At 41.9% G+C, this 288,358-nt stretch overlaps 8 protein-coding genes, 1 long non-coding RNA gene and 1 pseudogene across 28 annotated transcripts in view; 4 read left to right on the top strand and 6 right to left on the bottom strand.

The window, feature by feature from the left end:
- Positions 1-67,203, bottom strand: part of LOC106590335 (piezo-type mechanosensitive ion channel component 2) — a 156,157-nt gene extending 88,954 nt beyond the window's left edge. For both annotated transcript variants that reach the window (XM_082970741.1, XM_082970742.1), the window contains exons 1-4: positions 66,383-67,203; positions 36,357-36,452; positions 19,178-19,303; positions 5,809-5,851 (exon numbers count right to left, since the gene is read on the bottom strand). In XM_082970741.1, the coding sequence (XP_082826867.1) occupies positions 5,809-5,851; positions 19,178-19,303; positions 36,357-36,452; positions 66,383-66,446 (329 nt within the window). In that variant the 5' untranslated portion in view covers positions 66,447-67,203. The remainder of the gene's footprint in view (positions 1-5,808; positions 5,852-19,177; positions 19,304-36,356; positions 36,453-66,382) is intronic.
- An 8,997-nt stretch (positions 67,204-76,200) lies between these two features.
- On the bottom strand, positions 76,201-82,285 carry impa2 (inositol monophosphatase 2). The gene is made up of 8 exons (XM_014181229.3): positions 81,580-82,285; positions 80,559-80,692; positions 79,673-79,777; positions 79,443-79,488; positions 79,248-79,356; positions 78,675-78,783; positions 78,046-78,197; positions 76,201-77,124 (listed from the first exon to the last, which is right to left on the bottom strand). The coding sequence occupies exons 1-8, from the start codon at positions 81,655-81,657 to the stop codon at positions 76,994-76,996; spliced, it is 864 nt and encodes a 287-aa protein (XP_014036704.1). The 5' UTR covers positions 81,658-82,285; the 3' UTR covers positions 76,201-76,993.
- A 5,616-nt stretch (positions 82,286-87,901) lies between these two features.
- Positions 87,902-93,621, top strand: LOC106590321 (metallophosphoesterase 1-like; annotated as a pseudogene). The gene is made up of 5 exons (XR_014383058.1): positions 87,902-87,953; positions 87,996-88,008; positions 92,653-92,736; positions 92,828-92,908; positions 93,048-93,621. The product of XR_014383058.1 is annotated as a metallophosphoesterase 1-like (transcript).
- A 3,745-nt stretch (positions 93,622-97,366) lies between these two features.
- gnal (guanine nucleotide binding protein (G protein), alpha activating activity polypeptide, olfactory type) lies at positions 97,367-165,029 on the bottom strand. 3 transcript variants are annotated; one of them, XM_014181226.3, is made up of 12 exons: positions 164,190-165,029; positions 145,346-145,418; positions 144,120-144,174; positions 143,850-143,969; positions 131,698-131,795; positions 113,751-113,805; positions 113,459-113,532; positions 102,759-102,817; positions 101,010-101,130; positions 100,363-100,493; positions 99,760-99,827; positions 97,367-99,633 (listed from the first exon to the last, which is right to left on the bottom strand). In XM_014181226.3, the coding sequence occupies exons 1-12, from the start codon at positions 164,629-164,631 to the stop codon at positions 99,487-99,489; spliced, it is 1,443 nt and encodes a 480-aa protein (XP_014036701.3). In that variant the 5' UTR covers positions 164,632-165,029; the 3' UTR covers positions 97,367-99,486. The 3 variants fall into 3 exon arrangements, with proteins under 3 accessions (XP_014036701.3, XP_045566976.1, XP_014036702.1); XM_045711020.2 differs by having other exon boundaries at positions 164,714-165,024; XM_014181227.3 differs by lacking the exon at positions 164,190-165,029 and adding an exon at positions 145,649-146,266.
- Positions 165,030-179,018: 13,989 nt separating this feature from the next.
- sycp2l (synaptonemal complex protein 2-like) lies at positions 179,019-206,807 on the bottom strand. Its single transcript, XM_082970630.1, has 31 exons — positions 206,661-206,807; positions 206,341-206,458; positions 206,117-206,229; positions 205,507-205,528; positions 205,321-205,406; positions 205,003-205,091; positions 204,778-204,812; positions 204,535-204,677; positions 204,262-204,407; positions 204,160-204,205; positions 203,864-203,956; positions 203,651-203,711; positions 203,374-203,522; positions 203,152-203,251; positions 200,975-201,068; positions 200,852-200,885; positions 200,636-200,679; positions 200,475-200,535; positions 194,784-194,836; positions 194,551-194,596; positions 192,483-192,597; positions 192,316-192,365; positions 190,220-190,420; positions 187,724-187,778; positions 187,303-187,413; positions 182,921-183,030; positions 181,351-181,445; positions 181,026-181,125; positions 180,529-180,587; positions 180,327-180,402; positions 179,019-179,650 (listed from the first exon to the last, which is right to left on the bottom strand). Exons 1-31 carry the CDS (start codon positions 206,805-206,807, stop codon positions 179,636-179,638), a joined length of 2,667 nt encoding a protein of 888 aa, XP_082826756.1. The 3' UTR covers positions 179,019-179,635.
- Positions 206,808-208,884: 2,077 nt separating this feature from the next.
- On the top strand, positions 208,885-214,090 carry gcm2 (GCM transcription factor 2). Its single transcript, XM_014181225.3, has 5 exons — positions 208,885-209,430; positions 209,856-210,108; positions 210,812-210,924; positions 211,419-211,544; positions 212,671-214,090. Exons 1-5 carry the CDS (start codon positions 209,335-209,337, stop codon positions 213,589-213,591), a joined length of 1,509 nt encoding a protein of 502 aa, XP_014036700.1. The 5' UTR covers positions 208,885-209,334; the 3' UTR covers positions 213,592-214,090.
- Positions 214,091-238,239: 24,149 nt separating this feature from the next.
- On the bottom strand, positions 238,240-253,268 carry LOC145865770 (uncharacterized). Its single transcript, XR_014383079.1, has 4 exons — positions 253,091-253,268; positions 250,714-250,776; positions 244,542-244,645; positions 238,240-239,750 (listed from the first exon to the last, which is right to left on the bottom strand). It is a non-coding gene; the product is annotated as an uncharacterized LOC145865770 (long non-coding RNA).
- Positions 253,269-254,298: 1,030 nt separating this feature from the next.
- On the top strand, positions 254,299-268,819 carry mak (male germ cell-associated kinase). Of its 9 annotated transcripts, none has more exons than XM_014181208.3 (16): positions 254,299-254,834; positions 256,711-257,027; positions 259,767-259,821; positions 260,081-260,202; positions 261,089-261,171; positions 261,646-261,778; positions 261,879-262,050; positions 262,397-262,564; positions 263,001-263,276; positions 263,892-264,097; positions 264,418-264,557; positions 264,712-264,849; positions 265,408-265,482; positions 266,019-266,138; positions 266,347-266,439; positions 267,751-268,819. In XM_014181208.3, the coding sequence occupies exons 2-16, from the start codon at positions 256,927-256,929 to the stop codon at positions 267,909-267,911; spliced, it is 2,043 nt and encodes a 680-aa protein (XP_014036683.1). In that variant the 5' UTR covers positions 254,299-254,834; positions 256,711-256,926; the 3' UTR covers positions 267,912-268,819. The 9 variants fall into 9 exon arrangements, with proteins under 9 accessions (XP_014036683.1, XP_014036686.1, XP_014036684.1 ...); XM_014181209.3 differs by lacking the exon at positions 261,089-261,171 and adding an exon at positions 260,485-260,564 and having other exon boundaries at positions 254,330-254,834; XM_014181211.3 differs by lacking the exon at positions 266,347-266,439 and having other exon boundaries at positions 254,324-254,834.
- Positions 268,820-268,880: 61 nt separating this feature from the next.
- On the bottom strand, positions 268,881-270,724 carry tmem14ca (transmembrane protein 14Ca). Its single transcript, NM_001141158.2, has 5 exons — positions 270,664-270,724; positions 269,974-270,046; positions 269,703-269,804; positions 269,212-269,299; positions 268,881-269,094 (listed from the first exon to the last, which is right to left on the bottom strand). Exons 2-5 carry the CDS (start codon positions 270,044-270,046, stop codon positions 269,034-269,036), a joined length of 324 nt encoding a protein of 107 aa, NP_001134630.1. The 5' UTR covers positions 270,664-270,724; the 3' UTR covers positions 268,881-269,033.
- A 4,184-nt stretch (positions 270,725-274,908) lies between these two features.
- Positions 274,909-287,660, top strand: tfap2a (transcription factor AP-2 alpha). Of its 8 annotated transcripts, none has more exons than XM_014181202.3 (7): positions 274,909-275,065; positions 279,282-279,716; positions 280,875-280,926; positions 282,261-282,486; positions 283,087-283,205; positions 285,265-285,406; positions 286,239-287,660. In XM_014181202.3, exons 1-7 carry the CDS (start codon positions 275,030-275,032, stop codon positions 286,519-286,521), a joined length of 1,293 nt encoding a protein of 430 aa, XP_014036677.1. In that variant the 5' UTR covers positions 274,909-275,029; the 3' UTR covers positions 286,522-287,660. The 8 variants fall into 8 exon arrangements, with proteins under 8 accessions (XP_014036677.1, XP_014036681.1, XP_014036676.1 ...); XM_014181206.3 differs by having other exon boundaries at positions 274,910-275,065; positions 279,282-279,698; XM_014181201.3 differs by lacking the exon at positions 274,909-275,065 and adding an exon at positions 276,663-276,962.
- Positions 287,661-288,358: the final 698 nt, after the last annotated feature.

The following is a 288,358-nucleotide window of genomic DNA, read 5'->3' as shown; positions in this document are numbered from 1 at the left end:
GTCTAACTTAAATCTAGTTAAGGTTTTCATTTGACAGAAAGGGTTGTCCTTTTTTTATAAACCTAGAAATGTGGATGCCAGACACTGATGTTGACCCTGACAGAAAGGTCTTTGTTACACAGAAATGTACATGATAGACAGTGACGTTTCCACTCCTCTTCACAGTCGGAATCAGCTACTGTCTGACTATTGGTTAAGGGCTTGTAAGTAAGTATTTCACGGTGATACTTGTTGTATTTGGTGCATGTGACAAATAACATGTCATTTGATTTTGATTAACACTAACGTATGGTGCTGATAACAGAGCAGACAGACAGACAAACAGTCATATTACGTAAACTACTAATACTACTGGTTGGCTATAGGCTCCAGACAGGTACATGGCTCATACCGAAGTCCCAGCCTCTTGCCAAACACTCACACTCACGACCTCTTAAATGACATAATCAAAAGGGGGCAAAGCTGGAATGCCGTAACTACCGAAAAGTACTGTAGTTCAGACACACTCCTTCGATAGTGAAATAATATGACAGACTAGTAGTCAATGAAGGCTAGGCCAATAACCAGTGTCAAGAAAATAAAGATTTACAAATTTACACCTTGCCACATATACTTGAGATTGTGACTAACAACCTTTCCACACAATAACATAGACATTCTGATTAATTTTGTATGTATAACACAAAAAAGTAGATTTCCCAAAGATTCTTTGATAAGTCCCCAGGAAAGGACACTAGTGTCACATTTATTTGAAGCTTCCTTTGTCTGTAATGGTCCTCCCTCATTACAGTCGCTCCCAGTCTTGCTTTCCAGTGCTGTATGTCATGTGAAACTGGAGCTCCATTAGGGGGCCAGGCCACTCCAGAGCCAGGTATAAGTAGGACCCATCACTCAGTGGGCTCCACAGGCTCCTGTCTGGTACACATTCATCACCGTCACTCACCTGTCTCCCAGACTCCCACAATGCAACAGGAGGAGAGGCGCCGTAGCAGCAGCATCAGGGCTGAGACAGACCAGAGCGGGAGAGACTACAAGTACACAGCTGACGCTTAAACCGACTTTAAACCTAAAACTGACACTTACCTTAACCCTAACCTTAACCATACCCTTAACCGTAAACCTAAACCTAGCCCTAAACTTAATGGGATACTTCGGGATTTTAGCAATGATGCCCTTTATCTACTTCCCCAGAGTCAGATGAACTAGGGGATACCATTTGTATGTCTCTGTGTCCAGTACGAAGGAAATTAGAGGTAGTTTCAAAAGCCATTGCTAACTAGCTCTAGCCCAATGACTGGAAGTCTATGGGTATTTGCTAGCATGCTAGTAGAGGCCTATAGACTTCTAGTCTTGAACCTGTGAGAACTGTGTTTACAGTGTGACATCATAAGTTGAGCAAATATCAGTTATAAATCTGTTATTAGTGTGCAAAAGGTCAGGCATATTTGCCAAATGATATCAACTAGACCATTAGACTAAGCCCCATATGTCACCAGAAGTAGTCAAAACACTGACGAGCCATCAGACAGAGGACCATGGAAAGGGCTGTTATAGTTACCACCCAACGAGCCCTGCTGGGAACTCCCTCTCTCCCAGACAAAATTACAATATCACTGTATCCAACACCTGAGGAATGCCAGCAGCTTCCCTCATGGTGGCATTACCGTGACTCTAAACATTCGGGTTGGCCTTTCCCCCATTGGCTGTTGCTTTAACCCAGTAAGCAGTAACACTTTCCAATGCTTGGAAGGTGACATCACCGCACCTGTAGCTATGGATCACCTCGGGAACCCCGTAATGGCTCTGCTAATTAGCCTAGCACACAGACGCAGCACCGCGCAGAAGACTGGGCTAATTTACTATGTTTACGCCACACATGCTGTAAGGATATGTGCGAAAGTTATACAACCATAATTTCTGTGAACCCGGCGGCTGCACCAACCATAACAGCCGATGCTGGGAAAATAAACGCCCACTACTTCAATCCGTCATGACACAATGTAGTAAAGGTGCAGACTTGAAAAAACACAAAATCTCTGGTTTGTTGAGTCTATTATTTTACGGCTAGCCTTTCTTTCAAACCACAGCTGGGGACGAGGCATGTATCCAATGACTGCATATATGAATGGACAAAGCCATTGGTCAAGCGACACCATTCATTTCTATGTGAAGACTCAATAGAGCATTTGAAGCCAACGAAATCGGTTAAGATGGCGTCTCATGTCGGAGATTTATGCAACCATAACATGCGCAGTATTATCTATCGCTGTCGGCCTTGAACTTCGTAGCTTCACTGAGAGGGGCAGTCATTCTCCCCTGCACGTATCTCCCTTTGAGGCATTCGATCACGTCAACAAAGCCTTGAACAGCATGTAATGATGACATAAGTAAGCTATATACAGGATCAGTTCCAGAGACAGTAAGCTATATACAGGGTCAGTTTCAGGGTCAGTAAGCTATATACAGGGTCAGTTCCAGGGTCAGTAAGCTATATACAAAGTAAATTCCAGGGTCAGTAAGCTGTACTGTATACAGGGTCAGTTCCAGGGTCAGTAAGCTATATACAGGGTCAGTTCCAGGGTCAGTAAACTATATACAGGGTCAGTTCCAGAGTCAGTAAACTATATACAGGGTCAGTTCCAGAGTCAGTAAACTATATACAGGGTCAGTTCCAGGGTCAGTAAGATATATACAGGGTCAGTTCCAGAGTCAGTAAACTATATACAGGGTCAGTTCCAGGGTCAGTAAACTATATACAGGGTCAGTTCCAGGGTCAGTAAGCTATATACAGGGTCAGTTCCAGGGTCAGTGCCAATACCATATTTACAATACGGGATACTGGAGTGATAGAAATATGTATAGGGGTAAGGGGACTAGGCATCAGGATATATGATAAACAGAGTAGCAACGTGTGTGTAGAGTCAGTCTGAATGTGTGTGTGAACAAATTAACTGTGTGTGTTTGTGTGTGTTGGAGTGTCATTGTGAGTGTGTGTGAATGAGTGTGTAGAGTGTGCATGGAGTGAGTATGAGTGTGTAGAGTGTGCATGGAGTGAGTATGAGTGTGTAGAGTGTGCATAGAATGAGTATGAGTGTGTAGAGTGTGCATAGAGTGAGTGTGTAGAGTGTGCATAGAGTCAGTGCAAAATTACTCTGCAGTCAATGCAGAGAGTCTGTGTAGTCATTTTGTTAGCAACAGTTGAAGTCGGAAGTTTACATACACTTAGGTCGGAGTCATTAAAACTCATTTTTCAACCACTCCACAAATTTCTTGTTAACAAACTATAGTTTTGGCAAGTCGGTTAGGACATCTACTTTGTGCATGACACAAGTAATTTTTCTAACAATTGTTTAGACAGATTATTTCACTTATAATTCACTGTATCACAATTCTAGTGGGTCAGAAGTTTATATACACTAAGTTGACTGTGCCTTTAAACAGCTTGGAAAATTCCAGAAAATGATGTCATGGCTTTAGAAGCTTCTGACAGGCTAATTGACATCATTTAAGTCAATTGGAGGTGTACCTGTGGATGTATTTCAAGGCCTATATCGACATAACCTGAAAGGCCGCTCAGCAAGGAAGAAGCCACTGCTCCAAAACCGCCATAAAAAAGCCAGACTAGGGTTTGCAACTGCACATGGGGACGAAGATCGTACTTTTTGGAGAAATGTCCTCTGGTCTGATGAAACAAAAATAGAACTGTTTGGCCATAATGGCCATCATTATATTTGGAGGAAAATTGGGGGATGCATGCAAGCCAAAGAACACAATCCCAACCGTGAAGCACGGGGGTGGCAGCATCATGTTGTGGGGGTGCTTTGCTGCAGGAGGGACTGGTGCACTTCACAAAATAGATGGCATCATGAGGGAGGAAAATTATGTGGATATATTGAAGCAACATCTCAAGCCATCCGTCAGGAAGTTAAAGCTTGGTGGCAAAAGGGTCTTCTAAATGGACAATGACCCCAAGCATACTTCCAAAATTGTGGCAAAATGGCTTAAGGACAACAAAGTCAAGGTATTGGAGTGGCCATCACAATGCTCTGACCTCAATCCCATAGAAAATGTGTGGGCAGAACTGAAAAAGAGTGTGCGAGCAAGGAGGCCTACAAACCTGACTCAGTTACACCAGCTCTGTCAGGAGGAATGGGCCAAAATTCACCCAACTTATTGTGGGAAGCTTGTGGAAGGCTACCTGAAACGTTTGACCCAAGTGAAACAATTTAAAGGCAATGCTACCAAATACTAATTGAGTGTATGTAAACTTCTGACCCACTGGGAATGTGGAAAGAAATAAAAGCTGAAATAAATCATTCTCTCTACTATTATTCTGACATGTCACATTCGTAAAATAAAGTGGTGATCCTAACTGACCTAAAACAGGGAATTTTTACTAGGATTAAATGTCAGGAATTGTGAAAAACTGAGTTTAAATGTATTTGGCTAAGGTGTATGTAAACTTCCAACTTCAACTGTATATAGCAGTCTTATTGTTTGATAGAATCTGTTCAGGAGCCTGTTGGTGTCAGACTTGTTTCTTCGGTACTCAGTGGTGCAGCTGTTGAACTATTTCAGGATTTGAGGGCCCATACCAAATCTTTTCAACCTCCTGAGGGGGAAGAGGCGCTGTTGCACCTTCTTCACCACTGTTTGCGTGTGTGTGGATCATTTTAAGTCCTTATTGATTTCGACACCGAGGAACTTGAAGCCCAGGATCCAGTTGCAGAGGGAGGTGTTCAGGCCCAGCATCCCAAGCTTGGTGACTATTGTGTTAGGCGCTGAGCTGTAGTTAATGAACAATATTATCACATAGGTAGTCTTATCTAGGTGTTTGAGGACAGTTCCAGTGCAATGAAGATCGCATCGTCTACAGTATGGATCTGTCGGGGCGGTATGCATATTGGAGTGGGTCGAGGGCACGTGTCAAACTCATTCCACGGAGGGCCGAGTGTCTGATGGATTTTGCTCCTCCCTTGTACTTGATTGATTAATTAAGGTCTCTAATTAGAAAGGAACTACCCTCATCTGGTCGTCTAGGTCTTAACTGAAAGGAAAAAAATAAAAGCAGCAGACACTAGGCCCCCCATGGAATGAGTTTGACACCACTGCTGTCGGGATGATGGAGTTGATGTGTGCCATAACCAGCCTTTCAAAGCACTTCATGATTACATATGTGCTACAGGGCAGTAGTCATTATGACAGGTAGTCTTAAGAGTTCATGGGAACAGAAATGATGGTGGTCAGCTGGAAACATGTGGGGATTACAAACTGGAGAGGTTGAGAATGACTGTGAATATGCCTGACAGCTGTTCTGAGCATGCTCTGAGAACGCGTCCTGGAACACCATCCGGCCCTGCGGCCTTATGAGCGTTGACCTGATTAAAAACCTTATGGATGACCCACTTGGGAAAACAGTCATTTGTATGCTGCGATGAGGGCTCTACCTGAGTGGTTCATATGGCAATGAAAGCAGATGAGAATGAAACATGGGTTGTTTTGTTTGGCTGCTGCGTTTTAACTTGCTCTAGTGTATTAGAGTGTCTGCCAAATGACTGGGTGTATTGGGTGAAATGTAATCATTCAGTTGAGCTCTATTGAATGAGTACTATTTCACTATGCCATAGAATGGATTTTAGCTATGTACAATAGAACAAATAAACCTACTTGTTGTCCTCTGTGGGGTGTGTGAGGATACTCCCCACTTTACCACACAAACACCATGAAAATATAGATGGGAATCAAACTGAGCTATATACAGTAGATCATGCCAGGTTTTATTTTAATGTGAAAGCATTGGTCTCTTACCTTTCCAAGCCCAGCTGTCGAACCGACTTCTCCCATGTTGAACCTGAAAAGAACACAAAATATAGACGTCAAAATCCTCGCTCAACAGAGTGGACCATTATTCCAAACTCCTGAGGTGGACTTAAGATGGCAGCTGCTCAAATGGCAGGCTTTCATGAAGCACTTTCTGTTATCCCACAGAGCCTTCCCATCATTCAACCTGGAGTGTTGACAACCTGAGCCCCATTAGAATACACTGAAAAGTTGAAGTTGTACCAACCCATCTTTGACTCGATAAACTTTCTATGCCTGCACAGGGATGCAATCCCACTTCAGACACCAATGTGGCAGATCTTTCAAATGATATACAGACTACATGAACAACTTAACCTTGAATCCAATCGTTTCACATGCACACTGACCCTCCTTAGGACGGTAACACAGATCTAAACCATATGTTAGCAAAGGTAAACCACACACACACACACACACACACACACACACACACACACACACACAGAGGCAGCCGTGCACCATCGACAGCCACTTGGAACGCCCTCCGTCTCACAGTTAGTTGTCATCCCGTGACTCACATGACTCATGCATTTGGCAGACAACTCCTCTCTCTCGTCTCTTCCGCCTCTTTGTGTGTTTATGACACGAAACTCCGCTGTCCGCCCGCACGTTGATTTAACGACTCAGGGAAAAACAAAAATGTTCTTGAAAGGCTTTGGACTCCTGGGCTTTTTGTTTACAGAGACAGTTCCAGGTGTGTGGAGGCCCCCCTCTGGACGGGAGTTGTCTTACTGCCAAGTGCCAACTCCCAACACACCGCCCCCCTGCAGCTGATCTGAGGATAGTTACCCTAACGACAGATCAATGAGTCAGTGCTCAGGCGGCTAATTAGCTCTGTCATTAGCTCGTTAACTGCCTGGTTAATAGGCCCTACTCGGATGAGAAGACATGTTCACCACTGGGATGACTGATGGCCAATTCCTGTTTAAAAAAGGAATTTAACTGCAGCATCTACTATGCTGAGAAAGTACTTTCTGTACTTAACTTGAAATTATTCAACTTTATCAATAATACATTTCTTGGTAACACTTTACCTTAAGTTGCCCTAATATTTATGTAACTAAACAGTAACAACTGAAGTAACAACATTGTATTAACACGTAATTACATATTAGTAACTCATTTGTAATAACATGCTAATAGAGCTTAGCCATTTCTCTAAAACACACTGTCATCATGGTGTTTTTTAATGGTAAGTTTGCAAACATTGGTTGTGGTAAGTATAATTGAAACTTGGGTATCATTATGGTAAGTGGGGAAATAAGTATAGCCAGTTATAATTGTAATGGCTTAGCAGATCATAAAAAAAGAAGACACATTTTTACAGAAACTCAAAAGGGGTGATTTATACTAATTAACACAAATTTGGATCAGATTGTGCAAGCGGTGCAAACAGATCTGCAAGGAAGATGGATTATTTTAAATATGCTATTGGACCAACAGATCTGGCTAATTAATCTATATGGGCCACATAATGATGATCCACACTTCTTCTAAAATATATATAATAATCTATTGAGCTCACAAGCAACGAAATAATCTATTATTATGATTGGAGATTATAATACGGTTTTAAGTACCTCAACGTATCATAAAGGAAATCACTCACTGACCCTGTATATAGCTCAAACTATACAAACTATCACCCTCAAGCACTTAAGGAGATTACGAAGATCATGGATACATTAGAACTAGTGGATATATGAAGGTTGAAAAACCCTGACCTAGGGAGATATACGTACATGAAGGAGGCTTAATCAAGCTAGCCGTCTTGATTACTTCCTAGTCTCGTTCTTGCTGGCAATTTGTTCTTAACTAAGACAAAATAATTCATAATTAACTTTATTTTGCACAGCATATCCCCTTATTGTATTGGACACTTTCAAATGTACTTTTAGAGGCCATTCAATACAATACTCATCATTAAAACAACAGCAGTTTAGATCAAAAGAGATTTGACTAATAAAGGAAATAGAGGAAGTAACAGAGCAGGTAGATGGTAATGGGAACTGTACTATAGAGGCACAAAATAGGTTAGAGGAAAAACACAAAGAAATGGAGGTACTTATTCAAGAACGATCAAGTGTAATGTATTACAAAAATAAAGCGAATTGGATGGAAAATTGTGAAAAATGCACAACCTTTTTCTTGAATCTCCACCATAGAAATTCTACCAAAAGGAATTTACAGAAACTCGTTATAAATTATGGAGTTATCCGTGATTCACAAATGATATTTTGAAAGAGGAAGCAAAATATTGTCACGTCCTGACCATGGTAAGCTTTTATTTTCTATAGTAGAGTAAGTCAGGGTGTGACAGGGGGGTTTATTCTATGTGTTCTATTTCTATGTTCTTAGGTTCTAGTTTTTGTATTTTTATGTTGGTTTGTTTGGGATGATCTCCAATTAGAGGCAGCTGGTCGTCGTTGTCTCTAATTGGAGATCATACTTAAGTAGGGGTTTTTCTTCCTGGGTTTTGTGGGTGATTATTTTTGAGTAGTGTTTGTTTCTCCTCTGCGTCACGGTTTGTTGTTTTGTCTATTCAGTTATTTGATGTATTGCAAAGTTTCACAGAGAAAATAAAATGTGGAACTACACACACGCTGCACCTTGGTCCTCTCCTTTTGACAGCCGTGACAAATATTTTAAGCATATGTTTTCTTTTCAGTCTCCTCCATTTCCACTGAATGATCTTTTCATAATGTAAAATTAACACATTTACAGAAAGACCTGTGTGAAGGCCAACTTACAGAATAGGAACTTTTTGAGGCAATAAAATATTTTCAGCCTGGAAAAACACCAGGACTTGACGGTATACCAGTAGAGGTATATCAGACCTTTTTTGATGTACTCAAAGATCCATTATTGCATGTTTTAATTACTCTTATACAAATGGTAGACTTTCAGGTACTCAACAAGATCTGATTTCATTACTACTAAAACAGGACCTAGGTGGCAAGTATAAAGATCCAATCCATTTAAAAAACTGGAGGTCTGTAACACTTCAATGTTGTGATGCGAAATGCGAATCCTGGCGAAATGCATAGCACATACACTACCGTTCAAAAGTTTGGTGTCACTTAGAGATTTCCTTGTTTTTGAAAAATAGTAAATAATTGTCCATTAATATAACATCAAATTGATCAGAAATACAGTGTAGACATTGTTAATGTTGTAAATGACTATTGTAGCTGGAAACAGCAGATTTTTTATGGAATATCTACATAGGCGTACAGAGGCCCATTATCAGCAACCATCACTCCTGTGTTTCAATGGCACGTTGTGCTAGCTAATCCAAGTTTATCATTTTAAAAGGCTAATTGATCATTAGAAAACCCTTTTGCAATAATGTTAGCACAGCTGAAAACTGATGTCCTGATTAAAGAAGCAATAAAACTGGCCTTCTTTAGACTAGTTGAGTATCTGGAGCATCAGCATTTGTGGGTTCGATTACAGGCTCAAAATGGCCAGAAACAAAGACCTTTCTTCTGAAAATCTATTCTTGTTCTGAGAAATGAAGGCGAGAAATTGCCAAGAAACTGAAGATCTGGTACAATGCTGTGTACTACTCTCTTCACAGAACAGTGCAAACTGGCTCTAACCAGAATAGAAAGAGGAGTGGGAGGCCCTGGTGCACAACTGAGCAAGAGGACAAGTACATTAGAGTGTCTAGTTTGAGAAACAGACGCCTCACAAGTCCTCAACTGGTAGCTTCATTAAATAGTGCCCGCAAAACACCAGTCTCAACGTCAACAGCAAAGAGGCGACTCTGGGATGCTGGCCTTCTAGGCAGAGATGCAAAGAAAAGCCATATCTCAGACTGGCCAATAAAAATAAAATATTAAGATGGGCAAAAGAACACAGACACTGGACAGAGGAACTATGCCTGGAAGGCCAGCATCCCGGAGTCGCCTCGTCACTGTTGACTTTTAGACTGGTGTTTTGAGGGGTTAATGATAAAAAATAATTTATAAAAAAAAACACTATGAGGGACTAGCTAACATTATAGTCATTATCCTCAAAATGAACCTCCCTGGCTCAGCTGTTTTGATGCCAGCTACCAGCAAGTACTTGTTTCTCCCTGTGATGGATACAGCACCTGTGCTATGGCGAGGTACACTATAAGCAATGTATGTGTTGCTGTATGTGTTGCTGTATGTGCTGCTATCGGCAGCTAGACAGCGGACCATGAACATTTCCTTTAAGGATTCCACAATGTATATTGTTCCCTTGCAGAGGCCATGGTTAAGCTAATAAAGAGGAAGGGACACACGCGCTTGTTTCATAGACAGTTTACTTTACGACAGTTTCTCGCTTACAACATGTGCACCTTTTCTTCTCCACTTCCTCCCTCACTCCCTTCTCCCTGTTATTTTATGGTTATAATACAGCCTGGACATTGTCTATGAGAGAAGGCTACAACCACAACGTACTGCAATGATGAAATGCAGCCAAACCAAGATCATATATCCAGACGAATTTATTCTCGCATTAATACAATATTACAGACACAGATTTATGCCGGGCCATGGGAAAATGTCATGCGTGTTTAACAAGTTGTTTTTCTAACTACGATGCATGGAGGTTGTCTGACTCAATCTGACGTAGCGACTCCAGGTTTTCAACGTCTGAAACGCCAGGCATCACAGGAGTCATGAGGACTGGTGCCTTGTGCTGCTTTAGATTTGTGTGTTTATATTTCTGGACGCTTATAGTAGGAGTAGCAAAAAACTGGGCTGACAGGATAGGCCAACTTTAGATTTACAGTATAAAATTATAAAAAAAGTTACTTACAAAGCTCTGGTAAAAAAATAACCTCTAAATTTGGCTCGTAATGTTTGTCTCACAGGCTCACGTCCGAATTAGAGGCTCATCCATGTTTCTCAAACGTCAAATTTCAAAGCGTTTGGTTACTTCTCTGTATTGTTCCAAGATTAAATTGAGGCATTAACTCAGAATTCTTAAGGTAGGGGTTAAGGTTTGGGATAGGCTTTAAACAAAAATATCAAAAACAACTTTCTATCGCTGGATTCAAACATGCAACCTTTGGAAGCATAGGCAGATGCTTATGCCAATCCATCATCCCCCTCCACAACGCCATAGCAACACCAAAGCATATTTGAAGGTAACAGCACTTACTGTTGCCCCTAGTGGCCGGTTTCAACAACATCTCCCGATGTCCTCAGACATGGATGGACGTCAAATACTGACTTGTATCACGGGTGACCTGCCTACTAATATCCCAGACAGGCAAACTAACAGGTGTTACTTTTCTTAGCATTCTCCATTAGTAAGCTGCAGCTAAAGTTACAGTATAGGCCTACACATTACACGAAAGAGAGAGAGAGAGAGAGAGAGTGTCAGAGAGAGGGGAGAAAGTGAGAAAGAGAAAGAGAGGAGAAAGTGTGAGAGAGAGATGTATACAGAGAGAGAGAAAGGAAGGAGAGAGAGTGAGTGGGGGCTTTGTGGAGCAACGTTATGGTTACAGGAGCTGTTTGGCAGCTCCCTGCAGATGGGTGCAGTGGCTCGGAAAATGAGGGAGCGCAATAATGTGGTGCCGCGGGAATAACGTAGCGTTATAATAACGTCCAGGGCTGCAGGCAATAAGCCTATACAGCCCCCAGCGCAAATAGACACACACACACACACACACATTACACACACCAGCCACAATTCAGCTCATTAGTGAAGAAACACCTCATTGAACGCAGCTATAATATTTAGTCATGGCATCAGTGCTCAAATACATAATTGTGGATTTTAAAACTGCAAATCCCCTGTGTATTTTCACCCGGTTGAAATTAAAACAATCTGTTACTTTTGTTATGAACAGTAGCCAATGAAACACTAGCCATGTCTAAACCATGCCTCGTACTATAGTTGTGTTAACTGCACATTGTTTGTAATAATGATTTGTCTACCACTTAAATCACGAAATTGAATTACCATTCATGACCACTATTTTCTTTCATAGTCTTTTCTCTTTGATAGCTGATGTGTACACATTCAATGCAGTAGTTTATACTGTATGGTGGCGACTAGAATAGCAGACGCAGCAACCTGTCTAGAAGAAGCCATATCTAGACTATAGTGCGGTGTGGTAATCCTATCTGGATATCACTGGGAGAAAAGCACTTCAATTAGACACAAGCGGCCCATCAAACAGCCTGGTGGATCAGCGAAGCCTCAGAAGTAGTAATTATAACATTTGTCTGTCAACAGCGATACAACGCCCCTGCTTAGATCACACTACATACCTGGATTAGCCTAACACTGATTACTGTACATAGTGAGTATAGCACAGATTCACTACTACTTCCCCTTAGCCTTTCTGTCTCTATCTCTCTATGATGTCATGGTCACAGAAATGGTGGAAGTCACCTGGGTATTCGGTCATATGGTTAACTCAAAGGAGGTAGCCAATAGAAGAGTGAAAATGAGGGATCCAGCGTTTCCATATACAGCAACGGGAGATAGGAAGGAAACAAGGAAGGTAGGAAGGACAAGGAAGCACGAAAGGACTCTAAAATAAAAACGCCAAAACCCAGGAAAATCCTCAATTTGTGATGTGTCAAGGGAGATGAAAAGAGTTTTATTTGTGATGTGTTAATTCGAGACAGCTTGTAACAGTTCATTTCAAAATAACAATGAGCAATTCAGAAACACCTGTGGCAAAGACAGTCTAAAAACAATCCCTCAACTCCCCTGGCAGCGGTTTCCTTCTGCTGAGAGGGAGGTGAATGTTTTCATATGGCTGAACATGGGTTATTTTACAGATGATGGCTGTTTGGATAAAACTATGCCTAAAAGTCTTACAGAACATCATAGAAATCTATTAAACCAGACTTCTACATGCCTCGATAATGCTTCGACAATGTAAACAAACTGCGGACGAGACACCTTGTAAAAACCTGCTAACTACCAACTACCAAGGAAATGCTTTCAATTTATGTGCATTGTGGGATTCAATTGCAATTAGGTTATTTTGGGGGGGAATATCATAGAAAGAGGTCCTCCGTGGATATATTAGCTACTGAATAAAGAGCTAATAGTGTTTTGGTCGAGGAACAGACATTGAGTTTTAGTGTATTTATGTCGGTGGAGGAGGACGTAAAACATAAAGGCCTCTTCCTTCCTGGAAGTCTCTTATTAATGACCTCATCCTAACCTCTACTTCTCAGTATTTGACTGAAATATGTACCGGTATTCCTTTTGAGTGCCAGTACTGTTTATATTTAGGGGCAGGAGCTCCACAATACTTCGGAGATAATATTCTATAAGAGGAACAGGAGATCAAGCTGTAGAACATTTGAGGTGCCGTTCCTCAGTTCCGGTGAGCTCCTGCCCAAATCAAGCATGGGACAGACTGACAAACGGACGGACGTACACCTGGCAAACATGGCTGCCGCTTGCTCGCTGACTGACCAAGCACATATCCTAGTTAGGCTAAGGCAGTAGAGGGCAAAACCGAGGGGCCCACTCAAGGCAAGGCTGGGGCCACTTAGTCGATCATTTGAAACAAGATGTTTTGAAGATTTCACCACTCTTCTCTGGTCATTAGTCGTGACAAGGGGTGAAATGCAGATAAAGAAGATCCGACTGAACCTCTGACAGAGATGCCTTTCACTTCCCACCTTCACACGCCTACTGTGGGACATGTCTACAATGTTGTTATTGCGTTTGACACATTGTTTACATTAGTAGCTACTGGAAATTGAAAGTTGTATCCTCTCCTTTGTAAGCCATCTGTACTGCTACCTACGTACCTATGAAATGTGGGCCATGGTGTTATATGTATTTTTAGAGTGAATTGGGCTGCGCATCCTGGGGAAGATGATTCTTATCGCAGGAGACGCAGCGCTATTGACGACAAACACAAAACAAGAAAATAGGAGTCATGTTTTGGACGTTTGTTATTTTCGCTGGCAGCTCTTCAATGTGATGATAGATGAAAAAGTCTTGTTGCTGGCGTCTGAACAGCTCAACTGAGTCGCACACAAAACAAAGGACTATTAATGCAGACAAGGCACACAGAGAGAGAACAGAGACGCCTACACCGTACACATACAGTTCCAAAAGCACTCTTTATTCTGTACCCGCTGCCTGCTACACTTCTACCATTTCTAAAACTATTTTCTACTAGTACCGTTGAATAAAACAAAGAGAATGGTTGGCACGCAATAAAATAGACTTGTTTAGCATTTCAAAATACACTTATTGAAATCAACTTAACTTACCCCACATTATGGATATGGCTTTCTCGAAGGAGGATTTAGTATATGCCTACTAGAAATGTACTTCCAGTATAAGTGTTGACTGGATGCTTCACAGTACTTTCATCTTACTTCACATTACAAGGGCAGTTCTGTAGACTAAACTATCTCGGTTGTACAGTATATGTAGTGTATACTTCCAGTAATTGGGCCAGTGTCTGTCTTCACATAGCCGCCCTCTCTCTCTCGCCACAACACTCTCTTTTAGCAGCCAGGGTCATTTTTCATCCCTCTTTCATCTCTGACCTCACCTCAGGTTGCCTCCACAGAAGGGCCGCTTGTTTTCGCTCCCTACGTCGCTCCTGAACTTCCCTCTGCGCTCTAAGTGCCACACCGGCAGCGGCAGCATTTGCAGCTGCACATTTTTACGGTGGAGATTGAGATTTATCCCCTGCCAACAGCCATCGCTGAGAGGAAGATGTCATTTTTGCCACAGCCCAAAACAATGCACCAACCTCACGTGGGTATGCAGTGAGGATATGTCACCCAACAGGCTGTGGACCAAGTGGAGAGGGTGATCAGTGAAATGTTCCTAAAGTTTTATTAGTGTCTTGTGTTAATCTGAGGTCATGTTGACTGGCCACCCCTCCCCCTCAAGTCCCCTTACAGTGCCGTACACTCACCGCCACGACACACTCAAAGGCCCCTTGGACCTGGGGTGAATGTAGAAACAAAGGAACTGTTGGGCCATCAGATAACGTTCCCTGTGTGAAGGAGCTTCTTCTTTTGGCTTCCCCCTAGCTAGCGCTGTGATGTCATAGGTGGTTACTAACAGGGGTACTAAACATAATACAGAGCATCAAACGCTGTCAGAAGTGAAAGTTAATGTGGGCATATCTCACATCTCACATAGCTCAATTGAAAGGCTGGTATTCAACCAAATCCACGCTTTGGAAAACTTGCATTGCAACAATACATGTTACAGAGCCAAGAAAATACCAAAAAATGATGTAATCATGACAAGATCATATCAAACTCCCTTTTCCGCAGTGCAAGATTAGCAAGGTGTGAATTTGATGGACGCTGCCTCCCTTGCAACTCCATACAGCACAGTACATCCCCAACCAACCAGGATCATTGTAAGGTTCTCCTGTCAGCAGTAAACATCCCGTGACACAATATGAAATAGTAGACTCCACAGCTATGAATAGCAATAAAAGTAGGAATGCCGAACCTCGTGATAAACCATGGTGCGAAATACTTAAAATGAGCACTAAAATGTTTGTTTTAAAGCCCCATATGATGGTACTGGTTCCCCTCACTACTCAGATACAGCAGAACATGCACCGAGTGTACAAAACATTAAGAACAGCTGATTTTTCCATTACACAGACTGACCAGGTGAATCCAAGTGAAAGCTATGGTCCCTTATTGATGTTACTTGTTAAATCCACTTCAATCAGTGTAGATGAAGGGGAGGAGACAGGTTAAAGAAGGATTTTTAAGCCATTAGACAATTGAGACATGGATTGTATGTGTACAATTCAGAGGGTGAATGGGCAAGAATGTATGTGTGTGTGGAAGGGTCACAGTTGCTTTCCCTGATGTTTCAGTCAGGCCAAACAACAATACCAAGTATAATTCAATGTGTAACTTTAGGCGCATTGGATGTGGGGAAGGGTTTGTGTTTGGTTCACATAGTGGTAATAGAGACCATGTTCCTCATAATGAGTCTGGTTAACAAATTGAGTCCAATCAGCTACTGTTGAGGATTGTAATGAGTGTTTCAGAAGAAAAGCACATAAGGATTGGAAGGGCCAGTACATAAGGATTGGAAGGGCCAGTACATAAGGATTGGAAGGGCCAGTACATAAGGATTGGAAGGGCCAGTACATACAGATTGGAAGGGCCAGTACATAAGGTTTGGAAGGGCCAGTACATAAGGATTGGAAGGGCCAGTACATAAAGAATGAAAGGGAAGGGCCAGTACATAAGCATTGGAAGGGAAGGGCCAGTACTGTCACGCCTGCTCCCGCTTCACCTCTCTGGCGCTCGGGGGCGGCAGGCTGTCCTTCTTTACACACACCTGTCACCATCATTACGCACATCTGCGCTCATTGGACTCACCTGGACTCCTTCACATTTTGATTGCCTTCCCTATATCTGTCTGTTTCATCCAGTGTCAGCATTATTGTCGTAATGTCATTTTGTTCTCCCCTCCAGACGATTATTGTTTTTTTATATGTCCGTTTTCCATTAAATGTTCACTCCCTGTACTTGCTTCTCGTCTCCAGCGTCGATCCTCACAAGTACATAAGGATTGGAAGGGCCAGTACATAGGGAATGGAAGGGAAAGACCAGTACATAAGGATTGGAAGGGCCAGTACATAAGGATTGGAAGGGCCAGTACATAAGGATTGGAAGGGAGGGCCAGTACATAAGGATTGGAAGGGCCAGTACATAAGGATTGGAAGGGAAGGGCCAGTACATAAGGATTGGAAGAGCTAGTACATAAAGATTGGAAGGGCCAGTCCATAAAGATTGGAAGGGAAGGGCCAGTACATAAGGAAAGGAATGGAAGGGAAGGGCCAGTACATAAGGAATGGAAGGTAAGGGCCAGTACATAAGGATTGGAAGGGCCAGTACATAAGGATTGGAAGGGAAGGGCCAGTACATAAGGAATTGAAGGGAAGGGCCAGTACATAAGGAATGGAAGGGAAGGGCCAGTACATAAGGATTGGAAGGGCCAGTACATAAAGATTGGAAGGGAAGGGCCAGTACATAAGGAATTGAAGGGAAGGGTCAGTACATAAGGATTGGAAGGGCCAGTACATAAAGATTGGAAGGGAAGGGCCAGTACATAAGGAATTGCAGGGAACGGTCAGTACATAAGGATTGGAAGGGCCAGTACTGTAATTTTGCCCCTAGTACAAATACTTCTATTTCCTCAGAGCTCGGATTGATTTCCGCTTTAGAATTACTGAAATTAATTAATTGTTCGGGCAAGTGTAGTCAATACTTCACAATGAATTGCACTGAGCGGATTTTGCGTAATTGTTCTGTTTGATTTTTCTTATCACACCCAAGAGTACAGTCTATAGTGTCCACTATTATTTACCCAAGAGTACAGTCTATAGTGTCCACTATTATTTACCCAAAAGCACTGTCTATAGTGTCCACTATTATTTACCCAAAAGCACTGTCTATAGTGTCCACTATTATTTACCCAAAAGCACTGTCTATAGTGTCCACTATTATTTACCCAAAAGCACTGTCTATAGTGTCCACTATTATTTACCCAAAAGCACTGTCTATAGTGTCCACTATTATTTACCCAAAAGCACTGTCTATAGTGTCCACTATTATTTACCCAAGAGCACTGTCTATAGTGTCCACTATTATTTACCCAAAAGCACTGTCTATAGTGTCCACTATTATTTACCCAAAAGCACTGTCTATAGTGTCCACTATTATTTACCCAAAAGCACTGTCTATAGTGTCCACTATTATTTACCCAAAAGCACTGTCTATAGTGTCCACTATTATTTACCCAAAAGCACTGTCTATAGTGTCCACTATTATTTACCCAAGAGTACAGTCTATAGTGTCCACTATTATTTACCCAAAAGCACTGTCTATAGTGTCCACTATTATTTACCCAAAAGCACTGTCTATAGTGTCCACTATTATTTACCCAAAAGCACTGTCTATAGTGTCCACTATTATTTACCCAAAAGCACTGTCTATAGTGTCCACTATTATTTACCCAAGAGTACAGTCTATAGTGTCCACTATTATTTACCCAAAAGCACTGTCTATAGTGTCCACTATTATTTACCCAAAAGCACTGTCTATAGTGTCCACTATTATTTACCCAAAAGCACTGTCTATAGTGTCCACTATTATTTACCCAAAGCACTGTCTATAGTGTCCACTATTATTTCTGCTCATATCTGTTAATTGCATTCTGACTACAACTGACTCCAGCATTGCCACAACTTTCCACAGTACTGTGTTTGCCAGTGAATTTTCATCAGTATTTTGGAATTGTCCCGGGGTATTTGACAGAAAAAAGGCTGTTAACGCAGCTGTTTACAACAGCACAGCATTGTCCTGTCTAGACAGGGTTTAGAGTTGATACATATTTCCAACCGTTCATCAAAGAACTAGACTATTTACACATCGCACACAAAGTTACACTCTAGTTTTTCAAAACTTGGTGAATCGCTGAAGTTCCCTGATTGATTGTTTTCGTTCTGTCTTTTGACATAACACCGTGCACACTGACACTGGGGACGAGTCCAGACTGGCGTTTCAAGGGGTATTTATGCAACTTGAAGACACCGCCCTTCAATTTTTATGATTGTACTCGACACATGTGAAACAGACAGCCTTCACTCTGAATTTTCGGTGGGGGGTTTGAATGCACTTCTGTCAGGACAGCATGGGAGTGAGGGAGTTTTTTGTTTTCATTATGTTTATCCCCATCTTGAGTGCAGATGTTGTGGCTTTATATTGCTACTCAGGGAGAGTTGTGCCAGTAGTTTGCAGCAGCAGCAATAGCGGGGCCTGTGTTGGGCCGCGGCCCAGGCCGGGTTTCGGGTTCTGGTCTGAACACCCTGGTGTCGGGGCCAGTGGGTAACCTGACCCAGGCGTGGGCTGGGCTGTGACCTCTGCTCACCCCCACCCTGCAGCCCCAACCAGCCCAGGTGCCACTTACTGGGGTAGCTGCTCACAGACTTCAGCCTAGGTACTGCTGTATTCCAAGTAATGTATATCAATGTGGGATATACGGCATATCGACATGTAAATCCAATCAATCCATTTAGAACCAGCAAATAGCCACCAGTGGCATTAATACTGCATTCCTGGTCAAGAACATTTTTCAACCCCTAGCAATCCTTTAGGAAAGCATGTAATGTTATGGCCGATGTTAAGGGTCAGGTGTGAGACAGCTGTGTGTGTGTGTGTGTGTGTGTGTGTGTGTGTGTGTGTGTGCGCATGTGAGTGTTTGTACATTCCTACACATGTGCGTGTGTGTAAACGAGGTAGACCTGACATCACACTGTGCTGGGAGTGTAGTAGAGAAGGTTGATGCTCACAGTTGAAGTTGGGTTCTAGGTTGTCTCCTGCTAGCAGACTGTTGACGGTGACCTGGTAGATGATGTGCAGAAGCAGGAAGGCTATACTGGTGAAGCACAGGGACTTGAGCAGGCGCCCTGTGTGGCCTGAAAGAGAGAGAAACATGATCATCTAAGGTTTTTCAGATACCGAGGTCATTCAAGTGTATATTTCAGACTCACTGAATGTCTAACAAAACTTAAATAGTAGTAGTGATGATTAGGCTACTTCCAGTGGTGGAAAAAGTACTCAACTGTCATACTTGAGTAAAGATATGTTAATAGAAAATGACTCAAGTAAAAATGAAAGTCACCCAGAAAAATACTACCTGAGTAAAAGTCTAAACGTATTTGGTTTTAAATATACTTAAGTATCAAAAATAAATGTTATTGCTAAAATATACTTAAGTGTCAAAAGTAAAAGTAGAAGCATGAATCATTTCACATTCCTTATATTAAGCAAACCAAACGACACAATTTTCTTCCTTTTTTTATTTACGAATAGCCAGAGGCACACTCCAACACTCAGACATAATCTATAAACATAGCATTTGTGTTTAGTGAGTCTGCCATATCAGAGGCAGTAGGCAGATGATCTCTTGGTAAGTGCGTGAATTGGACCATTTTCCTGTCCTGCTAAGCATTCGAAATGTAACGAATACTTTTGGGTGTCAGGGAAAATGTAAGTAAAAAGTACATTATTTTCTTTTGGAATTTAGTAGAATAAAAAGTTAAAGTTGTCAAAAATATAAATAGTAAAGTAAAGTACAAAAATGGACTTAAGTAGTACTTTTTACTTAAGTAGTATTTAAGTAGTATTTTTACTTAAGTTTTTTTACACCATTGGCTACTTCTTGGTTGTATTCTGGTTTTACTGGAGTTTAAAGGTTACTAGAGCATGAGACAAATTTCAACTTCACAAGGATGTCAACTAACAATGTTATTGCAACATAAACTTCATAACTAATCTCATATCATTAGTTAGGCTGTACTTTAAACTCAAATTGATTCAACCAAATCCTATTCCATTCATCACAGACCTGTAAACAACCAACTATTAGCAGCCCAATGATCCACCAACTGTAGGGTAATGTTAGAATCCAGTCATTAACCCAGTGGAGACCCCACAGCCCAGTTATAGGGTTGATGGTTTAATCATCTTATCCTGTCTGGTCCCATCCTAACAGGCCAGGCCTGCAGTAATCCACCTCCATTACTCCTACAGGCTTCTCCGCTGCCAAGGGCCAGTAATATCCCAGTGATATTTTTGGCAGCCCGGTGGCCGTCCGTCATGTGTAGACCAACCTAAACACACGGTGAGCTCAATGCCAGTAAAGTAAAAGTAAAATGGGATGCATAAAACAGAGCTCAACACCTAGAAATGATTGGTCAGCTGTCTGGTTTGCCAGCTGAATTGTTTTATTTAACCCAGTAAGTTGACTGAGAACATTCTCATTTACAGCAACAACCTGGGGAATAGTTACAGGGGAGAGGAGGATTAGGTAGCCAAGGACAAGTAGGTTGCCATGGTGGTATGACAGCAAGATTGGGAATTTAGCCAGGACACTAGGGTTAACACCCCTACAATAAGTGCCATGGGATCTTTAGTGACCACAGAGAGTCAGGACACCCATTTAACATCATATCTGAAAGACAGCACCCTATACAGGGCAATGTCCCCAATCACTCCCCTGGGATATATATATATATATATTTTTAGATCACAGGAAAGAGTGCCTCCTACTGGCCCTCAAACATTACTTCCAGCAGCATCTAGTCTCCCATCCAGGGATTGACCAGGACCAACCCTGCTTGGCAAACCAGCAGTTGGATACAGCGTGGTATGCTGCTGATTTAACAGGCTGCTTAGAGATGTTGATAGGAGTGATTATGGGAGGATGCAGAGGTCTAGATGTGTTGTAGGCAAAAGCATCATGAAGCAGGGGGAAAGTGAGCAAAGAAGAAGCTTCTGAATAGAAATGATTCAGCCTGTTCAGTCGATTAGTACAACACAGCATCTAACCAGGAAGCAGAAGAGCCCACTCAGTTCATGGCAGATCCAAACAAGATGTTGGCAGGGTTTCATCAAAACAAACAAGTACATGTAATATTCCTTACTATGGAAACATAACTCTAAGGAAGATATCAAATTAAGCTGCCAAATTGGCCCCTTCCATTTAGCTCAAACCTTATCAAAGACAGGCAGTGACACTAGCTCAAAGTGTGAGAGAGAGCTGAGAGTGGCTTAGCTGAGTGTCAGCCACTAACTGTGGAGCTGTCAGGCCCTTGACACAGAGCACGAACGCACTCCTGTAAACTCCCAAATTGCCACTTCCATCTTTCTATTACACTAATAGGAAAAAGGGTTCCAAAAGGGTTCTTTGGCTATCCCCCCTGGAGAACCCTTTTTGGTTCCAAGTAGAACCCTTTTTGGTTACAGGTAGAGAACCCTTTTGGGTTCCATGTAGAACCCTCTGTGGAAAGGGTTCGACATGGAACCCAAAAGGGTTCTACCTGGAACCAAAAAGGGTTCTACCTGGAACCAAAAAGGGTTCTTCAAAGGGTTCTCCTATGGGGAAAGCCAAAGAAAATTCTAGATAGCACCTTTTTTTCTAAGAGTATAGCATTCGTGATCTCACTTCTGACACCAACGCCTTGTGACTCAGATGCAACTTCCAAAGATGTGTGATGCTGATATGGACACTCAGGTAAACTGTATCTGTCATGTAGAGAGTGTGACTTCCACATTTAATGATGTTACAGTGAGGGAAAAAAGTATTTGATCCCCTGCTGATTTTGTACATTTGCCCACTGACAAAGAAATGATCAGTCTATAATGTTAATGGTAGGTTTATTTGAACAGTGAGAGACAGAATAACAACAAATAAATCCAGAAAAACGCATGTCAAAAATGTTATAAATTGATTTGCATTTTAATGAGGGAAATAAGTATTTGACCCCCTCTCAATCAGAAAGATTTCTGGCTCCCAGGTGTCTTTTATACAGGTAACGAGCTGAGATTAGGAGCACACTCTTAAAGGGAGTGCTCCTAATCGCAGCTTGTTACCTGTATAAAAGACACCTGTCCACAGAAGCAATCAATCAATCAGATTCCAAACTCTCCACCATGGCCAAGACCAAAGAGCTCTCCAAGGATATCAGGGATATCAGATATCTCCTCCGCTCTCTCCACTGGCTTCCAGTTGAAGCTCGCATCCGCTACAAGACCATGGTGATTGCCTACGGAGCTGTGAAGGGAACGGCACCTCCATACCTTCAGGCTCTGATCAGGCCCTACACCCAAACAAGGGCACTGCGTTCATCCACCACTGGCCTGCTGGCCCCCCTACCTCTGAGGAAGCACAGTTCCCGCTCAGCCCAGTCAAAACTGTTCGCTGCTCTGGCACCCCAATGGTGGAACAAGCTCCCTCACGACGCCAGGACAGCGGAGTCAATCACCACCTTCCGGAGACACCTGAAACCCCACCTCTTTAAGGAATACCTAGGATAGGATAAAGTAATCCTTCTAACCCCCCCCCCCCCCTTAAAATATTTAGATGCACTATTGTAAAGTGGTTGTTCCACTGGATATCATAAGGTGAATGCACCACTTTGTAAGTCGCTCTGGATAAGAGCGTCTGCTAAATGACTTAAATGTAAATGTAAATGTATGCAAAATGGGTCAACTTGGAGCACATTTATCTCCTGCATGTTTTGGAATTCAGGTCTTAAAAATTACTTTCTGACCACTTCTTCCATGGGCAAAAATGATGGAAAGTTTTGTTTAATCAAAAGGGATGATGTCCAAAAGTGATGGAATTCAAATGAATTTACCCTGCTCACATACGGCGGGGACATTTTACAATTTTACAATCAAACTAAGAGCCAAACTTCAGTTGTACGTCTATTGTCGTCTAACAATGGATTAAACTTCCTTTAAAACGCTGGGGCTATGATTAAAGTAAAATGTAAAATCTGTGGTGTATTAACATTACATTTGCCACAATGGCACGTCAACAAAGGGGTTTTCAGTGAATGGTCTCGAGCATCCAATTGTAGTTGGTTTCTCGATCTGTTTTAGATTAGACGTTTGAAATGTATTATTCCAACCCAACATGGCTGCATGGTAACTTTCACACTGCACTGTTTTCACTGTTGCCAAAGGCTATCCCCATCCATTGTGGTTCTCTACCATTACACACATTTCATAAGGCTCCACACATCAAACAGCGGACATGCTACATCATAAACACCTACTGGTTGTAATCTTTCAAACCGTCTGTCGAGAGGGATGAACATTTTTCTAAGAGCATTGTGTGTACATTACAATGAGATACTGTTTTGGAAATATGTCAACGAGCCTGTTCATGTATCATACGTATATATAATTGCATTGTTTTTCTTTTCAGCCAATTATGTTTTAGAATTCATTTGTATCCCTTATACCTATGAGAACTAATAACTTTTTTATACCATTAACCCAATGAGTCCCACCGTAATGCTGATGCATGTTGAACTTCTAACCACTTTTAAACATAGTGTGTTTGAGCTACAGACTTTTGGGTTGTACCATTGGATTCGTACATTGAGTATACAAAACATTAAGAACACCTGTTCTTTCCATGACATAGACTGACCAGGTGAATCCAGGTGAAGCTATGATCCCTTAATGATATCACTTGTTAAATCCACTTCAATCAGTTTAGATGAAGGGTAGGAGACAAGTTAAAGAAGGATTTTTAAGAATTGAGACAAATGAGACATGGATTGTGTATGTATTCAGGCTCTTAAATATTTAGCCTTAAATATTAACATTACATTTGCCAGATATTTAGCCAGATATTTAGATATTTAGCCTTAAATATTTAAGAGCCTGAATGGGGCATGGTAGTAGGTGCCAGGCGCACCGGTTTGTGTCAAGAACTGCAAAGCTGCGGGGTTTTTCATGCTCAAAAGTTTTCCATGTGTATCAAGAATGGTCCACCACCCAAAGGACATCCAGCCAACTTGACACAACTGTGGGAAGAATTGGAGTCAACATGGTCTAGCATCCCTGTAGGATCCATGCCCTGACGAATTGAGACTGTTCTGATTGCAAAGGGGTGGTGCAACTCAATATTAGGAGAGTGTTCCTAATGTTTGGTATACTAAGTGTACATTTCTTCTGCATCCGTAGATACCGACCATTAGTCTATGTGATTAACGGGAGCTAGAGTGGTATTTGTGAGACAATGGCGGATCCTGAAGGGGCCCGGGGCCGGGTCATTTTACAAAAACATCTGTAGAGTCTGAATGGTTTGAGCTACAAACTATTACACGCTATCTATGAAAAGCTGAGACTCCCACGAACATGCACATGTTGCTCTATGTTCACAAGCTACACACGAGTCGTCAGAAGGTCAGTGGTTATTCTGTATAGAAGATCCCAGGAAATCCCAGGATGTAGTGTCTATAATACTGTAATAAACGCACATAGTTGCTGTCACAAACTCAAAACTCCACACGATAACACCACTGAGAATATCCCAATTGACTGTAGAAAGGCGATACTTACACAGGAAGCTGGACCAAATGTGTTCATTTAGAACCAGCAAATAGCCACCAGTGGCATTAATACTGTATTCCTGGTCAAGAACATTTTTCAATACATAGCAATCCTTTAGGAAAGCATGTAATATTATGGCTGATATTAAGGGTCAGGTGTGGGACAGTTGTGTGTGTATGTGTGTGTGTGTGTGTGTGTGTGTGTGTGTGTGTGTGTGTGTGTGTGTGTGTGTAAGATTTAGGGCAGGGGTGGGCAACTCCAGTCCTCGAGGGCCTGATTGCTGTCACTCTTTCTCCATCCCTAGCAAATACAGCTGATTAATCAAATTGCATTCTAAACTGAAGATCATGACTAGGTGATTATTGGAGTCAACTGGGGCAAAACTGTGACACCAATCAGGCCCTCGAGGATTGGAATTGCCCACGCCTGATTTAGGGCATAAGGAGAAAAGAGGTTGTGTAGGCATACTCCAACATCAGCAAAACAAATTGTGTGATTTAGCCCCCCCCCCCCCCTTTCACTTCTCTTCCATTCACCACCGTGTTTGAATTAAGGTTGAGATGAATGGAATGCAAAAGTGTGAAGGTATGTATCTGAATCTCTGGATGCCAGTGCAAGAGGACTGGCAAGCGTACGGTTGCTAAATGTATTATTGCTAAATACTGCACAATTTAAACACTTGCCTTCCTATCCCCCCTTCTCCAAAACATGTGTAAATATTGGACTATAAATTGTGCCTTCTAGTATTATACTTACAGATGTAGGACCTTAATTTGAGCCAGTTTGCTGCAGCAGGAAAATAATCCTGTAGCAGCATTTTTGTAGGGGTTGATACATTTTTCATTAGGGCAAATCAAGTCTGAAATTTCAAAGTAGAAATACAAACTTTAGAAGTTTGCATTTCTTGCCGTGCAGCAACAAAAGAGGGATCAAATAAAAATCCTACATCTACATAAAAATGTATTCTATTCTACTGAGCCATTTACTTTATGTTCGTATTCTTATCTTTCATTATTCTTATTGTTGTTGCATTGTCGAGAAGGAACCTGCAAGTAAGCATTTCATTGGACGGTGTATACCATACGACTAATAAAACTTTAAACTTGGTGTGTGTTCGGCGTGAGCCCCACATTTCTCAGCGAGGCACAGGCTGCCAAGCCGTGGGAGTGAGCTGCTTTGCTCGTTTAAAGGGCCCCTAGGTAGGGTCCCGGCTTGCCTGGGGCCAAAGATGCTCGAGTTGCAACTTGGTTTCCGTCGTGCCTGTCATAACTTCTAATTGTTTTGCCTGACTCCGCTGCTCCTTGCCAATCCTGTTGCCTGAAAGTAGAGCACTTTATTGGCCATCACAAATCACTGATAGGGAGTAAATCACATTATTCCAAATGGACTCTGATTCCTATGCTTGTGAATCTATGATCCTTTACTGCTTTTCTTATTAGGGAGAGAAATCTGATTTGTGAACCCATACTGTCAGCGCAACAGAAGGATGAAGGGAAACCAAGTAGGTACATGTTGTAGTCCATTGAAACAGCTCTCCTTCAGTTTACAAAGTTGGCATTGATTTGCTTTGTCATGGAAGCCAACTAGTGGACGACTCGTTTAGGTGAGCTCAAATGACAGAGAAAACTGAAATTTGACTAGCTCTATGGCCTAAGCCTAAGCATAACTGATGTAAGAGCCCTATTCAACCAAACCAAGCTCCTGGCTCTGATTAAATATGGCCCAATGTTTTAAGGATAATTTGTTGACAAAAAATGACTCAATGTAATGTGACTCAAAATGACACAAAATGTAAGTTGTTGACATTTAGTTGTTGAAAACATATTCCTGCCATTAAAACATTGTAATTCTACTAGCTGAATCAGGACACTGTTACTGAATACTGTCCAATATACCCCAGCAAACTGACCACATGTTTATCCCTTTAGTTTGCCAAGGCTAAATTGAGCTATGTGTTAATACAATGTTACCTAGCTACCCGCTCAATGTAGTCTGTTTGATCTGGTGTAATCTAGTGGAAAGCACTTACCCTTTAAATACGGCCTAGCAAAAAATCTAAATTGTGCTATCGTGCCACAGTTACCTTCACATGCCACATCCCCTTTTAAAGCTGCCCTAGGAATGAATACAGGTCTAAACCAGCCTGGAGAGAATTCCTTGAGTGCAAGCCCCAAGACATATTAGACTGTGGCGTGTAGAAAATGCATATTAGGGTTAGTTGTGTGTTTAGGTGATAGTGTAGTTGTTATACTGATATAGACTGCTGGGGAAAGAAGTGCATGAGAACAAGTGCTGTGTATGGTAACTAGATTCCCTCTCAAATTCCCTCTGAAATAAAACTGATCTTGTAAAGAGCAAAGTTTTTTTTTTTTTTTTTGTAAACAATTTTTTTTTTAACTTTAGTTTATTTGGTAAATATTTTGTTAAACTCTTTTTGAACTGCACTGTTTGTTAAGGGCTTTTAAGTAAGCATTTCACGGTAAGGTCTACACTCGTTGTATTCGGCGCAATATATTACACACAAAATAAATAGCAAAACAAAACAGTACATTTGGCTGTTTTTGATTAGTTTGGCAGCAAATGTATGCTAAGAGTTGAAATGACTCAGGATCTGCTACAGTAAATGCTACAGCTAACAACATAGCTACAGATGTTTAATGAGTGATAATCCCACTAAGAGTTGAAATGACTCAGGATCTGCTACAGTAAATGCTACAGCTAACAACATAGCTACAGATGTTTAATGAGTGATAATCCCACTAAGAGTTGAAATGACTCAGGATCTGCTACAGTAAATGCTACAGCTAACAACATAGCTACAGATGTTTAATGAGTGATAATCCCACTAAGAGTTGAAATGACTCAGGATCTGCTACAGTAAATGCTACAGCTAACAACATAGCTACAGATGTTTAATGAGTGATAATCCCACTAAGAGTTGAAATGACTCAGGATCTGCTACAGTAAATGCTACAGCTAACAACATAGCTACAGATGTTTAATGAGTGATAATCCCACTAAGAGTTGAAATGACTCAGGATCTGCTACAGTAAATGCTACAGCTAACAACATAGCTACAGATGTTTAATGAGTGATAATCCCACTAAGAGTTGAAATGACTCAGGATCTGCTACAGTAAATGCTACAGCTAAAAGCATAGCTACAGATGTTTAATGAGGGATAATCCCACTAAGAGTTGAAATGACTCAGGATCTGCTACAGTAAATGCTACAGCTAACAACATAGCTACGGATGTTTAATGCATCAAGGAAACAAACTGTCAACCAGTCTCTAATTAGGCCTTATGATGTTTCTCAGAGCCTATGATATGCCCCAGAACACACCACTGGGACTCTCCAATGCACATTGTGGAAGCTCTGTGTGTGTGCGTGTGTGTATCTGCGCCTGTGTGTGCGAGTGTGTGGAGAGAGGCAGAGACATCACCTCAGGGGCTCCCAAAGAATAAGCCCAAACCAGAATACAGTATTGGTCTTGGAATGCAACCTCAACAGAAAGAGCTAGTTGACTGACCAGCAGACAATGATGCAGACACTTGCATTCTTCAACCTCCCTAAACATTTTGCACTATTATTATTAAATTCAGTGCTGAACAAGCATCCGACCCAATTTCTATTCCAAACAATCGCTTCAGAGTTTTAAATTTGACGAAAAATCAACATAAGTTCAAATTCAAACCACGTTACAAAATACCCAATACCACAATGAATAAAAGCCTCACTGTTGGTTTGCCTTAACAGAGGACCCCAGAGGGCCACGGGTTGACGTCTTGCATTGAGGCAGGATTCAAAGAGACATGGAGGGCGGAAGTGGGATGGCAGGCAGGGAGGCAGGCAGCTCGTTGTGTGGACGGTGCAGGTGACTCATCGGCTTCCTGAGGAAAAGAGACGAAGGGGTTTGGATGAAGGAGTTTAGGGAGGGGTGGACCTGGGGTCCCCTGTTGACGACCTCTCCATTGAGCTCGGTTTCCTCAGGAAGCCCTCGTCTCCTGCGTCCCCCTCTCCAAGGACAGATTACGTCTGTTTGTATTACCTTCCTGCTGGATGGTTCGAGGTAGTGGAGATCGCTGCTATTGTGGTGTTGTATTGTATTACAGAGATTTCTCCAAATGAGGGGAGAAACTAGAATTTGTGGTAGTAGAACCCGAGTCATTGGGGCAAAAGGATTTTGTGTCAATTGGCGGTGTCTGGGTTGTCTACATCAATGGTTTGCTTAGTTGATCAAATGCATCAGGCCATGACACACCAACTGACTTTGCAGGATTCTCAAAACAGTTATACCACCTATTTGATGACTGAAAAACGCACAAGAGTGTGTTAGCACAGAACATGCCACATCGCAGTCAGACAAAGCGAGGGCTGGCTATGAAATGACACCTATCTTCGAGGAGCAATTTACCATCTTTATAATTAACGGATGACATCTGGTTCAGGTTGACGCGAATGCCAACCCTGTTACACCGCCTGAACCGGGTATGAATCAGCCCAATTGAACTAAGAGACCAGGCCGAAGCAAAGCAAACAGCATCTGATGAACTGTCAAAGTGAGCAAACCATGAGGAGACCTGGAGTTGTATTGGCTGTAGTAAATCACGCCTTCTGCACCTCTAAGCCCTGGTGGTGTGGTGATGGGGTATATACATGCCCTGGAGCCACTTGTTAACAGCTCACACAGGACTGAATCAAAACTTGAGCAATGTGCGTGTTTTAGTACAAATCTCCAATTGACATAAATGAATGACTGGCACAAAAGTTGGACCTACTGTTTGTGCATGCACGCATGTCAAGATGGGATTTGTCCGCTCGACAATTGAACCTGCTATAGTGATGTTTACTGCTTTTCTCACAGTTTTGATTTAACTGTGGGAATAAGATCTACTGCGTGAATGCTGGAATGCGGGTATGATTGGATCGAGCCCTCTTGAAACTTACTCAACATTACCTAACTAGTTAGCTGCTTGGCCCTTAAGCTTTGCCTCAACAGGTGTCGCGGAGGATGACGTACAGATGGTCACTTGAGCTTTATTAGAAAAGCTGTGCAAAATCAGAGAACATTTCGGGTTGATAAAGGACTTGAGGGAAAGAGCTAATTGATAGAGATGCATGTCCATGTTTTCCAGAGAGTGGTGATGGGACTGAAGCCTAAAGCTGGAGCCGCGATGGAGGGAAACAGCTGGAGGAGAAGAAAATTGAGGGGGAAAAGATTCTCAATCTCTCCACTGCTCTGCAGCCAGCTGCTAAAGGACAAGAGAAGTCTGTACTTTTGAACCCTGACCTCTATCACCTCCGGGGGTCCCTCTCTATTGTCCATCACCGCCAGATTATCTTTTTCTAGCACAGTTTATTGTCTCGGTCCAATTGGCTGCCTCAGCTGCTTCATCCAGTAAAAACCAGGGAACCACACAACCGTACCGTCATTCAAATGGTCATTCAATTTCCTTGGAGATTAAGTGGAATGAGCGCCATGTCTTCACTTCACTAGGTGTCATAAAATGGTCTCCATGTTTTGTGGTGAGTAAATATAGAGTAAGGATCTGTCTTTGTGACGTACCGGCGTCATATTATTGAGTCAAGATTTTGAGGCTGCGATTTCCCCCCCACTGCCACCAATTATTTGGGGGGACTACTTTAGACTCAAGAGAACCTCCTTAAACAAGAGAGACATGACTGACAAGCACGTGTTGCGTGTTCTTACATGTAGGGAATTATGTATTTACAGTACGTGTGTCATGGACAAGGAAAGAAGGAGTCCAACAGCAGTCTATCACAGTGACATCCGTTTTGTCACCAAAGCCCCATATACCCACCTCCACTGCGACCTGTACGCTCTCGTTGGCTGGCCCTCGCTTCATACTCGCCGCCAAACCCACTGGCTCCAGGTCAACTATAAGTCTCTGCTAGGTAAAGCCCCACCTTATCTCAGCTCACTGGTCACCATAGCAGCACCCACCCGTAGCACGCGCTCCAGCAGATATTTCTCACTGGTCACCCCCAAAGCCAATTCTTCCTTTGGCCGCCATTCCTTCCAGTTCTCTGCTGCCACAGTTCTGGAACGAACTGCAAAAATCACTGAAGCTGGAGACTCATATCTCCCTCACTAGCTTTAAGCATCAGCTGTCAGAGCAGCTCACAGATCACTGTACCTGTACATAGCCCATCTGTAAATAGCACATCCAACTACCACATCCCCATACTGTATTTATTTATGTATCTTGCTCCTTTGCACCCCAGTATCTCTACTTGCACATTCATCTTCTGCACATCTACCATTCCAGTGTTTAATTGCTATATTGTAATTACTTCACCACCATGGCCTATTTATTGCCTTACATCCCTTACCCTACCTCATTTGCACACACTGTATATAGACTTTTTCTACTGTATTATTGACTGTATGTTTGTTTATTCCACGTGTAACTCTGTGTTGTTGTATGTGTCGAACTGCTTTGCTTTATCCTGGCCAGGTCGCAGTTGTAAATGAGAACTTGTTCTCAACTGGCCAACCTGGTTAAATAAAGGTAAAATCAAAATAAATAAATAAAAACATGGAGCCTGTCACCTTGGGTGTGAGGTGTAGGCCTAACTCATCCCAAAACCGGACACATCGACTGTCATTCTACCCTGAGAATAAGTGCAGAATCCAAGATGGAGATATAAGCAAAGGCCTATCTTGTATTTTTGTGTACAAGGAAATCCTTTAAATTACTACTACTGGCACTAAAGTAGGATTTAGATAGCCTTGGTTACAAGCACATACAATATCAAGTATGGATTTGGTCCATTAAAATATAGGTGTCATGTACATCAACCTTATGGGTTCAGCACTCAATCAAATACACTTTTTGTTAGCTTAGTTAAGTTGTTATCATTCCTTTTTTTTGTGTGTGTTTAATGGCAAGTACTATATAGCTTACATACAGTAAGGGGTCAAATATGACTGTGCTTCCAGTCTGCTTTTGTCAAGTTAAAGCAAACAGGCTGACAAATATATGAGGTCAGCCAAGTCTTCCACATTGGCGTTAACATTTGAGTCATTTAGCAGATGCTCTTATGCAGAGCGCCTGACAGGCTGCCTCCCCATTCTAACATTGTGATGCCTCAACATGCAAGGCGTAGAGTCAAGAAGCATGACATTACCTCCTCCAGCTCATTCACTTTAACTGGGATGAATCCTAATCATATACTGCATCAAGGCTCTGTATTCAGCCGACCTGAAACACCAACCTGATCAACTCATTGACTTCATACCAGCAGACTTTTGTTGCGTTTGATTTTGCTTGGCCTGTCTGGCATGCCGTGGGACTATTCCATTGGTCGTGCTGTGCCAGGCAAGCTACATCAAGGGCATCTGAATTTTATTGATGATGACCTATGAAGCTTTCAGTTGTTGTTGGTTTAAAGTGTGAGTCGTGTGACCACAAATACTACAGTATAGCAACAGATATAACACACACGCGGTTGAGTTCTGTCCAGACCTACAGTGGGGGAAAAAAGTATTTGATCCCCTGCTGATTTTGTACATTTTCCCACTTACAAAGAAATGATCAGTCTATAATTTTAATGGTAGGTTTATTTGAACAGTGAGAGACTGAATAACAACAAAAAAATCCAGAAAAACGCATGTCAAAAATGTTATAAAATGATTTGCATTTTAATGAGGGAAATAAGTATTTGACCCCTCTGCAAAACATGACTTAGTACTTGGTGGCAAAACCCTTGTTGGCAATCACAGAGGTCAGACGTTTCTTGTAGTTGGCCACCAGGTTTGCACACGTCTCAGGAGGGATTTTGTCCCACTCCTCTTTGCAGATCTTCTCCAAGTCATTAAGGTTTCGAGGCTGACGTTTGGCAACTCGAACCTTCAGCTCCCTCCACAGATTTTCTATGGGATTAAGATCTGGAGACTGGCTCGGCCACTCCAGGACCTTAATGTGCTTCTTCTTGAGCCACTCCTTTGTTGCCTTGGCCGTGTGTTTTGGGTCATTGTCATGCTGGAATACCCATCCACGACCCATTTTCAATGCCCTGGCTGAGGGAAGGAGGTTCTCACCCAAGATTTGACAGTACATGGCCCCGTCAAATGATGCGGTGAAGTTGTCCTGTCCCCTTAGCAGAAAAAAACCCTCAAAGCATAATGTTTCCACCTCCATGTTTGACGGTGGAGATGGTGTTCTTGGGGTCATAGGCAGCATTCCTCCTCCTCCAAACACGGTGAGTTGAGTTGATGTCAAAGAGCTCCATTTTGGTCTCATCTGACCACAACACTTTCACCAGTTGTCCTCTAAATCATGCAGATGTTCATTGGCAAACTTTAGACGGGCATGTATATGTATTCTTGAGCAGGGGGACCTTGCGGGCGCTGCAGGATTTCAGTCCTTCACGGCGTAGTGTGTTACCAATTGTTTTCTTGGTGACCATGGTCTCAGCTGCCTTGAAATCATTGACAAGATCCTCCCGTGTAGTTCTGGGCTGATTCCTCACCGTTCTCATGATCATTGCAACCCCACGAGGCGAGATCTTGCATGGAGCCCCAGGCCGAGGGATATTGACAGTTCTTTTGCGTTTCTTCCATTTGCGAATAATCGCACCAAATGTTGTCACCTTCTCACCAAGCTGCTTGGTGATGGTCTTGTAGCCCATTCCAGCCTTGTGTAGGTCTACAATCTTGTCCCTGACATCCTTGGAGAGCTCTTTGGTCTTGGCCATGGTGGAGAGTTTGGAATCTGATTTATTTATTGCTTCTGTGGACAGGTGTCTTTTTTTACAGGTAACAAGCTGCGATTAGGAGCACTCCCTTTAAGAGTGTGCTCCTAATCTCAGCTCGTTACCTGTATAAAAGACACCTGGGAGCCAGAAATCTTTCTGATTGAGAGGGGGTCAAATACTTATTTCCCTCATTAAAATGCAAATCAATTTATAACATTTTTGACATGCGTTTTTCTGGATATTTTTGTTGTTATTCTGTCTCTCACTGTTCAAATAAACCTACCATTAAAATTATAGACTGATCCTTTCTTTATCAGTGGGCAAACATACAAAATCAGCAGGGGATCAAATACTTTTTTCCCCCACTGTACAGAATACCAGGTGGAGTGACTAAAATAAAGAGTATTTCTCGCCAGATAACAGCTGGGTTATTCAACACTGAAATAAGTCTGGCCAATGGGAGGGGGGGGGGGGGGGGGGGGGGGGGACAGGATAGGGTGTTTATACAATTCACATTTTTAGTCATTAAGCAGACACTCTTATCCAGATCGACTGACAGTAGTGAGTGTATACATTTCAACTTCTTTTTTTTGTGTACTTTATTTAGTCTTCTCCGTACTGGTCCCCCATGGGAATCTAATCCACAAGCCTGGCGCTGCCAGTGCCATGCTCTACCAACTGAGCTACACAGAGGGAATATAAGCTGGCACAACACCGCCAATACCTCACTATACGCCTCCTGGGAGCAACCTTAGATTTAGGGTGTAGTGATGCAATGCCTTCTTCAGCACTGATAGCGATCAAAGGCACTGATAGTAGACAGAGGATTGGGCTTGTGTATGGGATTTTAGGATGAGCTTTCGCAGGCTAATGAGAGAGTGAGAGTGAGTGATGACGTTTACATGTGCACAGTATTCCGAATAGTAGCTCATATCCTGCTTAAGGTCTTATTCAGGAACAAGCTGTTTACATGCACCTTTGATATCCCGCTCATGACGAGGATCCCTGTATCCATGAATAAACAGAATATTCCTCATTTAAGTTCATATTGGTTAAATGGAATAGTAACTGAAATATGGACACTGACTGTAGGCCTATAAACTCTCATATAAGCTACTATAATGTTAACTCCTGCAGAATGATGCATTTCATGCAGTAAAATGATACAACAAATGTTAATTGTCTCAGGAACAGGAGTGGAAATATGATTTCTTTCTTTCAGCATCTCTTGAGAAAATGTGAGTGTGAGTGTAATGTGTTATCTTTGACACTGTTATGCAAGCAGACAGTATTTCAACCACCTAAAATATGCACCAAAGACAAACTGAAGTCTTATCAGAAACCTGTTTCATCATTTTTCTCAGCTTTTCATTTCCTTCAAACTGGTCAAACTGATGACATTTGGACATTTTGCACAGACGTTTTCCACTGTTTTGGAGTTTGCGTTTTCTCCCAGGTCCCTAAACGAAACAGACAACTTTACCAGTGTTAACTATTACTAATGCATTCATTCTATTAATGTAAGACATTATTCTCGTGAGCACTACTTTATTTAGTCTTCTGGGGCAACAAGTTATGACAGAAGAGAAGCTGCATGTATCTAACTATAGTTGACAAACAAATGGCCTACCAAATGCCAGAAATTATAATATGTCCTACCAAATGTCAGAAATTATAATATGTCCTACCAAATGTCAGAAATTATCAGCAGAAAGCTGTCTAAATTAGGGGTGAAAGTAGCCAGTAGGCTATACGGTCCAGGATGGAGTAACAGCAAAATAAATTAGTATGGAATTATTATGATGGATCAACCTGCGCAGTTAGCCTACTTCTTGAAGTCATTTAATTGACAATCAGATGAAAACATCATCACACAACACCCATGATATGCGAAACTGAGCCTGCGCAGACCGCGAAAAACAACACTAAACAGGATATTTACATGCCACAGTATCCCGTCTAAGATCAGCATATCCCAGGCATCTTAACCGGGTTTCTCAAAACCGGGATACAAGCTTTTTCAGGTTATTGTAAACAGGATATGATGTTTATATGCGTCAACTCAAAAACAGAATACTTGAGTATCCCTAATAACAACGGGATATTGGTATGCATGTAAACGTGGTCAGTGTTAAACTTGTGGCCTGCCTACACTCAAGGGGGAGAGTGTCTGAGCAGACAGGCAGAGGCTGCATTGTTTCATCTCACTCTATTTTTCTTGTCTTCCTTCCCTTCCTCCTCCCTCTCTTCTCCTGACTGGTGCTATCACCGCCTATCACATGTTCATTCAATATGCCATTGTTCCTACAACAGTTCATTTTTTTCTTTCTTTCTTGTTTTTTTTTACTAACGTTTTTGGGGGTCGATGGATAAGAGCTGTCTTATATTGGACTGCAGGCTTACAGTGTACAATAAAAGTCCATGTTCAAACTGAGACGGTAAAGATGGAACCTTCCATAAAGGAACACGGCACTGCGGGTTCACCCCCAAAAAATGTATTTTAAGGACATATGTGTTTTTGTTTCAATGTCCAATGAAAGTGTTCGAAAGACTAACAGTGTGTGTGTGTGTGTGTGTGTGTTTGTGTGTGTGTGTGTGTGTGTGTACACGCATGTCATAGCTCTGTGTAACAATGACAAACCACTGCCCTATCATTTCCCATCCCAGTCTCCTCCTCTGACACAAAGATGGTCAAACAGTCAGAAATCATTCTGTCACCGAGTGCTGTAAATCCTAGGTGTAGGCCGAGGCCATCCATAAACCCTGATAATTTAAGCATTTAACCTTTCGCTCTTTAAAGTGGCTTGTTTGCTTTAGGGATTACCGGGTAGCCCTTCCCTGCTGTCAAATGACCTATTGGAACAGTTTCTTAGTCATTTAGTCAATTTCTTACCTTGCATTGTTGTTTTGGTGGGTTCTGGGAACAGTGGGATGAGCAGGAGGTAGATGAGGTAGATGAAGGACAGGGCATTGTACCGGAACAGACACGCTGCAACACAATAAGGCAGCAAGTACCAAGTCAGATCATAAACCATCTGTGACATAACACCATGGATAAATCCCCCTTAAGAAGTTAGCACCCTTAATTAGAAGGAACCAAAATAAAACAGAGTAGCAGCACTGACGTTTCAAATTAAAGGGCGAAGAAGTTCTGTGGCTCACTAACAGTTATGATGGCAGCTTTGGAGAGTGGTGTGAACGATGTCAATGGGAATGGAGGAGAGGGAAGGGATAGCTCTATAAACCTCAACGTTTTTTTGGATAGACAACCGCGCTGCACTCGACATTCCAACAGTGTTTGACAACAGGCGTTTTGCCCTGGAGCAAACATGGCAGATCTCTGTCGGAGTGCCGAATTGGAGCCCGAACGACATTACTACCGCTGCCCATGCCAAAAACATCCAGATTGCATTAAGATAAACCGTGGCTGATGCCATTTCAGTCAAGCATTCAGCATGTCAGCCTGAGTACCAGTCCATCCATTACCTAGGAAAACATACATGAAGCTCAATCTGCAGCCGGAGCAATGTTTATGAAAAATGGCACTTATGGTACTTGTGTTAAACAGGCCGGTGAGTCAGCACACTCGCATGATATTATTCAGCCGAAATGAAATACGTTAGCAGAACATTTCTTCAGGCTTTCGAACAAAGTGGTCCACTCCCATGAATAATCAGTCGTTTTCTAAGGAGTTCTATGAATTGTAAGTAAGCATTTCACTGTAAGGTGTTGTATTCGGCGCATGTGACAAATACAATTTGATTTGATTTGATTTTGAGTTATTGCATGCAACAGAGGTTGTTGGCCTGGCCTGCTTAAAGGTAAAATAAAGACTCCATCGCTCACTCACCAACCCAGAAGTAAACCATAGATTTAAAAAAATATATATTTCTATACACACAACAATAGACACACTGTATTTGTGTTCTTTTCTCTCTGTATTTCCCCTGATACAGCACAGTGACAGTGGTGTTTTTTCCCTTTTTTTAAGTGGTCAGATTTGTCTGTTTTAAAGTATGATATTCATTTCTACACATCTCTGTTCTGCTTCATCTTGTTCTCGTCATTAACAAAGAACTTTGTCTCTCCTGAGTCCGTAGTGGAGGTGCAGCGATGGGACAAGACTGTAACTACCAATTGGATATAACAAAATTGGTGAGAAAAAGGGGTAAAAAAATGTTTTAACCACCATTTCCTGGTTGCTAAAATGGTAATAGTTTGCCAAATTTCAGTTTGTGACAAAGCAAACAAGTATAGTGTAGAGAATCATTGTACCATCTAAAATGTTGTATTTTCAGCTTTTTGAAGTTGGTGTACAAAACCAAAAGTAAAAGATAAAAACTAAACTTAAGAACGGGACGAATAAAAATAGCGCATATAGAACAGATCTACCACATCTTAGACTTGCTTTCAATGAGAATGACAGCTCTATAATTCACATTTCAATGTGGATTTTGTCAAGCCCCCCAAAAAGTTACATATTGTCGCTTTAAAGGTGCAATCTGTGATATTTAGCCTACCATCAAGTGGCAAGGCTGCCTTTTGTAATTCAGGATCGGACCTTTAAAGACGGCCTGCATTTACATCAGAATTGAGTCATGTAGGCCTAGTATTTACAGTATTGTTCAGATTACCATCATATAACTAATACCACCATAAACAAGCAGTGGGATATTAAAAGGCCAAATACCAAACCAGTATGCTTGCTCTTTTTTCTATTTGAAAATGGTTACACTGCAGGTTGAAAAGTTCAGATGCTACAAAAGACTGACACACAGGGAGGCGCAGACCTCAGACATGATTCAATAACTCATGACCACTTCACACATAATAAGATGATATCAATAGACCTAAACATCTACGACAAAAAAACAGTATGTGATGATATGCCTGTTACAGGTGTAGGATCATAATTTGACAATTTTCTCACAGCAGGAACATAATCCTGCAACAACAGGTAATTGTAATTATTGTGTGGATTATAATTATTGCCACGTTGGGACATTTCCCTCCATTTCTCCCCATGCAAACAGACTGATTGCTTGGTAGCCCACAAACATTTCTTGCTAACCTGAATATGGTCCGCATCCAGTCTTCTCATCACTTGCACTGTTAAATAGGCCTACATTCCACACATTTTTGCACCTGAACCTCTGACCTCTGAACTGCTGCTGCTCCACACCAACTGATGATGTGGCAAGTGACACTTCGCTTTTTGAAAATACCTAATCCTATACACTTCACTGACATGCACAACATTTTGGGACTATATCAACAGAGGGACTATATCAAAGATCATTTTTGAGTTCTACACAGCAATTCAACCCTTACCCTAACCCTAGCCCTAACCCTTAATCCTTACCCTAACACTAGCCCTTAACCCTTACCCTAACTGTCACGCTCTGACCATAGAGAGCCCTTGTTTCTCAATGGTGTAGTAGGTCAGGGCGTGACTAGGGGGTAGTCTAGTTTAATAGTTGGTAATCGTTGTCTCTAATTGGGGATCATATTTAAGTAGCTATTTTTCCCACCTGTGTTTGTGAGATATTATTTTGTGTTTGTGCCTGTGCACCACGTAGTTGTTTGTTTATTTGATTTATTTGTTTTCACTTTGGAATAAAGAAGTGGAACTCTACACACGCTGCGCCTTGGTCCCGTTCTTATGACAACCGTGACACTAACCCTTAACCCTTACCCAAACCCTTATTCTAAACCTAACCTTAACAGTAATCTTAGCAAGCAGCTGCTTATCAACAGATAGTATGGCCATCTGTCAATCGTTTATATCGAACTATACAAATAAAGTGTGACACAAATACTGTATATACTGATTGCAGGATATATAGAGGGAAATACATATTACAGAATCAATGGAGGTAAATACACATTACAGAATATATGGAGGGAAATTCAGTGAGAGTAGAGGGATATCCCAGTTTATACTACGTGGCATTCCGAAGTGAGTCATGGATTAAATATCATACTGTAACACATACTATACACTGAGTGTACAAAACTTTAAAAACACCTTCCTAATATTGAGTTGCACCCCCCCCCTTTTTGCCCTCATAACAGCCTCAATTTGTCGGGCATGGACTCTTCAAGGTGTTGAAATCGCTCCACAGGGATGCTGGCCCATGTTGACTCCAATGCTTCCCGCAGTTGTGTCAAGTTGGCTGGATGTCCTTTGGGTGGTGGACCATTCTTGACACACATGGGAAACTGTTAAGCATGAAAAACCCAGCAGTTTTGCAGGTCTTGACACAAACTGGTGTGCCTGGCACCTACTACCATACCCCATTCAAAGGCATTTAAATCTTTAGTCTTGCCGATTCACCCTCTGATTGGCAAACATATACAATCTCCCAATGTCTCAATTGTGTCAAGGCTTAAAAATCCTTCTTTAACCTGTCTCCTCCCCTTCATCTACACTGATTGAAGTGGATTTAACAAGTGACATCAATAAAGGATCATATCTTTCACCAGGATTCACCTGGTCAGTCTATGTCATGGAAAGAGCAGGTGTCCTTAATGTTTTATACACTCAGTGTACATTTATACTGGTACACTAAATACAGGAAACAAGTCCCACATCTGCATCCTTTTCCCATGCAGCATGGGGACAATCAAAAGTGTTATGACACTTCTTCAAAACCCACTGGGCACAGACGTCAATTCAACGTCTATTCCATGTTGATTCAACGCGTTTTCATTGAAATGACGTGGAAACAATGTTGATTCGACCAGTGTGTGCCGAGTGGGACATGATCCTCATCGGCAGAAGACATGTGACTGAAAACGTCTGCATTATTGTTCAAAAGAATAGGAAATGGAAATGGAGGGAGAGTAGGTGGGGGACTGTTTACATCGGAACGGAGAAGATGATCCCTCCTGTCAAATCCAAACAATGGCCCTAATTCACAGCTGTGTGCCTCCCTCCCTCCCTCCCCCCTTCCTTTCCCTCCCCCCTTCCTTTCCCTCCCTCCCTCCCTCCCTCCCTCCCTCCCTCCCTCCCTCCCTCCCTCCCTCCCTCCCTCCTAATGAACTGTAAGGCACAGACCAGTCACCCGTGATACAAGTCAATATTTCGACGTCCATCCATGTCGGGGGACCTCGGGAGATGACGTGGAAACCGGCCACAAGGGGCAACAGTGAGCGCTGTTCCCTTCAGGTAACGTAGGTTTTGGTTTTGCTAGGGTGCTGTGGACGGAGATGGCGGATTTGCAGATCTGAATCCAGCGATAGAAAGTTGTTTTTGATATTTTTGTTTGAAGCCTATCCCAAACCTTAACCCTTACCTTAAGAATTCTGAGTTAATGCCTAAACTTAACCCTAACCATAACAATTTGGAGTTAACGCCTGAACTTAAACTTAAACACTTCAAAAAAATTTGAAGCTCAGAACAACTTTGAAATTTGACATTTGAGAAACATGGATGAATGTCTAATTCTGACGTGAGACAGCCAAGTACAAGTCAGCCGTAAAAAACACACCAAATTACACAAAATGGGGCTTATCTGTTTGATCCGTGTCAATAGGGGCCATTCATGGGCCGTCTGACCCACGGTCAATGCTTCCTGTTTCCCCGGCCACTGGGGTATTGGCAGGAATGGTGTCAGGACTGGCCCCATTCATTTCTCGAGCTTTTGCCAACCCTTACTAAAGAATAGTTCTAAGTCATGTAAAACAAATGCACACAAGAATAAAATAAATACAAGCTATATACAAGGCCAGCATCAGTACCAACCAATGGAAGGGATACTAGTGGCAGTTGTGTAATCAGGGTTAAAGTGATAGAGCAGCAATATAAATATAATAAATAGTAACAGCAGCAAATATAGTGATTGTGTGTGTGCATTTGGGGTTGTGTGTGTGTGTGTGTGTGTGTGTGTGTGTGTGTGTGTGTGTGTGTGTGTGTGTGTGTGGTGTGTAGAAGCTTCAGTGTGTGAGTGAGTGTATGTGGGAGGGTGCGGGAGTATCAGTGGATGGATGTGTAAGTAGAGTCTGTGAATGTGTATATAGTCCGTGCAGATGGTCAGTGGAGATGGATGTGTGGGTAGTCTGTGAATGTGTATATAGTCAGTGCAGATGGTCAGTGGAAATGGATGTGTGGGTAGTTTGTGAATGTGTATATAGTCAGTGCAGATGGTCAGTGGAGATGGATGTGTGGGTAGTCTGTGAATGTGTATATAGTCAGTGCAGATGGTCAGTGGAGATGGATGTGTGGGTAGTCTGTGAATGTGTATATAGTCAGTGCAGATGGTCAGTGGAGATGGATGTGTGGGTAGTCTGTGAATGTGTATATAGTCCGTGCAGATGGTCAGTGGAGATGGTTTATTTGTGTGGTGGTGTCATGTCATTGATATCCCCTTGAAACACATTCCCGTGTTTTCCTGAGACAAATTTGACATAGCTAATTGGCCAATAGAAGTGTGGAGGTTTAGTATCTATCGGTTCGGTCTCGTTCTCAGCCAAATCCTGGCTTTTCCAAGGGTTTGGAAATGAAACACTAAATTGAAACGGGCACCTCACCCAGCTGTCCTTCTGTGACCTGCACCCCCGACCACATAAAACCCTTTACTGTAGATCCTCGGCGTCAGAAGACACCCACTCCTGAGGTCCCAGCCTGCTTTGAGAGGGGTGTGTGTGTGTGCGTGCAATGCAGGCATACGTGCATGTCTGTTTAGATCCCCAATTGATTACAAAACCATGACCACCACTTAAAGGGTTGGCCCTGTGCGTGGGCTGCAGGCGCACTTGTTTAAAGCAATTACAATAACAAAGTTCATTCGTTAATATCAATTGATGCAAGGTTGTGTGTTTGCACAGAGCAGAACATCTCGAAGTGAGTTTTCAACAGTGATTTAACACTGGATGCTTTATGAACAGGATACTGATGGTTTTCGTTACTCTGATAGATTCATGTATTGTTATTAGGGCGGTTTGGTAGTATATAGTGTGTGTGTGTGTGTGTGTGTGTGTGTGTGTGTGTGTGTGTGTGTGTGTGTGTGTGTGTGTGTGTGTGTGTGTGTGTGTGTGTGTGTGTGTGTGTGTGTTTTGGTTCCTGATCTATGTGGGTGGTGAGCCTAGTCTCTGGCAATGTTATTGGGATTAGGCATCCATTAACACTTCCCCCCAGCGGGTGACCTCCTATTGGCAGCCAGCACATGGCTTGACTGGGGCAGCAGCTTCAAACAGCTGGGTTTTCAGGACCAGCCTGACTGTTTGGAGTAGGAGACGGGACCAGAGCCACTGCAAACACACAAAAACCCACGCTACCCCAAAATGTCCGCACCCATTTATTTTCCTTACTGAGCTGCAAACACGGTCTTCCAAACACTGCAAATGATTACCCTCAGAATATCTGCTGTGGGTTTAAGTGACCGTAATGATAAAAACATCAGGACTCGGGAGAGCGAGAGGGAGGCCATGTCTGTCTATGCGGATGCAGAGCAGCACACTTCCATGCCCCATTGCTTCCTCGTCAAGCTCCATGTCATGTAGAGTTTGCACTTCATCACCTATGCTGTACACACCCCATTCATTATTATGCAAAGATCGCTCCACCAAGCTGGTGGCTTTTAGGATCAGAAATCTAGACCAGGCTTACTAGTTTCATCCCCTTGGGGATTTATAGACAAGACAGGGATTGAGTTATATCAAGCAGTTTAAACTATCAAGAAATGAACAGCACTGAATGTTCTTTGGGGCTAAACTTCGTTTTCATTTTAATAGAACGACTTGCAATTAGGGTTAAGTGCCTTGCTCAAGGGCACTTCGACAGATTTTTCTCCTAGTTAGGTCAGGGATTTGAATGAGCGACCTTTCAGTTATTGGCTAAAGCTCTTAACCACTAGGCTACCTTCCGCCCTTCTTTGGTCAAATCAAAACATCTCTATTCGGCAGTGAGAGAATGCTGGATGCCCGCTTGAATATCGTGGCAGAGACCTAATCGGTCCAAAGTAAATAGCATGTGGTGGAATGTGACTACAGGCATGCCTTATTGTGACCAAACATGTCAATCAGACTCTATGTGTGCTTATTTATCACAAGCCGTTGGCTGTTGAGAACACATTATTTTCAAGTAATGAAAGGCCTTAACTGACAGTCATGGAAAAGGAGTTTGGCTTTGCTTTGGAACGATAATTCTATCCTATGTTATAGAATACCAGATTCAGTGTGGGGTCTTCCTTCGAGCGTTTAGCCCTTAACATGAAAGCAAAAGGACAGAGACAGTAAAGAGCTGCAAATTCTGCATTTCAGCATCATAAAAAACATGGCGTTGTCGACAATAATGAAGTTGAATGAGAGAGACAACAGTGTGGGTTAAAAGAAGACATTCATAAAAATGAGTTGTGTCACAAAACAGTGTGTGGTTTGTACCTAAATCAGACGAACTCAGCAATTTTACTTGCTAGCAGCCACAGGACACAGATATTGAATTTTAGCAAACATAACATGCTAATTAAGACAGTTTAATAATACAACCCATAATTCCAGTGCATATTTCCGGTAAAAGCACATCAAAATATCAATTACTGCTCCACAAAGAATTTGCAAACAATAAATATTTTCACCCTTCCCTATCCCAACCTTATGGCCAACTAAACGACTAGTGTTGCCAGACTTATGCACCAAACATACTGGCAGTTTAGATTTTTTGTAATTCAATGCTTGTTCCAACATCTGTGTTAGGGTTCAAAAAAACTATATCTATTTACAGAATCTTCTGCAAATCTTAAAAAGTTTGCAAATCATGAAGGATCATAGTAAACTTTCCTTTGAAATCACACAGGACGGCCAATAAATGATGAGGTATAGCATCCTATAGGACTATGAAGTTGGTGTGGTCATCGTATTATCCCACAGACAAAGCTGTCTTCTGTATGTGATCCTGTAACACTCACTGTAACACCTGCGAGCAAAGCAAATAGCAAGGGGCATAATCCCCCATCCAACCTCAATTCGCCTCTTTTCATTTCACCTCAGGCAGAAAATATGTGTATCGACCAATCACTCATCTAGTGGTCATCAAACATATAAAAACTGTACATACACTACCTGACCAAAAGTATGTGGACACCTGTTTGTCGAACATCTCATTCCAAAATCATGGGCATTAATATGGATTTGGTCCCCCTTTGCTGCTATAACAGCCTCCACTCTTCTGGGAAGGCTTTCCACTAGATGTTGGAACATTGCTGTGGGGCCACAAGAGCATTAGTGAGGTCGGGCACTGATGTTGGGCGATTAGGCCTGGCTTGTAGTTGGAGTTCCAATTCATCCCAAAGGTGTTTGATGGGTTGAGGTCAGGGCTCTGTGCAGGCCAGTCAAGTTCTTCCACATTTCTGTATGTACCTTGCTTTGTGCACAGGGGCACTGTCATGCTGAAACAGGAAAGGGCCTTCCCACAACTGCTGCCACAAAGTTGTTAGCACAGAATCATCTGGAATGTCATTGTATGCTGTATCATTAAGATTTCCCTTCATTGGAACTGAGGGGCCTAGCCCGAACCATGAAAAACAGCCCTAGACCAGTATTCCTCCTCCACCAAACTTTACAGTTGGGGCAGGTAGCGTTTAGCCCTTAACAAGAAAGCAAAAGGACAGAGACAGTAAAGAGCTGCGAATTCTGCATTTCAGCATCGTAAAAAACATGGCGTTGTCGACAATAATAAAGTTGAATGAGAGAGACAACAGTGTGGGTTAACCCAGATCCGTCCGTCGGACTGCCAGATGGTGAAGCGTGATTCTTCACTAAAGAGAACGCATTTCCACTGCTACAGAGTTCAATGTCGCAAGCTTTACACCACACTAGCCGACGCTTGGCATCGTGCATGGTGCTCGACCATGGAAACCCATTTCACGAAGCTCCCGACAAACAGTTCTTGTGCTGACGTTGCTTCCAGAGGCAGTTTGGAACTCGGTACTGAGTGTTGCAACTGAGGACAGATGCGCTTCACCACTCCGCGGTCTCGTTCTGTGAGCTTGTGTGGCCTACCACTTCACGGCTGAGACATTGTTGCTCCTAGACATTTCCACTTCACAATAACAGCATTTACAGTTAACCGGGGTAGCTCTAGCAGGGCAGAAATTTGACGAACTGACTTGTTGGAAAATTGCCATCCTATGACGGTGCCACGTTGAAGGTCACTGAGCTCTTCAGTAAGGCCATCCTACTGCCAATGTTTGTCTATGGAGATTGCATGGCTGTGTGCTCACTTTTATACACCCGTCAGCAACGGGTGTCGTTGAAATAGTCGAATCCACTAATTTGAAGGGGTTTTCCACATGTTTTGTATATATAGTGTATGTTACTGACAAATAAGTCTCTCTCAATGACATTATTGTAAGACTTTACTGTCACATCTTTCATTTGGTATGACCTTGAACACTGGAAACATATTTATGCTCAAAGGAAGATTAAAAAACATTTGATAGATCTCTCCTGTCATTCAATCAATTACAAGAGAGATTGGGATTATCAAAGGCCGATTTTTTTAAGTTCTTACAACTCAGAAATCTTACTCAATCGCTGCAACCGAATCTGGATGAACCTAAGGCATCTAGCATGGAAAACATACTGAAAGAAGCTGCTACGCTAAAGAAGTTGATATCAAGGGTTGATTGAAACTCTACCTGATGGCTCAGAACCTAAAAGGAACAAATGAGAAACTGGTCTAAAGGAAGAAATTGAGGAGATCCATTGGTCACAGATAAGTGAAAATGTTCATTCCGGCTCCTACAACCTAAGACATAAACTACTGCGATTTACGATAATTCATAGGACTTACTACACTCCTGCAGAATGCATGTTATGCTGAAGATGCAAAAAGCACAAAGGAACCCTATTACATATGCTGTGGTCCTGTGATAAACTGACACCATTTTGAGATAATGAATGCGCTGTCATTTCATTGTGTCTCCATGATTATGTCTTCTGGAAAATGTAAATATTGGTGATCAATATCAGAGAAAGTTTTGTAATATAGGTCTAACGGCTGCAAACAAATATATAGCCATCAATTGGAAAACCTCATATCCACCCACAATAACAAGCTGGAGAACTGAACTATCTAGCTACATCCCATTAGACTCTATATATTAGAAATCAGACATTAGCCAGACATATTTGACAGAATTTGGAAACCGTACGTTGACCATCTTGCTGTGTAGTGGGCGTTTTTGTTGTTGTTGTTTCTGTTTGTGAATGTCAGTTTGGCACGTACTCGCACACTGGAGAATAGAGCCACTGGAACTTCCCTACCCTTTGCCCGATGAGTCACTAGAATTGAGGGGGATTGTGCACAAATTCAAATAATAATTTGTCCTATTTAAACAAGGGCATTGCCATCTAAAAGGACCCATGAGCACCAACATGTGAAGTTCAAAGGAGCATATCAAATTGGGTGTCACATTTTATTTTATTTCAACTTGATTTAACTAGGCAAGTCAGTTAAGAACAAATTCTTATTTACAGTGGATTAACTGCCTTGTTCAGGGGCAGAATGACCGATGTTTACCTTGTCAGCTCGGGGACTCGATCCAGCAACCTTTCGGTTACTGGCTCAACACCAAATTAAGCTAAGAGTATATGTTTTTGAGAAATGAAGGCATTGATACTGTATATTTTTCAACCATTTAACATCTTACAAATTAGGCTGATTTCTGGATAAACAGATGGAAAAGGGGTCTTAGGAAACATCTTCCAGAAAAAGTCTTAAAGGTATCAGAAATACATCAAAACAAAATCATGTGGACGTAAAGAACCCTGCCAACTAATATCAACACTTATATTTAGTTTTGTGGAAATGATTTACCTTCTCTAAGTTTAATAAATATGTCCTTCTCTACCTCATGAGGAGGGAGGATAATGAAAGTTCACACAAGTAACAAGTAATGGTAGACCTACCAATAAATTACAGTGATTTCACTTATATCAATTTTATTTATGAATTATTAAGTGATTCAAACTGGTAATTGGATGGTACTACTATTGTACATTATGGTAGTCAGTTTAGATAACACATTAGTATTTATTTTTCATTATTTTTTATTTTTTTTAAGTAAAAGGAATACCATTGTTTGCCAACTGAATGACCCAAAAAAATCTGTAACGGAATTACTACAGCTGAATTGGCTATAATGGGAAATCATAATCCACAGCTGGGTCACCTGCTACTGTCCTCCCTTCCACTGACATACTGTTATGTTCAGCTGATTTCTTTCTCTTTCTGTCATCAGGTGGTCTGGACAACCCCTCCCAGTTAATGTCATCTCTCCTAGATCTTACTGACACCTACCCATGAGCCCCCTCTCTTTCCATTTACTTTAATCAGCATCCTCACCTACAAAGCACCGACCGACACCGGATGTCTATGGACGTTGAAAAGTAGTTGAAATTTGGTCAGTGGCCTTGACTTTAACATCCACAGACGGACTGTACTAAATCTGAACCTGTCATTGACGCATGTTTCACAAGTTTGGATGGGATAGTAGAATACAATACATTAAAGGTCTTCACGGGTCTGACAGACATGAAATTCTGACTTTTGTCTCAGATCTGGGTTGGGTCTGATATCATTGCCACGAGTCTCGGGTATTTGCAATTTCAATTGATTTACCGACTGGACCTGATTGGACCCATCCTCTGATAATTTTATGTGTGTGAGTCGATGAGAACTGTGCGAGCTTGTTATCTGTGTCAGCCAATTGCAACTCAATAAAACATATAGCCTATGTCCAGCTGAAACTGGTTCCGGCTGCTCACATCACGTGCGCCTGCTGCTGAGGAGAAAGAGAGCAAGTAAAGGAGCATTGGCCTAGGCTACTGTTGATTGCTAAGATAGAGGCCTTTTTCATTGGTGTAAAACAACAGAGGAGAAAGAATATAGTGAAAAGAAGACTACAAGGAGAATGGACATCTAGTGGACAAAGATGAGAAGAAAGTTGGCGCGGCCATATGGACTGTGCAACTTCAGGTTTGAACTTTTATTTATTTATTTTCGTATTTATTATCATTTGTTTTATCATCATTATTATTATTATTGTAGGCCTATTTAAGAATTTAAAACAGTTCTTTATATATGCAAAAAGTGTTTTATTTCATTTTGCTGATACATTTTCATTGGCTAAATTAAGTTCGAACTGTCTTTTTAATTTTGTGCTATTTCGCCTATTGCTGTCATTTGTTAGGTAGGCCTACGGTAGGCTCTACTCACCTTTGTTGGTAATTTTTTAAGGTTTAAACCAGTTCTTTAAATAGGCTATGCAACAAGTGTTTTGTTTTATTCTGTTGAGCCATTTCCTTTGGCTAAATTAAGTTAATGTTGTGTTTAACCCAATATAATATAATTACCAGTAGGTCTAGGGCCACTTGCACTCAAACCATGAAAAGGAAAAACCAAAGTGGGCGAGATGCAAAACATAATTTAATGACTCAGTATATTAACCTGTTCGTATTTCCCCTATAAACAATGACTTGATTTACAGTAGGACTACTTTTGATATTACCCTTATAAAGTTAAGAAACTTCTGTGAAGGTTTGGTGTGGTATGGCTATCATTAGTCTTAGCTATGCAGGCCTATGAAGGCAGTGCGCACCAGCGATCCAACTGACAGTTGTAATCGAGGTGGGGAAGAAGGTTTTAGGCCGACCAGGTGTTACTCTTTTAATCTAACAATATAATGCTTATCTTTATAAAAAATATTCTGATTGAAAATGTACCAATAAGCCTCCTTCTGTATAGCAGTAGTAGCCTATCTGACAAGTAGTATATAAAGAAATGCATGTCGGTGTCGGGAACATGCTGCCGGAATATTGCCATCTTTCTCTCAGTTGCTCTAGGGCTAGACCTAAGCTTCTCTTCCTTTATATTTATATTTTAAATATGAATATCATACAGTGGACGCCTAGGCCTATAAGCCTACAGTGCATTCGGGAAGTTTTCAGATCCCTTGAACTTTTCCGCATTTTCATAGGTTACAGCCTTATTCTAAAATTGATACAAATGTTGTTGTTTTTTGCTCATCAATCTACACACAATACCCCATAATGACAAAGCAAAAACAGTTTTTGCAACAAAACAAAAAAAATATATTTAAAAATATACATTTACATAAGTATTCAGACCTTTTCCTCAGTGTTGAAGCATTGGCAGCGATTACAGCCTCGAGTCTTCTTGGGTATGACACAAGCTTGGCACACCTGTATTCGGGGAGTTTATCCCCATCTTCTCTACAGATCCTCTCAAGCTCTGTCAGGTTGGATGGGGAGCATTGCTACACAGCTATCTTCAGGTCTCTTCAGAGATGTTCGATCAGGTTCAAGTCTCTGAGCGGCCCAGCTCTGGCTGGGCCACTCAAGGACATTAAGAGAGTTGTCCTGAAGCCAGTCCTGCGTTGTCTTGGCTGTGTGCTTAGGGTTATTGTCCTGTTGGAAGGTGAACTTTCCAGTCTGAGGTCCTGAGTGCTCTGGAGCAGGTTTTCATCAAGGATCTCTCTGTATTTTGCTCTGTTCATCTTTGCCTCGATCCTGACGAGTCTCCCAGTCCCTGCCACTGAAAAACATCCCCACAGCATGATGCTGCCACCACCATGCTTCACTGTAGGGATTGTGCCAGGTTTCCTCCAGACGTGACACTTGGCATTCAGGTCAAAGAGTTAAATCTTGGTTTCATCAGACCAGAGAATCTTGTTTCTCATGGTCTGAGATTCTTTAGGTGCCTTTTGACAAACTCCAAGCGGGTTGTCATGTGCCTTTCACTGAGTGGCTTCGTCATTATGGGGTATTGTGTGTAGATTGCTGAGGATTTGTATTTATTTAATACATTTTAGAATAAGGCTGTATGTAACGTAACAAAATGTGGAAAAAGTCAAGGGGTCTGAATACTTTCCGAAGGCACTGGTATGTCCATACAATTTCCTGATGCATTTAGCGCTCAAATCTCCAACAGCTGAACCATGAGGTGGACAATCATTGTTTTAGGAAGTAAAAATCAATAAAACAATTTACTATAAAGTTTTCAATATGCTACACATGGAAACACAACAAATATTTGTTTTGTAATTTGTTAAAGGCAATTTTTAAGGACACGTAAGTAACTGTGGAACATTTGGCCATTATCACTCGTTTATTGATGGTGCTGGCAGCGGCCCGGTCGAAGGTTTCTTTCTCTCTCTCTTTCTACTCTTGGACTGAACCGGTCTCTCGGATCCAAAATGGCACAGGTCTGTTTGGGTCTGTTTATTCCACTGGCCTTTTCGGAACGGGTCTGACTGTCCTCTGGGCCATTTGGAACAGGTCTTGTTTAAAAAATATATATATTTATTCATATCGGGTTGGGTGGGAAAGCCACGGATCCATTTCAGAACGGGTCCAACTTTTTGGATCCGTGAAGACCTCTACAGTACAGTGAGTATAGCTGAGTAGAGTACAGTACAATACAGTACACTACAGTAAAGATAAGTATAGAGTATAGTACTGTAGAGTACAATATATTGTACTGTACTCTACTGCTGTACTTTACTGAACTCTAGTGTACTCTACTGCACTCTACCCTACTCTGCTCTGCTGTGCTTTGCTGTGCTGTGGTGTATTGTAATGCACTGTACTCTACTGTGCTCTGCTGTGCTGTGCTGCTCTGTGATGTCCAAACTTGTGAAACATGAAGAGAATGACATTCATATCCATAACTTTGCATTTCTGTGTAGTACAGATCAGAGACCCATGATGTAATTCTGTTACCGTATACCATTACCGGGTGTAAATCCACTTCACTTACTGTACTGTAGTTCAATAACCAAAATATATGTTTTTAAACTCAAGGTGACATGTCAAAGCTGACAACCCATTCTTTCTGCAGACATCTTTGAATCTTAATTTGGAGGCAATATTTTTGGAAAAATGGGTCGCGTAAAAACCTGAGGGAGATTTTAACATTTTTCTGTTGCATCAGCACAGTTCTTCCACTTATATTGGTTTTTTTGTGCATAGAGTTGTATGGTTTGTTCAACTTTGAAATCAATGCTTTTTTTGTTTGGCCTACATTTTAAAGTGAAAAAACAACGCCTAATTCCGTTTCCGTGGAATTGCCCACAACACACCCACCATTACACACCTCTGCTTGGCAAAATAAATAACCATACACATACCCATATTCTTTTTTGGGGATATTATTTTGGTTTTGTTTGGTCAGTAAAGCCCAAGTCCTTGAAATCATGCAATACTTTGAGCTTTTAACAGCACCATAGGCACGATGCTCTCAAGTGAACACAGAAAGCAAATAAGTAATGTTGAAAGTCAAATGTATGTTTCATAACACATGTTTGGCTATACAGAGAATATCTCTTTGTATACTGAAATTATATTTTGCTCCAGGAAATGTGTCATTCAGATTTTAAACTGCACGGTTATGAGGGACATCAAGGTTGTGAGGGATGGAGAGTCAAGGATACCATATAAAGTACATGTGAAATACAAGACATGTTACACTATCACATATCTTTAATTATAAAGTTATGATCTTGAGTGATGATCATTAATATAAAACTACTGATCTTATTTATCTTACTAATTAATGACTTAAGAGATGAGCAATTTAGACTTTCACAGTAAATCATACATTGGTGTCAATCAACTTTCTGTGTTTTTCAGTATTAATAATCAGAACTGGGCTGAAGATTTATGAATAGTTGTCGTTTCAATATTGACGGTTCATTTCTGGCAGTTTTGTTTATTCAGAGTGAGTGTTTTCTGTTCGGTGAGTTTTTGGCTGAGAGAAAATTCTCCAAGTCCCTGGCATAGTCAGTGTCTACACTGAATAACATTGATGTTGACATTAAAATAATACCAAGTGCCGATGAATATATATCCAAAACATATTAAAAAGACCCCAAAATGTTCCCAAATGTTTATATCAGAGCTAAATATTAATGTTAGACATAAATATGTCATTCATTGATGCTGGTGAAATTAATGGGAGGCGGAGAGGACAGAAACGTCAGGCGGGAACAGTGTGCGCAGACACCCAAGTTCCCCTCTCTCACCGGCCCCCTCCCAAATGGTTCCGTTTTCACAGGTAACTCAATCTGTTATTTAACTGGGCTCTGTTTACACTAGAACTGCCAAACTTAAAAATGTCTGAAGTTCAGGAATAAGACAGAACTAATTCTAGTGAGACTTGTTGCTCGAAAAAAAACGACTAAAACTAGCTGCACTCTGCCTGCAATTCCCACTCCCCCACCCCACATCACTTTTACCATCACCCTGCCATGTCCACCTTTCCACCCTTAGGAGATTTAACTCTTTATGAAACAACTGACTGGTAATCAGATGATACTACTATTGTACATTATGGTAGTCAGTTTAGATAAATACTAATGTGTTATTTTTCATTCTTTTTCTAAACAAAAATGTAACAGGAATACCATTGTGTGCCAAACTGTGCCTGTAAATTGAGAATCCTTGCATTCTTGCAGTGCAAAAATAATACTATTTCTGACTTATCAGAAGCCCAGTATCCAGGATTGAGGGAACAGGGTCCTGAGTTTTAGTAGCTAACTGCAGTTTGATTCACGATACTCTTAGTCTTAACTCGATAACAACGCACCCATGGTGATTGTGGAAGAGTCTGGGGGATAGTTCATGACCCCAAGACAAGTCAGGTCGCAAACTACCAGTAGGATCGGAATTTTCCCTTTTCCACCAGGTCACAGACCAAATCAACCCCTGCATCAGCAAGCTCATCTCTAAGAACTATATAAGAGGGACAGATTTGTATTTATTTATTTAACTAGGCAAGTCAGCTAAGAACAAATTCTTATTTACAATGACATCCTACCCCGGCCAAATCCTAACCCGGATGACACTGGGCCAATTGTGCGCCACCCTATGGGACTCCCAATCACGGTCGGTTGTGATACAGCCTGGAGTCAAACGAGGGTCTGTAGTGACGCTTCTAAGACTGAGATGCAGTGCCTTACCTCTGCGCCACTCAGGAGCCCAGATGCCTTGCAAGAATGACCATCTGTCTCCTAGTTGAGTGACTTCTATGACTAACACTTTCTGGAAGCTATTTCAATGGCCAGTTAAACAGATATGAGTCATCATTGTGATGATGCGAGACCAGAATCAGAGAGACGGGAAGTTCATTACAGGGTTATTAATGGAAAAATCCATAGTCATTGTTGCATAAGGTTATTCTTGATGAGCACATCAACCACCACGACAGCCACCACTAACTCAGTAGAAAAATAATGAAACACTAATAGTGAAATCACTTTACCACAAAGACATCAGATACTTCGACAACAACAGGTTGTGTTACCAGAATATTAAATTGTGTTAATTTCTGTAACAGGCAGAACTGTGGTAAAAGACAGAAAGCCTAAATACAAATGTTTGTTTTGTCTGCAAGTGGGAGCTTTGGGACCAAAGGCTTGGCACATCTTTCAGTGTGACCGTTGCTTCCACAGGTCTGTATTGTTAAGCGTTGGCGTCTGCTAGCTCGTCAATTTGCACATTGGTCCAACAAACAAACGAGCAATGCAGCTGCCAGTGTGAGCAGCGTTAGCCGCCTCACAGCCTGGCTTAATAGAGTGACTACCTCATGTGGCAAAGGTAAACCCTGAAACAACAATAACCTGTTGACTCTTTATTTAGACAAGGTATATGGGCCTTAGCCTAAACTAAGTACCCTCCAGCCAAAGTTACATTTCTGAGCTGTATAAATGATGTCCGAAATAAATGATGTATAAATGATGTCCGGCCCTGCATCCAGGAGTCTTGCCTGTGTTAAATACAGTATACTAAAGAACGTAATCGATGGGTTTATTCAGAAGGCTTTCTAATTAAACTATCACTGTAAGATTAACAAACCTACTAAACTGGAAAGAATCTTATTCTTACCCCATTATTTCACACACAATGTCATCCTATAATTAACTTGAGATAGAATTGAAAGGTAAAACAAAAACACATCTTTAGCTCTTGAAACCAGACGCTGTGAGGTGTGATATAGAACTGGCTTGTTTCTAGTAGTCTGTCTGTGATTGCTTAAGTGGGTGGGAGGGGCTCTGGGTTCTGTGTGGTTGGGGGAGTTCGCACAAAAGGTCCATTCAGGTGGCTGAGTGTATTTCAGTGGCACTGCTGTCAGATTATAGACAGGAAACAGTTCAGATAAAACTGTATGAATAGTCTGACTATAAAGCCAAGTGGGGGGGGGGGGGGGGAGAGAGAGAGAGAGAGAGAGAGAGAGAGAGAGAGAGAGAGAGAGAGAGAGAGAGAGAGAGAGAGAGAGAGAGAGAGAGAGAGAGAGAGCTCCAGGAAACTACAGAGTGATAAATCCCCATCTTATTTTAACAATGGGCTAAAAGCTGTTTTCCTGATAATGGCGTTAACTTAAATAAAACTTTATCCAACTGACCAGGAATGGAATAATAATCACAAATGTATACCCAATTTTTGGGGGATATATTTCTCACTAGGTATTTGACACCATGTCCAGACAAATGTTTGCTTCTGCTGGGGCCATCATGTACAATGCCTTCAGAAATTACTCATACCACTTGACTTATTCCAAAGTTTGTTGTGTTAGAGCCTGAATTCAAAATGAATGAAATCGATTTTTTTTCTCACCCATCTACACACAATGCCCCATAATGACAAAGTGAAAATATGTTTTTAGAAATGTTTGCCAATTTATTGAAAATTAAATACAGATAGATCTAATTCACATAAGTATTCACACCCCTGAGTCAATACATGTTAGAACCACCTTTGAGAGTGATTACAGTTGTGACCCTTTCTGGGTAGGTCTATAAGAGTTCTCCAACACCTGGACAACATTTTTTTACCTTTAACTAGGCAAGTCAGTTAACAACAAATTCTTATTTACAATGAGAATCTACCAGGGAAGAGTGGGTTAACTGCCTTGTTCAGGGGCAGAACAACAGATTTTTACCTTATCAGCTCGAGGATTCGATCCAGCAACCTTCCGGCTACCTGCTGCCCCTATATTGTCATATTATTATTTTCAAAATTCTTCATGCTCTGTCAAATTGGTTGTTAATCATTATCATAGATTATCAAGCAGATTTAAGTCACAACTGTAACTTGGCCACTCAGGAACCTTCACAGTCTTCTTGGTAAGCAACTCCAGTGTAGATTTGGCCTTGTGTTTTAACTCCCCAGTCTGTAACAATTAAAAGCATAACTATAACATGATGCAGCTACCTCTATAATAAAAAATATGCAGAGTGGTACTCAGTAATGTGTTGTATTGATTTGCCCCAAACAATACAATATGTATTCAGGACAGAAAGTCAGTATTACTTTAGTGCCTTGTTGCAAACAGGATGCATGTTTTGGAATATTTTTATTCTGTCAATAATGTTAGTATTGTGGAGTAAACTACAATGTTGTTGATCCATCCTCCATTTTGTCATATCACAGCCATTAAACTATGTAATTGTTTTAAAGTCACCATTGGCCTCATGGTGAAATCCCTGAGCGGTTTCCTTCCTCTCCGGCAACTGAGTTAGGAAGGATGCCTGTATCTTTGTAGTTACTGGGAGTATTGATACACCATCCAAAGTGTAATTAATAACTTCACCATGCTCAAATGGATATTCAATGCATCTACCAATAGGTGCCCTTCTTTGCGAGGCATTGGAAAACCTCCCTGGTCTTTGTGGTTGAATCTGTATTTGAAATTCACTGCTGAACTGAGGGACCTTACAGATAATTATTGTATAAGTGGGGTACAGAGATGAGGTAGTCATTCAACAATCATGATAAACACTCCTGAACTTATTTAGACTTGCCATAACAAAATGGTTGAATACTTATTGACTAAAGACTGTTAATGTTTACTGTTCATTTGTATTGTTTATTTTACTTTTGTTTACTATCTACTTCACTTGCTTTGGCAATGTTAACATATGTTTCCCATGCCAATAAAGCCCTTAAATTGAATTGAGAGAGAGAGAGAGAGATGTTTTACTGATAAGAAAGAGGAGGGAAAGCGATATGTGTTTTTGGGGCAGCGCACACTAAAATCCCAGCCTCATTTAAATGCTCATCTTCTCAGACTAATCAAGGGGAGATGCTGGGTAACTCAGCACAAATGGCAGCCACCACGATCATTTAGCAGAGCCAATGAGGCTTCCAAAAGTTCCAGTACCAGTTGTTTTCCAGGGCAGAGAAGAGGCGTGCGTGGCAAGACTCAGGGCTAAGGGACAGCTTAAAGTTATCTGGAAAGCCTTGCGGCACACCATGTACAAACACTGGTCCCCTCCTCTCCAGCCATGCACGGCTTCATTTACCCATTTAGCTCATTCACCGGCGCAGCTCTCTATAAACTTTATAGTCTCTGTATACATCCTGGGGACCCGTGCAAAAAAAAAGTGTTTTTCCAAAGAGAAAACTGCATAAAAAGCTTTAATAAAAGCTAAACAAAAATGGTTGATGGTCACCAGTGCGCTGTGAGGGGAACTTGAGGGGGCAGTAGGCTATGTCTGGAACATGAAATAGCACTCAGGTATAATGTCTTCTTTTGTTTACACATTACTCTCACTGGTTGAGATGTATAGTTAGAAACAGCTATCACTCTACTTGGTCTAAAAGCTCATGGATTCTTATGTCCTATCATTTGTTAAGAAGGCAAATACCGTCACTCTTATTTCAAGTGAGACAGATAAGATACAAACTATCCTTCAAGAAGCTGTTTCATCAGGTGACTGGAAGACCACCGTCTCAAATAAAACATCTATTCGTCACATGCTTTGCAAACAGCAGGTGTGGACTAACAGGGAAATGCTTACGGGCCCTTCCCAACAATGCAGAGAGAAAGAAAATAGAGAAATAATAGAAAAGTAAAACACATAACAGCAGTAATAATAATAGATACATAATGAGTAATGATAACTTGGCAATATACAAGAGGTACCAGTACCGAGTCTATGTGCAGGGGTACAAGGTAATTGAGGTAGATATGTACAGTACATACCATGCATTCGGAAAGTATTCAGACCCCTTGACTTTTCCACATTTTGTTACGTTACAGCTTTATTTTAAAATTAATTAAATAGTTTCCCCCCCTCATTAATCTACACACAATACCTCATAATGACAAAGCAGAAACAGTTTTTTTGACATAAAAAACTGAAATATCACACTTACATAAGTATTCAGACTCTTTACTCAGTACTTTGTTGAACCACCTTTGGCAGAGATTACAGTCTTCATGGGTATGACGCTACAAGCTCGGCACACCTGTATTTGGGGAGTTTCTCCCATTCTTCTCTGCAGATCCTCTCGAGCTCTATCAGGTTGGATGGGGAGCATTGCTTCACAGCTATTTTCAGGTCTCTTCAGAGATGTTTGATCAGGTTCAAATCCGGGCTCTGGCTGGGCCACTCAAGATCATTCAGAGACTTGTCCCGAAGCCACTTTAGCACACATCTTTAGCTCTTGAAACCAGACAGGTGTGATATACAACTGGCTTGTTTCTAGTAGTCTGTCTGTGATTGCTTAAGTGTGTGTGGGGGCTCTGGGTTCTGTGTGGTTGGGGGAGTCCGCACAAAAGGTCCATTCAGGTGGCTGAGTGTATTTCAGTGGCACTGCTGTCAGATTATAGACAGGAAACAGTTCAGATAAAACTGTATGAATAGTCTGACTATAAAGCCAAAGGAAAGGGAGAGAGAGAGAGACAGAGACAGAGACAGAGACAGAGACAGAGAGAGAGAGAGAGAGACACACAGAGAGAGAGAGAGAGACACAGAGAGACACAGAGAGAGAGAGAGAGACACAGAGAGACACAGAGAGAGAGAGAGAGAGAGAGACACAGAGAGAGAGAGAGAGCACAGAGAGACAGAGAGAGACACAGAGAGACAGAGAGAGACACAGAGAGACAGAGAGAGACAGAGAGAGAGAGAGCTCCAGGAAACTACAGAGTGATAAAACCCCATCTTATTTTAACAATGGGCCATAAACTGTTTTACTGATAATGGCATCAATTGCTTTAGAGGCACGTTAACTTAGATTAAACTTCAACCAACTGACCAGAAATGGAATAATAATCACACATGTATACCCCCCCCCCCCCCAGAAATTGAAGTATTTCTCCCTAGGTATTTGACACCAAGTCCAGACAAATGTTTGCTTCTGCTTGGACCATCATGTACAATGCCTTCAAATATTATTAATACCCCTTGACTTATTGCACATTTTGTTGTGTTAGAGCCTGAATTCAAAATGGATTAAATACATGTTTTTGTCACCCATCTACACACAATGCCCCATAATGACAAAGCAAAAAAGGGTTTTATACATTTTTGCACATTTATCAAAAAACAACAACATTCAAATATCACATTTACATAAGTATTCAGACTTTTACTCAGTACTTTGTTGAACGACTTTTGGCAGCGATTACAGCCTCGAGTCTTCTTCTGTAAGACGCTACAAGCTTGGCACGCCTATATTAGGGGAGTTTCTCCCATTCTTCTCTCAAGCTCTGTCAGGTTGGATGGGGAATATCGCTGCACAGCTATTTTCAGGTCTCCAGAGATGTTCGATCAGGTTCAAGTCTGGGCTCTGGCTGGGCCACTCAAGAACATTCAGAGACTTGTCCCGAAGCCACTCCTGCATTGTCTTGGTTGTGTGCTTAGGGCCATTGTCCTGTTGGAAGGTGAACCTTCGCCCAAGTCTGAGGTCCTGAGCACTCTGGAGCATGTTTTCATCAAGGATCTCTCTGTACTTTACTCCGTTCATCTTTCCCTCAATCCTGACTCGTCTCCCAGTCCCTGCCGCTGAAAAACATCCCCACAGCATGATGCTGCTACCACCATACTTCCCCGTAGGGATGTTTCTAGGTTTCCTCCAGATGTGAAGCTTGGCCTTCAGGCCAAAGAGTTCAATCTTGGCTTCATCAGACCAGATAATCTTGTTTCTCATGGTCTGAGAGTCCTTTAGGTGCCTTTTGGCAAACTCCAAGCAGGCTGTCATGAGCCTTTTACTGAGGAGTGGCTTCCGTCTGGCCGTTCTACCATAAAGGCCTAATTGGTGTAGTGCTGCAGAGATGGTTGTCCTTCTGGAAAGTTCTCCCATCTCCACAGAGGAACTCTGAAGCTCTGTCAGAGTGACCATCGGGTTCTTAGTCACCTCCCTGACCAAGGCCCTTCTCCCCCGATTTCTCAGTTTGTCTGGGCTACCAGCTCTAGGAAGAGTCTTGGTGGTTCGAAACGTATTCCATTTAAGAATGATGGAGGCCACTGTTTTCTTGGGGACCTTCAAGCCTGCAGACATTTTTTGGTAACCTTCCCCTGATCTGTGCCTTGACACAATCCTGTCTCAGAGCTCTACGGACAATTCCTTTGATTGGTTTTTGCTCTGACATGCACTGTCAACTGTGTGACCTTATATAGACAGGTGTGTGCCTTTCCAAATCATGTCCAATGAATTTAATTTACCACAGGTGGACTCCAATGAAGTTGTAGAAACATCTTAAGGATGATCAATGGAAACAGGATGCACCTGAGCTCAATTTCGAGTCTCATAACAACGGGTCTGAATACTTATGTAAGTAAGGTATTTTATATATATATATACATATACACACAATCATTTTAGAATAAGACTGTAACGTAACAAAATGTGGAAAAAGTCAAGGGTCTGAATATTTCCCGAATGCACTGTATATTTAGGAATAAAGTGTCAGGTAGTTAACAGTAGCAGCAGCGTATGTGATGAGTCAAAAAAGTTAGTGCAAAAAGGGTCAATGCAGATAGTTAAATAGTTAACCAAATAGCTACCCAGACTAACTATTTAGCAGTGTTATGGCTGGGGTAGAAGCTGTTCAGGGTCCTGTTGGTTCCAGACATGGCTCATCTGTACTGCTTGCTGTGCGGTAGCAGAGAGAACAATCTATGACTTGGTTGGCTGGAGTCTTTGACAGTTTTTAGGGCCTTCCTCTGACACTGCCTGGTATAGAGGTCCTGGATTGCAGGGAGCTTGGCTCAGTGATGTACTGGGCCATCCGCACTAGAGGTCGACTGATTAATCGGAATGGCCGATTAATTAGGGCCAATTTCAAGTTTTCATAACAATCGGTAATCTGTATTTTTGGCCACCTATTAGCCGATTTAAAAAAAAACAACCTTTATTTAACTAGGCAAGTCAGATTAAGAACACATTCTTATTTTCAATGACGGCCTAGGAACGGGGATTAACTGCCTTGTTCAGGGGCAGAACAACAGATTTTTACCTTGTCACCTCGGGGATTCCTTATTGCAACCTTCCGTTTACTAGTCCAACGCTCTAACCTCCTGCCTTACATTGCACTCCACGAGGAGCCTGCGTGGCAGGCTGACTACCTGTTACACGAGGGCAGCAAGAAGCCAAGGTAAGTTGCTAGCTAGCATTAAACTTATCTTATAAAAAACTATCAATCTTAACATAATCACTAGTTAACTACACATGGTTGATGATATTACTAGTTTATCTAACGTGTCCTGCATTGCATATAATCGATGCGTTGCCTGTTAATTTCTCATTGAATCACAGCCTACTTATGACAAACGGTGATGATTTAACAAGCGCATTTGCGAAAAAAGCACTGTCATTGCACCAGTGTACCTAACCATAAACATCAATGCCTTTCTTTAAAATCAATACACAAGTATATATTTTTAAACCTGCATATTTAGTTAATATTGCCTGCTAACATGAATTTCTTATAACTAGGGAAGTTGTGTCACTTCTCTTGCGTTCCGTGCAAGCAGTCAGGGTATATACAGCAGTTTGGGCCGCCTGGCTCATTGCGAACTGTGTGAAGTCCATTTATTCCTAACAAAGGTCGTAATTAATTTTCCAGAATTGTACATAATTATGACATAACATTGAAGGTTGTGCAATGTAACAGGAATATTTAGATTTAGGGATGCCACCCGTTAGATAAAATACGGAACGGTTCCGTATTTCACTGAAATAATAAACATTTCGTTTTCGAAATGATAGTTTCCGGATTCAACCATATTAATGACCAAAGGCTCATATTTCTGTGTGTTATTATGTTATAATTAAGTCTATGATTTGATATTTGATCGAGCAGTCTGACTGAGCGATGGTAGGCAGCAGCAGGCTCGTAAGCATTCATTCAAACAGCACCTTTGTGCGTTTGCCAGCAGCTTTTCGCAATTCTTCAAGCATTGCGCTGTTTATGACTTCAAGCCTATCAACCCCCGAGATAAGGCTGGTGTAACCCAGGTGAAATGGCTAGCTAGTTAGCAGAGTGTGCGCTAATAGCGTTTCAAACGTCACTCGCTCTGAGACTTGGGAGTGGTTGTTCCCCTTGCTCTACATGGGTAACGCTGCTTCGAGGGTGGCTGTTCTCGATGTGTTCCTGGTTCGAGCCCAGGTAGGAGTGAGGAGAGGGACGGAAGCTATACTGTTACACTGGCAATACTAAAGTGCCTATAAGAACATCCAATAGTCAAAGGTATATGAAATACAAATGGTATAAAGAGAAATAGTCCTATAATTCCTATAATAACTACAACCTAAAACTTCTTACCTGGGAATATTGAAGACTAATGTCAAAAGGAACCACCAGCTTTAATATGTTCTCATGTTCTGAGCAAGCAACTTAAACGTTAGCTTTTTTACATGGCACATATTGCACTTTTACTTTGTCCAACACTTTGTTTTTGCAGAATTTAAACGAAATTGAAAATGTTTCATTATTTATTTGAGGCTAAATTGATACTATTTATGTATTATATTAAGTTAAAATAAGTGTTCATTCAGTATTGTTGTAATTGCCATTATTACAAATAAATAAATAATAATTCGGCCGATGAATCGGTATCGTCTTTTTTTGGTCCTCCAATAATCGGTATCGGCGTTGAAAAATCATAATCGGTTGACCTCTAATCTGCACTACACTCTGTATCGTTTTGCTGTCTGGTGCCAAGCAGTTGCCATACCAAGCGGTGATGCAGCCAGTCAAGATGCTCTCAATGGTGCAGTTGTAGAACTTTTTGAGAGGGAAGAAGTGTTGTCGTGCCCTCTCCACAACTTTGTTGGTGTGTTTGGACCATGATAGATCCTTGGTGATGTGGACACAGAGGAACTTGAATCTCTCGACCCGCTCCACTACAGCCCTGTTAATGTGGATGGGGAGGCCCTCCGTTTCCTGTAGTCCACGATCAGCTCATTTGTCTTGCTGACGTTGAGGGAGAGGTTGTTGTCCTGACACCACACTGCCAGGTCTCTGACCTCCTCCCTATAGGCTGTATCATCATCGTCCGTGATCAGGCCTACCACCGTTGTGTCGTCTGCAAACTTAATGATGGTGTTAGAGTCGTGCGCGGCCATGCAGGTGTGGTTTAACAGGAAGTACAGGAGGGGACTAGGTACGTACCCCTGAGGGGCCCCCGTGTATTGTTGCCTACCCTCACTCCCTGGGGACATCCCTTTAAGAAGTCCAGGATCCAATTGCAGAGGAAGGTGTTCAGTCCCAGGGTCCTTAGCTTAGTGATGAGCTTGGAGAGCACTATGGTGTTGAATGCTGAGCTGTAGTCAATTAACAGCATTCTCACATATGTGTTCCTTTTGTCAAAGTGGGAAAGGGCAGTGTGGAGTGCAATAGCGATTGCGTCATCTGTGGATCTGTCTTGCCCTCCCTCTCTCTCTGTCTGTCTCCCTCTTCCTCAAATTGCACTTTGAAAAACACCCTTCAAAATGAGTCATCCAATGTTATCATACTCTACAGGAACAGAATTAACCAAATCTGGCTTAGGGCTCCCAAAATGCTAGAAATGTCCCTGATAATGACACTTTAAAAGAAATCTACATTTTCACCATCTGATAGGGTTAAGTGCCTTGCCCAAGGGAACATCTACAGATTTTTCACCAAGCCATCACTTGAATTCGAACCAGAAACCTTCCGATTACTGGCCAAAGGCTCTCAACTGCTAGGATACCCGCCTCCCTGTTTCCACTAGGAAAGACCCAACCACAGCTGCCAAGAGAACACTCCAAGTTTCAAAGAGTCATAGAAGATTTTGAAAAACATTAAGGAGCAATTTTGAAAAAACTAAAAACGAAGTAATCATACCATATTTTGAAAACGTTATAGAGAATCCCACTGTCAGACACAATCCATCAAAGTCACATCTAATATCATCTCTAAAACAGCAAATATTTCATTATCTGAGCATAAAACCTGTTTTACATAAGTCACATAAGCAGCTGCTTAGGGCCCTGTGGACAATCGGGGGTCCCCAACCAAGAAGTCAGTTGGGGTCTTAACTTACTGTTAGTAGAATACACAACGTGCTATCTTAACTATTTCAAAATGTGGTAATGCATCAGCAGTTGTCCTATTGATATGTCAGTAAATTTTCCCATGTCAGCTAACATTTTATAGATTGCTAAGTAAGTCTAGCCAGCAATCTAAACCTTATAGTTATCATGGCTGAATTACTGACCGGGTACGCAGGGCATGTGCCCAGGGGTTCTGACCTCCAGGGAGCCCCCAATGATTTTGTCAGTCACTCTAACTCAGATATCATATGAACATGGCATAAGTCATGGCAAAATGTGTAGAATTGCAGGAAATTACTGCCAAATTTTTATCTCCGTCGTGTTTAAAATGTTTTGTCCCTGATGGTGACACTTGCAAAAATGTAGAGATCTACATTTTCACCATCTGGCCAATGGTGAGTCATGGGGATGGGGAGTTGATAATTGACTGAACTCCTCCAAAACAAGAGATATCAATCAGCACTGGTATTGGTCGCCCAGCTTCGATAGGTCTGTATAAACAAGTCTTCCAGATAAACCATGAGTCATAGAACAGACATGTCGCTGGACAATCACATTACCAGGGGACTCTGAAACTCTATCTGACTGCTCGTCCTCCCATTGAGTGTGGGCGTGTCATTAAAGAGACTGCACAGAGTCAGATAAACGGACTAAAAAGGGAGGAAAAATAAGAAGGAAGACAGAGGACTAGTAATATAACATCTTTCAAAGTTGGAAGTTCATCTGGTTTGAGAGGTGCTGATAGTCTCCCACACAAATCTTTATCACTGCCAAACTAACTAACGATGAAAGAATGTGTTGGTGGCATACACAATGAAGACTCTCTTATGAGGTGATGCCATTGAGAACAAAAAGTGTAATGGTTTATGCTTTATTTGGTGGACATTTTGTGCCGTATTTGATAGACTCAGTCCATCCATGTCCAGCTAACCACACTTCCATTGTTTCATGTATAACAGATATTGGGGGTTTCAATGGTCAAAAGTGACATGACCTCAGCAAGTTGCTCATTTCACATTAGTTTGCACTGCTTTGAAAAGGAATACCTGGTCATATAATAATAATGTCCTTAGCTGTCGTAGTTTGCCAACCCTACAGTCTTTAGTATATAAATACACAATGTTGATGCTGATAAAATATCTTAAATGATATCACATATTTTCTTCAAATCTGAGACTGATTCCCTAGGCAGTGTACCCCTGGTAAGGTTCATCCAAACATTGTGACCAATAATTTACAGTAGCAGGCATCTGGTCCAATATCTCACCAATCTGGTCCTTAGAAATGTCATTTGTTTATATTCATTTTTACCACATCTTTAACATCACATCAATTGTGTTATAAAACCTACACAACCTTTGACTAGTGATTTGAGGCATCAAAACATACATTTGCTCGCTCCCTTTGGTTTCGTTTGTAAGGCAAGATTAGTCCCCATACTGCAAGATCTTGAACAATTCTTGTGTAGTGAGAATATATAAATCTGAATATTCTGACGGTAGGAAGTGAAACACAGACAAGGACAACCTGACCAGTGTCCTGCTAAACAATATAATGATGTTCTATGGTCCTGCAGGACACCCCATCCACATAGTTTAATTTAGCAATGCAAATAGGGTTAAGGGCCTTATCAAAGGGAACGTCAACAGATTCTTCAACTAGGCGTCTCTGGGATTCAAACCAACAACCTTTCGATTACTGGCCAAACGCTCTTAACCGCTAGGATACCTGCCGCTTCGTTTACACTAGGAACGGACCCAACCACAGCAGACAACAGACAACACCGAGTTCCAAAGTCAAAGATTTTGAAAAACATTAAGGTGCAATTTTGAAACAAAAAACAAAGAAATCATACCATACTTTAAAAACGTTGAAGATAGTCACAGTGTCAGACACAATCCAACAAAGTCACATCTAACATAATCTCTAAAACAGAAATATTTCATTATCTGAGCATAACTCCTTTACAAAACTTCGAAAAAGTGTTTAGTGCTTAGATGCTACCTCTGAAGTTATTAGAAAATAACGTATTTTCAAATAGGCTTCTTAACAGCCTATTTGGCCTCCAACACAGTATTCCCGAAATGCAAAACAGTCAATTTCTTTTCTTTGAATTAATCTGAACAAAAACACTGTTTTAGTCGCATATTTGTATCACTTAAAATTAGTTCATATTGGCACTTTTTATCGAGTGATCAATAATTAAGAAATGTTTATTACTTGCATCAAGTTAAGTTGAGTTATTGTTTTGTTAGATGTTGCAACGTTGCATAACTGGGTCTGATGGAGGATACATTGTTAGCTCAGTAATAATATTAATAATAGTAATGAATAATTATTATTATTGTTATTATATGGATGTGTATTTATTATTTTTATTGCTTGTTTTATTTTCTAAGTGTTTATGCTATTATCAACTGTAGCCAGTGGACTGGTTTAGAAAGTTTCCAATTCAATATGGTAAGTTCCAAAAAAAACAATAACTTTTCAAAATACTTCAGTAATATGTCTAGATTATTGCACATATTTCTTGGATTGTCAATGATCAATGCAGCTGCAACTTTAGCAACACGCTTAATAAAATCCGCTTACCTGCAGCGAGACAAACTGGCAGCAGCAGCCTGAAGATCAGTCCGCACACCACCTGGGAAGCCATTCCTTAGGATTTATAAAATATAAACAGACAGCTGTCTTATTGTGATACGCTGCTATCTGGCATTAGGGAATCTTAATGCACCCGTCCAGCTCTCTCCAAAGTCCAGGTGAGAGGGCATTGTCCCGTTGGTGTCTCCAACATCCTTTTTAGAAGTCCAAGTCCAAAACAGCGCTTTTGATAAGCCATAACCAACAGCAGAGAAAAGTTTAGGCACAGCTGCTTCCTCTGCCCTTAGTTTCGACACCCCATATCCAAGACCCTAAACATCTGGGCCAGTAGAATAACAATCGTTATGCGGTGTAGTACACCATTTCTAACAGGGGAAAAATGTGGTTGTAACAACAATGTTGCAGTTTATCCACACTAGGCTGGCTACCTGTTGATAACGGTTGGACCACGCTTACAGTAAATAAATACTTCTCTAAATTCCAGCACCGTGCTTAAAACAGAAAACAATTATGAAATACGGTCAGCAAGTTGCATATTCATAATCTCCGTCTTGGATAGTTAACGGAGTTTGTCAAGCGTCCTGTTTCTTAATTCTCCTTTAGTTTGGTAAGAGAAGACACTTGGAAATGCGTAAAAGCGTGACTATAATTTCCTTCGGAGTAGCCTTAACGGACATCGCGCACGCCCCAGCCCCGCACAGCTCTATGCTTTACCTCATATGATTACAATTTTGTCCTCCTCAATGAAAACTTCACAAGACCACCCTGTAACTGACAAATGACTCCACCATTCAGAAGTCAGGCAAGAATTAGGGAATGATGCCTAGTCCCCAATGAGGAGGAGCGGGAGGTAGACGCAGGGCAGGGCTGTGAGCGTGTAGCCTAGCCTAACATGTTGCTCGCCCCTCCTCTCAGAGAGCCGCAGGCGTGGCGACCGCATTCCAAGCCCTCCTCTGGGTCAGGTAACTCCAACCCTCACAGATTCCAAGCTGGGCCGATTTTACACGACTAACGGGAAAAGGGCAATAAGGGTTGAGCCTTGCACAGGGACAGGTCATGGACTTGTAGTTCACTATTATATTATTTGGATATGATCTACACAATCTATATTATGTTGTTATAACCATAGAGATAGAGCATGTTCACACACGCACACACACACACACACACACACAGAATAATAGTGAAGACATCAAAGCTATGAAATAACATATGGAATCATGTAGTAACTAAAAAAGTGTAAAACAAATCAAAATATATTTTATATTTGAGATTCTTCAAAGTAGCCACCCTTTCACTTGATGACAGCTTTGCACACTCTTGGCATTCTCTCAACCAGCTTCATGAGGTACAGTAGTCACCTGGAATGCATTTCAATTAACTGGTGTGCCTTGTTAAAAGTTAATCTGTGGAATTTCTTTCCTTCTTAATGCGTTTGAGCCAATCAGTTGTGTTGTGACACAGTAGGGTGGTATACAGAAGCTAGCCCTATTTGGTAAAATATCAAGTCCATATTATGGCAAGAACAGACATGATGGTCAGTCAATGTGGAAATTTCAAGAACTTTGAAAGTTTCTTTAGTGCAGTGGCAAAAACCATCAAGCGCCATGATGAAACTGGCTCTCATGAAGACCACCACAGGAATTGAAGACCCAGAGGATAAGTTCATTAGATTTACTAGCCTCAGATTGCAACCCAAAACAATGCTTCACGGAGTTCAAGTTACAGACATATCTCAACATCAACTGTTCAGAGGAGACTGCGTGAATCAGGCCTTCATGGTCGAATTGCTGCAAAGAAACCACTACTAAAGGACACCAATAAGAATAAGAGACTTGCTTGGGCCAAGAAACACGCACGATGGACATTAGACCGGTGGAAATCTGTCCTTGGGTCTGAGTCCAAATTTGAGATTTTTGGTTCCAACCGCATTGTCTTTGCGAGACGCAAAGTAGGTGAATGGATGATCTCCGCATGTGTGGTTCCCACCGTGAAGCATGGAGGAGGAGGTGTGATTGTGAGGGGGTGATTCGCTGGTGACACTGTCTGTGACTTATTTAGATTTCAAGGCACACTTAACCAGCATGGCTACCACAGCATTCTGCGATATGCCATCCCACCTGGTTCAAGACAAAGGAGATGATTGTGGACTACAGGAAAAGGAGGACCGAGCACGCCCCCATTCTCATCGACGGGGCTGCAGTGGAGCAGGTTGAGCGCTTCAAGTTCCTTGGTGTCCACATCACCAACAAACTAACATGGTCCAAGCGCACCAAGACAGTCATGAAGAGGGCACGACAAAATATTTTCCCCCTCTGGATACTGAAAAGATTTGGCATGGGTCCTCAGATCCTCAAAAGGTTCTACAGCTGCACCATCGAGAGCATCCTGACTGGTTGCATCACTGCCTGGTATGGCAAATGCTCGGCCTCCGACCGTAAGGCACTACAGAGGGTAGTGCGAACGGCCCAGTACATCACTGGGGCCAAGCTTCCTGCCATCCAGGACCTCTATACCAGGCGGTGTCAGAGGAAGGCCAGCCACCCTAGTCATAGAATGTCCTCTCTGCTACCGCACGGCAAGAGGTCCAAGAGGCTTCTAAACAGCTTCTACCCCCAAGCCATAAGACTCCTGAACATTTAGTCAAATGGCTACCCAGACTATTTGCATTGCCCCCCCCCCCCCCTTTTACAGTGCTGCTACTCTCTGTTGTTATCATCTATGTATAGTCACTTTGGGGCGTGTCTGGCCCCAAAGTGAACATAATTGTACACTCACAAACTCCATTACAATTGAGGGCTGAGGGGCTTACGTTGCAAACTTCCCTTGCTTGGCTAATCTTTTGGACCGACGACAAATATGGCCGCGTGGATTCCCCCAAGGACATTGGGCTGAGGGTTTAGGGCCGAGGGCTGTCTACATTGAGTTTGAAACGCAGCCCTGGTGTCACGTTTACTCCCGGCCACCTCTCTGGTGCTTGACGACGCCCGTTGTCTCATCATTACTCACACCTACCACCATCGTTACGCGCACCTGCGCCTCATGACACTCACCTGGACTCTATCACCTTCCTGATTACCTCCCCTATATCTGTCACTTCCCTTGGTTCTTTCCTGAGGCGTTATTGACTCTGTTTCTCTTTCATGTCTCCTCGTTTCTTGTTCTGTACTATGTTCTATTTATTATAAAATTTGCACTCCCTGTACTTGCTTCCCGACTCCCAGCGTACACGTTACACATGGCCTCCACAATCACCATACATCAACTCAATTGAGATGGTTTCGGATGAGTTGGACCGCAGAGGGAAGGAAAAGCAGCCAACAAGTGGTAAGCATATGTGGGAAGTCCTTCAAGACTGTTGGAAAAGCCATCCTCATGAAGCTGGTTGAGAGAATGCGAAGAGTCTGCAAAGCTGTCATCAAGGCAAAGGGTGGCTACTCTGAAGAATCTCAAATATAAAATGTATTTTTCCATTTGTTTAACACATTTTTGGTTACTACATGATTCCATATGTGTTATTTCATAGTTTTGATGTCTTCAGTATTATTCTACAGTGTATTAAATAGTAAAAACAAAGAAAAACCCTTGAATGAGTAGGTGTGTCCAAACTTTTGACTGGTATTGTATATATATATTGTCACGGATCCCCGGTACTGCTGCTCACAGATCCCCCCGGTACTACTTCGCTGGCCTCTAGGCATTACTGAACTGTCTAAATACGCACCACTTCTGGTTCCCATTTCCTCTGATTAGTAATTGTATATATGTGCCCTCTGTTCACCATTGTCCTGATCGGTTGTTGTTCCCATGTCAGTTAGTCTTGTGAGTACCTGTGCTTTTGTTGTTTCGCCTTTCGTGGTGCGTGTATTGTGCAATTGTTATTACGGGTCTCGTCCCGTGTATTGTTATTACGGGTCTCGTCCCGTGTATTGTTATTACGGGTCTCGTCCCGTGTATTGTTATTACGGGTCTCGTCCCGTGTATTGTTATTACGGGTCTCGTCCCATGTATTGTTATTACGGGTCTCGTAACGTGTATTGTTATTACGGGTCTTGTCCCGTGTATTTATTAGAGGTTTAACCTCACTCTTTTGTTTGGGTTACATCCCTGTGTTTTTGTATATGTGTTTGTTTTGGGCTTCGTCCCTGTGCCTTTCATGGCATGTTGTATTTTTGGGTGGAGTATTAAAACCCCTATTATTCCTGTGCCTGTCTCCAATCATTTATATAGCGTGACAGATTAACCGACCCTAAATGGAGACCGCGGGAATGGTCCGTCCAACACCGCTGCAACTTCGGCAGCTGCAACTGGCAAATCTGACGCCGCCGCAACTTCGGCAGCTGCAACTGGCAAATCTGACGCCACCACAACTTTGGCAGCTGCATCTGACCCGCACAGCGTCCCTGTGGTCGTCCCCGAGGCCTGTATCATTCCGCTGCTAGTGCAGTGCATGGGGGGGGGGGGGTACTGTCACGGATCCCCCCGGTACTGCTGCTCATTCCGTTCAATAGCTCTGGAGGTCTACGTCACCAGCCTCTAGGCTTCACCGAACTGTCTAATTATGCACTCCTGGTTCCCATTTCCTCTGATTAGTAATTGTATATATGTGCCCTCTGTATCCCATTGTCCTGGTCGTTATTGTTCCCATGTCCGTTGGTCTTGTGAGTACCTGTGCGTTGTTGTTTTGGCTTTCGTGGTGCATGTATTGTGTTCTCGTTATTACCGTCCCGTGTATTGTTGTGTACTTGTTATTACGGGTCTCGTCCCGTGTATTGTTATTACGGGTCTCGTCCCGTGTATTGTTATTACGGGTCTCGTCCCGTGTATTGTTATTACGGGTCTCGTAACGTGTATTGTTATTACGGGTCTCGTCCCGTGTATTGTTATTACGGGTCTCGTCCCGTGTATTGTTATTACAGGTCTCGTCCCGTGCATTGTTATTACGGGTCTCGTCCCGTGTATTGTTATTACGGGTCTCGTAACGTGTATTGTTATTACGGGTCTTGTCCCGTGTATTGTTATTACGGGTCTCGTAACGTGTATTGTTATTACGGGTCTTGTCCCGTGTATTTATTAGAGGTTTAACCTCACTCTTTTGTTTGGGTTACATCCCTGTGTTTTGGTATACGTGTTTATTTTGGGCTTCGTCCCTGTGCCTTTTCATGGCTGGTTGTATTTTTGGATAGAGTATTAAAACCCCCTATTATTCCTGTGCCTATCTCAAATAATTTATACAACTTGACATAGATAGATATTTATTAATACTCCAACGTTGCTCATCCTAAATGTTCTATATTTTTCTTAATTCCATTCTTTTACTTTTTAGATTCGTGTGTGAGATATTACTGCACGGTTATTGCTATGAACACAAGCATTTCGCTACACCCGCAATAACATCTGCTAAATATGTGTATGCGACCAATAAAATGTGATTCATATTATCTATGGTTATTGCGTATACAGACTTTTCTCATTCATTAATTGCTAGGCCTATACTAATTGTGTAAAAATAGGCACGTTGAGGATTATATTAGGAATAGGCCTTCATGCATATGGTTATGATTTTGTACTTCACTTATTGTATGAAAAGAACAACATGAAGATCCATGTAGGCTAAGCCTACACACAGTAAATCACAGCCTAACCTATGGCTCAGCAACAGTGATCTAGGTGAGGTATTCATAGGCTACAAAACAGTTTGTGTAACAATTTGTTTGAAGTAGAGTACAGATATAGGTTAAAACGCATTTGCTTTGTGTTGTTACACAACTTAAAACAAATAGCGCAGTAGCAGGCCTGTTTGGTTTTAGAAGAATAGTCATGTATAATGAAAGTCATGTATAGGCTACAACAGCGACATCTATCGGGATTTGAGTGGTGCAACATGAGCGCTTCAGAGCCTTGCTACAGTATCGGTGTTCCTTGGGACATCCCTACCCCGTTGAATTTGCATTTTAAAATGGTTAAAAGTAATGAACTGTCATGAAATGTGATATTTGGATGAAACCAGACCAAAGTATGAAAAATGACAGTTGCTTCTACATTGAAAAAGTGTGATCATAAAGTTGCTGGTCCCCTCCCCCATGTCAAAGACTTGGATTCAGGAGGCAGAATTATTAAGGGGATAGTGACATCACCCTAACTGATATTCTCTTACCTAATTTAAATAAGTACCGCCTTGTAACCAACATCTGAGAAGGTGTGTTTGCAGAGGGGCGTGGTTTATATGTAAATACCTACTCTACTGGTGCCAAAATTTGACTGTAGGGTTTGAACAAATATAATTAAAAGTTTAGACTATTCATCTATCACAAATATACTTATATGTTTCCCTTTCCATCTGTGTCTGGTGTTAGCTAGTTACTGACCAGCATGGAACAAAAGGGGGGAAAGGATTGTTCAAAACTCTGACGCAGTTGTCATGTCAACACATCTGTCGGAGCTGCTGTGAATTGCATCACAAGAGACATGCCAAACGGGAGATGTATATTAGAAGAAAGTACATAATTGATGCAGTTTCAATGTCTGGGTTGCTTTAAGTCATTTCATTTTGGGGCATTTCTATCTCCCCAAAATATGATGGGTGTTCCAGGGACAGGGTTGGAGAGCCCTGGGGGCAAGGGTTAAGGTTAGGGTTTAGGGTAGGGACGTCACAAGGATTCAAGACAGCAGTAACCTTTCTACCTGTCACTGTCATCTGAGATTCTCTTTCCACAAGGCCTATAGGCCTATCCAGTTGTTTTTATTTATTTAACCTTTATTTAACTAGGCAAGTCAGTTAAGAACAAATTCTTATTTACAATGACGGCCTACCCCGGCCAAACCCTAACCCGGACGACGCTGGGCCAATTGTGCGCTGCCCTATGGGTCGTACCTAGTGTTATGAAATCTATATCAGTTGTATTTTCTTGGAATGTAATTTGAATAGAGAACAGGGATTGTTAGTAGCATATTCTAATGTTGCTAAGCAATGTGGCTAAGCAATGCTACTGTACCACTTCTTAACCATCTAAAAGTGGAACGCCCGAGTGTCGCAGCGGTCTAAGGCACTGCATCTCAGTGCTTGAGAAGTCACAACAGACACCCTGTGTCACGTTTTAGGGAAGCAGACCGTGTCAAAGTAACATACGTTTCTTACTAGAACAGGGGATAGGCAGTCTCAGGGTCAGGGCAGGCAGAGGTCAGTCATCCGTGGTGGGACAAGGTACAGGATGTCAGGCAGGCAGAATGGTCAAACCCAGGAAAACTAGAAACAGACAGGAGCAAGGGGAAAACCGCTGGTACGCTTGACAAACAAAACAAACTGGCAACAGACAGAGAACACAGGTATAAATACACAGGGGATAATAAGGGGAGATGGGAGACACCTGGTGGGGGGTGGAGAAAGCACAAAGACAGGTGAAACAGATCAGGGTGTGACACCCTGGTTCGAATCCAGCTTACAGCTAGGTTTTTGGTGCCCCCCCCCCCCCCCCCCCATCTTGATGGCGGAGAGAAACAAATCAAGTTTCAAAGCACAAGTTCCTGCAATTCTACAAATTATGCCAAGTGTAGAGAGAAAATGTTGCAGTTTTTAAAACAAATTTCATGCAAATTTTTCCGTGGGGCAGAGAGAAACATTTACAGTTTTAAAGCTATTTTCCTACAATTCTACACATTATGGTCATACACTTAGGTTAGAGTCATTAAAACTCGTTTTTGAACCACTCCACAAATATCTTGTTAATAAACTATAGTTTTGGCAAGTCGGTTAGGACATCTACTTTGTGCATGACACAAGTCATTTTTCCAACAATTGTTTACAGACAGATTATTTCACTTATAATTCACTGTATCACAGTTCCAGTGGGTCAGATACACTAAGTTGACTGTGCCTTTAAACAGCTTGGAAAATTCCAGAAAATTATGTCATGGCTTTAGAAGCTTCTGATAGGCTAATTGACATCATCTGAGTCAATTGGAGGTGTACCTGTGGATGTATTTCAAGGCCTACCTTCAAACTCAGTGCCTCTTTGCTTGACATCATGGGAAAATCAAAAGAAATCAGCCAAGACCTCAGAAAAATAATTGTAGACCTCCACAAGTCTGGTTCATCCTTGGGAGCAATTTCCAAACGCCTGAAGGTACCACATTCATCTGCACAAACAATAGTACTCAAGTATAAACACCATGGGACCACGCAGCCGTCATACCGCTCAGGAAGGAGACGCGTTCTGTCTCCTAGAGATGAATGTACTTTGGTGTGAAAAGTGAAAATCAATCCCAGAACGACAGCAAAGGACCTTGTGAAGATGCTGGAGGAAACAGGTACAAAATTATCTATATCCACAGTAAAACAAGTCCTATATCGACATAACTTGAAAGGTCGCTCAGCAAGGAAGAAGCCACTGCTCCAAAACCGCCATAAAAAAGCCAGACTACGGTTTGCATCTGCACATGGGGACAAAGATTGTACTTTTTGGAGAAATGTCCTCTGGTCTGATGAAACAAAAACAGAACTGTTTTGCCATAATGACCATCGTTTTGTTTGGAGGAAAAAGGGGGTGGCTTGCAAGCCGAAGAACACCATCCCAACCGTGAAGCACGGGGGTGGCAGCATCATGTTGTGGGGGTGCTTTGCTGCAGGAGGGACTGGTGCAATTCACAAAATAGATGGCATCATGAGGTAGGACAATTATGTGGACATATTGAAGCAACATCTCAAGACATCAGTCAGGAAGTTAAAGCTTGGTCGCAAATGGGTCTTCCAAATGGACAATGACCCCAAGCATACTTCCAAAGATGTGGCAAAATGGCTTAAGGATAACAAAGTCAAGGTACTGGAGTTGCCATCACAAAGACCTGACCTCAACCCTATAGAAAATTTGTGGGCAGAACTGAAAAAGGGTGTGCGAGCAAGGAGGCCTACAAACCTGACTCTGTTACACCAGCTCTGTCAGGAGGAATGCGCCAAAATTCACCCAACTTACTGTGGGAAGCTTGTGGAAGGCTACCTGAAACGTTTGACCCAAGTTAAACAATTTAAAGGCAATGCTACCAAATACTAATTGAGTGTATGTAAACTTCTGACCCACTGGGAATGTGGAAAGAAATAAAAGCTGAAAGAAATCATTCTCTCTACTATTATTCTGACATTTCACATTCTTAAAATAAAGTGGTGATCCTAACTGACCTAAGACAGGGAATTTTTACTAGGATTCAATGTCAGGAATTGTAAGAAACTGAGTTTAAATGTATTTGGCTAATGTGTATGTAAACTTCCGACTTCAACTGTATGTTAGCTGACATGGGCTAATTGATTGACTGTCAGTGACTGACATAAGAGAAATACTATCAAAATTCTAACTTGCACCTTATATTCTCCTATTCCTATTCTCAACGGTAAGATGAGACCCCGACTGATTTCTTATGTTCGGTTATGCCTAGGGCTGGCCCTGTGCGAGGGGCCATGTGAGTGTGAAGTGAATTAGATACGGCCATCATCACAAGGATACGGCATCACACACCAGGCCAGTAAAAACAGAAACAAAGAGCTAGCTACTGTAGAACCAAAGGACACATATGTGGATCCATATTTGTACAGGCATACAGCTGTAACTACTGTACATCACATTGCTATTCTATCAAAGAAAAACAGATATGTCAATCATATGAAAGCAACCACAAAATTCATTAGACAATGTGTAAAATGAATATCCAAGTTTCTTGTGAAAATGCTCGTGGAAAAAACACTATGAAAAAGGTGCTGTCTAACAGCACAGACAATGAGACACAGGTGAATACAGCTTGCAAAAAAACTAAACATACATACTGTAATTGTTTATTTATTCATTTAATATTACATAGTGAATAAGTAACGGTGCTGAAAATAACCTTGGCAGTGATTTAGGTCTTAATAACATGAACAACCATCACTACAAGCCAAATCTCTAGCTACCATACAAACCTGCTCCATCTACAGTATTGTCATTACGTCATTGAAAACACTTCTACATTTTCCACCATCTTCCTATTTTCCTTTGTCTGTATGAGGATCCATATTTAAAAAAAGTTGTTTAAAAAAAAGAAGGTTAAATATGGTTAAAAACTTCAGTGAGTGTATAAACCGTAAGAAATAAGCGATAACTCATACAACACTGTTTCATTGAGTTTCAGTAGCTTTAACGCAATGTAAGTGTGTGGATCATAATTAAAGGGACATTTGACTCACAAATAAATGAATACCTAGAACGTTACTGTAGATATATGCATTGGATGAGGTCCAATTTGGAATATGACTGATCTATTCCTTTAATTTCCTATAATACATTTCTATCATGGTCTGGTACCACGTATGGCAAAGACTGTCAAACAATCTAGGTAATAACTACTGTAAATGTAGTCAAAAATGTATAACTGTCCCTGTGTGTATATTATTACATATACACACGTTAAACTGTAACAAGATTTTGCATATTGAAGGAGGAAAATTGTGTTTCTAGCTAAATCTCGTGAAAGAAAGAGTAGGCTTGCGGAGTACACAACAGGACAGTGTGCTGCAGGATTTCATAATTTGAGGTAAAAGGCGGAGGAGAATCCACTAGAGATGGAGGTTGACTTTCACTTTTGCACACCTGGGTCACTGTCGTCCCGCTCGTAGCTGATTGGCTGCAGTTGCTGGACGATGTAATTGGCCATCTCGTGGGTTCCCGCAGCGACCACTCTTCGGGACATGAGGTCAAGAGGACCCCCTGGAAAAGAAAAACACATACATATGTTATGTAACAAACACACTCATATAACCACATATTAAAATAAACTATAAATAAACTATTAAAAAAATAAAACTATAGATAAATACATTAATCAGTCCTAACCCTCAGCACCAAAAGCCTCCCCACTAATAAATAAAAAAAATAAATTAACTATTTCAATCACATTTCTATTCAGGCACCATGGCGACCCACTACAAGACTGTTGGAACTGGTTGAAAGGTTGAATGGAGTCTCTTCCAACATTACAGGGAAGGAACTGATAGCTTGGCTTCGCCTGGCCTCAGAGGGCCCTTGTTCTCTCTGGGCTGCCAGAGACTGAACTGCAGCACACCCAGCAGCTGACCACATGATCCTGACCTCACGCCCAGACCAGTCCCTCACACTCTCAACAGTGGTCCTTTTGTGCAACACCCCGGGCCTGGAGAAGAAGAGATGAACGAGGCGGGCAGCCAGTCACTTCTTCAGCCGGATATCAAGCTCAGCCTCACAAAGGCTTAAGAAGTCCATTCACTCATACAGTATCACTCAAGGGATAGCAGCCATCGTGTGAAATACAATACATTTTGGATTCTCTTTTTTAAAGTCAGTGTGTCCATCACAATAATGACAGTCTATAAGAACTGCTTTAATCATACTCTAGGGACTTTCCCATAATAACAGCATGCATTCTTTGCATTCTGTGGGGCCTCAATAGTTATTTTCTCAAGTGAAAGCTCTAGTTAATTTATCCATCTCCTCCAGGAGAACCGTACAGCTGAGAGCTCAGTTTGAGACCAGATAACAGAGGACAGACAGGACAAATGATTTAAACAAACATTGACTGCTTGTGAAACCGGTCCCTATCACCCATCGACCATCATTGACGAGCAGTAACATATTCTATTCTAGAACCCCCACCTGAGGTGTCTATGACGACCCCCCCGGCCTCTCGGATGATGACAGCTGCGGCGGCGATGTCCCAGCAGTGCAGGCCGTACTGATAGTAGGCCTCAGCCGCCCCCGTGGCTATCAGACACAGAGCCAGGGTGGAGCTGCCGATGATCCTCACCCTGGAACACAAGGAGTAGCCTAGGGCCGTGTGTATCAAGCGTCTCAGAATAAGAGTGCTGATCTAGGGTCAGGTCCCCCCTGTCCATGTAATCTTATTCATTGTTATCCAAAAGGCAAAACTGATCCTAAACCAGCACTCCTACTCTGAGACATTTTAAATGTACGGCCCCTGGTCCCAGATCTGTTTGTGACAATGGCCATAGGGGTTGGCGAGAAAGATCAAACAGATCTGGTACCAGGCTATTCAAGGAAAGTCTAGGGCCAAAATACATCACTGTATTGACATTTGTAGCACGCCACATAGACCCTGATGTGAGGCCCATTAGACCAGGCTCATGTTCATTAGGGAACACAACGGAAAATGAGTGTCCAGGTAATCCCTCCCTGTTTCAGTCTGTTTTCTTCCGTTTGGTGCCTAATGAAGATGACCCAGAATGACCACTGAAAGTATTGGAGAACAAACGGTCAGTTCGTACCCATGAGTTGGAGCACTCAGTAACTTCATGATGTTCCCTGAGAAAATGTTCAGTGTTGCTGGGTCCCGCTTGGCTCCGATCTCGGTCAAAATGAGCGCCTTGGAGACATCTAACAGTCGTTGGGAATAGAAAAACAGCTTTAGATTAGGATAATGGATACAGTACAGGTGTGGGAACTTAATTTGATCACTCTTTTGTTGTTGAGAATTTTCCTGCACCGCAGGAGACAGATCTTTGTGATTTACATAAATTCACTGAAAACCAACAGTTATATTAACAGTATTGCACATTTCATGTAGTCTAATTTTGGCTAAGTAAATAGCCTAACCACATATGTTTGAATCCTATTGCTGCAGGATTCTTTTGCTGTGACAATATAGGTCAAATGAAGATTCTATATCTGTACATTTTGGTAAACCAATATTTTTTTTTTAACATAAATTAATCAATCAAGCTTTTGATAATTCTATATGGTACAATGTTTGAGTTGCTTCCCTTGGTAGTTTAACACATTACAATCCCCTCCGAAAATGTGGGTGTGTCACACAAGAAAACAAGGAGAAGTTGACTTACCTTTTTCCTTTGATACTTGGATCCTTACACCATTGCAAAATGCCCCATGGCCTTTTCTAGCTGTGTATAATGTCCCATCGAAGCAATGGTAGATCACTCCAAACTCAAGCTACATTTGAAAACAAATGAATAATTATAATAATGAGAACATTTTCAACTTGATCAATTCTGTTTACCCACATTCCTCATGCTTACCTCTTTCTTTACAGCGAAACCAATGCTAACTGCAACCATGGGGAAACTGGGAAAATCAAGTACATCATCAGTAAATCATCTTTGGTGATAGTATTCTATCGACGACAGAGCATTCATCTTTTATTTTTATTAACAGCTATGTTCTCTTGATTTCAACATGTACAGTTCCAAATCACTAATCTGAGGAAATGGCTGTCGTGTATATTTTTGTGTAGGAATCTGTATTGTACCTGTGAACAAAGTTGCAGGTCCCATCGATAGGGTCTATGATCCAGGAAGGGCTGTCTGTGAGGAAGCATTTCTCCCCAGCTGCAGACGACTCCTCTCCAATGAACCTGTCAGGTCACAATTTACAGTGAGTGAGTACCTTGATTCGCGTAACAATAACGTCTTTGCTTACCCCATGGCTGTAAGGAAGCACCATTCACTACCACTCAGCAGTGTCAGAATGAGATGCATAAATTCACTGGTGTGTTAAAATGCTTCAATTCACAAAGCAAAGTTAGCTATTAGCTCACTAACCCTTACAAGGAGATTATTTTTTGATGATTCAGTTTACCATCACTCGCTTGTGAAGAGAGAAGCCAACGCTTACTATTTTTGACCCATTCCAATGTAATTTCCTAGACAATTCCCCTGGACCCTATTTCTTCAGAATCCACAGATCTGAATGGACTGGAAAGGATGTTGTCAATACAAGGATGGCTACATGGCTGTGGCTCCACCTAGCCCTCCAATACTGCTAACACTTATTCAGTAAACACAGAGATCTTTCAGATCAGGAAACGCAGAGGGACTAGGTTAAGGGGCTAGCTAGGGGCCAGAATGGAACCACCCCTGTGTTGGGAAGATACCATTGGCATACATGTTTGAATACACAATTGGAAGATGGGGGGTGGGGGGGCAAGAGGCGTCACTATAGACACCCTGGGTCGAATCCAGGCTGTATCACAACCGGCCGTGATTGAGTGTCCCATACGGCGGTGCACAATTGGCCCAGCGTCGTCTGGGTTTGGCCGGTGTAGCCCGTCATTGTAAATAAGAATTTGTTCTTAACGGACTTGCCTAGTTAAATAAAGGTTAAATATTTTTGGGGGGGAAGATACCATTGCGTACCTGTGTGAGGGGAACTTGTCCCTAAGAGTGGAGATGATGAGCTCTTCCACCTGCTGGTCTGCCTCTGTCACCAGGTCAGTTGGAGTGCTCTTCGTGCTCACACTCTTCTCATGTTTCACTGCTTCCTGCACTACCTGGAGGGAGCGGGAACAAGTAACATAGAACACACACCACCAACATTCAAGACTGGGAATCAGGACTGTCTGTGACATACAGTACATGGGCTTTCCAAGTCATTTTTGAGGGTATTCCCAGTTTATACAGTATCAATATATTAATGAATAGGCCTATTTTGAAGATTGTAATCTATGCAACAAGCTTTACTGGTCCCACTTTTTTTAAACAGGTATCAAATAGGTAACAATGTGTACCTACACTGTAATTACATTGTATCTGTACCTATAACTGCAGTACCACAAAAACGTGGTCTTAGAGTCACTTCACATAAAGTGAGCCCGGTTATCTTGTCCACTGTTACAATGTCTGCTTTGGTCTGCCTGGTTAAACAGGATAGGAAGATCGGAGTGTCAACACGGTGAGGCATAGCAGGTCATGAACATGCGCTGTCTAAAGTATAGCCCAAACGGACGTAAATGGAATAATACTGCCATCTGCCGGCCAATTGGGCAATCTAAAGTAAAGTGCAATGGGTAAACTTACTGCACTGTATTGAAATGATTAAACACTTGTTGAAATACAGTGTTAACATGTAGGTCAACAAAAATAAATATATATATAGTAGGTCTGTGGGGCAAAATAACCCCTGCAGGTCCTCAATACAAAATAAAAACAAGAATTTGTTCTTATCTGACTTGCCTAGTTAAATAAAGGTAAAATAAAAAAATGTAAATTACATTGTAGCCTTCGAAATGTAGCCAGGTTAAAAACATTTTAGCCAGGTTCAAAACCTTGTGGCCAGGTTTGCAAAAATATAAGATGTCGTTACCTACATTAAAAAAACGTTACAAAGAGCAACATAGAGACATCATGGAACTGATGGATTACGGCGCCCTTGATTTACCTTGCCAGCTCTACATGCAACTTCTACAGCAACATCCATGCACTCCCCCCAGCACTTGTCGCTTTCCGAAGTTGCCATTTTATAATGAGGAGCCGATGCTATTGTTTTGCCGTTTACATCACCTTATTCTAGACATCCAACAGCCAGCAAATTATAACCTATTATGTGGCTTGCGTGCGGTGTAGGCTACGGTCTCTGGTATGGTCCCGAAATGGCCGTTGTCCTCTGTCGACTTACTCGGTGCTGCAGACGGGTGCTCTCGCCTCCACCGTCCTGCTATTGGGTGGATTTGTGCGGCCTATATGTCCGACCTTCGATACAACAACATTTGTAAATAATGTACGATTCTACGTCGGATGCGAAGGACCTTGATAGGCGCAAAACAAATCTCTAAAATAGTCCCGTCAACGCCGATGAGACGTTACCAGTCTGTGTGGAACTAAATAAAAGCAACTCCATGTTATTGACAGCCATTGTCAACCTGTAGCCTATAAATAAATCCAAGAAATAACATTTGGCGAGGAAAACGCTTGATTAAACAATATTGTATTTTACATATTTAACTCAAGTTAGCTCAGCACGTAGAATGAAATATATTGCAGGTAACAACGATTTATCCAGAAGAGGATGCAAGACGCATTCTTTTCCAGTAATAACGAAAGATGCCGCAGTGAGAAAGGTAAGCGGAACTACCACTGCACCACGTGATCATGTCTGGCATGCTGTCGCCGCGGTCACCAATGGCTGTCACTTGAAACACCCTTTTGCTAGAGGGATAGCCTACAATTGTATCCACGACCAAGAATGTACCGTAGCCTAGTAGGCTGCATTACATTTGTGCTTGAAGATCAAAGTGAGGTCTCTCAATGCATCGAAAATATTTAGTCTATCTACAGTGCATTCGGAAAGTATTCAGACCCCTTGACTTTTATTACATTACAGCCTTATTTTAAAATGGATCAATCTACACACAATACCCCATAATGACAAAGCAAAAACAGCTTTTTACGGAAATATACTATTTACATAAGTATTCAGACCCTTTACTCAGTACTTTGTTGAAGCACCTTACGCAGTACAGCCTCGAGTCTTCTTGGGTATGATGTTACAAGCGTGGCACGCCTGTATTTGTGGAGTTTTTCCCATTATTCTCTGCCGATCCTCTCAAGCTCTGTCAGGTTGGATGGGGAGTGTCACTGCACAGCTATTTTCAGGTCTCTCCAGAAATGTTAGATCGGGTTCAAGTCCAGGCTCTGGCTGGGCCACTCAAGGACATTCAGAGACTTGTCCTGAACCCCTCCTGCATTGTCTTGGCAGTGTGCTTAAAGTCGTTGTCCTGTTGGAAGGTGAACCTTCACCCCAGTCTGAGGTCCTGAGCGCTCTGGAGCAGGTTTTCATCAAGGATCTTGCTGTATTTTGCTCCGTTCATCTTTCCCTCGATCTTGATTAGTCTCCCAGTCCCTGCCACTGAAAAACATCCCCAAAGCATGATTCTGCCACCAACATGCCCCATATAGACAAAGCAAATACAGGATATTTTTTAAAATGTATGCAAATTTATTACAAATAAAACCCCAAAATATCTTATTTAATAAGTATTCAGACCCTTTGCTATGAGACTTGAAATTATGCTCAGATGCATCCTGTTTCCATTGATCATCCTTGAGATGTTTCCACAACTTGATTGGAGTCCACCGGTGGTAAATTCAATTGAATGGACAAGATTTGGAAAGGCACACACCTGTCTATATAAGGTCCTACAGTTGACAGTGCATGTCAGAGCAAAAACGAAGCCATGAGGTCAAAGGAATTGTCCGTAGAGCTCCGTGACAGGATTGTGTCGAGGCAACGATCTGGGGAAGGGTACCAAAACGTTTATGCAGCACATTACATTTCAGTCATTTAGCAGACACTCTTATCCAGAGCGACTTACAGTAGTGAATGCAGACTTTCATAATTTTTTTTATCCGTACTGGTCCCCCGTGGGAATCGAACCCACAACCCTGGCGTTGCAAACACCATGCTCTACCAACTGAGCCACACGGGACCACATGACAGCCTTTTACTGAGGAGTGGCTTCCATCTGGCCATTCTACCATAATTGGTGGAGTGCTGCAGAGATGGTTGTCCTTCTGGAAGTTTATCCCATCTCCACAGAGGAACTCTGCAGCTCTATCAAGAGTGACCATCAGGTTCTTCGTCACCTCCCTGATCAAGGCCCATCTCCCCCGATTGCTTAGTTTGGCGGGCGGCCAGCTCTAGGAAGAGTCTTGGTGGTTCCAAACTTCTTCCATTTAAGAATGATGGAGGCCACTGTGTTTTGGGGACCTTCAAAGCTGAAGAAATGTTTTGGTACCCTTCCCCAGATCGACACCACAACACTACATAAAGAGAGACCTAAGACAACATAGCATGGCAGCAACACATAACAACACAGCATGGAAGCAACACCACATGACAACGATATGGTAACAACAAAACATGGCAGCAGCACATGGTAGCAATACAAAACATGGTACAAACATTATTGGGCACAGACAGCAGCACAAAGGCAAGAAGGTAGAGACAACAACACATCATGGAAGCAGTCACAACTGTCAGTAAGAGTGTCCATGATTGAGTTTTTGAATGAAGAGATGGAAATAAAACTGTAACTATTCCCCAGGTCCTTGCTGTAAATGAATGTGTTCTCAGTCAACTTACCTGGTAAAATATGGGTTAAATATTAAAAATTAAGTATAAAACAGTCTTTTTCATTTCCAAAATGAAATGACATGAAATCACATAAAAATAATATTAGGCCTATTAATATCTCACATCTTGGATTTCCAAAACCTTAAAGAGAATTCTTGCTAATCATGTCACTATGTGTGTCCGAAGTGTATAAGGTAGTTTGTGTCTTTCAAGGATTAGTGTGCATTAGTATGCATTGAAATACAATGTAATTTGCACATCAGTGAAATAAAAGATAGAAAGACTTCAGTGGTGGCTAAAACAAGACAGGTCACTTTGGGTCTTTAGGTCACTTTAGGTCTCTTTCAGTAAGCTATATATCATCAGGAGGATAGATGATAGAATTTAGATGTGTGGATGGTTGAGAAATACAAACCTAATAATGTGGAAATCAAAACGATGTAGCTAGTCACAAATCATGGGAAATGCACGTGACAAAGCAGGGGCGGAAATCCCGGGGGGGACGGGGGGGACACGACCCCCCCATCCTGGGAAAAATATGATTTGTCCCCCCCAATATATCACTGAAACATAACTATGTAATTTAAATAATATTAATAATACGCAATGAAAGCAATTGTGCTGATTATAGACACTTAATAGCGCGTTTTTAAGTTTCAAAAGATTGCAACCCCCCCCCCACCCTTTGCCTCACAATGTTTGATCCACTGCCAGTTCCTTAGTTGGCAAGGTAACAGAGGGGTCGTATATACTGTCTGAAAGGCACTCAATGAACGTAACTGACGTGAGGTTAATCCAGTCAATCGCGCCATAGCAATGTTTTGTTTTATGTTGGCAGGGTTCATACAGACACTAGCTGAATGCAGAGCTAGCGCAGAGCTAGCGTGCAAATATTAACTATTAAGCTAGCTAGTACCTATTCCATTTATGTGGCCTCGTCAAAGATGGAATCTTTGCTATCGTCAATTTATTCCAAGATCAGCATGCAGATGATGTAAATTGGTGCTTCAAAGTCCCTGTGATAAGGTTAGCGATAAACTGAAGTCCAAACTGAACAGAACTACACTCTCTTCTACCATTGTCTTAAATATATTTAATGGTCTCGTTACAAAAGCTAAATTGTCGCAAGGGAACTTTTATTTATTTATTTTATTTCACCTTTATTTAACCCGGGAAGCAAAGATTATAGCAAACACCACTGAAATGGAATTGGTGCTCGCCAGCTTTGCAAATTCAGCTATTGTTGGAAGCCAGCCAATATGAAACAAACTATTAAAATTACAAAAGGTTGCAGCATATGTTGTGTAAATGGTGAACTCATACAGCTGTCAACTCTTGTCATTTTAATCCGTTTCACATTTGCTAGCTACCTTTTAGATCGAAGCCCAAATAGAATGATAAAAGATAAGATGATAGAAGCCCATCTCCTACTGTAAATAACCTACACACTGTGTAGGCCAGCCAGCCAGCCAGCCAGGTAGAAAAATGGCCGAAAAATAAAAGACGGATATCAGAGTATTTTTCAGTACACCAAAACGCAAAGTAAGAACCCTAGTAGCCTAATATCCCAAAGACTAGTTGATAAAATGTTCATAAGAAAGAAATGAAATTCTAATGGAAATGTTTCACAACGATGTCATTAGGCAGAGCAGGCAACAGATGGCACACAGACAGCAGAGTTGGGGACAGATATGCAGGGACAGACTGGCAGAGACAGGGAGTCTCAGGTAAGTTTGTTGAGTCTTTGTTTGGCAACATTATGAAAGGTTCTAAAAATGTTTGACTTGTAAAATAGGAACATAATTGGAAAATGCCATGGATACCCCCACTCTCAACTTAAACTGGTGACTGAACTAAGATTTGTTAAAGGCAATGGTATTGCTGTTGTGATTAGTTGTGTAGTTTTGGGTACCGGTAGTTAGGAGTACGGCAAACACCTTATTTCTTTGGTTCCTCAATATACATTTACCATATTACAATGTAGGCTATGTGTTACAGCACTACTTTTGGTGCCCCCCTCAGGAATTGCTCTTGAGAAAATTTCATGTAATTGTCCCCTCCAAAGTTGATATCAGATTTTCGCCCCTGTGACAAAGTAACGTACCAGTCAGGCTTGCACAATTAGGAATCAGATCGATCTCTGAGGAATGTTGCTCGTCCTGCCTTTTTTAGAAGTCAAAACAACTCTCTCTCCCTCTTTCTCTCTCTCACACACACAGGCTACAGTCTATTTTTTTGTTGTTGACCAGGCTAAACAGTCTATCTCACTCATGCTTTGAATACTTTGTAGCCACATTAAGCCCGCAATTACAGTCAAATGTACTTTATTTCCTAACGCAACAACTATTCAGCGGCCGCATTCTCTCGACTAGGGTGCGCACATCGCACGCGAGTCAAATTTGGGAGATTGCTGTCGCATGGCAATCCTAAACGGACCAAAAAAACTAACACCGACGAATATGCGTATTTCTTTGCCAGGGATACGGTTATCTAGGGCACGTATTTTTCATGATTTAGCAGGATTTAGTTCGCCTCGTCCCTGTGTGGAACAGATTCACATTTCGTTCTCAGACATGCACGGACATTTCACTCTGTTCTTATCTGTCATTTGCGTGTTTATCTTATGTGAATATTTGATATATCACCCTGCAATTTTGCATTGTTCGTGGTCGGAGTTAACTGGGAACAGCGGCAAAGGACTCCCCAACCGCCCCAGCTTCGCGCTTTGTTTCTTTCGCATACCCACCTGCTAAGGTAGGCTGTGCACTCCTGTTCCAATTTCATGGTTTGTGCGTTTATTACTTAGTTATCATACTGATAAGTGATAAAGAATAAAGTTTACATAACCCTCATATTATTTGTGTGTTTTACATTAATCTAGGACTGTCATTTGTTGAATGTTTTAACGAAAGTGCATTACAAACGTCTCATTGGTCAAAGCTCTAACGTTCATCTCAGATCACGTGACAAGAAAAGAAACTCTGAAATAATAAACAGACACAGACTGCACAAGTCAAGTCCTTGAAAACAAAAAGCATAAATCATACATTTTGTGCATAGCTGATTGAGTCAGGACTATTGGAATTTGCATATCGTGGGAAAACATATTTTTGATCCTGTGTGCACTGAACACTTTGGGTTGGATAGTGGGCAGTGTTTTTAGGACAGGAATATAATTAATCGTCTTAATATCAGATTGTATGAATTCACTATGACATGCAACTTCACCAGCTAGGGCAACCAGATGCCCCGCTGTGACTCCAATGTCTCATGTTCACATGGTCCACAAAATAACTTATAGTGGTCAGCCTCAATAGTTTTCTTCATTGAGACAGGATACTACCAGGACATTGTTTCATGCATTATACAGCATGATGGACAAGAATACTTTAAGTCGGTGCTTGTCTCTTGGTAGTACTGGGCAGTCATTGCCTAAAGATCATTATTAGGACCAGGGGATATTCCTTATGTGGCCTGACCAAGGACAACTCTGGGTTGTTATTGTAGGCTATGACTATAATCGGGTCCCAGAGTTTCTCCTACTTGTCCTTCTTAGTGGTCTTTCCACATGGTCAATAAAACTCCCTGCCCTAATCATAATGTACTGTACATTGCTTCCTGATAGAGCATGGCAGAAGGAGAGGGCTTTCCGGACAGCCCTGGGGCTCCTACAGCCAGAGGTGGTCTTCATTTTGGGAGACATCGTTGACTGAGGGGAAAAGGAGCTCCTCAAAGGTTTGTTGATAGCCACTGCCGGTTATTAGACCACACACAGCACCAACAGCTGGACTACTCAGGATAGTATGTGATCATGTCTTTTAGCACATAAGGGGATCTGTGTGTATGTGTGTGGTCTAATTACCAACAGTGTCCATCATTTATTCTAATTCCTAATTATATTGTATTATCTCCCACTTATGACATAATGGTATGATTTAACCACAATCCAACTGATTGAGGAAGTAAATAACAGTAGTGGCCCAAATGGTTTGTGTTGGGAGGAGATGGAGACATCCTACTGTGTATAGTGCTGAGAGGGGTTCAGGCAGATGTTGATACCCCAGCTCAAACTTCTCTGTAACACTTTACTTGACACTGAGTGTCATAACACGTTATGACAGTCAGAACCATGTCATCATATGTCATAACAGCTAACATAACTTTTCATAACCTGTCATAGTTGGGGGCGGCAGGTAGCCCAGTGGTTAGAGTGTTGGACTAGTAACCGCAAGGCTCCAAGATCAAATCCCCGAGCTGACGAGGTAAAAATCTGTCGTTCTGCCTCTGAACAAGGCAGTTAACCCACTGTTCCTAGGCCGTAATTGAAAATAGGAATTTGTTCTTAACTGACTTGCCTAGTTAAATAAAGGTAAAAATATATAATAATAATAATAATAACATGATCATAACACAGTCATGACCCATATATTTCCACCTGTTGTGACATATATTGCGTTATTTTATGGCTGGTTAAGTGGTTAAGTGTCTACATATTTCAAATAACATGTAGAAAATACACTTTATGTCATGAAGCATTATGACCATTCTGTGTCATTTTACTTGGACTAAGACAATACACTTTATGACACTGTTAAGAAGCATTATGACCATCATAATTATATAAGCCGCATTGGCCTGACACATACAGTTGAAGTCAGAAGTTTACATACACTTAGGTTGGAGTCATTAAAACTTGTTTTTCAACAACTCCACAAATTTCTTGTTAACAAACTATAGTTTTGGCAAGTCGGTTAGGCCATCTACTTTGTGCATGACACAAGTCATTTTTCCAACAATTGTTTACAGACAAATTATTTCACTTATAATTCCCTGTATCACAATTCCAGTGGGTCAGAAGTTTACATACACTAAGTTGACTGTGCCATTAAACGGCTTGGGAAATTCCAGAAAATGATGTCATGGCTTTAGAAGCTTCTGATAGGCTAATTGACATCATTTCAGTCAATTGGAGGTGTACCTGTGGATGTATTTCATGGCCTACCTTCAAACTTAGTGCCTGTTTGCTTGACATCATGGGAAAATACAAAGAAATCAGCCAAGACCTCAGAAAAAAAATTGTAGACCTCCACAAGTCTGGTTCATCCTTGGGAGCAATTTCCAAATGCCTGAAGGTACCACGTTCATCTGTACAAACAATAGTACGCAAGTATAAACACCATGGGACCACGCAGCCATCATACCGCGCAGGAAGGAGACGCATTCTGTCTCCTAGAGATGAACGTACTTTGGTGTGAAAAGAGCAAATCAATTCCAGAACAACAGCAAAGGACTTTGTGAAGATAGTGGAGGAAACAGGTACAAAAGTATCTATAGCCACAGTAAAATGAGTCCTATATTGACATAACCTGAAAGGCCGCTCAGCAAGGAAGAAGCCACTGCTCCAAAACCGCCATATAAAAGCAAGACTGCGGTTTGCAAATGCACATGGGGACAAAGATTGTACTTTTTGGAGAAATATCCTATGGTCTGATGAAACAAAAATAGAACTGTTTGGACATAATGACCATCGTTATGTTTGGAGGAAAAAGGGGGAGGCTTGCAAGCCGAAGAACACCATCCCAACCGTGAAGCACGGGGGTGGTAGCATCATGTTGTGGGGGTGTTTTGATGCAGAAGGGACATGTGCACTTCACAAAATAGATGGCATCAGGAGGTGGGAAAATTATGTGGATATATTGAAGCAGCATCTCAAGACATCAGTCAGGAAGTTAAAGCTTGGTCGCAAATGGGTCTTCCAAATGGACAATGACCCCAAGCATACTTCCAAAGATGTGGTAAAATGGCTTAAGGACAACAAAGTCAAGGTTTTGGAGTGGCCATCACAACACCCTGACCTCAATCCCATAGAACATTTGTGAGCAGAACTGAAAAAGCGTGTACGAGCAAGGAGGCCTACAAACCTGTATCAGTTACACCAGCTCTGTCAGCAGGAATGGGCCAAAACTCACCCAACTTATTGTGGGAAGCTTGTGGAAGGCTACCTGACACGTTTGACCCAAATTAAACAGTTTTAAAAGGCAATGCTACCAAATACTAATTGAGTGTATGTCAACTTCTGACTCACTGGGAATGTGATGAAAGAAATAAAAGCTGAAATAAATCATTCTCTGTACTATTATTCTGACATTTCACATTCTTAAAATAAAGTGGTGATCCTGACTGACCTAAGACAGGGAAGTTTTACTAGGACTAAATGTCAGGAATTGTGAAAAACTGAGTTTAAATGTATTTGGCTAATGTGTATGTAAACTTCCGACTTCAACTGTACATGCCCTTATGTCAGTCATCAGTCAAAAAGAGGGTGTCTTGTCCTGCTCCTGAAATCTGCTCCTGCATTCATCAGCAACAGATCATTGGGTGGGTCTGATATTGAGGTGTACGCAATTACAATGATCATTTTTTGTGGTCAGTTAAAAACATATACAGTACCAGTAAAAGGTTTGGACACACCTACTACTTCCAGGGTTTTTCTTTATTTTTTACTATTTTCTACATTGTAGAATAATAGTGAAGACATCAAAACTATCAAATAACACCTATGTAATCATGTTGTAACCAAAAAAGTGTTAAACAAATCAAAATATATTTTATATTTGAGATTCTTCAAAGTAGCCACCCTTTGCCTTGATGACAGCTTTGCACACTCTTGGCATTCTCTCAACCTGCTTCATGAGGTAGTCACCTGGAATGCATTTCAATTAACTGGTGTGCAATGATAAATGTACGTTTGTGGAATTTTTTTCCAGAATGCTTTTCAGCCAACCAATTGTGTTGTGACAAGGTAGGCGAGGTATACAGAAGACAGCCCTATTTGGTAAAAGACCAAGTCCATATCATGGCAAGAACAGCTCAAATAAGCAAAGAGAAACGACAGTACATCATTACTCTAAGACAAGAACTTTGAAAGTTTCTTCAAGTGCAGTTGCAAAAACAATCAAGCGCTATGATGAAACTGGCTCTCATGAGGACCGTCACATGAATGGAAGACCCAGAGTTACCTCTGCTGCAGAGAATAAGTTCATTTGAGTTACCATTCTCAGAAATTGCAGCCCAAATAAATGTTTCACAGAGTTCAAGTAACAGACACATCTCAACATCAACTGTTCAGAGGAGACTGCGTGAATCACGCCTTCATGGTCAAATTGCTGCAAAGAAACCACTACTAAAGGACACCAATAATAATAAGAGACTTGCTTGGGCCAAGAAACACGAGCAATTGACATTAGACCAGTGGAAATCTGTCCTTTGTTGGGATTTTTTGGTTCCAACTGCCGTGTCTTTGTGAGACGCAGAGTAGGTGAATGGATGATCTCCGCATGTGTGGTTCCCACCATGAAGCATGGAGGAGGAGGTGTGATGGTGTGGGGGTGCTTTGCTGGTGACACTGTCTGTGATCTATTTAGAATTCAAGGCACCCTTAACCAGCATGGCTACCACAGCATTCTGCAGCAATACACCATCCCATCTGGTTTGCACTTAGTGGGACTATCATTTGTTTTTCAACAGGACAATGACCCAACACACCTCCAGGCTGTGTAAGGGCTCTTTGACCAAGAAGGATAGTGATGGAGTGCTGCATCAGATGACCTGGCCTCCACAATTACCCATCCTCAACCCAATTGAGATGGTTTGAGATAAGTTGGACCGCTGAGTGAAGGAAAAGCAGCCAACAAGTGCTATGCATATGTGGGAACTCCTTCAAGACTGTTGGAAAAGCATTCCAGGTGAAGCTAATTGAGAGAATGAAAAGTGTGCAAAGCTGTCATCAAGGCAAATGGTGGCTACTTTGAAGAATCTAAAATCTGAAAAATATTTTGATTTGTTTAACACTTTTTTGGTTACTACATGATTCCATATGTTTTATTTCAGAGTGTTGATGTCTTCACTATTATTCTATAATGTAGAAAATAGTAAAAAAAAAAAAAAAATTGAATTAGTAGGCGTGTCCAAACATTTGACTAGTACTGTATATATATAACATAAACATACTGTTGACAAGTGGTGTATTGGAATGGTGTAATGGAATGTTTTGCCTTGTGTGGTAGGTTTTGTAGGTTGACACTCTCATGTAGGTGTCATAACCAGCCATAAATCAAATCCAATTATATTGGTCGCAAACACATATTTATCAGATGTTATTGCAGGTGTAGCGGGTGTAGTCAAATAACGCAATATGCATTGTCACAACAGGTATAAATATATGTGTCATGACAGTGTAATGACCATATTATAATGGGTTATGACAAGTTATGCCAGCTGTTATGACATATTATTAACGTGTTATGACGCTGGGTGTCAAGTAAAGTATTACCAACTTCTCCTCTGTGACAATCTGAATATGAACCTTGTGCTCTTCAGGACTGGGAGGCTGATCTTCCAACACCCCAGTGATATGGAGCTAATAGCCATCATTGAGAACCACAACATCGACTTCCATCATGGGTATGTTAAGTTCAGAAGTCTCACTGTTAAATAGAAGCTACCAAGTGATGCTCACTTGGTAGCCCTGGTAACATTCTTTCTCTTTGAACAGGATGAACTGGCACAAACTTGAACGCTTCGAGAGGGTGTTCAACGTCACCTCTGCCCGGATTGTAACCACAAAAGGAGTCAAGTAGGTCTAGTGTAAATAGCAACATCTAACAGTTTAACAATGTGTGGTTTGTGGTTAGTCACGTTAATGTGTTCCTTAGCTTCCATCATTGCACCGTCATTAATGTACATTTTGTATGCGTGTGTGTTTCCCAATTTAGCTTTGTGCTGGTGAACAGTACGTATGGCTATGCATGGAGACCGTTGCCCCATCTGCGAGCATGTGGAGAACGAGCTGTACAGCCTCTCTCAGGCTCTCAACTGCTCTGTGCAGGTGATCTTCATCACAATCATCATCCTCGTCAATGCCACACAGCACACAACAAACACTCACACACACAGAGCATTTGAGAGAAGCAGAGATTTGAGCATTGACTAAATAAAGCTGTTTCTCCCCCAGATGCAATCAAGTCCCAGAGCCTCCATATGGCTTTTACGTGTTACTCAGTGCCAAACAGATTTGTGGGTAAAAATATTTTGGGTTAATCCCAGACATTAGCCATAAATATCCCAAAAAATGTTGGCCCCAAATGTCTTATGAAACTTGGTCATTATTATATTGTCACAAAAGATAAAAGCTTTTCCCTACACATTGTCAACATACTGTTACTCCCATTGTCAATGTCAAAGTAGATTGTAATGATATTGTGGATATCACAGAGCCATCGGTCAAGCCGCATGAGAAGGTACTGTCAGGAGGATATGCGGAAGTTTCCCCGCCCATTGCCTATCATTTTACAGGTACGACTTGGTGTGCGCGTGCGTATCAAATCAATAAAATAGAATGTTATTCGTCACATGCTTCATGAAGAACAGGTGTGGACTAACAGGGAAATGCTTACGGGCCCTTCCCAACAATGCAGAGAGAGAGAAAATAGAGAAATAATAGAAAAGTAAAACATAACAATAATAAAAGTAATAATAGATACATAATGAGTAACGATAACTTGGCTATATACACGGGGTACCAGTACCGAATCTATGTGCAGGGGTACGAGGTAATTGAGGTAGATATGTACATACAACTAGGACTAAATGACAGATAATAAAAGGTAGCAGCAGCGTATGTGATGAGACAAAGAAGTTTGATGTCCTGGATGGCAGAGAGCTTGGCCCCACTGATATACTGGGCCGTACGCTCAGCCTTCTGTAGCGCCTTGTGGTCGGATGTCAAGTAGTTGCCACCAAACGGTGATGCTCTCAGCGGTGCAGCTGTTTAACTTTTTGAGGATCTGAGGGCCCATCCATGCCAAATCTTTTCAGCCTCCTGAGGGGGAAAAGGCGTTGTCGTGCTCTCTTCACAACTGTGTTGGTGTGTGTGGACCATGATATATCCTTAGTGATGTGGACACAGAGGAACTTGAAGTTCTCGACCCGCTCCACTACAGCCCCATCGATGTGGATGGGGGCATACTCAGCTGTCTGTTTCCTGTAGTCCACAATCAGCTCCTTTGTCTTGCTGACGTTGTTGTCCTGTCACAGAGTACAGAAGGAAACCCAGTGTGTGCTTGAGAGTATTTTAGCTTACATTTACAGTAAGTCATTTAGTAGACGCGCTTATACCTTATTTACATAAGTATTCAGACCCTTTACTTTGATAATCGAAATTGAGTTTAGGTGCACCCTGTTTCCATTGATCATCCTGGAGATGTTTCTACAACTTGATTGGAGTCCACCTTGGGTAAATTCAATTGATTGGACATGATTTGGAAAGGCACACACCTGTCTATATAAGGTCCCACAGTTGACAATGCATGGAGCATAATGGTGTGGGGAATGTTTTCCTGGCACACGTTAGGTCCCTTGATATCAACTGAGCAACGATTGAACGCCACAAGGTATCTGAACATTGTTGCTGACCAAACCCAATAGAGTATATTTGGGAGGAGATGGAATGGGCTGTTTGCAGCATGAATGTACCGCCGTCCAATCTGCAGCAACTGTGTGATGCCATTGAGTCAATATGAACCAACATCCCTGTGGAATGTTTCCGACACCTTGTAGAATCGATGCCCCGAATAATTCAGGCTGTTCTGGAGGCAAAGGGGGTCCAGGCCGGTATTAAATGGGTGTACCTAATACAGTGGCCACAGAGTGTATTTGACCACATCTGTATCATTAGCATTCATTAGCATAGTTCACTCACATAATGTACTAAGTGTGGCAGGTTGCCTAGCGGTTAGAGCGTTGGGCCAATAACTAAAAGGTCGCTGGTTCGAATACATGAGCCGACTAGGTGAAAATCTGTCGATGTGCCCTTGAGCAAGGCATTTAACGCTAATTTTCTCCAAAGGTGCATACTTGGTCCAAACACACCAAGACAGTCGTGAAGAGGGCACAACAAAACCTTTTCCCCCTCAGAACACTGAAAATATTTGGCATGGGTCCCCAGATCCTCAAAAAGTTCTACAGCTGCACAATCGAGAGCATCCTGACCAGTTGCATCACCGCCTGGTATGGCAACTGCTCTGCATCTGACCGTAAGCCGCTACAGAGGGTAGTGCGTACAGCCCAGTACATCACTGGGGCCAAGCTTCCTGCCATCCAGGACCTATATACTAGGCGGTGTCAGAGGAAAGCCCATAAAATTGTCAGAGACGCCAGTCACCCAAGTCATAGACTGTTTTCTCTGCTACCGCACGGCAAGCGGTACCGGAGCACCAAGTCTAGGACCAAAAGTCTCCTTAACAGCTTCTACACCCAAGCCATAAGACTGCTGAACAATTAATCAAATGGCCACCGGACTATTACATTGCCCCCCATGTGTTTTGTACACTGCTGCTATGCATAGTCACTTCACCCCTACCTACATGTACAAATTACCTTTAACCTGTGCCCTCGCACACTGACTCTGTACCGGTACCCCCTGTATATAGCCTCATTATTGTGTTACTTTTTATAATTTTTTTCTTTGGTTTATTTGGTAAATATTTTCTTAACTCTTCTTGAACTGCACTGTTGGTTAAGGGCTTGTAAGTAAGCATTTCACAGTAAGGTCTACACTTGTTGTATTCGGCGCATGTGACAAATAAAGTTTGATTTGACTACTATGGCCGACTCTTTAAACAACACGTTTCACTGCATCTATCTGGTGTATGTGACAATAAAACATCTATTTACTGTTTGTTGACCTTTTCTGTGGGCAGCACTACCCTATGTACTACCTGAACGATGTAGAGTGCACTGGGCAGGATGTCGCCTCTCCTGAAGAGCGCCACCAGGTGTTCCATGAGCATTATGACATGCTATACCAGGAAGCTTCTCAAAGGGTGAGTTTAAATACACAGAACTATCACTCACACATGGGATTCATCTCTATTGTCTGAAGTGGTCTCTGCTTGCTTTCATAACTCGTTTTTTTCCAGATCAGTGCAGATGAAGGAAAGGTCCCAACAGAGGAAGCCACTTCAGACTGAGATAAATCCCTAAGAATCATTCTGAAGGGTATCTTTTTGACTGAAAACAATAATAGGTCGTCACTTACAAGCTTGTGATTGGAGAAATATGATGGATTCTTTTGGTTCCACTCTGCAGTTACTTTGTTATTTTCCGCCCCGCCTTATCCTGAGTGGCCACACCCACAGTGCCTGTAAGGTGGTTCATGACAACAAGCACCCAGAGATCAGCGTTTCTTCCTTCAGCTGGAGAAACCGCAACAACCCCAGCTTCATCCTGGTAACTTACTGTCAGGGTTGGGGTCAATTCCATTTCAATTTAAGTTTACTTCATGAATTTAAATATAGTGTTAGAAGGGTAGAGAATCGGGACACAACATCCCTCTCCCTGCAGGGCACCTTCTCTCCCACGGACTTCCAGTTGGCTAAGTGCTTCCTGCTAGAGGAGAGCAGCATGGTGGCCATCTACCGCGCCACAGCCATGGTCGTCTCCCTCATGCTCATGGCCCACCTCCACTTCTCAAAGAGCTTCATGCTCCTAGCCACCAGCCTCATGGGCAAGCACAAGGGCCTGTGACTGTTATAGTGAGTGTTTCCCCTAGATCAAATATTTATTATTTCCTTGGCAGGCCACATAAAAATAGGCCCCTGAAGCAGCATTCAGGGTAGCAAATAAACCAAGTGTGATTGAAATCAAAGTAACGGTAGGGGACGTCTCATCTGTGTGACCGACCACCTTTGACCCCCTCACCCTGACCATGTTCATCCCTGAGACCAAAGAGACTGCAGTAGGGTTGACACTCCTGACATCCAAACCAACAGCACATTTTAAAGGGCCTTGGTCGCTCTTTGTTGGTGCATTTTAATAGCGTGCACTGATGTTATCCGTTCATTCTCTTTATAAATTATTGGCAACTGAATGCGGTTTTTTGACCTTTAAATGTGACCCGGACAAAAACAGTCGAGGGAAGACGGTGGAACTGGGTTTCTTGCAACTGTAATTTATGCATATACAAAGTGTACATAAGTGTCATTTTCCCACATATTCAGTTTAGACAAACCAACAAAAACAAAAAAAACAAAGGTCTTCTGATGTGCCTCTTTATTAAAATAAAAATACTTTTTGTATTCCTTAAAGGCCTGAAAACACAAACGTTATCACATCTACCTCCTCGCTCTGAGAATAGACTTGCACATTGAAAGCTTCTGTTCAGTGTAAAGAATATCCTGTCTAACTGTGCCCACGCTCACAATGCCTGTGCCATTGTGAAGGGATCTCTATGACCGAAGGATCACTACTTTATCATCTCGTCTCATTCTATATAAGTTGATGCCTATGCATCTGTATGCATACATACGTTCTAGACATTCATAAATATGTATACGCATAGGCACACACATTACTATGTATAATTGTACATATAGATTTATAGAATATATGTATATCTTTATAAATGTATATGTACATATATATTAATATAAAATGCACATGTACAATGTACATATACAATGCATGAGTACATGTGTGTATATATGTTTTACAGTACATGCATGCTTTGAAGCACACATACACACACATTTACTGGCACGCGCATGTATACATCTCATACACACTTCATATCTAAAAAGATGCTTCCTACTGTAGTAAAACAACGCCAGGTTGCGATTTGGACACGTCAATGGATCTTCCAATGTATTAAAGCTGAGAATCAGAAATAAAAATATACATTTTCACCGTCGAAACGAAAGAGGATGAAGGCATGTCTCTGGCTGCGACCTGGGGTCACTGCGGTAGGTAAGTGGTTAATTTGCATAATGTATACAGGATTTGTTTTTTTGTTTTTTACACCGCACAAATTTTTCTGCCGTTTTCTACTAAAGAACATTTTCCTTTTTTATAAACCAGAAAAACTAACCTCTACAGAGAGAGAGAGAGAGAGAGAGAGAGAGAAACTCCCTGCCTGCAGTCTCTACTGTCAGATAGAGTTTGACATCAAGCTGTACAGCGCAGTCAAAAACATACATCAGAGCTCAATTTACAGGTACAGCCATTATCAAGGCACAAAGATATTCTACAAGAAGTTTTTTCTCTCAATAAAGTTGTACAAAATAACATTACATTTTGCAGTCTGTACAAGATAATCAACCTTGCACAGTGTGCAAGATAATAAACTAAAACAAAAAAAATAATATATATATATATATATATATATATATATATATATATATAACTATTGCCCAAGAGGATCTAAGTCAAAAAGGACTGTCTGTGGGCAAATCAAAGTGAGTGTGGTATTTCTCTTTCCATCTAGACACGTGGCAGAATGCTGCTGCTGCCCTACGGCAGGAGGTGCATTGGACTCAAACTCCCAGCATCCTCCTGGTCTCCCACAAGCCCCACCCCCCCTATGCTAATTCTACAGCTCTCAGCATCCACACAAAGGCAGTCTGAAAGCCTCTCTCTCCATCATGTTGCAATAAAAACAAACAACCCCAAATAAAAAGTGACAGAGTAATAAATATCTCGGTGCTACATCATGTGTATACTTCCTTGACGGCGTTAAGTTACCTGATGCAAAGTGCATTACATCTCCTGCCCGCCCCACCGCCCCACTCCTTCATCAAGTACTCAGAGCAGAATAGAGAGAGAGAGAGAGAGCAAAGCGGAGTAATCCATGCAAAGGAGTGTCGGAAGGTTGATTCCAACTCTGGAACCAACACACACAGGAGTTACCTCATTAGATACCTCAACTCTCTCACACAGACACACACAAATGCACAAACGTACACACAAATGCACAAACGTACACACACACACACACACACACACACACCCCATCTGACAACATCAGCTGGTCCAGATCCAACCCCAACAGAAACTACAGAAGACTAGTTCAAATCAAAAAACTACAAAACAAGATGTCTAAAAAGGCTTAGTGGAATGAGCAGAATAAAGGCATTTGAAATAAAAGACTGAGGCACACACACATCCTTTCCCATCCCCACTTATACCTACAAAATAAGAGTAAAAAATGGGCCAAAATTAAAGAACAAAATAAAACCAACAATGGCAAACAAAATGACAGCATTGTGATGCTTCAGTAGTTCTCCTGGTCCCTGTGGTGAAAGGAACTTGTGTTTTGGGAGTGGAAACAAACTGCACCGGGATTGGCCCAGAGCCGACTGGATGGTGGGCTGCGACCAATCACAAGAGTTCGTACTGGCGCAGGTGCATCCTCTGGATGATGTCTCGGCAGTCGTTGAAGACGCGGCGGATGTTCTCCGTGTCCACGGCGCAGGTGAAGTGGGGGTAGCAGTAGTGCTTTCCGTCGCCGCTCGCCGTGCTGATCCTCTGTGGGGAGACATGCACATTTCTGTTAACTTCCTGAATTGAAACGGAAATGACCCCAAACCTGAAATGGTTAACACTACAATACAAGCATCTACAGTCAGTACATAGAATGAAAATTGTACGTACAAGGAACTCATCTCGGATGAAAAACTTGGCCCGGGTCACTTTAGGGTCTTCTCCAGGGTCTGGAACGGCTGTTCAGAAAGAGACAAACAGAAGAAATCCAGGTTCATCAGTACAAGGATACCATATCATTAGGACAGGATGTAGTGCAGTGGCTGATGACAGTATCTGCAATCAAATGTTTATGGAGCATCTCTAACTAGTGCTCTCCGTGCTCCAAACTATTCTTTGATTTCATTTGACGATAGGGAAGAAAGGCATGTTTATGCTATTGTTTACATACTGCAACTGAGTACCCGGGATTATCTATAAGTTAGAGGGTCATATGAGGTCTAAATAAAGGTTTATTCCAGGGCCCGCGCAAATGATTCCATTTGAGTCACAAATTTCAAATGTGCGAGTCGCCAAAATGGGATAACCTTTGTATACATCTTGAGGATCGGTTTGGAGGTCCTTCACTGCGAAGCAACAACAACGATTTAGGGGCACGCTTCGTTGCTGGAAGAGTGTAATGTGTGGGTCTCTTAGGTTAGTAAATCTTCTTAATTATTATGATCAAGTTTTACTTAGAGAAACAGAGTGTTTTCCGCACATCTCAGTACCCACCTTCGGCTGGCACAGTATAGCGAGCGTACTCAGGGAAGTAGTCTTCAAGTTTGGATTTCCCTGCTAAGATCTTGTCAGCCAGCATATCCTGCTTGTTCAAGAACAGGATGACTGAAATGGTCCGTAAAAATCTGAAAAGAAAGATTGTAAAGAATGACGTGACTAGACAGGCATTTAAACAATGACACTGTGTCAGAGTTATTGGAATGTGAATGGATGGGTTCAAAAATAAAATAGCTCTATCCATCTCTCATGTTTTGCTTCTGTTTGACCGATTCACACTGATATCACCACCTTGACTGATTAAAACTAAAATGGGAAGCACGCTTCAGTCTGTTACTATTATTACTGTCAATCGCTAAAAGTACATCCTCTTACAATAATATATAATCCATTGGTCATATTATTATACATGTAGTGTTGCAATGTAATTTAAAACAAATGTTCACCAAGAATTTGCTACAGAAATAAACAAAGCTGGTTTGAAATTAATTCCGTTTGCAAATGTATTGCAAGTATATTGAAATCACAACAAAATGGAATGCAAACGTTATATTCGCCTATTACTAAATCTGGTGTGAAATTTTCATTAGGGCATAATTGAGTCGGGAGAGGGCAGAGAGCCTGATTAGGTGCCCAGGACCAACCTGTTATTCCAGATGCTCTTGAAGAGATCCAGGGATTCCCGGAGTCTGTTGGTGCTGTTGTCTTCCCTTATGACCATGTTATAACTGCTGCTTGCCGCCACAAAGATGATGGCCGTCACGTCTAAAAGAGATAAGAGCACATTAAATGGGTTGTTTTAGCATGAATGGTGCATATTGGTGCATAATGGTGTGTATTATAAGGACCAGACGCAGTGACATCGTAAACCATGTAATGTTAAAGGAAAATTCCACTAAAAGACTATCTTTAGTCATGTTTCATTAGTCCACTGTTGATACAGTCCAAAAACGTCACACTATGACACCTTCTGTATTTTATGTTACTTGGTAGCAACTAGCTACAGACCCTGTGTTGCGGATCATTTACAACTAGTTTGGACTGTGCAAACTGTAACATTCACGTTAATCTCAGGCTTCACTAACTAACGTTACAGTTTTAAGTGGAGATACTCTTTGCTACTTTTCAAACGAAGACTAAGTAATATTTGACATAAAAAGTTGCTATATATGCCTTCTCTTTTATTCATGAGGAGTAATAGCCGAGAGAAGGCAGGAGACACTTTGTTTTGTTCAGCGTCACATTGGTTAGACTGCTCCCTGTAATGGATCAGTCGTCCACCAGGCTACACTCTACGATTAGAGGGAGGTGGGCGTTGGGTGTCTCGGTTAGGGAGACAGGGGAATGGGGTTCAGTGTTTTACTTTTAGGATAGATTTATGTTTGTTTCAACAGATCCTCACTACAAAATACTAATGTGGTCCTTGTGGTTACTAAACATACACTATCATCCCTGTTAACCAACCCGTTCACACACCCCAATATCCCGGACCTGTGTTTTAATTGTAACACACATCTAGGCACCTTGTATCATTGCCCGTGGGAGTGTGCTGAGATAAACATTTTGGAGCTCAGTGCTGCACTATATCTCTGAGATTACCCCAATACCATTAATCCCTAAACTTTGTGACCTAAATCTTTACCCAGACAATATCTCTTTACATAGGAGAGAGAAGGAAATGGTTGACCTCTGTCTATTACAAGCTAGATGTTCAATTTCTCTCCTCTGGAAGTATGTCAGTTTCCCCCCACTTGGTCATTGGTTAAAACAACAGATTCTTATCTTGTCAGCTCGGGGATTCGATCTTGCAACCTCTCGGTTACTAGTCCAACGCTCTAACCACTAGGCTACCTGCCACCTACAAACCGGTGATATTGTAGAAGCATTGGAACTGTACATCTGTATATTCTAAAGAAATTGATATGAATATTGGCTATAGTTCAAGCATAATGATAATGTGAGGACTTTTTTTCTCTTCCGTTTATCTGTTGTTAAATGTTGGGTTGTTGTTATGTTTTTGTCTTTGGGTTGAGTGAAAAATAATAATTGTATTTCTGTAATGGTTGACTTATTTGGAACTAATACATACGTGTAAAATGATATATATTTTTAAATGGACTAATTAAACAAATAGCAAAATAGGAGATTTTTTAGTGGTATTTTACTTTAATGAACTCTTCCATATAAAATGTGGAAGTGGATCCAGATGGTATACAATGCTGAGCTACTGTGGCACAGTCCCTGTTCCACCACAAGACGGTCAGGAGTTAACGCAGGACTTCCGGTTTCAGGTAAGGTTACTCATTAAGCGAGCATGGTTCACTGAACCACCAACACTACTCTTGCAAAACAACATTGTGGGCAGCAAAATTATACACATAATCCAAACTTACCATTGAAGCACTGGATCCATTTTCTCCTCTCGTCTCTCTGGCCACCTACATCAAACATACTGGGAGGGAAAGAAAACTCTATAACAGATGGTCCAATGTGTGAAGGTGCCTATTTAACTCAAACATGTCTTGATCTCAAAACATATCTTATTTGTCACATGCGCTGAATCCAACAGGTGTAGACCATATTGTGAAATGCTTACTTACAAGCCCTTAACCAACAATGCAGTTTGAAGAAAATAGAGTTAAGAAAATATTTACAAAATAAACAAAGTAAATATTTTTACAAAATAACAAGACTATATACAGGGGGTACCTGTACCGAGTCAATGTGCAGGGTACAGGTTAGTTGAGGTAATTGAGGTACAAATCACGGACAAATTGAAATGGACAGCGTGGTGACAGCATGGTGAAGAAGGCGCAATAGCGCATCTTCAACCTCAGGAGGCTGAAGAAATGTGGCTTGTCACCTAAAACAGTCAAACTTTTACAGATGCACAATCGAGAGCATCCTGTCGGGCTGTATTGCTACCTGGTACAGAAACTGCACCGCCCTTAACCGCAAGGCTCTCCAGAGGGTAGTGCGGTCTGCACAACGCATCACCGGGGGCAAACTACCTGCCCTCCATGACACCTCAGTACAGGTGCATCAAAGCTGGGACCGAGAGACTGAAAAACAGCTTCTATCTCAAGGCCATCAGACTGTTATACAGCCATCACTAACATAGAGTGGCTGCTTCCAACAGACAGACTCAAATCTCTGGCCACTTTAATAAATGGACTTAATAAAGGTATCACTAGTCACTTTAATAATGTGTACATATCCTACATTACTCATAAGTAAAACTGTATTCTATACCATCTACTGCATCTTGCCTATGCCGCACGGCCATCGCTCATCCATATATTTATATGTACAGTTGAAGTTGGAAGTTTACATACACTTAGGTTGGAGTCATTAAAACCACTCCACAAATTTCTTGTTAACAAACTATAGTTTTGGCAAGGTGGTTAGGATATCTACTTTGTGCATGACACAAGTCATTTTTCCAAAAATTGTTTACAGACAAATTATTTCACTTATAATTAATTCACTGTATCACAATTCCAGTGGGCCAGAAGTTTACATACACTAAGTTGACTGTGCCTTTAAACAGCTTGGAAAATTCCAGAAAATTACGTCATGGCTTTAGAAGCTTCTGATAGGCTAATTGACATCATCTGAGTCAATTGGAGGTGTACCTGTGGATGTATTTCAAGGCCTACCTTCAAACTCAGTGCCTCTTTGCTTGACATCATGGGGAAATCTAAAGAAATTAGGCAAGACCTCAGAAAAAAATGGAAGACCTCCACAAGTCTGGTTCATCCTTGGGAGCAATTTCCAAACGCCTGAAGGTACCATGTTCATCTGTACAAACAATAGTACGCAAGTATAAACACCATGGGACCACACAGCCGCCATACCGCTCAGGAAGGAGACGTGTTCTGTCTCCTAGAGATGAACGTACTTTGGTGCGAAAAGTGCAAATCAAATCCAGAACAACAGCAAAGGACCTTGTGAAGATGCTGGAGGAAACAGGTACAAAAGTATCTATACCCACAGTAAAACGAGTCCTATATCGACATAACCTGAAAAGGCCGCTCAGCAAGGAAAAAGCCACTGCTCCAAAACCGCCATAAAAAAAAGACAGACTACGGTTTGCATCTGCACATGGGGACAAAGATCGTACTTTTTTGAAAAATGTCCTCTGGTCTGATGAAACAAAAATAGAACTGTTTGGCCATAATGACCATTGTTATGTTTGGAGGAAAAAGGGGGATGCTTGCAAGCCGAAGAACACCATCCCAACCGTGAAGAACGGGGGTGGCAGCATCATGTTGTGGGGGTGCTTTGATGCAGGAGGAGCTTGTGCTGTTCACAAAATAGATGGCATCATAAGGAAGAAAAATGATGTGGATATATTGAAGCAACATCTCAAGACATCAGTCAGGAAGTTAAAGCTTGGTGGCAAATGGGTCTTCCAAATGGACAATCACCCCAAGCATACTTCTAAAGTTGTGGCAAAATGGCTTAAGGACAGCAAAGTCAAGGTATTGGAGTGGCCATCACAACACCCTGACCTCAATCCGATAGAACATTTGTGAGCAGAACTGAAAAAGCGTGTGCGAGCAAGGAGGCCTACAAACCTGACTCTGTTACACCAGCTCTGTCAGGAGGAATGGGCCAAAATTCACCCAACTTATTGTGGGAAGCTTGTGGAAGGCTACCCGAAACATTTGACCCAAGTTAAACCATTTTAAAAGGCAATGCTACCAAATACTAATTGAGTGTATGTAAACTTCTGACCCACTGGGTATGTGATGAAAGAAATAAAAGCTGAAATAAATCATTCTCTCTACTATTATTCTGACATTTTACATTCTTAAAATAAAGTGGTGATCCTAACTGACCTAAGACAGGGAAGTTTTACTAGGATTAAATGTCAGGAATTGTGAAAAACGGAGTTTAAATGTATTTGGCTAACGTGTATGAAACTTCCGACTTCAACTGTACATATTCTTATTCATCCCTTTTCATGTGTGTGTATAAGGTAGTTGTTGTGAATTTGTTAGATATTACTGCATTGTCGGAACTAGAAGCACAAGCATTTCGCTACTCGCATTAACATCTGCTAACTATGTGTATGTTACCAATACAATTTGACTTGATTGGACTTGAATATAGTGCCATTCGGAAAGTATTCAGACCTCTTGACTTTTTCCAACTTTTGTTACGCTACAGCCTAATTCTAAAATTGATGAAAAAACATGTCTCAATCTACACATAATACCCCATAAAGACAAAGCAATTTTTTGTTGACATTTTAGCTAATTTACAGCATTGAGTCTTCATAGGTATGATGATACAAGCTTGACATCTGTATTTGGGGAGTTTCTCCCATTCTTCTCTGCAGATCCTCTCAAGCTCAGTCAGGTAGGATGGTAAGCGTCACTGCACAGCTCTTTTCAAGTCTCTCCAGAGATGTTTGATCGGGTTCAGGTCCGGGCTCTGGCTGGGCCACTCAAGGACATTCAGAGACGTGTTACGAAGCCACTCCAGCATTGTCTTGGCAGTGTGCTTAGGGTCGTTGCCCTGTTGGAAGGTGAACCGTCGCCCCTGTCAGAGATCCTGAGTGCTCTGGAGCAGTTTTTTTTTATCAAGGATCTCTCTGTACTTTGCACCGTTCATCTTTACCTCAATCCTGACTAGTCTCTCAATCCCTGCCGCTGAAAAACATCCCCACAGCATTATGCTGCTACCACGCTTCACTGTAGGGACGGTGCCAGGTTTCCTCCAGATGTGACACTTGGCATTCAGGCTAAAGAGTTCAATCTTGGTTTCATCAGACCAGAGAATCTTGTTTCTCATGGTCTGAGTCTTTAGATGCCTTTTGGCAAACTCCAAGTGGGATGTCATGTGCCTTTTACTGAGGAGTGGCTACCGTCTGGCCACTCTACCATAAAGGCTTGTTTCGTGCAGTGCTGCAGCGATGGTTGTCCTTCCGGAAGGTTCTCCCATCTCCACAGAGGAACTCTGGAGCTCAGTCAGTGACCATTGGGTTCTTGGTCACCTTCTCGACCAAGGCCCTTCTCCCTCGATTTCTCAGTTTGGCCGGGCGGCCAGCTCTAGGAAAAGTCTTGGTGGTTCCAAACTTCTTCCATTTTAGAAGGATGGAGGCCTCTGTTCTTGGGGACCTTCAATGCTGCAGAAATGTTTTGGTACCCTTCCCCAGATCTGTGCCTCGACACAATCCTGTCTCGGAGCTCTACGGAGAATTCCTTCGACCTCATGGCTTGGATTTTGCTCTGACATGCACTGTCAACTGTGGGACCTTATATAGACAGGTGTGTGCCTTTCCAAATCATGTCCAATCAATTGAATTTACCACAGGTGGACTCCAATCAAGTTGTAGAAACACCTCAAGGATGATCAATGGAAACAGGATGCACCTGAGATCAATTTCGAGTCTCATAGCAAAGGGTCTGAATACTTATCTAAATAAGGTTTCTGTTTTTTTATTTTTAATACATTAGATTTTTTTTATGAGAGACCTTTTTCGCTTTGTCATTATGGGGTATTGTGTGTAGATTGATGAGGGAAACATTTAATTTAATCCATTTTAGAATAAGGCTGTAACGTAACAAAATGTGGATAAAGTCAAGGGGTCTGAATACTTTCCGAATGCACTGTAGGTGACTTATAGAATAGGGATTTCTCAATAAAGACCTTGCAATACAGTTGATTGGACTAGTTTTCTACATGGAGTGATGGAAACAGAGCTCCTGTGGGTAAAGTTAACCACTACACTAAACCACTTGGCAGTATGTTGAGTTCCTGTGTCGTGGTGTTGTAGAGCAGATACTGCTTTCCTATTTAGCGTGCATACGTTAGACAAAATTGAAATTTCACAATGACAAAAATAAACAAAAAACTAAAACCTAACAAACAAAAGGCAACAATGCTTTGCATGATATCCAGTTAAACTGACGACGACCCTCCCACTCTTTCTGCCAAATTCTTTTCCTTTGCTCGTTTTCCTTAATAGGATGTCGGTGGGCAGAGCCAGGAGGATCGTCAGCGAAATGGGACACACCTGGGCTCGGGTCTGTCCCGGGGATAGATGCACCTTCCCCCCCATACCTTGAGGAGACTCTCGCCATGCAGACACACTTGTTTTTAGTTGTGGCATTTTGGGGCTTCTTTGTGTTTATTTGTTTTGGCAACTCTCAACACCCATCATTATCACCATCTATGCAGTCATCCACTCACTTGCACTACGAGCACCATTGTTATTTGTATATAGTTTACTTTGTTTAAGAAATATATTTTTGTTATTGCTTTCTCTCCGCGTTGTCTCCCTCTTTGTTATGGGCTACGAGCCGGTTCGTAGCAAGTGGGGGCTCATCCGGGATCATAAAGTTGGTTCCTAGACATTTTGGCGTATAGTATTTTGTTGCATTATGATGGGTTAATGCTAATTGGAATGCGCTTTGGTTGGTTTTCACTGCCCAGTCTTATAAGTGTTCGGTATAGTGCCTTAGAGACGTATCAGTGATTTTGGTTGTCCTGTGATGTCATCAAACAGGTGCGTTGCCTTAAAGTATGCCAGTAGGCCTAATACTTGTGTTGTTAAGCTAACTGGAATGAGTATAATGTTTGGGAGAAAACGCCGAGTTAGTGTTTGATAAACTCTGTAGGTGCTTTGTTTGCATCTTTTGTTACAGCTTTTTTGAGTTGTGCTGTTTGGTGCCCAGTGTTGGTTGCCTTTTTGTTTGTTTGGTAAAAACTTACCACTGCGGTGGATAGTTGGTTGTGTGCTGCATTGGAGAGAGTAACATTGGTTAGTTTCCAGGCCCCTGCCCAGGCTGGAAACTCTTGCTCTACTCGCTGTTGGGACATTGGTCCGGGGAGGTGAGTACAATCGGCTGTGTACCTCAGTGGGTGATTTGGGTAGGGTAGTGCCATTTGCTACCGGGAGCTATAGCCTTTCTTTTCCCCTTTTAGGCTTGGTGACGTGTTCCACTTTGGAATATGTTGGGCATGCTTATTTTGTTATTTTTGTGCGGTGTCCGTGGATGGAGTACTTGTCTCGGGGGCACATCCGTGGCTCGGGGGGGGGGGGGGGGGGGGCGTTGGGGGGGGTGATCTGCCAGCGTGCTGGGGAATTTTTCCATGCTCGCGAGCTACAGTACGTAATTACCCACCGCAAATCCGCACGAAGATTAGGGTTGAGGTATTGCAGGATTTGGGGAAGCTCCTTATATATCTCATCTCTCTTCTGTGGTGCCCAGTGTGATTGGCACTTCTCTTGTTGTGGTCCGGTCTGGATTTTTTTTCTGTGACTGACGTCTTCAACAAGAGCGGTTAAAATCGGTTAGGGAAGCAAAGCTCTCGGGGGAGAGTTTGCTTTGAGAAGGTGACCCTGATTTACCTATGGGTCACTCCTCTCTCGGTCGTGTCCCGGACACATTTGATATTGTTGGAAACTTACGGCTGTTGCCAAAATGTAATGAGAAAGACCCCGAGACGTTTTTTCCGTTGTTTGAGCGTGTTGCTGACGCTAGGATTTGGCCTGATTCTGAAACACTTTAAATGTTGCAGTGTGTGTTGACTGGTAAAGCGCAGGAAGCATATTCAGTTCTTAGTGTAGCCAACAAATGTCAGCTATGCTAAGGATAAAATGGCTGCGTTACAGATTTACGAGTTGGTTCTTGAGTCTTACCGCCAACAATTTAGAACTTTAAATAGGCTGATAAACAGACTCATGTTGAGTTTGTGCGAGAGTTATCTTCACATTTTAATCGCAGGTGTTCCGCCCCTGCGGTTATGACTTTCCCGGGGCTGTGATCTGGTTATGCTATAACAATTTAAGGACACAATCCCTGAGCAAATAGCCACGTACATTAACAAACAAAAAGGGAAGACCGTCTCTGAAGCTGCGATTATGGAGGACGAGTATGTTTTGACTCAGAAAACTGCCTTTGCAGGGCCCCGTATTCGGAATGAGTGGGGACGTTCAGAGAGATTTGGGCCTCGCCCACCGAGATACTCTGGTTCACGGGCAGAGCTTCATTTATCCAGGGTTGAGCCTGGCTCCTGTGGCATAGCAGGCTTCAGTCAAGAGTGTCACTACTGTCAGAGTTCAGGTCATTGGAAAAACAAATGTCCTGTTCTCAAGGCTAAGGGTAAATGCATTACTCACGCTAAAGTTAAACCAAAGCCTACGGTGTTTGCAGCGCCGGTCCCGCATCAGTTCACTCCGTCTCATGCCCAGGGGCATGTGAAAGTCCCAATTGACCCAGATTACTTACCGTTCATTACGGAGGGTTTTGTGTCTCTGTTAGGAAGTAACGACTTAGTGCCAGTGAAGATCCTGAGGGACACAGGTGCTTCTAAGTCGATTGTGTTAGAGTCTGTTACCCTTCTCTGCTGAGACTAAAACACTATTCCCTGAATCAGTAAGGGGAATCGGGTTGAACACTGTCAGTTCTATTACATAAACTGATGTTGGATTCTGAAATGGTGAAAGGTGAGGTTGTTGGAGGCGTGCAGGATTCGTTGCCTATTGAGGGTATCAACGTTATCCTTGGGAATAACTTCGCTGGTGAGCATGTATGGCCTGTCGAGTCTCCATCTCCAAAGGTTTCCGCTAAGCCGTCGTTTGTAGGGTTTCCCGATGAGAGCGCGCAGAGTTTCGTGGTACGTGGTGACGCGGTCCATGAGCCGTGGCGACCTGGTCACTGAGCTGGCTAACGATGTTACAAAGAAATCTGTCACTACTTTACCTGTGATCCTGTTATCTGTGGCCCACTCCAATCTAATCAAGGAGCAACGGTCTGACCCCACATTAGAAGAGTTGCGTGACCAAATTGTGCTTGTGGAACAGTTTGGCGATGTCGCCCATGGCTATTTTCTCCAGGATGATGTCCTGATGAGAAAGTGGGTACCTCATAGTAGTTGTTTTGTGGGGGAGGCTATTAGTCATATTGTTGACCCAGTTAAGTTGTGTGAGTTGGTGCTGAAAACTTCCCACGACGATGTTGCTGGACATCTGGGCGTGAGGAAAACCTACAATCGCATACTGAGACATTTCTTTTGGCCTAGGTTAAAGAGGGATGTTTCTGCGTTCATAAAAACCTGTCAATTAATGGGTAAACCTAATCAAGCCGGTACTGCTGTTTCCTATTCCTGTACTCAGCCAACCTTTTGAGTATCTGATTGTTGACTGTGTTGGCCCTCTGCCTCGCTCTAAGAAGGGTAGTAGTTACCTGTTCACTGTGATGTGTGTCAGACCACTAGGTTTCCTGCTGCCTATCCTCTCCGGTCTATCACAACTAAGTCCGCGCTAAAAGCTTTGACTCAGTTTCTCGCTGTTTGGAATCCATAAGGTTATTCAGAGTGACCAAGGTTCTAATTTTACTTCTAATATGTTTGGTCAGGTTCTCCAACAGCTCCATATTAAAACACAATGTGTCTAGTGCCTATCCCACGCAGAGTCAAAGAGTGCTGGAACGTTTCCATCAAACACGTCTTTGTTGAGAGCTTATTGTACGGAGATGGATAAGGATTGGGAGGAGGGGTTGCCATGGTTACCGTTAGCCGCCAGGGAGGTTCCACAGGAAAGCACAGGTTTCAGTCCAAATGACCTAGTGTTCGGACATAGTGTACGTGGGCTTCTAGCAGTGCTCCAGGATGAATGGAAGTCTCCTAAGCCACCGCAGTCCCTGTTATCTTATGTGTGTGATTTCCGGCGCCGCCTGTATGCCGCTGGTGAGATGGCCAAAGAGAAGCTGTCATCTTCACAGGGGAGGATGAAAGGAATATTTGATCGGCGAGCTGAGCCTCGTCACTTTAGTCCAGGTGACCAGGTTCTTGCTCTGCTGCCAATTGTTGGTTCTCCTTTTCAGGCCAACTTTAAGGTCCAGATACGGTTGTGCGCCAGTGCACTGAGCAAAACTATCTAGTTGCCTCTCCGGGAACGGAGGAAAAAAAGCACCATCTGTGCCATGTCAATCTGCTAAAACCCTACTACACACGTTCCTCTGGGGACGAAGAGTGGGAGTCCGCAGAGGACGGTAAACCTGTTCTTTTGGCCAGTACTGTTACACTGCTGGGTCCTTCTCTTTGTCATGCTATGTCCGTGCATGGTGAGGAGGATATCCTTGGTCCTGACTATTGTGTACTGCAGGGTAGATACAAAAAAAATACAGCGTCACTAGATGTTTTGGATAACCTTCTTGCTCATCTACCTGCTGATAGGCGAGACGAATTGGTCAGTCTGAGTTTTCCAGTTTTGTTTTCTGATACACCAACATGTACAAACGTAACAGAACACGATATTGACGTTGGGGATGCTGACTGAAATGAAATTGCAGAGCCTTCTTTCTCCAGCTGGGCTTCTCCCTGTATCTTGGTCAGTAAACCGGATGGGACAAACAGATTTGTACGGACTACCATAAGGTAAACAGTGTCACTAAGTGTTGATCAGGTCGGAGCTGCGAGGTTTGTGAGCAAGTTTGACCTATTAAACGGCTATTGGCTGGTGCCACGGACGCATAGGGCATGTGAATGCTCTGCCTTTGTTACACCTTCAGGTCTGTACACGTATTTGGTTATGAGTTTTGGCCTGCGTAACGCACCTGCCACTTTTCAGTGCCTAATGAATAGGGTTGTCTTCGGTCTAGTCGGGTGCGCTGTTTATCTGGACGATGTAGTGGTTTATGCAGATATTTAGGAGGAGCATCTGGCCGGTATTCAAGCCTTGTTCGACCGCCTGGCTGCGGATTCCCTCAATCTGGCAAAGTGTGAGTTTGTACCTTGGTTGGGCAGGGTGAAGTGTGTCCTGTTTGGGCTAAAGTGGTAGCTATTGATGCTTTTCCACCGCAACCACTAAAAAGGAACTGATGCGTTTCTTGGGAATGATAGGTTATTACCGTAGATTTTGTAGGAACTTCTCTACCGTAGTTGCTCCCCTGACAGATTTTCTGAAAGCTTTGGCGGTTTACGTCAGGTCTCCTCTCTGTCAACAGGCTTTTGAAGATGCAGAGGTTACTTACCTCAACTCTGGTGCTGGCTGCTCCTCGTGTGGATGTGTCATTTACCTTGCAGGTGGATGCAAGTCACGTGGGGGCAGGTGGAGTTTTTCTGCAAGCAGATGTGTCTGGTGTTGAGAAGCCTGTTAGTTCATTTCCAAGAAGTTTAATCGTTATCAGTTCAACTACTCCGTGGTGGAAAAAGAAGCGCTAGCACTCATATGGGCGCTACAAGACTTCGAGGTGTAGGTCGGGTGTAGTACCTATTGTGGTCCACATTGCCTATAACCCTCTCACCTTCTTGAGGTCTATGATGTGTCCTAACCAGAGGATAATGCGATGGCGTTTCTTTTTACAGGCATTCCATCTCGATGTGCAGCACATCAGGGGGTCTGATAATGTCGTTGCTGGCACATTCTCTCGCGCGCCCTGTTCCTGAACGCGTCTGGTCCTATTGATCGGTGGACACACGTTCTCATACTCGTTGTCCCCGAGTGTATGCGTGTCGTCCACGTGACCGGCCACTGTTTATTTTGTGTTGTCCTGTTGTGCCTGTCTTCTGTTCCCTGCTGTCCTCATTTTTTTCTTTCCTCTTAAAGGTTGCTTCCTGTGCGCAAAGGTTGCTGAGGTCTACGGAGGCTGAGGTTGGCTGGGGCAGTGGGGTAGTATTCTGTTTGTGTTTACCTGGGCTCGGGTCTGTCCCGGGGATAAATACACCTTTCCCCCCATACATTGAGGAGACAGTGCGTCTGCGTGGAGACAGTTGTTTTTGGCATTTGGGGGCTTCTTTGTGTTTATTTGTTTTGGCACCTCTCAACACCCCTCATTATCACCATCTATGCAGTCATCCACTCACTTACACTACACACACACACACACAAAATTGTTATTTGTATATAGTTTACTTTTTTAAATATATTTTTGTTACTTCTTTATCTCTGCGTTGTCTCTCTCTTTGTTACGGAATACGAGCCGGTTCGTAACAAACTGAAATGAAAAACGACCCTAAGGGACCAAAATGTGGGGACATTTCCATTATAATATGAAACAACAATGGCCATGTACAGTACACTGTGACTTCATACAGTTAATACAACAGACAACATCACAATGAAGGGGACACTTACTGAAAGTTCACTTTGTCGACTTGAAATCTTGTTTCGAAAATCCCTGAAGTCAGAACTCGGCAGCGAAGCAAGTCCTGGGGTTTAAAACAAGAGGAGCACAGAGATGAAGACATGCACTAAAGGAGTGAGTAGAAAAGAGAGGTAGAGAGACGGAGAGACTAAAAGTGTATGTTCTCCTACACAGTGCTTATTGATTAAGCAATACAGTTACAGCTATGGTTGGTAACATTTGGCATGTCATTTTATCACTACATTTTTAGCCATGCGCTAGAGTGTTGAAAAGTCATCTTACCTGATCTGTTGGTGTGTAGTCATTCGACCTCACCGACTCAATTCTGTCCAAGAAGCTGCAAAACACAAAACATCATTATACGACACTGCCCTGGATCTTACGAACAGTAAATATCACTGTCATTACAGTAGATACAGCTTAAGATCTGACTCTACACATTTAAACTAAGAAAAGAAACTAATGCAGGCACTAGCATAGAACAATCATATCCAGAATATCTCATCACATAGAGCAGCGCTATATTGTAAGATATACAATGGGGTCCATTCTATCCACTGCATTTCTATCTGTAGCCTTTTGAATGTTTCACCTCACTAGATAGCTATATCCCTATGACAACGGACTATAATACTACTGTAGGGCTGATCCCAGCACTGTACCATCCTTCCCCAGCAGAGGGCATCAGAGCACATCCCCCGCCTATTTATGTCCCCCTTTTCCTGTCCCATTACATAAGACCGCAATTAGTTCCTGCCAGAGCTAGACGAGAGCCTCTCGCTCTGGTGTGCACTGTGCATGAGCTGTATGTTCCCTGGGTGTGTGTGTGTGTGTGTGTGAGTGTGTGTCCCTGCGGTAGAAGAGACGGGGGGAAAAGACACACACACACACACACACACACACACACACACACACACACACACACGGCAGCCTGTAACCACTGAACAGCATGGTGATATCACCAGCACTGTCACTAGTCTAAACCAGCAGATACCACACTACAAATCCCTATTCTGTTCTGTTCCGTTCTATTCTGTTCTATTGTATTCTAGGAAGCAACGACAACACAGAGCAGTTCTGTACAGGTTTATTTGACATTGTGTTTTTACCTAAGAATTCAGTTCTAGAAACTGACTGATATGTAGGTCTGTGTGTGATGACAACGATCACACTATGAGCCTTAGGGAAGTCCGACTGTCTCAGTCCTCATCTCTAAGTACCTAGAAAAGGGCCAATCAGGTCAATTATAAAGTCTATTTAACCAGTCACTGTTCATAGAGAGTTGGATCCACTAAAACCTTTATTTTACAGTAAATAAAGAACCAGGTAGTTACTGAGATTCAGAATGTACAGCGTATGATATAAAAGGTAATAACCTTTACCTTTGTTTATATTGGAATTATTCAAACTAGCACCAGTCGGCATCATTTGGTACAAACCAGTTACCAATAGAATTCTTTAGCAAGTACCATAGTTAATAAAGTGTTAACAAACCTTTGATACAAGTGCCAGATTGTTTACACAAAAAACACTGAAACAAAAAAAGGTGCCCTGCTCTGAAGTTTGGGCCTGTAAACACTACAGCAACACAGCCAAGTTTCATCATTAATTATCCATGACTGCAGTGACCCGCCCCCACCATCCCCTGCTACCAACACTCGGCTATTAAATGCAAGGTTGACCTGTTAATCCACTAACAGACCAATGCTGCCCTGCTTTTTTGACTCAGACTTGTCCATAGCCTAGATCTACTGCACTGATGCTATTAATTGGTTGAATGGAAAGATGGGATCAATAGTTTCCACATTTTGAGTGGCTGTTGTGGTTAATGTGAAAATCTGGTCAGTCACCAAAACAACAACACAACGTACAGGGAATGGCTTTATCAGAGGAACCTGACAGTTCCAAATAACAGGCAGAGAAATATATATATTTTCCCAATGGATCTGGACGGCCTATACTGTAGTCTTTTCTACTTCTATTAATAAATTGAAGAAAATGGCTTTATTTTACGCCACAAGTTATAGCATAAAGGCAAACATGCAAGCTTGATGAGTTTGAACCCATTTCACACTAGAAAAACTAGGATGCTGAAATGTAATATTTGTACTTTATGTCATTTAGTAGATGCTATTATCTAGAGCAACTTAGAGTAGTGAGTTCATACATTTTCATACTTTTTGCGTACTGGTCCCCCGTGGGAATCGAACCCACAACCCTGGCATTGCAAGCACCATGCTCTACCAACTGAGTCCCCCCCCCCCCCCACACACACACACACATTCTCAGTTACACACCAGAGCAGTACACTAAAATAGCTCTGTCTGGTTCTAGTGTTACATGTCTGAATAGCTGCTGGGTGTTTATGTGTGTGAGTCTGGCCTGCTTATCTCTGGCTCTGCCAGAAAACGACAGGAATTTACACAACTCCTATATTCCTGGTAGCAGCAGTCATTTAACATTACGAACTCTATCTCCATCCAGGTCTGTGTCTGAAATTAAACCCTATTCCCTATATAGTGTACTACTTTTCACCAAAGCCCAGCTCCGGTCCAAATTAATGCTAGTCTGAAATGATATTCATATAGTGTGCATGTTTGACCTATATGGGCTCTGGTAAAAAGTAGTGCGCTATATAGGGAATAGGTTGCCATTGATGTCTAGGGGGGAAATGAGGGAAGAACATGAAGATTTAGTTGACTAGATTGATGTTAGGATTCTTAGTGCTACTAGAAGCTATGATAGGAGCTCTCGTTCTCCCTGGCAATGGAGAGAGTTTATACGAGGAAAGACGGGGCCATTTTGCATCCTAACAGATACCACACAGACAGAGACACACACACACACCCACCCAGCTGCAGGGGAGCTGGGGCTAAAAATATCCCTGGGAATGGATCCGCTCCGAAAAAGACAGATTATACAAGCCCCGAGCGGGCATATAAAAACACACACACACACACACACACACACACACACACACACACACACACACAATAAACTGAACATTTTCGACACGGACCATCACTTATCGCATGCATTTTGCTGATATTGTTCATTACGATAAGTAGCTCTATGCTAGGGAAAATGTTCATGGGACAATTGATGGCGAAAACCATCAAACTAGTAGTAGTAGTTGATCTTGCTACCATGGAAAGGTAAATATCTGTCTATTTGTGGAAAAATCACCCTGATTAATTCTTTAGTCATATCCCAGTTTACTCATTTACTTAATGGCCCTGCCTACACAGAACAACTTTTTAAAATGATATGATCAAAAAATATTCCACTTTATTTGGAACGGCAAACCTGACAAAATTAAAACGCCCTATTTATATAATGCATATGAATTCGGAGGGCAAAAATTATTAAATATTAAAGCATTAAACCTCTCACTAAAATCTTCAGTCATGCAAAAGTTAAATTTAATCGGAACTGGTTCTCTAGCAGATTAGTAAGAATGGCTCACCTAGTGTTCAAAAATAGCCTCTTTCCCTTCATTCAGATTACAACCTCTCACTTAATTTGACAATTAAATAATCTCCAAAATATAGCTATTTTTAAAAGAAGCCATAGAAAAGCTGGTTGCAATTTCAGTGTAATCCACCAGAAAAGACTAAACAAAAATTACAAGAAAAATTATGGTTAAACTCAAATATACTACGTTTTTTTATCAAACATTATTTTTAGATATGATATTTTTTTTACTGTAAAATCTTTGTCAATTATATTATAAATAAAACTGTTGGAGTTGTCACGGCATGCAGCTAAAAATGGAGGAGGAAAGTAGAAGTGGGAGAAGCTAATGAACTTGTCAGCCCTGCATTAAAGACTAAAATTGGTCAAATGTTTTTGTTGTGATAAATAAAAAAGCATACCAGTCCCATATAAAGACCAGAAAAATGACAGCTACGCCATACAAGTTGCAAAATAGTTTGAAAGAGATTTGCGATGTGCCGATTCTATCGCACATGGTTTATGAACTGATACACAAATACGTTTTTCAATTTCAATTATAAAAAAAATATTGTAACCAATAGGACGTTATGTATATAGGGGATGCAACACAACAATTACCTAAAGCTAACACTGCAAATACCACAGCTGGGTGACTTGAAAAGCCATAGTCATTTGATCACTAATATAATAATACTCTTAGTAAAAAATGGTCATCTTTAATTTACAATCTGTAGAAACTATGAGAATAGAAAGGTTTACAACATTTGTGAAACATCACAGAACATTTGAAAAAATATATGGCAAATAGAAATCAACTCTGGATAGTTTTCAGAGATAGATGGTAGGGGTTGAGGGTAGCTGAAGGGTGGGACAAAAAAATGGATTACTAGTGTAATATGTACTGTCTGTAAAATGTATATAGTATGTATAAGCTGGAAGTAGAAGCCTAAGTGTTGTTGTCCATTAGTTTACTCCAAATTAAGGGAGGAGTGGTAGGATTAGGGGAAAATAATAAAGAATGAAAACATTAAAAAAGGGATATATATGGGATTGGAAATGCAGACAATTACATTGATAGAAACCACAATTTATCAGCAATTTTAAAGCTGACTACCCCCCCCCCCCCCCCCCAAAAAACAAATGGTCAAATAAAAAGTAGTAGTAGTTTAAAAGATAATTTGTGCACATTAATGTTATAAAACATATTATTCTATTTAGGGAAGTACAGCTCAGCACATACACTGCGCAGGCCCCACCAGTTTGACACACACACACACACACACACACAAACGACTAGATTTATGGACACACTTTTGAGAAACTGCTCAGAGAGAAAACGCGAGAGAGGAGAGAGAGGTCTGTATCTCTACAGTTGGTCCAATCACTAACTTCCATAAATAAAACAGGGACGGAAATAGAAGCAGAGCCGTGATAGGATGTTTGATTTATCCTAAAGGAACAGGGCCAGCTTCTTGACTCTTAACTGACCGAACCCAGCAGACGGCTAGGCTCTGTTTGTGTTATTCCTCTAGTGGCCTCTGGGTGGCACCCCCTCTGACTGAGATGGGTGAAGCCAGAGCACCTCCTTTAGTGACTGACCGTGCCTGCGTTGAGCTGCAGCTGGGTTGCTGTGGCAACCTCTTGTCAGCTGGGTCGATAGAGAGCGCTCCTCCTCTTCCTTAGCTGGCTTGCGCTCACTCACTCACACACAACCATAGGCAATGAAACAATCACAAACAAACCCACACGTCTACAATAGCCTAGATTAGAATAAAATGTAAACAAAGACACACTCGTGAGTACACACACACATCTCTTGCCCTGCACCACACTCTCATACTCCACCTCGGGAGGAATGCAAGTATGTCAAAATTCAGTCCAACAATATGAGAAAAGAAGCCATAACAGCTGGGCCTAGCTGACTGGGGAGAGAAGTCATAAACTAGCCAAAGAATCACAGTGTACATCACACACACTGTCTTCAGATTTTATCTGGCTACAAACATCTGCACATGGACAAACAATGACCAAAAGATATGTAGGGAATGATGAAGGTAAACTAGAGAAGGAATAACTGACGAGGACCAAGTGGTAGAGAAGAAGGACTCTATCCTCCATTTTAGATGAATTACCAGCAGTGAATTTCAAACACAGATTCAACCAAAAAGACCAGGGAGGTTTTCCAATGCCTTGCAAAGAAGGGCACCTATTGGTAGATGGGTAAAGAAAAACCTGACATTGAATATCCCTTTGTGCATGGTGAAGTTATTGATTACACTTTGGATGGTGTATCAATACACCCAGTCATTACAATGATACAGGTGTCCTTCCTAACTCAGTTGCCGGAGAGGGAGGAAAACGCTCAGGGATTTCATCCTGAGGCCAATGGTGACTTTAAAACATTTACAGAGTTTAATTGCTGTGATTGGAGAAAACTGAGGATGGATCAACAACATTGTAGTTACACCACAATACTAAAGAATTGACAGAGTGAAAAGAAGCTATATAGTATAGTTGCCATTTGGGGCCTATATACAGAAGTTGCCGTACACATTAGTCAAACCAGAGTCAAATATATATGTATATAATCCTAAAACGCAGCATATCTTCTGAGCATGCAGTAGGTGTGTGTGTGTGTGTGTGTGTTTGCCTGTGCTACATGACTATAGCAAATTCTCTGTGTATGTAGTCTGTGTGGGGCCGTCCCCTCCACTTTCCTAAAACAGCTAGCTTTCACGTCTCCTTCACATACGCGCACACGCACACCCCCCCCAGTTTGTCGCACTCCTGAGTGACAGAGGAGGGGGTGGAAGGCACTGGGGGCTCCCTATCACTGATGAGGCTTCACACAAGGATGAGCAGGCTGTGAGCACACACACCTCAAAGGCCTACCGATCCCCCTCCACTACCATCACAAATGTGCGTGTGCCTGTGCTGCTATAATCAGAGATGGTGTCACAATGAGATCCTCTCAAGGCCTTCTGCCCGTGAACAGAAGCGGGTTCCGTGAACCATAGGGTTGGAGTGTTTGGCAGGACTGTGTGAGTGCACAAGCCAAGCTATGTGCACGTCTCTCGGTCTGAGTGTAGGTGTGTGTGTGTTTATGCTAGTGTGTGCACTGCAGACCACCTCATGTGTGTAAGTAGTACAGTCTGTGTGTGTTAATCTGCCCAAACACCATGGAATACTATCTAGTATGTGTGCAGACCACCTCGGTGGCATAGTCCCTCCCTCCCTCTCGCTCTCTCTCCTTCTGTGGCTGACCTTCCTTTGTTTAGAGCCTATTGGAGGGGTTCTCTCTTTGATTTGGCCATGCAGCCATGTGACCCTGTAGCCAGTTTGTGCTCGGCAGCAGCGAGTGGCTAAAAATAGCTCCAGCTTGCCCCGGCTCCACGGCTCGTTTACATAAGCTCTGTGGAAGGGGGAGGAGAGACCCCGTGGAGAAGAGGGGAGAAGGGGATGAGGGAGGACAGGAGCATTGTACAGAAGTCCACAGGCGCTGGCTGGGGCCTAAAATGCAGCGCTGCGTCCGACTGCTCTGCCCTTCTCTTCCTTCCTTCCTTAAGATCTCCCTCTTTTTCGCTCTCCCCCTCTCTCCAGTCTTCTCTCTGTACTCGTGGGCTGGGGCACGCACACGTACAGACTGACACAGAAACACGCACACAAACACACTCTAGATGCAGACACCCTGCTGCCTGTGCCTCTGTACCTTGTGCTAGCTAGCGCTATAGGGAGGTGCTCTACTTGACCTCATTTAACATAGCTGCTTTGAAACAGGAGGCATTAACTGGGCCTAGATTCAATCAGATCACGATTTCACCGGCGATAGCAGACACCCGCATAGCGGATGTTTTGGCTGTGTCGGAGGTGGTGTTGGAGCCGACAAATCAGAGAGCAGCTACTCCTGATCATTGCCACAGCCACACCCGCCCCACTTGCGTTAGAAGTTCAGAACGAGAAAGCGTACTGTAGAAATAATTATGCTCAAATGTAAAATGAATTCAACAAAGTAATGAGAATATCTATCATCCTAATCAAGGTATAGTTTACATCTCACATTCCAGTGTTCAAACTTGTAAAGAACGCTGCATGGGATTTCTGTTAATGCGACTGCGTATAGCCAATGGCAATTTCCGCTTTAGGTATAATGCCGGGAGCCACTTGTGGATTTCTCAGCTCTAACTCAGTTCCTCCTCAGACACCTCCAAAACCACCGCTATGCGCATGTTGGCTAAAACTGATCTGATTGAATCAAGCCCCTAGTCTGTCCTTATGGTGATATGTTCCTCTGCTGCTAAGCACAACCAATCACACACCACTAATGTGTCAAAGTACCAATCAACCAAACTACAGGTATAGGATCTTAATTTGATCACTTTTGTTGCTGAGAATTTTCCTGCACTGCAGGAAGTGCAGATGAGCATCGTGATTAACATAAAATCACTGAAAACCCACACTAACAGTATTGCACTTTTTATGTAGCCTACTTTTGGCCAGCTAATATCCTAACCACTGATCAAGCAACATTATGAACTAAATGTTCAAATCCTGTTGCTGCAGGATTATTTTGCTATGACAATATTAGTCAAATTAAGGTCTAACACCTGTAGCTTGTATCGTGCTGGAGTAACATCTGTAGTTCTAAGCTGTACTAAACTGTCATAGGATGTCATAAGTTGTTACAGTAAGCATTCACTTGTCAAAAAAGGGTCCATATCAGGTGATATCTTTACATGACATGTTTTTGATATTCTAGAAAATACAGACCATTTCCAAATGCATATTTAGAGTTGTGGATTTGCACCATATCCTTACAAATGATGAATCCAGATGTGTCTTTTAGACATATACATGTACTGTGCCTTCAGAAATATTCACAACACTTGACTTTTGACATTTTGTTGTTACATCCAACATTTTAAATTGATTAAATTGAGATTTTTATGTCACTGGCCTACACACAATACCCCATAACGTCAAAGTGAAGTTTTTCAAAAGTTTTACTAATTAATTAAAAATGAAAAGCTTAAAATGTCTTGAGTCAATAAGTATTCAACCATACTTTTTATATGGAAAGCCTAAATAAGTTCAGGAGTAAAAATGTGCTTAACAAGTCACATGGACTCACTCTGTGTGCAATAAAAGTGTTCAACAGGATTTTTAAATGACTACCTCATACATACAATTATCTGTAAGATCAAGCAGTGAATTTCAAACACAGATTCAACCAAAAAGACCAGGGAGGTTTTCCAATGCTTTGCAAAGAAAGGCATCTACTGGTAGATGAAAAAAATAAATAATAACCTGCCATTGAATATCCCTTTGAGCATAGTGAAGTTATTAATTACACTTTGGATGGTGTGTCAATACACCCAGTCATTACAAAGATACAGGTGTCCTTCCTAACTCAGTTGCCGGAGAGGGAGGAAACCACTCAGGGATTTCACCATGAGGCCAATGGTGACTTTAAAACAATTACATAGTTTTCTCCAATCACAGCAATTAAACTGAGGATGGATCAACAACATTGTAGTTACTCCACAATACTAACGAATTGACAGAGTGAAAAGAAGGAAGCCTGTAATGAAAAATATTCCTAAACATGCATCCTGTTTGCAACAAGGCACTAAAGTAATAGTGCAAAAAATGTGGTAAAGCAATTCACTTTTTGTCCAGAATACAAAGTGTTATGTTTGGTGCAAATCCAAATCAACACATTACAGAGTACCACTCTCCATATTTTCAAGCATAGTGGTGGCTGCATCATGTTATGGGTATGCTTGTAATCGTTAAGGACTGGGGAGTTAAGGATAAAAAAGAAACGGAATGGGGCTAAGCACAGGCAAAATCCTAGAGGAAAACCTGGTTCAGTCTGCTTTCCACTTGACACTGGGAGATTAATTCACCTTTCAGAAGGACAATAACCTAAAACACAAGGCCAAATCTACACTGGAGTTGCTTACCAAGAAGACAGTGAATTTTCCTGAGTAGCCGAGTTACAGTTTGACTCAAAATCTGCTTGAAAAGCTAAGGTAAGACCTAAAAAATGGCTGTCTAGCAATGCTCAACCAATTTTGAAAATAATATTGTGCAAATACTGTGCAATCCAGGTGTGCAAAGCTCTTACAGACTTACCCAGAAAGACTCACCGCTGAAATTGCTGCTGCTGGTGATTCTAACATGTATTGACTCAAGGATGTGAATACTTGTAAATTAAATATTTCTGTATTTCATATTAAAACACAGTTGCAAAAATGTCTAAAAACATGTTTTCACTGTCAGTACGGGGTATATGTGTGTAGATGTCAACAACAAAACATATATTTAATCAATTTTGAATTCAGGCTGTAACAAAACAAAATGTTGAATAAGTCAAGGGGTTTGAATACTTTCTGAAGGCACTGTATGATATTGGGATTACTCAGAATATTACACATGGACATTTCCTATGGCTGTATATGGACTCATTCAATATCCTGAGATATGTGACATCCTATTTTCTCTCTTCATGTTGACAAAAACTGACTGTATACATCACATGTGTTTTCTCAGCACATTCAAGATATGAAGCTATTTTGATTTCAGATAGGCTTCTCTTGGCTGAGGTCCATATCCGGATCTTGATAGGATTTTCGACATGCTGAAAATAAGGATAATTTCGGAGTTTTCAGCACATACTCAATAATTTGTCACAAATCATTTTTGGATTGCCTCTGGATATCATACATGGTATGGCTGGATATTGACTCATTAGATATCCTGAGATAGAGAACATACAATGTCCAGATAGGCCTATATGAGGAATGACACTCACACTCAGCCTACATAGTATATTTTCTCAGCACATACAATGCATATGCTCTTGCCTGAGGTACATATCAGCATTTTGATATGCTAAATAAGGACAATTTCTGATGCTTATGGGTTGAGCACATACCCAATAATTGGACAAATATTAAATCCATATAAAAACATTTGTTACTCAAATTTCGCATTAATACACATTAGACATGGTAAAATGTATAGAATTGCAAGAAAATTAGCTTTAAAACTGCAAAATTCTCTCCAACAACAAGAGGGGTGGGAACAGTTTGTCATGAACAGTTTATCATGATATATGGTCATTTTGATGTATTTAACTGTATATCCAGTATGTGGCCTATTGCAGGAGTCAGTACCACCCTGCTGTTGCAAGCACCATGGTCCAATCAGAATTAAAAATAACTCAATGGTCTTTAAAACAAGTCAGGCAGTATAAGGGCACTGTGCAATAATATAATATGCCATGTAGCAGATGCTTTTATCGAAAGTGACTTACAGTCATGTGTACATACACTTTTTGCGTATGGGTGGTCCCGGGAATCGAACCCACTATCCTGGCATTGCAAGTGCCATGCTCTACCAAACGAGCTACTGTACAGAGGACCTCCGGTGTGTAGGCTACACACTTGTGTGAGTGCCACCTCTTTGTATAATCTGGAAGAAGTCCAGTGCAACGGCAGAACCACATGAACAGTATGGTAGGACAATGACATAGTGTGATTGAATTCAACTGTACTGAGTAATTGGGCTGCATTGCACATGCTAGGGAGCCCTTGTATCACGGCTGGCCCGCTCATTAGGCAGGATTAGGCGGCCGTCTATGGCGGCAGATTGACAAGGGCGGCATTTTCTGAGCTATACTGACCAAGATGCACCTCAAACCTCACAAAATTCTGCCAATGACAATTTCTCTCAACCAGTGGCATGTGGGCTTTTTAGGTGAGCGTTGATGCCGCCCTTTGATAAGCAGTGCCCACTTTGTCAAAGGCAGCGGGGAAATGATTTAGCTTGTCTATTCCCAGCGCGTCTCTACAGGGTGCTGTTGGAGAGATGCATCTTTTTTTTAATTTAACCTTTATTTAACTAGGCAAGTCAGTTAAGAATACATTTTTATTTACAATGATAGCCTACCCCCGGCCAAACCCTAACCTGTGCGACACTGGGCCAATTGCGCGCCGCCCTATGGGACTCCCAATCACGGCCGGTTGTGATACAGCCTGGAATCGAACCAGGGTCTGTAGTGACGCCTCTTGCACTGAGATGCTGCGCCACTCGGGATCTCTGCAGCGCTCCACCAACGTTCCATCAAAAAAGATTATCAAACATAAATGATGTAGCAGATCTAGGATATGGTAGAAAGAGTATGTTACCTTTTCTGTAGCCTACAGGCTGGAGATACAATGTATGAATTACACTTTTTACATCATGCAGGTTTCTCTGATCAAATAGGCTAACCTTAATGGCGCTCAATCAAATAAAAAAATGTGCTGTCATGTTAACAAACATATCCTAAAAACAGGACAGGTCAAAGTTGAATGGACAATCAACTTTTGTCCAGAAGTTTCACCTCATTGTCATGATCAGTGGTTTCAAGTTTGTATCTGTACATTTTTTGACAAGCTGATCATAGTGAAAAAGAAAATACTCTTGCATTTCCCGCTGTGTAAACACATTGCAAATATGCTCGCGATAACTCCTGATAAAGTTAGGTAGAAGATATTCAGAGTTTATTTAGCCAAATTGATTAGTCACAGGAATCAGGATTAATAAAGCGAATTCAATGGCCTTTTTTAAAAACGGTGGGCCGACCACATGGATGGACATTCATAAAATGATATTGCGGTCCGACATTGTAGGCTACACCCCAGTAAGCACGAGCCAACATCTTTTTTGGTCCTGTCTGGATGTCGTTTTACAACCGGTAGGCTTACCACATACAGTAGATATATGGGCATTCCTAAAATTCCATTTCAGGCAACACCTCAGTAAGCATGGGCCGATGCCTTACGGACGTCTTTTTTTGGTGCAGCTCAGGACCGGCGTTGATATCCACATCCACGGATATTTGTTTTTGGTCCGTTTTTGTTTGGTTCAGATTTTGTCCGGTCTAGAACAGCCTTGATTTGGTCCAATCATAGAAGTCTATAAATTACTTATTTTCAACTTTCATTCAAAACCAAAAATCTGATTTCGGGAAATACGTATTATTTAACATCCGGAAAAGATACCTTTTCAACGTCCTGGAAAATATGTATTTAAAAAATACGGAAAATACCTTTAATTTAGAACGGAAATTGAACCCAACTTCAACGTCTGTAAAATACGTATTTTCAAAGTAATTTTGCTTACTGTGACTATTCTAGGACTATTCCGGCCCTGCCTTGTATGGCAAATATTTGCATAGGAAATCTGATATTCCTGAGTTCATTGAGAAAACAAGCAAATCGCACCCACTTCAACAAAAACAATACTTGATCTCAAATTGAAATCTCAAGACTGTGTTCTGATATTTTTATTTTGTAAAATGTAGGCTATATGTGTTCAGCCAAAGTTCATACCAAACTCACTGGATTACCAGAATTAAGGGTGAAATACAGCCGAGACAGAAACCTTAACTCAACTAAAGGTCTTATACCAACCTGGTTTGGGCAAGGAAAAACAATCTCCACATAGGACCAACTAGATTAACTTGGCTAGCCGGGAGAGAGAGACACACAGACAGAGAGAGCGACAGAGCAAGAGACAGAACAGAGAGAGAGCCAGAGCGAGCAGAGAGAGGAGACCAAGCGAGAGAGGAGACCAAGCGAGAGAGGAGAGACCGAGCGAGCGCCAGAGAGGAGAGACAGAGAGGACAGAAAGAAAGCAAGAGAGACAGAAAGCAAGCGAGAGAGGACAGAAAGAAAGCGAGAGGACAGAAAGAAAGCGAGAGAGGACAGAAAGAAAGCGAGAGGACAGAAAGAAAGCGAGAGAGGACAGAAAGAAAGCGAGAGAGGACAGAAAGAAAGCGAGAGAGGACAGAAAGCAAGCGAGAGAGGACAGAAAGAAAGCGAGAGAGGACAGAAAGAAAGCGAGAGAGGACAGAAAGAAAGCGAGAGAGGACAGAAAGCAAGAGACAGCGAGCGAGCGAGAGCGTGCGTGAGCGAGCATGCACAATGCTCTCCCCAGCTAGGAACAGAACAGGCCAGTCAGAACAGGATTCCTATTGTGCTCCCACAGGACTATATTAAGGCCTTATCAGCCTGCACCATCAACAGTGTCCTCTGCTTCCTACTGCCCACAGAGCACACAAACCAGGATATGCAGCTAGCGCAGACAGCTTTAGCGTGCTAGGCTAACGCTAACGTTTATCGTGCTAACGCTAATGTTTTTTGAAGTGGCGATGTTGTTGCTGAGGTGGCGATGTTGTTGCTATTGTGGCGATGGTAGCTATTAAATACATGACTACTTGAGCATCAGTGACATACTCGAGGGGAGTTGCTGTGTAGCTTTGAGAGCACAACATACGGTTGCTATGTGTATATTTGTATACATGTTGTTGTGGAAATTCTGTTTTTATTAAAAACAAGGTTCAGACACACATGACATTTTCACATTATCATGGAGACTTCTCTCACACCAATCCATAGATCAACAATAGTCCATAAGCAAGTCCAGTTATGCAATGCAGCCCTCAGGGCCACCCCACACCACCAAGTCCATGCATAGAATGTACATCGTTGCCACCATTAATTAACAGTGTGAATATGCAAGATGTCTACAATGAAAAGTAAAAGAGCATAATAAAAATTGAAAAGCATAAAACAAAAGTTAAGACATTCAGTGAGTGTCAGGAATTCAGTGTGTCATAAAGCACAAAAGTCTTAATAATTCTGCATAGGCCAATTCTTATTTCTTTTTCTTACAGTAACTATTGCGCTAGGTTGTTTTTATGCAAAACCTGAAGTCACAGACGGGGTCCATTTCGACAAGCTTAAATCTCAGCGTTTTGTATATTAGGATAAAGTAATCGACTAGCCTGAAGCCAACATTACCAGAGAGTAAGAGGAAGAGGATCCTCTGTGTACTTGTATGATATCAGTTACCGAAATATACAGCAAGCTTATGGATAAACTCAATGGTACACAAGCGGCAGTGTGTCTAGATGCTAGGATTCAAGCTACAGTACAGTATTCTCACAAATGATATAGAAAACTAGAAAAACATAAGAATCTTTGGTATAGTTGTTGGCAAGTCGTCAAAATGTTGGACTGCCCCCCTATACCAGTTGCTTGGTCGTTTTGTACATGGCATTTAGGTCACTGTAGTTTCAATGCAGTGTGATACGCCTACAAACTGACCATTTTTTGGGGATTGATATAGTAGGAAGTAAAGTAAATACGTAACACGATTGTTACTAAACAAGACACTTCACTTCAGAACAAGTTGAGTCAATCTCCTGACAACACTCCAATGGATAAACAAAGTGGAATGAAACAAACTAGCCATTCCATGACATTTATGGGCTTTTCAAAGGCACACAACGATGCATCAATGCACAGCCCAACGGCTCCAAACTGTACAACGGAACAGAACATTGAAATCAATTTAGATGAAACAGAAAACGGATCTCCCCCACCTCCCAAAAAAAAACCTAGATGCTCTATGTACAGTCTAAATGTACAATCGGTATTGATTGGCTTATAGGATTGTGGAATGTCAATATGGGCCTCCTCTTTGACACAAGCACTTGGATCTGCCGACTTGTCTATCTGCCCATAATCATTTAGAGTTTAAATTGGGGTTGAGAGATAGCAGCGGCTAACTGAAAAAGTTAAGTGGAAAAGGGGGTGCTACCAGACACTGACTACTGAGCATTTTCCATTGCTTTACATAGTCATTGGAGGACTTAAGAATAGCACCATGGAGCCATCCTGGATACTACACAGGCTAAATTCAGCACAGAGAAGAGGGTAGACTATGCTGGCTGCCTAGATACAATGTGTTCTGAACCAGCTACCACTGGACGATCACAACTTAAAGACTCAGCAATATGACATAATCATAACAGAAGGGCGACTTCTTGCTTACAGTCATCAACAACAGATTTTAAAACAGCCAATAGTGGCAGTCTTGCCAGATTTGACTTCAGTATGATGATGTGATATTGCTAAAACTACCTTTAAAGCTAAACAAAGTGAGCAGACTAGAAGAAACATGCTATCATGCTAGCTACGGCTAAACGGACAGGAACATGAGGTCAAAATGCCAGCTTGTGCTAACTTAGCGCTAACCATCAGTTATGGGCCCTCACAGATGGCAGTTTCCTCCTCCTAGCCCAATGGGTGTCAATGGAAACGAGATAGCCAGTGAGCAGTTGAACATGGATACAGTGGAGCTACTGTGCGTCATGGCATTGAGCGATATGTGCGTGCGCACACACAGACACACATGCTCTCACACACACACACTCAGCCAGAGCAAACACTCAGATGGGTGTGTGTCTGCCTTCAGTAAGCCTCAGCATAATGGGTGACTTCCTGGGAGAGGAACAACAAGGGGGTCTGACGTCACATATTTCACTCCACTCGACACAACCCGCTGCCATGTACAGAATGACTGGAGATTAGAAGAGGACAACTTGTGTGTATTTCACAGTCACAGTATTTGCCAGGGGTATAATACACTGCTTCACAGCGAAGAGGGGCGCACAAACAGAGACTAGACCGTGGTAAGCCAAGTGGCGTCCGTAGCGCTTTTCCTAAACAAAGGAGTGCTTCTCATTCAAGCACATCATGCATAATATGTTAGAATATGTATGTTGCATAATGGGCTGTACCGTCGCCTATGGAAATGGTATGGTTATTAATGAGGGTCAAATAAAGACCAAATAAGGGGTCGGGTTCTGCGAAGTGCACACAAAAAAGTGTATACACATATAGTACCAGTCAAAAGTTTGGACACACCTACTCATTCAAGGGTTTTTCTTTATTTGTACTATTTTCTACATTGTAGAATAATAGTGAAGACATCAAAACTATGAAATAACACATATGGAATCATGTAGTAAGCTTTTTTTTTTTTTTATAAATCAAAAGATATTTTATATTTGAGATTATTCAAAGGTAGCCACCCTTTGCCTTGATGATTGCCAAGAGTGTGCAAAGCTTTCTCTCAACCAGCTTCCCATGGAATGCTTTTCCAACAGTCTTGAAGGAGTTCCCACACATGCTGAGCACTTGTTGGCTGCTTTTCCTTCACTATGCGGTCCAACTCATCCCAAACCATCTCAATTGGGTTGAGGTCAGGTGATAGTGGAGGCCAGGTCATCTGATGCAGCACTCCATCACTCTCATTCTTGGTCAAATAGCCCTTACACAGCATGGTCGTGTGTGTTGGGGCATTGTCCTGTTGAAAAACAAATGATAGTCCCACTAAGAGTAAACCAGGTGGGATGGCGTATCGCTGCAGAATGCTGTAGTGGTTTCTTTGTAGCAATTCGACCATGAAGACTGATTCACGCTGTCTCCTTTGAACAGTTGATGTTGAGATGTGTCTGCTACTTCAACTCTGGGTCTTCCTTTCCTGTGGCGGTCCTCATGAGAACCAGTTTCATCATAGCGCTTGATGGTTTTAGCGACTGCACTTCAAAGTTCTTGAAATTTTCCAGATTAAGACATGAAGGTCAGTCAAAGTAATGATGGACTGTCGTTTCTCTTTAATTATTTGAGCTGTTTTTGCCATAATATGGACTTGGTCTTTTACCAAATAGGGCAATCCAACACAACTGATTGGCTCAAACATATTGAGAAGGAAAGAAATCCCACAAATTAACTTAACAAGGCACACCTGTTAATCGAAATGCATTCCAGGTGACTACCTCATGAAGCTGGTTGAGAGAATGTCAAGAATGTGCAAATCTGTCATCAAGGCAAGGGGTGGCTACTTTGAAGAATCTCAAATATAAAATCTATTTTAATTTGTTTAACAGTTTTTTGGTTACTACATGATTCCATCTATGTTATTTCATAGTTTTGATGTTTTATTCTACAATGTAGAAAATAGTAAAATAAAATAAAAACCCTGAAATGAGTAAGTGTGTCCAAACTTTTGACTGGTACTGTTTCCACACACGCGCCCAAACACACACACACACACACGCGCCCAAACACACACACACACACACACACACACACACACACACACACACACACACACACACACACACACACACACACACACACACACACACACACACACACACACACACACACACACACACACACACACACACACAAACGCCTAAAACATAATCCGCCATTGAATCTCTAAGGAGCACCTCTGAGGACTTGGGTGCTTATGTGAGGTCTAAAAGGCCAAATCAGAATGCCGTGAGGGCCCAGGACACATGAGGAGAGTCAACAGAGACACGTCATTGGCTGAGAAAGCACCCCAGGGCTGTGATTGGATGGAAACTGCAGAACTCTTCTACAGCTGTAGGATCTTAATTGGATCAACGTGGAGAACTTTCCCTTACTAAATATGTATCAACTCCTACAAAAAAATCCATTAATTATAATCCACATTTCCTGTTGCTACAGGATTATTTTCCTGCTGAAGAAAACTGGCTCAAATTAAGTTACTACATCTGTAAGGACCCAGCTTTCATTAAAGAGGATGCTTGAGTAACACTCATGCACACACAATGGATATTCTCACCCGTAACACAACTGGACCGGCTTAATTGAAGTTGCACTATGTAGAAATCGCTTCTCCATTTCCTGGTTGATAAAATTCTAATAGTTTGCATGCAACGTCAGTGGAGAGACGGGGAGTCCACAGGGACAAGAGAGAGGGGAGATAGGATGAAGACGGGGGGAGAATGACTGGCATGGAGGATGAAAGAGGCAAGGATGGAGAAAAAAGGATGAGATGGGAGAAAGGGAGGGCACGAGGGATGGGGGGGGTTACTCACTACTGTGCGCAGTCGATGAGCTGGTACTCGTTGGAGCGCTCGAAGCACGCCTTCACGCCTTCATCGTCCCAGAGCTGCTTGGCATGTTCGAAGAACTCCTGTTTTTCCACGAATTAAAATAAAAGAGGGAAAAACAGAGAGGGACAGGGTTAGGAGGAGAGACACGTGACAGCCTAGGGAGAAACCTGTGCTGTCAAAGCAGTGTCTTCAACAGGGGATTTTGTTTTAGACAAGAGAGCCAACTTATCACCACTTTGAGTTCCATGTATATCTGCATGATAGATGAAAGTACATTTCATGTAAGTGTCTTCTGTAGCAGCAGGTTAGATGATCACAAGTGTCTTCCATCATACATTATTCACGTGTTGCACCATGTGAAAAGATTGGTCGTAAGGGATGAAATAAATAAAACTAAGGTGGAAAACGTCTGATCCATTCACAGCGTGAACACAAAAACAAGAAAAAGGGGGGTAAAATGATACCGCTCGCGGAGAAAGAGCATCCCCATAATTACCAATTCAATGAGGGGCTAGTGAGTGGAGGAGCAGTCTATGGTTTGTAAGGACAGAAGGTGTGTGGTGGAGGAGGTTGGGAAGGGAACTTGTATCATGAGGACAGGGCTAATCTCACATGATACCAGTGGCTTTTAGAGAGCCAGAGAGACATACTGTATATAGATGAACTTTTAATATCCAAACCGAGAAAGACAAGTCAATATAATGCTGAACTTTTAGGGACAAACCAGCGCTAAACAAGCGCTAAAATCCAAAACGCTTTTTTGGACACAACACAAAACACACTATTCGCTGTCTTCTGCCTCAGAAGTATACCAATAGGAAAGAGGGAGGGAGGGAGAAGGTAGGGATGATTGGAGGCAGGAAGACGAACAGAGGAGAGAGGGAGGTTCTGAGAAAAAAGAGGCTCGTTCCTTAGAGAGAGTCGAGAGATTGGTATAGAATAATTAGTCCCCCTGTGGGGTCATCACATAACCACAACACAAGCAAACAAATGGCAACAGACACTCAAAACAAACTCAAATGCTAAACAGGGCTTGACATTAACTTTTTTTATCTACTTGTCCATCGAATAAGGTAGGACAGATTATTCACTTTCGAAAGTCACTGGTCCCAACAAGTTCACTTGTCCCAATAACCCCAAAAATTTGCTAAAACAGTGACATTATTTCTCAACAACCAATTTTGAGAGCTTGAGAGACGGTTTTACAGCCGGAGTATGAAGCATTGGTTTCATCAACTCTCTCCCCCTCCCCGGCAGCAGCCCACTGGCACATACGCAGGTGATGCCAACACCATGACTTTTCCGGGATTTTCATTGCTGACCTAAAATTTGTTATAACTGGGCAAATAACTCACTAACTAGCGATGAATATCAACAAATGTGCACAAGTGGCTCGCTTTGATCTCAAAAACGTATGTCGCGACTTCATGATTGAACGCGACTGCATGATTGAAAGACTGCTCATGCCTGTCAATGAAGGCCTACAATAATTTTATTGCGATGCGCTCTGCAAAGATTGGGAGGACAAATGGCACCGGAGAAGGCAGACATTTTACGTGCCCCCCGTCGCACTTTGATCCAATTCTGACCGTGGCAGGCACATTTTTGATATTGTGATTTTTTTACTTGTCCATTCAGACAACTTAAATATATAATCTGCTTGTCCAACAATTTGTTTTAATTGACCCGGACAATGTCAACGCCTGCTAAAGTCGCTAACGCCGATGCAACAAGGGCTTGAGCAAAGTTTGATCCAGCCTTGTTCACGATTCTGCTAAACAGTCTGCGCTGAACCACTGCGCAGTATCGACCATGTATCTGCTGTCTACTAGGGATATAACATTGTTTTCCCAATTCAAATATTTAAAGTTACAAGTGCATCGGTCCGCAGCCCCCAAACCGATCCAAATGTAGCATGCAATTCACTTGAATCTTCCAAAATATATATTTTTTTTAATTCTTATTTTGTGACAACTGATGCTTTCTCTCCTTTAGTGTCGAACTGCATGTAACTGTTGACAGTCATTAATCTACAAGTAATTCTGCATGCTGAACAACCCCAGGCAATTTTCACTGTTCAGTAGCCTAGTCAAACTGCGCACTGTGCCCAGCTTCGCAGGCTGAACAGCGCAAGATAGGCGGCCTGTTCCTGATCTTGCACATCTGTGTTGCACCCCAAAATGGCTTGCGTGATATTAGGCTTTATGAGTTGAGTGACAACCTATATCATTTACTAGGTTATTATTATCTATGTGCTGATGAAAATGATGTTTTACCGGAATAGAAAGTAAGCTACAACTCTCATCTGGCTATACCTTCTGATCAGGACTTACAATAGATTTTATTTTGATTGTTCAGGTTTACCATAGGCAATAGTTTTGGTAGTTTTGCTTTAAACAAATCAGTGTATATGCTATTTTTAGATACTGTACAAGGTAAAGCTTATAATTTCATAATGGGGAATACAATCACTTTTGCAAGGGCACACTGCATGGCCGAAGGGAGAGAAGATCACTTCATTAAAACTTCCAAACGGTCAAAACAATTGGATTTTGAGATGGGGGTGAAATCCAAAGTTGTGCTATATATATATATTCATATGTCATAGCTAATTTGTAAACAAATATTTACATATTAGTGGGTGATGGTGATTTCAGAACCAAAGTAGGGGGGACAAAAAAAAAAAAAACGATCTTATTGGTAGTGGGTTGGTAGATCCCTAGTCTACCTTATAGCTCAGATCAGTTGCCTACATAGTACATACACCATAGACATACATCATTTACACACACACACACACACACACACACACACACACACACACACACACACACACACACACACACACACACACACACACACACACACACACACACACAGGTCAGCTCAGACAGACCCAGCTCAGAGAGGCCCAGCTCATGAGCTCCATCAGCAGCAGATGTTAATGTACAATGGAAAATGTGTTTATGCAACAAATGTTAGTGCATCGAATCATATCGCATCGATTCGTTCTCTAATCAAAACGAATCGCACAAAATATAAAATGCAACAATTTCAAAGATTTTACTGAGTTACAGTTACTATAAGGAAATCAGTCAATTGAAATAAAATGTATTAGGCCCTAATTTGTGGATTTCACATAACTGGGCAGGGGGCGCAGCCATGGGTGGGCCTAGGCCCACCCACTTGGGAGCCAGGCACAGCCAATCAAAATTACTTTTTCCCCCACAAAAGGGCTTTATTACAAACAGAAATACTCCTCAGTTTTATCAGCTGCCCGGGTGACTGGTCTCAGACGATCCCACAGGTGAAGAAGTCATTTGTGGATGTCATAGCTGGAATGGTTACACGTTGTCTGCGGTTGTGATGCCGGTTGGACATACTGTCAAATTCTTTAAAACGACGTTGGTAGAGAAATGAACATCCAATTCTCTGGCAACAGCTCTGGTGGACATTCCTGCAGTCACCACACCAATTGTGTGCTCCCTCAAAACTTCAGACATCTGTAGCATTGTGTTCTGTAACACATTTTAGAGTGGCCTTTTATTGTCCCCAGCACAAGGTGCACCTGTGTAATGATCATGCTGTTTAATCAGCTTCTTGATATGCCACACCCGTCAGGTGGATGGAAATGCTCACTTATAGGGATGTAAACACATTTGTGCACAAAATTTGAGAGAAATAAGCTTTTTGTGCTTATGGAATATTTCTGGGATATTTTATTTCAGCTCATGAAACATGCGACCAACACTTTACATGTTGTGTTTATATTTTTTGTTCAGTATAAAACGTATCGTTCCTGTATCATATCAGAGCCCATCTATCTAGAAACGTATCGATTGGTCTTAAAAGGAAAAGATGGACATCCCTACTATCTACCATGTGTCAACCATTTTCCAGAAATCCAACACAGTAGGAGGACATTTAGTCATATTGTCATAGTTTACTTTCATACAGTGGTAGAGAAAGGTTTTCACCACGCACGCCTCAAAGCTGCCATCAGAGAAAAAAAACATCCTTCCACACACTGGAATGTGCAAATTACAAGAAAGAAAAATCCTACATAGTTCCTATGATATTTCAGAACAAATAAAAAGCGCTCCAAAACGACTTACTAAGCGTCACTTACCAGGTTTAATGTCTCCACTGAAATACAGCTCTGTATATGATCACAACCGCACCTCTCGGACTTCCTCTTTGCCCCCATTAGTTCCAGGTGACATTTTGGATGTACTGACCCAGCAGAGTCGCTCTCTCCACAAAGCAGAGTCAGGATGTCTCTTTCTCCACAAAGCAGAGTCAGGATGTCTCTTTCTCCACAAAGCAGAGTGGGGATCTCTTTCTCCACATGCAAAGCAGAGTCAGGATGTCTCGCTCTCTCCACAAAGCAGAGTCAGGATGTCTCGCTCTCTCCACAAAGCAGAGTGGGGATCTCTTTCTCCACATGCAAAGCAGAGTCAGGATCTCTCTTTCTCCACAAAGCAGAGTCAGGATGTCGCTCTCCACAAAGCAGAGTTAGGATCTCTCTTTCTCCACAAAGCAGAGTCAGGATGTCGCTCTCCACAAAGCAGAGTCAGGATGTCGCTCTCCACAAAGCAGAGTCAGAATATCTCTTTCTCCACAAAGCAGAGTCAGGATGTCTCTTTCTCCACAAAGCAGTCAGAATATCTCTTTCTCCACAAAGCAGAGTCAGGATGTCTCTTTCTCCACAAAGCAGAGTCAGGATGTCTCTTTCTCCACAAAGTAGAGTGCGTCTGTCTGCCAGGGCAGTTTCCTAGTCAAGGCTGATGATCTTACCGCGGGAACAGGAAGTTGATAAGTGGAGGAGGAAAGAAGCGGGAGGACACCGAGCCAGTTCATATGCTCTGCTGCCTGTATCAGCCCAGATGCTGCTGTACTATGTGTTTACAGGGAGAAGATACAGGGATGTTGCTTTAACGTGTGCCATGTTATTATGTTACAGCAACACTGAGCCAGGTCCTATCTGTCTTGTGACTGAGGAAAATTTGATGTTTTTCCCCAAATGAATGAGTTATTACTTGCACTGGACCAAAACAGAGAGCACAATGAGGGTGCTCTAAAAATGGTTTAGAACTACTAATTCCAAGTGACAAACACCCAGCCCATCTGTTTCTACAATTTTGTCAAACAGTTTTTGACTTAGCAAGTGAATGATCGAGCACTGTGGAGTGTAGAAATGAGGAGGTACCCAGCCTAGTTAAATCAACCTCGAAAATAAGTGAAATCCACGACTTCGGCTGCGTTTAGACAGGCAGCCCAATTCTGATATTTTTTTCACGAAAAGGTCTTTTGACCAATCAGATCAACGCTGAAAAAGATCTGATGTGAAAAGATCTAATGCGATTGTTTGGTCAAAAGACCAATTAGTGGAAAGAATATCAGAATTGGGCTGCCTGTCTAAACGCAGTTTATGAAATCCAAATTTACACCAGTTTAAATTGCTGGAAAAACATCTGAGCTAAAAACAAAGGAACTGTAAAGAACGTATGTAGACTGTGATAGGCAGCATATCACAGGGCTGGGGATCACTAAAGCAGCTCTGTGGGTCCCCACTGTCAAAACTCACAAGGCCCAACACTGAGCCCTGGGGAACACCTGGTGACACAAAAACACGTTAACAAAACCCTGATGCCCATTTAACCAGTATGTCCTTGACTGTACCTAGGCCTTCATTAGTGACGAAGCAATGGCAAAAAGAGTAATTAGGAGTGTGTTAAACAGAGCTAGTCCTGTGCCAAGGGGCTTTGGCTAATGGCGTCCCTGGCTACTTTGGGGCTTCCTCCAGTCCCTCCACACCGCTACCCTAGTTATCAACACTCCCCCTTGTATACCCTCCAGTGGATCAGTGAGGGAGATTGTGCTAGGATACCAATGTCTTTAGTGCCACAACATTTGAGCTCCCAGGGCAGGGTCTCAAGCTATGGCGTGTTTGTTCATTTTTAGGGCCACAGTTCTGTCCAGGTGGGTGCTAAGTGATGGGTTAGGCAGGGTTCAGGCAGCGCCTGTGGTCTGGTACCTGACCTAGAACCCAGGAAGGCTATGTTTTCACTGGGGATGTTCCACTCAAAACAAATGTGTGTGTGGGTGGTTGGAGGGAGAGAGGGGGTACTAGCCGTGTCTTCTACAACACTTTAACAATGTTATGGTAACCTTCACAGACCAATCTAAATTCTGGTGAGACGACATCCTCAGCCATGTGTAACAAGTAATGAGCACACTTACAGTGAAATAAAAAGCCTTTTTGGTAGCCTGCCTGTCAGCTACGGTTTGCTGTCACTAAACGCTCAATTAAATGTTCAAGTGTTTCAGTTGTTTGTGCATATGGATGCAGGGTTGAATACAATTGTATGCATGTTCCATAAAACTCACGTTGCAATTTCCACATTGTTAGTCATGGCCATCCTTTTTTGAATGAGATGGTTCATCAACTTTATGAAAACAACATCAAAACAAGAAGTCCCAAGAACAACTGCCTTGAATGAATTTCTACTCAGAAACCAAATTTCAGAGTACAATCAGACAAAGGATTCTTAGATATATTTGTCAACGCACAGCTATGCATTATGCAATTTCTCAGGAATCCCACTATCACAGAGCCTGCTTTTCTGTCCCAGGTTTAGCTTTCCTGTCACACATAAAGCTACGATGAGTCATCAACAAAATGAAGAGGATATTTTTAGCACCTAATAGTTCTCGAACACAACACACACACCCTCAGACAAAACCGTCAGGGGAGACATAACGCTGGTCACAACGCCAGCGAGGCATGATCCTGCGTCTCTCAGATACGTCCTGTTACACTTCAAAACACCCCTTCCTGTCACACACACACACACACACACACACACACACACGTCTCTCTGCCCTTTTGCCTGTCTGTCACTAAGATAATCTGGTGTAAATGGCTGCCGTCAGGAAATGGTGATGCAGGCCAGAGCAAAGGAGCCCCAGACAAAGGATTAACAGGAAGAGCTCTAGAGAGAAGGGGAGCGCACGAGAGAAGGGGAGCGCACACGCGAGAGAGAGAAAACAAGAGAGCAAACGAGAGAAGAGAGTAAGAGAAAGAAAGAAAGAGAACATCTGGTCCTGTTACCAACTCTTCTTGATGTATGAGCTTTTCACTGGCAGACAAAGAGAAGAATAGCACTGAAATGGATCTGTCGGTGACAATGTGTTGAAATGCTAGCCTGACATACACACCCCTTAGACCAAAAAAGCCCTATGAGGTAACATTTTACTAACATGTCACACAGCACTTCAGGATTAATCCACAATTAGCAATTGTCGCTTTTAATCGAGTTTAAGGAAGTTCGGGAGGGCACACAATTATACAGTAGTATTCAGTGTCTTCGACAAGCATTACAAAATGCCATTGCTGAGGCATGTCTGAAGACTAGAGGTCTGTGTCTCATATGATCATTTTATTTAGATTTTAAAGCATATCGGTCTTCAACTTGCCATCTACTAAAGAACGTAGGACTGATCTGACGGTTTACACATACTACAGTTAACTGCACCAAAATAATGGAAACACATGAGTATACAAAGTATATTGAAAGCAGGTGCTTCCACACAGGTGTTGTTTGAGTTAATTAAGCAATTAACATCATGCTTAGGGTCATGTATATTGATAATGGACTGGCTGTTATTTTGGCTACCGTGGCTATGCCCCCATAGGATGACAATGCCCCTATTCACAGGGCAGGAGTGGTCACTGAATGGTTTGATGAGCATGAAAACGATGTAAACCATATGCCATGGCCGTCTCAGTCACTAGATCTCAACCCAATTAATTGAACACTTATGGGAGATTCTGGAGCGGTGCCTCAGACAGCGTTTTCAACCACCATCAACAAAACACCAAATTATGGAGTTTCTCGTGGAACAATGGTGTTGCATCCCTCCAATAGACTTCCAGACACTTGTAGAATCTATGCCAAAGTGCATTGAAGCTCTTCTGGCTCGTGGTGGCCAACGCCCAATATACTGTATGTATACTATGTAGGCTTAATGAAGTTAAAGAGAGGCAGTTTACTCCATATCGTACTGTATGGTATCAATCCCGTCCACCATTCCAACCATTACACTCTGGAGCGTCCCTCCAGCCGACAATCTAAAAACTCACTGGCGCTTCTCTCTCCTCTTCCGATGGCTTAACAAAGGAGGCCTAATACGATCAAGCTGTGTGTGTGTGTGTGTGTGTGTGTGTGTGTGTGTGTGTGTGTGTGTGTGTGTGTAGAGAAGCAGGAGACACTCCTCAGGGCTCGGGTTTAAGGAGGCTCGTGACACAGCCTGAATAAACGCAGTGTGCAGTTTACGGTCTCTAATGGAGGGGCCCATGAAAGACAGCAAACGGGACGATGTGTACTTAGCTTACGTCTCCTTAACCGTTTCAAACCTATGGCCGGGTACCGCACTCTCACCATATTGGCCAAACCCATTCGTATGTTTTGTATTGACAATTCTGTAGTTGTCTCAGATAAATGTATTCATTGGTAGATTCCGCAATTTACAGGAGATATTAACGTGCGTTTTATATCATGGATAGTTTCCGCTTAACACCCGCATCTGCCATCAATATTTTCTGCTAAATAGAATAAATAGACAAGTAGATAAAGTGTAGTCGTGATGTTGCATAATGAAGTATCACATGTCAACTTTGGGCAAATGCAAAAAGCAGAGCAAACTGAACACGAGAATGCATTGGAGCCAAGTCGCTGGACCAAAATACTATCTACGATTATTCTAGTCTAGCCGCTACTGGCACCATGTCAAGAAATCTTGGAATGGATGAAAAAATTAAAGCTCTTCAATTATGTAACCAGAATCAAATGCTCAACTGCTAAGGCGTTATTTAAAAAAGGGGCAATATGTAGTTGCTACATCCATTTTTAAACTTATAAATGATATATATACCCATTGATTATTGAAGAATATAACTTAGAAATTCCTCATGAACTTAGTTCAGCCGTGGCACCTGGTCAGAACCCAATGTATAAGATTGTTCTACTCCAATGTTTGATATCATGGATGGTCAGTCCATAGTGCTATCTATGAATTTGAGAGTAATTACATTTCTCCAGGCCCATCCTTCAGCTTTTTACCAAAACAGATGTGGGGTGATATTGCCGTATGAAAAAATGGACTACTGTGATTCTCAATTATCAACGAATGCGGGTGGGTATAGATTAAAGCGTATGGTATGCAGACTGCATTTTATTGTTTTAATAATCTGAAGGGAACCATTTTGAAAGTGCATGCATGCGTGTGGGCATGGTGAATGAAGTTGAAGGCATAATTTCATTCATTCAGGTTTAAATGAGAAAAAATGTGGTTAAACCCATTTATTTCTCAACTTAAACACCGGACAATTGCTCTTTTTAAAGTCTGTTTATTTGCAACATTAAGAAGCTAATTGGATGATATGATTTATCTAAAGGCCTATATAGCCTAGCATGGAAGTAAAGACATTACATCAAATCTTCAGCAGAGGCCAATGCTGAAATGTATTATTGTAATTTTTTTTTACCCGATTTGAGGAAAAATTGCATTTTGAATCTCTGCTGTGGTAGACAAAGGCGGTTTTGAGTCCCAGCAGAAACAGGGCCGTACATGTGACATGGGAGGCCAGACATAAAACACAGACCTGCTTTAGAGGGAAATTATTAAGTCGTTTGGTTGCTGTGAGGGCCTCTCTTTGTCTCTGAGCCTCTAGCCAGCATGTTTACTAACAGAAATCGATGCGCCATTACATAATAGGCCTAATTAATGAAGCCTGTGTGTTGCAGCCAATACATCTACTGTTCTGACAGACTAGTATACAGTATGCATCTCCACTAGTAGAAATACACAGACGGACGTGCCGACACCTCCAACAACTGGGCAACACAAGAGAGAATAGGAGTGAAATGGCGTTCTTAATCAGCTTTAGTTTGAACGCTAAAGCACTCGGTTGAAATATCAGATCCAACTCAAAATGTCTGACCTGAACAACGTGGACATGTTTGAGACTCAATGCAATAAACTTTACGTACCACCTCTTCTTACAACGGCCCGTTATAAAAACTAATTGAAAACACTAAAACAGAGGAAACGTAAGCTCTTAACAAATATCCTCCTCTTGGGGTCAAATAAACTTTTGAAAGTCCCATATTTCAAGTTTGTCGGCCAATCACAACCAGTGCTTATCATTAGCAAGCCGATGTCAAATTCACAACGGCCTCCATCAGGGCTCGTACTGTACACAGTTGAAAGCATTAGATAACTCAGCCTCAACACATCCTGGAGCAGAACCTTATTCTCGTCATCCGTTTCATGTCGTCTGCAACGTCTCAGAACCAACACAGGGAATCTAAAACACTAAAAGAAACTACTGTTTGGATTCTTTCGTAACACCTCGGCACCAACAGACCAACGCTTTGTCTGCCTTGCCTTGACCCAGTGCATGCAGAGAAGGCATCAAACAATTCCTTGTGAGGAAGAAGGGACGCTTTAATTTAAATGTCTAACGATGCACTCCCCCAAACTCACCCCTCCTCCAAAAAAAGCAAATTAGGTTAGTAAAAGCTTTTTCTAGGAAGCAGACTCATCATGTAACAGTTTATTAGTATTTATCTAGTCCAACAGATGTGCCCAGATTGCACACTGGGCCAGCCTCCCCTTACTCACTCTCTGAAAAAACAAGGTTACTGATTGGAGCAAACTTTTGGACCTATGTCCTATTTTGTGGACATTCCAATGGGAGGACGTAACAACAAATATCACAGCCAATAGTAACTCTCTTGTTTTAGTTAAATCATGTCATGTTACCCATTTTTTATTTCAAGCCTTTCCAGAAATTAGAATTACAACAAAATAACCTTTACATTTAGCAGATGCTCTTATCCAGAGCGACATGTTTTTTTTATGAACGCAATAGTGAACAGTTCAATGAAAAAGCTTTAAAGAAAAGGGTAAGCTCAAGGTCATGTGACATAATCAAACAAAACCCATGGGCCCTATGTTATAGGGTATATACTGTGTATAAGGCGGCAGGTAGCCTTGCGGTTAAGAATATGGGGCCAGTAACTGATAGGTTGCTGGTTTGAATCCCAGAGCTGACAAGGTGATTTTTTCCCCCCCTCCATGTGACCTTCAGCAATGTACATAATCCCTCATCGCTCTGGATAACAGCATCTTCTAAAATATCATATATTTCCTGGGAGTCAAATACAGGTCTATCTATTTTCTTGGGTACTCATACAAAGTACTGTTAACTTCATACAACAATTCAATTCATAGCTGGGAGATATCATTGAAAGCAAACACAAGGAGTGATGTCATCTATTTGCCCACATCAGGCCCTTTCATTCAAATCCAAAGTAAAGAAACCACCCAAGGTATCCACCGTAGCCTACTACTGGACATTTGCAGAACCTGTTGCAGAGCTCAGGTAGTCATACATATTACACAATTTAGTAAAGCATTTACAACTTTTTTGTTGTTGTTGTAATTATTAAACCCTGCAATGGTTCATACATTTATAAATGACCTAATCACGTAGCTTATGGCTCAGTAGTTTGTGGTTTTTGACTGGAATCTGATCCGTTGTGAGTAGGATCTGAACACTTCTCAGAACAAACTTGAATAACTCGCTTCTCGTTGTTTCCTCAAGGAAGTAATTGCAAATAGTGCTGTGGTTGATTGTCTGAAGCATATGACTCCTCCCCATTGGCAAAAATGTCCATCCGCCAGGCCCACTAAACTAGTCTGATTACAGCTTTAAAAAAAAAGGACACTAGTGAATGTGGCTAATTTAGATTACTGCTATTTGAGTATAGGCCTACATAACCGCTTTTTCATGTGACCGTATATTTGGCATCAGCATTTAGACTCCACATAGAACAACTTGACTATAAATAAACTTAGAAAACATTTGTATTAGAGTGTCCACTGAATGAGTATATTCAATCAGTTGGATAGTCTATCAATAGCAGACCTGATCAATGCCTTAAAGTTGCTTCTCAGGACATAACTAACAAGCTGTAGAGAGACAAAGACAGACAGACAGAAATCAGCGTCAAAGACTATAAAGCATTAATGACAGTGTTTGACGGTCGGTCAGTCGCCCTTACCTCTGTGTAGTCGAAGTCCGAGAGAGGTGCTATACTTTTGATGTAGTCAATTCTGGACTCGTTCGCTGGGTTGCCTATTGGAACTGGGGGTATTAACGTGCTCATCGCCGAAACTACCGTCTAAAAAGCGGATAAAAACAAAAACATTAGACGTTAAGCTGGATAAATGTGGGATAAACCAGTCTAATCAGTAAAATGGGATTGCAGGAAACAATCTCATAGGGTGTGACCATATTCTATCATACAAATCTCAGCACATCATCAACTTACCACGATGGCATCCTTCACATTTTTCCGAATATCCAGAACTTTCTGTTTCTTTTCTCTGGGTGGAGAAACAACATATACAAATAGGTCTGTTAAACATGAATTAATACCTTAAAAACTATAATTGGATTCATTAAAGGAATCTTTATGCTGCCCCAGAAAGGAAAGGTTGTCTCATATCACCACTAATGCAAACCATCATAGGCCTAGTAGCCTATTTAGTTATACTCACCATTTGTAAATTAACAGTAATGATGTATTGTGCTAAAATGTTATTTGAAAGTTTACTTTTTAAGCTATTACATTAGGCTAGACTATGCCACACCAATATTCAACGAGATGTGTCTCATTTAGAACCAAAGGTGGACGGAAATTAAGCATAGCCTTTATTTACTTGGTCCATTTTCTCAAATAATATCAAATGTATTATTAAAGATATAAATATTGAGGACAGTTTATGATTGGGTATCATCATTCATTTCCTAAAAAACGTATTGAATACACTACAGTCTATACAGAAGCATATACTACAGTGCACAATGTAACCAAATCAAACTACAATGTAACCAAGTCTCGATTGAATATAGTAGGATATCATAAACCACAGAAAGATCCCACTGGACACACACTGGTTGAATCAACACTGTTTCCCACGTCATTTCAATGAAATTACGTTGAGCCAACGTGGAATAGACCTTGAATTGACGTCTGTGCCCAGTGGGATACATTGACACATACATATAAAGATACATCGTTTTAGCACCGTTTTAAAATACCACTGCACACATTACTGTCGCAGAACATTTTTTTTTTTCAACACATGAATTCAGTTGAGATTTGTTTTTGGGGTCCACATTATAATGCAATAGCAACTGTAAATACAGCGTAACATGTATCTGTCAGTGTTTTGACACACATAATCTCGACCACAAGTAGGCCTAAATCTGCTACTATGTCGTCTTTATCACTGTGACAGCTATTAGAAATCAGTTGGACATAGCAGGCTTGTTGCCATGCTGTTGTTAAACCATTGGGCCCGATGGACACTGCAGTGCTACAGAGCAAAGAAACGTCTACCCAACCCTCGGTCCTTTTCTTATCTTACATCAAACAAATCAAAATGACAACAACAAAATATATTTTAATACTCAACACTATCAAAATAGAACAGGAATACGTCCAATTTTGCACGTAAATAATTTAAAATAAATGAAATAACGGGTACTTACTCTGCATTAAAGCCATTGACGTGCAGAATCCGCATCTGCTTGACAATCGTACTTTTCCCAGACTCTCCGGCCCCTTCGAAATAAAACACAGATGAAGCATAAGGAAATGGAGCCATCGCTAAAATATAAGAATGTACTTGGGTGCCGCATATGCTGGTGTTTAAAATCCATGCCAATTGTACAATCCATCTGACGATTCAGTCAGCGCTCGCTTGCGAGACCTGTCAACATATGTGGGCTGGGGGCGAATCTGAAAACATACATGATACATATCCGTTATCACATCCACCTTCTGGACCTTACCCAATAAAAGCAGTCGATGTGTGGCTTTATATGCTTGTCTTTCCTTTTGTAATTGTTTCTCGATTTTTTTATTCGCTTCTCTTTGTGCCTTTTCATCGATGCGTTGATCTTCAGTCTTGCTGTTGCCCAAACACCCCATCTTCCGCTGAGCTCTTCTCGTAAAAAGAAAGTATAAAATAACAGCTAATGCAAATCCTACTTTCAATATAAAAGGAGAAGAAATAGGGCGAAAAATCCGTGCGCCACTTCTCCGTCGCTCAGAAAAAAATCTTCCCCGTTACAATTTCGTTTTAACCCCTTGTCAAACCCAACCCAGTGGATTCAGTCGATTCTAATAAATATGTGCATCATAAATAGAACAAAAAGATACATTGACTTCATAAATATGCAAAGAGTGGAGCGGGGCTGAATCTGGAAGCCAGCCAACTGCTCTTCTCTCTCTCTCTCTCTCCTGCTTCCCACTCTCTATTTTTCCGGTCTAAAATTCTGTTTGTGTTTCGGTCCCTTTAACTCAGCACTGCCTCTCTCTGTAGCACCAGGAAGTCACACTGCACCGAAAGAGAAACACCTCACAGAGCGCGCGCCACCTTACCACTGTTTGAATACCCAGTTTAAAACAACATTTCTTAATTTCACATGTACAACAAACAAAAAGATAAACGCAGCCTATCTAATAAAATGTGCGCCGAAAAGTTTCTTTTCAGTAGGATGTTCAGTGTAAAAATAATTGGTGAATAATATAGTACAGTTGTTTCCACAAACGGGTTTATGTTTGATCCAGACAGACACTTTAATCACGTTTCCTACACAAATCATTTCTCTATCCACTTTGCGCGCATAAGTCATTTCACAGGTGCTTGCAAACACCGGTAAATGGAGGTTAACCAGAGAGCGCGACCGTAGACAATCAGGGCCGCGCACCAGCGTATAATCACACAAACCATATGGATCATATTACAAAACCAAATAATAACACTGTTAAACTCTATACAAAAGATAATGAAAAAACGAGTTTGCTGCTATTCAAATGTCTCTGAAGTAGCCTATTAACTTGACATAGGCCTACTATAGCCTACTCTATAGCCTGGGAGGTTCTCTTTCATCTGTAGCAATACAAAATGCCACACTACAATAATAAACTCAGCAAAAAAAGAAACGTCCTCTCACTGTCAACTGCGTTTATTTCAGCAAACTTAACATGTGTAAATATTTGTATGAACATAAGATTCAACAACTGAGACAAACTGAACAAGTTCCACAGACATGTGACTAACAGAAATTGAATAATGTGTCCCTGAACAAAGGGGGGGGGGGGGGGGGGGTTCAAAATTAAAAGTAACAGTCAGTATCTGGTGTGGCCACCAGCTGCATTAAGTACTGCAGTGCATCTCCTCCTCATGGACTGCACCAGATTTGCCAGTTCTTTCTGTGAGATGTTACCCCACTCTTCCACCAAGGCACCTGCAAGTTCCCGGACATTTCTGGGGGGAATGACCCTAGCCCTCACCCTCCGATCCAACAGGTCCCAGACGTGCTCAATGGGATTGAGATCCGTGCTCTTCGCTGGCCATGGCAGAACACTGACATTCCTGTCTTGCAGGAAATCACACACAGAATGAGAAGTCTGGCTGGTGGCATTGTCATGCTGGAGGGTCATGTCAGGATGAGCCTGCAAGAAGGGTACCACATGAGGGAAGTGGATGTCTTCCCTGTAACGCACAGCATTGAGATTACCTGCAATGACAACAAACTCAGTCCGATGATGCTGTGATGCACCGCCCCAGACCATAACGGACCCTCCACCTCCAAATCGATCCCGCTCCAGAGTACAGGCCTCGGTGTAACGCTCATTCCTTCGACGATAAACACGAATCCGACCATCACCCCTGGTGAGACAAAACCGCGACTCGTCAGTGAAGAGCACTTTTTGCCAGTCCTGTGGTCCAGCGCCGGTGGGTTTGTGCCAATAGGCGACGTTATTGCCGGTGATGTCTGGTGAAGACCTGCCTTACAACAGGCCTACAAGCCCTCGTCCAGCCTCTCTCAGCCTATTGTGGACAGTCTGAGCACTGATGGAGGGATTGTGCGTTCCTGGTGTAACTCGGGCAGTTGTTGTTGCCATCCTGTACCTGTCCCACAGGTGTGATGTTAAGATGTACCGATCCTGTGCAGATGTTGTTACCTGTGGTCTGCCACTGCGAGGATGATCAGCTGTCTGTCTTGTCTCCCTGTAGCGCTGTCTTAGGCGTCTCACAGTACGGACATTGCAATTTATTGCCCTGGCCACTTCTGCAGTCTTCATGCCTCCTTGCAGCTTGCCTAAGGCACGTTCACCCAGATGAACATGGACCCTGAGCATCTTTCTTTTGGTGTTTTTCAGAGTCAGTAGAAAGGCCTCTTTAGTGTCCTAAGGTTTCATAACTGTGACCTTAATTGCCTACTGTCTGTAAGCTGTTAGTGTCTTAATGACTGTTCCACAGGTGCATGTTCATTAATTGTTTATGGTTCATTGAACAAGCATGGGAAACAGTGTTTAAACCATTTACAATGAAGATCTGTGAAGTTATTTGGATTTTTACGAATTATCTTTGAAAGACAGAGTCCTGAAAAAGGGATGTTTCTTTTTTTGCTGAGTTTAAAGAGAATCCAAAGGTGTGAATATAACAGCACCTCAAGCTTTGAGAAAAAAAGGCACAATGCAAATGCAATGGAATATATGCAAACGAGTTCATGTGTTTGCATATTAGCATCCATGTCCTAGCAGCACAGCTGGGCAGTGCTCCCATCAACAGTGGAGAGTATATCCATGTAGTGAGCGAGAGCCAAAGACAATCTCCCAATATGATAGGATGGAGGTGGTGTCTGGGTCATTTTAAGGTTAGTGTGGATGAACAGACAAATGCCCTGACAACCAATAAAAGCCATCCTTAAAGTAAAGCATTGTTGGGAAAATGAATCATTAATGAAGTCCTTTCAAACCCCAATAAGATGTAGTAAACTAATTCAAAGACGACAGATACACTGACTAAAGTAGTACTTTGTGATCTAAAGTAAGTGAGGTAGATGTGTTTGACCATTTCAGTGGCAAACCAGACTCGGAAGGAGTAGAATGAATTACATCAATTGAACGATTGATTGATTTCAAAACATAAAAAAATAAATCAGACATATCAAAACATGGATTATATCAAAAGTAGTGTAGAGGCAAACTGGCAACTGAGGGACCATATGAGATGGTTATCTGTCGTGATGTGTCACTGTTTAGAACATTAGCAGCCTCCAGAACAATGGAAAGATTTTCCAGTACAAAAAAAATATGAAAACAAGATGCAAATGTGATGTTATAGGTCGAGTTGGCCAGTGTGTGGCTCCTCTGGATGCAAATTTAGCCCGCGGAGCTTCCTAACTGTTAATGTTGTGTGTTGGTTGAGTGTCGGCTCTACCTACCTCTAGCCTCGTACAAACCATCCTGATCTCATGAGCTTACGCTCTGTTACAGAATGTAAACTCACAAGATCAGGATGGTTCGTACGAGGCTAACCTACCTCTGTACTATTCAGAAATGAGTCATTTACTGTATGTCTCCCTACAATGCCATACATACAATGCCAAGTGCTTTCACTTGTTTTGGTTTTTGTCACCTGTTTGCATCGCGCCCAGTCATAACTATGTGAACTACAGAGCCAAAGTTCTTTCCCTGTTTGGCACAAGGAGTAAAGTAACACACATATTTTTTAAAGTCAGTAGAAATGATCACCATCATCTTATCTAATTCTCTCTATAGTGTCAACGTAGAGCAGCCCAATGACTATCGTCTTACATTGCCTTTTGTCTCCCTCTTGTGGTTTAGATGAATACTATACACTTCAATGTGGTGTGTGTGTGTGTGTGTGTGTGTGTGTGTGTGTGTGTGTGTGTGTGTGTGTGTGTGTGTGTGTGTGTGTGTGTGTGTGTGCAATGCTTGATGGCAATATGCATGTACAACAAAGGAATGGTCAAGAATACATGCGTCCTTTACTAGAAAGCTATGACTGTATGACTTTCCCCCTTCCTCCTTGTACCCTGTTGCCTGGATAAAAATAGCTTGTGTATGATAAATTAGTATATAGCTCAGGTCATACCTTAGGCTGGAAAACTGGTATTCTAGTTTCTCTTTCCAGTGAGTACACAGAGATGGTTAGAGATTAAGAAGATACCTGGAATGGTAGCTAGCTTTCTAAAAGCTCTCCGTAGTCATAACATGGCATTCCCAAAGGCCCAGTGCAGGGTCATGTTCATTAGGCACTAAATTGAATAAAACGGCTTGACAAGGGGAGGGAATACTTGGACTTGTCCAATAACAAACAGTCATTTTTTGTTTTCGGTTTTCAAAACACTTTGCTATGGTGTGCCCTACTGAACATGACCAAGGAGATCTGCAGGTTAGTATTGACCAGATAAACTTGCAAATTGCAAAAGCAACTGCTTTAGGTCAACTGAGTTGAGAGACAATCATTCCTTTTTTATAGTAGGGCAGTCTGTCAGCAGGCTGGTGGCCAAATGAGTGAATTTGGGATATTACTGTCCTTTGTCACACATTCCTGGTGCGTGATCTTTTGTTTTGTTTTGGTCCGGGGTGAACTTTCAACCCCGCTGGACAGCCCCGGGCTAGTTTCCGTAGGACGTGGGGCCCGATTTAGAAAGCGAGAGTAAAAAAAACAGGACGCACATTTTCTCCCCAGAGAACAGGAGGTGTAAGAGAGGTCTGATGAGGTCAAGATGAGGTCATAGCTGCTGGTTGGTAGGTTGGATGGTAGGTTTACCCCCACTGTCTGTCTGACCAGATCGGCACAGGACTGAGAAAGTGAAACCATTTCCAGGGACGACATAACTTTACAAAAACGTCCCCCCAGAATTAAGTCACCTTAACTTGAACCCTTTCTATAAAGGGCTACATGTCACTGATGTAGTAATTATGTAACGGATGTTATCTGTCTGCTGGATTGCTGTCAGCTTGCAAACAGAACTAATCCAAAGTTTAATGCTAGCCAACTTGCTTACCTCAGTGCTATTTTATGTCACGAGTAAAGTCAGTTGACATAAGCACCCCTTACGGAACAACACATGAATTTCACGTGAACACATGTGAAGTGTTCCAAAAACACGTTTTCATGTGATCACAATGTGACAACATGTAAAGCAAAATGTGATAACATGAAGCTCCATGTGTAAACATGTGAAGTGTTCTAAATAAAAATGTAAAATCATGTTGTTTTTCTGTAAGGAACAGCTATATGTAACCCTTAGATTTCCACTTAAGTGTAACCAGCAGACGTTTCAATATATAGACACAGACAATAACATTTAACTGTGTGCATGTCTGTCAGCCTAAATAGCTGACTAAATTATCTTATAAAATTTTGGACTACCGACTTTGACACTCTAAAGCTCTGATTTTGAGTAAACTCCCAGGTCAGGTCTAGAGGTCGACCGATTAATCAGAATGGCTGATTAATTAGGGCCGATTTCACATTTTCATAACAATCGGTAATCGGTATTTTTGGCCACCGATTTGCCGATTTAAAAAAAAACATTTTTTTTTATATATAAATATTTTTTAACTAGGCAAGTCACAGAACAGCTCACAGAACAGGGCTCCGGGCAGCCGAGCGGAAATGAAGGAAAACTCGCCTCCCTGCGGACCTGGCATCCTTTCACTCCCTCCTCTCTACATTCTCCTCTTCTGTCTCTGCTGCTAAAGCCACTTTCTACCACTCTAAATTCCAAGCATCTGCCTCTAACCCTAGGAAGCTCTTTGCTACCTTCAGAATCTGTCTCCGCACCACGTGCTCTCACCACTGGTGTCCCCCAGGGCTCTGTTCTAGGCCCTCTCCTATTCTCGCTATACACCAAGTCACTAGGCTCTGTCATATCCTCACATGGTCTCTCCTATCATTGCTATGCAGACGACACACAATTAATCTTCTCCTTTCCCCCTTCTGATAACCAGGTGGCGAATCGCATCTCTGCATGTCTGGCAGACATATCAGTGTGGATGACGGATCACCACCTCAAGCTGAACCTCGGCAAGACGGAGCTGCTCTTCCTCCCGGGGAAGGACTGCCCGTTCCATGATCTCGCCATCACGGTGGACAACTCCCTTGTGTCCTCCTCCCAGAGTGCTAAGAACCTTGGCGTGATCCTGGACAACACCCTGTCGTTCTCCACTAACATCAAGGCGGTGACCCGATCCTGTAGGTTCATGCTCTACAACATTCGCAGAGTACGACCCTGCCTCACACAGGAAGCGGCGCAGGTCCTAATCCAGGCACTTGTCATCTCCCGTCTGGATTACTGCAACTCGCTGTTGGCTGGGCTCCCTGCCTGTGCCATTAAACCCCTACAACTCATCCAGAACGCCGCAGCCCGTCTGGTGTTCAACCTTCCCAAGTTCTCTCACGTCACCCCGCTCCTCCGCTCTCTCCACTGGCTTCCAGTTGAAGCTCGCATCCGCTACAAGACCATGGTGCTTGCCTACGGAGCTGTGAGGGGAACGGCACCTCCGTACCTTCAGGCTCTGATCAGGCCCTACACCCAAACAAGGGCACTGCGTTCATCCACCTCTGGCCTGCTCGCCTCCCTACCTCTGAGGAAGCACAGTTCCCGCTCAGCCCAGTCAAAACTGTTCGCTGCTCTGGCACCCCAATGGTGGAACAAGCTCCCTCACGACGCCAGGACAGCGGAGTCAATCACCACCTTCCGGAGACACCTGAAACCCCACCTCTTTAAGGAATACCTGGGATAGGATAAAGTAATCCTTCTAACCCCCCCCCCCCCCTTAAAAGATTTAGATGCACTATTGTAAAGTGGTTGTTCCACTGGATATCATAAGGTGAATGCACCAATTTGTAAGTCGCTCTGGATAAGAGCGTCTGCTAAATTACTTAAATGTATGTAAATGTAAGAACACATTCTTATTTTCAATGACGGCCTAGGAACGGTGGGTTAACTGCCTTGTTCAGGGGCAGAACGACAGATTTTTACCTTGTCATCTTGGGGATTCAATCTTGCAACCTTACCGTTAACTAGTCCAACGCTCTAACCACCTGCTTTACATTGCACTCCACGAGGAGCCTGCCTGTTACACAAATGCAGTAAGAAGCCAAGGTAAGTTGCTAGCTAGCATTAAACTTATCTTATAAAAAACAATCAATCAATCAATCATAATCACTAGTTAACTACACATGGTTGATGATATTACTAGTTTATCTAGCCTGTCCTGCGTTGCATATAATCGATGCGGTGCGCATTCGCGAAAAAGGACGGTCGTTGCTCCAACTTGTACCTAACCATAAACATCAATGTCTTTCTTACAATCAATACACAAGTATATATTTTTAAACCTGCATATTTAGCTAAAATAAATCCAGGTTAGCAGGCAATATTAACCAGGTGAAATTGTGTCACTTCTCTTCCGTTCATTGCACGCAGAGTCAGGGTATATGCAACAGTTTGGGCCTCCTGGCTCGTTGCGAACTAATTTGCCAGAATTTTATGTAATTATGACATAACATTGAAGGTTGTGCAATGTAACAGGAATATTTAGACTTATGGATGCCACCTGTTAGATAAAATACAGAACGGTTCCGTATTTCACTGAAAGAATAAACGTGATAGTTTCCGGATTCGACCATATTAATGACCTAAGGCTCGTGTTTCTGTGTGTTATTATGTTATAATTAAGTCTATGATTTGATAGAGCAGTCTGACTGAGCGATGGTAGGCAACAGCAGGCTCGTAAGCATTCATTCAAAACAGCACTTTCATGCGCTTTGCCAGCAGCCCTTCGCAATGCATTGCGCTGTTTATGACTTCAAGCCTGTCAACTCCCAAGATTAGGCTGGTGTAACCGATATGAAATGGCTAGCTAGTTAGCGGGTGCGCGCTAATAGCGTTTCAAACGTCACTCGCTCTGAGACTTGGAGTAGTTGTTTCCATTGCTTTACATGGGTAACGCTGCTTCGAGGGTGGCTGTTGTCGATGTTTTCCTGGTTTGAGCCCAGGTAGGAGCGAGGAGAGGGACGGAAGCTATACTGTTACACTGGCAATACTAAAGTGCCTATAAGAACATCCAATAGTCAAAGGTATATGAAATACAAATCGTATAGAGAGAAATAGTCCTATAATTCCTATAATAACTACAACCTAAAACTTCTTACCTGGGAATATTGAAGACTCATGTTAAAAGGAACCACCAGCTTTCATATGTTCTCATGTTCTGAGCAAGGAACTTAAACGTTAGCTTTCTTACATGGCATATAATGCCCTTTTACTTTCTTCTCCAACACTTTGTTTTTGCATTATTTAAACCAAATTGAACATGTTTCATTATTTATTTGAGGCTAAATTGATTTTATTGATGTATTATATTAAGTTAAAATAAGTGTTCATTCAGTATTGTTGTAACTGTCATTATTACAAATAAAAATAACAAATTGTAAAAAAAATAATAATAATAAAAAATATATAATAATAATAATAATAATAAAAATAAAAATATTTTAAAAATTAATACAAAAAAATTAATACAAAAATTAAGAAAAAAATTCGGCCGATTAATCGGTGTCCGCCTTTTTTGGGCCTCCAATAAATCGGTAGCGGTATCGGCGTTGAATAATCATAATCGGTCGACTTCTAGTTAGGTCTACTGGTCTAGTGACTGAGGGTGAAAACTGATTAGGGACGTTGACGTCAAAGAACATTAAAGGACGTTAGAAGAGGTCAGCAGTGAGAAGGAGGCTTTTGTCCCAATGACCAGACCGGCAGTACATGCCGATAAAAATGTAAATAAAATGACAGCGCTATTTTTCCTATTACCAAACAAACAGAGAAGGCATGAACAATAGATAAAACCTTTTGGAGTCATATTTTGCCTTTTCACATGACAAGTTCTTAGCTCAGAACTATCCTTAATGAATATTGCAATTAAGTGACACCGGGAACCACGGAACTGATTAGCTAGCCTAGCCCTGACAATGTGGTGTTGTTAAGAGCTCTCAATTGTTGTCACGTCCTGGCCAGTATAAGGTTAATTGTTTTGTAGTTTGGTCAGGACGTGGCAGAGGGTATTTGTTTTATGTGGTTCGGGGTGGTGTGTTTGTGTTAAGGGTGTTTGATTTAGTATTTCCGGGTTTTTGGTTGATGGTCTATGTGTTTGTATTCTATGGTTAGTCTGGTGTGTGTGTTTCTATGTTTGGTTAATTGGGGTTGGGACTCTCAGTTGAAGGCAGGTGTTGTCTATCTGCCTTTGATTGAGAGTCCCATATATGAGGGTGTGTTTGTGTGTGTGATTTGTGGGTGATTGTTCTGTGTTGAGCTTTATGCTTTGCAGACTGCAGTTTATCGTTCGTTTTCTTGTTTGTTGTTTTTGTATTCGTGTTGATTTAATTAAATGTTCAAAATGAACAACCACACACCTGCTGCGTATTGGTCTACCTTTTCTGATGACGATTTCGCATTATCGTCAGAAGACGAAGATACTTGTGACAATTGTTGATTACTTACTCACTTAGAAGGTTGAATGTATATGAGTTTTGTGTTACTTTTTCAAAAGATGGCCGCTATATCCATTCAGGTAAATCACAGCTACTTGAGGGGATAGGATCTTAACTAACCTCCAAACATTTGCATATTTGGATGGAACCTGAACCTGCTTGAGAGCATCTCTGTTCCATATCTTGAAATTCCGTAACCCAGATTCCATCTGAATACGGGCTAAAAATAGCCCTCCCAGAGAGTGTCTCTCTCTCTCTCGCTGTGCCTCTCTCTGCAGCTCTGATATGGAATGATAACAGAGCCAACCTGCACTGCACAGAGACGCACAGAGACGTGCTACACTGCACAGAGACGTGCTACACTGCACAGAGACGTGCTACACTGCACAGAGACGTGCTACACTGCACAGAGCCGTGCTACACTGCACAGAGCCGTGCTACACTGCACAGAGACGTGCTACACTGCACAGAGACGTGCTACACTGCACAGAGACGTGTTACACTGCACAGAGCCGTGCTACACAGCACAGAGCCGTGCTACACTGCACAGAGATGTGTTACACTGCACAGAGACGTGCTACACTGCACACAGACGTATTTACTCTTCCCTTTGTTGCCTCACAAACATCTTCCACCACACACATACACACACACACACACACACACCACACTTGAACTCAAACTCCATATTAATAACGAAGGAAAATGTATTGTATGAACGATCAATGAACATGCACTATGGCACTCTGAGGCCAAGCCTTTCCCCTCAATCTCTTATCATTGGCCATTGGTCATCCCAGATATGAAAGATTACAATAGCTGAAAACGTGGCTGCTATGATCAGGTCATGAGACTGAGAAAGCAAGGTGGGGAAGGGTTTATGGGATGGGCGGCAGCAAAAATAGCACAGACTTTGGACTATTCCCACTTAAGTCTATATATGGCAACATGACACAAGGATGGACCCCACTCTCAATAAACACAATATCATAAGAATGACACGTGGATTACAGAAGGAAAGTTTGGAGTTCTTAGTCAAGGAAAGAATAGGGCTAATCCTAATAATTTCATCCCTTATTTGGTTACAGGCAGACCCGCATGCCAGCAATAAAGTATGCTAGCAGTAGCAAAGTAAAGTAGCAATATTTGTAAAACTTTGATACATACCCGCCAGAACAAGTGTACTGTATGCAGTGAAGGGTACATATGTTGGATCTTAATTTGAGCCAGTTTGCTACAACAGGAATTGTAAATTATTATGTGGATTATAATTAATGGACATTTTTGTAGGGTTTGATAAATGTTTCACTATGGCAAAATCAAGTCTGACATTTGAAAGTGGAAATTACAAACTTTAGAAGGGTTTTTAAACCTCTAATACACTCCCAGTTTGAACTTCCTGCATTCTCAGCAACATCTGTAATGCCTAAATACACAATCATAGAGTTTTTCAGAGTAGTAGAACGGGGAAAGGGCGATGTGTGTGTGTGTGTGAGAGAAAGACAGAGAGAGAGAGTGGGCACTATACACTAACAGTTAATGTCACTTACCCACATAGGATAAAATTGCTAGCTGTTCAAATAAAGGATCAAATAAAGTGTTCTAAACAATTGAGTCAGTGTTCCTAGAGGCTGCATTTGGTCCCCCACCTGAACGAACATGTAGGGTTAGAGATTGGTTTAGGTGCACATAGGTAACCCAGAGATATGAGTAACAACAGGTCACATGTATGTACCATTTTCTAACTGTTATGGGACACAAACCATACTGTGTCGGCTCTGATATTTTCTTTTCACATTTCCCTTCTCACCACAGTTCCAGCAACTATGGTGGATGAGTAACCAGGCTAATTCTGTTTGGCTTAGCTCAGTAGTGTGGAAAGGATCATGTATCCAGAGCAACTAACAGTAGTGAGTGGATACATTTCAATTTGTACTGGTCCCCCGTGGGAATCAAACCCACAACCCTGGCATTGCAAGTGCCATGCTCTACCAACTGAGCCACACAAGAACTCCAACCACCCTCAACGTTAAATTCCATATGCTAACGTCCTGAGACCCATGGTTGCTCGGCGCCAGTCATATAAACCTAGCTGAAGTTGTCAACTTCCTTCGAACTTCCATTCTGCATAAAAAGCCGAGGAATGGTGTCATATCTAGCGTCCTTATAGTCTCAGCAATAAAATGCTACAGCTTGCACTGTATAACAAAATTAACTACAATATAGATATATTCAATCTCAATCAAATCCTCATCAATCTAAACACAATACCTCAATGTGAAAGCAAAAAAAGGTTTAGACATTTTTGCAAATTTATAAAAAATAAAAAACAGAAATATTACATTTACATAAGCATTCAGACCCTTTGCTCAGTACTTTGTTGAAGCACCTTTGGCAGCGATTACAGTCTTCTTGGGTATGATGATACAAGCTTGGCACACCTGTATTTGGGGAGTTTCTCCCATTCTTCACTGCAGATCCTCAAGCTCTGTCAGGTTGGATGGGGAGCGTCGTTGCACAGCTATTTTCACATCTCTCCAGAGATGTTCAATTGGGTTCAAGTCCGGGCTCTGGCTGGGTCATTCAAGGACATTCAGAGACTTGTCACGAAGCCACTCCTGCATTGTCTTGGCTGTGTGCTTTGGGTTGTTGTCCTATTGGAAGGTGAACCTTCGCCCCAGTCTGAGGTCCTGAGTGCTCTGGAGCAGATTTTCATCAAGGATCTCTCTGTACTTTACTCCGTTCATCTTTCCCTCGATCCTGACTAGTCTCCCAGTCCCTGCCGCTGAAAAACATCCCCACAACACGATGATGCCACCACTATGCTTCATTATAGGGATGGTGCGAGGTTTCCTCCAGACGTGACGCTTGACATTCAGGCCAAAGATTTCAATCTTGGTTTCATCAAACCAGAGAATCTTGTTTCTCATGATTTGAGAGTCTTTAGGTGCCTTTTGGCAAACTCCAACCGGGCTGTCATGTGCCTTTTACTGAGGAGTGGCTTCCATCTGGCCATGCTACCATAAAGGCCTGATTGGTGGAGTGCTTCAGAGATGGTTGTCCTTCTAGAAGTTTCTCCCATCTCCACAGAGGAACACTGGAGCTCTGTCAGAGAGAGTGACCATCAGGTTCTTGGTCACCTAACTGACCAAGGCCCTTCTCCCCCGATTGCTCAGTTTGGCCGGGCGGCCAGCTCTAGAAAGAGTCTTGGTGGTTCCAAACTTCTTCCATTTAAGAATTATGGAGGCCACTGTGTTCTTGGGGACCTTCATTGCTGCAAAATAAATGTTGCTCCCCTTCCCCAGATCTGTGCCATAACACAATCCTGTCTCGGAGCTCTACGGACTATTCCTTCGTCCTCATGGCTCGGTTTTTGCTCTGACATGCACTGTCAACTGTAGGACCTTATATAGACAGGTGTGTGCCTTTCCAAATCATGTCCAATCAATTGCATTTACCACAGCTGGACTCCAATCAAGTTGTAGAAACATCTCAAGGATGATCAATGGAAACAGGATGCACCGGAGCTCAATTTCGAGTCTCATAGCAAAGGGTCTGAATACTTATGTAAATAAGGTATTTCTGTTTTTTATTTTGAATAAATCGAAACATTTCTAAAATCTGTTTCCGCTTTGTCATTATGGGGTATTGTGTGTAGACTTGTGTGTCAAAAAAATGTTTTAATCCATTTTAGAATAAGGCTGGAAAATGTGGAAAAAGTCAAGGTGTCTGAATACTTTCCAAATGCACTGTATAATATATACAGTATATAATAATATAAACCATTTAGCAGATGCTTTTATCCAAAGCAACTTACAGTCATAAGCATACATTTTACATATGGATGGTCCCAGGAGTTGAACCCACAACCATGGCATATCAGGCACCATGCACTACCAACTGAGCTACAGATGACTGTATCATTGTATAGCTAATTTCTCAATAGCCGATGTGAGTTTAATAGTCAGCAATGTATTTTCTGCTATTCACTGCCAGCTCTCAATTAATTTTTTATTCAAAAACAGTAAATACAGATTGTTACCCTAATTTAAAATCCAGACTCCATCTGAGGTCCTAAGAGGAACTGACTGACTGACCGATTGCCATGTTCCAGGACACTAGCAGGTCACATGCACTAGCCTACTGCCACAGCTAGTTAAGCAGCATGTGATGTGTGCTTCTTGGTCTTTGATAAGCTAGTTCTTGGAATGCTGAGATACTACCACTGTGACGGTTACACATAGCCTGGTCCCAGATCTGTTACCGCAGTCTTGCAACAGCTATATGATAATTGTCACGCCAAGGCAAGACATCACAAACAGAACTGGGGCCAGGCTAGGTAACCTAGGGGCTGTCATTATGACATGGTTAGAAAGCACTGATTCCATGCTTGATTTGGAATACATGGTACTGGATGAATGTAGCTTATCCCTGTGGATGCATGTGGTAGGCTAGTCTTGAAAAAAATCTGTTCTTCTTTGCCTTTGAAGTCTGAAATAGTCGGACACACATGACCTAATATCACATCAGAGGTTTCATGACGAGTTGGGATGTGAAGTAGGCTATAACTGTCAATAGCGAATGACTAGTGACTGCATATTGCCATTGGTGTGCCACAACTTCAGGATAGCATGTAGTGCTTTCAGAAAGTATTCATACCCCTTGACTTATTCCACATTTTGTTGTGTTCAGCCTGAATTCAAAATGGTTTACATATTTGTTTTTCTCATCCAGCTACACACAATACCCCATAATGACAAAGTGAAAGCAGATTTTTAGAAATTTTAGCTAATTTATTGAAAACGAAATACAGAAATATCTCATTTACAGCATTCACACAGGTGCATCCAATTTCCTTTGATCATCCTTGAGATGTCGCTACAACTTGATTGGAATCAACCTGTGGCTAATTCAATTCTTTGGACACGATTTAGAAAGAAACACACCTGTCTACATAAGGTTCCACAGACAGTGCATCTGCAGTGCTTGCTGTTTGGGGTTTTATGCTGGGTTTCTGTATAGAACTTTGTGACATCGGCTGATGTAAAAAAAGGGCTTTATAAATACATTTGATCGCTTGATTTCATAACAGAAACTATACCATGAAGTCCAAGGAACTGTCTGTAGATCTCTGAGATAGAATTGTGATGAGGCATATACACTGACAGTAAAAACATAAGGAGCACCTTCCTAATATTGAGTTGTACCTCCTTTTGCCCTCAGAACAGCCTCAATTCGTCGGGGCATGGACTCTACAAGGTGTCGGAAGCGTTCCACATGGACGCTGGTCCATGTTGACACCGATGCTTCCCACAGTTGTGCGAAGTTGGCTGGTTGTGGATCTCTACTCCGAATTGTTCGTTCCATCTCATCCCATAGCCGCTCAATTAGACTGAGACCTGGTGACTGGGCAGGCCACTGCAGTAAGCTGAATTCACTGTCATGTTCGTGGAACCATTCCTGGACTATCCTAGTCTTGTGGCATGGGGAATTATTCTGCTGAAATAAATCTATTTGCAAATGGATACCCTGCTGTCATGATGGGACGCACCTGATTGGTAATGATGTTCAGATATACTGTGGCACTCAAACGTTGCTCCAATTTGAACACAACCCCACACCATAACACCACAAGCCTGCAATGTTGACACGCTGCATGATGGATGCATGTACTCATGTGGTTTTCTCCCATCAGCGTGAAACAGCAGGAACCAGGATTCACCAGACCAGGCAATGTTTTTCCAATTCTCCAGTGTCCAGTGTTTTCGTTCATTAGCCCCCTTCTTTTTGCTGAAAGAAGTGGAACTCTAAGGTCGTTGGCTGCCATACCCCGTTTGTGTCAATGCACGACGGGTTGTGCATTCTTTTATGGGTCTTTGGACACCAATGTTGTCCTGGACTGTCAGTTGACTAACTGTAGCCGGCTGTTGCTTTGCACAATTCGTGTCAGCCTCCTTTGTCCCCTTTCATCAATTACCTGTTTTTGTCCACTGGTCTGTCGTTGGCTGGACGTCCTTTGGGTGGTTAACCATTCTTGATACAAATGGGAAACTGTTGAGCATGAAAAACCCAGCAGTGTTGCAGTTCTTGACACACTCAAACCAGTGTGCCGGCACCTACTACCGGCACCTACTACCATAACCCGTTCAAAGGCACTTAAATCTTTTGTCTTTCCCATTCACCCTCTGAATGGAATACATACACAATCCATGTCTCAATTGTATCAAGGCTTAAAAATCCTTCTTTAACCTGTCTCTTCCCTGTCATCTACACTGATTTAAGTGGATTTAACAGGTGACATCAATAATGGATCATAGCTTTCACCTGGATTCACCTGGTCAGTCTGTCATGGAAGAACAGGTGTACTTAATATTTTGTACACTCAGTGTATCTGGGAATGGGTATAAACCAATCTCTAGAATGCTGAAAGTTTCCAAGAGCACAGTCTCCATCATTGGGAAATGGAAATAATATGGAACTACCCAGACTCTGGCCATCCGATCAAACTGAGCAACTGGGCAAGAAGGACCTTGGTCAGGGAGGTGACCAAGAACCCAATGACCTCTCAGGCAAAACTACAGAGTTCCGTGGCTGAGATGGGAGAATCTGCCAGAATGACAAGTCTCTATAGCACTAAACCAATCTGGGCTTCATGGGACAGTGGCCAAACGGAAGCCACTCCTGAGAAATAGGCACGAGAGCACACCTAGAGTTTGCAAAAAGGCACGTGAAAGATTTTGAGATCAGACTACATCAACTTTTGCCTTAAGATGAGACAAAAATGTTACTCTTTTGCCTGAATGCAAAGCGTTGTCTGGAGAAAACCAGACACAGCTCATCACCTGTCTAACACCATCCCTTCCGTGAAGCATGGTGGTGGCAGCATCATGCTATGGAGATACTTTTCAGTGACAGGGACTGGGAGACTGATAAAGATAGAAGGAACAATGAATGGCACAAAATACACACAAATCCTTGATGAGAACAAACAACCTCAGACTGGGGGCGAAGATTTACTTTCCAACAGGACAATGACCCCAAGCATACAGCCAAAGCAACGCTGGAATGGCTTCAGAACAAGAATGTGAAAGTCCTTGAGTGGCCCAGCCAAAGCCCAGACTTGAATCCCATTGAAAATCTGTAGAAAGACTTGAAGATTGCTGTTCCCAACTGCTCCCCATCTAACTTAACAGAGCTTGAGAAAATCTCCAAGGAAGAATAGAAGAAAATCCCCAAATCCAGACGTGAGAAGCTGATTCAGACATACCCAAGACGACTCAAAGCTGTAATCGCTGCTTCTACAAAGTATTGCCACAGGGGTGTGAATAATTATGTAAATTAGATATCTGTATTTAATTTTCAATACATTTGCAAAAATGTCTAAAAACATTTTTTTACTTTGTCATTATGACGCACTGTGTGTAGATGGGTGAGAGAAAACAATATATTTAATACATTTTGAATTCAGGCTGTAACACAACAAAATGTGGAATACATATGTTAGCATACATGCATTAACCTAGGGTAGAATTTCCTTTAGTGACTGAAAATATCATTTGAAGGTTTGGGGTGAAGTGTCCCTTTAAAATCTTCTGTGTGTCTTGTACGGCATTTTGCTATAATGATTAACCCATTGCTTATCTGTTGTCCTATAGTCCAAGTGCATTTTCAAGGACATTTTGCACGTATAATGCTTCAACCTGGAATGAGAACTAGTAGCCTACTTAATATTCTGTTATCAATGCACTACTGTCCATACTCCTGTGACTGTATTGGTCACTGGTAGGCTATATTGTCAAGCCTAATGAACAATGTGCATTCATTAATGCAAATATATATGAAATATTACAGCTGAATGAATTGGTAGAGGAGAACTAGACCATAGACCTCAGGGACCATCATGACGAGTGTTGGAGGTATGCCGTGCATTAGCCCTCTACTGCACATCATCGCCCTCAGGCAACAGAAAACCTTTTCCCCTCACCCGTCCACCATATAAAAAAATCCTACACATGACAATATGTGATGACATGTCTGTAAACAATCCAATGAGGTGCAGAAGTTGGTATGATGTATCAATTGGGGCAGGAACCTTCTTTCAGGAAGCAGAGCAATGTTAGCGCATGGTGTGAGTGAAGGGTACAACACATTTCATTATTTTACATGTTTAAATAGAGATAAGTACACATTTTCTATTGTCAAGTTGTGTAGTAACCTCTAACGAAGCATATTTGATAGGTTTTGAACACACACACACATATATATATATTCATTCAGAGCAACATTGTGCAGTTAGGCTACATTTCAGGGAAATATCATGCTCGATGAAATACCATTTGAAAGCAATTTGATGTAAAATTATGGCATTGGTCAATGTTTTTGCCAACATATCCACTGACATTCACAGGCAGTGGACACAGGGACATTCTATGGTTGATAGGACCCTAATCAAGCAGTTAGGAGGCTCATATCCTCTGATAGTAAGAACAGTGATCTTGACTACAGCGGCAGCAAGGAAGAATGGGCCCCAGAATCAGGATTGAGGGGGAGTGAAATACTAGTTTATGCCCAACTTGAATTTATATATTAAAATATCAAGATGTTCTTTGTTTTTTTAGTACCCTTATGGCACAGCATTGCCCTGAGGCAACAAAACAAATTCTGGCTGTGGGGGGGTAAAAGTATTTTATTACTTTTGATACATTAAATTAAAATAGGATGGAATATTTATTTTTCCAGTAGAAAAAAAAAATTGTGTGCAGTAGAGGGTTAATTACACTGGCCGTTTATTTTCATAGCGCGGGAATACAAGGTTGAGGGGTTCTCGAACCTAGCGGACATAGCCTATTCCATTTAATGTATTTATTTTGATCAAGCTAGTGAATAGATTAAATAAATTAGCCTATAGCCTATTCTTGACCTGACATTCATCTCATTGGTTTGTAGAAGGATAACATAGCCTGGGCTGGTCAATGTATTATCCCCAGCCATCTATCTCACACACCTACCGAGTAAAAGCAGACGATGCGTCTGCTCATATTCCCGTTTCTGCTCCTTCAGAGTTCGGTCAATATGTTTACTGACTTTCTTCGCCTGTTTTTTGACCTCCTTCTCCTCCGATAACTTTTTGTCCAAGGTTTTCTGTTTCTGTTTGCTGTGCTTCTTCTGCAGCAAATGTTGCCGCTGGCTGCGGTCAGCTCCAACATTGTCCCCATTCTGTATGGGCACGCCTTTAGTCGTGTCCCCTCTACCGGCATCTCGTGCATTCAGCTTGCCTTTGCTAGGGCCCCCGCGGCGACACCAACAACCACCGAGCAGTGCCATGTCATTATATGCCTCTGTATCCTCGTGGTCAAGGTCCTTGGAGCGTAACGATACAGAGCAGTCCACCGGTTTCTCGGTGTCACTGGATTCGTCAAGACTAAGACGCAGGCTGTAGCACAGTCCCATTGTGGGGTTTGTTCCGTTAGTAAAATGGAAGGGAAATTTTCAGGTGAAAAGCGCTAAATTCCTCGAGAGATGGTAGGCCTACCTGCTCGCCTGTACTCATTGTGGCATTTCCCCTGTCCTGGGATGCGTGTTGAATTCAAACTGCAGAGGTGATCTAATCACGGTTCTGGACTTGCCACCATGTGAGCCATTTTACATTTTGTCCCGTCTGTCAATGCCAGCCTGTAGTTGGTGGATAACCTGATTGTAACAGTGGCCACCGCTGGTCCACCTTACCGTAAATAAATCTAAAGTACAACCTAAAAAATACACAAGGGAGAGTGTGCGCCCAGGACTGGCTCTCGATTTCTAATACCAGAACACTCTCTAGGGGCGCCAGTAGTATGTGCGTTCCCCTCATGGTGTGAAGCGTCAGCGTTAAATTCACTACTGGTATAGTCATGGACTTTAACTATTCGTGTGCCAGGACAAAGTAAAAGCTAGAATTGTTTTCAAATTCTCTCCTACAATAGCCTAACCTAAATATTTTGATAACACTTTATCAAGAGATAAAATGATTTATTACTTGTTATTTGTATGAGCCCATATGATCTTATTATACGCCGAAATAGGTAATTTATAATAAAAAATAATAGATACTTTACTGGCCATTTTTCTATGGAAAGGTATAATTTTGCTGTCACAATACCCAACCACAAACGCATTTCAGGATACAGTGTAAGGCTTAAGTGCCTTGCTCAAGGGCACAGATTGGTAGGCTATCTTGGATGAGGGTCCTACCATCAGCTCTCTGGTTGCTGGTTAGTTTCCATTTGTACCTTGCCCAAAGATAGAAATCTGAAAATAGATGTTATTTAACACATTATGAGATTATATTTAAGACATTATGGGGATCATACATGCTTATGACAAGTCTTACAATGCAGATAACAGCATCCCAATGCATTATAGATGTCAGCTTAAAGTAAAATGTTACCAGAAAACTAAAATGGCACTTCTCACTACACATGAGTGTAGATTCCTGTGTAGGTCTACACCGTCCCTACAGCAGCAATGACCAAAGGTTCCAGCCCAGCACAGGCTGTCAGCCTTGAATGGTGATCTCAACGTTTATTGGGCAGTTCACCAATAAAGCCTATTTGATACCACAGGGCTGAAGTAGACGGAACAATGCAGGGGTAATAAAACATTGTGTCAGCACCAAATACTGATAGGTGTTGATTGCCTGAATTGTCTGTGAACGTTCCCCAAAGGAGATATCCAGAATGTTCTATCTACAGGTGCAGGATCTTAATCTGATCACACTTTTATTGCTGAGAATTTTCCTGCACCTAAATTAGCCTATAATTTTGGCCAGCTATTAGCTTAACCACCAATAAAGCAATATTATGGACTAAATATTCAAATCCTGTTGCTGCGGGATTATTTTGCTGTGACAATATAGGTCAAATTATGATCCCACATATGTACTACCTTGACTTTTTACAGCTTGTGCAACTAGTTGTGTAACGTAGGGCAGTAGACTCTTGAACAGATAAGAAGAGCAACTTGGAGCCAAATTGATTAGTATTGCCTGGTAGCCGGTGTGACACCCACCACTCTGAGAATAGATGAAGTTCTACTCAGTCCGTCTGTGTAGCAATAGGGAAAGTATACTGCCTCTACCTCACAGTCCAACCAAGGTGTATGAATTGAAGAATAAACTGAATGTTCCAAAAATTGTAAAATTGAAATGAAATATAAAGTCCTTCTTTATTAACTTAAAAAACATTTTGGTATTAAAGCCTTCATCGGGGTGCTTGATCTCTTTAGATATGCAATTTAAGCACTCAGAAAATAAATGACAGGTTGGCACCAATGCATTTTCCGCATAAGACCATACATTTATTGGGGGTGTTTTGTAAGACTATGATGATATCATATCACTAAGAAAAATAAAACAATTTTTCTAGATATCTTGAGTTACTTCAGAAAGAATAATCATCTGATTCCATGGGGCCATCACACACATTTTGTTGTGTTACAGCTTGAATTAAATGGAGGAAATGTTGTTTTTTTTTGTCACTGGCCTACACACAATATTTCATCATGTTAAAGTGGAATTATGTTTTTCACAATTTTTACAATGAATTAAAAATGAAAAACCAAAATGTCTTGAGTCAATAAATATTCAACCACTTTGTTATGGCAAGCATAACTAAGTTCAGGAGTAAAATAATTCTGAAGAAGTCACATAAGTTGCATGGACTCACTCTGTGTGCAGTAAGAGTGTTTAGCACAATTGTTTAATGACTGCCTCATCTTTATAGCCCACACATATAATTATCTGTAAGGTCCCTCAGTCAAGCAGTGAATTTCAAACACAGATTCAACCACAAAGACCAGGGAGGTTTTCCCTTGCCTCGCAAAGAAGGACACAAAAAAAAGCAGACATTGAATATCCCTTTGAGCACAACAACATTTGGAATAAGTCAAGGGGTATGAATACCTCCTGAAGGCACTGTAGCTTCCTTATTGAAACAGTTCCATGACTAGACAGTATACAGTCCTGTTGATTGGTAACCATAACTCATATCTTGGAAAATAAACAATGTTGTATGGATGGGCCAGTGCAGTGCAGAGAGTGAGGTGTGTCACAGTACAAAGGTCATAAAGGGATTCCCATGGAATGGCTATTCTGTGTCTGTAATGAGGCCATCACAGGTGCATGCTCTAAAACGATACATTATTGTCACCTTGTGGAGAACTTTTGTACATGCAAGCCTAGTTTCTGCAAGTCAAGGCACACTTCTTCTTGTAAGCAACACATTGAACGCAATGGAGGACAATAATTGTCAAAAGTAAACAAAAATGAATTACTCATGAGGGTTTACATTAGCCTGAGTGCCAGTCTGTTTCTGCTCTCCTGCCAACTCAAATAAAATAAAATTGTATTTGTCACATGAAATGCTTACTTGGGGGCCCATTTCAACAATGCAGAGAGCAATAATGGAAAAATAATAAAACCTAATAATAAAAGCAATAATAAATACACAATGAGTAATGATAACTTGGCTATATACACGGGGGTACCAGTACCGAGTCTATGTGCAGGGGTATGAGGTAATTGAGGTAGATATGTACATATAACTATGATTAAAGTGGCTAGGCGACAGGATACATAATAAACAGTAGCATCAGCGTATGTGATGAGTCAAAAAAGTTAGTGCAAAAGGAGTCAATGCCGATAGTCCAGGTAGCTTTTTGATTAAAGCTGCAATATGAAACTTTTTGGGCGACCCGATCTATCATTCTCGTTGTGCGCAAGTCTAAGAAGCTGTAGATCTGTTCTATGTGCGCTATTTCTATGCTTCCAGTTCTTAAGTTTCGTTTTTGCTTCTTTTACTTTCGGTTTTGTACACCAGCTTTAAACAGCTGAAAATACAATACGTTTGGTTATTGAAAATATATTTCACAGCGATTTAGAAGGTACAATGATTCGACACTTTACATTGCTTGTTTTGTCACATAAACTAGGCAAACTATTAGAATTTTAGCAACCAGGAAATGGAGGGGTGATTTCTGCAAACTGTACCTTAAAACTATTTAGCAGTCTTGGAGGTAGAAGCTGTTCAGGGTCCTGTTGGTTCCAGACTTGGTGCATCGGTACCGGTTGCCATGCAACAGCAGAGAAAACAGTTTATGATTTGGGTGGCTGGAGTGTTTGACACAGCCTGGTATAGAGCCCCTGGATGGCAGGGAGCTTGGTCCCAGTGATGTACAGGGCCATACGTACTACCCTCTTTAGTGCCTTGCGGTCGGATGCCAAGCAGATGCCATACCAAGCGGTGATGCACCCAGCCAAAATATTCTCAATGGTGCAGCTATCTGAGGGCACATGCCAAATCTTTTCAGCCTCTTGAGGGGAAATATGCCATGTCATGCCCTCTTCACGGCTATGTTGGTGTGTGTGGACCATGATAGATCCTAAGTGATGTAGACACCAAGGAACTTGAAGCTCTCAACAAGCTCCACTACAGCCCCATCGATGTGAATGGGGACGTGCTCGGCCCTCCGTTTCCTGTAATTCACGATTGGCTCCTTTGTCTTGCTGTCATTGAGGGAGAGGTTGTTGTCCTGGCACCACACTGCCAGGTCTTTGATCTCCTCCATATAGGCTGTCTCATCGTCGTTGGTGATCAGGCCTACCACCGTCGTGCTGTCAGCAAACTTAATGATGGTGTTGGAGTCGTGCGCTGCCATGCAGTCATGGGTGAACAGGGAGTACATGGGGTACGCACCCCTGAGAGGCCCCGTGTTTAGGGTCAGCGTTGCGGATGTGTTGTTGCCTACCCTCACCACTTGAGGGCGGCCCATCAGGAAGTCCAGGATCTATTTGCAGAGGGAGGCGTTCAGTCCCAGGGGCCTTCGCTTAGTGATTAGCTTGGAGGGCACTGTGGTGTTGAATGCTGAGCTGTAGTCAATTAACATGGTTGGCTTGACAATGACAGCGGAGTAGACAAAAGCACAAACGGACCAGGGACCAGGCTAAGTTGACCCACAACTGAGTTTCATTCCAAACACCTCACTTCCAATGCATGTGACTGTCAACTGGTAACCACCACAAGACCTTCAGCTGCATATCCACAGGGTGGCAGCACCACCAAAGCTACAGATCATATACTCCGCCCAGATCATACAGATCATTATGATCAGCTCACACACAATTCAGCCCAGCCTGCACTGCAGCATTTACAGGTGTGGGATCTTAATTTGACCTATATTGTCACAGCAAAATAATCCTACACCAACAGGATTTGAATGTTTAGTCCGTAATGTTGCTTTTTTTGGTGGTTAGGCTGTTAGCCGGCCAGAAGTAGACTACATGAACAGTGCAATACTGTTAATACAACAGTGTGTGAGTTTGGGGTTTCAGTTCATTTATGGAAATCACAAAGCTCATCTGCATTTCCTGCAGTGCAGGATCATTTTCAGCAACAAAAGACTGAGCAAATTAAGATCTTACCTCCGTGCATAGGCCCTAGGGCAGGTTTCTCCAACCCTATTCCTGGAGAGCTCCCGTCCTGTAGGCTTTCGCTCCAGCCCAATTTGTAACTAACCTGATTCAGTTTATCAACCAGCTACATATTAGAATCAGGTGTGGTAGATTAGGCTTGGAGGGAAAACCTACAGGAAGTTAGTTATCCCTGACCAGGGCTGGAGAGCCCTGCCCTAGTGTGGTTGTTCCACTGGATATTATAAGGTGAATGCACCAATTTGTAAGTCGCTCTGGATAAGAGCGTCTGCTAAATGACTTAAATGGAAATGGAAATGGAACATCCTTTCTTGTAAATATTTCTCATGCACTCTCCACTATGTTTAGTCTTGTATTTCATAAATAAATCATAAACTCTAAACATATATACTAATACCAATCATATTAGGCTAATATATTATAAACCTTGGTAATTGTCTTGTCGGGGTATAACTACACTGACTGACAGCATTGAGAATGGGTTTATGGCAACACTTGGCACTATGCAAAGTGTTTTCAAATCAACAACCACACCTTGAAGTTGGATGCATTGGTCAATGGACATTTTGTGTGTCATGGGTAAAGATTCCATGTTTGGGAAGTTTGCCTATTCAAATGAATCCCAAAGGAAGGTATTAAGCCATGCAATGGTGTACACATAGAGCATGTTTGCAGGTGTTCTCTTGCAGAGTGGAGGGTGTTGTTTGTAATGGTCACATAAACACAGGAAATTGTATGTTTATACAAAGGAGAAGGTAAATGGTTTGCATATTGGTCTTTGAGGAACATTCATACAGCGATAATACCATCAAAGGGATATGATGGCCATGTTGTGTGTGTGTGTGTGTGTGTGTGGGGGGGGGGGGGGGGGGGGTGTGGGAGAGAATTTTGAAAAAATATTCCAACTGCAAAAATAGTCCACATTATCATCATGTTTTCTCCATAAATGTTTCATATTCCACTCATTCACCAAGCAGTCAAAAACAGTCTTAAATGCATTTGGAGGTATGAACGCTAAGCTGCCTGAATGCACTGAAAAATATATTCTATATCATTGCTGGATAAGGCCATCTGAATACATTAGTTGCATTACAGGGGAGATACAGCCGTTCACATCCCACATTGCAGAAAATGAGCATAGTAGGTTGATCCCGCAAAGTGTCCTGTCTTTGTCGGGTCAATAAGGTTGCCTTTTTCCTGCCCGCAGCCTATGCTCAGGTGTCAACCATCCTGTGGTTCTCTCTCACATATGAATACCCGATTCAGTAGCATCATCGTCGTCAAAACAAAAACAATGCCGTCCCATCCATCACCTCTGTCCCGTCGTGTCCAACCACCGCAGCCTCCAAGGTATGATTAGATTGCCTTGCGCCGCTGCTGGAACCGCGCCCACGCTGGCGTGCGCCTTGATTGGCCACAGTCCCTATCGGTCATTTCAACATCCCTCAACCGCCCTGTCGTGGCTTCACAGACCAGCATATGACGGGCCATACTTCGTAGGGTCTGTGGAAGCGTGCCACAGCGAGCTATAAAGACGGATCCCGAGATACCCCGGACAGCGCACCTTCTGTCTCCTCTGGCTTATCTGTCTCTCTTCAGGGTAACGTGCCTCACAATCTTAACGCTATTTGACCTCCGCTGTACCAAATACTCGTCTTCTTACACCCAGCAAAAAGAGATGGTAAGCACACTAAGCCTATAGCTTACTGTCGGCATCTATTGGAACTGTTTGGGTAAAGTGATGTTTGGCACAGACTTACCACATATTCTAGGGAAGATACAGTACCCCTTGTTGATGTGAGAGTGTAAGGGATTTGATTGCTCTGGATTCTTGTGCTTGTCTAAATGTGCGTTGAATAGGTGGAAGTATTGTCTGACTTGAACTAGAGTCAGTATCTCTTTTTAACACTTGGAAAAGTTGAATGTCACAGCAAGGAATGTTGACCTCCCATTTGACTTGAAAGAGGGTCAGGGCAATGGGAAGCAGGTAATAGGAAGTGCAAATTGCAAACTCGAATCAATACTTAGCTACATGTTTATTACATTGGCACTGATTTTGTTTACTGTAGAAGGCTGAACATATAAAAAAGATATTAGCCTATTCATATTTGATTTAAAAGACCTGTATGTTGTAGCCTGCTATTATTGCATGGCGCATAGATCATATGTATTTTCATGAGGCGTGTAAGCCTATTAATCTGTGCAGTCTGCTCACTGTCAAGAACTAGTCTTCTATCAGATATAAGCTATCATATAAGTATGATGAAAACATTTTTTTTTTTTTTTTTATCATTCAGACCTTTATTTATTTTTTAAAATGTTTAATGCCTTGCAATGTATTGCTTGTTGGTCACTTTTAGTTGAGTGCTTCTATCAGCAAGAACCAATTACATTGTTTAAAGGAATCTACATTTCTGTTGGTTATGGCCTGGTTGACCATTGACAACAAACCCTGTTCAAACACAACAATACTTCCAAATCCATCTGAATGAGTTTTTAAAACACCTTAAACAAGAGTCAGAATGACTTCATACTGTAGATGCCGTCAGCCAGGAGCTGGGATATCAGGAATTACAAAGCTGCTCTGGGCTACTGAGATGCACACTAAAATGCTTCCTGTCCTTCCAGTCACAGCTAATCCTAAATCCTGGCCCTTCTGATGTGACCACCAATTCCGGTTCTTACCAGTACATACCACCATTTCATTCCTTGATTAAAAATACAAAGGAACAAATGAGGGCTAACTGTAACCTTGTCAGTGCTCATGGGGGAATTATTAGGGAGACACTGCACTTAGTGTAGGGAGAGACACTGACAATCTGAACCAAATTTGAGTAGTTATTGCTTAGAGTACCTGCTTGAAGCTAAGCCAGGTCAAAAAAAGACAAAGAGTAGACAAGACAGCCAGGTGACAATGTAAAGAATCTGAGAACAAAAGAGGATACCATATGGCAAAGTTTCATACCTAGACCTACTTCACAACAAGCTATGTATTTCAGGCCAATACCACAGGTATGTGTACCAAAATGTATGAAAAAGTTACTTTTCTCCTATCTCCTCGTGACTGCACAACTGATTTGTTTCTGGGTGCTGAGATGACATTTCTCATTGATATATTATTTGAATAACCCAGTTGTTTTCTTCACAAAATGCTCAATAGTTCTTGCAGAACTGTGTTATGGCTTTTCAACAATATGAAAGATGGTTATTCAGAGAAAGTAAAATGAATGATGTGCTCTGACTCTCATTGATGGCTCTCTATCTAAGTGGCCAGTCCTGCCTGCCTGCCTGTCTGTCTGTCTATAGGCCTAAGGGATAGTTTTACCTCTCAGCTTAGTTTAATGAGATAAGTGACACTAAGTGCTGCTGGACAGGACAGGACAGGAGTTGTCAATATGGTGACACCAAAGAGCCGAAGACAGGCCACAAGTTGTACTCCTCACCTCTGTATCAGAAATCCATCACCCCATAACAGCTTTGATCTGTTGGGTCATCTCCCCACAGGAGGTGGAATGCATTGTTCCGATAACACTTCACTTACACGTGGGAGATTGTTTTCATGGAAATAAGCAGGTGTTTTAACCTGATTATGCTCATGTCAGCGCTGGGGGCCATAGATCAATGGATAATTGAAGGTCACTTGTCCAGAGTGTAGGCCTAGTCTGGCCAGCTTCCTGGACCAGAGGAAAGAGGAGGAGAGGAGTAGGCAAGAATGGAGTAGAGAGGAAAGCATAGGAGTGCAGAGGAGAGGCGAGGAGAGGATAGAAAAGGGTAGGCAAGGAAAGGAGAGCAGAGGGTAGGAAAGGAGAGGGTAGAAGAGGAAAGGAGAGGAGAGGGTAGGAGAGGAAAAGAGAGGGTAGGGAAGGACTTCCTTCTCCTGCATGGCTAAAGAGTCCATGTTGTCCATTGCTTGATAATACATAGTATTTATATAGTGCTTTGCTAAAACCCAAAGACACTTAAAGAACAGGAGTCATCATTGAATGTGACAGACCACTTTTTAGGCGTTTATCCCATGCATTTGAGGACCTTGATGTGTTTGTAATCCAATGCATAATGGCATCTAAAATCAGACTGTTTACATGAAAATGGGTTCTATGATGTAATGTGCATTAGTTTGATAAATGCCATAGAAACGGACACACAGTGGCACATACGCACACACACACACACATTTATTGCAAGTGACTTCATTTTTTTTTGCTTTCAGAACCATTTAGAAAGTTTGGACAAGCGGTTAAACACGTTTTTGTACTACGTGTTTGGAGCGAGAGGTATGTACTTCCCAATGAAGACTGCAAATATGGCTGTTGAAAAACTACAAAAATGTTTTTTGAAAAAATAAGTCTGTTCAGACTACAGCGTAGCATCAGCTGATGTGTCACTGACATTACAGAGTCCTTCAAGGCTCACCTCATGCAGGAGAGTAGCAGTCTAGATCCAGGACACTGTATGCCATCAGACTGGCCCTTCTGAATACTAGGAATCTCCACAGCGGTGCCTTATCACCTTGTTAAGTAAGCCTATTAGGATTTATACCTGTGTAATTAAGGTGTAATAGCCTATGTCATAACTCTAATAGATTAGTAAATACATACACTTATGGAATACTTATAACTTTTGATAAAGACGTAATATGTAACTACCTATCTGCACATAACAGGTACAAGGTAAGTTACAATAGAAGTGCTGCCCTAAAGTTGTGATGGCAATTAGTTTATAGTGATAGCCTCTACTCAGCTCCACAAGATCCATTGGCCAGAGTCAAGCCGAAGCTACTACCGGCGCAGAGGAAGGCTCCGGCCTTGGAGCGGTATTGGATGCCGTGCCTAGACTGGGCACCGGCGCAGAGGAGGGCTCCGGCCATGGCACCGGCGCAGGAAGCTCCGGGCCGTGGACCGTCACTGGAAGCTCCGGGCCGTTGACCGTCACTGGAAGCTCCGGGCCGTTGACCGTCCCTGGAAGCTCCGGGCCGTTGACCGTCCCTGGAAGCTCCGGGCCGTTGACCGTCCCTGGAAGCTCCGGGCCGTTGACCGTCCCTGGAAGCTCCGGGCCGTTGACCGTCCCTGGAAGCTCCGGGCCGTTGACCGTCCCTGGAAGCTCCGGGCCGTTGACCGTCCCTGGAAGCTCCGGGCCGTTGACCGTCCCTGGAAGCTCCGGACTGTGAACCGTCGCTGGAAGCTCCGGACTGTGAACCGTCGCTGGAAGCTCCGGACTGTGAACCGTCGCTGGAAGCTCCGGACTGTGAACCGTCGCTGGAAGCTCCGGACCGTACACACACACTGGTGAATGAGTGCGGGAGCCGGCACAAGATGTATCGGGCTGGAGAGGCGCACTGGAGGCCTGGTGCGTGGAGCCGGCACAGGTAGCCCCGGACTGATGACACGCTCTTCAGGGCGAGTGCGAGGAACCGGCACAGGACGTACCGGGCTGGGGAGGCGCACTGGAGGCCTGGTGCGTGGAGCCGGTACAGGTTGCACCGGACTGGTGACACACTCTTCAGGGTGAATGCCATGCAGAATACACCTAGCCAACATATCTCTCAGTTCTCTCTCCTCCAACAGCTCCATCACCTCCTTGACGGTCTCTGGCTCTCTCCGCGGCTCGACCGACAGCTCCTTGTGCCCCCCCCCAAAAAAACATTCTTGGGGTTTCTGTGGCAGCGGACTGAAGACACGCTCTTCAGGGCGAGTGCGAGCAACCGGCACAGGTGACACCGGACTGATGACACGCTCTTCAGCATGCCTGCGCTGCAGCATACTCTTCGCCAAAACCTCTCTCCGGTATCCCTCATTAAACTCCTCCACCAACTCCCAGAAGGGCTCTGGCACTCTCTGCTGCTCAGCCGACAGCTCCATGTGCCCCCCCCCAAAGAAATCTTGGGGTTTCTATGGCCGTGGTCCCCGGCGTCGTCGCTATCCCCCTATGCTCCTTGGCGACTCCCGTCAAGGAAGGGTCTTGTGTCCTCCCATTATCTCTTCCCATGTCCAACTCACTTTATCCTCCATGGCACGCTGCTTGGTCCTTTTGTGGTGGGATATTCTGTCACGGTCGTGATAATGGACAGACCAAGGCACAGCGTGTGTTGAGTTCCACATCTTTATTTGCAGTGAAAACTTAAACAAAAAACAATAAACATACAACGAACGTGAACTGTGTGGTGCTGAATGCACTCACACAAAACAATATCCCACAAGCACAGGTGGGAAAAAGGGCTACCTAAATATGATCCCCAATTAGAGGCAACGATTACCAGCTGCCTCTAATTGGGAACCATACAAACCACCAACATAGAAATACAAACGCTAGAAACCCCCCTAGTCACGCTCTGACCTATACACCATAGAGAACCCAGAGGGCGTGACAGAATGTACATTATCTGGTACATAGATCATGTGTAGGACGTTTCTGATCATGTATAAACACTACTCTATTTACATTTCAGTTTGTTAACAATTAGTCAACAGTCTTGTTATCCTTTATAGCATTATCTTGTTTAGTTAATATTTAGTTATAAACCATTTAACTAGGCTACTATAAGGGACTCTAATCATATAAAAATCATATTACAACAGACTATATATGTTTATAATCAGTTCAAATAGAGTTTAATATCAGATCTTACTGCCTATGACAGGTTGAGCAGTCACAGTTTCAATGGAGTAATAATGAGATGTGATTGGATGGTGATACCAGCAGTGTCCAGGCTCAGGAGAAGACCCAGATGCAGACAGTTTCAATGTAACAACATTTACAAAAAAAGGGGGCAGGTAAACGACAGGCAGAGGTCAGTAGTCCAGGGTGGTGTGACAAGGTACAGAACGGCAGGCAGGCTCAGGGTCAGGGCAGGCAGAATGGTAAAAAACCGGGAAAGCTAGAAAACAGGTACTAGAGACAGACATCAGCACGGGAAAAAACGCTGGTAGGCTTGACGAAACAAAACGAACTGGCAACAGACAAACAGAGAACACAGGTATAAATACACTGGGGATAATGAGGAAGTTGGGCGACACCTGGAGGGGGTGGAGACAAGCACAAAGAGGTGAAACAGATTAGGTTGTGGCAAGCGGCGATCGTTCACTGTGTTCTCTTTCCTTTCCTTAGACTCCAGAGTACAAGGATGGCTTCTGTTGGACTCGTACCGCCCCACCCTCTCCTTCACCATCGTCTACCTCCTCATAGTATACCTGGGACCAAAATACATGAGGAACAGGCCATCATACTCACTCAAGGGTGTTTTACTAGTGTACAACTTCTCTGTATCCATGCTCTCCCTCTACATGCTGGTTGAGGTAAGTTGTTCTAAGACAAACCGCATGAAGAGAGATTTCTGTGGATGAGTTGGGGCTATTGAGTGCCTTGATACCCTGGGTCATGTTAATTAGGGATCAAACGGAAGAAAAAGACTGAAACAGGAATTACCTAGACTTGTCCAAAAAGAAAGACTCATTTAAATGTTACACTGCAAAATGTTTTAAAACGTTTTCCATGGCATGCCCTAATGAACAATACCCTGAGAATGGATATCTGGTGGTGGAGTGTGTCTTACTGAGAAACTGTAGGTATAAAGAGCCTTTGTGTAGTGGTCTGGGTGTAGCTGGTGCAGAGGAGTCAGGCGCAGGACAGCAGAGATGATGTCACGTCCTGACCATAGGGAGCTCTTATTTTCTATGGTAGAGTAGGTCAGGGCATGACTGGGGTTTTTTCTAGTTATTATTTTCTATGTGGGGTTCTAGTTGAGTTTTTCTATGTTTTGGTGATTTGTATGATTCCCAATTAGAGGCAGCTGGTTATCGTTGTCTCTAATTGGGGATCATACAAAAGTAGCATGTTTTCCACCTGTGGGTTATGGGATATTGTGTTTATGTGTAGTTTCATTATCGTTTTTGTATGTTGCTTAGTTTCACTTTATATTAAAGATGTGGAACGCTACTCACGCTGCGCCTTGGTCTGATTATTCCAACGAACGTGACAGATGAGTAACACAAGTATTGAGGTCAGGGCTTTGTGATGGCCACTCCAATATCTTGACTTTGTTGTCCTTAAGCCATTTTGCCACAACTTTAGAAGTATGCTTGGGGTCATTGTCCATTTGGAAGACACATTTGCAACCAAGCTTTAACTTCTTGACTGATGTCTTGATGTTGCTTCAATATATCCACATAATAGATGGCATCATGAGGTAGGAACATTTTGTGAAGTGCACCAGTCCCTCCTGCAGCAAAGCACCCCCACAACATAATGCTGCCACCCCCGTGCTTCACGGTTGGGATGGTGTTCTTTGGCTTGCAAGCCTCCCCCTTTTTCCCTCCAAACGTAACGATGGTCATTATGTCCAAACAGTCCTATTTTTGTTTCATCAGACCAGAGTACAATCTTTGTCCCCATGTGCAGTTGCAAACTGTAGTCTGGCTTTTTTTAATGGCGGTTTTGGAGTGGTGGCTTCTTCCTTGCTGAGCAGCCTTTCAGGTTATGTCGATATAGGACTCGTTTTACTGTGGATATAGATACTTTTGTACCTGTTTCCTCCAGCATCTTCACAAGGCCCTTTGCTGTTCTGGGATTGATTTGCACTTTTGGCAATAAGGAAGTTCATCTCTAGGAGACAGAACACGTCTCCTTCCTGAGCGGTATGACGGCTGCGTGGTCCCATGGTGTATATACTTGCATACTATTGTTTGTACAGATGAACGTGGTACCTTCAGGTACCTGAGGATAGAACCCAGGCCAGCCAGAGAGGGTTACTTTGGTAAACGTCAAGTAAACAAGTGCAAATAGCGTAAAATGAATGTAAAAAAAATTGAATGTGCACAAGGCATCATGAAATCAGCAGATTAGGTGTTAGAGTCCAGTGTTCAACCCAGTAGCCAAAAACTGGGTCTCCATTAATGGTTGTGGATCTTCCAGCAGGACAACGACCCCAAACACACAAAACGCACCCAGGAATGGAAAAGAGATGCTTGACTGTTGTGAAGTGGCCAGTGACACGTCCAGATCTGAATCACATCCATAACCTACACGAGATCTGAAAACAGCAGTTGGTGGAGGGCACCCCTCAAACACTGACAAATTAGAGCCATTTGCTGCTGAAAAGTGGGCCAAATTGTCAGTAGAAAAGGTGCAGCAAGCTTATTGATAGCTACAAGAAGCATTTGTCTGCCGTTATCTTGGCCAAAGACTGTGCAATCAAGTACTAGCTCCGGAGTGGCAATCATTTTGTCCAGGCCATTTGCCTGTATATTCTAAACACTTTTTTTCTAAGCAAGTTCACAAAAAGAAAATTGTTTCTGGAATGTTAAATCCAATATCACTGGGTTGAACATTGCAAAAGTAAACTTATTTTACAGGGAATTATTTAATAAAAGTGCAAGGGTGCCACAACTATGCCTTTATTGAATATAGACTCCGGTATGTACTCACCAAAAATATCCCTCCAGAGCATTCACTCAAATCATTGTTAAACTAAAGATGCCTTAGAAACACTGCTAAACAGACCTGATATATCCCACTGTATTTGAATGCAAGTTTATGGGTGCAAAACATAGTAAACATTTTACTGGTTCTTTAGAAAAACTATATTTTACAGGCTTTCCTGACGCCTTTCGGAGACTTCATACATTGCATTTCTCAATCAATCACAATGTCTGAGTGGCTATCGACAAACATGACTAAAGTTATAAAAAAAAATAAACACGGATGGTCTGCCTTGCTCTCTGATGTCTACCCAAGTCGCTGAAATTCATCAGCCTATTATCATCATCCTTTAGCTATTCATGTATTGGCTCTCATTGAGTGTATTTTGAACAATGGCAGAACAAAAATGAGCAAGGTAGGTCATTGCCTGTGTGAGAACTTTGGTCACGGTCTATCAGCCATTACACTTCTGTACGACGTCACTCATGGTTCAATGTCAGTATAAAGGTCCAAAGTGGTGTTGGTTTCATCAGGAACTGGAGAGTCTTAGCTTCTATTTCCTTTGTCACCAGTTTTCTACTTTGGAGGTTCCTGGGGAGAGGAAGAGAAGTCATCTTTATTGTAATCTTAAAGAGATCGTTCACTTTTTTGAAGTCTATTTTCAACTTGCATATGATATTGAAGTTCCATCAAAACAATAAGATAATTGGCTGGTTATTTAGCCACATCCAGATTCTCCCAACTTCAAAAAGTGACCTATCCCTTTACGCCAACGTAATCCCATGTTGAATATTGTTACAGGCATCCTGCCAGACCAAGAACTCCAAAACAGCCATATTCTACACTGACTGTGCTCAGGCTGGGAATATTGTCTTTGATACTCTAGGAGTCAGGTGGGTTACGGAATGCTGCTGCTGGCTCAGTTCTGCTTGGTTCAGTGTGGGCTGTAGCTCATCCTGGGGGAGGCCGAGTACATCCGAAGTCCACTAACACAGTAACTCTGTGACCATGACATCACAACCAAGAGCACGGCTACAGAGATGACGGGTTCTCCTGCTTCACCCTGGCTAGATTTGCAGTGTACATAGTGTTTTTACACGTTTTCACAGACATCGTCCCAAAAAACAATAAGATGGGTGACCCGTGTCCGCGTTTATAGGTTATAATACAATATCTCATTTGCCATTTGAAAATACAAGAATGATGTCCAAGGGCAGGGTGGACAGACTATTCCACGGGACGTGCCATGTGTGGGTCAGAAGTGTACCAGTGGTGCTGCAGCCTCCTCCCTCTGTGACATGCTGCTCCTCCAGCCGTCTCTGGGCTCTCCTAGTGACTCTAACCTGGAAGGACATGGGAGAGCATGACTTTCAATCTGACGTGGCTATTATTATTAGATGCATGTGATGTGACATGTACTATATCCCTGCATTGAGGTTAGGTCAGTTTGCCGTTTAGTGCTTGCTTACTTCTGCTGCTGTCGGTCACAGAACGACCGCACGGACTGAGACTCGCTCTGCCAAAAGTTCTGAAAAACGAAAGGAGTTAACAAAACAATGTGAACCCTTTGAATCATTTTGAACCAAACCCTAACTCCTAGGAGTGGGCCAGAAAGCATTATGGTGTCGTGGAAGCAAGAGTGAACTCTAGTGGAAGAAAGGAGGTACTGTCAACTGGTTCTTGTGCAGTTTGCCTGCCCTTCTTTCCAAGTCATCTTCGTAGCAGTACATACAGCCACAAATGATCTCATTATGAACATAAGGCAGCCTGGGCCGTGTTCATTAGGCACCGGAAGGCAGAAAACAGAAGTTGAACCACCTGTCCATAAGACATGTAATTCTGTTACAAATCTGTTCCTTTGCTTGCCCTAACAAACACATGGCCCAGGTTTAAGTAATGGTAACATCAAATTAAGTAACGCGTTTCAATGAGGACGGTGTGCTAGCCGGAGAGACAGAATACAGACCACAGTTTCCCACTCGATCTCTTTGAGCGAGATGCAGTCATTCTCCAGACGGCCCAGCTCCTGGACTACGGTGGCCTGGAAGCGCTCCAGGTGGACCAGCCTGCACAAACAGGAAGAATGTCACTGTAAACCACATCCTCAACCAACCTCTGCGGAATCTTCCAACAATCATAAGAATGGGTGGCATTTCCAATCACTGTGTATAAACTTCACCCATGGATGAGGCGAGTTCCCAAGTGGAAAGTGACTTGAGTCATCTAAATGAATACATCAATTATTAATGAATCCATTATTATTTAAGACTGGTCCAGGTGATGGTTTTTACCTGCTGTCGTGGACAGCACCCAGGAGAGAGGTGACGTTTTTCTGACAGTCCATCAGAGACTGCAGGGAGCGGGCTTCAATCTTCTTGTATCTGGACTGTAGGAACAATAGGAAAGGGGGATTAGTCAACTGAAACATGAAGGGTAGCAACCTTTATCAAATAGCTCCATGTTCAAATGTTTCCTAGTGTCTAGTTTTAAAGGTCTTGATGGGTAAGCGATTGGAGGAATCGTGTGTTAGTGCCGGGCTGGTCTCTGGTGACAGTAGCTGGTCAGTGCACGCAAGATAATTCTGGGTTGGAGATTAGAATGGAGCTCTCCAGGACCAGGGTAACAGGAGGGACCATTATTGTAAACTCAAAAAAAGAAATGTCCCTTTCTCAGGACCCTGTATTTCAAAGATCATTTGAAATAATCCAAATAACTTCACAGATCCTCATTGTAAAGGGTTTAAACACTGTTTCCCCATGCTTGTTCAATGAGCCATAAACAATTAATGAACATGCACCTGTGGAACGGTCATTAAGACACTAACAGCTTACAGACGGTAGGCAATTAAGGTCACAGTTATGAAAACTGTAGACACTAAAGAGGCCTTTCTACTGACTCTGAAAAACACAAAAAGAAAGATGCCCAGGGTCCCTGTTCATCTGTGTGAACATGCCTTAGGCATGCTGCAAGGAGGCATGAGGACTGCAGATGTGGCCAGGGCAATAAATTGCAATGTCCGTACTGTGAGACGCCTAAGACAGCGCTACAGGACGGAAAGCTGATTGTCCTCGCAGTGGCAGACCACAACACCTGCACAGGACGCACAATCCCTCCATCAGTGCTCAGACTGTCCGCAATAGGCTGAGAGAGGCTGGACTGAGGGCGTGTAGGCCTGTTGTAAGGCAGGTCCTCACCGGCAACAACGTCGCCTATGGGCACAAACCTACCGTCGCTGGACCAGACAGGACTAGCAAAAAGTGCTATTCACTGACGAGTCACGGTTTTGTCTCACTAGGGGTGATGGTCAGATTTGCGTTTATTGTCGAAGGAATGAGCGTTACACCAAGGCCTGTACTTAGGAAAGTCAGTGTCAGACAGGAATGTCAGTGTTCTGCCATGGCCAGCGAAGAGCCCGGGTCTCAATCCCATTGAGCACGTCTGGGTCATGTTGGATCGGAGGGTGAGGGCTAGGGCCATCCCCCCCCAGACATGTCCGGGAACTTGCAGGTGCCTTGGTGGAAGAGTGGGGTAACATCTCACAGCAAGAACTGGCAAATCTGGTGCAGTCCATGAGGAGGAGATGCACTGCAGTACTTAATGCAGCTGGTGGCCACACCAGACACTGACTTATTTTTTATTTTGAACCCCCTCCCCCCCCCTTTGTTCAGGGACACATTCAATTTCTGTTAGTCACATGTCTGTGGAACTTGTTCAGTTCATGTCTCAGTTGTTGACCCTTGTGTTCATACAAATATTTATACATGTTAAGTTTGCTGAAAATAAAAGCAGTTGACAGTGAGAGGCCGTTTCTTTTTTTGCTGAGTCTATGTTGTGTTGCACGAGTCCGTGTGATGTGATCACCGAGAAGTGCGCCCTCAGCTGGCTCTTGAAGGTCTGGAATGCAGCGATGACTCCAGAGCCCATCTCCATCTCCGACTCCACCTCCTCATTCAGCACTCTGCTCATTGATTCTGGAAAGCATGAAACAGATGGGGTTGGAATGAATGCCTGCACAACCAGTAGCATACGGTGCCTTCAGAAAGTATTGTTACCCCTCGACTTATTTCACATTTTGATGTGTTAGTCAATTTAAAACTGGTTAAATAAAATATCAACCATCTACACCCCATAAAGATGAAGTGAAAACATGTTTTCTAAAAACATTAGTAATTTTTGGGAAAACGTATACAAATATTCTACGGAGAAATCCTTCGACCTCATGGCTTGGTTTTTGCTCGGACATGCAATGTCAACTGTGGGACCTTATATAGACAGGTGTGTGCCTTTCCAAATCATGTCCAATCAATTGAATTTACCAAAGGTGGACTATAATCAAGATGTAGAAACATCAAGGATGATCAATGGATACAGGATGCACCTAACCTTAATTTTGAGTATCATAGCAAAGGGTCTGAATACTTATGTAAATAAGGTTTTTATGATTTAGATTTATGAAGAAAAACATTGAATCTATTTCAGAATAATGCTGTAACATAAAATGTGGAAAAAGTCAGAGGTTTGAATACTTTCAGAATGCACCTACTCATTCAAGGGTTTTTATTTTTTTACAATTTTCTACATTGTAGAATAATAGTGAAGACATCAAAGCTATGAAATAACACATATGGAATCATCTAGTAACCAAAGTGTAAAACAAAACCAAATATATTTTATATTTGAGATTGTTCAAAGTAGCCACCCTTTCACTTGATGGCAGCTTTGCACACCTGCTGCCATTCCTGAGCAAGCTGTGTACTGGTGGTGCCCCGATCCCGCAGCCGAATCAACTTTAGGAGACGGTCCTGGCGCTTGCTGGACTTTCTTGGGCGCCCTGAAGCCTTCTTCACAACAATTGAACCGCTCTCCTTGAAGTTCTTGATACGATAAATGGTTCATTTAGGTGTGATCCTACTGACAGCAATATCCTTGCCTGTGAAGCCCTTTTCAGCAATAATGACGGCACGTGTTTCCTTGCAGGTAACGATGGTTGACAGAGGAAGAACAATGATTCCAAGCACCACCCTCCTTTTGAAGCTTCCAGTCTGTTATTCGAACTCAATCAGCATAACAGAGTGATCTCCAACCTTGTCCTCATCAACACTCACACCTGTGTTAACGAGAGAATCACTGACATGATGTCAGCTGGTCCTTTTGTGGCAGGGCTGAAATGCAGTGGAAATGTTTTTTGGGATTCAGTTCATTTGCATGGCAAAGAGGGACTATGCAATTAATCTGATCATTCTGGAGTACACGAAAATTGCCATCATACAAACTGAGGCAGCAGACTGAAAATTAATATTTGTGTCATTCTCAAAACTTTTGGCCACGACTGTACACTCAATTAGTATTTGGTAGCATTGCTTTTAAAATTGTTTAACTTGGGTCAAACATTTTTGGGTAGCCTTCCACAAGCTTCCCACAATAAGTTTTTGGGCCCCTTCCTCCTGACAGAGCTGGTGTAACTGTCAGGTCTGTAGGCCTCCTTGCTCGTATGCGCTTTTTCAGTTCTGCCCACAAATGTTCTATGGGATTGAGGTCAGGGCTTTGTGATGGCCACTACAATACCCTGACTTCATTGTCATTTTGCCACATCTTTGGAAGTATGCTTGGGGTCATTGTCCATTTGGAAGACCCATTTGCGACCAAGCTTTAACTTCCAGACTGATGTCTTGAGATGTTGCTTCAATATATCCACATAGTTTTACTCCCTCATGATGCCATCTATTTTGTGAAGTGCACCAGTCCCTCCTGCAGCAAAGCACCCCCACAACATGATCCTGCCACCCCCGTGCTTCACGGTTGGGATGGTGTTCTTCGGCTTGCAAGCCACCCCCTTTTTCCTCTAAACAAAACGATGGTCATTATGGCAAAACAGTTCTGTTTTTGTTTCATCAGACCAGAGGACATTTCTTCAAAAAGTACAATCTTTGTCCCCATGTGCAGTTGCAAACCGTAGTCTGGCTTTTTATAATGGCGGATTTGGAAGCAGTGGCTTCTTCCTTGCTGAGCAGCATTTCAGGTCTTGTCGATATAAGACTCGTTTTATTGTGGATATAGATACTTTTGTACCGGTTTCCTCCAGCATCTTCACAAGGTCCTTTGCTGTTGTTCTGGATTTGATTTGCACTTTTCGCACCAAAGTACATTCATCTCCAGGAGACAGAATGTGTCTCCTTCCTGAGCGGTATGACGGCTGCGTGGTCCCATGGTGTTTATACTTGCGTACCACTGTTTGTACAAATGAGTGTGGTACCTTCAGGCGTTTGGAAATTGCTCCCAATGATACTGAGTTTGAAGGTAGGCCTTGAAATACATCCACAGGTACACCTCCAATTGACTTAAATGTCAATTAGCCCATCAAAAGCTTCTTAAGCCATGACATAATTTCGGGAATTTTCCAAGCTGTTTAAAAGCAGTCAACTTAGTGCATCTAAACTTCTGACCCACTGGAATACAGTGAATTATAAGTGAAATAATCTGTCTAAACAATTGTTGGAAAAATTACTTGTGTCATGCACAAAGTAGATGTCCTAACCGACTTGCCAAAACTATAGTTTGTTAACAAGAAATTTGTGGAGTGTTTGAAAAAACGAGTTTCAATGACTCCAACCTAAGTGTATGTACAGTGGGGGAAAAAGTATTTGATCCCCTGCTGATTTTGTACGTTTACCCACTGACAAAGAAAGGATCAGTCTATCATTTTAATGGTAGGTTTATTTGAACAGTGAGAGACAGAATAACAACAAAAATATCCAGAAAAACGCATGTCAAAAATGTTATAAATTGATTTGCATTTTAATGAGGGAAATAAGTATTTGACCCCCTCTCAATCAGAAAGATTTCTGGCTCCCAGGTGTCTTTTATACAGGTAACGAGCTGAAATTAGGAGCACACTCTTAAAGGGAGTGCTCCTAACCGCAACTTGTTACCTGTAAAAAAAGACACCTGTCCACAGAAGCAATCAATCAGATTCCAAACTCTTCACCATGGCCAAGACCAAAGAGCTCTCCAAGGATGTCAGGGACAAGATTGTAGACCTACACAAGGCTGGAATGGGCTACAAGACCATCGCCAAGCAGCTTGGTGAGAAGGTGACAACATTTGGTGCGATTATTCGTAAATGGAAGAAACACAAAATAACTCAATATCCCTCGGCCTGGGGCTCCATGCAAGATCTCACCTCGTTGAGTTGCAATGATCATGAGAACGGTGAGGAATCAACCCAGAACTACACAGGAGGATCTTGTCAATGATCTCAAGGCATCTGGGACCATAGTCACCAAGAAAACAATTGGTAACACTACGCCGTGAAGGACTGAAATCCTGCAGCGCCCGCAAGGTCCCCCTGCTCAAGAATACATATGCAGGCCCGTCTGAAGTCTGAACATCTGAATGATTCAGAGGACAACTGGGTGAAAGTGTTGTGGTCAGATGAGACCAAAATGGAGCTCTTTGACATCAACTCAACTCGCCGTGTTTGGAGGAGGAGGAATGCTGCCAATGACCCCAAGAACACCATCTCCACCGTCAAACATGGAGGTGGAAACATTATGCTTTGGGGGTGTTTTTCTGCTAAGGGGACAGGACAACTTCACCGCATCAAAGGGACGATGGACGGGGCCCATGTACCGTCAAATCTTGGGTGAAAACCTTCCCTCAGCCAGGGCATTGAAAATGGGTCGTGGATGGGTATTCCAGCATGACAATGACCCAAAACACACGGCCAAGGCAACAAAGGAGTGGCTCAAGAAGAAGCACATTAAGGTCCTGGAGTGGCCTAGCCAGTCTCCAGTCCTTAATCCCATAGAAAATCTGTGGAGGGAGCTGAAGGTTTGAGTTGCCAAACGTCAGCCTCGAAACCTTAATGACTTGGAGAAGATCTGCAAAGAGGAGTGGGACAAAATCCCTCCTGAGATGTGTGCAAACCTGGTGGCCAACAAGAAACATCTGACTTCTGTGATTGCCAACAAGGGTTTTGCCACCAAGTACTAAGTCATGTTTTGCAGAGGGGTCAAATACTTATTTCCCTCATTAAAATGCAAATCATTTTATAACATTTTTGACATGTGTTTTTCTGGATTATTTTGTTGTTATTCTGTCTCTCACTGGTCAAATAAACCTACTATTAAAATGATAGACTGATCATTTCTTTTTAAGTGGGCAAACGTACAAAATCAGCAGGGGATCAAATACTTTTTTCCCCCCACTGTAAACTTCCGACTTCAACTGTATGTATGCATTACCAGCAGCTTCCTCAAGAGGTTCTGAGGGAAAGAAGGCCCTGGGTCTTTGCCTTGGATCCCTTTCTAGCGGCACACTCTTCTTCTCTGCTGCACCTCCCGAGTCAGCACGCTCTGCTGAGTAATATGACCACAACATGGCCATTGACCACAGTCAGCTCCAGTCCACACCTTTATGGTCATTTCTCCTTCACTGAGGGCCATGTTTAATCAAGTGTTCTATCATATTAAAACATTTTGCAACTGAAAACGAAGGACAAGTTCAGGTAGTCCCTCCCAGTTAGTCCTTTTAATTCAGTTTGATGCCTAATGAATACGACCATGGTAAGTATTTGAAAACAAATGCCCTTTTAGAAATTTAAAAAAAGACCAGATTGGTCAACAGTACATGTTAAGTCATTGCAGAGGGAATTCAGAGACATACCTGAGGCCCAAGGCCTCTTCCTATGAATTCCAGCCTCCTGATTGGGAACATGGTCCTGAAATAATAATTTTACATTATGACCAGTGCTTGACCTGGACTGAAATAGGTGCCGGTACTCATTTTGGGTGCCAGTACTGTTTATATTTTAGGTGCAGGAGCTCCACAATACTTTTGAGCTAATATTCTAGAGGAACAGGAGCTCAAGCAATAGAAAAACTGAGGTGCCGGTTCTCAGCTCCAGTGAGCTCCTTTCCAATTCAAACATTCATTATGACAGATTACATGTATATTATGAAAATCTATACATGTTATAACACATTAGTTAGAAACAGTACAGTAAACACCCAACAAAACAATAGAATAACTAGCACGAGGGTACAAATGGAGGTTCTCTGTTAGTAAATCTTCCAAGAGAAGACTTAGGAATAGGATTCTCCTATTGGGAGAGGTGAAACATGTGTTATTGGGATGTATCATGAGTCTGGTGCCAGATCTGTTTGTGCTGTTTTGCCAATGCTTATGGTCGTAGTCTATGGCGATGGCTAAAGATCACAAACAGATCTGGCACCAGGCAAGTACTACGGAGTACCTTACAGTAGGTGTAGATTCATCTTGTTCCTCCTGGTGAAACACAGATTCATCCCAGTCCACTCCAGTCACATCATGGAAGCCTACAAGGAATGCAATGTTGTTAGCTAATGTGACAACTGTATGTGATATGAGACCTGTATGGGACTTTTATTTTGACACGCTGTATACCTGTATTGAAGGGGAAATCCCATACAGGTTTCACATCAGCTACAGGTCTAACTATAGCCCCATGAGAAACAGGTCTGTATACCACGATGTGGGTGGCAGGTGTGAAAACAAATCTGCCGATGTGCCAACCTTGAGAAAGGCACTTAACCCGAATGCTCCTGTAAGTCACACTGGATAAAAGTGTCCGCTAAATTACACAAATAAAATCAACCATAGTTAACATTGCCCTTATGAGCCCTGGTCAACTGTACTATATTGAATAGGGTACCATTTCGGATGCAGTCTTTTTCTGATGAATGCCTTCGGAAAGTATTCAGACCCCTTGACTTTTTCAAGATTTTGTAATGCTACAGCCTATTCTAAAATGTACTAAATTGTTGTTTTTTTGTGTCAATCTACACACAATACCCATAACGTCAAAGCAAGAACCGATTAGACATTTTTCCCCCCCAAAAAATGTTGTTTTTAAATAACTGAAATATCACATTTACATATGTATTCAAACCCTTTACTCTGTACTTTGTTGAAGCACCTTTGGCAGTGATTACAGCATCAATTATTGGGTATGACCCTACAAGCTTGGCACACCTGTATTTGGGGAGTTTCTCCCATTCTTCTCTGCAGACCCTCTCAAACAGTGTCATGTTGGATGGGGAGAGTCGCTGCACAGCTATTTTCAGGTCTTTTCAGAGATGTTCGATCGGGTTCAAGTCCGGGCTCTGGCTGGGTCACTCAAGGACATTGAGACTTGTCCCGAAGCCACTCCTGTGTTGTCTTGGCTGTGTGCTTAGGGTCGTTGTCCTGTTGGAAGGTGAACCTACACCCCAATCTGAGGTCCTGAACAGGTTTTCATCAAGGATCTCTGTACTTTGCTCAGTTCATCTTTACCTTGATTCTGACTAGTCTCCCAGTCCCTGAAAAACAACCCCACAGCATGCTACCACCACGCTTCACCTTAGGGATGGTGCCAGGTTTCCTCCAGACGTGATGCTTGGCATTCAGGCCAAAGAGTTCAATCTTGGTCTCATCAGACCAGAAAATCTTGTTTCTCATGGTCTGAGATACTTTTGGCAAACTCCAAGCGGGCTCTCATGTGCCTTTTACTGAGGAGTGGCTTCCGTCTGGCAACACTACCATAAAGGCCTGACTGGTGGAGTGCTCCAGAGATGGTTGTCCTTCTGGAAGGTTCTCCCATCTCCACAGAGGAACTCTGGAGCTCTGTCAGAGTGACCATCAGGTTCTTGGTCATTTCCCTGACCAAGGCCCTTCTTCCCAATTGCTAGTTTGGCCGGGTGGCCAGCTCTAGAAAGAGTCTTGGTGGAGGCCACTGTGTTTTTGGGGACCTTCAATGCTGCAGAAATGTTTTGGTACCCTTCCCCAGGTCTTCACCCCGACACAATCCTGTCTCGGAGATCTACGTACAATTCCTTCGACCTCATGGCTTGGTTTTTGTTCTGACATTCCTTTTTTAAAATGTAACCTTTATTTAACTAGGCAAGTCAGTTAAGAACAAATTCTTATTTACAATGACGACCTACCGGGGAACAGTGGGTTAACTCAAGGATGATAATGGAAACAGGATGCATCTGAGCTCAATTTCGAGTCTCATAGCAAAGGGTCTGAATACTTATGTAAAAGGTATTTCTGTTTTCTAAAAACGTGTTTACAGTTTCTCATTATGGGGTATTCTGTGTAGATTGCTGAGGATTTTTATTTATTTAATCCATTTTAGAATAAGGCTGTAGTGTAACAAAATGTGGAAAAAAAGGGGTCTGAATACTTTCTGAAGGCACTGTATAGCTTGCCTGAATCTCGTGATATCAGGTTGGACGGAGGAGAAAACTCCAGAGTTTTTTCCTCTTTGAGCTTGTCAAATAGCCGTTCTGCAATGTTTTTACTTGGTGTTCCCTCCGCTGATTTGCATGCTGGTGTACGATGCTGTTCAAAACAGAAAGGGGATGTCGTGGACATCAATTGTCAAACAGCAACAACATTTCATATCACACCGAGGTAGAGGCAAACCAAAAACTGGACCTATGCTATTACAGCTACAGTCGTAGCCAAAAGTTGAGAATGACACAAATATTAATTTTCAAAGTCTGCTGCCTCAGTTTGTATGATGGCAATGTGCATATACTCCAGAATGTTATGAAGAGTGATCAGATGAATTGCAATTAGTTGCAAAGTCCCTCTTTGCCATGCAAATGAACTGAATCCCAAAAAACATTTCCACTGCATTTCAGCCCTGCCACAAAAGGACCAGCTGACATGTCAGTGATTCTCTCGTTAACACAGATGCGAGTGTTGATGAGGACAAGGCTGGAGATCACTCTGTCATGCTGGTTGAGTTTGAATAACAGACTGGAAGCTTCAAAAGGAGGGTGGTGCTTGGAATCATTGTTCTTCCTCTGTCAACCATGGCTACCTGCAAGGAAACATGTGCCGTCATCATTGCTTTGCACAAAAAGGGCTTCACAGGCAAGGATATGGCTGTCAATAAGATTGCACCTAAATCGACCATTTATCGGCTCATCAAGAACTTCAAGGAGAGCGGTTCAATTGTTGTGAAGAAGGCTTCAGGGCGCCCAACAAAGTACAGCAAGCGCCAGGACGTCTCCTAAAGTTGATTCGGCTGCGGGATCGAGGCACCACCAGTACAGAGTTTGCTCAGGAATGGCAGCAAGCAGGTGTGAGTGCATCTGCACGCACAGTGAGGCGAAGACTTTTGGAGGATGTCCTGGTGTCAAGAAGGGCAGCAAAGAAGCCACTTCTCTCCAGGAAAAACATCAGGGACAGACTGATATTCTGCAAAAGGTACAGGGATTGGGCTGCTGAGGACTGGGGTAAAGTCATTTTCTTTGATGAATCCCCTTTCCGATTGTTTGGGGCATCCGTAAAAATGCTTGTTTGGAGAAGACAAGGTGAGCGCTACCATCAGTCCTGTGTCATGCCAACAGTAAAGCATCCTGAGACCATTCATTTTACCTAAGAACACAGCCATGAATAAAGAATGGTACCAACACATCCTCCAAGAGCAACTTCCCCCAACCATCCAGGAACAGTTTGGTGACGAACAATGCCTTTTCCAGCATGATGGAGCACCTTGCCATAAGGCAAAAGTGATAACTAAGTGGCTCGGGGAACAAAACATCCATATTTCAGGTCCATAGCCAGGAAACTCCCCAGACCTTAATCCCATTGAGAACTTGTGGTCAATCCTACAGAGGCGGGTGGACAAACAAAAACCCACAAATTCTGACAAAGTCCAAGCATTGATTATGCAAGAATGGGCTGCCATCAGTCAGGATGTTTCCCAGAAGTTAATTGACAGCATGTCAGGGCGGATTGCAGAGGTCTTGAAAAAGAAGGGTCAACACTACAAATATTGACTCTTTGCATCAACTTCATGTAATTGTCAATAAAAGCCTTTGACACTTATGAAATGCTTGTAATTATACTTCAGTATTCCATAGTAACATCTGACAATATCTAGACACTGAAGCGGCAAACTTTGTGGAAATTAATGTTTGTATCATTCAAAACTTTTGGCCATGACTGTACATCCTAGGATTTGTTTTTCACTTGATATTCTTCAAGAATAAATGACCATGGAACAGATTCCTAGATCCCATACTGTATGGTATTTTATTATTATTATTATTTTTTTTTAAACACTGGCATACCCAATAATTTTGTCCATTTTGATAACTTCCCAACATGTTCATGACAGTCTGTTCTAAGGGGTGGTACTGTCTGGTAGCCTAGGTGAAATAGGGCTACAGTTGCCACTAGCTATGAAGTTACTAACCTAGAATAAAGGAGAGACATGTTACCTTGACAGGGGAGGCCTCCTCTGCACTGCTGGGAGAGGACAGGGGGAGAACTGTAGAGAGAGTGAGGGGGAGACGGGCTACAGCAGGGTGTCTACTAGACCAACGCAGCTCAGAGCACTCAAACAGAATGAGTGGGTGTGAGGGGAGGCGGGACGTGGCATGCTCACTCTTCAGTTTGCTCTTGGTTTTGGGCTTCTTCCTGGTGTAGTCGTGTTTGGCCAGCTGGGACAGGATCACACTGCTGCCAGCCTCAGCAGGGGGAGGAGAGCCTTTTGATTTAGACTACAGAGGATATCAATGAAGTTCAATACCTTATTCATTCATTCGAATAGGACAATTTCAAAACAACGCCACTGGCTACAGCAGTGTTTCCCAACTCCGGTTCCCCATACCCTCAACAGTACATATATTTGTTGTGGCCTCGGACAAGCACACCTGATTCTACTAGTTAACTAATCGTCAAGCCCTTAAGTTGAATCAGGTGTTTTAGTTTACAACAAAATGTGTTTTGTTGGGGGGGGTCCTGGAGGACTGAAGTTAGGCAACATTGGGCTTCAGTATGAATGAAATTGGTGAAAATAGCTACGATATCACAAATGGTTAGCAGCGAATCCCATTAAGAGTGCAATACCATTATACACTGCTCAAAAAAATAAAAGGGAACACTTAAATAACACATCCTAGATGTGAATGAAAGAAATCTTATTAAATACTTTTTTCTTTACATAGTTGAATGTGCTGACAACAAAATCACACAAAAATAATCAAATGGAAATCCATTTTATCAACCCATGGAGGTCTGGATTTGGAGTCACACTCAAAATTAAAGTGGAAAACCACACTACAGGCTGATCCAACTTTGATGTAATGTCCTTAAAACAAGTCAAAATGAGGCTCAGTAGTGTGTGTGGCCTCCACGTGCCGGTATGACCTCCCTACAATGCCTGGGCATGCTCCTGATGAGGTGGCGGATGGTCTCCTGAGGGATCTCCTCCCAGACCTGGACTAAAGCATCCGCCAACTCCTGGACAGTCTGTGGTGCATGTGGCGTTGGTGGATGGAGCGAGACATGATGTCCCAGATGTGCTCAATTGGATTCAGGTCTGGGGAACGGGCGGGCCAGACCATAGCATCAATGCCTTCCTCTTGCAGGAACTGCTGACACACTCCAGCCACACGAGGTCTAGCATTAGGAGGAACCCAGGGCCAACCGCACCAGCATAAGGTCTCACAAGAGGTCTGAGGATCTCATCTCGGTACCTAATGGCAGTCAGGCTACCTCTGGCAAGCACATGAGGGCTGTGCGGCCCCCCAAAGAAATGCCACCCCACACCATGACTGACCCACCGCCAAACCAGTCATGCTGGAGGATGTTGCAGGCAGCAGAACGTTCTCCACGGCGTCTCCAGAATCTGTCACGTCTGTCACGTGCTCAGTGTGAACCTGCTTTCATCTGTGAAGAGCACAGGGCGCCAGTGGCGAATTTGCCAATCTTGGTGTTCTCTGGCAAATGCCAAACGTCCTGCACGGTGTTGGGCTGTAAGCACAACCCCCACCTGTGGACGTCGGGCCCTCATACCACCCTCATGGAGTCTGTTTCTGACCGTTTGAGCAGACACATGCACATTTGTGGCCTGCTGGAGGTCATTTTGCAGGGCTCTGGCAGTGCTTCTCCTGCTCCTCCTTGCACAAAGGCGGAGGTAGCGGTCCTGCTGCTGGGTTGTTGCCCTCCTACGGCCTCCTCCACGTCTTCTGATGTACTGGCCTGTCTCCTGGTAGCGCCTCCATGCTCTGGACACTAAGCTGACAGACACAGCAAACCTTCTTGCCACAGCTCGCATTGATGTGCCATCCTGGATGAGCTGCACTACCTGATCCACTTGTGTGGGTTGTAGACTCCGTCTCATGCTACCACTAGAGTGAAAGCACCGCCAGCATTCAAAAGTGACCAAAACATCAGCCAGGAAGCATAGGAACTGAGAAGTGGTCTGTGGTCTCCACCTGCAGAACCACTCCTTTATTGGGGGTGTCTTGCTTATTGCCTATAATTTCCAACTGTTGTCTATTCAATTTGCACAACAGCATGTGAAATGTATTGTCAGTGTTGCTTCCTAAGTGGACAGTTTGATTTCACAGAAGTGTGATTGACTTGGAGTTACATTGTGTTGTTTAAGTGTTCCCTTTATTTTTTTGAGCAGTATACTTTGATCAAATAGTGAAATTTGTTTTGCAAACCTTTTGCTGCTGTTTCTCCTTGTTGGTTGGGGTGGAGTGTGTTGACCTGAAGCAGAAGGGGACACAGAAGGACATGGACAATCAATGAACTGTAATTGCACTAGTCCTCTGCAACTAGTAGTGACCACTCGATTACCAAGGGACAACATCAACTATAGATACAGTTTCAGACAACTGTGACTAATAACAGGCGCAGAGATCTTTTGGACAAGTATTTGGGACTGTGGCCTTACCCGCCAGAGGAGAGAGACTGAGTGCTGAAGAGCCTTGTTTTTGCTCTGGCCACCTGCAAAACAGACAAACAGCACACACACACACACACACAGATATTTAAATGTAGAGGGAAATATAGCCAAACAGATGCCCTTGAGGAAAGTAATTTAGTACTTGACACACTAAACATACACAATAGCCAGTCGACAATAAGTAGTCAACATTTCTCTATCTACAAACTGACCTGGTACCTCTTCAAAGCAGTCAAGAATGTAATACTCTCTGGCTTCCTGACATGTGACAAGTCTGTATACGTGGCACCAATAGTCTCAGTTACTTCAACAGTGACCTGAGGCAGTCAGACGTTAATACATGCAGTGATGGTGATGCCGAGGCCCAAGACATCACAGACATTTTAAGTGACATGATCTGACTGCAGAAGCAGTGTTCCTGTGGTCTCCAGAAGGTGGCAGGTTTTCATTATGATCTTGGACACTCCCCTCTGTATTTATTTAGAGACAGTGAAGCTACATTTCTCTATATAGTCCAGCATTTTGAATTTGAGATCAAATGTGCCATACGAGGCACAGTACAGAATGTCACATATTCAGGGTATTTTCATAGATATCCATTTTACCGTTTAGAAATGAAAGCACTTTATGCATCTAGTCCCTCCATTTTTTCATAAGCATTTGGACAAATTCACTTAGGGAATACCTTATTTACATGCATTTGCAGTTTGGCTTGTGTTTCTGATTATGTTGTGCCCAATAGGAACTGAATGGTTAATAATGTAGTGTCATTTTGGAGTCACTGTTGTAAATAAGAATGGAAGAGGTTTCTGAACACATCTACATTAATTTGGATGCTATCTACCATGATTATCCACAATCACTCATTCACGATTAATTCATTATCCATGACAGCATCCATATTAATATAGGTGTTCAGAAAGGTCTTCCATTCTGATTTACAATTAAAATGGCAAAACTTCCACCCTTCAGTTATTTTTGGGCAAAACAAAACAAAAAAATCAGAAACCTACAAATGCATCCAAGTGCTAGTCATATGGGACCAGATACTAAACTTACGCCTACTTTAACACACTAAGTGAATGTCAAAATATACACGTACAAAATTCACACACACGACCAAAAGTATGTGGACACCTGCTAGTCGAACATCTCATTCCAAAATCATGGGCAATAATATGGAGTTGGTCCCCCCTTTGCTGATATAACAGCCGCCACTCATCTGGGAAGGCTTTCCACTAGATGTTGAAACATTGCTGCAGGGACTTGCTGCCATTCAGCCACAAGACCATTAGTGAAGACACTGATGTTGGGTGATTAGACCTGGCTCGCAGTCAGCATTCCAATACATCCCAAAAGTGTCCAATGGGGTTGAGGTCAGGGCTCTGTGCAGTCCATTCAAGTTCTTCCACACCGATCTCAAACGATTTTTGTATGGACCTCGCTTTGTGCAGAGTTCAATCTTGTTTATCATTGAGAGTTTTTGGGTGCCTTTTGGCAAACTCCAAGCAGTCTGTCACGTGCCTTTTACTAAGGAGTGGCTTCCATCTGGCCGCTCTACCAAAAAGGGCTGATTGGCGGAGTGCTGCAGAGATGTTTGGCCTTCTGGAAGGTTCTCCCATCTCCACAGAGGAACTCTGGAGCTCTGTCAGAGAGTGACCATCGGGTTCTTGGTCACCTTCCTGACCAAGGCCCTTCTCCCCCGATTACTAGTTTGGACGGGCGGACAGCTCGAGGAAGAGTCTTGGTGGTGCTAAACTTCTTCCATTTAAGAATGGAGGTCTCAGTGTTCTTGGAGACCTTCAAAGCTGCAGAATCTTTTTGGTACCCTTCCCTAGATATGTGCCTCGACACAATCCTGTCTCAGAGCTCTACGGACAATTCCTTCAACCTCGTGGCTTGGTTTTTGCTCTGACATGCACTGTCATCTGTGGGACCTTATATAGAAGTGTGTGCCTTTCCAAACCATGTCCAATCAATTGAATTTACCACAGGAGGAGAACTTCAATCTAGTTGTAGAAACAGCAAGGATGATCAATGGAAAGAGCCTCATAACAAAAAGGGTCTGAATACTTACGTAAATAAGGTATTCGAGTTTAATGAAATTTGCACAAAAAAAAAAACTTTGTTTTGTCGTTATGGGGTATATTGTGTAGATATAGAATTGTTCTTATTTAACGTAACTAAATGTGGAAAAAGTCAGTGTCTGAATACTTTCCGAATGCACAGTGTGTGTGCAGTACCAGTCACAAGTTTGAACACGCCTACTCATTCATAGGCTTTTATTTATTTTTACTATTTTCTACATTGTAGAATAACAGTGAAGACATCAAAACTAAGAAATAACACATGGAATCATGTAGAAAGTAAAAAATGTTGAATCAAAATATATTTTATATTGGACATTCTTCAAAGTAGCCACCCTTTGCACCCTCTTGGCATTCTCTCACCAGCTTCATGAGGTAGTCACCTGGAATGCATTTCAATTAACAGGTATGCCTTGTTAAAAGTTCATTTGTGGAATTTCTTTCCTTCTTAATGCGTTTGTGCCAATCAGTTGTGTTGTGACAAGGTAGGGGTGGCATACAGAAGATAGCCCTATTTGGTAAAAGACCAAGTCCATATCATGGCGAGAACAGCTCAAATAAGCAAAGAGAAGTGACAGTCCATCATTACTTTAAGACATGAAGGTCAGTCAATCCGTAAAATGTCAAGAACTTTGAGTTTCTTCATAGCGCTTGATAGTTTTCGCAACTGCACTTGAACAAACTGGCTCTCATGAGGACCGCCACAGTAAAAGAAGGCCCAGAGTTACCTCTGCTGCAGAGGAAAAGTTACTTAGAGTTACCAGCCTCAGAAATTGCAGGCCAAATAAATGCTTCACAGAGTTCAAATAACAGACATCAACTGTTCAGAGGAAACTGCGTGAATCAGGCCTTCATGGTCTACTGGCACTACTAAAGGACACCATTAAAGAAGAGACTTGCTTGGGCCAAGAAACACGAGCAATGGACATTAGACCGGTGGAAATCTGTCCTTTGGCCGGATGAGTCCAAATTTCAGACTTTTTGGTTCAAACCACTGTCTTTGTGAGAGTGTAGGTGAACGGATGCTCTCCACGTGTGGTTCCCACCATGAAGCATGGAGGTGTGATGGTGCTTTGCTGGTTATCTATTTAGAATTCAAGGCACACTTAACCAGCATGGCTACCACAGCATTCTGCAGCGATACGCAATCCAATCTGGTTTGCGCTTCGTGGGACTATCATTTGTTTTTCAACAGGACAATGACCCAACACACCTCCAGGCTGTGTAATGGCTATTTGACCAAGAAGGAGAGTGATGGAGTGCTGCATCAGATGACCTGGCCTCCGCAATCACCCAGACCTCAACCCAATTGAGATGGTTTGGGATGAGTTGGACCGCAGAGTGAAGGAAAAGCAGCCAACAAGTGCTATGCATATGTGGGAACTCCTTCAAGAACGTTGGAAAAGCATTCCTCATGAAGCTGGTTGAGAGAATGCTAAGAGTCTGCAAAGTGGTCAAGGCAAAGGGTGGCTACTTTGAAGAATCTAAAAATCGACACCTTTTGGTTACTACATGATTTCATAGTTTGTCTTCACTATTATTCTACAATGTAGAAAATAATAAAAATAAAGTAAAACCCTTGAATGAGTAGGTGTCCACAGACTAACTTTCAAATGGAGGGACTAGATACATTGTGCTTTCATTTCTAAAATGGTTAAACATTTGCATGAAAATTCCCTCAAATAAAAAAAATGACATTCTGCACTGTCGGCTCATGAAACATTGTTCCCAAATCTAAAATGCTTAGTATAGAGCCAAATTAACCAATTTTATCGTCACTGTCCAAATAAATACAGGAGGGAGTACCAACCAAGCGTATTGAATGTACAGTTGAAGTCGGAAGTTTACATACACTTAGGTTGGAGTCATTAAAACTTGTTTTTCAACCACTCCACAAATTTCTTGTTAAACTATAGTTTTGGCAAGTCAGTTATGCACAAGAAGATATCCTGACACGTAATGTTTCGAACAATTGTTTACAGACAGATTATTTCACTATCACAATTCCAGTGGGTCAGAAGTATACATACACTAAGTTGACTATGCTTTTAAACGGCTTGGGAAATTCCAGAAAATTATGTCATGGCTTTAGAAGCTTTTGATAGGCTAATTGACATAGTTTGAGTCAATTGGAGGTGTACCTGTGGATGTATTTCAAGGCCTACCTTCAAACTCAGTGCCTCTTTGCTTGACATCATGGGGAAACCCAAATAAATGAGCCAAGACCTCAGAAAACTATTTTGTAGACCTCCACAAGTCTGGTTCATCCTTGGGAGCAATTTCCAAATGCCTGAAGGTACCACGTTCATCTGTACAAACAATAGTACGCAAGTATAAACACCATGGGACCACGCAGCCATCATACCGCGCAGGAAGGAGACGCGTTCTGTCTCCTAGAGATGAACGTACTTTGGTGTGAAAAGAGCAAATCAATTCCAGAACAACAGCAAAGGACCTTGTGAAGATGCTGGAGGAAACAGGTACAAAAGTATCTATAGCCACAGTAAAACGAGTCCTATATCAACATAACCTGAAAGGCCACTCAGCAAGGAAGAAGCCACTGCTCCAAAACCGCCATAAAAAAGCCAGACTACGGTTTGCAACTGCACATGGGGACAAAGATCGTACTTTTTGGAGAAATGTCCTCTGGTCTGATGAAACAAAACTAGAACTGTTTGGACATAATGACCATCGTTATGTTTGGAGGAAAAAGGGGGATGCTTGTAAGCCGAAGAACACCATCCCAACCGTGAAGCACGGGGGTGGCAGCATCATGTTGTGGGGGTGCTTTGCTGCAGGAGGGACTGGTGCACTTCACAAAATAGATGGCATCATGAGGTAGGAAAATTATGTGGATATATTGAAGCAACATCTCAAGACATCAGTCAGGAAGTTAAAGCTTGGTCGCAAATGGGTCTTCCAAATGGACAATGACCCCAAGCATACTTCCAAAGATGTGGTAAAATGGCTTAAGGACAATAAAGTCAAGGTATTGGAGTGGCCATCACAAAGCCCTGACCTCAATCCCATAGAACATTTGTGGGCAAAACTGAAAAAGCATGTGCGAGCAAGAAGGCCTACAAACCTGACTCAGTTACACCAGCTCTGTCAGGAGGAATGGGTTAACATTCGCCCAACTTATTGTGGGAAGCTTGTGGGAGGCTACCCGAAACGTTTGACCCAAGTTAAACAAATTAAAGGCAATGCTACCAAATACTAATTGAGTGCATGTCAACTTCTTACCCACTGGGAATGTGATGAAAGAAATAAAAGCTGAAAGAAATCATTCTATCCTACTTTTCTGACAGTTCACATTTTTAAAATAAAGTGATGATCCTAACTGACCTAAGACAGGGAATTTTTACTATGATTAAAAGTCAGGAATTGTGAAAAACTGAGTTTAAATGTATTCGGCTAAGGTGTATGTAAACTTCCGACTTCTACTGTATATTTTTTTAAAGGCATCTACAGTCATTAGATCCACTGTTTTGATGAATACTCATTGTCTCATTGAAAGTATTGCTCAAATAGCATCACAGCAGACATTGGGGGAAGGCCCATGACATAAAATGACAAGAGTCAAATAGCAAACCTCAGTGTCAGAGCTGGCACACAGTTCGAAGATGTCCTCCGGTGAAGTTTCAATTCTTTCCCTGTGATATGAGAAAAACAATGACTTGACGGAAATATGGCAATACAGAAAGAGTACAGTATTGGTGAACCATTGAAACACTTTTTGCTGTGATCACTCACCGAGACAGAGCTGTTGCCAGACTGGTCTGGTTTACAGCAGGGATCTATAGGACAAAACAATAATTAGTACTCCCATACTATTTGTGCAGCAGTCAACTGTATTACCACGTGCCATATAATGATATAGCTTTACAGAGTTGGACACAGTGTGGGACTAGTTTGAAGGAGCCCCACTGAGTATGGTTAAGTTACCCCTTCATGTGTTTTAATGCTTACCTCTGTGCTGCCTGCAGTTGCCAGAGTAGGGGACCTTGGCGGAAACAATCAGTTACTCATCTTAAAAACCAAATGTATCATAAATAACCATATAGAGTGCCAAATATAGCATAGGGTACTTACAGTGATGAGGTCTCCAATGCAGCTAGCTCGTCGAGATCTAGTGGAGAAATACATTCCATGAATTCATACATTCTTTTACAGCAGCCTGGAGACACTGAAATTAGTATGATCGGTTACATAAGACAGGTTTCTTAAAACAAAAGTAGGGCGAAGTCTAGCAAACCATATATTGCGTGTTCGAATCTCACAGACAACTGTAGCAACTTCGTAACTAGATAGCATGTTAGCTAATCCTTCCCCTAACCATAGCTCCCTAGCTAACTTAGCCAAAACAAATTTGAATTCGTAACATATTAAACGAATTGAACGAACATCCACACAATTAATACACACCATATTGGAGTGTCCCGGATTTACATTTACTATGTTACCTCTACCCCCAGAGTCAAGGTCGTTTAAAAAGGACACGTCGGGATTTTGGGACTGAGGCCCTTCATCTACTTCCTCAGAGTCAGATGAACTTGTGGATACCATTTTTATGTACAGTTGAAGTCAGAGGTTTACATACACCTTAGCCAAATACATTTAAACTCAGTTTCACAATTCCTGACATTTAATCCTAGTAAACATTCCCTGTCTTAGGTCAGTTAGGATCACCACTTTATTTTAAGAATGTGAAATGTCAGAATAATAGTACAGAGAATTTATTTATTTATTACATCACATTCCCAGTGGGTCAGAAGTTTACATATACTCAATTAGTATTTGGTAGCATTGCCTTTAAATTGTTTCACTTGGGTCAAACGTCTTGGGTAGCCTTCCACAAGCTTCCCACAATAAGTTGGGTGAATTTTGGCCCATTCCTCCTGACAGAGCTGGTGTAACTGAGTCAGGTCTGTAGGCCTCCTTGCACATGCTTTTTCAGTTCTGCCCACAAATTTTCTATGGGATTGAGGTCAGGGCTTTGTGATGGCCACTCCAATACCTTGACTTAGTTGTCCTGAAGTCATTTTGCCACAACTTTGGAAGTATGCATGGGGGTCATTGTTCATTTGGAAGACCCATTTGCGACCAAGCTTTAACTTCCTGACTGATGTCTTGAGATGTTGCTTCAATATATCCACATAGTTTTACTCCCTCATGATGCCATCTATTTTGTGAAGTGCACGAGTCCCTCCTGCAGCAAAGCACCCCCACAACATGATGCTGCTACCCCCGTGCTTCACGGTTGGGATGGTGTTCTTCGGCTTGCAAGCCTCCCCATTTTTCCTCCAAATATAACAATGGTCATTATGGCCAAACACTTCCATTTTTGTTTCATCAGACATTTCTCTAAAAAGTACAATCTTTGTCCCCATGTGCAGTTGCAAACCATAGTCTGACTTTTTTTTTTTTTTTATGGAGGTTTTGGAGCACTGGCTTCTTCCTTGCTGAGTGGCCTTTCAGGTTATGTTGTTATAGGACTCGTTTTACTGTGGATATAGATACTTTTGCACATGTATCCTCCAGCATCTTCACAAGGTCCTTTGCTGTTGTTCTGGGATTGATTTGCTCTTTTCACACCAAAGTTCGTTCATCTCTAGGAGACAGAACGCGTCTCCTTCCTTAGCGATATGACAGCTGCGTCGTCCCATGGCGTTTATACTTGCGTACTATTGTTTGTCTGCTTCTTTTGTGAGGTCTCGGCTGATTTCTTTTGATTTTCCCATGATGTCAAGCAAAGAGGCACTGGGTTTAAAGTAGGCCTTGAAATGCATCCACAGGTACACCTCCAATTGACTCAAATGATGTCAATTAGCCTATCAGAAGCTTCTAAAGCCATGACATCATTTTCGGGAATTTTCCAAGCTGTTTAAAGGCACAGTCAGCTTAGTTTATGTAAACTTCTGACCCACTGGAATTGTGATAGTGAAATAATCTGTAAACAGTTGTTGGAAAAATGACTTGTGTCATTAACAAAGTAGATGTCCTAACTGACTTCCCAAAACTATAGTTTGTTAACAAGAAATTTGTGGACTGGATTAAAAAAGAGTTTTAATGACTCCAACCTAAGTGTATGTAAACTTCTGACTTCCACTGTATCTACGTACAGTATGAAGGAAGTTTGAGGTAGTTTTGCGAGCCAATGCTAACTACTGACTGGAAGTCTATGGGTATATGTTAACAAATATTGCCAAAATCCCAAAGCATCCCTTTAATGTGGAAATTAATATAGCATAACCTATGTGATCTGGTCTAATACATCACAGTCCATGAGATTAAAGAACTGAACATATCTGATTGCAAGGGTTCCATGACGTGTTGTATCGATGGCTGGTCATCTGAACGTACACTTTGCTGTGGGGAAAGGGAAGAATATGGCATAGCCTAGTTTCATAACTTAACAATGGGCTTCTCATGCGCATACATTTATTGGTAAAGCATTGTCCTCATAATTCATCTGTCATGCTAGGGGTTACCAGTAGTCGTTTGCTTTCAAAGACCCTCTTGGCAGCATCCAGGATGTCATGCTTGGGATCGAAGATGATCTGGACCATCTTTCCCTTGGTCATGCGATAGGTGAGGGGGTTCGACAGGTGAACGGTCAGAATGGTCTGATTATCACAGTCTGGAGGGAGAATCATGGTAAACAATATAAAATGCAGCTCGTTACTTCTCAAATAAAGGAAAAGTCCCATATCCTCATTTCAGCATCAAACTGAAGGGCTAATGATGCAAGAGGAATTCTCCACTCACCACACACACTGAACCTAAAGACGTCTGCTCTTAGCAAATGGATTGATTCCCACAGTGAACCCTGTAGCGCCAGACGACATGGCAGAGGGGGAAAACAAATTTAAAAGCCTCACTTAGGACATTGGAAATCTAAGACCGACCCATTAAAGTAAACACTACTGACGTTCATTTATCGCTGACGTACACTGGTGTGTGTGGTCTGGTCAGTCTCACCTCGGGGTTGTTAACAAAGAGGCTGATACAGGACGTTCCTAGGTTGAAGTCCACCCAGAAATGTTCCAGTTTCTCATCCTCTGGCATGAACAGCTGAAGACAGACATTCATTTGTAAGTCTTACACACATCATTGCCTGAGGGGAATATCAGACCCAATGCATGCATGACATGAGACAGTTAGCTTTAAATAAGACATTTGTAACTGCCACACATTTAGCTTTATATTATCTGGAGTGTCATCCATGTTCCCTTATGACTTTGGAGCAGTGATCCTGGGACTAGTGCTGGTCTTACCTCAGTGGTGTCAAGAAACACACAGATGCAGGGGAACGTGAACACCCTATGAGAAACAGGCATTTATCTTACCATGTGAAACTTGTGTTTGATGTGATTTATTCTTTACAGAATAATATTTTTTTATTTAAATTATATGAAATGAGAATAATGAGGTGGGTGTATGAAATGTAGAGAAAAATAGTGTGGACTCCCCTTCTTTCATCTCCAAAATAGCTGTTCAAGTCATTGAGAAAAGTCCTGCAGTCCTATTTTGCAACAGAGAAAAAAATTAAGGCTAGTCTTTGACAGTTAAGACATGCATGTTTTACCCTCTTTGAATGCCACTATCAACATTTGAATTATTTATGGGGAGGTTAGAACTCAGAAACTTACTATCTCAAATTCTGTATCGTTTATTGCGTTGAAGCCCTCTGCAAAAACTGGGTTGGCAAACCACTTGTTGGTCAGCTCTTTCCTCGACCTCTTTATGGTCATTCGACAGAGTGCTTCTGATAGGGCCACCTGCATCTCATAGTCTGAACAAAACCACTACCCAAGTCAGTCACAGACAATTATGCATTTTTCATACAGTGAATTGCATTCCATAAAAAAAACAAAAAATGAAGTGTCACTCACCGCCCACATTGAGAATGGCTTTTGCAAATTGCTCACTGGAGGGAAAAAAAACGTCAAACTGCATTAATGAACACGATCTTGCTAAAGAAAAGAAAAAAGAAAATGCAGTGTAGACTAAATCTATCCACTAGGGGGCAATGCATTCTCAGACAACCATTTCAACGTTGGAAAGGCCTCTCTCCATGTTCTCGTATTTACAGGACTCTGTCATGACTGAAAGCTTACAGGAGTAGACAATGGTCTTTGGACATGCTCAGTTTCCTCCTCTCTTCTTTTGTGGTATTGTCGAGGATCGAGTTAATCGTCCTTATAGCCTGAATGGATAGAAAGAAAACAGTGAAGTATTCGTTTTATCATTTTGGAGACAAGAACAATGTAACATCCAATAGAATTGCAGGATGTTAATGTTTACAAAAATATATTCCGTTCTTTAACGTTTTTCCTGCTTTTCTATTAGACAGTCTCCCTTTTTAGTGAACAAAAGGTATTTCTTCAGAACCTTCTGAATCAACATCATCGCTCTCAATGACTGTACAGCCTTACCTCTAATCTCAGACTAAACGTGACGTCTTGATCGGTCCCAACCACTCCAACATGCAGCAGGAAGACGCTGGTGAGCTGACCTCTGTCTTTCCCCCCCCAAAACAAACAGCATTACTGTAGCTACCAGCATAAAAAAAAGCAAGGGATGGCAAATGTGGAATGATCAAAATTAGAGAAAAAGCTCACCTTCAACAGAAGGAGGCAAACGCTGAAAAATGAGGTGAAAAAACATGAGTATTTAGTTGGCTGATGCAGTGAAATAACATTGAAAATGTATTCTAAATCGACCCTAGACCAGGGCTCTCCAGGCGTTCTTTTAGAGCTACCCTCCTGTAGGTTTTCCACTCCAACTCCAGTTGTAACTAACCTAATTCAGGTTATCAGCTAATTATTAGAATCAAGTGTGCTAGATTAGGGTTGGAGCAAAAACCTACATGACTGTAGCTCTCCAGGAACAGGGGTAGAGAGCTCTGCCCTAGACACTTCTGTAGATCTGAAATGATTTGATAAGGATAGCCTTGCAAAATTCCTGTAACTTTTCCAAAATTCATGGATTTCCTGCTTATTCCCTCCTGATTCCAGGAGTCTTCAAACCAGGATTTCTGGACAACCTGTTGAGAAAGTTTGTGGAATTTTGCAAACCTAGATAGGAAAGCAACATGGAAAACAACCCACCCAGCCTAACATAAGGCAAGGTGAAGTAATTAACATATTGGTTAGACATCCAATATTTTCAGATCTACATGAGTGGGTAGGGCTGGGGGTTGATTTAAAATTTGGCCAACTCACACCTTACCAGGAAAAAATCAAAAAAGGTCTCAATAAGGCTGGGCAGGTCCTTCACACCTTTGTATTCTTCCATTTTCAGAAAGTCTGCAGCTCTTTCAAACCACGTCAACATGTGGAAATGAACAAACACAGTCAAATAGACCCATCAGAACCCGATAGGTTACATTTGAATGTTAAACACATCTTTGGAGATTTAAAAATATATATATTTATTGCTTGGTAAGATACTTATCTTGTAAACGAGACCTTGCCTGGCCAGGCAGTTAAAGCAGTCTTCATCATACTGGCATACATCTTCAATTGCTCTCAAAAGCAAAGTGACACTTTTGAACACACTTCTGTCAAGTTCCTGCAATCCACAGAGGAGAACGGGGAAGAGAATGTTTACAATTCTAACAAAACTGTTCAGCACATTTATTGTGTAACCAATGTGCTTTGGTAAGGTTTTCCTGATCATTGTTTTATATAAATAGGCTACTTCAAGCAGGAATTTCATACCCACAAAGGGTTAAATGTAATTTGATGAATGTGGATGTGAGAAAATAGCCTACCTTGTTAGCGACTTTGTTCAATCTGTTAACCAACGACTTGGAGGCTTTCTCCCTCAGAAGTGCTGCTGTGATGGCTCCAACATTATTGCTGACGAAGGCATCCTCCAAAATTATTTCGAACTGATAGAAAATGTGAAAAATACGCATCGTTTTGATCAATATAATTGTAATAGATAGGCCTATAGTTAGCGTTACACCGCTGATCTCTTCAATGGGGTCCTATATTCACTAACATTAGCAAATCTAAATACGTTTCCATAATTTACCATGTTTTACGATAATATTACCGTTTTTTAGGCAGCGAGGCAATAATTCACGAAGAAACGATTGCATTTAATTGTTAAAAAAATTAACAAACTTACGTTCATAATTAGCGGTGTGCGAGTGTAGCTATAGGGACAATTTCCCACAGGTGAATCTAATTAGTGAACTAACGCTAGAAAAGACGCGCATGAAGGACCATAATCTGTCCAAATAAATACATGTTGTAATCTCCTTTCTTTTCGTTACGGGTAATTCAAACTAAACTAAGTGAAACTGTGAAAGTTTTCTTGATAAGAGCAATCTGAATCCATTATTGTGTTTGAAGCCGTTTTGGGCGGAAAAACATTTGTTGTTTTTTTGTGTGTGAAGCCATTCGATCTTATTTGCATAAGGAGGATACATAATGGCCAAACAAACATCTAAAGTTGTGCATAACATTCGAATGTTGATCAATTAAAATGGGACTTTCACAGTTAGTGGTAAAAAATCCCCAATAAAAACGACCATTCTATCAGATCTTTCAGCAATGTGACGGAGTTGAAGTTAGACAAAAATCTGACTGTTTGTCTTACTGAGTTGACAAATGAAATTGTTCTACTTCATTCAAGTGGTATACACAGTAGCAATTTTGTTTTTCCTCAGTTGCTGTATGACTTTAAAACCTAATTAAATGTAACATATTTGAGCCAAAATGCATATTCTAGTTGAACCTATCAGTCAGATGGAGCTGACAGTTTATGGTTGTGACCTTGGTGATTACAATATTGTTTGTTTAAATCTATCAACAGTAGAGAACTTTACAGAGTGGTCTTGTTGCACTACATGTAACGAGGACATTAATAAAGGGTCCTTATGTTATAGCTGACCCTACTCATTACTGTTTAATTTTGGACAAATCTGACAGTTGACCAAATCTCCAGACACATATTATAGAAATCACAGTTTTGAGAGAAATATTCCTTAGTCACAGAGGGCTATTGCAAGAAACTACATAAGGTCCTTTTCCAGATAATATCCATTATGGCCAGTTTATTTTTATTGTGAGAGTTTGAGGGGAGTGGGCTTACCTCTGGGGCGACCCCAAACAAACGATTAAATAAATATATAGAAATAATACATTTTGTTATATGTTTGGGTTGGATGGGCTGCTATGCCAGTGGTTCTATTTAGATATTCTGGTAATTCGCTCAATGAATAGCCTAATGGACAGCAATAGATTTTAATTTCACATGAAGGAGAATAATAATTGAAAAAAGTACATTTTAACCGTATACAGTAGCCTAGCCTATGTTTTGATCAGCCTCAAGTCGTAACAGTGCCAATTTGGCGGATGGAAACATGCAAACAAACCCCTGACATGCTTCAAATGTGTATTATTCTCTGCCAAATGCTGTCGGGAAAATATCCAAATTCTGATTCCCGAATAAAATAAAAGTGAACAACATTCCACAATAAAACAATAGGTAAAGACATGGGTGTAGCCTACAAAAATCTCTAAAACATGACATTCGTTAACAATGCAGAATGATTGATGCTTTGTTTATTGTTAATGTGCAGCCCCAGCTGTTTTGGTGTTTACACGTCAGTGTGGCTTTAGGTTTACATACAACAACTCTTAATGATCTCAGATAGATCACTTGTTGACACCTGTCAATGTAGGCTACTTGTGTAACCGTTGAATGTTGCTATTTCACATTCAGATTATTCACATTATATTTTTGCTGATTTATGAGCTCAGAGGACTCGTTAATCCTAACCAATAGGTTTGAAATTTACAACAGATAATTTTCCTGTCAGAACTGCAAGCATCATCGAAAAATAAATGAAGATAGACCCACAGAAACAGCCCAGGCCAATTCCCATCGTTTGTGGGCGGCCGTGAGTCATTTCATGACGTCTGTGTATATTCAAGATCAACATAGAGACACAGTATAATAGCCTATTAGTTTTTGATGTTTCATACATACACAGTACTAGAAAGAAACGTTCGGGGAAACGGACATGCAGTAAGTGGAGGTCAGTGCCACGGATCAGGTGAACTGAAAGTGCTCAGCCTCAACAGAGCTGAGGCTAGACATATTTCCTAGTCCTGCCTCCTCCTTTACATAGACGAGACAGCCCTTACCTACAGTCATTCACCTTGTTATTCCGGTGGCATCGCGTGACACTCCCCAGGACACAAGGGCATTTTGGATTAACACCGAGAAAAGAAAGGAAATCGGATGAAGATCATGTACTTCTGGACATATATTCTCTAATTATTTTTTCATTTTTAGCGTTGTCTGTCATATGCTTTATTTTTGACAAAGTAAGTGATTTCGTAAGGTGCGCGGCTACGGGACGGTACCTGTATTGGTGGGTCCTGCTATGAGTCAAGTTCAAAACCGTAAAATTGTGAGATTCTAACAAGATGTCAAAGTCCTCGGATCAGTTTGAAGACCCCGACTGTGTTTCTTCCTTTGGTATGAAGTTAACGTGGGATATCAACGACCCAAAGCTGCCTCAGGTAGGCTAATGTCGACGTTTTGCATACGCCAGTTGACGCTATCATTTAAAATATATTAATTGACAGCTATTTAAAATAACAAATTCTATAGCATGTGGTAGCCTATAAAATAAAGTAGGTCACGGTTTGAATCGAATAAATCAGTTTTAATTTGTGAAGATATGCAGAGTTAATGATATATTAGTTGACACGCATGTTGTCATGATTTGCCTTATGCTATGCTTTCATAGCTCAGATATCAAATAACATATATTCATTTGCAGTTTGTGTCCATATCTTTGGTTCTCGTCACAATAAACACTAATTGCAGGAATATTCTATTAATTGGCCTGTAGTTTTTGTTTTAACCGTATTATCCATTTTAATAAAAAGCACTTAAAAATAATGAATCCATCAAAATCTATATTTTACCCTAATTCTGACAGGACACAAAGCAGTATGACGCTTTCCAGGAGTGGACGGACGGGTATGTTCGTTACATCTACACCGGCGAGGATAAGAACGCACAGCGGCACCTGAGCGGATGGGCCATGCGGAACACCAACAACCACAACTGTCAGATTCTCAAGAAGTCCTGCCTCGGCGTGGTAGTCTGCGGCCGAAACTGCACGCTGGCTGACGGAAGCAAACTCCAGCTCCGACCGGCTATCTGCGACAAAGCACGACAAAAACAACAAAGTGAGTAAATGCATTATGCACAGCTGTCATGTTTATGGTGTACACCTGGCGACCCGTCTCCTCGGAAAAACGAGGAAGACATTAAAACACTTATTGATGTTGAATCAAATAATTGCCTATTGTCTAAATAAACACTGTAATTATTCTTAAAGCTTAATGAGCTCAGTTAAATTATTCATAATGATAGCCTACTTATTGGGCCTGTCGATATTGTAGGCTGTTTTTGAGAATAGCCTATAATTCCACTCACTCTGTAAAGAGATTAAACTATTAAACTTAACACCTGGTAACACTTGATACATCTGACTCAATTCATTCACATCGTCATGACCTTGATACACTATAGAAATGTGGCACTTGGTGCTTCAATAAAATAAACTCAATAAAGCTTTATATACAGAACACCTACTTATTAAACAACTTCAGATATTGTTGGTCTGACTGGGGAAAAAACGGTCTAATTAAAAATAATACCCCTCATAGTAAATACGTATTCTTTTTTTTAATTGTAAAAAATGTATTAATCAGCATTCACTTTCAACCACTCTCCACATAATATACTATTCCTCTCCTCACATCATAACAGTATAATATTTCATAAATAAACTTACAATACTTGAATACAAAAATCACTTCTATACTATTAGCCAACATGGTTTTGTTTAAAACTGTGTGGTTGTGTGTATTGGTGGTTGTTCTCCAGAGAAGCTGTGCCCCAGCTGTAACTCTGCCCTGGAGCTGATGCCATGCAGAGGACACAGTGGCTATCCCGTCACCAACTTCTGGAGAATAGATGGAAAAGCTATATTCTTCCAGGTTTGTGGGTTCATATTCTGAATTGAGAGGTAACACGTTTGCAGGTCTCTGTATTAACCGTTTTTAAGCATTCATACAAGTTCATACAATACAATTGTTCATACAATAATTAATGTACAGTACTGTAATGTATTGTACAGCAGATCTTATACATGCATTTACTTAACTATGTATGTTTATTAGCTGTTTATAAGCAGACCTACAAGTACTGTAAACTTAAGTGTTGAGTTTTTAGTATTTCTATTTTGTGATATTAGGCAATAAATGATAATTAACATGCCTTCATGGATTTGTTGTTTTATTAGTGAAATGTAAAGATATGAGTTAATTAAAGTAAAAAACAATAAACAAACCATTTTTAGTTATGAGTTTCTGTGCAAAACATTCCCACACAAATATTACAATTTATTTAGTTAAGAGTAATCCTAAATGTGACCAAAGATGTTTCTAATTTCAAGAAAGTAACATCCTAGTATGTATTGATGTGATTGCAGGCGAAGGGGGTCCATGACCACCCCAGACCAGAGAGTAAGTCTGAGACAGAGGTCCGGAGGAGTGCAGTGAAGAGGAGGATGTCCTCTCCACACTTCTCCCAGAAGAGGAGGTTGATGGAGCCAGATGTAAGAAACTTTGCCCTCAATAGTCATATCTATACTGAACAAAAATACAAACGCAACATGCAACAGTTCATATGAGGAAATCAGTCAATTGAAATAAATTCCTTAGGCCCCTAATCTATGGATTTCATGACTGGGAATACAGATATGCATCTGTTGGCCACAGATACCTTTAAAAAAAATGGGCCTCACAATGGGCCTCAGAACCTCTTCACAGTATTTTTGTGCATTCAAATTGCCATCGATAAAATGAAATTGTGTTCTTTGTCCGTAGCTTATGCATGCCCATAACATTACCCCACTGCCACCATGGGGCACTCTGGTCACAATGTTGACATCAGCAAACCGCTTGCCCACACGACGCCATACACGTGGTCTGCGGTTATGAGGCCGGTTAGACGTACTGTCAAATTCTCTAAAACAACATTGGATGCGGCTTATGGTAGAGAATTGAACATTAAATGATCTGGCAATGGCTCTGGTGGACATTCCTGCAGTCAGCATGCCAATTGCACGCTCCCTCAACTTTAGACATCTGTGGCATTGTGTTGTGTGACAAAACTGCACATTTTAGTGGCCTTTTATTGTCCCCAGCACAAGGTATACCTGTGTAATGATCATGCTGTTTAATCAGCTTCTTGATTTGCCACACCTGTCAGGTGGATGGATTATTTTGGCAAAGGAGAAATGCTCCCTAACAGGGATTTAAACAAATTAGTGCACAACATTTCAGAGAAAAAAAAGCTTTTTGAGGGTATGGAATATTTTTGAGATCTTTTGTTTCAGCTCATGAAACATGGGAACAACACTTTACATGTTGCGTTTATATTTTTGTTCAAGTGTGCTTTGAATATTTACCTGCTCAGCCAGAGGTGGATGGTTCATTTCAACATGTTTTCCTTGTCACTGTTGCCTTTGCTTTCCCGTTGTGGTTGTTTAGTTTGGGTGGCAGAAACAGTAAGCACTTTGTGACCTGTACTTCGAATAGTGTAAAAGCCCTTCTTTGCATATACAATGTGATTGAAAAGTAAAAAACTCACAAACTACCCACATGCCATTTATTAAATTGGTAGATGCAGTGGACTGTCTTTGCCTAGCCAATCACTAATATGTTCAAAATATTCTTCAGACTGGGAGATACCACGACCTGGGCGCTCCTTTCCCCAACCTGCACCAGCTGTCCTGCATGGAGGGCCCAGACCGCTTTAGCATCATCGCTGAGTCCAACTTCCCCATCCAGACCCAGCACTACCCTCCGTTCCAAAACCCTGAGCCCTACAAGTTTGCCTACGATTCCCACGCCAACATGGGTGAGGCCCCATCCACACTCCAGAAGCAGCCCAACCACCGTCTGTACATGCCCCGGCCTCCGTGTGGCTACGACTTTGCCGTGCCGAGCTATTTAGGCTCGGGCTCCTACACAGCCCTATATAAGGACCCCAGTAGCCCCCAGGCGGAGGCCCCGGAGCCCAGCAAGGTGAGCTCGGGCCTGGGTACCAGCACTGCCACAACCCACACCACCGGGGTCCTTTCAGGCCACGACCGCAACAACTACGACACGACCAGCAAGCACCACGGCTGGAAACAGATCTTGGGCAAGGGGACGTACAGTGAGCGGGGCGAGTACGGACAGTTTCCTGGCAACACCAACCACCACTACTACAACAGTGAGTACCCGTGCAGGTACCCTGGCCCAGCGCCAGCCACGCCCGCTGCCCTGCAGACCATCATTACCACCACCACAAAAGTGTCCTACCAGCCCTGCCCCAAGTCCTCCGTGGTCAAGTACAGCGACAACATCTACGACGTCAAGGGCCTGCCCAGCTGCAGCTCCCTGCTCGAGGACACCTCGCCCACCTCTTACTCCGATCTCAAGATTCCTGAAGATTCTGGGGTCATCAAGTCTGCGCTGTCGTACCAGCCGGAAACCCTGCCAGCTAAAATTGAGAGGGCTGAGAACTTTGACACTTACCGCTACGGCAACTACGCGTCCAACAGCTATCCCGACAGGGTTTCTCATCCATTTAGATACGACGGAGGGGAATACTGATCGATGAGGAAGCCACCAAAACAAAGACTGTGATTTGATAGTTATGCAAATGACCAGAAAGAACGCTTGGAACAGACTTTCTGCCACCTTTTATCAGGTTTGTAAAGCTCTATTGTTATTTATATATTTGAGGTGTTGGATTCCATTTGGACTGCTAGTGATGACACTACATTGAGTCTAGACTCTTCTAGGATGTTCCCAACATTTCCCCATTTAATGCATAAGAAAAAGCCACAAAGTAATTATTATTGCCTTTGGATTTTTTTTTTAAATCGGATTATTGTGTTTGTAGAAAATGAATAATATGTATTCTTAAGGTATTTTGTCTGTTACAATATCACATCATATTCCTATGGCACTGAAATAAATGTTCTATAGACTGGGAATGGCCAACAAAGTATCATGAAAATGCTTGTGGTACAGTGCAACTGTAAATGCAGTCTTCAACTGTACAGTTTGTGAACATTGTTATGTGACATAAAAATTCAATGAGCTCCTACCATAGATTTGACACATTCTGATGCTGTGGTTATGATGTTGCCTTTTTTTTGGTCAAATTCACTTCATTCACTTCCAGCCCTTTGCAAGACCTTGCAGTTTAAACAAAGTAATTACACTGTTATCGACTGTCTTAAAATACTGGGGGGTGAGGAACATAAGTCAGAAACATAAGCTCATTGCCACCCCCCCCACACACACACTCACTCACTCAGAAAAGGATGTGCTCGTGTCAAAAGGGATGAAGTTGGGCAATTAATCGTCAGGTTTGTCATCGGGTCGCTTTCAATCTTGTGGTTCAGAGGCGCCCTGACAAGTATTTCCCTCCACTCTGGGGTAGAGACGAGAGAAAGATAGAGGGAGAAGAGATGAGTCTTTCTCCCCTTCTTCCAGAATGCCGGTAATACCTGACGCTGACAGTATCTCTCCTCGCGGCCGGTTCAGCAGGGAAGCGGCGCCGCTTCATTTGGAAGCTCAACACTCGGACTCCGCCGGGGACTTTTCCTCTGATGTCCCGTCTAGATAAACAAATGACTCTCTCTATTATTGTAAGGACAGAGGTGGTGCTAGCCGTGAATCAGTTTCTCCATATGTGTGATTCTTTTTAGTGTAACTGTGTGCTGACAGGAGACATAATGGTAGCCTTGTCAGACAGACTGATCACAGATGACTAATAACGTCTCTGTTTCAATATTTCAGAAAGCCTTTACCTTGTATTGGCTTAATTCTACAGAGATGTAGCCTTTTCTATGTAATTAAGCTGGGTGTGTAGGCCGGCTACACCTAATATACAATGTTTTGACAACAAAAACGTTAATATGCAACATGCTTGTAAAAATGTTGAAATGTAACGTAGAGCTCATGAGACTGAATAGCCAGGACGATGGCTACAGACTGTTAGCCTGTTTCTTCTCTTCAAGATTATAGACTTGGCTGATTTATAGTATATTAGGATCATAGATTATATTACAGTGCAAGGTACAGTGCAGTGTATTATTTGTAGGCCCTACTTACACAATTAATGTACTGCAGTACAACACAAAACAGAATTAGCTAATTGAGATTTGAGTGATTCATCAAACCTAACTTGTTTAGCTGCCAGGTACATCCATACATCTAATTAACAATACAATTCCCCTCTGTAGGACTGTATGACTAACAAAAACATGGGTCCTGGCTTTATTTCACAGTCCTGTTTCAGCTTCCACTTGTTTAGTACAGTATTTACAACGAAATTGTGACAATGGATACTTTTTAGCACTTCTCAAAAAATGAACTAGGGGCTCTATTAAATCTGTAATGCTGAAGCATTACACATTCCGCAGTAGAAATGTAAAGGTCATTTCCGATTGAATCTACATATGCAGCGTCAGCCGTGAATGCAGTCTCCGCTAAAGCAGGAACATTGCCTTTAAATTTCAATCACGCTGTAAAGCTGAACTTCCGCGATGCGGATTGAGTAGAGCCCTCCTGGTACCAAATTGCAGGCCTACATACTGATGTTGTAGTGCTTTCTTCTAAAGAGTGATCAATCAAATGTATTTATAAAGCCCTTTTTACATTAGCAGATGTCCAAAGTGCTATACAGAAACCCAGCCTAAAACCCCAAACAACAAGCAATGCAGATGTAGAAGCACAGTGGCTAGGAAAAACTCCCTAGAAAGGCAGGAACCTAGGAAGAAACCTAGCGAGGAACAAGGCTCTGATGTGTGTGTAACTCTGTATTTCACTGTCCGGTTTTAGATGGTTTCTATAGGTTACAACTTGGATAGTAGTCAGTATTTTCTTTCAAGCATTGACTCAAGCTGTGTTAAACTCACATTCACACTGGATGAAAAACAAGTCAAAGTGTTCTGCTTTTGACCCTCAACATATAATCATCATCCTATCAACATAACTTTCACCACTATCAATGACTTGTATTGTAGTACATGTACTACAAATAGTAGTGGTGGTGGTAGCTAATAATAGTGCAAATAACCTCATTAGTGAACATTCCAGAACATGTGGATTCCAACGCATATAATACACACCTGTGTGACATTTTTAATCTTCACCCAAACACAGCAAACTTTAAACTCTAGGGCTCTGACCCCTGCTTGACCTTTGATCTTTCTCTCTCATGAAACCTGTCTTGAATTCTACTGAGGGGTTGACTAAGCTAGTATGCTCCACTCAGAAGGTACAGAACCACGATACCGCTGTCAGGGCTGTAGCACTGGCTGTCTGATGGGTGCCTGATTAATGTTGGTGAATCTGCAGCCACCCCTATATTCCTCCCCCAGCCCTCATCCTACACCATCATACTTCAAGAGGTTTTGTTTACAAACAGTGGGATAGAGATACGCCATGCTTAAAAGCAGGTGCCCGGTTATCTCTCCAACCATATAGCGCTTCAAAGGGATCCAAAAGCCACTCAGAAGTGGGAAGATGCCTTTGACTGTTGAACACATTATGGGCCTTGGCAAGTATTGCCAACAACGAGGGTTGCAGTGCCCAGTACAGAACATGTATATTGGGGAAACTGAAGTAACTTAAAAGGCCAATCTGCAGTTTATACATCCATATTTTGACTTATACATTAATGATATGTACTCATTGATTCTTGAAGAATTTAAACTTATAAATGCCTCATGAGCTTAGTTCAACTGTCGTACCCCATCCGAAACCAAAATATAAGCTTGTTTACCTCCAATGTTTGTAAACAAAGTAAATGTAAACAATCACTATATAGCCTCAAAACATGGTTAAAAATAAAAATGGTATAATAAGTCCTTGCATCCACAGTTCTATAAATTTGAGTGGTTACATTTCTCCAGCCCCATCCCTCAGCTTTTTACAGAAATTGCACATTTCCGCTTTAAAGCTGGTAAACACAGACTACCAGTAGGAAAGCATTGTATTGTACCTTCATGGTTCAATTTTCCCTTTCAAAAGCATCAAACATTTGCTTTCTGCATTGACATGTCTCTTTTTTAACATTGTACATATTCAACATTTCTCCCCAAAGAATGGGGCTTTGAGTATTTTCCCAAAAAGCATTCCTGTGAAAATTAAGATGGAAGGTCCCAGGTGGTGGGCCCACTGAACCAGCCTTCCAACAGCTTGAGCGACAGCCTTTTACGCTCCTCTACTACTTTGACATTAGCTGCTGGACGGTGGTGGTAGTGGTAGTGGTACACAGCACAGGCAGGCTAGGTGCTCTCTGGCTCTCTACAGGCCACTCAGGCTGATTAGTGCAGGGCCTCAGCTGCTCGAGGCCAGAAAAATAGGCCATTTATACAGACCTTTTTCTCTCTGTCTGAGTGTACCTCACACACGCACACACACACGCACACTGATGGGCGCATGAATAAAAATACACACACACACACACACACACACACACACACACACACACACACACACACACACACACACACACACACACACACACACACACACCCACTGATGGGCACATAAACATTTTGTGGACCAACAATCGATTCCCAATCAACATACTATTTTCCCTAACCCATAACCCTAACTGTCTAACCCATAAACCTAAAATAGCCTTTTTACAAGTGAGGACTTCTGGTACTCACAAGTATAGTAAAGCATGTAGACACACACACGGCCTCAAACTCTGAGCCTTTCAGCTTTTCTGATCCCTTTAAGTGAGAACCATTGATGAGTGACTTCTATAGATTTTGTTCTTGAAGAGCCCAGAAACACATTCTGTTCCACCTATAGATTACACAAAGCTGATTCATCACACCACAGCTACCTCCAGTCAAATACAGACATAAATGCAGATGAAATTGATCTGTGACACAATAATAATTAACTAAAAACTCATCAATCTCCAACAAGTTTAGTCTCTCACTGTTTTTTTTTTATTATAGCTTCTTCTTCAAACAACAACAGTCAATGACAATCATGCCACGGTTCCCACATCTGGTCTTCAGACATGTACTGTAAGTCTGCTAGCCTAGGAAGCTGTCGCACCTGATGGATTCTGTTGTTTTGCCCTTAGCCGTGAACCGAAGCAAGAATCTCAGGCATGCCAGTCTGAAGATGTCACATAATTGTTAAGAATAGATGGTTAGGGACAGGTTATTCTTTATACCAGGCCTCGATATCCCTGCCTGAAAGGCTGCTGGAATGCAGGTGCTTTGCGGAATGCGGCGGCCATGTATCATTAACATAAATCAACTGAGACCGATTCTAAAGGGCGCTGAGCGCTAGAATCCATGTCACCACATCGCCTGCAAAAACAAACTTTGCGCCTATTGTTTCCCTTTAAACCTTCATCTGCCGCATTGGACTGTAATTTCAATAACTGCTGTTGACAGCAGACAGCCCAGTCTGGCAGCTTAAGTGTTGTGTAATTTGTAAGAGTGCAGAGCATGTCCGATGTAACTGCCAGTATTCAACATCTCCACTAGGGCCCCCCAAAAGGGGTTTAAATGGTCAATGGGAAATGGATACAACGTATTGTATTGTCACTTGAATGACTGTCACTACAATATAAGCTATATCCGTTTTTGAGTAATATCTCAAAGGAATGTGGATGGAACACAGTACACTCTTAGACTAGGTTTCCAAAAGGGTTCTTCGTCCCCATAGGACAGGGGTCACCAACAGTTTGATAGCAATCGATTGGTCGATCTCCAAGGCATTCCTAGCCGATCGCCAAACATTTCAATAAAAAGCCCAACGATAAAGCCTTCAGCAGCCCTGTGTGCCGGGTAGGCGAAGTGTTCTCATTTTGAACCATTTCATGTGTCTGAAGGTACAAACTCTCCCTTCCTGGCGGGCCCAGAGAGCAATTCAAGTGCACTGTAGGCCAGTGGAGGCTCCTCAGTGTAGTACCATCCTCCTCAGTGAATTTAATAAAATAAAACAATTGTGAAACATTAAAGTTATCCTTTTTAGATAAAACTATACTTAATATATACACATCATCAAATAATTGAGTAAAACATACTGTTTTGCAATGAAGGTCTGCAGTAGCCTCAGCAGAACTCTGTAGCATAGCACCATGGTATAGCCGGAGGACAACTAGCTTCTGTCCTCCTCTGAGTACATTGACTTCAATACAAATCTTAGGAGGCTCATGGTTCTCACCCCCTTCCATAGACTTACACAGTAATTATGACAACTTCCGGAGGACGTCTTTCAACCTATCAGAGCTCTTGCAGCATGAACTGACATGTTGTCCACCCAATCAAAGGATCAGAGAATGAATATAGTACTGAAAGTATACGCTACAGCTAGCTAGCACTGCAGTGTATAAAATGTGGTGAGTAGTTGACTCAAAGAGAGAAAGACAATAGTTGAACAGTTTTGAACAAATTAGTTTGTTCCAAAATTTAGATGAAGCGAGAGAGAGCTAGCTATATATGGTTATGTTTTTTTAAATTTTCACTTTCAATTAGCTGGCGAATGCAGCTAGCCAGTTTACCCTACACCTGGTTCAAACAGAGAGGGATGCTATTGTAGCTAGCCTGCTATGGCTATCCAACACTGGAACTCTTCCAAGTCAAGGTAAGCTTTTGGTTTTATTAATTTATTGCCACCGGGCCCTGCCGATGTAACTGCTAAACTGCTTTCTGACTGTACACTGTACTGCATGATTGTAGCAGGCTTACTAATCCATTGGTTCTAGTAGCTATGTTGACTATGACGTGACAACGATACTTGGAAATGCTTTTCGCCTGGCCACAGACAGCTGATGTGTTGTGTCCACTGAAGTCCACAAGCTTAGGAAAAAGATGAGAGGATGAAAGCGCGTAGATAGTTGCAAAAAGGAATTATATGTACAACGAGAAAAGTGATCATGCTGTTTTTATGTGGCTGCTATGAAAGTGAAGTGTGTGATCAGGGGTGTATTCATTCCGCCAAATCTGCTGAAAAATATATCTTAAACAGAAGCAAATGGAACAAAACAGGGATAAACATAACTGAATTTGTCCAATAGAAACTCTAATTTGCAACTGTTGGACTAATGATTACACCCTAGATCAGCTAGATGCATGCAAGAGTGTGCAAGGCGGTATTGAATGTGTCACTGTCTGTCACCTTGATTACTCAAAATGTTCTCTACCTGTGCACCTACATTGTAAACTTTCATTCATAGGCTAGGTTGTGACGGGTATAGGGAAAATGTGAGTGTCATGCAGTTGCCTAAACCTATCTATGTTACATTGAGCTGGGTGAATGGAATATGAATGACAGTCATTCAATATGCTGTAATAAAAATAAGACCATGTCCATTAAAAAAATGTTATCCTCCCTCATCTTAAACGGCACCAACCGCCACTGCTATAGGCCTTTCGATGGCCAATCAGATGGCTCAGATTCCCGTGTCTGCAGTAACGTATCAGGCGTAAAAGAAACCTACAGTAAAGTTGTTACTGTGAGATTTAAAAACTTTTAAAACATGACTAGAGAGAGACTGTCAACAAATACAGCAAAGAGCTGCAGTTTTTATGAGTGAGTTTTTATAAAGTTCTTACTCAGCACTGTCAACACACAAAATGTGCGTTCTCCCTACTTCCAGTCATGCTACAACCAGCACTGCAGCTGTAATGAATGAGTAGGAAAGTGTATCTATAAGCTTGCGTTGTTATTATTAGCCTCTTGGGTCTTTTTTAATATTGAGGAATATTTCACTTTCTCTGTTCATAGGAGTAACAACAGGAATTTGTCCATGAGGCAGAAATAACGCAGTGCGACTAGTTTCCCCATCAGCTGGAAGACGATGTCCCTTTATTGTCAGTGTCAGTGGAGGAAAGGGAGAGCGGAGGGATGTTGAAAGGTGGAGCCTCAGTCTGCTGCTCTCTCCCTCCGCTGAGACTGACCATCAGATGCAGGCACCATCAGCCCAGTAAAATAAAAAGCAAATGATTTAAAAGTAAGCTCACTCAGCTGTGCCTCATAAGTAATACACAACTGATCTATTACTGGTGTGATCATATAGCCTACCTCAAAAAAATGGTCTGAACAACAATGCATTGGCAGGTCAATTAAAGTAAAGCCAATATGCAGTGATAATGTATTGGGCCTATAGTCTACTGCAAAAAAGCAAATTGCTACAGTACTGTTTTTAATAGGTTAGTGTTGCATAGGCTTATGTTTTAAAAAAAATGTTTTTTAAAAAATGTGAGCGGTAGATCTTGGCTTTCATTTTGACTGTTTGATGACCACTGCCATAGGAGAACCCTTTTTGGTTCCAGGTAAAACTTTTTTGGGTTCCAGATAGAACTATTTTGGGTTCCATGTAGAGCCCTCTGTGGAAAGGGTTCTACATGGAACCCAAAATGGTTCTACTTAGAACTAAACGGGTTCTACCTGGAACCAACCAAGGGTTCTTGAAAGGGTTCAATGAGGATAGCCGAAGAACCCTTTAATATTCTAGATAGCTCCTTTTTTGTACTTATCACAATGGATTCCCTGTTTCGGTTGTCTGACAGATTCAACTCAAGTCCCCCTCCCTTCATACAGTCATCCAGTATGAACGCATCTATCAAACTCTCCCGGATCTCTCCTCTACCTTTGCCAAACATTATGATGGAACCATTAAGTCTTCCAGAGAGCTGAGAGCCCCTTGAAGGCAAGGGGATGGAGGAAAAATCAGTTTGATTAAGGACAAAGCAGACGGCCATGCTCGGTTTGCTCCATCGGGGCTAGGAGTAAACCAGCCGCTGCCTCAGATCTCCCCCTCTCACAGCTCCCCTGAACCCCAACTGAGCCTTCCAGCACGGGGAAAGATTAGCACCTGCAGCACTGAGGATCGTACGTATTCTTCCCCCCACCCCACCCCACACCTGTTGGAATATAAATGCCCTGACGGATGAGTCCAAAGAGGCCTAGAGAGAAATGCGGTACAGGTATCTGTAAAATCCATGTGTCAATTTGTTTTTATTAGCTTAACAATGGCACAGAGAGTTTAAATCTCCATCTAACTGTAACAAAGTAGCCCAACAGTGACGGATTTGTTCATGGATCTCGTATAGGGCCATGTGGATGGGTTTCTGAAGGTATGCCGAGACCTCACACTCACAAGTGTCAAAGGAGAATTCGGACGCCCATGTCAATGACTGTGTAAGTATGGAAAAATAATCCTTAATAATTCTGACCCCCCTCCATTATCGGGTTTTAACGAGAGGACCCAAAATGTAAAACTATCATTTGTAGTATAAACTGCCAGAGGAAGATGTCCAACTGGTATCATCACCATCTATTCTTGGGATCTGGGCAGAGTCAGGATCTGTTGTTTGTCTGTAAACCAATGACTGGGGCCAATGATCTCAAACAGGCACCAGGGACTAACTCAAAATAGACTAGAGAAGGGAAGGGCTTCAAAATGGGGCCTATTTTCACAGGTAAGGTTAGAGCAGACAGACGTGGGAAAAATACGGCCTGTGCAGAGTAAGGATCGGTTGTTTGTCTGTAAACCAATGACTAGGGCCAAAGATCCTGCCGAGCCCCGAAAAAGATTCCAGAAGGAAATACCATCAAAAAGGAGCCCATTTTCCCAGGTAAGGTTAAATAATAGTTTTTATTTTAGCCAACCTATTTGTGGCTTTGTAGTAGTTACAAAAGTACATGGCATGGGGCTAAAGCTACCAATCATAACAGTTTGTTAACTAATTTACTGTCCCTCTTTATATCACTTTTCTTATAAACTGCTACCAGACAAGGTGGTTGGGCACTTGCTAACAGTGACAATGCCTGCGTAGGGTATTCTATGAGGCAGCACTGAGTATTTAGAGCATAGAGCATTTACAGTAACACCCTGAGGTGTCTAAATAATGGCTTTCCTCATGTCTCAGAACATAAACACGGCGCTCATTTCCAAATGACTGAACTAATCCCTAATCCCCATGAAGTTACATTTCCTGTGTTTACTAATTTAGCATTAGCGATAAACAGTCAAATGTATGAATATGGTCCCAGATTGTATCAGCGCAAACCAGTGATTTGCATCAACACAGTGTTTGATTAGTACATGTAGCTAACCAATGATGCATGAATTTTAGTATGGGATACATAGCAAATACGATGACTGGCAGACTAAGATCGTTGACCAGTATCATATTGACAAAAGACTATGGGACCTGGACATGTCAATCAAAACCTCAACCTGGTTTCTAGGAACAAATTACATTTATGTATTAGTTCAAATATTCTTTCATACAGTGGTTAACAGTGTATGAAATAGGGCTCTATGCACATGTTACTGTATGTACTATGTACAGATGTAGGATCTTAATTTGAACCCCCGGTTGCTGGATTTGCAATACTTGTAGTGCATTTGAGGTTTAAAAAGGCTTCTGAAGTTTGTAACTTCCACAAATGTATGCCTTGAATTTCCTTCACAAAAAATGTATTAACCCCAACAAAAATGTCTATTTATAATCCACATAATAATTCACATTTCCTGTTGCTGCAGGATAATTTTCCTGATGTAGCAAACTGGCTCAAATTAAGATCCTACATATGTACTTGTATGCGCCTTATGTAACTATGATTTCAAAATCTGAATCCTTTAACAAACTTGTACACCCAGTTAATGAGTTTCATATTATACAAGTGCTGAATTTACAGTACAATTGACATTGAGAATACAATGCTTGAAAAAAAACCATCAATGACCTAATGACTCTGAAAATACTTTTTGGTTGAGACGTGACCAAACACTTTCCTGTATCCGAGCATCAAGAACGTCTGTTCTGCTTCATTTCACTTGTGTACTGTCTCGGGGTCAGCGATCAGTCATCCGATGCTTATCATGAGTTTAGAGGGATGATTAAATGTTTTACCAGAATATGTTGCAGACATTAGACCTAGACTGCTGCTGCACCTACAACAACACATGAAGGGTTTCATTCCAAAATGCTATATATCCAGTTTCATAAATGTTGGTAAATTAGCTTTTATTGTTTAAAGAAATTATGAAAAAGATCTGTGTTTTTTTTAACTATCTAATCATGGCATGTTCAATGACAGACGTATTTGTTTCAAATCTATCACTTGATGGTTTCATTCCAGAGACACAAATAATCAACAAAATTATTATTGCTAAATGCTGTATATCTGCCTCTCAGAGAAATAAGTAGTACTGCTGGATTTTACACTGTCAAATCTAACAAATAACTACATTTTTTATAAAGAACTGTACAAATGATACATTTGTGACATCAATATAAATTAAATAATTAAATAATAATAATTCAATACAGTAATATGAGATCTGTATGTAAAACATTAACATTTGACATTTAAGTCATTTAGCAGATGCTCTTATCCAGAGCGACTTACAGTTAGTGCAATCACCTTAAGATTGCTAAACAATGGATATATAGCGTTTTGCAAAAAAACACATTCATAAAATCGACAAATAAAACATCTGAGAACAGTAATATTTTACACACACATGAAGGTACCCATTGGCAATAATTTCTGATGAAATTGGTGAAATATAGTGGATATAGAGTTTTGGAAATAAACTCTTCACATATTTAAGCACTCAATCACTTCAGCCACGGTGAACTACAGACAAGTTATGACAGAAAACAACCCCACACTTGTCTTGCGTCAAGATAAACTTTGAGTAAGCCAACTTCATTCTTCTCAACTGAACCAGAAAGACTTCCTCTGCTGTGAATGGAAGGTGAGAAAATACAGACTAAGAAACTGCTCTTGACTTTTTGAGCCGTTTGTAAAAATGTAGCACTGAATGTCACCCTGTCTCGCAACCTATATTACAACAAGGAAATAATTGTCATACTTATGAGACCCATATTCATACTCATACAATGAATGTTTAAAACTAGAACTGTCAGGTCCATAAGTTTTGTGGTATATTTAAACAGCATAACTTGATGGATAATATCTGAAAAACAAAAATAACCCTTCTACTGTATTAGCAGTTAGACTACAGGAATAACGTAAAACCACAAAGTGACCTCCACAGTTAATAGTATGTCCTCTATGGCCTAGACCAGTGCTTGACTTGGACTGGAATAGGTGCCGGTACTGTTTATATTTAGGGACAGGATCTCCACAATACTTTTGAGGTAATATTCTATAAAAGGAACAGGAGCTCAAGCAGTAGAAAATGTGAGGTGCTGGTACTCAGCTCCGGTGAGCTCCCGTCCAAGTCAAGCATTGGCCGAGACAAAGGCAGCAGGCCACAACACCAAGTATGGCTAACAGAACACTGTTTGGAAAAGCTACTTCAAGCCTTGCAGAAAAAAATGTTTGGGGTGCATACTCTTTATGATTCCTTCTAAATCAAAGTTAATCAAATTGTTGTATTTATTGTGTTTATTACAAATACATTTGTGAAAGTACAAAGTGAATGCAAACCAGGCCTAAACCACACATATACCTGTAACATGTTATGTTAAATATTATTATCGAGGTCGACAGAGACTGATGATGACTACAGTACCGTCTGGGGACAGACAGGACAGGTGCAGACGCTGAAGACACGGACAGGATGTCTCACAACTGGAGAAACTCCCACAGTGCCTACCGAGACAGAAGGAGGGTGTGGCCCCCCAGTCCAGTCTGTCTCCTCACAAAGGCGTCGGGGAGAAGAAACACTATCATTTCTCTTTCACGTCCTGACACATTTTTCCTCTCTATCGGTGTGATCTGAACAGCTTGTTACTATTTCATCACATTGACCTTCATGTGTGTGTACACGCACACATGAGTGTGTGCGTGTGCCTCTGTCCTCCCTGCCAACAGCCATGCTATTTACTGTATCTACATGCATCAGATTCATCATCACGAAGGTTGGGAAACTGAGCGTTGGCCATCAGTGTTATGTATGTCATGTTATCACAACGAAACAAAATGAATAGTGGCTGCAAGGACACAGATCAAGGATACAACTCGCGACTGCCAAAAGTGGTGGAAAACATAACTCATTTCTGAAATGTGAAAAGTTAAAAGCGTCGATGCCAACTCCTCTTATATAGATACAGTTGAAGTCGGAGGTTTACATACACCTTAGCCAAATACATTTAAACTCCGTTTTTCACAATTCCTGACATTTAATCCTAGTAAAAATTCCCTGTCTTAGGTCAGTTAGGATCACCACTTTATTTTAAGAATGTGAAATGTCAGAATAATAGTAGAGAGAATGATTTATTTCAGCTTTTATTTCTTTCATCACATTCCCAATGGGTCAGAAGTTTACATAAACTCAATTAGTATTTGGTAGCATTGCCTTTAAATTGTTTAACTTGGGTCAAACGTTTCGGGTAGCCTCCCACAAGCTTCCCACAATAAGTTGGGTGAATTTTGGCCCATTCCTCCTGACAGAGCTGGTGTAACTGAGTCAGGTTTGTAGGCCTCCTTTGTCGCACATGCTTTTTCAGTTCTGCCCACATATTTTCTATAGGTTTGAGGTCAGGGCTTTGTGATGGCTACTCCAATACCTTGACTTTGTTGTCCTTAAGCAATTTTGCCACATCTTTGGAAGTATGCTTGGGGTCATTGTCCATTTGGAAAACCCATTTGCGACCAAGCTTTAACTTCCTGACTGATGTCTTGAGATGTTGCTTCAATATATCCACATAATTTTCCTCCCTCATGATGCCATCTATTTTGTGAAGTGCACCAGTCCCTCCTGCAGCAAAGCACCCCCACAACATGATGCTGCCACCCCCGTGCTTCACAGTTGGGACGGTGTTCTTCGGCTTGCAAGCCTCCCCCTTTTTCCTCCAAACATAACGATGGTCATTATGTCCAAACAGTTCTATTTTTGTTTCATCAGGCCAGAGGACATTTCTCCAAAAACTACGATCTTTGTCCCTATGTGCAGTTGCAAACCGTAGTCTGGATTTTTTATGGCGGTTTTGGAGCAGTGGCATCTTCCTTGCTGAGCGGCCTTTCAGGTTATGTCGACATAGGACTCGTTTTACTGTGGATATAGATACTTTTGTACCCGTTTCCTCCAGCATCTTCACAAGGCCCTTTGCTGTTGTTCTGGGATTGATTTGCACTTTTCGAACCAAAGTACGTTCATCTCTAGGAGACAGAATGCGTCTCCTTCCTGAGTGGTTTGACGGCTGCGTGGGCCCATGGTGTTTACACTTGCGTACTATTGTTTGTACAGATGAACGTGTTACCTTCAGGCGTTTGGAAATTGCTCCCAAGGATAAACCAGACTTGTGGAGGTCTACAATTTCTTTTCTGAGGTCTTCGCTGATTTCTTTGGATTTTCCCATGATGTCAAGCAAAGAGGCACTGAGTTTGAAGGTAGGCCTTGAAATACATCCACAGGTACACCTACAATTGACTCAAATGATGTCAATTAGCCTATCAGAAGCTTCTAAAGCCATGACATCATTTTCTGGAATTTTCCAAGCTGTTTAAAAATGCCTTCCTCACCATCTTAAATAAGCATGCCCCATTCAAGAAATTTAGAACCAGGAACAAATATAGCCCTTGGGTCTCTCCAGACTTGACTGCCCTTAACCAACACAAAAACATCCTGTGGCGTTCTACATTAGCATCGAACAGCCCCCGTGATATGCAACTGTTCAGGGAAGTTAGAAACCAATATACACAGGCAGTTAGAAAAGCCAAGACTAGCTTTTCAAGCAGAAATTTGCTGCCTGCAACACAAACTCGAAAAAGTTCTGGGACACTGTAAAGTCCATGGAGAATAAGAGCACCTCCTCCCAGCTGCCCACTGCACTGAGGATAGGAAACTCTGTCACCACCGATAAATCCACTATAATTGAGAATTTCAATAAGCATTTTTCTACGGCTGGCTATGCTTTCCACCTGGCTACCCCTACCCCGGTCAACAGCACTGCACCCCCCACAGCAACTCGCCCAAGCCTTCCCCATTTCTCCTTCTCCCAAATCCAGTCAGCTGATGTTCTGAAAGAGCTGCAAAATCTGGACCCCTACAAATCAGCTGGGCTAGACAATCTGGACCCTTTCTTTCTAAAATTATCTGCCAAAATTGTTGCAACCCCTATTACTAGCCTGTTCAACCTCTCGTGTCGTCTGAGATTCCCAAAGATTGGAAAGCAGCTGCGGTCATCCCCCTCTTCAAAGGGGGGGACACTCTTGACCCAAACTGCTACAGAACTATCCTACCCTGCCTTTCTAAGGTCTTCGAAAGCCAAGTCAACAAATTGATTACCGACCATTTCGAATCCCACCGCACCTTCTCCGCTATGCAATCTGGTTTCAGAGCTGGTCATGGGTGCACCTCAGCCACGCTCAAGGTCCTAAACGATATCTTAACTGCCATCGATAAGAAACAATACTGTGCAGCCGTATTCATTGACTTGGCCAAGGTTTTCGACTCTGTCAATCACCACATCCTCATCGGCAGACTCAATAGTCTTGGTTTCTCAAATGATTGCCTTGCCTGGTTCACCAGCTACTTCTCTGATAGAGTTCAGTGTGTCAAATCGGAGGGCCTGTTGTCCGGACCTCTGGCAGTCTCTGTGGGGGTGCCACAGGGTTCAATTCTTGGGCCGACTCTCTTCTCTGTATACATCAATGATGTCGCTCTTGCTGCTGGTGAGTCTCTGATCCACCTCTACGCAGACGACACCATTCTGTATACTTCTGGCCCTTCTTTGGACACTGTGTTAACAACCCTCCAGACGAGCTTCAATGCCATACAACTCTCCTTCCGTGGCCTCCAACTGCTCTTAAATACAAGTAAAACTAAATGCATGCTCTTTAACCGATCGCTGCCTGCACCTGCCCGCCCGTCCAGCATCACTACTCTGGACGGTTCTGACTTAGAATATGTGGACAACTACAAATACCTAGGTGTCTGGTTAGACTGTAAGCTCTCCTTCCAGACTCACATCAAACATCTCCAATCCAAAGTTAAATCTAGAATTGGCTTCCTATTTCGCAACAAAGCATCCTTCACTCATGCTGCCAAACATACCCTCGTAAAACTGACCATCCTACCGATCCTCGACTTCGGCGATGTCATTTACAAAATAGCTTCCAATACCCTACTAATAAATTGGATGCAGTCTATCACAGTGCCATCCGTTTTGTCACCAAAGCCCCATATACTACCCACCACTGCGACCTGTACGCTCTCATTGGCTGGCCCTCGCTTCATACTCGTCGCCAAACCCACTGGCTCCAGGTCATCTACAAGACCCTCCTAGGTAAAGTCCCCCCTTATCTCAGCTCGCTGGTCACCATAGCAGCACCCACCTGTAGCACACGCTCCAGCAGGTATATCTCACTGGTCACCCCCAAAGTCAATTCCTCCTTCGGCCGCCTCTCCTTCCAGTTCTCTGCTGCCAATGACTGGAACGAACTACAAAAATCTCTGAAACTGGAAACACTTATCTCGCTTTAAGCACCAGCTGTCAGAGCAACTCACAGATTACTGCACCTGTACATAGCCCATCTATAATTTAGCCCAAACAACTACCTCTTCCCCTACTGTATTTATTTATTTATTTAGCTCTTTTGCACCCCATTATTTCTATTTCTACTTTGCAATTTCTTCCACTGCAAATCTACCATTCCAGTGTTTTACTTGCTATATTGTATGTACTTCGCCACCATGGCCTTTTTTTCGCCTTTACCTCCCTTATCTCACCTCATTTGCTCACATTGTATATAGACTTATTTTTCTACTGTATTATTGACTGTATGTTTGTTTTACTCCATGTGTAACTATGTGTTGTTGTATGTGTCAAACTGCTTTGCTTTATCTTGGCTAGGTCGCAATTGTAAATGAGAACTTGTTCTCAACTTACCTACCTGGTTAAATAAATCAAATAAAAAAGGCACAGTCAACTTAGTGTATGTAAACTTCTGACCCACTGGAATTGTGGTACAGTGAATTGTAAGTGAAATAATCTGTCTGTAAACAATTGTTGGAAAAATGACTTGTGTCATGCACAAATTAGATGTCCTAACCGACTTGCCAAAACTATAGTTTGTTAAAAATACATTTGTGGAGTGGTTGAAAAATGAGTTTTAATGACTCCAAACTAAGTGTATGTAAACGTCCAACTTCAACTGTAAGTAGGTTGTCGGAGCCTCCACAAGTTAGCCTGGTCCAGTTTGGCATAACAACAACCATAGAAGTTATCTAAACAGCACAAAAAGATCTGGGACCAGGTTATCCACAGGTGTCATCGTCTTGTACCTTGTGAACCCCTCCAGATCCACAAACCAAACAGTGACATGTTACTACCGGACCCCCTTCCTCATAACAGCCTATAAGCTCCTTGTGAACGCTAAATCACTGTAACTGGATTAGGCTGGCTGGTTGGGCAAGGGTTCCCCCCACTGGTCCTCCTGTTGCTGGGTGGGGGGTGTTGATTCCTGCCTGACCCTCCAAAAGAGATGAACCCCAGCCAAGTCAGCAGGTATGGGACATACCTGGTGTAAAACGAGAAGACGAGCAGGTGTGTGTACGTATGTGTGTCATGCTTGAATATGTGTGTGTGTGTGTGTGTGTGTGTGTGTGTGTGTGTGTGTGTGTGTGTGTCATGCTTGTGCTTGGACACCCTTATTTTTTTCAGGTTAACCCGCTCTTGTACCCCCCCCCCCCTCCTCCACACCCCCATTCATCCATGTTAATCATTGTTTCCTGGTTCATGTAGAGAGCAGCAGAGCACATTAGCCGTGTTATGTCTGTGTGCTAAAATGAAGTGCTAATGGATTTGACGGGGACCAAGTTCTGTAAGCTCTGAGCGACGACCATGTCTTGAGGACGTTTAATGTGAGAAGCTTTTTCACCCGTTTTCTTTTTTATTTATTTTATGTATTTCAAACACTCAGGTGAGGAATGAGAGAGAGAGAGAGAGAGAGAGAGAGAGAGAGAGAAAGAGAAAGAGAGAGTAGTTTGTTTGCCCTCTCAGCTCCCTTTTGTATGAGGCATTTCGTTTGTCATTGTTGAAAATAAAAACATTACAACTCGTCAGTGTCATCCGCAGACACGCAACACTGGGAACATCTGTGTGTAGGCCACAATAGCTGGGGGAAATCAGTCGTGTGTTTAAAGAAAAAAACTGGAACACAATGCAATAGCTTCACGTCAAGGAACAGGTAACCATCCAGGCACAATATGATTGCCTATGTTCGCAATGGAAGCGGTTTGCTTCCTGGTTTGCATAAGGTTTGCTGTCATATCACCCAATTTATTCATTGGGTCTCCACTGTGCACTGTGTAAGTTAGTACTTAAACATTTTCCTGTCTTTCCGATTCAATGTAAGAAATCTTTGACTTAAAATTGTCTAGCTTTAAAGCATGAGCCTAAAGTCAACATACCGAGAGCAAAACACAAATCAAAAGAAAAGGAAAACAAAAAGTCTGCCTCTTAACAGTGAGCGCCGTTTGGCCCCCAGGGCATGTACACACAAGAGTTCGGGCACGGAGAGCAAATTGCAAATGCATCTACTTGATCTCTAATTTAATCCCGATGAAGGTGGTGAAAGGGTGTCTGTGTAGCTTGGCGGGGCGGAAGGGCACCACGAGCGAAGACGATGATGATGATGTACCACCAGAGAACGCAGAGAGAGAGAGAGAGAGAGAGAGAGAGAGAGAGAGAGAGAGAGAGAGAGAGAGAGAGAGAGAGAGAGAGAGAGAGAGAGAGAGAGAGAGCTGGAAGGGATGGATCAGCGCCATGGGGTAATCCCCATATCAGCGGCACCTCATGAGCTCATGAGCAAGCGCCGCGACGCCCCTCTCATCACCCTTCAACCCCCTTATGGCTGACACCCAACACTAACAGGGCAAACAGGGGTTGCACAGGGATGAGTCTGTACGCTAACTCACATGTGGGTGGTAGGGTGGTGTAGCTTCGATGTGTCAATCATTTACCTTAGATACCTGCCTCAGTGTGTATTGATAGGTATGAATGAATGGTACTATTTTACAAAAACAAAAAAGAGCCATACGGTACAAGGCATGAACATATTGGAGCTAGTTGGATGAAGAAGACTAATCTCATAAAATTAGCACATACTGATAAGACACCTGCCTAAATTCATTCACACTTTCAATCTAATAAATGGACAGCGAAAATTACATTGACAATGATACATACAGAGGCAGTGGTAAGGGGCCTCCACTGTCCTGAATGACCTGTCAAGGCTAAAGGACAAAGTGATGAGGAGGAATGTAAAGGATGCTGCTGTGAGAGAGGTCCTTATAGAAAGCCACTCACCTGGAACTGACATTTGTCCAAGAGAGGACACTTAGACGTCTGCCTCGAGGCTTGCAATGGAAAGTTTGGTGCATAAGAAGGGAATATTTATTTGCAATATAATTTCATTGGAAGTGTCTCTGTCGTTCGAACACTAGAATGTGCTAATCCCTCAACAGGTAATTAGCGAATAACAAGATCATCATCATCATCATCATTAATCATGTCTTGGCATTAAAGGTGATAATGGTCTCCAAGTTCTCAGTGACGCACATATAAAAATAGTTTACAGCTATTTTATCACAACATCAGTGCCCTCCACAGGTATCATAGCACTGTCATATCTCAGAGATCGTCAGCATCTAAACAAGTTAGGTAGTGACATCAGCTGTTGGCATCATGAATCATGCGAGTCAGAGAAAACCATGTGATTTGAGTGTAGTAGGGTCAGGTGATTGTTGCCGCTGCGTTGTGAGGGACACAACTCTTAACAAATACAAGTGCCAGGGAATGGATGTCAGGGACGCGTAAGCAAAGGTGGAGCCAAAAATTGAAAACCAACCACTGTGAAATCCTCTAGCATCCAACCTGACGGTGCCTGTGGACAAACTGTGTGACGTTCCCATAGAGCCCCACAGTGGAGGTGTCATAATACCCATAAAACCTAGCGGTCACAGGGAAATGGTTCCAATCATTTTTACACCATTTACTTTTTCCATAGGGGATTTTAGAAACACGTCAAATAAAAGCTGTATTTCATGTAGGCTTACCCTGGCTCAACATTTTAATAACCGTGTAAATCTCTCTAGGACAAGCTGACTTTTATCAATATATTCAGCTCGATTTACTCTCAAAAATGGTAATTAGCATCAAAGTAGACATCATGCAAAACTACAAATCCCTGCAAGCTCCTGCACGTATTCTCTAGTGGACACCTTTGCCAACAAGTATTGTGTCAATTTAAAACTTGCACAAGACAGTTCACAGAATTGTCAATTTGTCAGAAATGCAGCCAATTTATTCATTGCTACATTTAGCCAACATTAGATGGTAAGAATCTCTGGATTAACTTTTGCCTCGATACGGTAATCTCGTCCAGATCATCATGGCATTTCTAGTTCTTTATGATATCCATATTAGCAGCTAATTAGCATTTCATTTTGGGGGGGTAAATACAGACCAATATATTGATAAAAGTCACCTTGTCCTAGAGACAGTTATCAAAGCGTCACGCCAGGGTAAGCCTACACGAAACCCAGACCTCATTTTAAGTGTTTAAGAAACACCCTATGGAAAACATTAATGGTGTAACAATGATTGGAACCATTTCCCTGTTTGACTGCTAGGTTTTATGGGTATTATGGGTATTATGACTCATACTCTTGCTGCGGGTGATTGTCTTGTCGCTCTTGTTGCAGGTGATTCTCTGATCCACCTCTACGCAGACGACACCATTCTGTTTACATCTGGCTCTTCTTTGGACACTGTGTTAACAAATGAGCTTCAATGCCATACAACACGCCATCCGTGGCCTCCAACTACTCTTAAAACGCTGGTAAAACGAAATGCATGCTTTTCAACTGATCGCTGCCCGCACCCGCCCGCCTGACTAGCATCACTACTCTGGACGGTTCTGACTTAGAATATGTGGACAACTACAAATACCTAGGTGTCTGGCTAGACTGTAAACTCTCCTTCCAGACTCATATTAAACATCTCCAATCCAACATTAAATCTAGAATCGGCTTCCTATTTCGGGACAAAGCCTCCTTACCTCACGCTGCCAAACATACCCTCGTAAAACGGACTATCCTACCGATCCTCGACTTTGGCAATGTCATTTACAAAATAGCCTCCAACACTCTACTCAGCAAACTGGATGCAGTCTATCACAGTGCCAACCGTTTTGTCACCAAAGCCCCATATACCACCCACCACTGCAACCTGAATGCTCTTGTCGGCTGGCCCTCGCTACATATTCGTCGCCAGACCCACTGGCTCCAGGTCATCTATAAGTCTTTGCTTGGTAAAGCTCCGCCTTATCTCAGCTCACTGGTCACCATAACAACACCCACCTGTAGCACGTGCTCCAGCAGGTATATCTCACTGGTCATCCCCAAAGCCAACACCTGCTTTGGCCACCTTTCCTTCCAGTTCTCTGCTGCCAATGACTGGAACGAATTGCAAAAATCACTGAAGTTGGAGACTTATATCTCCCTCACTAACTTTAAGCATCAGCTATCTGAGCAGCTTACCAATCGCTGCAGCTGTACACAGCCCATCTGTAAATAGCCCATCCAATCTACCTACCTCATCCCCATATTGTTTTTATTTACTTTTTTGCACACCAGTATTTCTACTTGCACATCATCATCTGCACATCTATCACTCCAGTGTTAATTTGCTAAATTGTAATTACTTTGCTACTATGGCCTATTTATTGCCTTACCTCCTCAAAGCATTTGCACACACTGTATATAGACTTTTTCTATTGTGTTATTGACTGTACGTTTGTTTATTCCATGTGTAACTCTGTGTTGTTTTTTTGTGTAGCACTGCTTTGCTTTATCTTGGCCAGGTCGCAGTTGTAAATGAGAACTTGTTCTCAACTGGCCTACCTGGTTAAATAAAGGTGAAATACTTTTTTTTTTTTAAATACAGTGGTACTCTATTGAACCATATACTCAACTTCACACATACTGTATTTCTTCTTTCTATTCATCTTTCGATCTGAAGCAAACAAGTATGTTCTTCACCAGTTACTTTAATTTAGACAGTACGGGATGAAGTCTCAAAAAGGTCTTTATATGCTAATAAAATAAAGTATATCAACATTTATGAAATGATGAGAGTGTGGTAAGAGTACCCTTATTCTGAATTATGAGTGAGAATTTTGGTTCCACTGCCTTTGAAATCCTACAGGGTCATATATTGCCTGTGAATATGCATAACATAGGCTACCAATGTTAAAACAGATTACATTCACCCCAAGCCTATTCATATAATTTCTAGATTGACACAGGACTGACATATAGACTGACATATAGACAGTTGTGGAAAAAGTACTCAAGGTATCTTTAGTTTTACACAAGTATGACAATTAATAGAAAAATCACTCAAGTAAAAGAGAAAGTCACTCAGTAAAATACTACTTGAGTAAAAGTCTAAAAGTATTTGGTTTTAAATATACTTAAGTATCAAAAAGTAAAAGTATAAATCATTTCAAATTCTTTATATTAAGCAAACCAGACGGAACAATTTTTATTACATTTTTTATTTACAGATAGCCAGGGGCGCACTCCAACACGCATACATAATTTACAAACAAAGCATTTGTGTTTAGTGAGTCCCTTATGTAAGTAAAAAGTATATTTTCTTTAGGAATTAGTGAAGTATTTTCTTTTTATATATATTTTAAAATGTAACCTTTATTTAACTAGGCAAGTCAGTTAAGAACAAATTCTTATTTACAACGATGGCAAGTAGTCAAAAATATAAGTAGTAGAGTAAAGTACAGATACCCCAAAAAACTACTTAAGTAGTACTTTAAAGTATTTTTACTTAAGTACTTTACACCACTGCCCATAGAAGCAAATGTTCCCCAAAAGCAAAAAATAAAATTTCAAAAAAAAAAGTGTACTTTTCTTGCAACAACTGAATTACTTTTGTAACTTACTCTTCTGTTCATTGCTGCTTTTTAAAAAGGGTTCTGAATCAGATGGAATCTCTGTCTGTGCACTGGAGAAGTATAAAATGTCTGTTTTTCAGATTGGATGATAACTTCCCAGATCAAAAGTTAGGATAAAACCCAGTCCTGGCATTCGACAGGCATGTGACATGGAAGACAATTCTCCCAAATATGTAAACTGAAGAAGCCCTCTGGTGCCCAATGAAAAAGAGTGCCTCGTCTCCCCCTGCAATTACATAATGCAAATACTGACATGCTCTGGTAGCTATAGATTAATTAGCACCACTGTCTTGTATCTGAGATTGTTGAACTTGGACACTAAAGCAGAGACTGGCTCCGTTCCAGAGGCACGCCAAGCCAACCTGAAAATAGTGCCAAAACAGTCCCTCCGATCCTTTTGAAATCAAAAACCCTGATAAACCTGATGGATATAATGCCCGCAAGTCCATACAGGAGCACAATTGCAAATTAAGAAACCGTTCCACAAAGAAGATCCAAAATGGCTGTTCCTTATTTGGAACCGTCGCTAGTTTAGGTCTTGGAAAGTTTGTATACAGTTGCATTCTTTACTATCTCCAGACATTGCTGATGCATTCAGAACACATGGTTGTTTAGATGATGTAGAGAAACTGATACTTTATCAAAGCTACCAGCATGAGTTTTTTCTTCCCTCCATTTTGGCTCTGGTCCCACCAGTGTGAGAGGTGCCTACGTGCAGTTCTTCTTCTGCAGTAGTGGTGTAAACTGGCAGTCAATATGAGGCTGACCAGAAGATTAGACTTTCAACAGGTCTAACCTGTACAGTTCGGCATCAGTAGCTTCTGCGTTCAAAATAAACTTTTGGCGACCATATCGCTTCATGCACATTCTGAGCAGTGTGAGTAATGATCCTGCTAGCAGGCCACAGACAAATGCAGACGAGGTGTTGTGACAACCCGGTTCACGCCCCGGTGAAGCTTTTCCAGGTTGATAGAGAGGTTGGCGCCAAACTTGGGGAAACTGTACCAAAAGTACCAACAAGATACACAGTAGTTAAAGATGCAGTCTGGGACCTTAAGCACTTATAGATTCATAAGGGATGACGTATTACACAATTGTGCAACATTTTTGGGGACTATTTTCAAAACAACTACTTCCTGAAATTATAAAAAACTCTGGAGCATCACTTTAATGTGAACTCAGGTACTTCCCAGCTAGTACAGCCCATTTGGTTCCTTGGAAGTTCTGGGAACATACGTTTTTGGTTACCAATTGCTTCTGGGAACGATGACATAAGTTTCCTGACCAGTTAAACGTTCTGAGAACGGAAATGAACATTGTTCTGGGAACGTCCATTTTTAGGTTGCAGGGAGGTTCTGAGAACGTTTTACTATGGTCCCGAAAGTTTTCCTGGGAGGTTTTAAGAATGAAAACTGTAGGTTATTTAGAGGGTTTCGAATAACTTCCTTAAAACTTTCACTGAATGTTTCAATAAGACTTTTTAATAACACTGCTAGCTTGTTTTAAACTCCAAGCACAGATATGACACATGTAAATTAATTTTCTTAGGCATTAGTCATGCAAACACGTTTCTTTTTTATTGTGGGACGACATCAGTAAGATTCTAACCTATGATTTTCTGTTCTCTATCCATGGAATTAGGCCACTGTGCCACCAGAATACTCACACAACACTGTTAATTTCAGTCTATTAGGGTGGCAGGTAGCCTAGTGGTTAGAGCATTGGGCCAGTGACCGAAAGGTTGCTAGATTGAATCCCCAAGCTGACAAGGTAAAAATCTGTCATTCTGCCCCTGAACATAGCAGTTAACCCACTGTTACTAGGCTGTCATTGTAAATAAGAATGTGTTCTTAACTGACTTACCTAGTTAAATTATAAATAAAACAGACCCCATTTCAAAGGAAACAAGCACTCATTAAGATCTGGTGTGATGAATTAGTTGGCGCGGCCAACACACTTTAGAAGATAGAGTTTTGTTGATGCCGAGAACAGAATGCATATGTTTTTAAACAACATTCTTAGAACGTTACTGTTTTCTTGTGTTTTTTTATGTAATGTTTTCTTAATGTTCTGAGAACATGACTTTAAATAGAACCATGTGGAAACCTGCAGAAAATGTTATGCTGAAGTACTGAATGTTCCTCTGAACTATTTGAGAACATTCCCAATGTCAAACCAGTTGGAGAACATTCCTAGAACATGACAATAAAAAAATAAAGAATGTAACCAATTTTGAACTATTTGGAAACATTCTGTTAAAATAATGAAATACCAAGCAAATAATGTTGTTTGGTTAAGTTCTTTAAATGTGCTGAGAATGATCCAAAGCCAAGCAACTATCCTACACCATTCCCAGAATGTTGTGGGAAGGTTGTATGAAAACTAACCATAGGACAAGCACGCTCTCACCAAGCTCTGAGAAACATATGGTTCTCAGAACTTTATGTGCTAGCTGGTTGTATACTTCCAAAAATCTGAACAAGATATACAGTAGTTAATGTGAATTCATGAAACAAATTAAACATAGAATTGTTTTAGTTTGTTGATAGTCAGCAGATAAATGCATCACTGCCTCTGAATAGTTTGATTGACACTGAAGCTTGTGCATTACCAGAGATGTATGATTCAAACAATGATTATGTTATTTACAAAAGGCAAAGAAAACACTTACAGGGAACTATTTTGAATGATAGCATGACAGCCACTTGCTTCCACCGAAAACCTGACACACAGGAAATACCCCTGTGCTCCTGGAACTATTGGGTAATATTTTGGTTTGGCACTCCAGGGGTGCATCTCAATGATCTAAAATGGCTTCCTACCCTTGTATCCTTTCCATTTGCACTGATATGAAAAGACATTGAAAAGTGAAAGCAACTCCCCAGTAAGCAATAGATAGCAATATGCTGGATGGATAGGCTTTCACATACCCTGCTTTCAGATCAGTGCTGATGAGGGATAGAAGATGAGAAGAGGCCACTACTTTAGTCCATTGATATACTGTACACCCTGCGTCTCATACTGCTGTATCCTGTTAGGATTTTCTGCTGTAGCTAGCTGCCTGAGAGGACACCAGCGCCCCCCAACCACGAACCCTACCCTCAGGATAGCTCAGCTCAGGCAACTCATTCTGAGACGGCCCGATGCAGTGGGGTGATAAGGCCAAAGAGGACACCTTTCCGTGAGAATCCTTATCTGAGAAGGAAGCGAAAGCCAAAAATGTACTGTCTTCTTTAAGAGGCATGAAGCTGCTGGTTTAAGCCACCGCCTCCCAGATAGACATCTTAAAGTCAGGATATTGTGCATCGTTCCCGATAAGCAATCTGCCAGCTGCCATGCACCATGGATTCCACTAGGCTCATTTGATTTCTCCCCGTCTTGCACCCTCCCTCTCAGACCTGTTTTTGATCATCACCAAGTGGCCCACAAAGGAAAACAGCCATTAGTGCAGAGCCACATCTGAGTCACAGGCAAGGGGGAGGACGCATTTCATCCCAATATGGTGATTTATTTATATGTATGGACAGAAAATAATTTGCATGATGAAAAATAGAGATTTGCTGAAAAAGCCTTGCCACGTTTCATCAACATTACAAGCATTACAAACAATCCCCTTGTTTTGTAATGGATACCCTTTGACTAGGTTGGGCCGTTATAGACTGCTCTTAGATTTAGGACACAAAAGGAGGTACTGGGTGTATGGATGAGGACTGTGTGATTCGTCTGGGTAAGTTCTCCAGCCATAGGGGCCATTAAGAACTCCAAGATGAAGGGAGAGCACAGATACCAGCTGTGCAGGGGGACTCCAACTAAAAGACAAGAAACAACAGAATCAGATGCAGGCAATAAACCTGATAGAATATGTCCATACTGTAACTCCATGTAAATTGTCAATTCACTGAATATGTTAACACTGTGGTAGATTTTCTAAATAAACAGGGGCTTATAACTACCCTAAAGGTGTAAAAGAAGTCCATTGAATAATGTTATTTTTCCCATGCACAATAGACCATACAATTGATCCCACAATAAGAGCCACTTCTATGGAACTGGGCTTTGATATGTTTTGTTGATTTGCACAGTTGCTTAGATGATGTTTTCCTGCGTGGCCCCTTGCACACGTCAGTCTCCACATTATCCCTGCCGACCCACAGATAGCTGATTGCCAGAGATACCTTGGCTGATTTCAGCTAGAAGGCCTTTGATGGACCCGTTGTGATGGTTTCTCCCCTATTGTGATAAGCATCCGTTGTGATCTTCTTCTTGTTGTTCATTCTGATGAAAGTCGACATCGATGCCTAATGCACAGTCAGAAGGATGAAAGCTGTCTATGAGGACAGTAGTGTGATGGTAGGGTGTACAGGGGAAGTTGTATATCGACGGTAGTAGGGTGTACAGGGGAAGTTGTATATCGACGGTAGTAGGGTGTACAGGGGAAGTTGTATTACGACGGTAGTAGGGTGGACAGGGGAAGTTGTATATCGACGGTAGTAGAGTGGACAGGGAAAGTTGTATTACGACGGTAGTAGGGTGGACAGGGGAAGTTGTATTACGACGGTAGTAGGGTGGACAGGGGAAGTTGTATTACGACGGTAGTAGGGTGGACAGGGGAAGTTGTATTACGACGGTAGTAGGGTGGACAGGGGAAGTTGTATATCGACGGTAGTAGGGTGGACAGGGGAAGTTGTATTACGACGGTAGTAGGGTGGACAGGGGAAATTGTATTACGACGGTAGTAGGGTGGACAGGGGAAATTGTATTACGACGGTAGTAGAGTGGACAGGGGAAATTGTATTACGACGGTAGTAGGGTGGACAGGGGAAGTTGTATTACGACGGTAGTAGGGTGGACAGGGGAAGTTGTATTACGACGGTAGTAGGGTGGACAGGGGAAGTTGTATTACGACGGTAGTAGGGTGGACAGGGGAAGTTGTATTACGACGGTAGTAGGGTGGACAGGGGAAGTTGTATATCGACGGTGGTAGGAAATACAGGGGGACAAGGTGAAGCGATGGTTACAGTTAAGAATGGGGACATTGTGGCATAACATAAAGGTTCTCAACCTTGAACCTTTCTGAGAAAGACCCACTCAGATTCTGTGTAAGTCGCGGGTCCCCTATAACAGTCTTTACCCTTTAATATGCTATATAACCACATTTTTTGTAAGAATGGTACTGTTGAATCCCACAATGTTTTCCACAGAAAAAAATTAAGCATGGCTCAAGGTTTTTCTTAAAAGTAGCATGTCGAAGAAGTAATTTTTTTAGCATAAATTGTGAAACTTTTTGCCTTGCTCCCAATATTTTTATTTATTCGTTTGTATCCCGCTAACACATTACTTAAAAAAAACATAGCTGATTTTTTCTTGTCCTTGCCATTTCATTACCACTTAAAAGGGGACCTTGGCTTCATATCTATTAACACAAATCAAGCCGTAAATGAAGCCCTTATGTCACAATACACTGTCCCAACTCAAACATACAATACAATCACTGTCCCAACTCAAACATACAATACAATCACTGTCCCAACTCAAACATACAATACAATCACTGTCCCAACTCAAACATACAACACAATCACTGTCCCAATCGCTAAAATGTCCTTACACTTTTTAGTGTTCGTTTCATGAAATGGAAGGTGCACAGAGCACTTTTTGTCTGCTGGAATTAATTTGTGAGTGGACAAACGTGCGCGGGTAGCCTACATCTCACTGGGCACAGACAGTTCACCGTCTAGTTTAGATTTACATTTGGTTGAGTTGTCAAATAATGTGAATTCAAAGTGAAATCAATAAAACATTTCACCATGTCATTGGATTTAGGTGTGTGTGTGTGGGGGGGGGGGGGGGGTATGAAATGCTTTTATGTTGACGACTTTTTGCAAATCCAATCAGTTCTTACTACTTGGCCCACAGAGATCCTTTTAAAATGGTAGGTTTTCTAGATGTAATTCTAATTGGCCTTTAAAAAATATTCACAAGCACATACACACATAGGAGGTCCTGTACCGGGAAGAAATGAAATCTACTTTTGGCCCTGAGAACAAGTAATACAAACGTACATCTGTAAAGAGACCAATTTTAGTTCACAAAAGGTCTACGCGTTTAACATTAAAACAGTGTGCGGACAGTATTCTTACAGAAAAGTCGGTCCCCACTGGGAAAAAACTGGTTGAATTAACGTTGTTTCCACGTCATTTCAACCAAAAAATGTGATGTTGAATCAATGTGAAAAACTGTTTGGATTTGAAAAAAATCATCAGCATAAGGGAATTTCATATTTTTTACAACAAACTTTTAACCTAAATCCCATGACATGGTGACATTTTTTGGTGAGATCTTTGATAACTCAACCAAATGTAAATCAAAAGTAGACGCTGAACTGACGTCTGTGCCCAGTGGATCCTCAGTGTTGCGCGTAAACAAGCAAAGGAGCCTTTTAAGAGTCTGTGACCACTCCTAGGTCCCCCAGCAAGTGTTTAGAGCACGGGTGTAATGAGGGAGAAAAAAGAAAATAAGCAGAGATACCCATACAAACACGGGAGGGGAAAGTATTCAGTGCAAACTATGTGCTGATTACTGCTGAGCTCAACCAACGGACCTTAATTCTACCCTTTGTAATGTGAGACACATCATAAACACTGCCAAACTCAGCAGGATTAGGCACACCTGGCTACTGATATTTACCTCAGCCTGTCACTTAGTACCTGCCTGGCTGACGCACTACTAAAGCTAAATGTCAATGAACTCTGGGCAATGTGATTAATTTTGTAATTAAGTTTCGTTCAGACATTTTTTAAAGTCATAAGATTTCAGTTATTGTATTGTTTAAAGGCCCAGTGCAGTCAAACAATGTGATTTATATATATTTCCACACTATGAGGTTGGAATAATAGTGTGAAATTGCATAAATTATGATAATGCATTTTTAGTGTATGAGGTGTTTGAAAAGACTGCCTGAAGTTTCAGCCTGTTTTGGTGGGATGGAGTTTTGGCCTGCCTGGTGACATCACCAGGTGTTAAATTAGTTAATAGACCAATAAGAAAGAGTTCCAAACCTCTCTGCCGTTAACAGCTAGTTCTCAGTTTTCCTCTCCCCACTCACACCACTTCCAGACAGTCCTAGCTAAGTTCATGCTTGAGAAATTGCTCTTTGCTAAGAAGCTATTTTTGACCATTTTAATTGAAAACTATTACATCTAGTTTAGGGGTAATGTACAGATTCAGAGCTGAACTTGGAGACACCATTGAAGTATCTCCCGAGTGGCACAGCGGTCTAAGGCACTGCATCTCAGTGCAAGAGGTGACAGACACTTCAGTCCCTGGTTCGAATCTAGGCTGAATTACATCTGGCTGGGATTGATTGGGAGTCACATAGGGGGACGCACAATTGGCCCGGTGTCGTCCGGGGTAGGACGTAATTGTGAATTTGTTCTCAACTGACTTGCCTAGTTAAATTAAATACAGATATTCAGGAATAAATGTTTCTGAGGTCAGGAAGCAGAAATTGAAATCTATCCCAAAACATCACTTCTTATGCACACAATAGCATTCTCAGTTTGTCCTTACAAAACATATCTAAAATTGTAGCGAGAGGTATAGTAAATCCAATGTTTGATAAACAATGACTGTGTGAACCAGTGAAACATAGCTACTACAGTCACAGCCATGTTAGATATGGGGGTTTAGAGGTCAAATGGAAAATGCCTCGGGATACAGACCTTGAGAGCTCTATTCCCACGGGTGTGTGTTGAAAACCCACTAGGATCAGCGCTTTTGGATCCAGTCTGACACGCACTCACAAACACATATTCACTGACGCAGTCACACACACTCACACAAAAAGCTCCACGCAGCTGTGGGAGGCCCACTACTACAGGCGGGTGGAGGAACTGGGTGGATAGATAAGCATCGGGCGGGGGATATTCTTCACCACTGGTGTGTGCTGTCAACTGCAAGCAGAGGCCTTTGAGCGCTGTAGAGTGTGAAGTGCTTGTCACTGAGCCCTGAGAGTGCTTCCCTTGTGGGTAATAACACATATCTCAGGTGTTACCCTCTGCAGGGGTGATCTTTACCCCTTTACCCCAAAAAAAAGCCCCCCCCAATTTCCCACTCAAGTCAAAACCTTTACTTTCTTTCATCTTTTTGGAGGGTTTCAGCGGGTGAAAATATGGTAAGTTTACACTTAAGTTCTTGTCACATATGGAGATTAAAGCAGGAGAAATGTCCACCTATTCCAAACAATCTCATTGTTTATGTATTCGTCAACCGTCTTTATTTTACTTGATGTCCCTCAGACCATTACATTTGAAAGTGCCAACATTGGGAAAGTTGTTTTTTGGGGACAATTGTTCATTTTTATTATGATCCGTCCTGTTCGTTATTCACTGAGATGGTGGATAGATAACCTGTTTCTGGGGTACTGTAAGTCAAACATTTCTTGCGGAATATGCGCAAGGCCTATAGGCTGTAAAATGCAGACACCTTCTCACTGCATGGCTTTTGTTGGGGAAACAAACGTGGTCCATTTCATGCTTGAAGATGTTGACTTATTATGAACCAAACACCAAACACTGTTTGCTTTGCTTAAGGTGCTGTACCTTTTGCTTGAAAGTCATCCAGGTCAGTGACCACCTTGCCCCGCTGGGTGTCAAGTGCCGTTGGAATCACTCCTTCTCCTCTCCTATGCAAGTGCAAAAATCACCTATGGCAACACATCATTACTTTTACTGTGACAGTAAATAAATACCCCACCAGATTTCCACTAGTCTAATTGTTTATGGTAATGTATGATGATTTAAAAAAAAAATAAGAAACACAAGAGTTAATCAATTAAATAAATCCAAAATAATTTAGTGTAGGTAAGTGTTATTCACCATTAGAAGACTTTAATCAAATTAGCAATACAAACACTACTAAAAACTATTTTCACAGACTGTCCCTTTCCCTATTTGTCGTCCAATCCAGATTTTTATAAGGTACAGTGAATTTACATGTGAGTTCATCTGATCCTTTGAGCATGGAAACAAAAAAAGGGAACTGTAGGTTCCATGTAAGTCATGCTAAGGTTACGTTGTGTGTGTGGCCCTTAAAACCCCAGTGTCTCATGGAGGTGCCCAGGAAAAGTATGCCCCTATGAAACCCAATCCTCACATCTGCAGGATATCCCCCCCTTGACTGTAATGGTTAATGAATACCAATGCAAAACCAAATCATGTTGAACATTTCCCCGATTGATGGATTACTCCTGCATAGAGAAAAAGCAGATGAAAACGTGCTCATCCTTTTATTCACCCCATGCAGCTCCGGTGTTTGCCAAATTGCATGCTGGTTAATAGAGTGTTATGGAGGCACCAGGCTTATCAGAAGACAGGTTAATAAACTGTTTAAGTAATCTAATATATGTTATTAGTTACTACATGTGTAGGATCTTAATTTGAGCCAGTTTGTTACAGCACGAAAATAATCCTGCAGCAACAGGAAATGTAAATTATTACGTGGATTATAAATAATGGACATTTTTGAAGGGGTTGCTACAATTTTCTTAAGGGAAAATCAAGTGTGAAATGTCAAAGTGTAAATTACAAACTGAAGCCTTTTTAAACCTGAAATACACTACATGTTTTCAATTTCCTGCATTGCAGTAAAGTTATCTTTCAACAGGGTGATCAAATTAAGATCCTACAGCTGTAGCACTAAGTAGAATTCACAGGTGTATACTTGCCAAGTTGTAATTTAAAAACCAAGGTAATAATATCTTTGAGAGAGAGAATAGTTTTTGACTGCACCCCTTTAGATTTGAACAAAACTTTCTATACATATTTGCCCATGGTAGAAGTGGTCAGAAAGTTACTTTTTGGACCTGAATGCCCAAACATAATAGATAAAGGTGCTCAATGGTGACCAATTTTGCATACCCCACCATACCATGAGACATCCATGTCTTCATCACTGGAAAATATGAACTGTTGAGTTTTATATTATTTAAAAGCTTACAAACAAGGTTGTCAAACTATTTTATAATTCCATCCAAAAAAATATTTTTAAATCAAAATTGACATTTTTTACCTCAAAACGTAAATGATCTAAAAACATGTAAACTAAAGCACGCATATGTTGTAGCTTATGTCGTAGTTTAGACCCTATTTAATATAATCTAAGGTGTTTGTGTTGTGCCCGCCAACAGTTGAGACACAGCATACTCTTCAATATAGGGTGGGTGTCATGTTTTGGCTGATAAATGTACTAAAATGGGGATACAATTTCAATTTCAACATTCAAATGGTAGCACAAAGAGGGTTGGAGAGCCACACATCAGAGAATGTTGACATGAATGAGAATATAATATAAGTTCCGGAACTCCAATTTGAGCAGCAGCAGCTGAAAAATGAGCTCCTACAAATATTGAAATTTACATGGTTTTTAGAGTGAAGTACATCGGAAAAAAGCAAAAGAAAACTGCAAGACTGAATAGGAGAAAAAACAAGCAACAAACAAAGAAGATAGGCTTTTGAAAAATAGTTATTTTTCATAAAATTGTAGTTATCTTAGCAAGCTGAATTGTTTACCAGTTGCTAAGCAGTTGCTAGGGACTCTTTTGGAAGAAGCTAGCTAGCTAACGAAGAACAACAAAGAATATCTAGTTAACAGAAGAAAAGAAAGAGAAAATCAGGACAGAAGAAAAAGGATATCAAAGTGAAACAGTTCTCTAAAGACACAGGAGACAATAATACAAGAAACAACACTTCTGTAGCTTGTCAACTATGTGTCTGTCTATCCCTGTTCTCTCCTCTCTGCACAGGCCATACAAACGCTTCACACCGCGTGGCCGCTGCCACTCTAACCTGGTGGTCCCAGCGAGCACGACCCACGTGGAGTTCCAGGTCTCCGGCAGCCTCTGGAACTGCCGGTCTGCAGCCAACAAGGCTGAGTTCATCTCAGCCTATGCTACCCTCCAGTCCCTAGACTTCCTGGCGCTGACGGAAACATGGATTACCACAGATAACACTGCTACTCCTACTGCTCTCTCTTCGTCTGCCCACGTGTTCTTGCATATCCCTAGAGCATCGAGCCAGCGGGGTGGTGGCACTGGAATCCTCATCTCTCCCAAGTGGACATTCTCTCTTTCTCCCCTGACCCATCTGTCTATCTCCTCATTTGAATTCCATGCTGTCACAGTTACCAGCCCTTTCAAGCTTAACATCCTTATTATTTATCGCCCTCCAGGTTCCCTTGGAGAGTTCATCAATGAGCTTGACGCCTTGATAAGTTCCTTTCCTGAGGATGGCTCACCTCTCACAGTTCTGGGTGACTTTAACCTCCCCACGTCTACCTTTGACTCATTCCTCTCTGCCTCCTTCTTTCCACTCCTCTCCTCTTTTGACCTCACCCTCTCACCTTCCCCCCCTACTCACAAGGCAGGCAATACGCTTGACCTCATCTTTACTAGATGCTGTTCTTCCACTAATCTCATTGCAACTCCCCTCCAAATCTCCGACCACTACCTTGTATCCTTTTCCCTCTTGCTCTCATCCAACACTTCTCACTCTGCCCCTACTCGGATGGTATTGCGCCGTCCCAACCTTCGCTCTCTCTCTCCCGCTACTCTCTCCTCTTCCATCCTATCATCTCTTCCCTCTGCTCAAACCTTCTCCAACCTATCTCCTGATTCTGCCTCCTCAACCCTCCTCTCCTCCCTTTCTGCATCCTTTGATTTTCTCTGTCCCCTATCCTCCAGGCCGGCTCGGTCCTCCCCTCCTGCTCCGTGGCTCGACGACTCACTACGAGCTCACAGAACAAGGCTCTGGGCAGCCGAGCGGAAATGGAGGAAAACTCGCCTCCCTGCGGACCTGGCATCCTTTCACTCACTCCTCTCTACATTCTCCTCTTCTGTCTCTGCTGCTAAAGCCACTTTCTACCACTCTAAATTCCAAGCATCTGCCTCTAACCCTAGGAAGCTCTTTGCTACCTTCTCCTCCCTCCTGAATCCTCCTCCCCCCCCCCCCCCCCTTCCTCCCTCTCTGCGGATGACTTCGTCAACCATTTTGAAAAGAAGGTTGACGATATCCGATCCTCGTTTGCTAAGTCAAACGACACCGCTGGTCCTGCTCACACTGCCCTACCCTGTGCTTTGACCTCTTTCTCCCCTCTCTCTCCAGATGAAATCTCGCGTCTTGTGACGGCCGGCCGCCCAACAACCTGCCCACTTGACCCTATCCCCTCCTCTCTTCTCCAGACCATTTCCGGAGACCTTCTCCCCTTCCTCACCTCGCTCATCAACTCATCCTTGACCGCTGGCTACGTCCCTTCCGTCTTCAAGAGAGCGAGAGTTGCACCCCTTCTGAAAAAACCTACACTCGATCCCTCCGATGTCAACAACTACAGACCAGTATCCCTTCTTTCTTTTCTCTCCAAAACTCTTGAACGTGCCGTCCTTGGCCAGCTCTCCTGCTATCTCTCTCAGAATGACCTTCTTGATCCTAATCAGTCAGGTTTCAAGACTGGGCATTCAACTGAGACTGCTCTTCTCTGTGTCACGGAGGCTCTCCGCACTGCTAAAGCTAACTCTCTCTCCTCTGCTCTCATCCTTCTAGACCTATCTGCTGCCTTTGATACTGTGAACCATCAGATCCTCCTCTCCACCCTCTCCGAGTTGGGCATCTCCGGTGCGGCCCACGCTTGGATTGCGTCCTACCTGACAGGTCGCTCCTACCAGGTGGCGTGGCGAGAATCTGTCTCCGCACCATGCGCTCTCACCACTGGTGTCCCCCAGGGCTCTGTTCTAGGCCCTCTCCTATTCTCGCTATACACCAAGTCACTTGGCTCTGTCATATCCTCACATGGTCTCTCCTATCATTGCTATGCAGACGACACACAATTAATCTTCTCCTTTCCCCCTTCTGATAACCAGGCGGCGAATCGCATCTCTGTCAGACATATCAGTGTGGATGACGGATCACCAGCTCAAGCTGAACCTCGGCAAGACGGAGCTGCTCTTCCTCCCGGGGAAGGACTGCCCGTTCCATGATCTCGCCATCACGGTTGACAACTCCCTTGTGTCCTCCTCCCAGAGTGCTAAGAACCTTGGCGTGATCCTGGACAACACCCTGTCGTTCTCCACTAACATCAAGGCGGTGACCCGATCCTGTAGGTTCATGCTCTACAACATTCGCAGAGTACGACCCTGCCTCACACAGGAAGCGGCGCAGGTCCTAATCCAGGCACTTGTCATCTCCCGTCTGGATTACTGCAACTCGCTGTTGGCTGGGCTCCCTGCCTGTGCCATTAAACCCCTACAACTCATCCAGAACGCCGCAGCCCGTCTGGTGTTCAACCTTCCCAAGTTCTCTCACGTCACCCCGCTCCTCCGCTCTCTCCACTGGCTTCCAATTGAAGCTCGCATCCGCTACAAGACCATGGTGATTGCCTACAGAGCTGTGAAGGGAACGGCACCTCCATACCTTCAGGCTCTGATCAGGCCCTACACCCAAACAAGGGCACTGCGTTCATCCACCACTGGCCTGCTGGCCCCCCTACCTCTGAGGAAGCACAGTTCCCGCTCAGCCCAGTCAAAACTGTTCGCTGCTCTGGCACCCCAATGGTGGAACAAGCTCCCTCACGACGCCAGGACAGCGGAGTCAATCACCACCTTCCGGAGACACCTGAAACCCCACCTCTTTAAGGAATACCTAGGATAGGATAAAGTAATCCTTCTAACCCCCCCCCCCCCCCCTTAAAAGATTTAGATGCACTATTGTAAAGTGGTTGTTCCACTGGATATCATAAGGTGAATGCACCATTTTGTAAGTCGCTCTGGATAAGAGCGTCTGCTAAATGACTTAAATGTAATGTAAATGTAAATATAGGAGTCGTTTTACATTTTTACTGTTAATCTTCCATAGGAATGATAGAAATATAGATAATTGGTTTTTATTCAATTTGAATAATGTCCCAGCTAAATTGTAGTGGTCTGAAGGGATATGTCCATTTATATTTATTTGATTGAAATGACACCCACCCTTTATTCAAGAGTATGCTGTGTCTCAGCTGATGGAGGGCACAACACAAACACCTCAGATTATGTAAAATAGTGTCTAAACTACAACACATACCAGGGGTGTCAAATTCATTCCATAGAGGGCCTAGTGTCTGCTGGTTTTTATTTTTTCCTTTCAATGAAGAACAGCAGGTGAGGGGAGTTCCTTGCTAATTAGTGACCTTATTTCATCAATCAAGTACAAGGGAGGAGCGAAAACCCACAGACACTCGTCCCTCAATGGAATGAGTTTTTTCACGTGACATATGTGAACACTCAAAAAAAAATAGGAGTTTATGCTTTTTTAGATATTTGACATTTAAGGTTAAGACAACCCTGTTTGTAAGCTTTTAAATCATATAAAACCCAACAGTTTATATTTTCCAGTGATGAAGACATTGATGTCTGATGGTAGAGTGGGGTATGCAAAATGGGTCAGCTTTGAGTACCTCTATCTCGTAAATGTTTTGGCATTCAGGTCCAAAAAGTACATTTCTGACCACTTCTACCATGGGCAAATATGTATGGAATGTTTTGTCCATATCGAACGGGGTGCGGTCAAAAAGTGATTGAAATCAAATGGAAAGACCCAAATAAGTATTTAAACTTTTCTTGAAATCCAGGATATATCTTGTTATTATAGATGTTAAAATTCAATTCAATTTTTGACTTTGTTTGAAGCATATAAGATGGAAATAATATACAAGTGAATAGAAAAGCTAACAACACATGCTTACATAGACGCCCTTATCAGAGGTGTTGTTTCATGGGGGCGGATGGGGAGTGAGGGAAGACTTCTCCTAGGGGAAAAAATAATATCAGGGGAGTTATACACTGCTAATAAATGTTACAAAAGGTATCATAATACTCAATAATAGCTCTGCACAGGTATATTGTGCCAAAAGGAATAGATTATCAACAGTAGGCAAACATATTTTTAGGTGAAGATGACCCATGACCATCTCTCCCAAGAAGTGTTATTACAACAACCTCATTAAATCAACAGTTTGAACAGCATTCATCAATTAGTGTCAGTATGTGACACTTATTACAAACACAGAGACACTGAAGTGTTTCCAATGCGGAGTTACGACAATTCTCCCAATGTCGCCTTGACCGGAGAACCAGTATAGAGGGGGACTATACACTGAGTGTACAAAACATTAGGAACAGCTTCCTTATATTGAGTTGCAGCCTCTTCAGCCCTCAGAATAGTCTCATTTCGTTGGGGCATGGACTACAAGTTGTCAAAGGGGCTTCACAGGGATGCTGGCCCATGTTTACTCCAATGCTTCCCACAGTTGTGTCAAGTTGGCTGGATGTCCTTTGGGTGGTGGACCCTTCTTGATACACACGAGAAGTTGTGAATGAAAAACCCAGCAGCATTGTAGTTCTTGACACACTCAAACCGGTGCGCCTGGCACCTTCTACCATACCCCGTTCAAAGGCACTTAAATATTTTGTCTTGTCCGTTCACCCTCTGAATGGCACACATACACAATCCATGTCTCAATTGTGCCAAGGCTTAAAAATCCCTCTTTAACCTGTCTCCTCCCCTTCATCTACAGTACACTGATCGAAGTGACTTCAATAAGGGATCATAGCTTTCACCTGGATTCACCTGGTCAGTCTATGGCATGGAAAGAGCAGGTGTTCCTAATGTGTTGTACACTCAGTGCATGTCCACTGCACCTGAGTCTTATAATAAAAAGGCAGACACTCCATCTCCAACCACTAGTCAAATAAAGAATGAAACTTCAATCAGTAGAGTGCTGCTGGTAGTCAGCTGGTGCTTCTTACTCGGAGAGCTCAGTCCATGCTAAAATCACTTAGAGGATGGGGATGTTAAAAAAATCCATTTCCCTGTGCCTTTCCTCCTTGTCCCTTTTGACTGGTCTGTCTGAAGTGTTACTTTGGACACTGAGTGCCTTAGCCTGAGACAATTGGGTCCCTTGCTGCCACTGTCAGATCCGTGCGACTCTGTTTTGCTATGATAGGTGAAAGAAACAATGGAATAGTGGACAAATTGATAAATATAATGTGACTGAAAAAGTACACACAATGTTGAATGCTTTTCTAGAGGTACGTTTTGAAAAGTATTATAGGAGGGTCAATATTTTATTTGTTAGATTAGACATTTTAAATGACTTATATTGGATCAGGAAACTGGGTCCTGTATTCCTTGTTTTGGAAAACGTTACTGTGAATTTCAATTTGTGTATCACAAACCCTTGTGAATTGAGAAACAAACAACCCGTATACATTATCTCAGTACCGTTCCACTCCATGCCAACGACTGTATAATTATTTGGGTCCAAGCACAATGACTAATGATGTGATTTTTACAAAAATAGTTGTTTAAAGCTAGAGCCCTTAATTGAAACAATAACAAAGTCGTCACCCCACCTTTGTTTCGGGTAAAAGCTGAGGAATGGGCCTGGAGAAATGTAATCACTTTCAAATTCATAGACAATCTATGATATCAAAATTATAGTTTTAACCATGAGGCTATAAAGTGTTTGTTTACATTTGCATTGTTCAAAAACAAGCTTAGGCATTATGTTGGGTTTTGATGGGGTACGACAGTTGAACTAAGCACATGAGGCATTTATACGTTATAATCTTCAAGAATCAATGGGTAGGCCTACCTATCATTCATTTAGAAGCCAAAAAAACGATGTAGGATTCTAAGGACTCAGATGTTGCGATGAGCGAGGTGCAATACTTCGCTTTCATACAGTATCTGCGCAGGTGCATGGATTCGCTTCACTCTGTATGGAGTGGTAGGTACAGCCCCAAAACAGCTGAGAAGTTTAGCCTTGCGCGTCAACGTTCTTTAGTTGTTGGTGCATTGCCTCGTCGAAAACAACTGGGAACTCGGAAATCTCTGACTTCCGACTTCAGTGTATTCAAGACACATGGAACTCGGGAAAAAAACGAGCACCAACTGGGAAAAGTCTTTTCAGCGTTTACTACAATTAGGAAGCTATGTTTTAAAGTTTAGAAAAATAAATCATAATTGCTTTCAAAACGGTTTTCGAAAAACATATGAAAAATAAGGTGCATGTCAGCATATCAGAGAAATAATCTTTCAAATAAAAAATATACACTTACTGTAGCTGTTTTGCACAGATCCACAAGCTGCATGCCTTCAGTTGATGCACTACACTTCCTCCCCAGTTACACTTACACACAGGTGTTCGGAGAATGTTAGATGCTAATTAGCACAGGTGGCCGCCACTGAGGAGGTCTACGTGCCCACTAATTAGATATCAAACTGACTATGGCAGTAGGCAGATTATGCAATAGTCATGTAAATGCCTTTCTCTTTCTGAGCAATCTTTAGAATTATTAAAACAGTAAACGCCTTAATCGGCTGTCCAGCAGTGTATTTGATCTGCGCATGTGCTTGCACCAGCCGAGCTAGCCTCCCTCTAACTGTATGCGTTTTAGAAGTAATTTTCACACGCAAACGTTATATGTCTGAACTCCGAATCAAATGTACTTCTGAAAAATAACATTCTCGCTGTGGTAGAATGTTTATTTTGATTGGTGATTTTCTGCATTTATCAGGTTGCCTGATTTCAGAGGTCTCCATGTAAACAGGATTATTGGGGAAATTGTTATTCTTGCAAAACATGTAAACGTTTTAAATGGAACTATTATATTAATCTGACAATCCATAAATATCACATTATTGTGTGCATGAAACCGCATTGTCTTCCATCTGTATTCAGTAAACAAGCCATGTAACATGGAGATATGACCCTGTGGGAAGACTAACCTTATAAAGGTGTGTAGTAGTTTAACCTTTTGTTGAAAAAAACAAACATTTATTGCTGACCTGAAATATGTTCCTTATGTTTCCAAAAACGTACAGAAAATGATGTCTGTTAATGTTTAGAGCCAGTGTTTGGGCTTTTAACAAAACTCCCCAGGTCAAAAGTTAATTCCATCAATAGGCGCTAAAGAAGTTAGCCTCTATTAATGCAGTAGCATCTTTCTAAAACTCCAAAGATCACCGACGTCATGATTTGACTTCGTTTTTTCCGAGTACCCAGTTGCCTTGAAAGCACCAATTGACCCACTGGAAACTCGGAAGAAAACGAGCTCCGACTGGGAAAAAAATAGTTTTGAGCGGTCATCCAACTCCGAAATTCGGGCATCTTTCTAGAGGTCTGACCTGAAGATCACTGACGTCATGATATACCTCTTTTTTTCTCCAGAGTTCCAAGTTGTCTTGAAAGCGCCAAAATAAATTAAACAGCATCTATGCGTGTAATTGTAAAACACCATGCATGAAGAAGCCAACAGAAAATACGGCCTTCTATATTCTTTCTGAATATTGGCATTATTAAAAAGAATTCAAAGGTCGGAAACGAACTACACTTTTGTGCGAAATGGCTGTCAATAGTTACCTGAAGGCGCAGAGATAGGCCTGCAATGTTGCCTAGGTATGCTGCTCTGCTGGTGACAAAATATGTAAAGAATAATAGCGCCATCTGGTGGCAACGGGGCTATGGTGAGGAACATTTTACTGGTATTTGGTTGACCACTGGTGTACTGTGTGTCATGGTTGACAAAAAGAGGAAACTAAAAGCTAACGCAAATATAGAAGCCTATGGTTTCGTCGGCCCCTGGTTAGCCTTGGTGGTAGGCCTCGACTCTGAAGGCACGCGACAATAAGTCCCACAAACCATTGCGTTGCCACCTGACATCGTTGGTCTGTGTATGTTACCAAGGAGAAGCGCCACACACCTTATCGGAACACTAAGGACGCTACTTGCATTTTATCTCAAGAAACTTCGGCGCTATCTACAAGCTCAGAAAACAGTGGGAGGAACAACACCCTAAAATGGTGAGTTCCTAGAAAATATTTAAAAAAGAACGACAGGCAAGAAGAAACGTTTTGGCCAAGAAAGAGGGACAGTTGAGAGGACTGTTATTATGGGCATATGTCAACACATGTCCACACATGACAGAACATATAACGTTACTGTTGTTGTGTAGGTTAATTCTAAGCCAAAAATAGGCCTGTATAATAGGCTATAATAATTAAGAGACAGAAGTTTGTCAAATCTAATATTATTCAAGGCCTAAATGTTCTTTAATCATAGAAGTGTGAAACACTTGATATCAGCATAGCTTTCAATTTAAGGTTAGGTTCAAATATAATATGAGTTTTAATCATTTGAAATGCAAGGCATCCTGACATATTGGGCCTGTGTCCAATTTTATCATGTCAGTGACAGTAGTTTTTTACCCAGAAAAGACTGTCTCCCAATTCAAAACTCTAATTCCCTTGTGGTTGTTAGGTTATCCTAGCACTTTTGGTATCATAAAACGTGTGCGTATTTCAGCTTTATCATCGACCTTCAGGAGCTTCTTAATGTCATGTGCCCTTAATACATCTTTGTAAATCCTCCTAAACCCCTCTCTAACAGATTACAATACTGCGAAAGCTTAGTGGACTCCTACAATCTGTTACAGAGGCCCTTCCTTGCTCACCATTCCCTGCCTGTTTTAGAGGCATATGGTCTTAAGAAAGGGAGTTTTGTTATAGACTTGGCTGGAGCAAGCAATGAAATTATAGAGAAGATCGAACATAATACTTTTATGCAGTTTTCTCTGTTTTCAGTTCTTTTATAAAGTGATTTAGGGCAGACATTTGTCTACTACAAGAAGAGTGCAAAGTCTTTTCAAAACATTATTTTCATTTTTGATGGAGAGCAGTCTCTTTCCTGTCTTGAAATTTAATTGAGTGGACCAGTCTTATTTAATGCTAGAGATTAATCTAATTCCGTGGCATTGAATCGACTAGCCTAAATACAGACAGTATACGCATGTAGTGGTATTATTATTTACCCTAGATGTGCCCATTTTATTGTGCAAATATGGCTTTTTAGAAAGCTGTTGGTGATATGAATATTCAAATTTCCACTGAACAATGATCACCTATAACTGCATCTGAAATCAGAATTAGCCAAAGAGACTAAATGGCTTTGTCAATTCTGCATTGTCTAATCCAGATAGAAATCTGCTTTGAGATGTCCGTTTTAGTCTCCTTTATTGAACAAACTCTAGTTTGAGGTAGACTTATAGTATAGCCTCTCTGTCATTTTAGTATTTTGATAATGGTTTGCTATATTTAGACTATATATTGTATCGGCCCCTCAGAATATAACACAAAGTAACTGGGGTCATAGCCTACATGGGCAATGCTGTGTCCCTGTCATAAGCATGACATGACATGTTTACCTCAAACAAACCTCTGTACTATAGCAGCCAGCACTCTGACTACTGTTGCTGTGCCCCTTGAAATCCAATTGCCAGTCATGCAGAGTTGGGAGCTTGGGATAGAGTGAGTGCTGGTAAGTGAGCATGGTGGTGATGTAATGCCCTATTTATATCCCAGTGGACCTAATCACCGGCAGGCCACGCCTGGCCATGGATGTGTCATGTCCCTGGGTAGTGTGACGACGGCATCAGCTCAGGCTCAAGCCCTGCTGTCACACACTTAATCCTCCTCCTCACCTCTTTCTCAATGAGGAGGAAGAGAGGACGTTCTCTACTTCTTTACTTTCATTTAACAGCCCTTTCATTGAGATATTTAGGACTATACTTTGGGAGCTTCCACTACTGAAAGTCCTGTTTTGTTGTTGTTTTATGATTTCTTGTAGGCGACTAGTTACCTTAAAGTTGACAGTATTGTATTTTTTCCTGTGTTGTTGAAGATATGCCAGCATCAGGAAGGAGTGTAACATTTGGCTGACCTCCAGTGTGGCGATCAGGAGAGAGCAATGGCACCGTTCCTATGTGACCTACTGTGAATCCCACCAATGAAGAACATCACATATTGACATAGTGAGCGAGAAAGAGAGGACTGGTAGAACTATCATTTAGGAGAGAGAAGCACCCTACAACTCCCCCAAGCTGATGATTCTGAGACAATGAATCGCTACACGCAGCTGAAGCAGTTGGGAGATGGCACTTATGGCAGCGTGCTGATGGGGAAAAACAACGAGTCGGGAGAACTGGTGGCCATCAAGAGGTACGTATAGTCCTACACTGGTGGCCATCAACAGGTACGTATAGTCCTACACTGGTGGCCATCAACAGGTACGTATAGTCCTACACTGGTGGCCATCAACAGGTACGTATAGTCCTACACTGGTGGCCATCAACAGGTACGTATAGTCCTACACTGGTGGCCATCAACAGGTACGTATAGTCCTACACTGGTGGCCATCAACAGGTACGTATAGTCCTACACTGGTGGCCATCAACAGGTACGTATAGTCCTACACTGGTGGCCATCAACAGGTACGTATAGTCCTACACTGGTGGCCATCAACAGGTACGTATAGTCCTACACTGGTGGCCATCAACAGGTACGTATAGTCCTACACTGGTGGCCATCAACAGGTACGTATAGTCCTACACTGGTGGCCATCAACAGGTACGTATAGTCCTACACTGGTGGCCATCAACAGGTACGTATAGTCCTACACTGGTGGCCATCAAGAGGTACGTATAGTCCTACACTGGTGGCCATCAACAGGTACGTATAGTCCTACACTGGTGGCCATCAACAGGTACGTATAGTCCTACACTGGTGGCCATCAAGAGGTACGTATAGTCCTACACTGGTGGCCATCAACAGGTACGTATAGTCCTACACTGGTGGCCATCAACAGGTACGTATAGTCCTACACTGGTGGCCATCAACAGGTACGTATAGTCCTACACTGGTGGCCATCAACAGGTACGTATAGTCCTACACTGGTGGCCATCAACAGGTACGTATAGTCCTACACTGGTGGCCATCAACAGGTACGTATAGTCCTACACTGGTGGCCATCAACAGGTACGTATAGTCCTACACTGGTGGCCATCAACAGGTACGTATAGTCCTACACTGGTGGCCATCAACAGGTACGTATAGTCCTACACTGGTGGCCATCAACAGGTACGTATAGTCCTACACTGGTGGCCATCAACAGGTACGTATAGTCCTACACTGGTGGCCATCAACAGGTACGTATAGTCCTACACTGGTGGCCATCAACAGGTACGTATAGTCCTACACTGGTGGCCATCAACAGGTACGTGCGTATAGTACTAATAAACTAGTCAAGGGTCTGGGTGGTTTGTTTGTTTACTCACATGGGTTTGTTCTGAGAGGCTAAGGCGTCAGTATGCTTCAGTTTGGCTTCGGCTAGGCGAAACCGAACGAGTGTGCTCACATAATCCCTTAAAAGACTTTCGCTTGAAAAACAAGAAAAAAGCAGCAATAGTACTGTTGGTCAATTTTGAGACGCCATAGCCAGTATACACTTCCTCAAAATAGTCCGAATTAATCTAATATAACTCAAGAAATCTGTCATTAATTTTGGTGTTTTTGCATAAGAGATCTTAGTCGCGTAATTTTACATTAAGATCTTTGGTGCAGTATTTCTCAATTAAAAAATGTGCATGAAAACGAGTAGTCTCTTCTTGAAAGACTTTATTGAAGAATCCTTACTGTTGACCTATCACTGACGAAGGGGCGTCGACTTCGGCTACCGACTTCGGCTTGCCTCAAGAAAAATGTTGTGTGCCCGAACAGCTGAAAAAACCCTTACCGATGTCCAAAACTAACAAAAACATCACAAAATGTCATCATAATATATGCACAAACTCTTCCGTACTGTTTCGGGAGGGAAGCATGCAGACGCCTTAAGTGTTCTCACAAGCGGCCATTTTGAAGCACATAAGTGCACTACCATCCTAAAATACACCTTCATGAGTCATGATGACTGAAACACCTTCATGCCTGGCAAAACGTAGTAACAAGGAAGTGTATATTCAGCCGACAGAAAGGGAAGGGTTAAGCATAGGGATCGATATTGGTTAAGTTCAGGATTAATGTTAGGCTTAAGGTTAGGTTTAAGGTAACCACATTCTGGAACCATACACAATTCTCTGGCTGTATAATGCCTAACTACAAACAAATCCGGCTGAAGTCTCACTTTAGGTTTCCCCATGACTAAGGCAAGCCAGCTTACAACTCTGCCTTTCATCATGGAGGGTAGGTTGAATAATGGATACGGAGGGGGGGGGGTGAACGCTTCGTTACCATGCAAAGTGATAGCCATGGTGACGGTGAAAGGAGTGAAAGTAGTCTGCAGTGTTGTGTTGCCGCCGGAGAGAGGCATTGGCGGATGCACGGGAGGAGGAGTGTGATATCTGCAGGTCCCAGTGTCCAGTTACATAATATCAGATGGGAGTGTCAGAATAAAGGTCCTCGACGGATTAGGTTGTACTAGAGTGTCAGTTATACCAGGTGGTGGACCTACTATCTACCAAGCATAGCAACATGTATTAGCTGACACGTAATGGACACCTCCAATGTTAATTGGGAATAAGGTTTCATTTCATGTAGAGTACATCTGTAAATGACGCCTCGACGATGCATTAATGATTTGTTTAACATTCCTGTTTCAGTTAGTGTTTATCTAGCATTTATTGAAAATATGTGGTCACTAGATAGATACATTTTTGGCACTTTTACTGAAAGAATTAGGCCTAATAATAATTAATATCTTAGCATCACAAATGTAGTAGTGGTGCTTGTATAGATTACAAAGAAACTGAAATGTAACGATTAGGATATTCTTATGTTATATATTAGTGTGGGATTTCTATGTAAATAGTGGGCTGCAGAGTAAAGAATAAATATAGTATGTTCATGTAGAGTGAAAAAATGGTGTTGAAACTGTAAACACCATGTCGTTTGTCTTGTTTACAGAATGAAGAGGAAGTTTTATTCGTGGGAAGAGTGCATGAATCTGAGAGAAGTAAAGGTAAAGATTGGTACACAACACATGATTAACAGAATGTTTTAGGTACATTTCATGTTTCGTACGGGATGGTATCAGCTGGAAGTGCTTACAATTATCACTAACAGCAATGACAACCGTGTCTTGCTTATGGAATTCGATGATTCAATTTCAGTTTATATTTTATGATGATTATATTCTAGAGAATGTTTGTCACTATATTTAATTTAAAGACATGATCATATTTCATCATCTTGGTCCATCCCGTGATGTATTTCCACAGTCCCTGAAGAAGCTGAATCATGCCAACGTGGTGAAGTTAAAGGAAGTCATCAGAGAAAACGACCACCTGTACTTTGTCTTTGAATACATGAAAGAAAATCTCTATCAGCTCATGAAGGACAGGTAAGGGCGTTTCATTTCAAACGACAAACCCCTGAAACCCTGAAAATGGTTTAATAGATAATGCTTGTTGGGCAAGTCATTTATTTAAGAGTGGGAAACAACAGGGTTGTGTTCATTAGGCACCAAACTGAAGAAAATGGAAAAAGCCGTATTTTCGTTTTCCGTTACAAAACATTTAAACATGTTTTTCGTTCCATGCACTTATGAATACAACCCAACATTTATTTGAAGTTTCATATAGAGTCTTATCAGTTGACAATTCTATCAATTCTTCATTTGCAGAAATAAATTGTTCCCTGAATCAGCGATCAGAAACATAAGCTTTCAGATATTTCAAGGCCTATCATTTATCCATAAACATGGTAGGTCTCCCGCATAAGAACCACTTGACTCTGTCCTCTGACACACCAAGGACAACTGGGGCTACAGAGGTCTCTGCTGTCACGGGCACTCCCATCATTCATAGAGTTGGCTATTGTCTGTAAACACTGACAAATATTTAGCCTTTCACACGCTAGCTAGCTAGCACCTGGCTGGCTGTCACCCTTGGTTAGACCTCCGTTGTCTTGCTGTTTCGGTGAACGGACATGTGGATACCTCACTTGTGCAACCCAGCGTTGAAAAGCACTTTAAACTCTGAGGTAAACAGGTTTCTAGTCCATCTGGCCTGTTAGAGCGTGAGTGACTTGGCAAGATTTGTTCTTTTCTCACACCACGCTAACTCAGTCTGTGCTTGTCCAACACGGCAACGGTTTCCACTAGTCCTATGGGCTGCATGCATCCTGGGGGCTGTCTCCTTATCTCATCTCTCTCTCTCCTTATTTTGTCTCTTTTCTCCTCCCTCCTTTCTTTTTTCCTCTTGTGTGCCTTTCCTTTGCGCTGCCAGGGAAAATAAGATGTTCACTGAGAATGAAATTAGGAACATCATGTTCCAAGTGCTGTCTGGTATGGCGTTTGTGCACAAGCATGGTAAGATGCTTTGTCCTCCTGCTGCTCTTTTGTCTATCGTTTGCGTGACATTGCTTTTCGTAAATTAGCATACTACTCCATGACGCAAAACCCCATATGCATATTAAAGGGATGGTTCACTCCATTGTCTTGGGATTAAAGGGATGGTTGGTTCAAAGTTAGTCTGATATTTTCCTCAAAAGTGGTCTTAAGTCAAGCAAAATCCTTATTGTATGCTTGTTGTGTGTAGATCCCAGTATATTAGAATCAATCTATAGATCTCAATCCCAAATAAATGTACTGAACTATCAATTTAAAGCCATTTGAATCTATTTTGACTGAAAGATTCATGTAAAACTAAAATCCATAACCGTAATCAAGTATGAAATGTGGTCTTCATCTAAACACTCCATGGTCAATATAAATATTTAAAACGTCCTTCTGGATGACTTGTGAAGAGGTTGAGCTGAGTGTTCTCCATGACCCCTTGCGTAGGATTCTTCCACCGGGATATGAAACCTGAAAACCTGCTCTGCATGGGCCCAGAGCTAGTCAAGATAGCCGACTTTGGATTGGCCAGAGAGATCCGCTCCCGCCCCCCATATACGGACTACGTGTCCACAAGATGGTGAGGTACCCTCCATAGTCTAGTGGGAACATTTGGTCCCCTCTTATTTTAAACAATGCATAACGAAGTTGAAAAAACGGCGCACTGTCGTCGTGTCCAGGTATCGTGCCCCAGAGGTGCTGCTCAGGTCGTCCATCTACAGCTCTCCCATAGACATGTGGGCAGTGGGCTGCATCATGGCTGAGCTCTACACACTTAGGCCTCTGTTCCCCGGGAACAGCGAGGTGGACGAGATCTTCAAGATCTGCCAGGTTCTGGGGACAGTCAAGAAGGTAAGAGAGGGAAGAGCAACCAATCCTCTGTCTACAGAGAGATATAGTACTAGTGTGTTATAGTTTAAATGATGGCCTGGTGAAAATGTGTGTGTTGGAAGTAATCCAGTAAACCAGCTATACATGCTCATTTAAGCTGATTAGAATAATACCGTTTTCTATTGACATTTGTGTAATGGAATCTGTTTCTAATCAAAATCTATTAGAATTAGCTCTAATGGGTATGAATAGTTGACATACTGTATTGCTTTCAATATACACAGATATTGTGAAGCATTGAGAGAGTTCATGAAACGTCATACAGTAGTTATGTCTCTAAATGAACTTTCCTCTCCTGTTCTACCAGTCTGACTGGCCGGAAGGATACCAGCTTGCCTCAGCCATGAACTTCCGCTTCCCTCAGTGTGTGCCCACCCACCTGAAGACCCTCATCCCCAACGCCAGCACAGAGGCCATCGCCCTGATGAAGGACCTGCTCATGTGGGACCCTAAGAAAAGACCCACGGCCGTGCAGGTATTCAGTCATCACAGTGCTGTAGCCTGGTCCCAGATCTGTTTCAACTCCTATATGTAACTGATGGGGCATGATAAAAACTCACTCCTCATCTTGAAATGTCTCTATCTACGTCACTGAATTTCTAGCTTTTTGGTGGCATAGCTGGCTAAGATGTTGTCAAGAGACTGAGGTCCTGAGTTCCAGTCTCTGTGTTAGCTGGTGAGGGAGGAAGAGGTACGGTTAAGCAGCACCGTAACGCCTGTTACATAGTCGTTGGCTAGGTGTGCTGTGAGTCATGCCCCACAAAGGCTGATTACCCCAAGTGCATCATGGGGCTCTTCTGTGTGCTGTTTATGCAATACCTGTTTATGGCTGGTCAGCATATGTCCTTTATGTGCCGGAGTCAGTAATGATAAGTAATTCATCCTATTCATATCCCCATTCTGTGTTCTAGGCTCTGCGGTACCCTTACTTCCAGGTGGGTCAGGTGTTGGGGCCTCGGCCCGGGAGTGAGATACGCAAGGCCACGGTGAGGACTCAATCCCGAGGCTCATCAGAGCCCAAAGGTGAGCTGCAGTCGTCTTCAGCAGACTCCTCTGCCTGGACGTCTCAGGACAACCACCCCAAAGCTTCCAGCAGACACCACCAGGCCCCCCAACAGCCCCTCCAGCAGACAGACCATCAGATTGACCAGACATCTCCACATGGCCAAGTCACTAACTCCAACACAGTGAGTGGTAGGACTGTGTCCATACAAAGAGATCTGAGGAAACATGGAATAGCTGCTAAACATGTTAAAAACAGTAGCAGTTATATAACAATTGTAACATTATTACACAGTCCCCCCTTGAAATCAAACTCAGAGACGTCTGTGGATCTATTTGGACTTGGACATATACAGTTCAAGTCGGAAGTTTACATACACTTAGGTTGGAGTCATTAAAACTTGTTTTTCAACCACTCCACAAATTTCTTGTTAACAAAATATAGTTTTGGCAAGTCGGTTAGGACATCTACTTTGTGCATGACAAAAACATAAATGGATAACGTACGATCATAGATACAATTTGCCTACATAAGCCTACAAACATTTACAATAGCAAAATCACAATAATCACAAGAATGGCTTCAGATTAAAGTCTATGTTGAGACCGAAGGGAGCAAGGGTGTTTTAAATGAAAGATCCAGGCAGCCTCTCGTTTTAACAATACATTATCGAGGTCACCCCCTCTCCTAGGCAGGGTGACATGTTTGATGCCAATATAACGTAGAGACGAAATGTAAATTCCCGACTTCAACTGTAACTGAATGACTCATGACCTATGAAATGTATTGCGTTTGGCAGAAGCCATCTGTCGTGGTGGGGACTGGGAGTGAGAACAGTGCAGCGGTGGGTCTGAAGAGCGGGCGGAGGCGCTGGGGCCAGACAGTGGTAAAGGCAACAGAGAGCTGGGATGAGTCAGAACTTTCTGAGAACTCCGTGTCCCACTCCAAGAAACCCAGCCTGGGCTCAGAGGAGGAGAAGGGCCCCAAGGACCATAGTAATCCGCAGTAAGATCAATGATTATATTACAGCGGGGGACCATTCTCCCCTTCCTCCCTGCATAGATGTCTCCTGGTATTGATTTACCTGTAACCTTATGTTTACATTTCATGTATTATGGCACAAACCAATTCCCTTTCTGTGACGACTGTTATACTATTTGTGCAAACGATGAGAAAGAAAAGTGGCCTTTACAGTTAGCTACCCTATTATAGGTTGATTTACCTGTAGGAGGTTCATATTCAATCTAACTGAAATATTTCATAGGCTGAGATTAATCGTCTGAGTTATTCCTACTGTTTGATTTTCTGCCTCTCTTCTCTATCAGATGCAAAGAGCAAAAACCGATATACTCCTTCAGCACTGTTACTAAGTTACCAAGCAATATTAAGAAGGGCCAAATGGACTCCAGTCTCCCGGGCTCCTCAGCCAGACAACATTACCTTAGTCAATCAAGATATCTGCCTGGTAAGACCAACTGAAAATGTGTTTGTTTTAAACAAGAAGAATGTGAGATAAGCAAGTCATTTTTAGGAGGTATATTTTCTCATGTATCAACTGGTTCCTCTTATGTCGGTTTCAGCCATCCACATTTTCAGACCCAGCTCTTCTTTCCTTTCAGGGTTGATCGGCAAGAACTCTGTAGACAAGGAGCCCAGTGGGCCGACACTCCGAGATCTGTGGGACAACTCCACCAATGTCAACAGTAAACCCCTCGGCCCCATTGGAGCGGGTTTGTCCGTCACCAGAGTCAACGCAGGTAACCCTTTGTCGCTTTATATTACACGTTTGCCCTCCTACTCTTATGCCCCCATATCACAAAGGGCCTAAACGTCACGTGCTTTAGTTCCACAATGCTCATTTCCTGATTCGCCCTGTTCTTTTAGTGTTGGCTCGGCACAAAAAAGGCAACTGTTCTTAAGCGTCTGGGCCACTTTGGAGACGGGAGCCTCCATTATTCATTTGTCATGTAGACAGACACACAATATGTGCCTCTGTGCTCTCCCTCTGCCCCCCACTTTCCTTATTCATGAGATTAGAGGACTATTAAGACAGTTGCTTGGGATCAAGTGTCTCCAAGCCCACCCTCCCACTCTGCATCTTGAGTTTATGGACTGGATGGCCCAATTTCTCGCAGAAATCTACAGCAGCCTTCCTCATCTTCCTCTCTATTTCTAACTTATATTTCACTGTGCTTCTCTAATGACTCGATAAATTGTTGCTTCATTTCACCAATGTCTCTCCTTTCCGCTCTCTCTTTTCCCTCTGCTTGCATGTGTGTATTGTCTTATCCCCCTGTCTTTAACTGTGGGAGCAGAAGACACTGATAACCCTTCTGATAAATCTACAGATAAATCTGTTCTAAAAGAAAGAATACCTGATTCAGCTAAAGGTACTTTAATTGTAAAGACTTTTAGAATTGAATGTTCATGTCTTTGTATGTTCATGGATTCCTGCTGTTGACCTCTGCTGACCTCTAGCTAAGATCTATAGTAAAATTAATTGAAGTGGTTTATTATTAAGTATTATCATTAGCAATAATGCCCCATTTTCAAAAACATTTAGTAACATGTTAAGTATCTGTTTTATGGAGGCTATACTAAAGTGAAATAAGTGTTTCTGCTTATGCAACCATTTTCCTAATACTGTGGGTGTGGGGTAACATGTTGATGAGCCCAGCCAATTATGACACAGAAGGAGAGAGCCCAAACACACTGCTACACGAGAAGCATGCTCCAGATTACTAAATAGATTAAGGTTGCTGGAACCATGGTCATTTTTATGACCGAACGCTGAATAACAAATGAACTGCTGCTAAAGATGTACAAGTGAAGCGTTATTTGTTATGAATAGAATTTGTCTGTATTAAATCATTGTTATGAATAATGTTTGTCTACATTTAAATCAATTCGTTTTTTTGTCTTTCAGGAAACTTTGTCAGTACAAAGTATAATCTGTCCGGAGGTTATGTTCCCTCCTTTCAGAAGAAAGAGGTCGGCTCTGTGGGTCAAAGGATCCAGCTTGCTCCTCTTGCCGGCCAGCACACAAGTAAGATCCTATAGTTACCATTTTAATTGGCATAAAAAGGCTCTGGTCTTTGGACTAGATGGCACAGCAGTCAGCAAACACAGATAAGGCCACTTGGAAGGGATTGATACCATTACATGCTTTCTCTTTTTCTGCCATTTCATCATTCTTTACTCTTTTTCTATCCATTTGTTTTTGCATTAAACTCATCTCTTGCTGTCCCTCTCAGTTGATCTTGCTACTCCTGATAACAAAAATGTCAAACCAAAACCTTCAAAGACAAAGTCCACCTCCACCATGCCCATGAGTGAAAACACTGAAGGTAATGCAGTGTTTCAGTCCCAGGCTAATAATATCAAATACGCCACTTAGCAGAGGCTTTTATTCGGAGCAAATTACACTACAATGAGTGCATAAAGTTTATATGTGTGTATGCAATCCCTCTGGGAATTGAACCCACTACCTTGGTGTTGTTACCACCATGCTCTTAATACCGACCCACACAGGTACTGATGTAGGTGCCATTTGAAGTCTATTTATTTATAGCAATCCTCTGTTAGTCAATAGCCTGCCCTTAAACCTGATAAGAAGCCTGTGATTCTTTGTTAGGCCACAGTTGGAAAGGGAGCTCGAATACGCACCATGAACCGGGGATCTGCATTGCTAAAGATCTGAAGCACTTAATCAACATTAACATTAATCTACATTACATTAACTAGAGCCATTTTGATGCATTGTTATGAGCACTTATTGGGCTCAAAGTGACCAGATGGTCTCCCAGGGATATCTGTCTCAAGTAGACAAGGAAGACGGTTACATTGAGGCTGTGGTAGACACGCTATATCTCTGTCCAGAAACAACCCCCTCATGCCAGTAGACGCTATATCTCTGTCCAGAAACAACCCCCTCATGCCAGTAGACGCTATATCTCTGTCCAGAAACAACCCCCTCATGCCAGTAGACGCTATATCTCTGTCCAGAAACAACCCCCTCATGCCAGTAGACGCTATATCTCTGTCCAGAAACAACCCCCTCATGCCAGTAGACGCTATATCTCTGTCCAGAAACAACCCCCTCATGCCAGTAGACGCTATATCTCTGTCCAGAAACAACCCCCTCATGCCAGTAGACACTATATCTCTGTCCAGAAACAACCCCCTCATGCCAGTAGACACTATATCTCTGTCCAGAAACAACCCCCTCATGCCAGTAGACACTATATCTCTGTCCAGAAACAACCCCCTCATGCCAGTAGACACTATATCTCTGTCCAGAAACAACCCCCTCATGCCAGTAGACACTATATCTCTGTCCAGAAACAACCCCCTCATGCCAGTAGACACTATATCTCTGTCCAGAAACAACCCCCTCATGCCAGGGCACTTGCCTAGATCTGAAAGGATTGGACAGGTATAAAAATATATTTGTTGCTCCACCTTGCCAACTGATAAGTTGTGTAGAATATTGCATATACCTGCACAATACTCTGATCTACACACGTGCCTATATGGGTGGTAGGGGTGTTGTTTCAGGATTGTACCTGGGTGTCTGTTAATAGAGGGAGTCCTGTAAATATGGAATAGTAAATTCAGCACATGGAGGTGTCACTCACTCAGATCTTTTTTCTCTTCAGATTATGACGGCTGGAAAAGGAGGGCGGACAAGCCTCAAATGAAAGGCCAGGACTACTCTGCCCTGGGGAAAACCTCTGGCAACCTTCTGACTAGAGGTCCACCTGTACAGCCAGTCCATGGGAGGGTAGACTGGGCATCCAAGTACGGAGGCAATCGGTAGTGCATCAAGAGATGCTATTAAACCAACTCACAGGTTTAGCCAGTCTTTGCACTGAGAAGGAAAACCTTTTGTAGCTCTGCTCTGAATTTTACTACCCTCAGTGAAAGTACTCCTGAAAGACCTCCAATACATTATTACAACTAAGTAACACATGTACTGGGATGTCCAAGGAGATATATACATGTTGTTTGTTTTATACTGGCATCATTGGGCGATGTATGAAGGCAAGACATACGCCAGGAGGCCTGATCCCTGTAACTTCAGAAGAAGACTCGGCGCCATCTATCGCAGTGTTTTCCAACTCCAGTCCTTCAGTACCCTCAACAGTACATACTGTTGTAGCCCCGGACAAAAATACCTGATTCAACTTGTCAAGGGCTTAATGATCAGTTGACAAGTAGAATCAGGTGTGCTAGTCTTGGGCCACAACAAATATGTTCTTGAGGACCAGAGTTGGGAAACAATGATCTACTGTGTGGTCATTGCTGATAGACTGGCTGATATGGCTGCTCTAAAGTATCCCTCAAAGATAACCATGTCCTGAAGCCCATTGGGTGTTGTCTGGATTGAGTCTGATGCCGAAACATGACATTCGTCTTACAATTGGTTTTATGATACGATTAGAACCAATAATGGTGGATTTTGTATTTTAGATTTTTATAATGTAGTTATATTCTGTTTCTATTTTTTAACTTTTGTTTACATTACTCAACTGAAATGAAATTCTATAAGGAAATGTTTCCTAAAACTTATTGTAAAGGTTTATCACTCATTGTAATCTCTTGAATAGCTACTTACTGTATCAGTGGCTAAAGAAGTGTTGACTTCAGTTATATTATGTATTATGACAATCCACGCTTAAGATGCAGCTATTAAACACTGGCCATTTTTTAAAACCTTTTACACAACTTCATGGTTCATTCATCTCTCATAACGACAATCTGTGTAACAATATGAACAAAAACACATGCCATCCATGTAATTTTATAAACAAGATATTATAATCAGTGTTCAATTATACATTTTTACAAAATAACATCCATATATGACTGATGACCGCTTGTTCCTGAATAATACAAGACAATGGAAAAGAAAGAGGATAATGATTTTTACATCAGTGTATTATGACTCCTGGGGCTTCTGCAGCAGCATTCCAACACCGAGCTTTCCCATCATAAGGATACTAGACAAAGTAGAGAAAATAACACGTTAAGTACTGTAAGATCATGTACTGTATCATCTACATGCATACCTATGACCTACTCCTGAAACAAAGTAAGGAGTTGGTCATCTCAGCTACCTTGCTGCTGCCATCATTCCAGCAGGCATAATCTTCCTGGAGCCGTAGAATCTCTTTCCCATCACACCTGCCAGGGCTCCTGATGTGACTGTGATACAGGGGGGAAATGACTCTCAGTACAGTATAGTAGGCCTATTGTAGACCTACTCAATAGGGGACCACCATGCTCTCCCAGAAGCATGGCTGGTGCGTAAAACCCGCAAATTCAGACAAACAAAAGGTGTAATGGGTCCACACTCAAAAAGATGTTGCACGTCTGTGTATGCTATTCCCGACGCAGTGAAAATTACAATTGAAAAGTGAAGTAAGCTTTATGTAACATCTTTTTGAGTGCGGACCCATTACAACTTTTGTCTATTGTAAACCTAATCATCATGAGCATCTAGAAGTTGGTTAGCGGTGATCAAAAGAGGTCTGGTCGATGGGAGGCCTGTTGCAAGCATGCTTTCACATTCATAAAACAGTAAGGGCCAACACCTAAGTTCACCAACCTAGTGACACCCAAATATTTTTGGGATCTTGTGATATCTGGTAGGCCCCAACCCCAGCTAGGCCCCCGAATAGAAGACCTGCTGCCAAAGAGGGGACACTGCCTGGAGACACAAAAATAAGTACAGGGTGAGTGGTAACTTGGTTACCAGTTCATTATCAAGTATGGGCAAGCACAAGAGTAGAAATATGATAGAATGCATTAAACTCACCTGTAAATGGCTGCATAACTATATAATTGAGTAAACCCGGATGGCACAATAATACAATTACCTGCTTTGACATAGCCCATCGCTCCCCCGGATGCAATGAGGGCTGCATACCCATATCCAACCCAATCAGTCATCTAGATTAGAACACATAATGAAGTAATGAGGGAGACCGTTACTATCGCCATTCCCCACACACCCACTGCAGAACAATTGGCAGTGGGCACGTGCCGATGATACAAACGTAGCAAATTAGTAATAGAAGATTAAACGATCATTCTGTTGCGCTGTGCCTGTCATTTTTTTACATAGTTGCAAAACACATAACAAATGACTGTACATACAGTATGAATGTTGTAAAAAAAATAAAAAACGTGGGCCAATGGTACTTGCAGCTAAACTGTTCTTCCATACAATAGCCTGTCCTAGTTTAGCTGAATTCCTCGGGGGAACACCGTGGTTCATTTCTCCAACGTTACTACAATGTTTCCCATTTCAACATTGAACACATATGACTTTCTTCGGTACATTCTGTGTGTCGGTTGGGTAACTAGTAGGCTAAGCCAGTCCCACAAGAGTAAGTCAGAGCAACACTGCCTAGCATCAATGTTATGAGAGCAGTGCACCACAGTAGCCTACATGCATACTAGAATCTCGACTAGCATGTATGTTTGCTACCAATATTAATTTATATGCAGATACATTGTCAAACTTTGGAAACATTTGGATACTAAAATACTAGTTTGTGTACAACCTTGCTGCTTTCGATATGTCCTTTACCGCTGCTTCGTAGTGACAACCGAGCCACCAATGATGGCGCACACACAACGTAAATCGTAGCAATGACGCGTTGCCAAATAACTGATGGGAAGTGAAGTTTTTCTCAACATCATAGCCAGTATACCGTCAGCTGTCTGGCACACAACTAGAACTCGTATCCCATTTACCCAAACCCAAAACGTTTAAAAAGTGACAACATAGAGAATGATAGAGGCCTCTGGTTGCCAAAAGGCCGATTAGCATGGGCAGCGCCATTGAGGGCATCCACCATGCTTCAGCCATTTTAAAGTAGTCAAAGTAGTCAACTGGGTGAAGATTCATGTGGGTTGTAGCCTCAATGGAGCTGCCCATGCTGTCACAGCCTCTATAATGGCACAGATATAAAGATTGTGCTGCGTTCACGTGCTTGTCGGAACTAGGAAACGCTGAAATGTACAACTTGCAAACTGGTTGTAGTTATACACGTGCCACGTTCAACCAGATAGCAAGTCGAACATTTCTGAGTCCCGACTAGCATGTGAACGTGGCATAAGTCCTCTTCTATCTCTATGACTGACACCCTTTCAAAATGGGAGCATTTGAGTTGTAAGGCTAAAGCAACTGATGGTAGATGAATGTGGAGAAGTGAAGTCGGGGGAGGTTTTCCAACAGCAAGGCTCAGATCCAACATGGCAGTGTTGCCATTATTGATAAAAGTTTTTCTTTATAATGTCGAAATAAACATGTCTCCAACCCCCATATCACACACTCACAAACTGAAATCTTACAATATGTGTGCACATTGTACAATCAATTAGTGAGAGAGCCTCAAACATCACATTAATTTGTATGTATCCACTGTATACATGATTCACAGCAAAGTTGGTTCATGTTTCAATCATGTCTTTGGTCACGTTCGTGTGAGTAAAAAATACAATAAAAATGATTTGTTGACAATAAAGCCTCCCACAATGCAGGCAATGGCTGCAGGATGACATTGAAGTCCATCTGCAGAAACTTGCAGTAGATGCAAATCGGACAATTCTTATCCCCATAAAGCAACACACTTTGAAAGGTGGTGACTGACCAGGGCCAGATTACCGAAGGGGCACGCAGTGTTCCCAGATAGCATATGACAGCAACATTTGTAGAATTGCAGGACATTTGCTTTAAAACTGCTAAATTGTCTCTCAACCTCATGGGAAAATATGTAGAATAGCTGGAAATTTGCTTTGAAACTGCAAAATGTTTTCTCAGCCTAATGGCAAAATATGAACAAAATCAAGAGATGAACTATAAAACCGCAACAACAAAAATTACCTGCCCCATGGCAAAAAGTGTAGAATTGCGGAGATTTTCTTTAAAACCGCAACATTTTCTCTTAGCCTTATGACAAAATGTGTAGAATAAAACTGCACATTTCTCTCTCTTCACTATGGGTGGGCGCCAAATGCAGTAGTCCGACCATGTCACCGACTTGACAAATGTGATCTGCCGGAATGCGCCCATTAGCTTTAAAGTCACACGAGCTCTGTTAAAAGTCTACAATGAATTGTAAAACCCTACAATGAAAGGACTGTAATTAATTGATGAAAAACAACTGATAGTAGAAATATATGTGGGACCTTATTTTCAGTGAATGTATTGTGACACATTAGGCCTACCACTTGTATTTAACAATGCTATGTAATGAGTGTATTACTTTTCATAAATGTAGGCCTAATGCAGACAAGAATATCCTCAGTCAGAGATACGCCTAATATGAGTTGAATTTGAGTGCTTGTAAGGTGTTTTAGATTGACATATTTTCAGAATGGAGCACTATAGCCAACTAGGTCTACTGCCAAAACAGAATAGGTCTATCAAGTACCTAAGTAAGGGAAAAATGTAATAACTGTCCAGGTGAATTGACTACATTTTAGTTTGGGAGCGATATGGTCCCTTTAAATTGTATAATTTCAGCCACAAGATGGCGGAAGAGGATCAATAACGATTTATGCCTGTTGACGTCTGTGTCCAGATTGGGCCACATCTGAGATGATTATCATTATGAAGGATTTTAGGTTGAGATCAAAGGGTTAATTTGAAAGAATATGTGTTCGATTCCAGTATAACGCATAAATCACTCTTATAGGTTATCGATATAACCTAAAGTTAATTTTGGCATATAGATTATTATTATTTGTTTAATTATCCTTGCAGTGATATGAAAACTCATGTTGCGAACTGCACTGCACAGACCTGGTAGGCTTTTGGCTTACTATTTCTTCCTGTATTTCTATTCCAATACATTTGGTTTCAATTACAGTTGAATTTGAAACTTTTTTGCCTTTCTGCAGCGCTTTTCTTTCTTTTAGAACTTGATGGCGCCAGACCACAGTTTATTCTTCTGGGGATCATAATTTGAAAACCAACGATTGTTTCATCACTTCAAACGCATAGGGTAGGCCTACACGACCAGAAATCCAGAATTCATAACATTATGTGAGAGGCCTCTCTATAGATTTGCGGAGGAATATAATATAGGCAAATTCTGTGTAAATGATGTTTTACTCCTGGATAATGGTAAATACCTTGCAGCGGAGTGATTTTATAGTTCTTCAAACCATTAGATATTTCTTTACTTAGCTATACGGCTTAGCGTTTCATCACTCCTAACTTGTTAAATAATGAATAAAGTAATGCGCCAAAGTTTGGACAAATAAGAATTACGCACGAGGACGCGTTTCTCTAGCCATTGTAATATTCTATGACATGTCATGTTTTGAAGTAGACCATTTATTTAGCATAGGACTAATAATTCAGTAAACATCTGAAATACTACTACTACTACTAATAATAATAATACATTTGAGATGTTATTGGCAAAATGCATTGCGCATTATCCTTGCTAAATTGTGAGATATATCAATGCCCAAAAGGTGCAACCAGTCGTTTCAGTATCGTTGCCTATTAAACATCTTGTACGGTTTTATGATGCTTAACTGAAATTGTGCCGGGGGCTCCTGGCAGGGGTGGAAGTGGTTGAAACCAAGTCTTAGACAAACAGGTTGGATATTCACATGGAAACGGATCCTGTCCAGAACTCTTTAACACACTTGCTCGCGTTCCCTGTGCGCAGTACTGCAGTTAGCTACACCTTGTTGCTCTGAATATATGTTTTAGATTGTTCTTTTTTATCTGTATTCCTGCCTGCACTTTTATTATTTTCAAATCGATTGACTTTGAAGTCAAACATTGAGGGAATATTAAAGTTGCCCAAACATAGTACAAATATGTATAGAATACAAGTTTATAGACCGCACAGTTGCCAAACACCACAGTCAAATGCAAGACAAAAACAAATATGTAATCTAAAATATTTCAATATTTGCCCAATTGTGTGACTGTAATTCAACTGAGCTGTGTTTTCTCAGGAAAAGGCCTGTTGTTTAAAATAGTCTATATAGCTTTGAATTTGTTGAATTTGAAAGGGAATACTTATCGTTATGGTTTATTTGTCATATTTATATCAACTAAATAATACATCATAATTCAAGCCAGATATATCTTTCCATTATGCAATTGACAGTGCAGTGCAACCATGTTGTTGAGCGCCCCATAGGTAGAGTCGACATGTGTCCGGTTAGAATTAGAAAGAAAATACTTTTTGGACCATCATTACCATTAACACCTCGGTGAGCGCACGTGTTGCTCTTTTTATTTTTTGGTGTGCCTGGTGAAGAGCTGAGCTCATTCATTTCTGGCCTGAGGCGTCTTCATAAGTATGTATTAGAAATAAACAGATGATAAATAAACCATGACCCCAATACACGTATGGGAATCTGGTAGATTGTGTTTAAGTAATGATGTTACAGTTAACCTTCAGATTTGATCTTGACACAGTTTCATTTTTAATGTGAATAAATATTTTATAATCAACTGATATAGCCGACTTATTGACATGATGTTGATATTCAATAATATATAGATTTTTCATTTACTTTTGTATTTTACATATATAAACGGTATGCAAATGATATTGTTATATTGTTGTATTCACAACAGTTAGCCCATGGATGAAAAAAAAAATGCGATTCTGTGCGAAAGTTTCGTCCACACACTTTCCAGCCATATGTTCATTCACAATTGAACGTAGTAAGCCCCAAAAGCATATTCACAAAAGAGCATTACCTCTACTTCAGGTAGGTTAACACATCCGGTCTATTGCGCATGTGCCACCAGGTGGCCCAGAGGGTTTTTATGGCCAGGTGAGCTGATCTCGTTCACCACAAGTAAAAGCAAAAATTGGCTTATGGACGGAAGCCTCAATGAGATAACACGACGTGTGATCTACCATATCCAGGCAAATTGAAGAAACAATGATGTCAATAATGGGCAAAATGGGGGATTGGCAGGTATGTGCTGTTTATTTCAAGACAAAGAACGGGTAGACTACTAACTAGCCTACAGGAGTGTAATATATGTCGAATATATGGCCACAATTGGTAAATGCATTGCCATCAACTTTTCATTGTAGAATTAGTAGGCTAGCACTATATTTAGCCTAAATATTATACAATTATTCAATAGTTGTAATTATTTTTACTTTGACAGTGTTCTTTTTTCTCGCAAAAGTCGATTATGTTCCTATTTACGCCTGATTAACAATAGCGCATTGGCTTTCGTAATAACTTGGGGAAAGCAGATTTAACTTGCATAGAAGGTTACATCACTTTATATATCATGCAATTTAAGACTATAGAAAACCGTTCCTTATATAGAAGCAAATAATAGCCCATAGAGTATTCTTTAGGATATAACACGAATTGTTTTGCTATAGGCTAGAGTTTATTGAAATATGAATAAAATCAATAAAAATAGCACAAATCATACATAGGATGCTCCAATTGATCATTTTATATGTTAATTCGTCTATGATATGATAAATGGCATCTCATACTAAAGTTATAGCTCGCCCGGAAGTTGTGGTTCTTGTCATCTAAAATGTCAAAACAAATCTCTCCGATGTAGGCCTATTACTTTGGAGGGGCACGTTGGCCTAATGCAATTGATTTTTAAAGAATTATTTCATGTCGATTGTAAAACAGAACTTTCTAACGCGGTGAAACTGAAGTCGGTGAAACAATCCAAGCCATGGTGAGATTGAGCCTTTTGGTTTCACTCTCCAAAAGCACACAACCTCTAAAATCCACACAGCAGCATATAGAAACACATACAGACCCACACACCCCACGATTTATTTTTTAAGGCACCTTTACCCCGCTGATAGTTGTCATTGTGATCTAGATTCATGGGCCCTCTCATTAATAACAACCGGTTGTAAAGGTACCCCACCAAAAATGTAAATCTGAACTAGGAGAGGCCAACGCCTAGGAGTTGGCGACCTGGTTCTTGACCCGCCCAAATACTTCAGACCCTCATTCACATTAAACAAGCTATGTTGTTGTGTTAATTATTTACATTCCAAATACGGCGCTCTTACATGTCGTCAATGGAGATGTATACCCACTTTAGAGTGTTTCTTCTTTTGCATGACAGTGACAGAATAGCTTTTCATGGTCTCAACTCTCAATACGTCTAAAACAACAGTTTACCAAAATCAGTTTGGCCACAAAGTATGAAGAGAGCACTAGATAGAGTATTTACGTGTGGCACGCTCTTCAGAGCAAGTTAACCATCCTAAAATGTAAGCATAGACAGATTATACCATAGGCCCATATAGGGTGTGAGATGATGGAACTTGTTTTTATGAAGCTGTTACATAAACAGTTGTTTTTATGAAACCACATTTCCTGAAACGAATATGCACGACAAAGGAAGCAAATTAATACACAACATGTATTATCCAATTATTTGTTTTATCATAGCCATCAAATGAACGTTCACACCCCCAGGTGCAGGGTGTGTTGTTGCCTTTTTGTCACAGAGAATGCTTATAAAATGTACGCTCAATTCCTGCTGTATATTCTCATTGAATGTGGGAGAAGTAAATACATGTGAAATTTTCGCTCCAGTGTTACCTGTGTTGTCCATTGGTGTTGGGCAGATGGGAATCAAGCGGCTGTTGATATGCTAATGAGGGAATGCGAATGTTATTACAGTGGTGCGCGAGCCTTTTACTTTCACCATTAGAGGGAGATCTCAGAGCGCAGACAGCCAAGCTCAACTAAAATAGTTTCAGCTAGAGCACAATTCACTGTGTAAAACAAGGAAAGGCGCTCTCAATACCCACCACAACCCATGAAAATGCTTTGGAAATTAACTGATAATATAAAATATGAAGATTGCGAGGTAAGAGGCTCATATTTGATTTATTGCTGTTTTCATGTAATTAATGGGGTATACTGCTTTATTTTCATTTTGTCAATCTGTAATTGTTTTGACAGTTGTCTGGGAACATATTTAATTCATTGAAGGATATACAGATGCATACTGGTTTATTTCATATGTTAGATATTTTGCTATTTTGATATGGAGTAATGCAATTTTTAATTGTGTAGAAAAATACATTTTACACAGTTTCAATATTAACAGTGCAAATAAAGTAATTGTAATAATAATAATACATTTTCACATCAATAAATTAAAGTAATAAATGGCAAATATATAGGAAAAAATATATATATTTATATAATTTAAAACGTAATTGTATAAAATAGGATTTATCAAAACTCACTGCTGAAACATGCTAAATGTACATAGAATGTAAGAGAATGCACTTAGGGAGACATACCCAAAATGCATGTGTTGACTGTATCATCGAAAAAGAAGTAAGTTGAAAATAATGTGTTTAAATAATAGGATGCCTATCCCTTACATTCTTATAAAATAAATCGGTGCATTTCGAGCCCTTAGTGGTGTGTGTGCACTGCACACGCTGTGTTATTGTTATTATAGAATAGAAAGTTTGGCAGTCATATCAGGGAGTTGTTTAGGAGTGGTGCAGCCAGTTGAACGTGTTTTAACCGCGTCTGGAGAATACGCAAGCAAAGAGCAGGGGCGAAACGCTGGGCTGGATTTCGCTGCCCGTGTTTGAATTTGTGATTCTCTCATTCAAGTTTAGTTTACGGTTAGGCTAATAGACCTGTTTCTGTTGTGAAATCAGTGTTAACTACCGTGTTTTCATAATGGTTACTATTTTGCTGTTTTGTCAAAATGGTCGCGTGCAAATAGGTTAAAAGTGGAAAGTGGATGTCTTAAGCTTGCGTATCCGTATAATAACTTTTGAATATATTTGCTCGGAGTGAAAGTTAGCTCGGCTGGCGTAGTTTGAAATCAAATAACCGTGGATTAATTCATTCGAGAGACTCGGGAAGGGCCATGGAAAGCGAGGCGTCGGAAACTGAAGTGAAAAACAAAGGGACATGGCGAGCAGACAACCGCCCTCTGAACAGTAAAAATGTGCCAGCCGAGATGCCCTCAGCGTTTGCCGGATTTTCACACGAATCAGAGGTGCACATTGTTTCCTTCCATGGCTCTTCCTCTATCTCTGGTCCCCCCTTCATTCTGCCTTTCTTTCACTTGTGCTTGCCTTCGAACCTTTTAAAATGTTCCCCCCTCTCTCTGATTCGTCAGACGCAAGAGAATGTCCCTCTTTTTGTCTCCCTCTCTCTCTCCCCTCCTCACTCACTCCCTCTTTCTCTCCCCATCTCTGATTAGATAGATATACTGATTCCTCATTCAATGGACGTCATTTAGTGCAGACTCTGCCTTGAGTTGCTTCCTCGCTTCACGCTCGATTTCCGACCATTCTTCCCTTATTAAGAATTCGTGTAATATTAATAGTCATGAATATCTGCTATTAGGAGTCCAAGGAAAGAAGCAGCTCTTTGCTAATATGAGCTCAGTCGAGGGAACAGCACAGTGATAGAGACAGAAGACGGAACAGGGATACAAGAAACTTTAAACATAAATCCGCAAGACCAAACATTGCATTTTAGAATCGAATGAAGGGCAGTGGGAATTTAACCAAATTCTGATGGATTATCGTTCTTCGGTGGTGCTTATCTGAACATTGGGCTCCGTGATCTTTCAATAGTGTTGTTGCTGGCATTATTTTGTTTGCTCGTAAATTTTCGTTGTTTTATCAACGTTTTTCTTCTGAAAATTCTCTTTTGAATCGCTCGAAAATCTTCGCAGATGTTAGTGCACAGCTTTTCCGCGATGGTAAGTTGGACTCGGTGGCAAAGACTACTACTTATAGCCTACTTCGTGCAGCAATCAGACTCCGATTATTGCCTTTTTTAGTCAAATAGTTTTGCTAAACGATCATACAAAAAAGAAAGAAAATGCAAGATTGCTCTCATATTTCATTTCAGTAGGCCTATCTAAATATTTTAACTGTAATCATTTCCCCCTGAAAATCATCAAATAGGCCTACGGGTGTGTTATTAGCCTACAGTAATTATCACTGTTATTATTGTTAGCATTATTATTATTAGGCTATTATTGCTGCGTTCAACAGATAAATGCTGTTGATTTTATTTCAACCAACGACTTTGAATAGACATTCAATTATGGTAGGTGACAGTCCATAAAAGCCCCGGTGAAAACGGGTAAAATGGAGGGCTGGTGTATAGGTTTAATTTCTCCGATTCTTTTTTTCTGCAGGATCGTCACGACGGTACCAGCAATGGGACAGCCAGGCTACCTCAGCTGGGAGGCGTGGGCCAGTCTCCATATAGCGCCCCTCCACTCTCCCATACCCCAAACTCCGACTTCCAGCCACCGTACTTTCCTCCGCCCTACCAGCCAATCTACCCCCAGTCTCAGGACCCATACTCGCACGTCAACGACCCCTACTCCCTCAACTCCCTGCACGCTCAGCCGCAGCCACAACACCCTGGCTGGCCGGGCCAGAGGCAAAGTCAGGAGAGCAGTTTGCTGCACCAGCACCGTGGCTTGCCCCATCAGCTCTGTAGGGAGTACCGTAGAGAAGTGCTCCTGCCGTCGGGCCACGGAATCGATACGGGACTCTCAGATTCTATCCCAATCCATGGAATACCTCACTCTTTAGAAGATGTTCAGGTAATTCAGCATTATTTGGTAATTATATTATTATTACTATTACATTTTTACTATTACATTATTGTTGTTGTTGTTATTATTATAATAATTGTTGTTGTTATTATTTTCTTATTGTTATTTTGAAATTATTATTAGGCCTACACACGTAGCCTTCTATAGCCTAAGTGTTTGCTGCTGTAAATTGGCAGCTCTGTATGAAATGTCACGGCCTACATTTAATGACTCAGTGCATGGCATGCAATTTTATAAATGCAGAAATGGTCAAAGATTATGGCCATAACCATTGCATTTAATTGACAGAGCCCTTTTTATGTAAATGTCCCAACAGAAATTACATTTTACAAACGGCTCTCGAGTGAAACACTGTATAAAAGCCTATTTGCATGGATTATTCCGTCTATATTCTCCAGCTGTGTTTGCACTTTATTAGCCGTAGTATTTTTGTTGACCCTCTCTCTCCACTGAAAAGATGCATAGCGTTATAAACACTTGCCCTAAGCAAACAGATCAAAGCTGAAGCTCTGAGAACTATAATATGATCTGCAACCCCTCTCACAAAATGGATGGTATACCGCGCTTGTTGATTAATATTCCCTGTCATTTTTGGACATGATTCTGGATATCCTCCCTTCATCTTTAATTTAATTGTGCTCATTGAAAATACTCAAGTCCCGATATGAGCAGGAGGCTGAGAGCAATAATAAAATGTCCACTCGGTAGTTTTGCACATGCAGGCACACTGTGAGCACCATGTTTTAGATTAAGTTCCATCGCTCCGCAGGTAATACGAATACATCGAGTAAGTAAAGGCCTGTACAATGACGCGTTTGTTTTTTTTCTAAAACAAATGCCTAATCCCCAATTAGCGTGCACGACGTGTAATACCACCTTTATTCCGAATACAATTTGGAATCATAGTTATTCGTAAGTATCCATTCTGCGGATGGAATTAGGTCATGATTATTGGGCGACAGAGCCTCATTATTTAAGTCTGATATGCATGACGGGCACTGCCCAACAGCTATAGCCATTATCACCCTCATTGAAAATAATAAGAGGCCCATCATATATTTGGATTGTGAGCTACATGCCAGTCTTTTGCAAACAGCATGACATGTAAAATTAATTCCATTGTATTCTATATTAAATAGTGTATTTTGCATCTGTGTGTTGCAGCATGTTGAGGATCAAGGAATTCACATCCCAGATCAGACTGTAATTAAAAAAGGTAAGCAATTTCCTTCGAGATGCCATGTATGTTTCCACAAGCTGCACACCACACCACACCACCACTCTGCTCCGGAGCTTGTGCGGTAGTCAGCGCCTCACTGAACCAAGTGGATTAATGCGCAGTGTTTTTTATTACGTGAGCTTGAGTGCATCAAACTAACTGCATGCACCTTTTCATCAATTAATGCCAATGTCAGCATTTCAGAGTAGGCCAAGTCAGATGCGAATATGCCCTATATAGGCTATGCTGTTTAAGCTAGTGGTTTTAATGTGTTGACGCATCTTTTCGCTATATATCGTAAATATAGGCCCGTTCGGGAGAAAATCTAAAATGGCAGTTGGTAATGCTCTATGTATTAAGTGTCAGGATGATACCAGATCCTGCATCAAAGGTGGAAAACAATATAGACTGCAAAAATAGGCAAGGTCTTTAAACCATTTATAGAGTCTCATTCCATCAGTGTTTGGCTTCGGTTGATTATGGAATAATGCGTTCAGTGTTGTATTATCATATATGGGCCTAGCATAATTGCGTGTGAATTCGATTGTTTACTCCTATAAGACCATTTCTGGCGTGCTAGGCCTACTTCATGGTCAGGTTGAACGTTACTCCTCTCGCTATGTGGAGTCTTTTGTCAGTTCAAATTAGATGCGCAGGGGATAAATCTTGAGAGATGCTCTTTCCGCATCAACATGATAATTGGCTCTTATATTAGTAATCTCAAGAGTTCGTTTAACTCCTATCGTCTCTATTAGCCTCCCCTGGGCTATTAATGTCACAAGTGATCTATCCAAAAGCGCTAGTCCCTTTGTCTCCGGTTACTGCACACAAAACGGTAACCCTGCAAAGTGAAATCACACGCGCGACTGTATTTTTGGGGAGACCACGGATATTTGAAAAAAGGCTTCTCTTCGCGTGCTGTGTCTGTGTGTGTGTGTGTGTGTGTGTGTGTTTTAAGTATTGCAACATGTGTGCGCGCGCGTCTGCAAAAGCTTGCGATGTTTCAGAGCTCAAATTGCATAGATAGCCTACCCTAAACAAATATGGGCCTATACGAGGTCTACAATATGGTACAACATTTAGCAATGGTTAGGCCTTTGTGCGTAGGCCTAATAACAAAAACAAGAAAACAATAAATAGGCCTATATTATCATTGTTAATGTTTATTATTCGTGTTAATATTATTATTATTATTTGGCCTGTCATATCCTATGCCAATTGTTTTAATTGTGTGTAGGCCTCTACACACACACCGCGTTTGATATGAATCTCATCTGATTAACGGTCTACATTGAATAAGATTCACTGAACTTGTTCTCTTTCTTCCATAGGTCCAGTTTCTTTATCCAAGAACAACAACGTCTCCGCCATTCCGATAAATAAGGACGGTCTTTTTGGCGGTGTGGTAAACCCCAACGAGGTGTTCTGCTCTGTTCCGGGTCGCCTGTCTCTGCTCAGCTCCACATCAAAATACAAGGTCACGGTGGCGGAAGTGCAGAGACGCCTTTCGCCGCCTGAGTGCCTCAACGCGTCACTGCTGGGCGGGGTGCTGAGAAGGTGAGCCGGACTTTAATGTCGCTCCTCATTCTTTATCCCAGGTATAATTAAAATCGACCAAGCGTGACACCTCCTGCATTTAAAACAGCCCAAAAGCCAGACTGTTAAATTCCATATTAACTTTACACTCACAATGTTGCCCACAAATTAATGTAGGCCTTTTGGCCTTACCCTCAACCCCGGAAGACTAGTTTAAGCACATCATATATAGGCCTACACCTACAACAGTAAACTACTTCAGTGTTTAGTCTATAGATTCCAAACTAGACACAAAGCCAGTATTTTGGGTATACACTGTGCATTCAAATAAAGTAGTTTCAGTGATTTGAAAATACATAGCCTATATTGGCACACACATAGACCTGTAGACACCGATAGTGTTATAGAAGCATATGGAAGGAAGACGATGCTATTATGGCATTGTTATTTTTTAAATCAAGATAGCTACCTCTTTGATGCAATAATATGATTAATAACATACTTATTCATTCAGACCTTTTTGGATCAGATAGTGTGTAACAATGATGGTAAAAAAAAAAAATACATGCCATTTTACAAATTAGCCTATTCATACAACCTATTTTTCTGTTCTTGTCACAGGGCCAAGTCTAAGAATGGCGGAAGGTCCCTCAGAGAGAAATTGGATAAAATCGGATTAAATCTACCTGCAGGTAGACGCAAAGCCGCAAACGTTACCCTGCTGACGTCACTAGTCGAAGGTAAGTTGCATTGTAAATGATCTGAGTTCCGGTTCCCGGGATAGCAGGTGCTTTGAACGGTTTCAGGGGGGACATTCGAAATCAGTATATGCGCTCATCCATGTCATTTGGACTGACTTTGCCTTGCAAACCAGTCAGGCATGAAGGATATATGTGTGTTTTTGAACGAGAGGATGATGGTAATAATTTTAAAAGGCTCTTCGCAACATTGGCCTGTGTATTTAGCCTTCATGTGTGCAATCCTCTCGTGAAAGTGGTCCTAGAATAGGCTACTACAGTGTGAGGTGGGGGTCGGTTAGCCTGGCTGGCCTAGTTTGTGCCAGATGAACTAGGCTCCTTGTTGAAGCAGGGTTATGGGCATTTGCTTATTTATTGTCTAGCGTGAGTGTGGAGCTGTTTCACCTCTGGCAGAGGTGGATCGATTGATTTATTAACCCTATAGTGGCTTGTTATCATGATCATTATTATAAGGCCTATATTAGGCTAGTAGTAGTAGTAGTAGTAATCATAGTTATAGTAATAGTAGTAGTAGTATTAATAGGAGTAATAGTAGTAATAGTCGTAGTAATAATCATAGTTGTAGTAGTAGTAGTAGTAGTAGTAATAATCATTGTTATAGTAGTAGTAGTTGTAGTAATAATCATAGTTATAGTAGTATTAGTAGTAGTAATAATCATAGTTATAGTAACAGTAGTAATAATCATAGTTATAGTAGTATTAGTAGCAGTAATAATCATAGTTATAGTAACAGTAGTAATAATCATAGTTATAGTAATACTAGTAGTAGTGGGCCTACTAGCCAACAGCTACAGCTACTGCTACTGCTATTAGACTTGTATTATTTACACATGCAGGGACACTTTCTGTTGCTCTGTGATTGAAGTGGAAGTGACCTATGGAAGATCTATATGTTGTGAGACTATTAAATAATAAATTAGGTAATTGTGGCACACTATGAGGATGCCATTGCTATTGAATAAATCCATTTTGCTTGCAAAGTTGAACCTTATTATTCAGTGCGGTGGTATTTGGTGAGCTGTGGATTTTAAAGGTGAAAGCCTGGGACGGTTCATTGGTTCCTGTTAATCATTACAGTCGTAGAGCGAATGCAATATTCATTGTACTTCATTGAAATTGGGTGCTGTATGGTAATGAGGTTGAAGAAATATAGGATTCTTTGCGATAAAGTGTGTGTGTGGGGGGGGGGGGGGGGGGGGGGGATATGAAGACACTCGGTTATTTAGTGAAGAGACACTGCGTTTTTCTGAAGTGCTGTTATTGTTTATGATCCGCTCCATTTTATGGAAACGAGTTTACTGGACTTGAGCTTTGATGCTAATTGGCGCATGCGTTCTTCCGGAGTTGAGGCTTATGGCAGGAAGCCCCGCAGTAAAAACCCAACTGTTTCAGGAAATTAAAACCAAAGACTTGAAAAAATCTACAAAAAAAGGCAGACCTCAATGGAATGAACCTATAATTCTCATGGCTAAAGTATGTAGGAGCGAGATTTGCATATAGCCTTTTAAAATTGCTTTCGTTGTATGATCTGCTGGACTTTCAATAATGTTTAGGGATGGCTAAGCAATGACATGGTGATATGCATGACGCTACTTATGACATTTTATATTGCTTCCGTGATATTTAACTCTTCTCACGGAATGGGGGCCTGACTCTTATTGATAACAGGCAGCCTAGCGGTTATGGGCGTTGGGCCAGTAACCGAAAGGTTGCTGGTTCGAATTCCCGGGCCGACAAGGTGAAAAATATGTAGATGTTCTCTTGAGCAAGGCACTTAACCCAAATGCCTCTCTGGATAACAGCGTCTGCTAAATGACAACAACAAAAAATACAAAAATAAAATAATCCATCATGTGATGGAAGGTACAAGTGCTAGCCTATAGCCTACTGATTTAGAAGTTGACGCAAAGACAAGGCCTTCTCTTTGGCCGAGGACGTTCATTAGATGAATCATGTGTTAAATGGAAGTGTTAATTGGTCTATATTTGATGTCCAATTTAGAGCAATATAGTATACACTCAATCCATTCTTTCCTTCTCAGGCGAAGCCGTGCATCTTGCCAGAGATTTTGGTTACGTATGCGAGACTGAGTTTCCGGCCAAGGCAGTAGCTGAATATACAAACCGTCAGCACTCCGACCCAAACGAACAAGTCCAGAGGAAAAACATGTTATTGGCAACGAAGTAAGTGCTGTATTATTACATTTCATATGTAAAAAAAAAATATGTAATTCTCGTGTTTACATCGACAGTGTTTGCAAACACAAATGGATGATCGTGGTCAATTCTATAAATTCGTTTTTTATATTTTTTTTGTAGGCTTTTTGATAGGCCTATATATTGCACATGCATTTCTAAAGTGTTGATTTATGGACTCGTTATTTGTGTTACATTGTAGTAGGCTATTGAATGGATGTGACATTAAAACTGACCAAAAGAATATTGGATACAAATTAATCGACTAATGTCAAATTATTTGTCCTTCTAATAAGCCAGATAGGTCATCAGGTGATGTTATGCACACGACAAAATGCCACATTGAACAAACACTTCTTGAATTTGACACTTTCAACTAATATTAGGCCTATTGAATTGGATATCCATGCTCTGTATTTGATTCATGCCAAGCATTTTCGCGTTGCGTAAGCATTGAATAAAACACGTGCACGAATAGCCTGAGACTATCCAATATAGTGTTATTGGTCGCTTGAACAGGCCTCAGATTCATCCATATGCAACCATTTTGTTTGCTGTGATTGGGATTGCATTGAAACATAGTTGGTTTTATTCCAACATCAACCTTTCCTCACTACATTATAACATTTAGACATAGTATGACACTATACTTATACGTCCCTTTGAGCAAATATGCGATTGGCCACATTCTAATGTTGTAGTACTAACTATATCAAATTAATAGGATCTTTGATCATGTCTTGTATAGGCCTATACGTCATATTAGGGGCAGACTGGCATTATGATTGTAATTAACATATATATTGTCTCCCCATTTTAGGCAAATCTGCAAAGAATTCACAGACCTGCTTTCCCAGGACCGTACGCCCTTGGGGAATTCTCGACCACAACCTATTCTTGAGCCAGGGATTCAGAGTTGCTTGACCCATTTCAGTCTCATTTCTCACGGATTCGGGACCCCGGCCATGTGCGCGGCCCTCACCGCTCTTCAGAACTATCTGACCGAGGCGATTAAAGCCATGGACAAAATGTACCTGAACAACAACAGTCACTCAGACAGCGGCACTAAAGGCGGAGACAAAGACGAGAAGCACAGAAAGTGATTCCCACCTGAAAGCCCAATATAAATATTATAAATACATATAAATACTATTGATCAAGTAAACGTGCCACTTCCTGATCTCGCGATGATTTTACATGTTTGTTTTTAATACCATTCAACTTTGGATTCACGGGAAGTGATGCGCAAGATCCCCACAATAATTAAAAAGAAAAAAAATGCTGAAAGGCGCAAAGGAACAGATCCAGAGAGGGAAAGATCTCTGCCACATCTATGACTTTTTATGTACTCCCTCTTTTTATGAGCTGCAACGGACTGAAATCGAGCGACCCTTATATCTCTCAATTTACGATTGTAGCCATGTGACAAAAAGAAGCTAAAAGAGGATGAATTATTATCAGTATTGTGAATAATAAACTTGAAAAAAATCCACACAGTTCCATGTCATGACTTCAGTTGTAGACTCTCACTCCAAGCGACCAACTTGAACTTTGAATTTCAACACGATTCACGGTTATATAAGGGAATCTGTGTTCATGTATGTATATATTTATTTATGTGTAATTTAATGGGAATTGTAAATATGGTGCGTCTGTTGAAACTTATTTTTTATTTATCTGGTGCCTCCTGTTTTAGTGGGTTTAAATATTCGGTTAGTTCTTCATGTGGTTTTATGGTTCTTAGAAAACAGAAGTTTGGGGTATTTTTTTTCTCTGGGATATTTCAATTCAGCCCTCTTGTAGCATGTTGAGGCGACATTGAAGCAAGTAAACAAATTTAATAGAAATAAACCTCCATTTCTCTCTAGCTATATCATCCTTATTCCATTCAGTTTTTTAATTGAAAAGTGCATAATCGAGACCCCGAAGAGAACTGTTTTGTGTTTCTACTTTCTTGTTTTTATACAAGCTTTTATGTGTTGTGCCAATCAGAATACGTTTCACTTGTTCTTCCCTTGAAGCACCATAAAAGCAATAAATGGATATTGTCTTTTGATTATTTTTTTTTTATGTTCGAAGTAATTCTAAGCATTTGGGACCATCTGATATCTTGTATGTCCAATGTCCAGATTGGAGGCAGTTTTAGCTGTATTGTATAGACTTGTGCTGGCAATAGTTCCCATGCCTGTCAATGTATTATAGTCCTTTGTTGCCCAGAAAAAAATAAACATTTGATACGCTTCATGTTGATTTTTATTCATATATTTTCATTTTTTATTCAGTGGGTGATACGCCCGGGTGTATTTTCGTTCTTGGCATTTTTTTTCTATTCAGCACGGTTACAGTAATTGAGTTTAACTCTCCCCTGACGAGTGTTCCTTGCAATAAGCAGCTGAACCCATTGTTTCCCTCAAGTATAATAAAACAACTTATACTTTCAACTCATAGTTCAGAGCACAGGATCATTCAAACCCGGAGCCGAGCTTTTTTACCATGCCAAATGACACACAGAAAACAATGAATTCATTGGTGTTTGAAGTGTGTGTGTGAAGCGCCAGCCCTCAAGCAAAACCGTTCTTTAAAATCAGTGAGATGTATATGGCTGTGTTGAAGGTTATTACATTTGCCTTTCCCTACCATTCTATTGTTTTTTTATTTGGTTTTTGTTAACGCTTTTTTAAGACATGCATCAAATATTTGTTATTACTAGCCTGTCTGTAATTATTGGTGTTGTTTGACAGCATTCAGTTGGAATAAAATGTGGGAAACCTATTTCAACTGCATTCAGTTAAATGATATGACAAATAAGTTGGCATGTGGATATATCTTATATTTGCTCACATCTCTACCCATAGGCTTCGTTGTAGTCATATCGATGCAAATGATCATGTATGCTTCTAACACACCTGCTGTAGCCTTGTTTTGCTTGCCCAAAGCCAC

The sequence above is a fragment of the Salmo salar genome, chromosome 29 (assembly GCF_965601325.2).
Source record: "Salmo salar chromosome 29, fSalSal1, whole genome shotgun sequence".
NCBI lineage: Eukaryota > Metazoa > Chordata > Actinopteri > Salmoniformes > Salmonidae > Salmo > Salmo salar.
The sequence above is the reverse complement of the archived record's forward strand: the minus strand, read 5'-3'. Positions and strand labels throughout refer to the sequence as shown.

Coding starts and splice junctions, on each gene's coding strand:
- impa2 (XM_014181229.3), bottom strand. CDS start 81,657: ATGGCAACTTCGGAAAGCGACAAGTGCTGGGGGGAGTGCATGGATGTT. Junction 79,357..79,442: donor GTTTCGCTGTAAAGAAAGAG/GTAAGCATGAGG, acceptor TTTCAAATGTAG/CTTGAGTTTGGAGTGATCTA. Junction 78,198..78,674: donor CTGAGTGCTCCAACTCATGG/GTACGAACTGAC, acceptor CTTGTGTTCCAG/GGTGAGGATCATCGGCAGCT.
- gnal (XM_014181226.3), bottom strand. CDS start 164,631: ATGGGACTGTGCTACAGCCTGCGTCTTAGTCTTGACGAATCCAGTGAC. Junction 145,419..164,189: donor GCATCGTCTGCTTTTACTCG/GTAGGTGTGTGA, acceptor TTTATTTCGAAG/GGGCCGGAGAGTCTGGGAAA. Junction 131,796..143,849: donor CGGACTTCGACTACACAGAG/GTAAGGGCGACT, acceptor GTGGAAAAACAG/GAGTTCTTCGAACATGCCAA.
- sycp2l (XM_082970630.1), bottom strand. CDS start 206,807: ATGCGTATTTTTCACATTTTCTATCAGTTCGAAATAATTTTGGAGGAT. Junction 200,886..200,974: donor GCATTGGAGACCTCATCACT/GTAAGTACCCTA, acceptor GTTTCCGCCAAG/GTCCCCTACTCTGGCAACTG. Junction 200,536..200,635: donor CTGGCAACAGCTCTGTCTCG/GTGAGTGATCAC, acceptor CTCATATCACAG/GGAAAGAATTGAAACTTCAC.
- gcm2 (XM_014181225.3), top strand. CDS start 209,335: ATGTCAAAGTCCTCGGATCAGTTTGAAGACCCCGACTGTGTTTCTTCC. Junction 210,925..211,418: donor GAAAAGCTATATTCTTCCAG/GTTTGTGGGTTC, acceptor ATGTGATTGCAG/GCGAAGGGGGTCCATGACCA. Junction 211,545..212,670: donor GGAGGTTGATGGAGCCAGAT/GTAAGAAACTTT, acceptor AATATTCTTCAG/ACTGGGAGATACCACGACCT.
- mak (XM_014181208.3), top strand. CDS start 256,927: ATGAATCGCTACACGCAGCTGAAGCAGTTGGGAGATGGCACTTATGGC. Junction 263,277..263,891: donor AAGTCACTAACTCCAACACA/GTGAGTGGTAGG, acceptor TGCGTTTGGCAG/AAGCCATCTGTCGTGGTGGG. Junction 264,098..264,417: donor AAGGACCATAGTAATCCGCA/GTAAGATCAATG, acceptor CTTCTCTATCAG/ATGCAAAGAGCAAAAACCGA.
- tmem14ca (NM_001141158.2), bottom strand. CDS start 270,046: ATGACTGATTGGGTTGGATATGGGTATGCAGCCCTCATTGCATCCGGG. Junction 269,805..269,973: donor GATGGGCTATGTCAAAGCAG/GTAATTGTATTA, acceptor TTGTGTCTCCAG/GCAGTGTCCCCTCTTTGGCA. Junction 269,095..269,211: donor GGAATGATGGCAGCAGCAAG/GTAGCTGAGATG, acceptor TACTTTGTCTAG/TATCCTTATGATGGGAAAGC.
- tfap2a (XM_045710917.2), top strand. CDS start 277,992: ATGGAAAGCGAGGCGTCGGAAACTGAAGTGAAAAACAAAGGGACATGG. Junction 280,927..282,260: donor TCAGACTGTAATTAAAAAAG/GTAAGCAATTTC, acceptor TTTCTTCCATAG/GTCCAGTTTCTTTATCCAAG. Junction 285,407..286,238: donor AACATGTTATTGGCAACGAA/GTAAGTGCTGTA, acceptor TCCCCATTTTAG/GCAAATCTGCAAAGAATTCA.